At 44.7% G+C, this 215,261-nt stretch overlaps 41 protein-coding genes and 1 non-coding gene across 48 annotated transcripts; 21 read left to right on the top strand and 21 right to left on the bottom strand.

Annotated features, from left to right (window-relative positions):
* Positions 1–3,824: 3,824 nt before the first annotated feature.
* On the bottom strand, positions 3,825–4,186 carry LOC117137554. The gene has a single exon (XM_033299054.1). It carries the CDS (start codon positions 4,181–4,183, stop codon positions 3,863–3,865), a length of 321 nt encoding a protein of 106 aa, XP_033154945.1. The 5' UTR covers positions 4,184–4,186; the 3' UTR covers positions 3,825–3,862.
* Positions 4,187–6,898: 2,712 nt separating this feature from the next.
* LOC117137977 lies at positions 6,899–9,228 on the top strand. Its single transcript, XM_033299750.1, has 4 exons — positions 6,899–7,188; positions 7,344–7,881; positions 7,993–8,678; positions 8,742–9,228. The coding sequence occupies exons 1-4, from the start codon at positions 6,969–6,971 to the stop codon at positions 9,095–9,097; spliced, it is 1,800 nt and encodes a 599-aa protein (XP_033155641.1). The 5' UTR covers positions 6,899–6,968; the 3' UTR covers positions 9,098–9,228.
* Positions 9,229–17,576: 8,348 nt separating this feature from the next.
* Positions 17,577–19,044, top strand: LOC117137428 (40S ribosomal protein S11). 2 transcript variants are annotated; one of them, XM_033298858.1, is made up of 4 exons: positions 17,577–17,666; positions 18,196–18,321; positions 18,399–18,604; positions 18,845–19,044. In XM_033298858.1, the coding sequence occupies exons 1-4, from the start codon at positions 17,655–17,657 to the stop codon at positions 18,966–18,968; spliced, it is 468 nt and encodes a 155-aa protein (XP_033154749.1). In that variant the 5' UTR covers positions 17,577–17,654; the 3' UTR covers positions 18,969–19,044. The 2 variants fall into 2 exon arrangements, with proteins under 2 accessions (XP_033154749.1, XP_033154750.1); XM_033298859.1 differs by lacking the exon at positions 18,196–18,321 and adding an exon at positions 17,891–18,013 and having other exon boundaries at positions 17,640–17,666.
* Positions 19,045–19,557: 513 nt separating this feature from the next.
* LOC117137686 (proteasome-associated protein ECM29 homolog) lies at positions 19,558–25,959 on the top strand. Its single transcript, XM_033299255.1, has 9 exons — positions 19,558–19,635; positions 19,759–19,889; positions 19,993–20,873; positions 20,929–21,414; positions 21,477–21,943; positions 21,997–22,359; positions 22,423–23,061; positions 23,126–24,357; positions 24,415–25,959. Exons 1-9 carry the CDS (start codon positions 19,608–19,610, stop codon positions 25,852–25,854), a joined length of 5,667 nt encoding a protein of 1,888 aa, XP_033155146.1. The 5' UTR covers positions 19,558–19,607; the 3' UTR covers positions 25,855–25,959.
* Positions 25,960–26,042: 83 nt separating this feature from the next.
* LOC117137689 (probable cytochrome P450 6t3) lies at positions 26,043–27,977 on the bottom strand. Its single transcript, XM_033299258.1, has 2 exons — positions 26,498–27,977; positions 26,043–26,437 (listed from the first exon to the last, which is right to left on the bottom strand). Exons 1-2 carry the CDS (start codon positions 27,719–27,721, stop codon positions 26,156–26,158), a joined length of 1,506 nt encoding a protein of 501 aa, XP_033155149.1. The 5' UTR covers positions 27,722–27,977; the 3' UTR covers positions 26,043–26,155.
* Positions 27,977–29,693, top strand: LOC117137688 (probable cytochrome P450 6g2). The gene is made up of 2 exons (XM_033299257.1): positions 27,977–29,294; positions 29,354–29,693. The coding sequence occupies exons 1-2, from the start codon at positions 28,023–28,025 to the stop codon at positions 29,639–29,641; spliced, it is 1,560 nt and encodes a 519-aa protein (XP_033155148.1). The 5' UTR covers positions 27,977–28,022; the 3' UTR covers positions 29,642–29,693.
* A 175-nt stretch (positions 29,694–29,868) lies between these two features.
* LOC117137687 (cytochrome P450 6g1) lies at positions 29,869–32,581 on the bottom strand. The gene is made up of 4 exons (XM_033299256.1): positions 32,403–32,581; positions 31,461–31,958; positions 30,595–31,395; positions 29,869–30,535 (listed from the first exon to the last, which is right to left on the bottom strand). The coding sequence occupies exons 2-4, from the start codon at positions 31,923–31,925 to the stop codon at positions 30,227–30,229; spliced, it is 1,575 nt and encodes a 524-aa protein (XP_033155147.1). The 5' UTR covers positions 31,926–31,958; positions 32,403–32,581; the 3' UTR covers positions 29,869–30,226.
* A 137-nt stretch (positions 32,582–32,718) lies between these two features.
* Positions 32,719–35,043, bottom strand: LOC117137691 (methyltransferase-like protein 25). The gene is made up of 3 exons (XM_033299261.1): positions 34,643–35,043; positions 34,391–34,582; positions 32,719–33,835 (listed from the first exon to the last, which is right to left on the bottom strand). The coding sequence occupies exons 1-3, from the start codon at positions 35,018–35,020 to the stop codon at positions 32,921–32,923; spliced, it is 1,485 nt and encodes a 494-aa protein (XP_033155152.1). The 5' UTR covers positions 35,021–35,043; the 3' UTR covers positions 32,719–32,920.
* LOC117137694 (small nuclear ribonucleoprotein F) lies at positions 33,938–34,379 on the top strand. Its single transcript, XM_033299263.1, has one exon. It carries the CDS (start codon positions 34,040–34,042, stop codon positions 34,304–34,306), a length of 267 nt encoding a protein of 88 aa, XP_033155154.1. The 5' UTR covers positions 33,938–34,039; the 3' UTR covers positions 34,307–34,379.
* On the bottom strand, positions 35,000–35,622 carry LOC117137693 (protein LTO1 homolog). Its single transcript, XM_033299262.1, has one exon. It carries the CDS (start codon positions 35,445–35,447, stop codon positions 35,022–35,024), a length of 426 nt encoding a protein of 141 aa, XP_033155153.1. The 5' UTR covers positions 35,448–35,622; the 3' UTR covers positions 35,000–35,021.
* A 226-nt stretch (positions 35,623–35,848) lies between these two features.
* LOC117137690 (WASH complex subunit 1) lies at positions 35,849–37,628 on the bottom strand. Its single transcript, XM_033299259.1, has one exon. It carries the CDS (start codon positions 37,551–37,553, stop codon positions 36,054–36,056), a length of 1,500 nt encoding a protein of 499 aa, XP_033155150.1. The 5' UTR covers positions 37,554–37,628; the 3' UTR covers positions 35,849–36,053.
* A 552-nt stretch (positions 37,629–38,180) lies between these two features.
* On the top strand, positions 38,181–38,593 carry LOC117137695 (protein transport protein Sec61 gamma-1 subunit). Its single transcript, XM_033299264.1, has one exon. It carries the CDS (start codon positions 38,280–38,282, stop codon positions 38,484–38,486), a length of 207 nt encoding a protein of 68 aa, XP_033155155.1. The 5' UTR covers positions 38,181–38,279; the 3' UTR covers positions 38,487–38,593.
* A 662-nt stretch (positions 38,594–39,255) lies between these two features.
* LOC117136705 (endonuclease G, mitochondrial) lies at positions 39,256–40,385 on the top strand. The gene has a single exon (XM_033297724.1). It carries the CDS (start codon positions 39,339–39,341, stop codon positions 40,269–40,271), a length of 933 nt encoding a protein of 310 aa, XP_033153615.1. The 5' UTR covers positions 39,256–39,338; the 3' UTR covers positions 40,272–40,385.
* On the bottom strand, positions 40,278–43,002 carry LOC117136704 (T-complex protein 1 subunit epsilon). The gene is made up of 3 exons (XM_033297723.1): positions 42,776–43,002; positions 41,094–42,075; positions 40,278–41,034 (listed from the first exon to the last, which is right to left on the bottom strand). Exons 1-3 carry the CDS (start codon positions 42,881–42,883, stop codon positions 40,496–40,498), a joined length of 1,629 nt encoding a protein of 542 aa, XP_033153614.1. The 5' UTR covers positions 42,884–43,002; the 3' UTR covers positions 40,278–40,495.
* A 3,598-nt stretch (positions 43,003–46,600) lies between these two features.
* LOC117135651 (ornithine decarboxylase antizyme) lies at positions 46,601–51,079 on the top strand. The gene is given in 4 exon segments (XM_033296035.1): positions 46,601–46,777; positions 49,448–49,604; positions 49,606–49,657; positions 49,719–51,079. Coding segments are annotated over 4 exon segments (813 nt in total). The 5' UTR covers positions 46,601–46,703; the 3' UTR covers positions 50,249–51,079.
* Positions 47,670–48,923, bottom strand: LOC117135652 (small nuclear ribonucleoprotein Sm D3). Its single transcript, XM_033296036.1, has 2 exons — positions 48,447–48,923; positions 47,670–47,952 (listed from the first exon to the last, which is right to left on the bottom strand). Exons 1-2 carry the CDS (start codon positions 48,763–48,765, stop codon positions 47,816–47,818), a joined length of 456 nt encoding a protein of 151 aa, XP_033151927.1. The 5' UTR covers positions 48,766–48,923; the 3' UTR covers positions 47,670–47,815.
* A 333-nt stretch (positions 51,080–51,412) lies between the features above and the next one.
* LOC117135653 (histidine-rich glycoprotein) lies at positions 51,413–52,700 on the top strand. The gene is made up of 2 exons (XM_033296037.1): positions 51,413–52,017; positions 52,147–52,700. Exons 1-2 carry the CDS (start codon positions 52,006–52,008, stop codon positions 52,516–52,518), a joined length of 384 nt encoding a protein of 127 aa, XP_033151928.1. The 5' UTR covers positions 51,413–52,005; the 3' UTR covers positions 52,519–52,700.
* A 95-nt stretch (positions 52,701–52,795) lies between these two features.
* LOC117135654 (neuropeptide-like protein 31) lies at positions 52,796–53,964 on the bottom strand. Its single transcript, XM_033296038.1, has 3 exons — positions 53,834–53,964; positions 53,713–53,772; positions 52,796–53,650 (listed from the first exon to the last, which is right to left on the bottom strand). The coding sequence occupies exons 1-3, from the start codon at positions 53,840–53,842 to the stop codon at positions 53,447–53,449; spliced, it is 273 nt and encodes a 90-aa protein (XP_033151929.1). The 5' UTR covers positions 53,843–53,964; the 3' UTR covers positions 52,796–53,446.
* A 699-nt stretch (positions 53,965–54,663) lies between these two features.
* On the top strand, positions 54,664–63,407 carry LOC117137223 (pre-mRNA-processing-splicing factor 8). Its single transcript, XM_033298576.1, has 14 exons — positions 54,664–54,787; positions 54,961–55,592; positions 55,649–55,864; positions 55,925–56,137; positions 56,200–56,325; positions 56,602–57,021; positions 57,080–57,297; positions 57,355–58,406; positions 58,470–58,662; positions 58,890–59,463; positions 59,530–59,680; positions 59,742–59,918; positions 59,983–60,274; positions 60,339–63,407. The coding sequence occupies exons 2-14, from the start codon at positions 54,979–54,981 to the stop codon at positions 63,281–63,283; spliced, it is 7,191 nt and encodes a 2,396-aa protein (XP_033154467.1). The 5' UTR covers positions 54,664–54,787; positions 54,961–54,978; the 3' UTR covers positions 63,284–63,407.
* Positions 56,369–56,546, top strand: LOC117138797. The gene has a single exon (XR_004459296.1).
* A 105-nt stretch (positions 63,408–63,512) lies between the features above and the next one.
* LOC117137226 (dynein light chain 4, axonemal) lies at positions 63,513–64,427 on the bottom strand. The gene is made up of 3 exons (XM_033298583.1): positions 64,075–64,427; positions 63,925–64,008; positions 63,513–63,753 (listed from the first exon to the last, which is right to left on the bottom strand). Exons 1-3 carry the CDS (start codon positions 64,138–64,140, stop codon positions 63,589–63,591), a joined length of 315 nt encoding a protein of 104 aa, XP_033154474.1. The 5' UTR covers positions 64,141–64,427; the 3' UTR covers positions 63,513–63,588.
* A 487-nt stretch (positions 64,428–64,914) lies between these two features.
* LOC117137225 (small RNA 2'-O-methyltransferase) lies at positions 64,915–71,869 on the bottom strand. The gene is made up of 3 exons (XM_033298582.1): positions 71,617–71,869; positions 66,145–66,314; positions 64,915–66,049 (listed from the first exon to the last, which is right to left on the bottom strand). Exons 1-3 carry the CDS (start codon positions 71,836–71,838, stop codon positions 65,266–65,268), a joined length of 1,176 nt encoding a protein of 391 aa, XP_033154473.1. The 5' UTR covers positions 71,839–71,869; the 3' UTR covers positions 64,915–65,265.
* LOC117137224 lies at positions 66,619–71,576 on the top strand. 4 transcript variants are annotated; one of them, XM_033298578.1, is made up of 6 exons: positions 66,619–66,763; positions 67,508–67,591; positions 67,657–68,052; positions 68,114–68,269; positions 68,324–70,305; positions 70,433–71,576. In XM_033298578.1, exons 3-6 carry the CDS (start codon positions 67,665–67,667, stop codon positions 70,925–70,927), a joined length of 3,021 nt encoding a protein of 1,006 aa, XP_033154469.1. In that variant the 5' UTR covers positions 66,619–66,763; positions 67,508–67,591; positions 67,657–67,664; the 3' UTR covers positions 70,928–71,576. The 4 variants fall into 4 exon arrangements, with proteins under 4 accessions (XP_033154469.1, XP_033154471.1, XP_033154472.1 ...); XM_033298580.1 differs by having other exon boundaries at positions 67,645–68,052; XM_033298581.1 differs by having other exon boundaries at positions 67,508–68,052; positions 68,333–70,305.
* Positions 71,870–72,765: 896 nt separating the features above from the next.
* On the top strand, positions 72,766–74,204 carry LOC117136624. Its single transcript, XM_033297613.1, has 2 exons — positions 72,766–73,215; positions 73,345–74,204. Exons 1-2 carry the CDS (start codon positions 72,939–72,941, stop codon positions 74,187–74,189), a joined length of 1,122 nt encoding a protein of 373 aa, XP_033153504.1. The 5' UTR covers positions 72,766–72,938; the 3' UTR covers positions 74,190–74,204.
* A 60-nt stretch (positions 74,205–74,264) lies between these two features.
* Positions 74,265–76,984, bottom strand: LOC117136623 (SET and MYND domain-containing protein 4). The gene is made up of 3 exons (XM_033297612.1): positions 76,411–76,984; positions 75,214–76,337; positions 74,265–75,070 (listed from the first exon to the last, which is right to left on the bottom strand). The coding sequence occupies exons 1-3, from the start codon at positions 76,672–76,674 to the stop codon at positions 74,737–74,739; spliced, it is 1,722 nt and encodes a 573-aa protein (XP_033153503.1). The 5' UTR covers positions 76,675–76,984; the 3' UTR covers positions 74,265–74,736.
* A 374-nt stretch (positions 76,985–77,358) lies between these two features.
* On the top strand, positions 77,359–78,288 carry LOC117137853 (S-phase kinase-associated protein 1). Its single transcript, XM_033299563.1, has 2 exons — positions 77,359–77,615; positions 77,674–78,288. Exon 2 carries the CDS (start codon positions 77,676–77,678, stop codon positions 78,162–78,164), a length of 489 nt encoding a protein of 162 aa, XP_033155454.1. The 5' UTR covers positions 77,359–77,615; positions 77,674–77,675; the 3' UTR covers positions 78,165–78,288.
* Positions 78,263–78,853, bottom strand: LOC117137854. Its single transcript, XM_033299564.1, has one exon. The coding sequence runs from the start codon at positions 78,735–78,737 to the stop codon at positions 78,438–78,440; it is 300 nt and encodes a 99-aa protein (XP_033155455.1). The 5' UTR covers positions 78,738–78,853; the 3' UTR covers positions 78,263–78,437.
* A 19,606-nt stretch (positions 78,854–98,459) lies between these two features.
* Positions 98,460–125,495, top strand: LOC117137643. Its single transcript, XM_033299177.1, has 3 exons — positions 98,460–101,158; positions 124,641–124,801; positions 124,881–125,495. Exons 1-3 carry the CDS (start codon positions 99,703–99,705, stop codon positions 124,938–124,940), a joined length of 1,677 nt encoding a protein of 558 aa, XP_033155068.1. The 5' UTR covers positions 98,460–99,702; the 3' UTR covers positions 124,941–125,495.
* A 9,753-nt stretch (positions 125,496–135,248) lies between these two features.
* LOC117136697 (selenoprotein BthD) lies at positions 135,249–136,112 on the bottom strand. Its single transcript, XM_033297715.1, has one exon. It carries the CDS (start codon positions 135,997–135,999, stop codon positions 135,568–135,570), a length of 432 nt encoding a protein of 143 aa, XP_033153606.1. The 5' UTR covers positions 136,000–136,112; the 3' UTR covers positions 135,249–135,567.
* Positions 136,113–137,710: 1,598 nt separating this feature from the next.
* LOC117137383 (D-beta-hydroxybutyrate dehydrogenase, mitochondrial) lies at positions 137,711–152,429 on the top strand. The gene is made up of 7 exons (XM_033298796.1): positions 137,711–137,957; positions 139,901–140,146; positions 150,249–150,455; positions 150,819–150,972; positions 151,034–151,290; positions 151,735–151,836; positions 151,933–152,429. The coding sequence occupies exons 1-7, from the start codon at positions 137,934–137,936 to the stop codon at positions 152,107–152,109; spliced, it is 1,167 nt and encodes a 388-aa protein (XP_033154687.1). The 5' UTR covers positions 137,711–137,933; the 3' UTR covers positions 152,110–152,429.
* Positions 152,430–154,070: 1,641 nt separating this feature from the next.
* LOC117137759 lies at positions 154,071–160,768 on the bottom strand. Its single transcript, XM_033299373.1, has 3 exons — positions 160,400–160,768; positions 155,193–155,402; positions 154,071–155,092 (listed from the first exon to the last, which is right to left on the bottom strand). The coding sequence occupies exons 1-3, from the start codon at positions 160,748–160,750 to the stop codon at positions 154,868–154,870; spliced, it is 786 nt and encodes a 261-aa protein (XP_033155264.1). The 5' UTR covers positions 160,751–160,768; the 3' UTR covers positions 154,071–154,867.
* A 2,681-nt stretch (positions 160,769–163,449) lies between these two features.
* LOC117137760 lies at positions 163,450–163,784 on the bottom strand. The gene has a single exon (XM_033299374.1). It carries the CDS (start codon positions 163,752–163,754, stop codon positions 163,476–163,478), a length of 279 nt encoding a protein of 92 aa, XP_033155265.1. The 5' UTR covers positions 163,755–163,784; the 3' UTR covers positions 163,450–163,475.
* A 1,208-nt stretch (positions 163,785–164,992) lies between these two features.
* Positions 164,993–165,737, top strand: LOC117136904. The gene is made up of 2 exons (XM_033298022.1): positions 164,993–165,102; positions 165,155–165,737. The coding sequence occupies exons 1-2, from the start codon at positions 165,082–165,084 to the stop codon at positions 165,590–165,592; spliced, it is 459 nt and encodes a 152-aa protein (XP_033153913.1). The 5' UTR covers positions 164,993–165,081; the 3' UTR covers positions 165,593–165,737.
* Positions 165,738–166,718: 981 nt separating this feature from the next.
* Positions 166,719–171,983, bottom strand: LOC117136914 (DNA fragmentation factor subunit alpha). Its single transcript, XM_033298048.1, has 4 exons — positions 171,742–171,983; positions 168,514–168,729; positions 167,955–168,226; positions 166,719–167,896 (listed from the first exon to the last, which is right to left on the bottom strand). The coding sequence occupies exons 1-4, from the start codon at positions 171,784–171,786 to the stop codon at positions 167,536–167,538; spliced, it is 894 nt and encodes a 297-aa protein (XP_033153939.1). The 5' UTR covers positions 171,787–171,983; the 3' UTR covers positions 166,719–167,535.
* Positions 171,984–174,046: 2,063 nt separating this feature from the next.
* Positions 174,047–177,638, bottom strand: LOC117136625 (DNA-directed RNA polymerase III subunit RPC2). The gene is made up of 2 exons (XM_033297614.1): positions 176,678–177,638; positions 174,047–176,625 (listed from the first exon to the last, which is right to left on the bottom strand). Exons 1-2 carry the CDS (start codon positions 177,558–177,560, stop codon positions 174,095–174,097), a joined length of 3,414 nt encoding a protein of 1,137 aa, XP_033153505.1. The 5' UTR covers positions 177,561–177,638; the 3' UTR covers positions 174,047–174,094.
* A 181-nt stretch (positions 177,639–177,819) lies between these two features.
* Positions 177,820–179,360, bottom strand: LOC117137578 (GTP-binding protein 128up). Its single transcript, XM_033299084.1, has 4 exons — positions 179,206–179,360; positions 178,953–179,073; positions 178,059–178,899; positions 177,820–177,995 (listed from the first exon to the last, which is right to left on the bottom strand). The coding sequence occupies exons 1-4, from the start codon at positions 179,245–179,247 to the stop codon at positions 177,893–177,895; spliced, it is 1,107 nt and encodes a 368-aa protein (XP_033154975.1). The 5' UTR covers positions 179,248–179,360; the 3' UTR covers positions 177,820–177,892.
* Positions 179,361–179,472: 112 nt separating this feature from the next.
* Positions 179,473–180,437, top strand: LOC117137556. The gene is made up of 4 exons (XM_033299056.1): positions 179,473–179,516; positions 179,581–179,988; positions 180,099–180,227; positions 180,283–180,437. The coding sequence occupies exons 1-4, from the start codon at positions 179,492–179,494 to the stop codon at positions 180,435–180,437; spliced, it is 717 nt and encodes a 238-aa protein (XP_033154947.1). The 5' UTR covers positions 179,473–179,491.
* Positions 180,405–182,670, bottom strand: LOC117137557 (ADP-ribosylation factor-like protein 6-interacting protein 6). Of its 2 annotated transcripts, XM_033299059.1 has the most exons (4): positions 182,187–182,670; positions 180,958–181,180; positions 180,826–180,892; positions 180,405–180,761 (listed from the first exon to the last, which is right to left on the bottom strand). In XM_033299059.1, the coding sequence occupies exons 1-4, from the start codon at positions 182,482–182,484 to the stop codon at positions 180,639–180,641; spliced, it is 711 nt and encodes a 236-aa protein (XP_033154950.1). In that variant the 5' UTR covers positions 182,485–182,670; the 3' UTR covers positions 180,405–180,638. The 2 variants fall into 2 exon arrangements, with proteins under 2 accessions (XP_033154950.1, XP_033154951.1); XM_033299060.1 differs by having other exon boundaries at positions 180,671–180,892; positions 182,187–182,667.
* Positions 182,671–183,071: 401 nt separating this feature from the next.
* LOC117136340 (sister chromatid cohesion protein PDS5 homolog B) lies at positions 183,072–188,634 on the bottom strand. Its single transcript, XM_033297203.1, has 14 exons — positions 188,376–188,634; positions 187,949–188,051; positions 187,502–187,887; positions 187,231–187,438; positions 187,004–187,172; positions 186,199–186,940; positions 185,871–186,134; positions 185,718–185,811; positions 184,810–185,655; positions 184,613–184,749; positions 184,472–184,551; positions 184,145–184,410; positions 183,780–184,070; positions 183,072–183,719 (listed from the first exon to the last, which is right to left on the bottom strand). The coding sequence occupies exons 2-14, from the start codon at positions 188,027–188,029 to the stop codon at positions 183,627–183,629; spliced, it is 3,657 nt and encodes a 1,218-aa protein (XP_033153094.1). The 5' UTR covers positions 188,030–188,051; positions 188,376–188,634; the 3' UTR covers positions 183,072–183,626.
* Positions 188,635–188,945: 311 nt separating this feature from the next.
* Positions 188,946–191,089, top strand: LOC117136771 (metallophosphoesterase 1). Of its 2 annotated transcripts, none has more exons than XM_033297819.1 (5): positions 188,946–189,413; positions 189,484–189,593; positions 189,650–189,912; positions 190,062–190,542; positions 190,608–191,089. In XM_033297819.1, the coding sequence occupies exons 1-5, from the start codon at positions 189,388–189,390 to the stop codon at positions 190,793–190,795; spliced, it is 1,068 nt and encodes a 355-aa protein (XP_033153710.1). In that variant the 5' UTR covers positions 188,946–189,387; the 3' UTR covers positions 190,796–191,089. The 2 variants fall into 2 exon arrangements, with proteins under 2 accessions (XP_033153710.1, XP_033153709.1); XM_033297818.1 differs by having other exon boundaries at positions 189,478–189,593.
* A 275-nt stretch (positions 191,090–191,364) lies between these two features.
* On the top strand, positions 191,365–193,519 carry LOC117136770 (tyrosine-protein kinase-like otk). Its single transcript, XM_033297817.1, has 3 exons — positions 191,365–191,852; positions 191,924–192,417; positions 192,505–193,519. The coding sequence occupies exons 1-3, from the start codon at positions 191,780–191,782 to the stop codon at positions 193,237–193,239; spliced, it is 1,302 nt and encodes a 433-aa protein (XP_033153708.1). The 5' UTR covers positions 191,365–191,779; the 3' UTR covers positions 193,240–193,519.
* A 3,327-nt stretch (positions 193,520–196,846) lies between these two features.
* On the top strand, positions 196,847–214,786 carry LOC117136272 (tyrosine-protein kinase-like otk). The gene is made up of 7 exons (XM_033297101.1): positions 196,847–197,782; positions 202,275–202,409; positions 202,479–202,640; positions 210,245–211,134; positions 212,059–213,491; positions 213,554–213,890; positions 214,077–214,786. The coding sequence occupies exons 1-7, from the start codon at positions 197,731–197,733 to the stop codon at positions 214,167–214,169; spliced, it is 3,102 nt and encodes a 1,033-aa protein (XP_033152992.1). The 5' UTR covers positions 196,847–197,730; the 3' UTR covers positions 214,170–214,786.
* The last annotated feature ends 475 nt before the right edge of the window (positions 214,787–215,261 follow it).

Here is a 215,261-nt window from a genome sequence, read left to right as displayed (position 1 = left end):
TGCTCTGTTATCAAAAGTTAAATTGATTGGCTGCATTTTCCAAAGAATTTTAAGGGATATGTAGGTGATTGAAAATATTATTGCATTAGTACATATAAATGAAAGCAAATTTCTTGTTTCGAATTCATTTCATTTTCCATTTTCTTTGCCACACGGACTTGTTGCGGTCAACAAATTTGTGAATAAAGGGATACCCAAAAGGTGGTAAGTCCAATACCGCCAATCGATTGACTTCTGTGGTCACCTGGACACAAATGTGTGACTTTCGGAACTGGCCCACTAAATTAAATTACAGTGGTTATAACTCGCCCCAGTTATTCACAGAGTTTGTCAATCATGTATATTTCATGGGCACGTGTCAGCTTTTGTTATCTAATAAAGTGAGCTTACGTAGCGCTAAATTTAATTTGCATTTATTATTGGTTCACAATACGGGGGAAATGTTCGTATTGAAGCGTGAAAACTCTGCTCATTTGGGACCATTTATATTGATCGGCTGAAAGTAAGCCCAAAATTAAGGTATTTCAATTAAGCTTATGGCAGAGAATATTTTCATCAAGATTTTGGCTGATGTGCTTACGTTTGTTTGCCTTAAATGCGATTAAGCTGATTGACTTCAAAGTGTCTTAACTCGATTTCGTTCTTCCCCAAAAAGGAAATTGCACCCAAAAAAAAAAAAATAAATAAACGAAAGCCAGCCAGAAGGAGACAGTTCCTAATTTATGCTTAATAAGACTCCAGTCGTAAATCTCCGAGGTGGAGCTGCACATGTATGTTTTCCCGCCCTTGGGGCTCATAAATAAAACCCAGAAGGCAAAGGAAAAATCTGCACATAAAGTGAATGCACCATCTCTTTTTTCATCCATGGCACTGCTTGCATTTTAATGTCCTTCGTGACTGGTGAGCCTAGATGGTTTGCCCGGCGAAAGGTCAACATAACGCGTTATCCTGCGGCGGAATCGCGAATAGCTCCCTGCCCTGCAACCCTACCCTCCCTGGGATTCCACAACCACTTTTCCCTGCGGTCGGTGCAACGGTTCGGAATTGCCAGCCAACCAACATGGCTGAAATGAGATGAAAATATGGCTGCAGTTGGCTAGTTGGCCATAAACATGTTACATGACGCCCTGCCAAAGGGGAAACTAAGGCCAAAAGCCGATGCGAGCTGCACAGGGTTGCCAAGCAACCAGAGTTCCCAGCTTATTTGCAAGGCTGCACACACAGTAGCTATAGCATTAATTGGACTTTAAGAATAGATGAGGTTTGGATAGATGAGCTGCCATCACTTATGTGCCTTACTAAAGATAAAGATAATTTTAAAGACAGCTTGTTTTGCAGCAGGCTAAAATGAAACCGACTTATGCAGATCTGTCAATAAATCTATTAAAAATTGTTTCAATTAAAAATAGACCTAGTTCCCCTGTTGCCAGATTCCACCTTCCTCTATTCGAGCCACTTTGCCTATGAATGTATCGATTGATTGCCATAACTTGTCCTGCAGTTGGTAACCCATTGGGAACGTAGTTAATTCCTGCAGCCAAGGCCCGGGAAAAATCAAATTACTCCATTTGCATGTGGAAGGTTTAGCGGTACATTCAGGGAGTATGGAAATCGTGTTGAAACTGAGTATGTACATGCATAAATAGTTTACGCGCACTGGCTCCGCGTTGGGCTCACATTACCGAATCCTTGCTGTGCACCACGTGGCGTATGAGTAACGCAACGCCCTATTAAGCCGGACAACTTTTATGAGGGAGCCCCAAAGCTTATCGAGCACCAGGGCAGTGCATAAAAAATGCCGCTTACGCAGGCAAATTATTTCGCTTCTGTATCGCTTACTTTTATTCCGCTCCATTTTGGCCTCCTTGCTTTTTTTTTTTTTGCTGTTTGACACAAAAATGTAAATGAAATTCACTAAACGAATTTTCTTGTTAAACGTCACAAATGACCACGCCCCATGCCGAGACGTTCTGGAGTGCAGTGGGGGAGGGGAAGGGGGCGGTTGTACAGGCGGTCTGGTTTGACAAACCCAAATGCTTTTTCTGGCAGCGGCAACTGGCGCCACATTTTCAAATACACAGTGGAAAAATTGGTATTAAAACCAAGTATAAAGTCGTAAAATGCACAAACAAATTGACAGTAGTTGCTTATTAAATAGTTTTCAGTAAAAACTTTAAATATAAATACTGTTTTAATTGTTGAGCAAGTTGCTCCCCAAACGAATTGCGATTGTCGACCAGTTGACAGCCAGCCACAGGCTCAAAATGCATACAAGTCCTCTGCTGCCCCGGCTCCTTGTTCTGCTGATGCTTTCGTTGTTATTGTGGAAGGACAACGCTCACTTGGCTGGCCTTTTGTTTCGCAAACAAAGCAAAGTGGGCGTCAGGAAGGGCGGAATGGCAATGGGAGGCCATGGCGGCAGCAAGCCATAAATCAATTGGCAGCGTAGAAAAATTGCAGAAAATTACTTGATATTTACGGTCACTGAGCACACAATAGACCCGGCCCCGCCCACTTTTCGCTCTTCCGCCCACCAAACGCCCAGCGCCCACAGAAAGCAACAAGTATTCGCCTGGCATCCGTGACACTCAGGGACAGCGACAGGACATTTGCCGGCTATAATTACACTTGTACCTTGCGTCGGGCCACATGTCGTATTAGTAATAAGCGCCAAGGCCAAGGACGTTGCCCAATGGGGTTGCGGGTCGTCTCCTATTTATTTAATAAACTACTGACAACTGATTTATGACTGGCTGAATTTGAAATTGAATGGTGAACGTTTTTAAGGATTTAAGTTATAATACTAGAAGCACTGTTTTTATATTCTTAGACATTTTCCTTTTAAAAGTTTGTTTATTGAAATTCAGAGAATCTAAATGGCTGGCAAGCTTACTTTATGAAATAATTGGTGCTGAGCTATAAGCTTGGCCTACTCATAGGCACCTGCCTGCCTAAAACCTCTTAGATTTTAGCCAGCTAATAGATGTGGTAACTTTCCCAGTATTTCTGGCAAGGAACCCCTCTGGTACGCCACCCATGTCCCTCTCGGTATGATGCACTGCTCTGCCGACGCTCTCCAGGAATAGCTTCCAGCTGGGGCACTAAAAGCAAATGAACTAGGGGCCTGGTGGCTCTGCATGTAATTATTCTGTCAACCGAGGTGTGTCACCAGGAAGGAGCAGGAGGAGCAGGAGGTGCAGGAGGAGCAAGAGGCGCAGGAGGAGTTGCTTTGAAGGGGGACTCTCCTAGAGGAAAGGCGGGTTGGGGTGATGACAAAAGACAGGCGGCCAACTGGCCTTGCCCTCTGACCCGGAGCCTTGTTGTTTATGGCCACCCAGTGCTGTACATGCGCCGTAATTGCATTGTTGCCGTTGTAATTACAGGCAAACATGCAGTTAATTAAAATCATTAAAATGCCTTTGCCTTTTGCCATTGAGCCACTCAGAAGTGTGTGTGTGTGGATGCCTAGAAGACAGCTGAGAGGAGCGCCCTAATTTCCGGCGAAAGGGAAAGGATGTGCCCTTCCAACTGTCACAGCGTTGAGTGCAAATTATTTTGGATTTTTTTCCAGCGTGCCTGGCACAGACTTTTGTTTGAAACCGTGAAGGCTGCCTCATGTCCTCCTCGTCTGGCACGATTCCTTGGATTGATTTTGATTAATGCTCCGGCAGTCGCAAGTCGAGCAAATCATTTTCACGCTTGCCAAAACATTTCCAAGTGACAAGCTCAAGTATATATTACACAAATATGTATGTACATATGTATGCCCATCAAAGGACGAACGCGTCAAGTGCAGACATGGCAACCGTGTGTCCCTTAAATTGTTAATTGTTTCCCTCAAACTTTATTTCCACACGCTTCATCAGTCACGAAGTGAGGCCATCTCGAATGGCACCTCGTACGAGTCGTACACCACCAGATGAACCTTCTCCAACAGCGAAAGTCCCTTCAGTTGGACATTCCTCTCGCTCTGCAAGCACAGCAGACCCAGTTCCATGCGGCATTTGGAGCAGTGCAGGTTCTGGAACCGCTCCCCATTCGTCTCCCTGATCCTGTCCTCTTTGATTAGGTTGAAGGTCCTGCTCAGGAGCAAGTCGTATGGCGTCTCATTCACTTTGGCTGACTTGTAGCTGACGATATTGCCACAATAACGACAGGCATAAGCAATTTTAAAGGCAGACATTTGAAATACGTACACATACTAGGTTCCTTGGGTGAAAGAGAATGTGAACTGTGAACTCCATATACTCTCCATTAAGGCTAAAACGTAAGGAGCTATTAATGGCGTTCTTTATGTCAGAAGTATACATTTCTTTTCATATCTAAGCCACTTTATAGATGATATAGCCAAATTAGACCACTTAGCAGTGAAAGAACATTGTGGGTCATGTATGCGAAAACAGTTCCCAAAATACATAAATTCACAAGCTGAACTGAACTATTGATGGCCACTATTTGAGCCAAGTCGACCCATCATTAAGGACGAACAATCGAAGAGCGCATTAAGCATATTTGTTGCTCGGCGGCCAAGTTGATTACAAACACAATGGCGTATTCATGGCCGGTCACGGCAGCATGTCCTGCAACCTGCATCCCCTCCGTGCTCCTTCCTTCCTAGATAATTAATGAGTTTAGGCCGAGTCCTGGGATGGGGTTGTGTGCCATCATCGTTTCATTTGTTTATGCGTCTGTTTGCAGCTGTTATTTTATTCAGGCTCTCTCGCCTTGAAGATAATTTGCGCACGTGCTTCAGATTTGGTAGGTGTGTGTGTGTGTGTGTGAGAGTGTCCTTGTTTCGCCGGAAACCGGAGTGCGGTGGTGTGGGTGCGCAGAAGGCACACGCACCTACTTTATGCTCGGATAATTGCGAGCATTTGTCTTGGGCGTAGAGCCAAATCCGAATCCAAAGCAAATTAGGGATTCGCATTTCTAACTGGCGCCTCAGCAACGGGGCCAATTAAAAATGTATGCTCCCTGAGTGCCAAAATGTGTTATGCGAATTCAATCAATAAATTTCAGCTGCTTTCATTTGATTTGATGGGCTTGCCTTTAGAATCCTTTTAATTACCGCAGCACAAATTAATGGGTTGTACAATATAAATAAACAATAAAACAAATTGATCTTCAGTGGGAAATATTGAATGCATTTAATAAAAAGGAAATTGCTTAAAGAAATGCTTAACTAAGCCATTTAATTGACACAGCTGGATAATGAGTAAAGCAAACAATTTCCGGAAATCAGATCAACCTAAATGGTTTTATTTTCGAGCGGATTTCAATTGGTGAAATGCCGATCTGAAATGCTGTATCTCAACTACTGGGTTAAATTTGCAGTCACCCGAGAGCCAAAAGATTAAGCCAACTTTTTATAAGTGGTCCAACTAGAACAACAAATTAATGAAAACTAAGTTGAACATTCCCAAGTTTCCCCAACTTTTTCCCTCGCTCTCAAAGCATCTTTCTGTTGCTTTTCGACTTGTTTTCGGTCTTGTTGGAATAGACAGCTTTGGAAGACGGCCATTTCCACCATTTTCCGACCTCCGACCGAAATTGATGAAAACGAAATTGATGTTGACTCCTGGGCGAAAGCGGATGTTGGTAGGGGGAAGGGGTGTCTACGTCGATGCGGTTTAGAGCTGCCTTTTTGGCCAAATAACGTGGACTGGCAAAGGGAATGGGGAAAGCTTTTAGCAGATACTTTACGCAAATCCCATGGGAAAACATTGGCCCACTTTCTGCCACAGCGGCCCCATCATTAAAAGTTAAAAAGGATTTTCAACGGATTTACGAATTTCAAGCTGAGCCCGAAAGACAAACAAAGCCATCAATTTACATATGCGAGCAGGTCAGAGCTAAAAATTCGGAAATTCTCAAATCCTCAGCTCCCAGACGTCGCTCCCTCGGCAAGAAATAGAAATACTAAAATTCAAGAAACACAATTTAAGATGCAGCCAGCGTTTTGGTGGGCGGCAAAATGGGTGGCGCCTTCGTTCCACCAAAAACAAAGCCGAGCCAAGACTGTCAAGTAGTCGTCGTCCCGCATCCACTTACGCCAGTCCCAGTACCAGTCCCTCGTCCACATCCTCACCATCGTCCTCGGCCATTTCCACTCGTAGTCATCGTCGTCATCGCAAGGACCTTGAGTTGTGCCTTCCATGGCTTTTGCCTTTGTTGTGCTAAACTTGTGGATTAGCTAAATGCAGGCCGGGCATGCCACGGCATGCAGGCGGCTTCATTCCGGTAAGTCAACCCGGACAACAGAACCTCCCAGCCATCCAAGCACCCAGCCACCCATCCACGTCGCCATCTCCTCCATGAGGAGACACATTTCGCCTTCTTGGGTTTTTATGAGCTGCTCATGTTGGCGTTTCGCTTTTCTCGCATTCTTACTCGGTCTTTCATTTACTTACACCTGATGTTTGGCTTATTCTTACGTGCTCCTTGGAGGAGAACCTCCATCCCCACCCACTACCGAGCACCCTTATAGTTCCTAATGACAGAAATTGTGCGTTTTCATTTTTTGGAGAAGTGGATTGCAGTAAATTAAAGCCATACGTGGATTTACTTTTGATCTAAGGCTATGTACATATCGAATAAAATCGAATCTAAAACAATGCTATGTGTAATATGTAAAGAAGAAAATTTATTTCAAAGAGAAGGAAAATAAATAAATGTTACTACCAACTATGTTTTTGAAAATCCGTTTCTTTTATGATAAATAAAATATTTTTGAGGCTCAAAATAATGTATATATGGTCACACTATATATCGATTGCCAGCAACGGTAAGGAACATCCTTACGTTGCTGGTTTACGATTTAATGAACGGTAACATCATTTTTTTGCAACTGCGAAAAATCAGCTGGTGACGAACCCGACTTTAAAATCAGTTGAGCATCAGGTAGCAGTCACTGTCCTTTCGAATCTCCTTAATATACATACAGAACTGCAGGAAAAAAAGTTGGAGCTATGCAATTTTTCTTGGCTCTGACATTGATTTTAGTCTATAGTTTGGATACCGCAAATGGAAGCTGCGAAGGATCGTTAGATTTGGAAAATGGACGATTCTTTACACGATCGAACAATTTAGTGATTTTCCAATGCAATCGCGGATTTGTTTTGCAGGGAAATTCAATACACACCTGCGATCGGGATGGTCGCCTTCGCGAGAAGAAACCATTTTGTGCCAGTGAGTGTTGACAGTTTTCGAAAATGTACACCCTTTGCAATAGAACTAGGAATATAAAACAAATTGAGTTATACATTTCCAAGAAAATTATATTAAATCATACTAATTACCAACAAAAGATGCATGTAATATTTATTATTCATTTTAATTTTAAGGAAAAGGATGCGAGAAGCCTGAGGATCCCACAAACGGATATGTTTTAGATAATCCTGTAAAGGCGGAAATCGTGTGTTTAGATGGTTTTGTTCTATACGGAAGTCGCACTGCCTTCTGCGATGGAGAAAAGTGGAGCACGCAGCTGGGAGCTTGCCGGAGGAGCAACCACACGATGGACCACTCCTGCGACTTTGAGAGCGAGGATCAGTGCGGCTGGTCTGCAGAGGAGACCATCTGGTTGCCCTGGAAGAGAATCAGTGCGGTGACGGACTTTCACCACCCCAGAACAGGACCACGATACGATCACACCTTTGGGAACGCTTCAGGTGGACACTATATGCGCATGGAGACCCAGATCGAGGCTTATGGCAGTTACCACTTCGTATCGCCGGTATATCCGAGATCCCTCTGTTTAAATGCCGCCTGCTGCTTCCGGTTTCACTACTTCATGTTCGGAGCTGGAGTGGACAGGCTGGTGGTGTCCGTGAAGCCAGCCTCGCTGCAGATCGATGACATGTGGAACAACTTTAGGTCCAAGTATGTGAACAGCTCATTTTTGTTTCCTTAAGTAAATCTTATACGAAGGAGCTACTACAAACATAAGGTATTTTAGCTGCTTTTATATACTGAAAGTTTATGTTCCTCCAGTTCCAGCAAATTTGAAATAACTGGCTCGCAGGGAACCCATTGGCTGGAGCACACAATCACCATCGACAAGATGCATGAGGACTTCCAGGTGGTGTTCACAGCCACGGATGCGAGGTCACAATTCGGGGACATTGCCATCGATGACGTCAAACTGATGACGGGCAGCGAATGTGGAGTGGGTGGGTATAGCACCACCACCACCACCGAACCAGCATCATCGGCGATGTCCAGCAGCGAGGAGCCACTGGTCTTCGACATGATGAGCTGTACGTTTCGCTGCGGATCCATTAGTCCGGTCAGCCCACTTTTTTCCGCTGAGGGTATTATCATGAGCTGCGGCTGTGATGACTCCTGTATTCTGAACAATAATTGTTGTCCCAACTATTTCGAAAAGTGTGTGAAGGAGTTGGACATAGGTTCAAATGTTTTGCTAAACTCAGCGAACACAAAGACTACTCCAAGATCAAGAAATACAACGACGGGAAAAGTATTTAGCATTTCTTTAGAAGCAACCAGAAGTTTTACAACACCAAGGACGAACACGAATTTGACAACATTTCCAAGAACTCAAATAAGTACTAAAAAGTTTCTGAACACCAATGGAACTTCAACGGAAACTTCAACAATAGCCACAAGTAACAAAAAGTTGACTCAACCTTCAATATTTAGTAGCCAGCACACTACAGGTAAGAATAAGAGTTATTATCTATAAAGTTATTACCATATAATTATATATGTGATACCTTCAGAAACCACTACAACAGAGCGTTCGAGAAAGGATTACCATGAGGACATCGCAGGTCAGATGGACATGAACACAAATATTCCGCATCCGGCTTTGATAGTCATGTACCTGCTCATCGGAGTAATTCTGGTGATAGTGGTGGCCAATCTCAAACAACTGTGTAAAATTCTGACCAAGAGCTCAAGTCGAGATAACGAGAAGGTAGTTAGTTTCAAAAAGGCTTTCGAGGGCCTGAGAAACCCGAGGAGATTGTCCCAAAATTGCACCGGCATGGATCAGCATTTGTGCAGTGCCTTCGACGAGGACTTGGATTACTTTGAGGACATGGACATGAACATACGCATGGTGACGGATTTATGAGGGGGATTCCATTCCTTACCTACCTTTCAAATCATATCAAATTAAATGGCATATATTGTGACAATAAATATTTTTAAGGAGTTGAATGTAATCTGTGACCAAATAGATAATAAATGAGGTGCATAAATACATTTAAATGTGTTTTGGGGATTGGTATACTGGTGACCCAACTCTGTGAAATTCCAAATGGGTATTATGAATATTTCAAATTCTCTTTTATTGCCTAAGCTAACCTTTTTCAAATGAATAATTTTAAACCCACTTAAGGTGACCCTAATGTAACTCACTTTTAACATGGGAGTGTATAAAGGTAACTTCTTTTTTAAAATACCTCTTGCTTGTGGGATTATTCTACTCTTACCCATCAGAAAGTATATTAAAGTGTGTTTATCGTTCAATAAATTCCTGCTAAGGAATTCAATTCATTTATTGAGCAAAGGATCCCCCTAAAAAGGCACTCCCTGTCCAATTCCCTCACCCAATTGAAGGCATTTAATTAAAATACATTTGGGCAGACCCCGCGGGATTTCCTGTCCATCTGTGTCGCCTAATGAGACCTTCGATGGGCGGCACATTCCGTTTCCATGCGATTGCACCGAATCACGCAAAGAGACGAGGTGGGCGGGACCACGCCCCCGGGGCCGAGAATCAAAGTCACTTGAATGCAATAGGCTGGAATAATTGGAGAGGGAATGCGCTGACCCCTCACCCTTGATCCAAAGCCGAAGCGAAAGCCCAAGAAGGCGCTACTCAATGGGGCGTTAATGAAATAATTAACGCATAAATACAATTTGCTGGTCAGAGTTCAAGGAAACAAGAAGCGAACAGCAAACGGCCCAAAGGGCCAACAAATTTACCGCAACTGCTACAAAGCCATCAATTTGCCAGGCCCACTATAGCCAACCCCCCCACACTTTTCCAAGGATCCGATGAGGCAGTGAAGCATGCAATTTGCTGGCTTATTTATGGGGCCCAAGATGGTCGCGCTGGCCAAAGAAGAACCACCCAAAAATCCGGCCATCCGACGGAAGCATGAGCAAAACTTTTGCAAAATAAAAGTTTTCCGCTATTTGATTTGTTGGTCATTCGGTTTTCCAGTTCAGTCGCACAAAAAATAAAATCTATTGAGCCACGGCCAAGCGAACCAGTTAAAGGCATTAGCCGGAGATCGGACCAAAAGTTACTCCCTCGCAGGATTTGCAGCGACATCCCCACTGGCTGCATCCACTGACAATAAAATTCAGCAACTGTTTGCCTTGCACATCCTGCTGCGCTTTTGTTTGTCGAGCAGCGAAAATTTACAATTTCTGGCGCAGGATGTTCGTTGCCGTTGGTCAGGATGCGCTAGAAATGGCTTCACTTCCTCCACGGCGGCTGCTTTATGGCCAACAGCTGGAATTTAAGGGCGCCTTTAAGAGGCACCTTTCTACCACTGCTCCGGCCTGCTCTGCCCGTGGATTCACGTTTGATGTGATGCCCGGCCCCGGATTGTTTTGCCAGTCAAACGAGTGGCTCTAAAAATACGCAGGCCCAGCTACCCGTTTCACTTGTCAAGTGCAGAGATACACAACCACTCCTTTAGGGGTTTTTGGGGACATTCGTGTCCTTTGTGGGGATACACAGAAAAGAACTCACCATACCTTGATTGCTACCATATAAAACTGCGAGGTTATAAGTGGAGTTTCTTAGGTTAGAAATATACCTTAAATAATATTTCATATTAACTCATTATATATTATCTCATATTATCTCATATCATATTATCTCATATATCATATTATCTCATTTATCATATATCTCATATATCATACTATCTCAATAAAAAAATCAACTTACTAACGTACTTTTCTCTCTGTGCACAAACAAACGCTTTACTCCATTGCCAGAAAGCATATACATAATAAACATTATTATGACTGGCACTGTCCGTGTCCGAGTCCGTGTCCAAGTCCCGGTCACATTGTGCTGACTCCAAGGGAGGAAGCAGATGGCTCCGGAACATGGAGGATGGAGGCCGAGCTAAGGGGCTGGCTGGGCCATCTCCGGCATAAAGTTTCACGACGTTAAGTGGATGATTATTTGCGATTACACGACGGCCAGCAAACCAGGCACACGGATACGAGCACCGATGAGAATGCGAATGCGAATGCGATGCGGGCACATCCTTGATGCGAAGGACACTCGCCGGTACACACATGGCTGGATTTGCTGGCAGTTTAATGAAGGTCCTTTGGATTTAACTGCCCCTTCGGCGCCCACAGATCGCCACTTGATTTTTGCCAGCCACCGCCTTGGGGCGATGATTATGTGTTAATGGTCATCGCACGCGTATTTTTTTATATTGATTGCCAAATTGGCTGCTAACAATTGATGTATGTTGGCAATTACAAAGCGGGCATTACTCATCCAGTTTGCGAGTCTGGGCCAAAGTTTCCTCATAAATGGGACTCGTAAATCTTTGTCGAAGCTCACAATACTTTTTCCTAGTGCTGCTGCCCTTTTTCCAACCATGATACGAGCAGGGAAGGCAGCTGACCAATCGAGGCATTCAGCAACAGCCAAAGCCATAAACATGGACCACCATTGTGAAACGCTGGCTCCGACTACTGTGGCTCTGAATGCGGCTATATCTGGGAGCGAGGATGTGGCTTTATGGATCATTGTGGACGGCGGATGCGGAGGCACAAATTGCTGCTGTCCCAGTTTCGCTAAGTACAGTCCAACTGAACGCTCGCTTCAATTGAATCAGTGGGTTTCATGGAGGCAAACAAAGATTTAACTCCATGACTGCTGTAAGTAATACAAGAAGTCAACAATGTGATATAAATCTTTAATGCGGTTTCGTTTTGCCTGGTTTTCGCCACCAAGGTCACACTATTCGCATCAGTGTAACCTTGGCGAATTAAAAAAGGTATAAATAAGTGCATGCCATTGCCCATTGTAAAGGGAAAACGGCCAAAAATACTTCTAGTTGAGGTAGACACTTGAAACTAAGCATAAAATGTTCTTATTTTTGTAGGAAAATTATATGAAAAAATAAGCCGGATCGGACCACTATATCATATAGCTGTCATATGAACGATCTGTTTGAAATTAAGTGTTAGTATGGAAAACTTTGTTTTCAATTATTTTGAAACGAAACTTGGAATACTACATAAGTATTTAGTAAACATATCCAGGGCGAGCTTAGCGAAAATTGTATGCTATTCATATAGCTTCTATAGGAACAATCAGTCGAAAATCGTGTACGGGACCAGTACGGGACGAGTACGGGACCAATACGGGACCAATACGGGACCAGTACGGGAACCACTGTGCATTGTCACCAATGAAATTTCAACTTTGCTAACCAAATATGAATGTTAGTAATATTGTACATTTCGAAACAAGCCAACGTTAAGCTTAGATCAATAAATTTCGATTATCGCCAACAATGCCTGCGATGAAAAGCAGAATGCACTTAATTTTAATTTACACCCGAATTTGAGATAAATCATGGCCATGTCATGCATAAATTTACGACGAACAATGCCGTAGAAGCGCCTGTGCCTCCTTCCCCATCCTCAATCATCGAGTGGGAAAGACGGATACAATATAAAAGAGCGTGAAACCAGACAAAGGGAATCGCTCCAATTAACGAACACAAGCCCAACATGGAACATGTACTGTGTACGCAGATTAAATCGAATAGACCTGTTTAATCAGTTTCAGGTTCGCATGCCGATTTCTATGCTTTTCCTTCGCTTCGATTTTCTGGATTGCCTGCCCGTTGCCCGCACCACTTTGCCATAAAAGTGGAAATGTAATCTTCCTCTTCCCTGGGCGTCGTTTGTCTGCCTCAGCGACGTTTCAATTTAAGAAATTAATGCGAATTTCGCCTTTTTTTACGGCCTGCCAGCGGGCGCGGCCAATAAATCCACGCCTCACATGCCCCGCGGTGCTCGGCGGACACGGAGATAGACCAGGAGCAGGGCAGATGACCTGGCTCCGGAGCAGCCCCGCCCAAATTACGCCAAGCCCCGGGTCTGGCCTCCAGGGCCACGGCAACGGATGCCAGGCACAAAGTTCTGCCAAAAAATACACGTCGAAAGAATGTTTTGCCAAGCGACAGGTCGTGTTTTTGATGCTCTATAAATTCAAATGACAAAGTGTCAAAATATAGGACCAAAGTTGCTTGAAGATGGGGTACACGTAGGTGCTTCCCCAGGTGCATTATAGCCTTTTTCTGGCAGCTTTAATTTAAACTATAGCCATACGGAAACTTTTGAAGCTTGCGAAAGTTTCCACGGAACACTTGTCGTATACGTAATATAAATAACAGAGCGCATTAAATTACACTTTTTAGGCATGTAACTAAAAACTATGAACTAAATCTGAATAAATACATATATAGAAATATTCATTTATTATACTAAGCATTTTGTATTTATTTTTTATAGGCTCGTCCCAGTGTATAACGACTATATATCAAAGTTACGATCCTAAAGACCTAATACTCATTCGCCTTTAATCAAAAATATTTTCTGCAATATTTCGTAATTCCATTCAAATGAAAATGTTATTCGCGCGAAAAATGCCCTCTGATATGTAAGCGTAGCTCCAACAGTTAGCATGGAATTCTACTTTTCATGCAGGTCCTTTTTATTGCCGCGCCCGCCATTGTTGTTGCTCTTTAATTGCGAGCGTCAGGACACAGGCGTTTTACGGCCTTTTGTGCGCCGGCCGATGGACAGAGAGGGAGCCGGTAAGCAGAGGAGCCTGAGGAGCAGAGTTCCCGGGGCGATAAGGAGGCGACAGGAGCCTAGCAACGAGCAGTGGCTATAAAACTGAAACGCAGAACGGCGATGGCGAGGGGCGTGATGCAGTGCCTCCTGCGGACGAATCAGTGGGTGGCACGTGTTCGGGGAGTACGAAAGTTTTTCAATTAGTCGGCCGGAGCGGGAAACTGAGGTGGATATTCTCCTCAAAGCTCCGAAAGCTGGACAGGCTTCATTAGAGTTGTTTGCCGGGTGATTTGGGAGCTGTCCATGTGGACGCCGCTTCCGATTAGGCAGTCAAGTAGCGTTGTACACTTGTTTCTGCTTAATTAACAAGAAATCTGTTGTTTGTTTTGCTACCCTTTTGGGGCGGATATTAGCGTTGATTCCAATAACATTATTATGCCTATTAAGTTCTTTGGATAATTGACAAAAGCGGAAATTGACTTTGCATTCTTTAGCTAATTTCCGCACAATCTGTCACTTTGCCTTTGCGTTTCAACCAATAAATGTCCAAGGGTTTTGTCGTTTTCCTGGCTCCTGACAACCCGCTGATAGCAAACATTTTCATCAACTGAGACTTGGATTTTCCAGGGACCCTCGGCTCCGGAATTTATCTGCAAATATTTGGGGAATGTTACAAATACGGAAAATTAACATAATTACAGCCTGCAACCCCTTTTTTCCAACCCGGTGGTGTGCAGGTGTAGTCAAGGCAACGCCCTGCCAAAGGCCCCAAATATCCGGCATCGTAATAATTTCTTTGCATTTGCTTTTTACGAGGAGCCAGAGAGATACATCCCATTCCATTTCCCCACGCGCAACGCATAAATTTACTTGCTTAAACAACCCAAAGGCGGGCAGGTTCACTGTAGGGGTGCTTTTTTGGGGCCATCCATGGGGTTGGAGGTTTTTAAGGGGGGTTTTTTCCAGACCCAAGCCCAGGGGCTCAACCGCAACCCAGCTGCTGCTCATCAAAATTGCATGGGCCGGGAGGTGGGCGAAACGATGGCGAAAGTAAAACCAAACAAAGCATGCCAAAAATTATCTCGGTCACTTTTCAAATACACGTTCTGAACACCAAATCCCCAACTTTCTTTTTTCGGGGGTTTTGGGGTTGGGTGGTTTTATACACAGGAAAAAATAAGTAGCATAATATGTTTAAAACGGCTGGAAGTTAAATTATTAAATATCAATTGGGATGAAAAACTTCCTGTTCATAAAGACAGAAACACAAATACATCATTAAGTCACCCAAAATTTGAACCTATTAGGCTGGGTGTCTATTTAAATTAATTGTTAAACATCGATATCGTGGGATACGTTTTTGTCGGTGCCTTAGAATTCCTGGTCAACCGCTACCACCAGGGATCCGCTTTGTTTTCTGTCGCTAGTTCAGAGTTCAGTTTCCCCGAAGCTTTTCCCATTCATGGGGTCAATGGTTCCGTCTCGCGACGCCTCAAACCCATTTCTCCACTTTTTCGATCCACTTTCAAGTAGTAAGTGTGTGTATACAGTGTTGTAGAACCCATACTGAGGCACGAAAGCCCCCAAGCCCCGCCCCCTCTTCCAAGCCGGACAAGTTGACAACACTGTTTACCTAATGTACCGTTAAGCTGCGCACTTGATGCCGTTATCTTTGCGCTCTGTGTCCCTTGCCGTCAACATGGAAATTATATTCTTAATTTGAGAGCAACATCGAAAACTTTTGGCCCAGACTTTAAAGAGCTTAGTTATATTTTTATAGTCAAGCTTTTATAGCTGGAAATTTAGTTAACTTACATTTAACCTATGCCTGTGTTTGCCATACTGATTTTTTATAGTCCAGTTAAAATTGAATTGAATAACTTTCTAACACTAATTAAACACTATTTTTACAAACTAAGCAACATTTTATTATTATGTATTTAAAGAAGATACATACAAACTGAACAAGAATGCATAGTAGTATGTACTTTTTAATATAGATGGTATTTTATTCTATTCTATTTTAGGGTCGAGATTACAGAAATTACAGAAATATAAATTTAGATTTAGATTAAATTTTTCCTCTGAAACTTAAGGCATGATAACTAAATAATTTCAACACTCTTGAAAGTAATGCAGTTGCTGTTTAATAAAAAACTTTTTTTATGATTTAAAAAATAGGTATAGGTCAAGATTTTTGCCAAATTGAATTGGTGAGCAAACCCTATCAAGTTATGCTATGCCATTTGTACCATAGAGTTTCGTCTCTGTAACAAATAAGCCAGCATCGATTTTTAACTGTTGACTGTTCGAACTTTGGCAGTTGGGAAAAGTTTTTTCATTTGCGCGGGCAAACAAGAGTAACACCACACCCGAAATGGCAATGAGCATGGAAATCATAATAATAAGCGAGCGAAACAAAAGCGAAAAAGTTATAAAGTTTCTTACTGCTGTTTATGATGTCCCGGGGCTTATTTAATCGATAATGCCGAATGATGTCCTGGGCGCATAAGGCGCAATAGTAACAGGTAAACCAACCCAACCCCAACCAGTTTCAGTTACCTGAGGAATTTCCAAAACGACGAGCAGGCGGGATAGCATGGCCTTGATGGGTGGCGACGATGGTCGGTGGCGGAGCAGCTAAGGGACTGTAAAGGGATTTCATTGCCGTCACAGAGCTCGGCAAGGTGAAATTGCCGAGCGTGGCGAGAGGCCGACTGGGAAAACCTTCGCCAGCTTCACACGCATGCCACGCCTAATGCAGCTCCTCCTTCTGCTGCCCCGCCCACAAGCCCCTTTTTTGCAGGTTAAGGTCATCAGCAGCAGCAGCAGCAACAGCAGCTGCAGCAATGCTTGCCGCAATTTTATGCTGCAGACAGCTGCATTAACAATGGCAATGAAAAGCAGGCAGAGCCTGGGCGAAAGCAGCCTCCTTCGTCCTGCATTCTTTGCCACATCCGTGACGTTTAGCCGTAAACGGATTTATAGCAGCTGCAACGGCTGCCGCGGCTGCTGATTGCGCCTTGAAAGTGGGCGGCATTTCTGGCACTCGTTTACGTTGTCATTACTTTTAATCCGACGTATTCGTGGGGCATGTGGAGAATTAGCGCGCTAGGTATTCCGCCTGTAAGTGCGGCGAGTTTGTGTGCCGCCAAATAAAAGAAAGTCCACAAAATGCAGGCACAAAGGCATTTTCCTTTTTTCTCTTGGCGTGGAGCACTATGTACTTGAGTGGTGCTTGAGAAAAACATGGCTTGGCTTTGACTGAATATTCTTAGTCAATGGCGAGAAGATGAAGGTCAATAGCGGCGACAAACTATCTGAATCAGCAGATATGCAAATTCGAGTGCGCCAAATAAAATATTCAAAAAGCCAACACCCCATTTGCACAAGGGCGCCATCTTTCGGAATATGTTTGGTATTTAGCACAGCTTCCAACCATGGCTTGAGTGTGTACTGCAAAACAGGGCTGGATAAATGCAAGTGTTAAACTATCTGTTAATGTTAAAATAAATGTAAGTTTAACAGCAGAAACTAAATATTATTCAAATTAAAATAATACAATATACTACAATAAATACAGTGCAATAAATTCACATAGTAGTATATAAATTATTAAGTAATTAACCTAAAAATTTTAGACTAAAGCCACTGTTTATTTAGAAATATATACTAATATAAGCCACTGTGCTAAAATGCTTAACATTGAACTTAACAGAGCCTGAGTTACCGCCTCCATCTGTTTGGTATTTCGGCACTGCTCTGCGACGGTCCCACTTGCGGCGCCATTCAGCAAACGGTCACTCTGAATCGTTCTTTCCTTTTTCATCAACATGGCTGATCAGGTAAGATTCCACGAGAGTGTGCTAAATAAATGAAATACGCGGGTTAAACAGCTCATACGGGCCCGCAACAAGATGCCCTCTAAAGTGTAAGTGACCAGTGAATGGATGAACCTATGGAGCAGCGGGCAAACGCCCTGGGAAGCGCAACCTGGACCAGCCTCGCCCTAACCCCACTTTAGCGCATGGTGTCGCCAATAGTGAACACGAAATGATGTATATTGCAGCAAACCGAACGCTCGTTCCGCAAGCAACACGCGGTGGTCGTAGTGCGTCGCAAGAGTCCCAACTTGAAGAAAAAGCCCCGTTTCTATCGCCAAATTGGCCTGGGCTTCCGCGCTCCGGCGGAGGTAAGAGGAAGCCGAACAAACCACGACTAATGTTGCGCCCCCTTCGTTTGTTTCCATTTCACGCCTTCCCACGCACGCCGAATGTTCCCGCCCGTGCCTGTCGCCCGCCTGTTGATCCGACACCACCACCACCGCCCACTTGAACCCCAAACACGATCCCAACCGAACGACCAACTAACCAGAACGAGCGCGCCTTCCAAAAACAATTCGGTGTCAACCTAAACCGCAAGGTCAAGCCCGGCATCACCAAGAAGAAGCTGCTGCGTCGCTCCCGCGATGTGGGACTCGGTTTCAAGACCCCCCGTGAGGTGATGCCCAGGAGATAGCCCTTGAAATGCGTAGAAGCTCCTTCACTAACAATATTTGTATACTCCCCCTGCTATAGGCCATCGATGGTACCTACATCGACAAGAAGTGCCCCTGGACCGGTGATGTGAGGATCCGTGGTCGCATTCTGACCGGCGTGGTCCGCAAGGCCAAGATGCAGCGCACCATTGTCATTCGGCGCGACTACCTGCACTTTGTGCGCAAATACAGCCGTTTCGAGAAACGTCACCGCAACATGAGCGTACACTGCTCTCCTGTATTCAGGTAAACATCAATAAAGCTCAGCTTGAAGCCATTTTTCATCTTCATGACATGGAAGGTGTAAAAACGAGACCTAATACCTCATATTCTGATGATAAAATCATGACGGTCTTCATAAAACAAATTGCTGAAAGAACTTGACTCTTTTTACTAAATGTAAAAATACTGAAACTAAGCCATGTGCTAGCTTTGTACTTACACTGTAGGATCTCCTTCTAATCCGTGCTATTTCTTTTATTGCAGAGATGTTGAGCATGGCGATATTGTCACCATTGGTGAGTGCCGTCCTCTGTCCAAGACTGTGCGCTTCAACGTCCTGAAAGTCAGCAAGGGTCAGGGAGCCAAGAAGAGCTTCAAGAAGTACTAGAGCGGACAACTACCATTCGGGCGATAATATTTGTAGCAATTATTCTTTTTGAATAAAACAAAAAAAGTAACTTTAACCATGGGTTTTCTCCAGTCTTATCTCAGTTTCCACAGCATTTCAGCAGTCGTGCAGCCAGCTATTCCATTAAAAGGTGTGTAAAAGATATTATTTTGTAAAGCAGCTGTTAACTGGCATTCTGATGATAAAATCATGACGGTCTTCATAAAACAAATTGCTGAAGAACCTTGACTCTTCTCATTAAAAATGAGAATACTGATATTTATCAAAGAAAAAGCCTCTTGAAATGAATCTAAATATTCCATACTAATGATATGATTTCTTACTTTTTACAGAACTAAAGATGACCGCAAGAACATGGACACGAATTGCATAGAATTTACACAATATTAATATGATTTTCTTAAATAAAAGTTGATTGATTACAAATTACGTTTTTGTTGAATGATTTAAATGGCAAAGATTTTCACTTTAGTTAAACTTTCGAATTTGGCGGCGGTTTCCTTTCGAAAAGTTTGAGTGTTGCAAAGCTTTCGAAAGTGGCTAAAAATTAGCATCTGCGTAATTTTCAACACAACAGCTGGTAACACTGAAACAAGGAAACAAAAATAAAGCAGAAAAATGGAAACTGGACCGAATGCAGAAATTGGTAAAAATTAAAATTAGTATTATGTGCATCAACCTTAAAGCTTCATCAGCGAATTGAAGAGATGGGCTAGATAATACACCAAAGCTGTGCCAAAAAAAAACCACCCTATTCCTTCGATTTCAGAGCTTCTGGAGCGCGTCCTGTTGCGTCTGGGAAATGCGGACTCGGATGAAAAGCTGGAAGCCGCTGTAGGCAAGTTCCTGACCCCAGTGATCCTCAAAATGAACTCGCCACACAATGCGGTGCGCACGAAGGCAAGTGGATGGCCAAACAATGATAGGCTGGGTGGTTTCCTACACCCTTCTCGCATCGTGACAATGCAAAATTGGCTTGTTGACTAATGCAAATTTTGTTTAGGTCGTAGAAGTGCTCACCCATATCAAGAGGCGGCTCTCGTCGCGCGGACATGTGCAAATACCCGTGGAGGCACTGCTGGATCAGTATGCCGCCCAGGATAGCAGCACCTTCCTCAAGAACTTCGCCATCATATTCATTACTATGGGCTTTCCGCGCCTGGCGGTTGAACAACAGACTGCGCTGGCCAGCAAAGTGGTGGGCTGCGAGGACAAGCTGGAGAGCTACCAGGACAAGCTGTTCGCCCTGCTGCTGCCCATACTGTCGGACATAAAGATTCCCGACGACCCGGAGCAGCGCTCAAAGCTACTTGATCTGCAGGACAAGCCAGCCATCTGTGCAAACTTTCTGGCACTGCTCCAGGATGTGCTCCTCCTGCCCTATGGCATCACCCAGGAACAGGATGTGCCTCCGGGCCTGAGCCCGTACAGTTTTACGCGCATCATCGCCTACAATTGGCGCGCCGAGGAGCTGGAAAAGGTCAAGAAGGGAATAGTTCGTTTCCTGTGCGCCAGTGTCTTTAGTGATTTGCAGATCTTCGTGCCACTGGTGGTGGCTTCCGCGGACACACGTTTCAGCGTAGCCACTCCAGCAATCACAGAGCTGAGCAAGCTCTGTACAATGCTGGATTTCAGCAACCCAGCGGTGACTGCCCCGTTGTACACTCTGTTCGCTGGCAACCAAAGCAAGTTAACTGACCGCCAGACACGTCCCTGCTGCGCCCGAGTGCGCCAAAAATTGCTGCAGTACCTCATCAAGTGCCGTGGCAAAAGCATTAACGTCACCAAGGGCCTGCAGGTGACCTTTGATGGCTTCTTCGGCACAAACACCAACCAGAAGTGCAAGGTCCTGGCGCTACAGTTTATGGAACTGGTCCTCAGAGAGTAAGTTTAAAATAATTTCCAACCCATATAATTAAATACATTTTTGTTGCCCTAGGGGTCCCCGCGAACTGGTCTCGAAGGTTTCCAAGGTAATACTTACCGGCATCACCAAAATCATTGGGCGTGACTCCAACGAACCGAATGATGTGCAAAATGCAGCATATTCCGCTTTGGCGCAACACGCTCGCAGTTTTCCGCAAGACGTAAGCCAGGATCTGAAACTAGTCCTTGGGTACTTCAACAACCTGGCCAGCTGTGCACCAGAATTGCATTCATCCATAAGGGAAGCATTGGTTTCGATGGCTCCCGCATTCGCTTGGAAGACCAAGGAAAAGAGCGATGCAATGGAGGTGGATGAGAATATCGATTCCTCAAGCGTGAAACTGGATGGCCAACAGCACCTGCTATTGGCCATGCTGCTGGACAATGCGGAGTCCAAGGTGCAGATCGTGCAGAATGTGACCAGTGTATTCCTCACCAGCTGCTATCCGGAGTACTATGCACCAGCCAGATACCTTTTGCTACTCATCGCAGGGGAGCGGTATGTTTGTTATAGTTTTATGGAGCTAATTTCCCTAATTAATTATGATTTGCATTTATCAGAAATTCCCTACGCGAGAATGTGACCACTTACTTGTACGGCACCTCGAAGAAGGATCACGTAAATTACAGCATGCTCTCTTCCATCGATCAGGCTAAGAACCGCATAAGCAGCGAATCTATCAGTGACTTCAATCACCTGTCCCTGGAGCAGCGTAGAGTTCTGCTACCCAGCTTCGAGGTGATGATGTCGCATGTCCATGAGATGGCCGACAAACGCCTGAAAAAGAACACGGCCTGCGTGGTAGTTGGCCGTACTAAGCTGCCCTACAGCCTGGAGGTCTACGAGGAGATTCTAGATTATTTGCGTCTGTGTCTGTGGTACTCGGCTGGAGTGGTTGCTGCTCCCGGCGACGAGAAGTACACCCATGAGCTGCGCAAGTACATAACCTTGCATTACGATGATACAGAGGATAATGCACTCCATAAATATATGCAGTTTGTGCAACGAAGCGTGGAGGCCAAGAGAAGTAAGTTAGCAAAGCGATTGAAATATAACTTTATAACTATTTTTAATTCCTAGGCGAATCCAATCTCATTTGCCTATATGATCTGCTGAATGCCGCTCCGGAACTCTTTGCTGCTAAGCAGCTGCATTTGCTGGAACCACTGGGCAACACTTTGAAGGATGTATCCGAGACTATGCGTATCAATGTGGCTCAAGTCTATGGTATTCTCTGGGCTTTTGGTCTCTCCGATGAAAAATTCGATGAAGAAGTGGGTGAATGCCTGAATAGCCTAACACAAAAAACATTGGAGCACAAGCATGGCTGGCTTCTTGTGGTGGGTCACACCTTCAATCGAAAAATTGCTATGCTTAAGCAAGAGAATAAGACCAAGGACTTTGCTGCCTGGCCGCAGTTTGTTAATGCGGTAAAAATAATCTGTAAGTTATCGCCACGACATTTAAGGAACATCCAAAAATGCATGTATCTTCGTTTTTATCCAGCAAAATCCCTCTGTGAATCCCAATGGTTGCTGGTGTCGGCAGCAGTGAAATGCATCTCCATGATCGGCAAGGCTGTGGAAATACCAAACGTCCCCGTGGAGATCCAGGTTCCATCCAACGATGGAGACGACGACGACGAGGAGATGACCGAGTATACGAGCATAGATTCCTCGACAAAGCTTGTTATCTTTGGCGTCGTCTTTCAATTACTGCGAAGCTCCTCAGCGCGTCAGAAGATTCGTGAGGACTCAGCCAGATGTCTCGGATATCTGGCCATTGGCGACGGCGAACACTTCACCAAGCGCAACTTGGAGAAGTTTCTTGCCCTGACCAAGATTAATAAGGATGCTGCTCTAAACATAGCCATTTCGGAAGCGATCGTAAACACGCTTTGTGGCTATGATGTGAACAAGGGGCCACCCGATGAGAAGTTTGTTAATAAGCACTGCAACGATGGCGACTTTGATCATTTCCTGAACTCGCTAATACGTCTGGTCACCGATCCCAATCCGCATTCCCGTCAGGCAATATCCGTGTGGCTTCTAGCTGTGGTGAAGCACTGCAGCCAACGTCCAGCTGTATTGGCCAAAAAAGAGCTGTTGCAGTTCGCTTTCACCGAACTTCTTTCAGATGATAGCGGTAGGTTATTAATCACTTCAATATTTTGTGCAAAGTTTATAAACTTTATATGTTCCTTTGTCAGAGTTTGTTCAGGACGTGGCTTCCAGGGGCCTGGGACTGGTCTACTCACTATCGGATTCTGGAAGCCAAAGTGATTTGGCAAACTCGCTGTTGGATCAACTGATTGGAGGAAAACGAAAGGTCAATCAAGTATCCCCAGACACTGAACTCTTTGCCGAAGGAATGCTGGGTAAAACTCCGACGGGAGGCAACATCACTACCTACAAGGAGCTGTGCTCCCTGGCGTCCGATCTCAATCAGCCGGACATGATCTATCAGTTCATGCAGCTGGCCAATCATAATGCCACATGGACCAGCAAACTGGGTGCTGCTTTTGGACTGAAAACCCTCTCTGCCGAGTCCAGGCAGAAGATGCAGCCATATCTGGGCAAGATCATTCCGCGCCTATATCGGTACAAGTACGATCCCACACCCAAAATTCAGAACTCGATGATCTCCATTTGGGATACCATTGTGACTGACTCAAAGGAAGTGACCGAGCGTTACTACTGGGAAATATTGCGTGAGCTGCTGGACAATCTCACTTGCAAGGAGTGGCGAGTGCGAATCGCCTGCTGCCTGGCAGTAAGAGATCTCCTGAAGCGTCCCAACGGTCTTAAGCTACGCTCAGAGGAGCAGGTTCGTCGTGCTCTCCCCGCTAACAGTATGGAAGTGGATGAGGTTCCTGAGCCGGAGCTGAAAGAGCTATGGTTCCAACTGTTTCGTGTGATGGATGACATTCATGAGGGCACACGGGTCGCTGCAAACGGAACTGCCTCATTCCTCGGCAAGCTGTGTGTCATCGCATCGTCATCGGATCATGGCAAATCCGGGACAGCCGTAGCATCATCGACATTGCCATTTTTGCTAGAAACCGGAGTGGGTCACAAGGTGCCCGAGATACGTAGAGTTAGCATCAAGACCATCTCCGACATGATTGATTCCTCGGGATCGCTAATTGCCCCGCATCTCGCCACCCTGATTCCCTGCCTGCTACGAGCCACTGGCGAGTTGGAGAACACCAAGCTCTCCTATGTATCCACTCGCTTGGGTGCGGACAATGAGGCCCAGGAGGCGGTGGATACGCTACGAGCGGAGGCTGCCAAGTCGCTTCATACCATGGAAACCATTGGGAAATGTGTGCGTTATATCGACTATAACGTTTTGGAGAAGATGACGCCCGAAGTGCTGGAGCTCATGAAGGGTAGTGTCAACCTCGGAACCAAGATTGGCTGTGCGCATTTTGTTTGTCTGGTAGGTATGCATAATAAATAGTAGATTTAAATCGTTTACAACATTATATTATTACAGATTAGCATTCGCTTAGGCAAAGAGATGACACCTTTGGTGGGAAAATACATTCGTGCCTGCTTTGTGGGCATCAAGGATCGCAACGCCACTGTGCGCAAGTACAACGCCAGTGCCATTGGCCACCTGTTGGGCTTGGCTAAAGAGCAGTCGATCAAAAGTCTATTCACTAAGCTGGAAGAGTTGTATGCCGAGCAGCCAGGAAATCGCTCCATTGCACTTACCATTCAGTCCATTAACAAGCGGCACCATGAACTACTCAAGGACTACATGGACAGTATGTTGCCGCTGATCTTCTTTGCCATGCATGAAGAGCCCAATGAAGAGACGAAATCTAATGTCGAGCTGTGGAAGGATCTGTGGAACGACGTTAGCCCAGGTGACGCGGGCATCCGTCTCAATCTAAATGTGATTATACCCAAACTGGAGTCATCTCTCACCGATGCCAGCTGGTCGCGTAAAGCGCAGGCAGCGAATGCGATCCAAACGATAGCCACTCGCCTAAGTAGCTCCTTGGATGAGCCCGACCGATTGAGGCTGATCAAACTCCTCCTAAGCGGTCTGCAAGGACGCACTTTTGAGGGCAAAGAGCGGCTGTTACAAGCTTTGGCCAGACTCACCAAAGGACTGGATCGGAACCATCAAATCTGTTCCAACATCATCGACGCCGCCATGAGGGAAGCAAGAAAGAGGGAACCCGTTTATCGCACCATGGCCCTGGCTTCTCTTGGCGAAATTCTCGATCAACTGGAGGCGGATCGCTTTGAAGAAGTGTACAACATGAGCTGGAACCTGCTGGAAAAAAAGGAGCTGCGCAAGGAGTCCGACGACGAGGACGAGCCCAGCACCAGTAAGGAACTGTCTGCCGACGAGCGCAACAAGCGGGCTCAAACACTCAATCGACTAAAGGAGGTTGTGTGGGAGACACTGGGCAAATCATGGCCGCGTCACTCCATCGAGACGCAGCACCGCTACCAACTCTTCTTTGCCGAAAACTGTACGAGCATTCTGGCGGAGAGCACTCGCCCAGTGCAGGTCAGTCTGCTGGCAGCACTCACCAAGTATATCGAACGGCTCCATGTCTTCGATGAGTCTGCTCAATTGCCCGATCTGCCGCAGATAAACCAGGAGAAGAAGATCAAGACAGAGGATCCGGCGCCAAAAACACGAGAGGCCATTGTCGAGAAGATTTGCACAGATGTTTTGGCTGCAGTTGCTCTTGCCGCTGGAGTTCCTCATTCCGGTTTGAAAAAGGAGGCGCTCAACATCGTTCTTATGCTGATCAAGCGGCTGAGTGGAAACGGAAACCAGCAGCCACTGAAGTTGATCAAGCAGAGCTTTGAGTCGAATTTGGAAAAGTTCCAGCGCGATTCGGCGCCGGAAATCCGGTGTCGCATCAAGGACATCGAAGAGAAGCTTAGCAAGTTGAATGCACAGAATTAAGTCATATGAAAATAAGGATGTGTGCGTGGCCAAAAAACCTGCCTTGGGTAGATTTAATAAAAGGGGGTAGCGTTGAAATAAAACATCTAACTTTGGCAAAACTCATTAAGCAACTTGAATGAAGATAATTTTCTATTGTGATTCATTGATCCAGGAGTGTAAAGAAACCTTAAATATACTATCATAAATACTTTCAGTTTCGTTTTAAGTTCAAAGTTTTCGGAACATTAGGGTTCTCTTTAGATTATAGGAACAAAGGTGATTACATATCACAGCCGATTGTTTTAGGATGCCTATAACTCTACAAACTACTCCTGCAGAATCTTAGGTATATCTCATTCTGAGACTCCAACATGAAGGACTTTGGATTGAAGCGAATCTCCGACACTGTTCGCTCACAAGTCTCAACCCAATATTGTTTTAAAATGTGCGCTATGCCCAGTTTCAGTTGGAGGACGCCCAGGCGACTACCAATGCAGCCATGTGGACCATCTCCAAAGGGTATGTAGGTCATCGGGTGAATGTGCCTAGACCGCTCCGGAGCGAATCTCTGGGGATCAAAGAGGCAGGGCTCCGGCCAAAACTGGAATTTGGATTGTCATAAGTAAGTTAGGATTATGATCACATTTGGTTTTAATCCTACCCTTTCATCGCGGTGGAGGCCGAGTATTGAGATATATGCTGGCATCCCTGGTGGAATTACGAAATCCACATGTGGCTGCAGAGAGAATCCCTCGGATGCTGAACTGGTGCATTCTCTGTTGACGAAAGCAGCAGCCGGATAGAGACGCAGTGCCTCCAAACACACCATTTTGAGATAGGGCAGAGTCATCAGTGTGTCATAGCTTAGCGTAGCAGTGGAGTTGAAGGCTTCTCGTAGCTCCCTCCTCAGTCGTTCTTGAATATCCGGCGACTTGGCCAGCTCATAGAGAGTGAATCCCATCAGGGCTGAGGATGTTTCAAATCCGGCCAGCAGTATAATGCCCGCCTGCGAGGCAACAAAGTCCGGATGCTGGGAATAGTGGTTGGATGAGCGGCTCAACTGAAAGTGCTGCAATTGATTGATGAGATCTCCTTTGGTGGGCTCGTGATGATCCTCTACCAAGTGCCTCATATAGCGCGCGTAGTCTTCGGTAAAAACTTTGGGCTTCAGCAGACCCGTCCACTTGGGCAGAAAGAATACACTCATGAAGTCCAGAACCTTGCGAGGATTGGTGTGAAATAGTTCCTTGGTTTTAGTTAGCAACTCGGATCGCCCACGACGCAATCCGCCGACATTGAGGCTGTAAAAGAGATTCCCAGTCACGTCGGTGGTGTACAACTGGCACATTCTACCCAGTGGCAGAACGCGCTCCAGCCGATCCCCCAGCTTCCTGTTCAGGTACTGCTCCAGGTCGATGGCCACATCCAACATTTGGCGGTACATGACATCCCGCATACGGCCGCTGGTGAAGAGCTGGGACATGCACTGCCGACTCTCCTTCCAGTGATGGTACTTAGCCAGCGGTAGCGTCAGTGCACCCATGGGATCTCCGGCGTCCGCCGATTCGAATCGGTTGAGAAAGTTGTTGAAATTCTTAATCAACACCTGGCGGATCAGCTCCGGATCCCGAACCATAAGCGCCGGCGTTTGGAATATGAAGAAGCCAACTATCTTCGCCTGACCATTTCGTGGATCTGCGTAGAGCTGCCGAAAGAGATCTCCAAAAGAAATGCGCAGGAATAGAAGTTGTCCCAGATTGCCCATTGGTGACCAGGAGGAGGGTGGCAGGTGCGGAATCCCACGACTCCTGAAGTAGTCGTACTTGTGTCTCAACCAAAAATTAAGTGTCACAATGGTGAGCAATAGCAGCCAGATGAGCAGCATGGTGTCTATAAGATATAAGTTGGAATATTATTACTATGAAATATATATAATGCTGGTAAAGCCAGCTAAAATGAATGAGGAGACCTTGTTCGCGACCGCCAAAAAACGCATTTCCATATGCATGATTTGAACCTGACCCACTTAGCATCTCGACGAGCACTTCCATTCACAAATAGATTCATTCACCGCACTCAGGATCATCTTGATGATCCCATACTAGAGTTTCCGCTTCAGCAAAGCTTTAACCAAGTGATGCTGGCAATTTTTGAGCCAGTTGGACACTTCGTTTGGTGGCGTTAGCATGGAACTGGTACTGCTGATCCTCGTGGCATCCCTAATAGGGATTGCCTTTCTGGCGCTGCAGCAGCATTACTCCTATTGGCGGCGAATGGGAGTACGTGAAATAAGGCCCAAATGGATAGTGGGCAACCTGATGGGACTGCTCAACATGCGGATGAGTCCCGCGGAATTTATATGCCAATTGTATAATCATCCCGATGCGGAAAAAGAACCCTTCGTGGGCATCCATGTGTTCCACAAGCCGGCGTTGCTTTTGAGAGACCCCGAAATGGTGAGGAATATCCTGGTCAAGGACTTCGCTGGATTCTCCAACCGGTACTCGAACTCCGACTCCAAGGGCGATCCTTTGGGATCCCAGAACATATTCTTCCTGAAGAATCCCGCCTGGAAGGAGGTGCGTTTGAAGCTATCGCCCTTCTTCACCGGCAATCGACTGAAGCAGATGTTTCCCCTGATCGAGGAGGTGGGCGCCAGCTTGGATGCCCATCTCCGCCAGCAGCCGCTGCACAACGAGCGGATGCGCTGCTTCGACATGGAGGCCAAGGAGCTGTGTGCTCTCTACACCACGGATGTGATAGCCACAGTGGCGTACGGAGTGAGTGCCAACAGTTTCACGGATCCGAAGTGCGAGTTCCGCCGCCATGGACGATCTGTGTTCGAGTTCAACCTGCGGCGTGCGGCGGAGTTCACTGTGGTGTTTTTCCTGCCCCACCTGGTTCCGTTACTTAGGTTCAAGGTGGTGCCGGCGGAGGCCACTCTTTTCCTGCGCAAGACCATAAACTATGTGATGTCGGAGCGAGAGAAATCCGGACGGAAACGCAACGATCTCATCGACATTCTCATTGAGTTCCGTAGGAGCACGCAGATGGCGAAGGAATTGGGGATCAAGGATCAATTTGTGTTCGAGGGCGACATCCTGGTTGCCCAGGCTGTACTCTTCTTCACCGCCGGCTTTGAGTCCTCCTCCTCGACCATGGCATTCGCGATGTACGAGTTGGCCAAAGATGCGGACGTACAGCAGCGCCTGCGCGAGGAGATCAAAGACGCACTGATCGAAAGTGGGGGTCAGGTGACGCTAAAGATGATCGAGTCACTAGAATTCATGCAGATGATTCTGCTGGAGGTGCTGCGCATGTATCCGCCACTGCCGTTTTTGGATCGCGAGTGCACTTCTGGGAAGGATTACGCGCTGGCGCCGTTCCACAACAAGTTCGTGGTGCCCAAGGGCATGCCCGTTTACATACCCTGCTATGCCCTGCACATGGATCCCCAGGTGGGTTGAGAGGATACTCTTTCTTTTGGATACAATATCTAGGGATTTCCCTTTTCCAGTACTTTCCTCAACCGCGAAAGTTCCTGCCTGAAAGATTCTCCCCCGAGAATCGCAAGCTCCACACGCCCTACACCTACATGCCCTTCGGCCTGGGTCCGCATGGCTGCATCGGCGAACGTTTTGGTTATCTCCAGGCGAAGGTGGGTCTGGTTTACCTGCTGCGCAACCACATGATAACCACCTCGGAGCGCACACCCCATCGCATGCAGCTGGACCCCAAGGCCATCATAACCCAAGCCAAGGGCGGCATTCACCTTAGACTGGTTCGCGATCCTTTGGGCGTCTAACTCACCTGGATATGGGATATGGGATTATCTGGATACTTCTTTCCTTGGTGCGGAGCCTATGGAGCCAACAACAACTGAATGGAAACTAAGCACCGCAGTCGCGTGTTTGGGGGTTAAAAATTGAGCTGGTGTCGCATCTTAAAGGCAATTTGATTGGCAAATTGCGTGTTCCATCGCCGGCGAATATACATATATAATACATCTTTAGATCCAAACTCATCTGTATAGACTCTACTTATTCCCCAGATCCCCAGATGGGAGCTATTGGTTTATTGTTACATTTTGGAGATGCCTTTGCACTGGATTTATAATCGTGAAGATTGCATTTATTGCATTTATTTATTGGTGGCGCAATTGAGTAGCTAGCTGCTCAGCACGCAGATTAAATGTAATTAGATAATGATTTTGTTTTTATTTAGTAGACCAGGCGCCGCTTCTGACACACGGATTATTGTATAATGTGCATCACAACTCAGGCGAATGCCAGCTGTCAGAAGGCGATTACCCCATCCAACTAATCACTTATTCCATATATGTATGTATCCATACGTGTACTACAGATCACAAAGTTCATGCGATTCAGATTCATTGGATCGATGGAGCGCTCTGCTCGTAGAGGCGATCGTTGACTATCTCCAAATGGATGCCGCCATCCGCCTGGAGCACGAAACCCTTGGGATCGAATTTCATGTCCTTCATGGTGGCCTCGCAGCTGCGCACCGAGTGATTCTTCAGCAGGCTGACCAGGCCCAGCTTGCTCTGGAGCAGGCCAATCCGGCTGCCAATGCAGTTGTGTGGCCCAGATCCGAAGGGTTGATATGCCATGGCCACTACGTTCTTGCGGTTCGCGGGTGAGAAGCGCTCGGGATCGAACTGGCGGGGATTGGTCCAGTACTAGGGAGAACCAGATAGTTAGAGAGGGGTCTTATGAACTTCTCAATAGGATGGAATACCTTTGGATCATGATGCAGTGCATAGATGGGTATGAACACAGGGGTTCCGTTCTCGAGAGTATAGTCGTAGAACGGCTTCAGGCTCAAGTCCGGCTGTCCCTGCACACTCTCGTACTCGCGGTCCAGGAACGGCAGCACCGGATACATGCGCAGCACCTCGTCCACCACCATGGCCAGATACTCCAGGGACTGGATCTTCTCGTAGCTCAATGACCCACCGCCCTCCACCAAAGCTTCGTTGATCTCCTCGCGCAGGCGTTGCTGCATCTCTGGATGCTTGGCCAGCTCGTACAGGGCAAAGGACATGGTCGAGGAGGAGGTCTCGAATCCCGCCGTAAAGAACACGCCTGCCTGGGCCACCAGGAAGTCCTGGTTCTTGGCATAGTGAGGCTTCGAAGGCTCGGCATCCGCCTCTTTGCGCAGACTCACCAAGACATCAATCAGATCATTGCGGAGCAGGCCCGATCGCTCTCGCTCCTCCATAACGTGACCAATGGTGCTGCGCATGAAGTGGGAGAAGTCCGGCGTGAAGAACTGGATGCGCATCAGCGACACCAGCTTGGGCAGGAAGAAGGCCACGAAGAAGTCCTTGGCACGGGCTACGGTGAAGGTGAACAGCTTGCGTCCGTAGTTACGGAACTCTGCGTTGGGATTCTGCAGGCTGTTGGCGCGGATGCCAAATGCAATCGTGGCTATGCTGTCCGTGGAGAACTGGGCGCAGATCTCCTTAATCTCCGTAATGAAACTCCCCGAGTTCTTCTCGCCATGCCTCTGCAGTGCCAGCTCCAGATCGTTTCCAATCTGCACAGCATATATGTATGTTTAATCCTCTATAAGAATAAAGAAGTTCCAAAACAAATCCTTACCTCCTGCATCAGGATATACATCTGCTTGACCTTGCCGCTGGTGAAAACGGGAGTGAGCTTGGTGCGAATGTCCTTCCAATGGGCATCCCTGACGAAGAACAGGTTATTATAGCCCAAGGGATCGCGGTGTGGATCGCAGCGGGCGTATCGGTTGTGGAACCGATTGAAGTCCTTGATCAGAATGGATTTGATCAGCTCTATGTCGCGTATAACCAAGCCGGGCTTGTTCATGGAGTAGATGCCCACCACAGCCTCGTCCTTCAGCCGCGGATCGTTGTAAATCTCCGACAGGTGCATGCCAAAGGAGTTCTCCATCTTGAAGACCACCTTGGTGTTGCCAATGATCGGTGTTGGCGGGATATAGGGTATGCCCTTGCGCTGCCAATAGCTATGGTTGCGCTGGAACCACGTGTAGAGCGCCACTAGGGCGGCGACCACCACGAAGAGGACCTCGGTCAACACCATCTTGGCGATGTCGATGCAATGGGAATCGCCACTCTGAAATAAATCGCTTGAACTATTTATCAAGTGCCAGTGCCCTCAGCATTATCTTATCTCGATCGCATTTGAAATGGTCGATGGTTTCAAAGTAATCTAGAGTGTTTTGCTACCCATGTTTACCTAGATTCTATTAAACCAGCCGCCTTAATTATTTTTAGCAGCCATTATCTTTTCCATTCCAACGCGAATTACAATTAGTTATGATATGGGAGCATTACAAGGAGGGTTTATGATACGCTTATAGTAATTATATAAAGCCAAGTAGAATACCTTTTCGGCCAGCAAATATGACACTAAAAATTGGCTAGCAAAGATTTTTATAATAAGCTTTATGAAGACTACAATTTCTATATACTTCTATAAGAAGTGGGGTTCTTTTAAGAACATCTGACTATTTCAACTTAAAATATCCAATTTTGTAGCCCGAAATTCATAACTTACTTTGAAAATACACAGGTTTTTTAGTCACACAACTTATTTGCAACTGGCCTAATTCGCAACAAGTTTTTCAAGCGATTTCAAGGAAACTTTTAGTGAATCTAATAATTCTGAGCTCCCGCGCACACAACCGACAATTAAAGCTCTACGCACCGCACTTGGGGCGATTTGAAATGTTGTTTGCATTTTTATACTCGAAAGTCTCAAAAGTTCTGAGATAGCAGTTTCAAGTGCATACTTATAAATTCACCTGTGTGGTGGAAAAAGCTTTAAAATACGACAAACAAACCAAAGCAAATCCAGAGGGATTCTAAAATAATTACAAGTCATGATTACATTTATTATAATGATTCTTAGTTTCAACAATCTTATTTACATTTTGTGTGCTATGGTCTAGTTAGATTTTTAAAAGCGTTAACGCAATACGTAGACGATATGAAAAGTATTGCATGCTAATAATCTAAAAATAATTAAACACAACCGGCTTCTCCGTCAAACTTTTGATGCATTTGTAAATGCCATTATGGTTGCGTTTGCCGCTTTATAGAAACAATTGCAAAATGCCTGGGCGAAATGACGGGATCAAATAAATCTATCAAATAGCTATGTTCATAACCAAGTTCCTTGAGGTAGAGCAGGCGATCCAGGAGAATTAGACTCTCCAGCACCGGAGCAAAGGACATGCGCAGCAGGTAGAACAGATCCAAAAAGTGTCTATCCAGAGCATATTCCTGGAGCAGGGATTGAAGTTCTTCTTTCTTGACAGCTGTCAACCAAGGAGCGTCCAATTTGGTGGCACACTTTTGAATGTACTCCTCGAAACTCTCGAATTTCCGTACCTTGCCCACCTGCAGTTCGTTCTTCAGCTGTGGCGCATGGCGGTGAACTAGGATCTCCAAGAGAGCTCGGTAGTAGAGCGTTACATTTGGCAGCTCCTTGGCGTCCACGGTGCGTTCAATTGACTGGGCCGCCAGCATCCGGGCATTGCGACCCATGCGCACTTGTCGCTCCCGCAGGTACTGACTCAATGGGAATCCATAGTCTGTTTGCAGCTCCATCAGGGCCTTATTGCCAAAAAACTCCTGCTGCGAGTAGCGCTCCCGCAGCAAATGATAGCAGCAGCCAACATTACAAAGCAAGTGGCAGTCCGATTGGGCGTGGAAAACCTGAAGACAAGTGGCGGCCAGGTTGCCACAAGTATGCAATCCAGTAAGGCAAATGTTTGGACTGTCTTCCGGACCAAGCTGAGTAAAATGCTCCGCTAGCAGGGCGCCAAAGTTAAGTTCGGTGGTTATAAACTTAGCCGTTGTCTTATAGTTTTCCAAGGCAGGCGCACTCTTGCTGCTCTCTCTGGCTGGCGACTTTTTACCACGTCTCTTGGGCGTGATTCCCTGGACTTGCAGCTCCGCTCGTTCCGTGAGTCCATTCCAAGCGCGCTGAAATTTAATGGAAATTTAAATTTGGCGCTTTTTAATGGTTTTCCAATACTGTTCTGCTATGCCATTCTTCTTCTTGGTCTGGCATGTTTTCACAGCGCAGCTGCGGTCACACTACACAAAAAAAAAGCGAAAAGCCGGCGATTTTCAGCACGCTTGTTGTAACTTTTTCCAAAAAACGCAAAAAAAAAACAAATAAACAGAATGTCGGCTGGTATGCCCATCAACCCCAAGCCCTTCCTGAACGGCCTGACGGGAAAACCGGTGCTGGTGAAGCTGAAGTGGGGCCAGGAGTACAAGGGCTTCCTGGTCTCCGTCGACGGCTACATGAACATGCAGCTGGCGAACACGGAGGAAGTGATCGAGGGCTCCGTTACTGGTAATCTTGGCGAGGTGCTCATCCGCTGCAACAACGTGCTGTATATCAAGGGCATGGAGGACGACGACGAGGAGGGCGAGATGCGCGACTAGCCAATGGATTCACCTACACACCTTACTTCTAAGTCTACAAACGTAATCAAATAAAGCTAACTTTATTTTGTAAGCCCGGCCTACCTGCAGTTTGCGATTCCTATTCAATGCGTTCTCGGTGTTTGCCGCGTTCGCATCGATGCCGAGCACGCGGTGACCATACTGGAGCGCCAAGCGCGAGGATAGATACCCTTTGCCATCGCCCGCGTCTACAATGAAGCATTCTCGACCGGAGTTCTTGACAAGCTGGTCCACGAGAGCGGCTGCTAGTTCCACCTGATCGGAGAGATTAATCAATTCCTAATATACTATCATTTAAATGTTTGGTCGGCCTACCTCATGGCACTTTTTGGCGCTCATAAACTCCCGAATGCTTAGCTGCGTGGAGTTCTCCTGACCCTCGATAAGTTCCTCCACGCTGGTTAGCAGTTCCGGATGAAGAGCCAGGCGTTCTTGTTTGCTTTTGCCGAGGAATTCGCGCCATGCCGGAAACCTTACTGATTCATCAGTTTTCCAAAATAGGTCTTCTATGGCCAGAGCCACATCTTCCTTTCCGGCGATCTCACTTTTCAGCGTTTCGGATAGAAAGCCCTCCCAGTGGTGGTCCGTCAAGTAGTTTACCATGTGGCAATTGACAAAATCCCAGTGCGGATTTAGGAAGGCCAGTAAGCCATCCAGACGCCTCTGTAACTGCACAACTCCCACCTTGGACATGCTAAAAGCTGTAGTCCTTGTGCTCGACAGAATTGGGCTCTGCAGGCGCTGCACCAGGTGTTTTCTTGGATCCCAGTTGGGCGCGAAGACGACGGTGGGAGGAGCGAATGTCCTGCACAGCACCCACTATATCCGCCTGCGGATCGTTGGTGCGGGGAAACTCCTCGATGAGCGAACGCAACTGTTCCAAGCTTCGACGCACCTTGTCCGTGTGTTTCAGCTGCTGCTGGGCCACCACCTGCCCCAGAATCTTGCCGAGCTCCTCGCCTAGGGATACGCCCTGGGCGTAGCCCAATTTGTAGCCCTCTTCGTTGCCCTGCTCCTGGCCGTCCTTCAGTCCCTCCTCGTAGCCCAAACGTGCCTCCTTCTCCTCGGTCAGGACAATATCGTCAAAAAGATCGTTTATATCCCGCGACGGACTTGTCATTATATGTGGTTTCACCGGATTGCTTGTAAAAGCTCTCCTCCAGCGTACAAGTAGTCCTTGTTCTTATCCCTAATTGTAGCTCCAGATATTTGGTACCTTTAATATTTAAATTCGGTGGATATTTCAACTTGTTTTTACCCGAAATGTGATTCCACTGCGGCATTTTTCAGCACTGGCAGAGAGCAATACAACAGCACTGTTAATGATTTAACAGGGGAATTCGTTTATTTCAAATAGGAAAATAACTTTTATCTTAAACTAGAATTTAGTGTTTTATTATAATTATTTTTTTAGGTATTTAATATCGAGTGTATTTTAGTCAGTATAAAGAATTGTTTTGTTTCATTTGGCATCACAAAATGTTTAATTGTCGAGTAATTTTATCAATAAAAGTTAGCCAATGTTTTCAATAAGAAATTGCACACATTTCTGCTATTGTGTAGTTTTATTTAACGGGTTGACTTTGACCTAATTTGACATGCTCGCTTGGGCACAGAATTTGGAATTCGTTCTAGAGATTTGTATGCTTTAAGCTACAGAAGCAAGGCACTTAAACCGGTGCTAAAGCTAAATAATCGATGAGGATACCGATGGCGCCCGCATTCACTAGTTCCACCCATCCTCGTCGTCCTCGGAGTGTTCTTCGCCGCTGGACTGAGATCCCTTGCGGGGCTGCACCGGCGGCGGAATGACGCGGGAGAGCTGCTGCATCAGGGGATTGCCAGCAGTGGCCTCCGCGGGATTCTGGCTCCCAGAAATTCCCTTGCGTCGCAGCATTAGCTTGTTATGCAGGTCCGCCATTAGATCCCCCGTGGCAGCGCCTCCCGCCTTGGAGCGACTGTTGTCCACCACGTCGAGCGGAGCAGCCGCAGGCGACCGCAGACGACCGCCATGCACTCCACCGGCGTTCCTTATGGCGGCCATAAGCTCAGATCGCGGATCTTCAGTAGCTGGAGGCGGCTGCGGCATATTAAGAGGTGTTGCTAACGACGGGGAGAGCGGTTTCACAGCGCCTTTGGTGGGAAAGGGTGGTGGTGATGGAATTGTGCTCGTCTGCGCTGGCGGAGGAGGTGGAGGCGGCGGTGGCGGAGGAGGAGGCGGTGATGCCGCCGTAACTGGCGATGGACATTGACCCACACTCTTCCTACGCAACGGTCCCGGAATGTGCGTCTGTGCCGCGATGGCTTGCACTGTTATATCCTGCTCCTCGAGCCCCAAATCCGGAAGCTCGGGTAAATCACCGAACTGCTGGGAAGGCGCTATTGGTGTTTGCTCCTCCACTGGCTCATACTGCAGATCATTCGCTATGCCCGGTAGGTCGGGCAGGTCCAGCGGAACATCAATGGCGGGTGCAGCCAAGGCAGCAGGATTATAGCGCAGGTCCCCAGCTGGAGTGGCCAGTTTGGTGGTGCCGTGGGCCAGCGAATGAGGTGCCGGAGCCAACTGCTTATCGACCGTGAGTTGGGAGGACTGACTGGCAACGCGTCTAGCACTTTGCGGCGGTAGGGATCGCTTCCAGGCATTCAGATCCTCGCCGTAGGCGAACTCATTGGTGTTGAATCGCATGAGCGAGGGTACGGAGCGCACTCCACCCGCAGGCAGGCTGCCCAGGCCAGCGGTCCGATTGGTTATCTTCCGTTCGGCGACCAGTGGCGATTCCTGCTCCCGATCGCCACGTACATGGAAAAAGATGTCCGCATCATCTGGCTTCTGTTCCGCAGCACTGTGGCTGCTGTACGGTCCCTGCGGCTGCTGATCCACCGGCTGCTCCATCAGGGGATTGGCTGCCACCTGTGGAAAGGTGGCTGGCAGCGGTGCCAGGACGTCGCTGGCCGGAAAGCGGGCGGGTGCAAAAATTTGGATGGCCCGCTTGGAGCCAACGAGCGCATCGATTTTCACCTGGGCGCGCTTCACACGATTGTTTATGTCCTCAACCTTTGAACCATTTCTCGCCAGGCGGGCATCGATTCGCTCGAAAATCGAGTTTATGGTTTTGTGTAGACAGTCCAGGGACTGGGCTGCTTGGATTATGGTATCCTCGTGGTGCAGGTCGGTGGCTATAATGGCCACCTGGTAGGGGCTGTGCAGGTAAGGTGACTCCTCCATTTTTCTATCGCCAAATAATTACATATTTATTTGCAATTTTACTGCTGTTCTTGGTAGTGTGACCAACGCTAAAAGCTATACATAATGTTAAGAATCATTTCTAAAATGATTTGGTTCAAAATAATAATTGAATGGATTTCTTTTAAAATTTAACTAAAAATGAATTACACATGTAGATTCACTTATATTTTTAACAAATAAAAACAATTTTGAAACATCCCAAAGGGATACGTTTATTTTTAGACTTCTTTTTTTACTTACTTCTACTAGAGACGGCGGCTTTTTCAAATACTTTTCAAACTCCTCCCACTGTTAGGCCATTTTTTTAAGTCCTTGTATATTTTTTTCAGGATTATTACTTAATTAGGCCAAAAATAAATAAATAAAAAAGGTCCCCATGTTCAAAAATTCACAATCCCTCCATCGACGGTAATTTTTCAAGGTAGTGTGCCCAAATCAAATGTTAAAAACAGTTCATAAAATGATTTGCTTTAAAGTAATAATTGATTGAGTTCTATTTAAATTAAAACTCTAAATTAATAAAAAAATTCAATTACATTAAAATTTTTAGCAAATAAAAAGAATTTAGAAACAACAACTAAGGCGTTAATTTTTAGTATGTTTTCAGCTGAGCAACTTGGTAACACTGCAAGAAGCGACACGGCAGCAAAATAAATATCAATTCAGTTTACTGATAATTCTTGGTTAAATACTCGCAAATCCAAAATGGACAAGGTTGTCAAATTCGCCGAACCCGGACGCGCCTTCGCCAAGGACTCCATCCGCCTGGTGAAGCGTTGCACGAAACCCGACCGCAAGGAGTTCCAGAAAATCGCCATCGCCACCGCCGTGGGCTTCGCCATCATGGGCTTCATCGGCTTCTTCGTCAAGCTGATTCACATTCCCATCAACAACATCATCGTGGGATCCTAGAGATCGGCAGGTGGCCCCCGGACCGGAAAGAGATTACATGTAGTTCACGATTCCACGCGCATCTTTAGCGAAATAAAAGCCCCTTCTTCGATTATACACACACAATACAATGTAAAATCTTTGGCTTGGGTTTGAGATAAGAAAGTCTGGTTATAAGTTGGGTGCTTGGTGGGTTTTTTATTGTGCTCAGAGGGTTGTAAATATTTTTCCGAATGCAAGTAAGCCAAAATTCAACTAAATTTGAGCTTAGCATTCAGCAACAAAATTTAATATATTGTACTATTTTATTCATTTAGGTCAAGTTGCTTATTTTAGATCGTTGTACCAGTTGACAATGTTTACATTTTGTTGTTTTAATACGGAGATGATTTAACATTAAGTTCTACATTTTACAATGGCACGTTTTTGGGTGTGCCTAATATTGCTTTATAATTTTTGCAGCACTCGAAAGAGGAAGATTTAAATTCTGTTATAAAAATCGTTCTTTAACCTTAAAAATAAATTGATATATATTGTATGCCTTTTTAAAATGACTGTTTAGCCTTCATTTTGTTCTGTAACGTTATTGTTTTTCTTAAAAATCCCCAATATAAAGTAGCAAAAATATTTCTTAAATTCCCTGATCACACGCAGCAATCGGATATCGAATAAATTTTGAAACGTGGCAACGCCTACTATATACTTTGATTCTGAACGCGAATTTTATACAATGTGCAATCCGTGCATATATTTATGTCTTTCACTGTAGTTCGTTTGACCACTATAAACTTTGGTCACACTAAAGTACCTGAATTGTGCAATAGCGGTCGTTATCTGGTCGTTTTGTCCAGATTTTTAAATAAAACTGCCAAAATGAGTGCTCCTCGAGTGAGTGGCGTATTAGCTCTGGGTGCCACCGCCCTGGGCGCCTTTTACCTGGGCTCACACGTGGAGCGCGAACGCCGGCACCATGGCTCCACAAGTGGCCTTCCGCGGCTGCCTGGTCTGCCCACCTTTGGAACTGTTTCGGCTGCCAGTTTGATTCCCGCCCAAGAGAACAATGTAAGCCTGGCGGCAACTCCGTCACGGATCGGCCAGATCATGAAGTACGGATTTCCCGGACTCGATCACGTGCGCTCCCACTCCGACTACGTTCTGTCCTACGATCGGAGGAACCGGGTGCCCCACTGGGTGTTCGAGCACCTTACGGCAGAGTCGGTGGCGAAGAACGATGCCGTGGACAGGTCGAAGTGCGATTTCAAGCAGGACGAGAGCATCCATCCGTTCTTCAGGTCACAGAACACGGACTACCGACGATCGGGCTATGATCGCGGGCACATGGCCGCCGCTGGAAATCACCGGCTGCACCAGAAGCACTGCGACGAAACCTTCTACCTATCGAACATGGCGCCACAGGTGGGCCAGGGCTTCAACCGGGATGCCTGGAACACGCTGGAGGCACACGTGCGAAGACTGACCAAGACCTACTCCAATGTGTACGTCTGCACGGGTCCACTGTACCTACCGCACAAGGAGGACGACGGGAAAACGTATGTCAAGTACGAGGTCATCGGCACCAACACCGTCGCTGTTCCCACCCACTTCTACAAGGTCATTGTGGGCGAGTCCGCGGACCACAAACTCCACATGGAGTCGTACGTGATGCCCAACCAGGTGATCAGCAACGACACTCCCATCACTGTGTTCCAGGTGCCGCCAGAGAGCGTGGAACGCTCGGCTGGATTGCTCTTCTTCGATCAGATCAATCGCAAGCAACTGACCACCATCAATGGCAAGAAAGTCTAGTCGATGTCTTAGTTTCATTTTAGTGTATTTGAACAGGGATAGCCCCTTGTTTAATGTAATTTTCTTCTTTTCCAAAGAACTTGTGGATTAATAAAATTAAACAATTAATACAGATGTACATAGAGATGAGGCTTAACGCGGGTGTTGTTCGTGAAGAGATAGCGAAGCGTGGGGATGTGAATCTGAAACTAGATCTGATGTATGGTGCTGCTGCTGGGCGGTCCTTACATGCCGCCTTCGTTCTTGGAGCGCACGTCGTCGATCTTGAGTATCATCTTGACGAGCTGCGTGGAGAGCAGAATCTGCTGCTTCTTCGAGTGCAGCGACTCCACCACGTTGTGGCTCTTCATGTCCGAATCACCCGACAGCATGCAGTCGACGCCCAGGCTGGACTTCTTCTCGGCCACCTGTCTGGCCTTCAGCTCCGACAGCGTCTCGATCGGATGCAGGCCGCTGTTCTCCGCCAGGGCCAGCGGAATGCTCTCCAGGGCCACGGAGAAGGAGCGGAAGGCGTACTGCTCCAGCGTGGAGAGTTGGTCGGCCTCCTTGGCCACAGCCACCGAGCAGCTAATCTCGGCAGCTCCACCACCGTAAACAATACGCGAGTCCTTCACAAGCGAACGCACCACGCAGATGGCATCGTGAATGGATCGCTTAGCCTCCGCAATGATCATGGCGTTACCTCCACGCAAGAAGATGGTCACGGCCTTGGAGTTTTTGCACTCCTCGATGACCAGCATCTTGTCCTTGGATGTGCCGAATGCTGAAAGAATCAAAGTCGTTTAGGAATGAACTAGATCCAACTATTAAATGAAAACTTACCCATTTCGCGAACGAGTCCTGCAACACCCAGTTTCTCAGGCGTGAGCTCTTCGAAACGCGGCACGATGCGTCCACCGGTGGCGATGGCAATCAACTCGATCTCCGGACCGCCAACCCAGCGCACGGCGGGCAGCTCCTGCTGAAGCAACAGGTGGTTGGCCTCATCATCGAAGCCCCACTGGCAGATGGCAAGGGTGGCGCCGGCGTCCTTTACCTGCTTGACCATCTGGGTGAACTTCTCCTGCTCGTACTCGCGCAGCGCCCTGTAGTCGTCCGCGGAGGTAACATCGAGCTTGTGCTTAGTCTTGGGCTTCGGGGGCTCAAACGGGCAGGTGAGGATGGCCAGCTTGACATTCCTTAGCTCCTTGGGCATCTGCGAATGGCTGAGGGTCTTGTCAACGATGACACCCTTCACCAGCATCGAGTCCTCCATGCGACTGCCCACCTTGGTCTCGATCTTGATGAGCTCGAAGTTCACGTCCTTCTTCTCAATGTCGGCCACATTCAGCACAGCATCCACAGCCATCTCGGCCATCTGACGATGGCACTTGTTCACGATCTTGCTGCCCAGAGTGGTCATTGCGATCTGGATAAGTGGCTCCTTGTTCTTCGGGTCCACGGGGAAGGGTTGGGCGATCGCGTCCAACTGCTTGATGGCGCACTGGGCGGCCAATTCGAAGCCATCGGCGATGCGAATGGGATGAATGCCCCTATCGATCAGTCCCTCGGCCTGCTCCAAGAGTGCTCCGGCCAACACGACAACGCCGGTGGTTCCATCGCCGATCTCGTCGTCCTGCGACTGCGACAGCTGCACCATCAGCTTGGCAATCTCGTGGTCAACCTCCATCAGTTTCATGATGGTGGCGCCGTCGTTGGTCACAGTCACGTCGCCGTCGGGGCTGACCATGATCTTGTCCAGGCCCTTGGGACCCAGAGAGGTCTTCAGGGTGGACGCGATCTGGCGAGCGGCCATAATGTGCGTCTGTTGGAGCAAAAATTGATAGTTTAGCAAGTAGCAAGGGTAGACATGGATACATCATATTACATTTACTTTTCAATAAGATTGTAAATGTAAATTAGTTGTTTCTCAAGCGTAACTGTTTCTTACAAATTTAAAGTTTAAATCAGTTTGGTCTAAATTGATATTTTAATTGGATTCTAGAATATACCAATAACTGAATGAAGTCTGGGATGAACATATTTAGATAGTAGGTTTCATACAAGAGCAGTAGAAACTGCATCTGTCGAAGGAATTGTCGGTCTTTTTAAGCATTTCGGTGGCTTTTCATCCGGACTTCCAAACTTTTCGATGTGCGCGTGACTCAGCCGGCAATGAAAGGAAAACATCTGGGCGGCGATTTAACCTCAAAATCGGCCAGACAAATTGTTTTTCCGAAATGTATTGTTTATGAGTGCAACTGAAGAATGAAAGCTTGTTCGGAGGAATAGCTCACTACCAATGAAGGATATATTTAGCATATTATTGAATATTAGCAGGAGAGAGTCTATTTAAAACCGGCTTTTTAGAACATCTGGAATGTTCCGCAGACGATGCGTCACTACTGAGACTCATTGAGCACACCAATTGCAAGCAGAGCATTTGCCTGCGAATCTGATCCTGATCAGCTCGTCCAGGATGCGGAATCCAGCGCCATGAGATGATTAATCGCAGTTTCATTTACCTTTATGGCATCTGTTCCTGTGATGCGCTTCTGGCGCTCCTGATCGCGCAGGATGATGAAAGGCCGACCATATTCGTCGAACGCGAACGTACCGGGAAAGGCGCTCATGGTTTTTTAGTTGAAAGGATGACGGATTCGCACGTTTTTCCAAGATTTAATTCCCGAGTTTATTTTATTCCAACGAACGAACGAACGACTGATCCTAAAATTGACCAAACGCGTTGTGACTAGGGTTGGGAGAACGACAAGAATGTTATCGATATTTTCTAAATTTTGTTTGATTATTTTACGTGGGATATTCTCTTAGTTGTTAAATGCTTTATTTAAGTTTTATTTAAATTTCACCGATTTGTCAATCTGATAGCTGTTAAATATTTAAAAACTTTAACTGTCACTTTACTTTAGTGCAGATTTATAATTATTTACTATTACGATTTTCATATCTTGACAGAAGCTTGGATCGTTTCTAATCAAAATTAACAATTAATGACACCTGCTTAGGAAATCGACGGAGCAATTGCATCCTATATCCTCAAGTGATTTACAACTGTAAAAGCAGAAAAGGTGCATATATATAACAAATTTGAACCCATCAATTAGCTTTAAGAATCCCTCAAAGAAGTAACTGTTCTTTGTTTCCATCCCTTGCTTGAGCTTGCTGCTAGTGTGACCAAACTGAGCCGTCCTTAGATGCACCGAAAAAGTCGTGGAAAAACGTATAAAAGGAGTATCACGTTGGTATTTTCCTCAGTTTTATACTAACTTTTGACGACATCAGATCACAAATTGCTGGGAGGTTTGCACCCCAATCAAAGCCAGTTTTACAACAAAAGTCAAATTTCGTTCGACTCGATTTCTTCTCAGTGCGTTAAGTTGCAACCATTAAGTGTGAAAATGCCATCCAATATGAATAATAAACTGTAAGTAATGGTATCCAAAGCGGTTGCCATACACGACGACAAAAAGTGCAAAGTCGATTTTGTAGTGCGAAGAATAAAAAAAAGAAAAAGAGAAATGAAATGAAAATAGTGCGAGGGAGTCCACGACTCCTTTCCTTTCCAATTGGTGGCAAGTAGGCTTGGTTGTAATGGTTTGTAGTGCAATAGTTTAAGTGTAACATGCTAACAAATCTGGTAACGGTGTTGGTTGATTTTCTCACGTACGCATACGCACATACGCACACATATAACCGTGTGCAGCTGTGTGGGTCAGTTTGTTTTTTTTTTTACTGTAAAATCATCTGTGACGCACACAGAGGCAAATACAATGAGAACGACGGAAATAAATAATGGAAATTGTGGCCATGTATGTGTGGTGGCACGATTCGTAAGTAAAGTAAATAATTGATTTCAGCCGAGATATATGAAATTTAATTTTTTACTTTATTATGCCTTATTTATTTACTGTTTTGTCTTATGTTCAAGATGGCCGACCCGCAGCGTTGCCACTTTCTTTACGCTGCTTTATTACTTTTGTTGATTGTAAACACAAGTCTATAACGATAATCCGCTTGCATAAATGCGTTATTAATACTTCTGTTTGCAGGCAATGTTTATTACTTAATTAGCGCAAACGACACATCATGTTTGCGCATCCGGCAACGCCGTGACCCATCATTTATTTACAGTTTGGACCTCCTTCCAATTGGAGAACCCATAACATCTGTGTGCGTATGTGTTTTCGCTATTCTTTGTTTACCTGTTTCTTTTCCATCGGAAATGGCATTTTGAAATATTGCTTTATGCAATCCAATTGGGAAGGTACTCGTTAAAAACTGGTATTTATTCCGTTACTTTTTAGTTCTTCGCGATTTACCAGCGTTTTGTTCAAGTTCTTCTTTATTTTTTGGGGGCTTGCATCCTGGGCGGCTTTTATTATGTCATACAACAACAAATACAAACGCACGCACACAAGCATATTCGCTGTAAACAAGGGAAAATTCCACTCGCCATTGCAGTTTCGCGTTGTTTTTGTGCGGCAAGTGAGATAGGAGAAAGAGGGATGGATATATGTACTGCATATACAGACATATGTGCTCATGTATGTAGAAGAGCGATATTGGGTCATCGGCACTATTCTAGCAGCTTCTTTGGTGCCTCCTTCCACTGTTTCTACCCCTCATTCGCGTTTATCTTATCTTGGAGAACCTCACAAGATCCTATCCCTTATCTCGCCATTGTTCTGGTTATAGCATATGTATAATAATTTCCAGTGCCCGTGTTTGCTTTATGACATCTTGTTATTGTCTAAAAATCCTGCTTGCTGTTTGCTTAGTACACTTCTTCTTTTACGATTGTTTTTCCACTGTCGAAAGATTGTACCTGATCCCCCAATATTTGTCCAAGCAGAACGACAAGTTTTGATGTTGATTACACAAGCGCACCAATTACGTTATCTTATCGCCCACTTTTTATTTATCTAGATCTAACCTGGATAGTGATCTACTTCAACTGAGCTGCATTGCAGTTTCAGGAGGCAGTTGAAAAGCTATACACATGGTTTTCCTCTCAAAAACATCGTTTACCCATTAATTAGGGTGGTTCTTTGCTTATCGCGTTCGTCACGTCGAAGACACGTGGTCAATGATGAAAGACTAGCCAAAGTACAAAGCGATTACCGTAAGTTGCTACACCAAAATATGGCAACGGTACCGTACACGTTTTTCTGGCAAAAATATGTTCACACAGCTAAGGGCATTTCTATTTATCTTCATATTAACCTGAGATTTTTTTTGTTTCTAAATCTGTATACATTTTCTATGGAAACCACCTGTATAATAACTGAGGTTTCAAAGATCTTGTTTATACAATTTTTTTTACCTTGTTAATTGAGCTAAAGATATTTGTTATCGGTTTAGACTGAAACATATAGATAGGTTGTCAATCGAAGCTGCGAAAAGCAAAGAAACCTACGTCAGAAATTATAAAGTCCAGTTTATTGTCAATAAATGGTATTTTTATTAGTATTCGTTTGTAGTTATTGAGATGACCTCTGCTGTTCGTTTACATACATATGTATTAATAATAAAGATAACTCTTTACGTTGATTTCTACCCCGCTTTACCTCGATGCCCCTGCTTATATTAAAACAAACTATAGACTTATTTATGGCATTTATCGCCAATATTAATAGCCATTTCATTCCTTTGTTTTGGTACATTTGTTCGAAAAAAAAAACGCAGACACGTGCAGCCTAAAAAATGTGGTGATGTTTTTGACTGAATTATCGCAACAACAAAAAAAAGAATTTTCTTAGACTTTGTATATTAATTTTTATGGATATTTATAGCAGCAGCTCTCTTCGTTTATTTTGTTTGCCCATTGCGACTTCGTGTTAATTCAAATGCTACGTGTGCCGGCATTTTTGCTTATAGTTATTTGCGCCTTATTTGTTTAGCGATTCACCCGCATTTTGTGGGAAGTAGGGGGCTCCATTTAACCTTGGGGCTCTGACTCACCCTGCACCCCAATTCAGATCCATACCTCCTGACCGACCGGTCGACTGTACCCGTGCTCTCCGGCATATTTGTATATCTCTCGGATAGAACTAGGCTATTATACATTTGTATGTATGTAGATATATCGTGGGGCCTCCTAGTCGCTGCTACTTAATCAGATAGATAAATGATGCCGCCACCGTTTGGATGTCGTCAGTCGCCAGACAAACGCCCAGAGCACAGCACCACACAGATCAGCAGCGAGCAGTCTCCACATCGCCAGTGGAGGAGAGGCACGGAAACCGGGCCGCCAACTTACACAGAGATATCCAATAGCCGCATCTTTTCGATGTGAGTTCCAAGCTCCGCCGAAGGACTAACCGACCGAAGCAACGCAATCTGTGATAGAAGATAAAGAGCACATACCAGGAGACAGATAGTAGACTGCAGCTGTGATAAATCTCAACCGGAGACCAAATATTTAACTTGGCAATGACGACGTCTAGCGATATGGTGGCGCAGCCAGATAGCCAGAAGACTCAGAACGAGAACCAGAACATCTTGTGGTACGTCAGCAGAGCCCCATCTTTTTTTATTAATTGCGAAAGCATTTTCAATTGCCCTGCACACGTGCCATCGATTCGGGGAATTATTACTCAGCCCCCCTCCATGCAAAACCATAAATTGCATCCATTAGGCATTGAACCACATGCATCCAATCCATCGGCTCTTGCTGGTGGTCACTGTTCCCATTCAGGCCTCTATTTCGCTCAATTCACAATGCTCTGCCAAGTGCGCAGTTTGTTGATTTAATTGGCTTGGCAGAAAGGAAACGAACAGAACAACAAAATGCCTGGCATATTTCGCACGTAGTCTGCCGGCAAACAATACACAAATGTACATATGTGCAATGTGTGGAAAGCGTTTATAATATATAGGTATCTGTATGTATCTGTGCCGTCCTCTTTGAATGTCTGATTAACACCTAGAATCGAATCCAAATGCGAATAAGTGAATAAAGAGAGCTGTCCGTCGACAGTCCAGAAACCATTTAATATCACTGTCATGGAATTGCTCTCTTTGTATAATATTCGACGATGCGCTGTGAGGCAATGAGACTAACCCAACCACTAAACCCAGTTCCACTTCCAGTTCGTCTGGCCTAACCCTGTGTCCTGTCCGTTGAGGTGCTAGCCCAGATTTCCACTTTCAGATCCTCCGCGAATTGTGAAATGAAGAGAGCTATCCGTCGACAGTCAAGTTAAGACCGATTGTAATACTGTCATGGAATTGCTCTCTTTGTATAACATTCGAAAGGCGACGATTATTAGATCGAATTAATCGAATTGGTGTGCTTAATTTTAAGCCAAACTTTGTGAGCGTCCCCCTGGTTATGGTGTCTAATCCCTTCCCACCTTTCAGGTGCTTACTTTACTTAGACAACAAACAAAGTCTGCGTTTTCAAATTCAAGTTTCTGTGTATTCTTGGCTGTTCGCCCGGTAAATACTTTACAAAAAACATCTGGAGAAGTTCGACCCGCCCGCTAATAAAATATGGTGCCCGCAACTTAGAGAATAGAAATGCGTTGTTCAGTAGCCAGTTCCTACAGGCCGCCGCGTCCTCGACCGCCGGTGGGTCCGCCCTGCCATGCTCCGCGTCCGCCGCTGCCGCCGGGAGCACCTGGCGGTCCACCAGTGCCCCTTCCGCCGCCCGGAGGTCCGCCTCTTCCTCTGCCACGAGCTGTAAGGGAAATTTCGTTATTAATAATTGCATTTCGCTGAGGGCATCACATACACTGCACGACTGTCCTTAAAAATACAATTCCTTTCTAGATTTCACGGCACATGGCTTTCTAGAATTTTTTTTAACTTTTGCTTTCTAAAAATAAACGTCTACACAAAATCATGTTTCTTTTTTAACAATACGTTAATACTTAAAACTTTGAATGTTATGAATTAAATGGGATCGATATGATTTTTAACTAAACCCTGCATTAATTTATTTTCCGTATCACAATTTGAAATATATTCTAGAAATTTCACCACCATATTTTGTTTTCTATTATACAAATTTTATGTTATTTGGATTATTAAATTGGGATAGCAAATATTATATTTAAATTGTGTGAAACTTTAAAAGTAAAAAGAGCGCATAGAATATATTTTGTTGTTTTTAAAGACAGTTGTGCAAAAAGTGCATGTGTATGTGTGTGTGGGCCAAAGTGCCCGACTCACCCTGTGCGCGCAGAATGGCCGCCTTGCCCCGTCCCGCCGTCCCACCAAGTCCCTTGCCCGTCTGCTTCTTGAACATCGGGGCATTTTTCAGCATGTCGGGCAGTATGAGGAATCGGATCTTGGAGCCGCGAATGTACACGTTCTCCAGGTTGGCGGTCCGTCCGTCGCGGTAGGTCACCGTGATCTGGGTCATCTGGCAGTTCATGTTGTCCTCCGCCTCGATGAGTTTGCCGCGGTACACCTCGCCGGTGATGGTTTCGCAAGTGATTATGTGCCCCTCGGCCTCGTGCAGAACTTTAATGGGCACTCCGATCGACATGTTCGCTAGCTTGGTATGTTGCTGTCTGTTCTTGTTCCTTCAACTATATATTTTTCACTGTTTTTTTTTTTCAACCGAACCGCTAATTTTTTCTCCGCTTTTCTTTGTGCAAACGTTTATGCCGAGTGTCTGTCTGTGTGTGTGTTTGCGTGCTCGCTCCCGCTTTGACAGCTGCCGGCGGCCATCTTGTGGTGAAATTGGTGGTGCGTGAGCGCAGGGCTGCATGCGCTGCGTGACTATCGGACACAGCTTATCGGTTTACCGATAAGACGCGCGCGCGTATCTTATCGCTTTAAAATAAACAACTGCAATTTGTTAGCGTCATAAAAGCGAAATAATTTAATTGTCGCCGCTCCGCCGATAAGCCTTTTGTTCTGCCTTCGTGGCCATCAGTTTGTTAGCAGCTTTTGCGACGTTCAGTTACCAATTAAGTTTTACTCTACACCATGTTGTGGTAAATAGTTAGCAAGATTTCGGGTTTTTAAATTCAATTCATAATTCACATGAGTAATTTGTAAATGGGAAATCATCTTTATAAAAACCTGGGAATATTTGTTATTTGTTTGCTATTAAAAAGGGAATATAAACTCATCAGCAGAGGGAGGGGCGCTACAAAATCGAAGAGGCACATCGCAGTTCGATATGGGTTTTGTGACTAAATATCCTATTGTTTTTTCCACAGCGACCCAGTGTTTAGTAGTGGCTTCGTTAGAAGAGAATTTAATGACAGCGGAATTGCCGACGGTAAGCTCCGCACCATCTCGACTTCGTCTTGCGCCACGACCATGTCCTCGGATTCCTACCGCATCTCTCTCGGCGTAGGGCCTCTGTGGTGGTCCTGATGTCCCTGTCCACCACAGAACAGATCACGATAGGGCATCGCTCTTAACGGGTGAGTAATAACAACTAATAATCCAAGTACTATTATGCTAAAATGTGTTAATTCTGTATAGGCTACAGCCGTAAGTCTTCGGTCGACTCGGCTGGTGGCAGCCTGTACGAGGCCAGCTCCCGGGCGTCGTCGTTGTCGTCCTCCCAGTCGGATTGCTCCGACTTGGAGTCGCAGCCCGACATCCACTCGCTGTGCTCGGACGATGACTGCCAGGAAGTGCTGCGCCAGATCTTGCAGCACGACCAGCCGGTGCAGATCACCATCAAGCTGCATGTCACCGAGGACCAGTACACCAATTGGAATACGATTCTGAATCCAGTCAACAACTTGTTGTATGTCGCTCTGCCGAAGGACCTACCTCCGGCCGGCTCCAAGCAGACCTTCATCTCGCTTCTGGAGTTTGCCGAGGAAAAGCTAGAGGTGGACGGCATCGTTATGGTCATGCCCAAGGATCAGCCGAATCGGGCTCGCCTCATCGAGGCGTTCCTCTTCATGGGCTTCGAGCCGCTGTCCAGGAAGGCACCGCAGGCACCGCCGGCTGCCATTAACGACAACGAGAACCACTACTTCCTCTACACCATCGAGGAGTAGTTCGTTGGCAAGGGGACGATTTTCGCCACAGAAACGAAACAAAGAAGAAGTAATATCAGCAGCAATCCAACATTATGTTTCGTAGTTTCCGCAAATAACTTTTATTAGCCAACCGTAGATCCAATGACATATTGAGCCCAATATGTGTTCAGTGAAAATCAGCAAATCAACCCTTTTTGAATCTTCGCGTTGTTTATGTAGTCGAAAATCGTTTTGAAAATTGTCTTCGGAGCGGCTTCATTTTTGGTAGACTTTCAATTATGGCCAGCCACGTTAAGAGCCTGATCGCAAATTACTATATTAAACTATATCCAAAAAAAAAAGAAATCGAACGAAAACGTAAAAAAAAAGTAGAAAACTAAAAAATGTCAAAAAAACAAAGCAAAGGAATGTATTAATCCTAAGTTTATTCGTGAATCAATATTTTGTATTTATGTTTTCACTTTCGGTCTAATCAACATATATATTTTCTTCATGTTTTTTCTATATTTTATGTTTAAGCTTATATATGAAGTATTGTAATCCCAATTTGTTCGCACTAAAAAATATTCACTATATTTTTAATCACTTTTTGTACGCCGAGCGCGACGAGAATGGCGAGGTAGAAGTTTTGGAGGATAGAAAGGGAAACGCATATGCATAGAAGCTAATTACATAGATCAGCAAAAATGGAAAATAAAGGATCCACATACACTCTATATCCAATATTAATAAACTTATTAATCAATAGATTCCACACCGAGCAAGCAAGCGAAAGCAGTTCTATTATTTATACCACTTTGTATGTATAATTTTCTTGATTCCAATAATAAAACATATGACTTAACAAAATTATTGAATTGTCGGCCTGATTATTACAATATTTTGCTTATGACGCCCGCGTTTAGTGCGCATTATTATTGTTTATTGAAAGTATCTCGAGTGGAACTTGGTCGAGACTTATGATTAAATTTATAACCCCGATTGCCTCACCTTCCTTTCGCAGATAAGAGAGATTTCATATGTATTTAGTCAACTGTTTAAGAAGTGACCCAATACGATTGTTAGAGATAACAATTAAAGGCTGCACAGATTGTCTTTTGAAGATAAGTAGTTTCTAAATTAATAAAAAGAACGTGAGATTTGACATCATCGTCAATATCAATTGGAAATCAGTAGTCGTTCATTAAAATGAAGAGCCAGCTTAACAAACAAAGTGCCATGCTCACATTAAGCTTTAAATGTAATTATTGCACTTTTGGCAAGAGCAGAGCTACATTTCTAAAGAATATTAACAAGGTGATAGATGATAGCCTTATATTAACTAATCCATATATAGTAACTTTTACAGTAAAGTAACAAGAAGTGAATATGCCTTGTATCTGTATCTATAGATACTTACGCCCGATTTGATGAGCCTGATAGATAGTATCTCAAGTTGACTACTGTTTCCTATTAAATTGTAAAGAACTGTGAGGTTTGAGTACTTTCCCAGCTAATCTTGGCCCGAAAATCATCCAACAGCTGTTCGCTCCACTGTGCGTCTGTCTGTCTGCCCATTAAATGAACGATAAAACTTGCCGAATATATATACCCATCTATGTGATATGGTGGCCAGGGGCTATGGGCACACGCATGAGGAGATAACGATATAAACGGCGGCGGAAGAGTCTCCGAAAAACAGTCGAGACTGGAGCGTCGCCGGGTTTACACGATCCGAGAGCTTTGCAAGGCAGAAGAAGGAGGCACTGAAGTCCATATCCTATACCGGAGCTATCATGTTGAAGGCGGTGAGTGTGCGGTTCCAAGGGGCGGACCTAATCTAATCGCCGGTTCAGATATGACAGTGGCTTCAATTTAATTTACTATCAATCCCCGTCGATTCGCCTTGATTGCTCCGGATGTTTGGCCCGCTGCAGATTATCGTTTTTGCCACTATCTTGGTGGCCGTGGCCATGGCCATGCAGCCACTGGAGGACAATGAGCGGACCCATCATCTGAACCACAAGCGCCAGTTGTCCCAGCAGCACCACCACCACCAAACCAAACCCCAGGAGGTGAGTCATTCGGCACACGATAGCCTGAAACATGGCGGCGCCCACGTTAAGGAGCATCTAGCGCATCACTCTGAGCGGAAGGCCAGGCAGAGCCACAAGGAGCCGGGCCACAAGAAGAGCCACCACCAGAAGGAGCACCGCCAGCAGCAGGACAACCACTCCCGCAAATCCCGATCGCATTCCAAGGGCAGCAAGCAGCATCACAAGCGGCACACGGCATCGCGTCGCCACTAGGATGATGGGACATGTGGCCAGGATACATTCTATTTAAACTCTAGCCTATGGATTCCCTATGCCAGGATTCAATTCCGAGTACAGTAAACACTCGTATTTTTGCATGTGTGGCGACGACAGTAAAGCCAATCTATTTAAATGTTTACAAATCCAATGTGAAATATAAGCCATGACCAAATAAACACACATTTTATAAATGATATTAATATCCAGAAGCAGTTTCAACTTTTAATAATTTGGAACACTTGAGTTAGCATTTAACTTGAATTTAAAGTTGAAAAACATAATATATTTTTTTAATCGTCACTACATTATTATGAGTTTTAAATAGTTTATGGCCATAATAACTATCTTCTATAGTATGATTTTTTTTAGATTGTTAAAAAGAGTTTTATATACTTCAAACTTCTGGCTGATATCCACTGTATAGACCAGCTTTCTTGTGACCCCGTTTATGACTCGAAATTTGGACATGTGGATCGTTAAAGATAGGTCCAACTAAAGGTTCAGATGTGTGTAATTACTCGACTTGGCCAACTCGGAATTTTGCTGTATGTTACGTTAGCCGCCTCAATTTCTTTGGAAGTTCAAAAAACAAATCCGGTTTTGGACAATTGAAATTTGAAAATAATAAACCGCACATGCGAGCGTGGTCGTACGTAAAGTTTTTTTTGTTTTTTGTTTTTATTGCAATAAAGCCGGTGTTAATTGTGCTCTGGGGTCAAAAACTGCCGCTGACGTCATCAACTCGTGGTTGCAAGACAGTGAAAGGGTTACAATTTCAAAACTGGGGGGCTTGCTTGTATAACTTCTTTGGTCACTAGTGCGATTACTTAGGATTTTTCTGGGTTAAGGAACTTATGTACATATGTCTGGAACTTCTTGCTTAAGGAACGTTTTTTGATCTGTCATCTTTGTATTGCGTCACTTAGCCCCAAACTGGGTAAATTCGGGGACGATAGAAGCCGCCTCCGTAGGACCGATATCCGCCGTAGCCGCCGTAACCGGAATATCCGCCGTACTTGTAGCCACCTCCATAGCCGCCGTAGTAAATGGGCGATGGTGCTGCATAGTAGCCGTAGCCAATGGAGTCTGCGGTGGAGAGATCAGCCTCCTCAGCGGGCTTCTTGTCCTGCCAAGCGATTGGATTTCGTGGGTTGGTTGGGTAATGGAGAAACTTAAGATACGACCTACCTCTACAGGAGCTGCGCTGATGAATCCGATAATAGTCAGGCACAAAAGGATGGAAAATAACTGAAAATGTTCACAACATTTACTTATTATGATAGAAACACTTTTTGTTTGTGTGTAATACCTTTGCCATTGTTGCTTTTATTTGCGAAATTTCACGGGGATGCACTCTAGATTTAATGTTTTTCTCTCAAATTAGCAACTATTCCCGATCGTGTTCTGGCCAGAAGCGTTGTTGTCCGTAAACTGTGATACCCAGCGGACCCGCCGACAATATTTATAGTGGCCCAAAACGTCCCGGGGATCGATTTCGCACATGATCATTGATTGGACAAACATTCGGGAGTCTGGGGATGTCGTTACCCGATGCGAAATGAAGTGTCCCAAGATAGCAGATGACTCGATGGGATTTTCTAATTCGGTTATTTGAACTTCTAAGATACAGTGAGCATTAGTTAATGACTAAAAGATAAGTTATCATTTACCTTATTTGGTGTTTTACTTTCGGCAGTTTGTTTTTAGCTAAAGTTTACTGTGTGTTCTTATTTTTACCAGTCATCAACAATAATATTGACGCACTACACTAATTAAGTTCCTAATTATTACTTTTAACACAATTGTTGACGAGCTGATACATTTGATTTAATTACAAGGATTTACCCTAAATTAAATATGCTAATATCGAGATATTGTTTACTACTACAATGCAAATATTTCAGTGAAAAAATTGTCGATGTTTTGGGTTAAAGATCATTGTTGATGAATTTGGTTAGTGAATATGTAATATTTTCCCCAATAACAGCTTTATTTAAATTTTCAAAATTTGAATATTTGCTCGCACTCTGCGTAGTTATCTTGACTGAGTTTCACCTCTAGACTGTTTAGCAATTCACCCAAGCTCTCGATAGACGATAAATGTCTTATCGATTGAGCGGTGTGACCGTTCTACTAATCTATAAATGGCTGCCGCATGAAAAAGTAAACCTCTCGTTTTGCGAACCGGAAAAATTGTGAATTGCGGCCAAAGAAAGGCAGAAAAAGTGCCAAATAGGCAGTACAGTTACAAGTTAACTGCCAGGTAAGAAATTCAAACCAAGATTAGCTGGGGGAAAAGCGAAATATACGCTTTTTCACGGCGTGGTGAAAATTGCAAAAGACCGCGACGTCGGCGGCGGCATTTCGATTTCTCCCCCTGAAACAAAACGTGTCTGTGTGTCGTAAAGTGTATGTTTTTCGTCGTTTATTGATTAGGATAAGTGCAGCGGAACGATGTCCATTCCGCCGTACATGATACCGCAGAATGCGTGGGCAGCCCAGCTGATGGCCCAGCAGGCCTACGCGGCTGCCCATGCTCAGCAGGCTCAACTGCACGCCCAGCAGCAGATGGCCAACCAGATCCAGCAGATTCCGCCACCGGGTGCTCCGCTGCCGCCGGCCGGTGGCCACCCCAACGGGATACCGATCCCGGCGGGTGGTCAGGGACCCGGATTGGGCCAGATTCCCACGCCCAAACCGGACATACTCACCGAGGAGAAGCTGCAGGAGAAGGCGCTCAAATGGCAGCATCTGCAGTCCAAGCGATTCGCTGAGAAGCGCAAGTTTGGCTTCGTGGATACCCAAAAGGAGGATATGCCGCCGGAGCACATCAGGAAGATCATTCGCGATCACGGAGATATGACGTCGCGCAAGTATCGTCATGACAAGCGAGTCTACCTCGGAGCACTGAAGTACATGCCACATGCTGTGCTCAAGCTGCTGGAGAACATGCCCATGCCATGGGAGCAGATCCGGGATGTCCAGGTGCTGTACCACATTACGGGAGCCATCACCTTTGTCAATGAGATTCCCTGGGTTATTGAGCCCGTCTACATAGCACAATGGGGGTAAGTTGACTTCAGCTTTTCCCAGTGGACACAACTGACGTGAAACACTTCCGCAGAACAATGTGGATCATGATGCGGCGTGAGAAACGCGATCGTCGCCACTTTAAGCGTATGAGATTCCCGCCATTTGACGATGAGGAGCCGCCTCTAGACTATGCCGACAACGTGCTGGACGTGGAGCCCTTGGAGGCCATTCAAATTGAGCTGGACAATGATGAAGACAATGCCGTATACAAATGGTTTTATGACCATCGTCCTCTAGTGGATACACAGTGAGTTTTGATTTGTCATTTATATCTGATCTTGTTTTGATTCACTCATTACCATCTAAGGTTTGTAAACGGCACTACTTACCGAAAGTGGAATCTTTCCCTGCCTCAGCTAGCCACGCTGTATCGATTGGCCAACCAATTGCTCACGGATCTAGTGGACAATAACTTCTTTTATCTGTTTGACCCAAAAAGTTTCTTCACCGCCAAGGCTCTTAATATGGCCATTCCAGGTGGACCCAAGTTTGAACCCCTTATTAAGGACCACAATGTTGGGTAAGACAATACACGTCATAAATGCTTGTTAAAATATAATTCCTGCTTTTATTTAATTTTAGGGACGAGGATTGGAACGAGTTCAACGACATTAACAAAGTCATTATCCGGCAGCCAATTCGCACGGAATACCGCATTGCCTTCCCTTACTTGTACAACAATATGCCGCACTTTGTGCATTTGAGCTGGTAAGAGCCGACACTCTTCAAAAATTACCATTCTAAAATCTTATTTACGTGGTTAGAAACGTTTCCAAGTGAACAGCCTCTCTGGAAATGCTTCATGCCGCGTTAGAAAAACGACGAGCTCCCAGGTTACTGCCAAATTTGCGATAAAACGGGAGCTGCAATGAATATGTTCGTGGCGATTGTTAAGAATTAATCGTGACTGCTGATAGTTGCATACATTTAAACTCACTTAAAGCTTAAAGGATCCACATGACCGATGTACTTTGTCTTTTTCAGGTATCACACTCCCAACGTGGTCTATATCAAGACCGAAGATCCCGATCTGCCTGCATTTTACTTTGATCCGCTCATCAATCCCATATCCCATCGCAATGCAAACTCGAAGATTCAGGAGCCGCTGCCTGATGACGATGAGGACTTTACTCTTCCGGACGACGTGCAGCCGTTCCTGCAGGACACTCCCCTGTACACTGACAATACTGCAAACGGAATCGCCTTGCTATGGGCACCCCGCCCCTTTAACATGCGCTCTGGTCGCTCCCGTCGTGCCATCGATGTGCCACTGGTCAAGTGCTGGTACAAGGAGCACTGTCCACCTGGACATCCGGTTAAGGTGCGCGTTAGCTACCAGAAACTGCTTAAATACTATGTGCTCAATGCCCTAAAGCACCGCAAACCAAAGCCACAAAAGAAACGGTGAGTTCTATTCAAGTCGAACTATAGAAACGTTTTGAATTGTATCCTTACTTTGCAGCTACCTCTTCCGTTCGTTTAAGGCCACAAAATTCTTCCAGACCACAACTCTGGATTGGGTTGAGGCTGGACTGCAAGTTTGTCGTCAGGGATACAATATGCTGAACCTCTTGATTCACCGAAAAAATCTTAACTACTTGCATTTAGATTACAATTTCAACTTGAAGCCCGTTAAAACTCTGACCACCAAGGAGCGTAAGAAGTCGCGATTCGGAAATGGTAAGCAGTTAAAGTTCTAACAATTTCCCTTTTAACAAATCCTTTCATTCATATTAGCTTTCCATTTGTGCCGTGAGATCCTGCGTCTGACCAAGCTAATCATTGACTCGCATGTTCAGTATCGGCTAAACAATGTGGACGCCTTTCAGTTGGCTGACGGACTGCAGTACATATTCGCTCATGTTGGCCAGCTGACTGGCATGTATCGCTATAAATACAAGCTGATGAGGCAGATTCGAATGTGTAAGGATCTGAAACATTTGATATACTATCGCTTCAACACGGGGCCCGTTGGCAAGGGACCCGGATGTGGCTTTTGGGCACCTGGATGGCGAGTCTGGCTGTTCTTTATGCGCGGCATCACTCCGCTACTGGAACGCTGGCTGGGCAATCTATTGTCGCGTCAGTTCGAGGGTCGTCACTCCAAGGGTGTGGCCAAGACAGTGACTAAGCAGCGTGTTGAATCCCACTTTGATCTGGAGTTGCGTGCCTCCGTGATGCACGATATTGTGGACATGATGCCCGAGGGCATCAAGCAGAACAAAGCTCGTACCATTTTGCAGCATTTATCGGAGGCATGGCGTTGCTGGAAGGCGAACATTCCGTGGAAGGTGCCCGGTCTACCCATTCCCATTGAGAATATGATCCTGCGTTACGTGAAGATGAAAGCCGACTGGTGGACGAATACGGCTCACTATAATCGGGAACGTATACGACGGGGAGCAACTGTGGACAAGACGGTGTGCAAGAAGAATCTGGGGCGACTAACGCGTCTTTATCTAAAGGCGGAGCAGGAGAGGCAGCACAACTACTTAAAGGATGGCCCGTACATATCACCGGAGGAGGCTGTGGCTATTTACACAACCACCGTCCACTGGCTGGAGTCACGTCGCTTTGCGCCCATTCCCTTCCCACCACTTTCGTACAAACACGATACCAAGCTGCTGATTTTGGCCCTTGAGAGGCTAAAAGAGGCGTACAGCGTTAAGTCCAGGCTGAATCAGAGTCAGCGTGAGGAGCTGGGCCTTATCGAACAGGCCTACGACAATCCTCACGAGGCATTGTCCCGCATCAAGCGTCATCTGCTCACGCAGCGAGCGTTCAAGGAGGTGGGTTATCACTATTTCTATCTGTATTTGAAATTCATGTTAAAACTTGTATTACTATTTTAGGTGGGCATTGAGTTCATGGACTTGTACAGCCATCTGATTCCAGTCTACGAGGTGGAACCCCTGGAAAAGATCACAGACGCATATTTGGATCAGTATCTGTGGTATGAGGCTGACAAGCGTCGATTGTTTCCGCCATGGATCAAGCCCAGTGACACGGAGCCGCCACCATTGTTGGCCTACAAGTGGTGTCAAGGTATAAAATTGAACAAGCTACTAGAGAAAATTTTTGATGGCGGTACCGGGCATTTTGGGTGTGTGATTTGTAGCAAAGTGATATGTATTTGATCATCCCCTTGTTGCAAACCTCACGCCAAAGATGATCTGTGAAATACGCAGTGATATGGAACAAAAAGGAATATAGAACCCCTTCGATACTATCCAATCTCTTACTTAGTTTAATCGTATTGTTCTCCCCAACAGGCATTAACAATCTGCAGGATGTGTGGGATGTGGGTGAGGGCGAGTGCAATGTGCTGCTGGAGTCCAGATTTGAAAAGCTGTACGAGAAGATTGACTTGACGCTGCTTAATCGTTTGCTCCGCCTGATTGTCGATCACAATATCGCCGATTACATGACGGCCAAGAACAACGTTGTGATCAACTACAAGGACATGAACCACACGAACAGCTACGGCATCATTCGCGGTCTGCAGTTTTCATCGTTCATCACACAGTACTATGGACTGGTGCTAGATCTCTTGGTTTTGGGTCTCCATCGATCCAGCGAGATGGCTGGTCCACCCCAAATGCCGAACGACTTCCTCACGTTCCAGGACACAGTTACTGAAACGGCACATCCTATTCGATTGTACTGCCGCTATGTGGATCGTATTCACTTGTTCTTCAGATTCTCGGCGGAGGAGGCGCGCGATCTGATCCAGCGCTATCTTACCGAGCATCCGGATCCGAACAACGAAAACATTGTGGGCTACAATAACAAGAAGTGCTGGCCACGCGATGCGCGCATGCGTTTGATGAAGCACGATGTGAACTTGTAAGTTTCCATTCACTCAATATCCACTTTGAAAGTGCGTAACGACGAAATTCTTTTGTTTTACAGGGGTCGCGCAGTCTTCTGGGACATTAAGAACCGACTACCTCGCTCTGTGACCACCATTGGTTGGGAGAGCACTTTCGTTTCGGTGTATTCCAAGGACAATCCCAATCTGCTGTTCAACATGAGTGGATTTGAATGTCGCATTTTGCCAAAGGTTCCTTTAGCCAATAATTGAACATAAGATCAGTTTATAATTCATTGTTTTTCCCTCACAGTGTCGCACCCAGAATGAAGAGTTTACCCATCGTGATGGTGTTTGGAATTTACAGAACGAAATCACAAAGGAACGCACTGCCCAGTGCTTCCTGCGGGTGGACGATGAGTCATTGGGTCGTTTCCATAATCGTGTTCGACAGATCCTGATGGCCTCTGGGTCCACTACGTTCACAAAGGTATTTTATAAACATGGAATATCTTTTTAGGATTTAAAAGTAAAACCCATACTTTCGATTTTAGATTGTGAACAAATGGAACACAGCGCTCATAGGCTTGATGACCTACTTCCGCGAGGCTGTGGTCAATACCCAGGAACTGTTGGACCTGTTGGTCAAGTGCGAGAACAAAATTCAGACTCGTATCAAGATTGGCCTCAACTCTAAGATGCCTTCCCGTTTCCCGCCCGTTGTGTTCTACACTCCCAAGGAACTGGGCGGTCTGGGAATGTTGAGCATGGGTCACGTCTTGATTCCGCAATCCGATCTGCGTTGGTCCAAGCAAACTGATGTGGGCATAACCCACTTCCGCTCCGGTTGGTGTTAAGGAAATCCTATTACTAGTACATAATGCTAAGTAGCAATTCATACTTCTTACAGGTATGTCCCACGATGAGGATCAGCTAATTCCCAATCTGTATCGATACATTCAGCCGTGGGAGAGTGAGTTTATAGACTCGCAGCGCGTTTGGGCGGAGTACGCATTGAAGCGTCAGGAGGCGAATGCCCAGAACCGTAGGCTCACACTGGAGGATTTGGAGGATAGCTGGGATCGCGGTATTCCACGTATCAACACATTATTCCAAAAGGATCGTCACACACTGGCCTACGACAAGGGCTGGCGCATTCGTACCGAGTTTAAGCAATACCAGGTGCTAAAGCAGAATCCCTTCTGGTGGACGCATCAGCGTCACGATGGCAAGCTGTGGAACCTGAACAATTACCGCACGGATATGATCCAGGCGTTGGGTGGAGTGGAGGGCATACTGGAGCACACGCTGTTCAAGGGCACCTACTTCCCCACGTGGGAGGGTCTTTTCTGGGAGAAGGCTTCCGGTTTCGAAGAGTCAATGAAGTACAAGAAGTTGACCAATGCTCAGCGATCGGGTCTCAACCAGATTCCGAATCGTCGATTCACACTTTGGTGGTCACCGACTATCAATCGAGCGAATGTGTACGTCGGTTTCCAGGTGCAACTGGATCTGACTGGTATATTCATGCACGGCAAGATTCCGACACTGAAGATCTCGCTGATTCAAATATTCCGTGCCCATTTGTGGCAGAAGATCCACGAGTCGATTGTCATGGATTTGTGTCAGGTTTTCGATCAGGAACTGGACGCCTTGGAAATCGAGACGGTGCAGAAGGAAACCATCCATCCACGTAAGTCCTACAAGATGAACTCGTCGTGTGCCGACATCCTGCTCTTCCCCGCCTACAAATGGAATGTGTCGCGACCTTCATTGCTGGCCGATACCAAGGACACCATGGATAACACCACCACTCAAAAGTACTGGCTGGATATCCAGTTGCGTTGGGGCGATTATGACTCGCACGACGTGGAGCGCTATGCCAGGGCCAAGTTCCTCGATTACACCACTGACAACATGTCCATCTATCCCTCACCGACGGGCGTGTTGATTGCCATCGATTTGGCCTACAATCTGCACTCGGCCTACGGCAACTGGTTCCCCGGCTGCAAGACCCTCATTCAGCAGGCCATGGCCAAAATTATGAAGGCCAACCCCGCGCTCTATGTGCTGCGTGAGCGCATCCGCAAGGCGTTGCAGCTGTACTCTTCGGAGCCAACGGAGCCGTACCTCAGTTCGCAGAATTACGGAGAGCTGTTCTCGAACCAGATCATCTGGTTTGTGGACGACACCAACGTGTATCGTGTCACCATACACAAGACGTTCGAGGGAAATCTGACAACGAAGCCCATTAACGGAGCAATCTTCATCTTTAATCCGCGAACGGGTCAGCTCTTCCTTAAGATCATTCACACCTCTGTGTGGGCTGGCCAGAAGCGTTTGGGCCAGCTGGCCAAGTGGAAGACTGCTGAGGAAGTGGCCGCTTTGATTCGATCATTGCCGGTTGAGGAGCAGCCCAAACAAATTATTGTGACGCGCAAGGGCATGTTGGACCCGCTGGAGGTGCACTTGCTCGACTTCCCCAACATTGTGATCAAGGGCTCTGAGCTTCAGCTACCGTTCCAGGCTTGTCTCAAAGTCGAGAAGTTTGGTGACCTCATTCTGAAGGCTACCGAGCCACAGATGGTGCTCTTCAACCTGTACGACGATTGGCTGAAGACCATCTCTTCATATACGGCTTTCAGTCGACTTATCCTCATTCTGCGCGCTCTCCACGTCAATACGGAGAGGACAAAGATCATACTGAAGCCGGACAAGACCACCATAACGGAGGCGCATCATATTTGGCCCACTCTGACCGACGAGGAATGGATTAAGGTGGAAGTGCAGCTGAAGGACCTCATTCTCGCCGATTACGGCAAGAAGAACAACGTAAATGTGGCCTCGCTAACTCAGTCTGAGATCCGTGACATCATTCTGGGCATGGAGATCAGTGCGCCCTCAGCGCAGCGCCAGCAGATTGCTGAGATCGAAAAGCAGACCAAGGAGCAAAACCAACTGACGGCCACGACTACGCGTACCACAAACAAGCATGGTGACGAAATTATTACCTCCACTACATCCAATTACGAAACGCAGACGTTCAGCTCGAAGACGGAGTGGCGAGTAAGAGCCATCTCAGCCACCAATCTGCACTTGCGAACGAATCACATCTACGTAAGCTCGGACGACATAAAGGAGACCGGCTACACCTACATCCTGCCCAAGAACATACTCAAGAAGTTTGTCACGATCTCGGATCTGCGGGCCCAGATAGCTGGCTACTTGTACGGTGTGAGTCCACCGGACAATCCGCAGGTAAAGGAGATCCGATGCATCGTAATGCCGCCGCAGTGGGGCACTCACCAGACGATCAACTTGCCCAACACCCTGCCCACGCATCAGTATCTCAAGGACATGGAGCCGCTAGGATGGATCCACACGCAGCCCAACGAGCTGCCTCAATTGTCACCGCAGGACATTACGACGCACGCGAAGATCATGCAGGAGAACTCCAACTGGGATGGCGAGAAGACGATCGTGATCACGTGCTCCTTTACGCCCGGCTCCTGCTCCCTTACGGCCTACAAGCTGACGCCTTCGGGCTTCGAGTGGGGCTCCAAGAACACGGACAAGGGTAACAATCCCAAGGGATACCTGCCTTCGCACTACGAACGCGTTCAGATGCTGTTGTCGAACAAGTTCCTTGGGTTCTTCATGGTGCCGGCGCAAAGCAGCTGGAACTACAACTTCATGGGCGTGCGCCACGATCCCAACATGAAGTACGAACTGCAGTTGGCCAACCCGAAGGAGTTCTACCACGAGCTGCATCGCACCTCGCATTTCCTGCTCTTCTCGAATCTCGAGGACGGTGGCGATGGTGCCGGTGCGGATCGGGAAGATGTGTACGCGTAGGCGGTGCGCATCTGGAGTCTTAGGGTTCTCGTTTTAGTGCATACAAACAAATTTATAAGCCTGTTTTCAAATGCTAGCATGTAGGTACATTTTGTAATAAAAAAAACCATTCTTTTCCCAACAAGTCACATGGTTGCCAGGGGATTTATTACTCCGCCGCCGATACTAGGCTTAATATTCATAACATTCGTTAACTACGGTGAGTGTTCTGTTTGTATGACTAAATTAATGCTAAATTTTTGTTTGGTTCGGTTTTGGTTCCAGTTCCGGTTTCTAGGTACGTTAGTGTAACTGCTGACCCGCATTCAGGAGCACTTCCACAGCACGATGGCCAGGTTGCCGGCGAAGAACAAATAGAGAATGTTCTCCGTCTCGTAGGAGACCTCGAAGCCGAACCCTTCGCCCACGACCACATGCCAGTAGATGCCGAACTTCTTGTCCATGTTCTCCTTGATGATTCTGGCAGCGTGCTGACGGTAGATTTAAAGTATTTAGTTGAGTCTTTATCCTCTTTGGTTAATTTACAAGTAAGTAATCATTAAAGGATTTAAGGTCAACCAACTTGATAATCTTTTGAGATCTTCTCAATGAGAATGTAATGGAATAGCCTGTTCAAAGTGAAAGGATTTTATTTTAATTACCTCGTAGTTCGATGAGTATTTCTCGCAGGCGGTAATGGACAGTTCAATGGCCTCTATCCGCATCTCCTCGTTCATATCGGTGTGCTTAAATCGGGAGTGGATTCCATCAGCAAATAGTCTGGAATGCAGTTAACTCTATACTTAACCAACCTTCACCAGAGGATAAACGTGCACGATTTTCTTCTCGCCCTCCTTGCCGGCCTCCTCGTCCGCCATGTCTGCGATTCACCAACGACTGATGGAAGGACTATCAACCAGGCGAGCGAGCACTATCACGGAGCCACGCTAATGTAATAAAAATCGAGTTAAATTCCTATTTACATGTGACACACAAGTCAAGGTAAAGGCAGCACTAGTGTAGCTATGTGAATGGCAGGTGAATGTTTTGTGAATCCTTCCTTTTTGCGCTATTGTCACGGCAGTTTGGCTGCTATGGCAATTTGGTTTCGGGCACACGGTTTCGCTTTCGATTGGCCTGCCAGCCTGTCAGGAGCGAGGTTGACTTACAACTAACGATGGCTCCGGATCCGCCGGCTCCGTGCTGACGCCAACTCCATTAACTGGCAACCACAGCCGGGGCAGGAACTTGTGTGAGCTGAGGGAGTTAATGGCTACACTGCTCGGTGTGCGCTGCGTTTGCGCCAAGTCTGCATGCTAAGGGACCCATGACTCCTGCTCCCTCCCTGCATCCTGCATCCCCTGATTCAGTTGCAAACAAAAGCAATTTCCGTGCGGGTGCCACAGCGAGACAGACGACGCGGCGTCATAGTCATCATCTTGGCGGCAAGGCAACCCCAATTTTCGCAGCGATTTGTGCACTGAAAGTGGTCAGCTGGGGGAGGAGTGGTCACCCATGTTCTGGGAAACCCACCCGCACCCCCGATGATGCACTCAAAATGTCAACATATTGTCAGTTAACACAACTTGTGGGTATTGGTTTGTTATAAAGTCTTAAAAGGAATTAATGACCCAAAAAAAATGCAGAAGTTAGATGATTTGCAAATGTTATTCATAGTCCAAAAGAATTAATACAACGAGAGATCCTAACAAGATTATTGTAATATCAGCTTGCAGTTCTTACACTTATTGTGTATCAGCTTATTGAAATATGGGTTTTTATGCTCACTATCGAAATACAACCGTTTAATTTAAGCTTAGTTGATGTTCGTAAATCTAAATTCTAGACTAAAGTTTGAATACCGATCTTCGGTTTGTCAAGAATTCATTATTGTTAATAAAAAATGATTTGGAAATTTGTAATGCACAAACGAGAGTTTGAAATGGTGTTATTAATTTGGTTAAATATATACTAGTTTTAATCGTATCGTAGTTAATCGTATCTTATGATTCGGGTTCTTGATCCCAGCATTCCTCCTCTCGTTCCTGGTCGACTAAAGCAGCATCCTGGGAGGAACGATTAGAAAACTCGTATGGCTCAGACCATTCCGATTCCTCATCGGAATTAACTATTAAAACACACTCGTTCTCTACTTTTAGATTATTTTCCAGTAGCAGTTCCTCGATAAGTTCTTTGGTGGCACCCACGTGTTCTAGGCGATCCAATAAGACAGCAATAGGCATAATACAAGTGTCCTGGTAAGTATCCTCCTCAATCTCTGAGGATTTGAAATGTCTTTTGAAGCGCTGAAGCTCCATTTCCACTTCGGTCCAGAGCTTCTCCTTCTCGGTGCGCGTATCCACATAAAATGGATACTCCACGGCATGAAGAAGCTTGTAGGGAGTTGATTCCCTATCGATATTGGGGTTGCTAACCAACGGGTTAACCAACTGCATCTCCAGCATATCCTTGCGAACGAATATGGCTATCTGTGAAACGTGGCCCACGGACTCGTATTCCTTGGGCGGATTACCCACTCCCGTAAGGGAAAACATGTAGTTCGGGTACTTCTCCACAATGCCCAAACACCAATTCTTGAACTCATCGCGTGACCACTCGAACTTGTGATCCTCGTGGCGAAAACCATTTGGCAACAGCGGATTGAACCGCGTAAATATAACGTTAAAGTCCGAGTTTGGCGTGCTGAAGACTACCAATTTCGGTTGCATGAAACCAAAAATATTGACTGGAATTTTGGCCAATACATCGTCGTAAACGTGCTCGATTCTGAAATGAAAACATTAAATACTTATAGAATTGTGGGTTACAATGTAAAAAGTAATAATTTAAAATGGATGTGGTTTAAACAATAAGAAACTTACAGTTCGATTGCGATAACAGCGTCGGTGTCCCTCAATTCTTCCGAAGAATCTGCCACATTCCCCTGCATAATTTGAACTTTTAGAGGACTCGCACGACTCCGTATGTAATCGGAAACAAGTGGATTAACGCTGGTTAAGTTTCTCATGAGCAAGGACTTGTCGATGTCCACCTGCGAGTAAATTGAGTATTTAAAAAAAACCGTCATTTCAAGGAAACAAATGGGACTGGAACGAGCAAAATTTATGATTTGAATTCAGCACAGTACTGAATATTATGTAGATAACTTATGAAGGTGTAAGAAGGGTTTTAAACTATTTAAATGGTGAAATGTTGTATTACTTTAAATTAAAATAAGTTAACTTCGATTTTTATATTAAATAAAATACAATTAAGTTGATAATGCACCTTTCTCACAATTAAAGAATACGGTCACTCTGAAAAACAGCACTTACATCTCTCCCTACGGTCACACCACAAAACTGCGTGTCTGTGTGTGTGTGTCCGTAGCAGTGCACAGGAAGAATGTGTAATTGTTACGAAAAGCCAAATGGATGCGAAATTGTACTGCAAAGCATGTTGTGAGAGTGCAATAGTACACCGTTGCACCAAGTGAAAAGTGTAAGCATTGCGAATCAAGCGCCCAACCAAACGCAAACAGTGAAAAACATCCAAACACTTGGAACGGGTCAAAAGAAAACGTAGAAAAACAAGAAGAAGAGAACGAGTAATACGTGAGAAAAATACATACTGAAAACTCAATTCGACTTTTCAGCCCATGAGCAAATGGTTGGCGCACGAAAAGCGTTGAATTCAAAGAGCAACCGAATAAATGTGTCAGCATTTAATTCTTTGCTTTATAATGCCGGCCAGATAATCGATTTTTTTCGGGACCTCGGCATGTTTGTATGTCGTGTTGTTTGTGTTTCCAGACATGGTGGTGCGTTCGCGTTTGTTTGTGTTTGTATTCGTGCCCCCGGACGCGCACCAGGCTAGTTCACTTTGCAACACTGCAACATAGCAGAAGAACGAAAATATGCACATGAATTTTAGTAAAAACAAGAAATGAAAGAATTACTTGTTCCAATAGTGCAATTTGCAATAAAAAAGTACTCGGTCGTACTCCGTGTAATCGTGGGCTGAACTCGTACACTTAAAATGACTGAGGTGTTGCCTAACACTGCACGGCAAACAATTAAAAATAAGTGTGATAAAAACGGACTTGAGGCAAACAAAAAAAAAAAACAAAACAACGAAATTCCCTCGCATATTTATCAGTTTTAGTTTGAATAGATGCCACAATACTGGACTCATAACCTAAAAATAGATATCTAACACCCATCAATCTTCTTCTTTCATCAGCAGTTGAATGAGAATCACAGTCGAAAGCGGAATCACACAAAAACAAAAGACTTTGCATACAATAATATCAAACAAGATATCCTAAACGTGAGTATCAAATACCAGAAACTTACGAAAAGTGCCACCGAAAATCGGCTAAGGATCCTCTCCAGCTGCCGCGATGGGCAAGCGCCTCCAATTGGAGCGCCCGACCACGGATCGCAGTGCTCGCAAGCGAAAGCGTTCTGCGGTCAAGGCCGCCGAGAAACGCCAGCGCTTGAGTGGCGGTTCCAGCAGCGCCAACGGCTTCGAGTTCCACGAGAACGACGATGAGGAGTCCTGTTCCTCGGCAGGATCTGCTGCCGGCACTGAGGCTGATCCCCCCACACTACTGCACACCCCGCAAGCACGCAGTCTGCTCTTGACGGGAGCCAGCATTGCCAGCGATCACAACAACTCCAGTGTGATGGAGTCACCGCGCCCGGTCTACACGCTCCGACCTTCGGTGGTCAACGGAACCATTCTGAGAGATGTGCTCTCCAAGGCCTGGCGCTTGGGCCGACCCATAGGTAAGTGCACTAAAAGGAGCAATTATGTTTTTTAAGAGAATAAACGAACCATTTGTTTCAGGAAAGGGCAACTTTGGCGAGATCTTCCTAGCCTCGGACGACACTGTTTGCCCTGCCAGCTCGGAGACAGCCAAGTACGTGGTCAAAATTGAACCGCATTCAAATGGGCCTCTGTTTGTTGAGATTCACTGTCTGATCAACACATCCCGGAACAATGGTATGCTTTGGAAATACTCAGCATTGTCACATTTGTATCCTTACACATTTTAAGATTTATCAGATGTCGCAGAAGATGCTGCAAGCCTGCCAGCCCCACAGACGCATGTCCTCAGCAGGGGACCGCCCTCCGGAATTCCCAGCTTTATTGCGTCGGGCACCCACTATTTTGGAGACGTTCGCTACCGCTTTCTGGTGCTGCCGCGCTTCGATCGCGATCTGCACTCGCTGATCAAGAACTCAAGAGTGCAGCAGAAGTCACTCCTAGTGCTCGCCGTACACATCATCAATGTCCTAGAGAATCTGCACGACAAGGGTTACTGTCATAATGACATTAAGGCACAGAATTTGATGGTGTCCAAGTGCAAGTACCTTAGGAGGCAGGCAGTGCCCAAGGGTAATGGCTACGAGGATCACTACGAGGAGAAGCAGCAGACCACGGACAGTGGCAACAGCTCAGAGCAGGAGACCAACGACGATGACTACTTCCTGAAGAGAGAAAAGTTCGCGCTGAAAAAAATTGTCGATATTAAGCAGGATGAAGACGAAGACGACGAGGACTTCGATGATGGCGCCACGTCGAACAGCAACAATAGCAACAGCCTAGACGTCTTCCAAACTCCAGTGAACAAAAAGCGATCCGTACGCAATGCAGTCCAGTTCAGCGGCTCCAATCCAGTGCGCGCTTGCCGTCGTGAAAAGCGCAACTCCATGTACGAGGAGATGGTTAAATCGCACTATTTGCGACCCACCAAGCGGATTAGTTATCGCGAGGAGTTTAACGAAGATGGCTACCCCAAGGAAACAGCGGAAAATAGCGATGAATCGCCTGAATCGTCTGATAACGAGTCAGATGAATTTATTCCCCCCTCGACCCGTCGCCCCACTATTAAAAGGGGCAGAAGCGTTCAGATAGCCACACCAAAAAAGTCTCCGGTTTCGACGCGGGTCAGCCGCCAGGATAAGGTAAAGAAGGAACCGAACGGTGATCAAAAACTACGCAGCAGGGGCAGCAAGCACGTGGACAGCAACCCGACGGAGTACAAATTCCTGCCCACTGAGGAGGAGCATGTGTTTCTTATCGACTTCGGCCTGGCGTCTAAGTTCCAAGATCGCGGAGTTCATCGCCCTTTTATCATGGATCAGCGCAGGGCGCACGACGGAACGCTAGAGTTTACGTCCCGTGACGCCCACCTGGGTGCCCATTCGCGACGAAGTGATCTGGAGTGCCTAGGCTACAACCTGTTGTACTGGTCCGAGGGTTATCTGCCGTGGAAGGACGTGGCGCAGCAGCAGCAGCAGGAGAAAGTGCATCGCGCTAAGGAGCTGTTTATGACGGATGTGCCGGAGATGCTGCGACAGTTTTATGGAAAGCAAGTTCCTAAATATCTGGGAGAGTTCCTGCTGCAGATCGGTCAGCTGGCCTACCAAGAGCGACCCAACTACGAGCGCTACCGCAAAATCTTTAAGCGCGAGTACCAGCGCCTGGGTTACGATCCCAATCAAATGCGTTTGAGCAGCGACGAGATCCTCCGCACCTGTGTCTCCACCAAGGACGTGGTGGATGGCAGCAAGTGTGACATCTTCGAGCTGAACAACAAGGCAGCCGTGAATGTGATGCGAAACTCAACGCTAAGCACTCCGTTCCAGGAGCACTCACTTACGAACCGCGTATCGCCCAAAAATCTGCGTTCCAAGTCGAATAAGAAAACGACGAAAAAGAAGTTTTCGTGGGCGGAGGTGCTATCACAGGATCCTGATCAAATAGCCCGCGAACGGGCAGTGAAGGAGTTTGAGCGGGAGGAGACCATCTGCCCGCTGGAATCCCGTCTTCCAAGGCGCTACGAAGGTAAACCCACTTACGCGATACTAGACATGGAGCAGCGGCGTCGCGAAAAGGGATTGCTTGTCCAGGAGCATAATGAGAAGGAGGAGGAGGAGGCAGACGAAGACGAAGACGATGAAGAGGAGAACCAGGAGGCAATGGATGTTGAGCAACAGGAGGATGAAGAGGCGGCAGATAGCGAAGAAGGCGAGGTAAAATTCATAAAATAATATATATAAACCAGTTAACAAAAGATGAGCAACGAGTATTTCGGTTGGACGAGTTTTTTGGCGAAGTTTCAAAAGAACTGTTATAATAATATTTATTTATTTAATACAGGATGAATCGGATAGATCAATGGAGGACAGTGACTGCTCCGATCATTCCCAGAAACGTGCGCGTGGTCGCCCCAAGGGCACCCACCGGAAGCAAACCACCAGCAGGCAGACCCAGTCCCAGCAGAACCAGCAGCCGGTGAAGGTCCATCGCGGAGTGGGTCGTCCGGTCAAGAACTCGGGCGTCGTCAGACTGGCCGCCGGAGCCGTTAGCAAGAACCGCACTACGCCGCTATCGGCAGTGGCCAGTAACAAACGTGGCTGCGCCACACGCAAGGAGAATTCCACTCTGGCATCGGCCACCGGCGAGGGAGAGCGAAAGCTGAAGTCAGGCCGTACGCGCAGAGCTCTTTATAAGACTGAACCCAAACACGGCGAGCACGATGCGGAGAATAACTCGAGTCTGCTCGTTGTGCAGAACCTGTACGGCGAATACGATGACGAGAACAACTACGGCAAGGGGCGGAGTGTCCACTCGTCCAGGCACTGTCGCAAATAATTGCCAGATGACACTTAGGAATAGGGACTATAGACGGATCATTAGCAAGTCGGACGACGAAGGAAACAGAACAGAACAGAACGGAACGGAAAATAATAAATCTAAATTCGCTTTCAAGTACAGGACAGATCCTACTTATAATCATACTTCGGACCTGTCGGCAGGCGAGGCATGGACTCGAACTAGTGAGACCGACAACATGTTGTGTAATTTTGGTTTTTAAACATTTTATCGATAGGTTGACATAAGGTTTTTTGATTGGCACTCTCAGCTCCATAGGGAAGATGTTGTTGAATTATCCATTATAGCATGTACGAGTAGTCCCCAGATGTAAGAGATGTTTATATGTTTAGCAGGTGCACAGGAGCAGTGCGCCATTGGCCTTGATAGGAAATCCTTGATTTTTAGTATATTACATTTATTTTCGAGTTTTGTGTTAGTTTCGTTAGGCTATCAACTACCATATTATAGACCACATGTACGACTCGTTTCACCCACATTTCATGCAGCCAGGTACATACTCTCCTCAAAAAGTATTTAATATAACTAGATAATGGTTATTTCATAAAAACAATAAAAGTCTAAGCTAGGATATGCGTGTATAAACAGCAGCGGAAATAAACTAGAATTGTATTTCCTTAACAATCAACTTGTGCCTGTTTCATTTCCAGTCGAAGTCAAGCTCTTACCAGTCCAATATGTTCTATTGTCTCAATGCGACGCATTAGCTGGAAGAAGCGCATCTCGGCACAGCCGAACTCCACGACCTTCTTGATCTGATCCTTCCAGCGGGCGTCCTCCATGATCTGGATCGTGGCGCAGTATCGCTGCTCGTACACCGGCGGATCGAAGGTAATGCCGGTTTCAGTCATTTTGGTCAAGGACCCGCAAATAAACTTGTGCGAAAACATTGCGCGTTTTGTTAGAGTGACCAATGGAATCAGTGGCGAAAATCTTACTGCCTTTGGAAAACTATCCAGAACTTTGCTATCTGTATATCGATAGGTTCTGTTTTCAAAAAAGGGGCGGCCATTTTAAGTATCGAATCTATTTGTCCTATTTCTGTAGGAAATATCATATCATAAATACCTAACCATAAATATTTTTAATTGTTTTTAACGCCTTTCTAGGATACGAATCCAATTTGGTATTTTCGATAGTTCTTGTTTTGAAAATTTATGCATTGAAATCTTCAGGATTCTAATATTTTACTCAATTATATATGTAAATATCTTGCTGGTGGATACTATTTAAATTGACGATCTTTTTCCAATTGCTATGTAGTAAATTTCAATACCACCTTCATTATGGTAATCAGTGTAGCTTTTGTGGTATGGGAATCACGCAATTTCCGGCATCCTTTCCGGACGACCTTCGCTGCAGGTGCTTGCCTCCCATTCGCACTGGAACTTGGTGGTAGACCTCACCAACCATCAACCACCAACCACTCCACCCGGTCATCGAATTAGCAGACAGGTCTGCTGGTCGTGGGAGCGTTCCATCCTGCTGTGATGGACATACCTATAATATGGTAAGCGCTTTAACTTTTCAACCTGCTGCCATAATTTCCAGGCTAATTGCCATTGCCCTGCGCTTGAAATGGAAATTTACAAATCAATAAAATTTATTGCCCGGTGCTGGTGGCGGTTAGTCCTTCCCACCATGGCTGCCATAATTATACACGGCCTGTCCTGTCGCCACGGACTGACTTTCGTTATTGTTTGCACTGAAAGACGTTGCCGAGGCTCTCATAAAGCCATCAAATGCGAAAGGACACTGGAAAAAAACCCCAAAAGATACATGGTAAAGGTCAACTTATATTGTATATTTATGACCAACGGCCTTTTAAAATATACTCATATACATTAGTTTTATTATTGGTTACTCAAAAAATGAAGTAAGATTACATATTAAAGAAATATTTCTGATTACCCCGAATAATCAAGTTGGGATTTTTAGCTCTTTATAACCGATGTTATACGAAACGATTACGTATTTGTTTTCCGTGTAAATGGGGGCCGGTAGTCCGCACGGAAACCGAAAATCCAATAACGGTTTTGGGTTCCGAGCCTTGCGTGCTCCACGAAGTCATCGGTTTTCCAGTTTAGTTCGCAATCGCCGCCCGTGCCATCGAGTAGCCCGTCAAACGATGGCCAACTTCAGTCCGCACCAGCTGTCGAATCCCCGGGCCAATGTCTTCATCCTGGTAAATCTCGGTTGCGAGATGCTCTACGTGATCGATCAGCGGCTGAAGGCGCAGCAGATTGCACAGGACAAGTCGGTTCAGGGTAAGAAATCCCGTCAATCCTTGCAAACTTTGGTAAAGGTTAATGTTCAAGTCTTGGAGCCTTTTACATAGCTATATGCTTTAATTCAAATAAAAAGGTTTAAAATAGACTATATATATCTTCCTTCAGTTATCCACGATGTGACTTCTGTGCTGCTGGAACCAAAGTTTATAGACTCGCTCCTAAACGGATCGAAACACAACAGTGCGCAGCTTTTGACTGCCGAGCACTGCAAGTTTATGCTGAACGACATTGCCACCTGCTCCTTGATGCGACTCGACGAGCAGTCTATGTCCAAGCTGTGGAATCTGATGACCATGGTCTACAAGTGGCAGCTGTTCGTTTCCCGCTATCAGCACCACCTGCTGGAGATTACTTTTCGGCACTTGGAGGCGATCAACAGGTTGTATCCGGATGCCAAACGGCACATGCTGATTGACTTCACGAAGAACACGCTGCTGGACTTTTGGAATGCCAGCGGTGAGGATGCGCAGCTGTCCATCTACCAGACGAATCGGGCCTGGCTGCAGTGCTTTAACACAAAGATATCGCTTCTGATTCGCATGGGCTTTCAGGCCATGGACGGTAGTTTCATCAGGGACGTGGATCAGGATTACTACGCGGAGTACGTTGAGTCAGCCGGCGATAATATCTATGCGAAGAGTGCCGAGCAGCGGGAGCGCCAACAGCGAGAGCCCAACAGCATGGATCAACTGGCAGCTCAGCTGAACATAAATCCGCCGCAAAGCGAGGATCTGCAGCCCATCAACGCCCGCCAGTTCCAGCAGCAGTTCGAGCAGGCTTTCGGCAATGTGCTCTTCAATGACACAGCGGACAGCTCCGCTGGCTGCGAGTTTGTCCAGCTGCAGCCTACGACATCGGCATCATCCCCGGAAAAGGTGGCGACGACCATGTCGCGGGGAGGATCCTTGCTGAACCAGAACCTGCTGGACTTGTACAGCAAAATGCCTTGAAGCCAAAGTCACTTCTTTTTGAAAATATTTATTTCTGCTTCAGTTGGTTTTTGTAAAATAATTATAAAAACGACGTAGGCTGCATAGTTATTCTTTGTTTGTTTGTTTGTTTTCATCGAAGACATTGTTGTGATCAAAAAATAAATCAACTTTAGAATATTCAACTTGCAAATTGTTGTGAAATGTGTGGTGTGCGTTGTGGACGTTGTGTGGGTGTGGTGGGCGCTGCGTTGGTGTGGTGGGCGTTGTGCGGGTGTGGTGGGCATTGTGCGGGTGTGGTGGGCTTTGTGTAGGTGTGGTGTGCGGTAAAATATAATCAAAGGTCGAAAATGTACAATTACAAATATAAAAGTTAAGGGCATGCTCCCTCCCATCGCGCTGCTGCCTGCGCTACAGACTTATGGCAACAACATGTATGTATAATCAATTACTCTCCTCGATTTGTGTGTCTCGCTTTTAATACGCTGTCTCCAGTCAAAGTTAGCAAAGGAAAAGTTCGTCCGTGTTGGTTGTGTGGGTTGGTTGGTTTTTCAGCGGCAGGATCCGATTACATCTTGGCCTTGAGCGGCACTGCGTCCGCCATGATATGCAGGGCCATCTTTAGGCACTCCTCCGCGGAGCTAATCTGCTCGCACGGATAGGCGTCACCGTATTGCGTGAGGAAGTCGCAGTACTTTCGATAGTTGCTCACCGCGAAATCATAGTTGTAGGAGCTCAGTGCCACTTCCGTGTCATCGGTCACCGATGGCACCGTCGGCTTGTGCGGCATCATTCCGAACATAGGGTAGTTCAGCTCGCAGGCCTCGCATTTGCAGTCGAAGCGGTACTGCAATGACAGCCTTTTCAAACGCTGCTCCTTGCTGCTGATTACGAAGTGAGCACTGAAATGTTGGATATCCATTAGTTTTAGTATTTGGAGAGAGCTGCAGTGACTTGGACCCCTATTAACTTGAACTGAAGTGTACTTATGAGGATAGTCCTAACTGCATTTTGGTGTGCTCAGAATGCTTTGGTTACTACTTACCCGTAGTTGTCGTAGAGCACATTTCCCGCCTTAATAGGCCGCAGGATGAACATGTACGCCTTGGTGCCCTCGTATATCCTTACAGTATTCGGCGAACAAGAGTGATTCAAGAGCGAGAGGAAGGCGTATGCCCCAGACGAGTGCGTCTGGTCGTCCTTGGTCTCGTTAACCTGCTCGACCAGGTCGATGCCGTGCATATTCGAGGGAGATGTCTGCAGATGTCGGAACAGGAGGTCCGTGAAGAAGTTCACGCCTTCTTCGCCGCCCACATATTCTTTGACCGGTGTGTATTCGATTATAAAGTGCTTAAGCACAGCACAGACCACGGAGCGCTGGAAGAGATCAGATACGGAGCGCAGGTGCTGGTTCGTCACCAGTCCATGGATGGCCCGGTACTGCTCCTCCGGCGTCAGCTCGTTGTAGTTGAGGTCAAAGGCGCACTTGCCCTGGTTCTGCTCCTGCTCACAGAAGTCAATTAGCTCCTCGATGCTGGGAAAGATGTTCAGCGCGAAGAGTGTGGTGCGCAGGGCGATACAGTGGATCTTGTTGAACATGCGGTTCAGAAGGTCAATGATGGGACACTCGAAGCGGTGATAGGTTTGCATGGCAATCGACTTGCACTCCTCGGAGCAGAACATCGTGGAACAGCAGCTGTTGCAGGGTATGAGGGTCAGGTAGTTCTCCCGCTTGCAGGTGGCACACCGAATGTATCGCATGGGCGTCAACAGTGTGGAGCAGAAGGGCTCCTCCACGCACACAAGATCCCCGACGACCAAATCTCGATTGGTCACCACAAAGCGACCCTCGGCGGATGTTTCGCGCAACTCCAAACAGTCGGCGATGAAGGGCACCTGGGCATGCGGTTCGAAACTGAGCTTAAACTCATAGGGCACCACATCCGGCGGTTGCTGATCGAGTAGCTGTTGGCAGTCCCTTTCCCGCTTGTCCAGCTTGTGGCTCAGTCTCGCCGGATAGTTGGCCTGCCTTGCCAGCTCGATATTGTCCAGGCATTGCCGGTAGCGCTTCCACTCGAATAGTACCGCCGACCGATTAGCATAACCGATGGACAGGTGCTCCGAGTTCGGTTCGGCATAGCAGATGCTTTTGTTGTACAGCTCTAGAGCCTGAAACGAGTCGCAGGGATTAGCTAGAGACTAGAGACTGGGAAAGGTTTGGCGATTGAGGGGCATTGATTACCTTAAAGTAATTCCTATTCTTGAGCGAAAACTGCTCGTTGCCCAGCATACGGAACTCCACGCTCCGCTTGTTGCACTTGTCCTCCCGTAGCGTTACATTCAGGAATATCTTTTCAATGTACTTGAAGTCAATAAGAGCGCGCAGCACGAAGTCAACCTTGCGATGGTTCTCTTTCAGCTCGTTGAACTTGCCGGATATGATGCCGATCAGCTTCCAGTCCTGCAGCTTCTTTATCAGATCTTCGAACACGTCGTACACGTTCATCTCTTGTGCGGGGTAGTTTCGGAAGTCCTGGAAATTTCTCCGGATCGGATTGAACCTGATCGGATAGCTTCGGATCCTTTGGTCCGGTCCGCGTGTCGACGCCGCCGCCTGTTTTTTTCAGCCGGAAAAAAGCTTCGTTTGGCCCACTACCGGTGCCGCGATTTCTTTAGCTGGCGCAAGTACTGACCGCTAATTAGCGAATTCACGGGCGATTTATATTCGGAAATATTGTAATTATGCACACGGCTATTTTAATGTTATTTTTTTGACAATCCGCTGGAAGCAGTGTGGAGTATAGCCTGCGAATATATAACCCAGAATGGTGTGAAATGTACTAAAAAATGCCGCAAGTTGACTGCTTACACTAGCCGCGACACAAACCCTTGCCCCAGCTTAAAATTGCTTACAAAAATATTTTAAATTTGAAATTCATTAAATGAAAACAGGATAACTACTAACAATAAGGTCAGAATTTAATAGGTTTCTGTTTAAATGATACAACCTCCAGCACTCTTGAATAGTGCCTGAATATATAAATTATAATTTAAAAAAAAGTATATAACTGAGCTTTTGCTTACCGCTAGTTGTCACAGTGTCTCCACACTTTTAATAATAGTAACAGGCGCCATCTTTAAAACCCGTTTCGAATATGTGCACACTGGCGGCCGTTTCACTACTGAATTTCCTCTTCAACTACGACATTCTACGTTTTCTAAGAATCCGGGGAATTATTGGCAGCCAAGTTGTTTATTTAAAAAACGCCCTGTTCTCAGGCGGCCGCCGCACTAGTCCGGTTCAAGTTGAAGGCAAGGGAATATTATTTTTAGCCAGTAGGCCACAGCTAAGTGACATCGTGTTGTGTCTAAAAATTTTGTTTGGCTGCGTCTGCAAATAAATCAAACCCATTTCGTATTAAATCTTGGGATCAAAATCAGCTAGAGGTGTGTACGAGTAATATTAAAAATATAGATATAAGTAAATAGAAAAATTTGTTTGCAGAGATGCCCATCATTCGGCTGGAGTCTGCGGACAAGGAGATCTTCGACACGGATCAGGAGATCGCCAAGTGCTCGGAAACGATTCGCATTGCAATAGAGGATATGGGCGATGAGAGCGACAACAGTGTGCTGCCTTTGCCGAATGTCAACTCGCTGATCTTGAAGAAAGTGCTCCACTGGGCCACCTACCACAAGGACGATCCCGTGGTTACCGAGGAGGTTGAGAACAAGGAGAAGCGCACGGATGACATCTCATCCTGGGACGCTGACTTTCTCAAAGTGGACCAGGGCACGCTGTTCGAACTGATCCTCGCGGCCAACTACCTGAATATCCAGGGTCTGCTCGACGTCACCTGCAAGACGGTGGCCAATATGATCAAGGGCAAGTCGCCGCAGGACATTCGCGACACCTTCGCCATCCAGAATGACTTTCTGCCACAGGAGGAGGAACAGGTGCGCAAGGAGAACGAGTGGTGTGAGGATAAAGCTTAAATTTTTTGTTTAATCAACGTTTCAATTAAGATAGTTAGCTGATCATGTTTAAAGCGTCAGCAATTGTTCTTTTGGGTTAATTAAATAAAATATTATGCTTTAATGCTGGCAAGTTCTCTTGAATGTGAACATATGTAACAATGGAATTAATAACAAAACGTTTAATGTAATTTACAGTATTCTTTAATTTGGAATTTACATTTGATTTAGTTAATGTAGTTTAATGTAGTGGCGACCTCCATGAGCACAATGGCATCCGCCAGATTGGTCACTTCATTCGGAATAACTAACAGATGTGCGGTCGATGGTGCCCAAACTTAGCAGCAATCGGAAGACGAGGAGGGCGATAACCACTTTGAAGACGACTCGTACGCAGGACATCAACAGTCGGAAGCCGAAAGCTATTGCGTAGAACGTAGCCCCCAGGAGCAGCACGTATGCGATCAGATCGCCCAGAACGGAGTACATGGACGAGTTCCTGTAGACACATTCAAGGAACAGCGTGCCGCATCGTTCGCCATGTTCCCAGCCGAGCTGCTGCCGTCCGTTGACGCTAATGCAGCTTTCCTTCATGTTGAGACTGTTGTATGAGCTGGATAAGCCGGCAAATGGAACATTTGCCAACAAAACAAATCTTCCAGTTGCGAAAATCAGCTGTCTAGTGTGACCGCATTTCGATCGTAGTGGCAGCACTGCATGTTTTCAAAACATCGAGGTATGAGAAATGGATACAATTTGATACCCGTTACTCGTAGAGTAAAAGGGATACTAGATTCGTTGAAAAGTATGTATCAGGCAGAAGGAAGCGTTTCCGACCATATAAAGTATATATATTCTTGATTCTGTCTGTACGTCCTTATGAATGTCGCGATCTCAGTAACAATAGATCCTAGAGGGTTGAGATTAAGATTGAGATTAAAACGGAGTAAATCGATCTGTCAAAAATAAGCTTGGATTTAACAGATTTAGTGTGCGCAAATTACATAGACATTGAAGTCCTGACCCAAATATCACGAACTTCTAGCGGCTCTAAATTGGGACTTGGCTAACTATCGATAGCCCAAAACTGTTCCGCGACAAAGATTAAATCTAAAGGCAACTGCTTTTATAAGTAAAAGGTATGTGATAGTCTGTAATACAAAATTAAAAAAAATTTTATTTTTCTAATATAAAAATGAATTATAGCTAAGAAAACATAAAAATACATAATTCTTTTTATTAAATATAAAAAACTTTTTGCTTAATGCTTGGCATCGGCGGGAAGTCAAAAATATTCTAAAAATAAATCAATATCTAAGTAAGTTCTAAAATAAACCGCACTTTATCAATAAATGCTGTTTCACTTCTCACAACGAGAAGCAAAAGCGAACAAATGTATGAAAGTTTTTGAATTCAGCAGCATGTGGTTGCAACCGCGCAGCTAATTAATGCAAATAATGTCAAAAATAAAATGCTGCTTAAACAATAATGTATGCAGTATAGGTGCTTTTGCAAATTGTGGTTTGTTCTCTGGATAACTTGCATGAAAATCTGATTACTAAGACAAACTGCTATGTCGCACTGATGATTTCTTTCTCGGGTTATCAACGTGCCGAAAGCCAGGGTCTTGAAGAGAACCTGGCTATAAATTGTAATGTCGACCTTTCAACTTCGGCGCTGTGCATTGAACTGTCTGAAAATTTGTTAAATCCCAGGGATTCTCCAGGGAATGGCTGCCGTGCAAAACGATACCTGAAACTGATGCTTCAAAAATGAAAAGGAATACAATCACGACAGGTGAACGAGCAATTTTTGTTTCTTAGAGCTCATTCGGTTCAACGTACTGCACCTACTATTTGCGGGCAAATTTAAAATTAAATAGCAGTCAAATCGCCCACCCACCAGCTTATAAATGTGAAAAATGGCGCAAAGTAGGGTCTTTTATGTATATACATATGTACTTATTCCTTACAGACGGTGGGTGGGAAACCACGACCCAAAATGCTTGAGATCATGGCGATTTAACCAAAAATTCAGTTTCACTGTTCTTTCTGTCAACCTGTTATTAGCCATGCTCTTTGCCATGCAACTATATGGAAAAGTGGACACTGGACAAAGGACGTGGGCGGAAAGTGCAAACAGATGTCCAACTGGGCTGCAACTGCACTCTGGACTAGAAACGAAACTTCAGGGAACTGAACTCGACTTGATGCAACTGACAGGCTGACTTTGACACAAAGCCCAGGAGGACGGGCTCTGGGTCTATAAATAAGGCACGACCCCACGACCATGTAACCATGTGGTGACAGTGATGCCAACGCACTATATAATTCATTGGGTTGCACAGTTCCAAGTTGGAAAGACAGCTAATACGTTGATTAACAGCACTGGACCTGGTCACCCGGGAGTAAAGTATGCCAGATAAGCCGTTAGTTTTAATCTTGAATTTTGGAAAGATCAAGAAGCTTAAACGCTGTACGCAAGCTTAAGATCCTTTAAAAATGTGTTGTATAGCAGACTGTGCCAACTAACTTTGCTTAAAATCGTACGTCTTTAGAAGAACTTCACTTATATTACGAAAGAGATAATTACATTCCATCGAAAACTCCGTAATACATATGTATGTACATAGACACCGTTAGATTCTTTGATTGGAAAGAACTGGAAATTTTTGCCCCATTTTGGAAAAAGCGGTAACCACAATCTGTTGAGATTTGTGTGTCCTTTGAGTCTATTAGACTTCTTTGGATTTTCTGAGCATCTCCGTTTGCTGGCCCAAGCCAGTTGGTCTGATTCTGTGTGTCCGAGGGTGTTGTAAGTGCAACAACTGTGTCACGCCTTGTTTCTGTGAACGACAAAGCGCAGAATAGTGTGTACGAAATACAAAATATTTCATTCCGACTGCGACGGGGAAGCATGGCCACAATCTGCTAGAGCCAGCTTGTTATTATTATTTCTTTTGCTTTTGTTGCTGGCTTCATAAAAGTGTTGTCTTCTGTTGTCCACGTGTGTTTGCCTCTTTGTCTGTCTGTCTGTTTGTTTGTTTGCTTGTTTGTTTCGCCGGCATTTCCTGTTGCTCGTTCGACTTCTGGCTGAGCGTTTCCGGTTCCTTTCATTTGCTATTCCACCCATAAACGAACGCCCGCTTTCGCTTCCACATCATTTTGACCCGCTCTGGATATTCCTCGCTCGGCAGCTTTATGCTTGACAAATTCCTAGAAATCCCTTAATATTTAATATTTAAAGCACACGGAGTTCCCGAACAGATTTAATCTGTGGGTGTGTGCATATGCCAGCCTCACCATTGCCATTTTCATCGGGAACTCTACATTCCGTTGACACCTTTCGTTGTTTTTCCATCTGCAGTGCAGTACACTGACCAAAAACACAAAAGTTGTCGGTTAAGATTCATATGATATACTGGATAACTGCGTATGGGGTATAAAATTATATATATATTATAATATATAATATTATATTGATGGGGCTGTCCAGTGTTCAAATATCTTCGAACACTTCCATTGGCTGAGGGACGTGTATCTTATATAAAAGCTACAATAATTAACGTACCAAACTTGTTGATAATAGCGTTTAATTAAGATGTGAGTTACAAAGCTATTCCTTTGCAGTATTGTCACAATTTTCTGCAGTGCTCTTGCACTTTGCTACCCATTTTGGCCCACTTCACCTGGGAGAGCGACACGTGTCACCTGTAAAGTGCATCGGATCCGGCAGCCACATCTTTAGCAACTCAGAGCTGACCTTTTCGCGACGGAAGACTCTCGAGTACCGAGTATCCAAGTATCTGAGTATCCGAGTCTGTTGCTTGCCGAGGGCAAAGTCATTTGACATAGTCAACTTGTTTTTAATTAATGAGCACGCCGAAAAAACGCGCATAAAATTGCTTTGCGTCCCGGGCGTAGAGCTTCAACTTGAGGTGGCGGGAAGCAACAGGTGGAAAGGGTTCTCCCACAGGAAGTGGCCGTAAGGAGCCACTCGAAAATATTCGAGGGCCGAAGCAAAGTTTTCGCCTGGCAGACTGCGGGGAAAAATGGGCGAAGAAATAAAGGATGGCTGGCGGGCATAGGAAAATAACAAGAAGCCCAAGAACAAACAAAAGGGCCACAGGTCCAAAGGATACGAGTGTATCCTTTTGGGCTCCGACGCGCCTTTGTGTATGCTTAATGGATCCACCCGAATCATTTGACCAGGGATCCAAAAAGGCCTTTATCCGCGCTTAAATGTCAGCGCGTTATGAAATTATGGGCTGAATGAAATTACTCACAAATAAATGAAATTGCGCAGTCAACGGGAATCATTTATGTATATTATTTTTACACTTTTCTTTTTTCCTTATTTCACTTTTTTTCATATTTTAATATTTTCAGTATTTTCATTCAATTTTAAGCTGCCACTCTTTATCCCCGCCGGAAATATTGAAATATCAAAGGTGAGTCGGCGGTGGAGTAGTTTCCCTGAGCTTCGGCTCCAAGTGAGGGATGCCATGTGGCCTCCACTCCACCACTCTGCTCCGTCGTGTCAATTCAATCAAGCCCCCAGCTCACCAGCTCACCTGACGCACCTGCCCATCTGACGCACCTGACTTGCCCCCACCTGGCTTTCTCCAACTTAATCTCGATGTTGTTGGGCCCGTTGTTGTTTGGTTATACAAAATGAGAATTTATTGTACGGCACACATAAGCTGACTATAATAAAATTTCAATTTGCCCGACAAACGATGTCGTCGACACTCGTTTTCCCGCATAAAGCCAAAGAAGAAGCACAAAGCAATCGCAGTTCCCCCAGCAAAAAAAAAAGCGTACGCAAATATCGTTTATGTACGAACAAATATTCACGCTTTTTGCGATGTGAAAGTTGAAGATCCCTTGGACATCCGCTTAACGGTTCAGTTTGAAACTAAAGACACGTCAAAAAGATGCATTTGAAACAAAAGTAGTTTTTATATAGGAGCTATTCTCGATTTGCTTAAACTATGCCTTAATCTTACGATTATTCACGATTATTTCAAATATACAAATTATTTGAAAACGAAATGTAAACTCTTGTTAAAAACATGTATCAAAAAAAATACTTTCGTGCTTTAGCTATAAACTGAATACATAGGCTTTTAAAAAGAAAACGTATTTATTACAAAGAATATATATTTATATTTATATATAAATATGTAATATCTTTAAGGTTTGAGTTATGGGCAGTTGTCTTATGGGGTCACGACCCGATCGGAGTAAACCATGTGCCTCCAAATGGCGTTCGCGTGCTTCAAAGGTTGGAGCAGGCGGGCTAAAAACCCCAGAACACATCTATTGATATGACATTTGCCGGTCGGCGACTTTGAATCCTCAATGACGTCACCTCACCGGGGAGCAAGGGAGTTGGAGGAGGAGATGGCGGAGGTCACGTACAACACGCTCGTTAAAAATTGACGATGTGCATCAGCGGGTGGCGATGCGGAATAGCTTAGACAAGGTGAGCGTAAAAGCGTTGCTGTGCATGATGATCCAAAGTTCAGCTCAGTTCGGTTGGGTTCAGCACATATCTGGTTGGCGTGGTTAACCGCGTGTCTGGAGCACTTAACCCATTGACCGCGGCGAGCATTTATCGGTAAATGTATATGTATGTATATCTCCCGCCATATTCAGCATTTTAGCATTTCAGCATTTATTGCATTTTAAAGCCGTCGCCTTCCCTCAACTCGCATCTGGAAAGCCATAAAAAAAGGGGGCCCAGCGAAGCCAGGACCAAGAGCACCCAAAGGACATCCAGCAAACACTTACGGGGACCTATATATGTATATATGCATATGGTGGCATGCTCATATATATGCTCATATAAATATCTAAATGTTTTGCATACTGCATGGCCCTTGACACGCCGCCTTTTAGCCCGCTCTCGCCCAGATACACATAAATACGTAATGCATGTCAGTTTGGTTTTGCGCTTTGATTTACCAGCGTTGATTTATGGCGGCCGCGCTGAGAAGTATGCTATATGCTATACTTTGCTATGCCATTCGGGCGCATAAAAGTGAGCGTAAAAATCCACATTCGCGTAGAAGCCAGGGCCGCAGTGAAAGCGGATTTAATTAGTGGAAAGCAGACGGAAAGTGGGCTGCATGCTGTGCGCTTCGCTGACAAGACGAGATTAAATTAAATGGGATGAGATAAGATGGGCTTGGGTTTGGGTTCGGTTGGGCTATATACCGCGGTGATGGTAACGATGATGCCTCCATTAAATCGCCAAGGAAATGGGAATGTGTAGCGCAGTAGCAGTGTGCTTTAAAAATCTTTATTTTCGGGGCAAAAAAGAAAAACTTCTAGCAGTTTGATAGTGTGGCCAGGTTATTCACACAACACGCCGGTCAAAAAAAACTCCGTTTTTGACGTATATCAAATTAATGCGTTGACCGGCCATGGAATAACTTTGGCAACTTCCATTTATTCGGGATCAAGGGGAAAAAGTTTATCGCTCGCACTCCTGGCACTTGCTAATTGAGTTTGCCCGACCATTTCATACGCCATGTGGGACCGCCTTTGTTGTGCCCTCGTTGACGCCGCCCGACTTGTCAACCTTTTTATTTGGTTCAATAAACAGAATGCGAATATTTATTTGTATAAACACATATAAATATTTGTGTGCCCTTACGGTTAAATGTCGCTCCTGTTTTTTTTTGCCTAACATAATATTGCGTATACGCTGAAACAGAAGAGATTCAAACGCGCGTAGGGTATGCAAAAGTGGAATGGATAGAATTGAGAAATCGAGGTGGTACCCACGTGTTTTCCTTGTTTTCCAGAAAGCTTTTCATGCTAATGGAAAACCCAATATATGTCTGATATGTACTTATATAAAATACTGCGCGGGTGGATGTGCCATGTCGAGAAGATTCGCCCTCTGCTCCTCTGGAAGAATTGCATCTGTAATTTACTAAGTATTTCTCCTATTTTACGGGCAACACCTGCACATGTGGTGCTCTTTCGAAACGTGTCAATATTTTCAAAAACAAAATAAATACGATTTTTTCTATGAGCTGGCCTTGAAAGCGAGACATTTGAATGTGGAAACATTTACTTGACAAAATTAATTACCGAAAATGCTCTTCTCTGCTAAATTATAAATAGCCAAGGGAGTCGCATAAACAACAAGCAGTAAAAACAAAAACAAAAACAGAAACAGGAGCGACACAGGTTGTTGACAAAAATACAACAAAATGGCCAAAAGTTGGGCGGGGATGTTGGGTGGTTGGAAAGCCCCACCGTTTTGCGTTGTTCAAATATTCATGACAAGACGGCACAAAGTGCTCAAGTTTATTGCAATGAGAACAGTAAACGAAGGCGGCGACTGTTGCTTTCCCTTACTTTCTACTTTCTTCTTTCTCCTCTCCACTTTACACTTTCTCCTCCTGCGGCCGGTCTGCATCTGCCGCCCTTCCCGTACCATTTTAGCCAATCTCTTGATGCTTTATGCGGAAATATGCGAATATATGAGGAATGTCCAGGCATCGTCATCATCGCCAGTTGGCTTGCCCGGGCAGGTGGCTGTGCATCTGTTTTTTTGGGGGCATCAAACAACAACTATTGCATCATACGCAAATGCTGACGCATGCACTTGGACTTTCGACGCCGGGCCATGACATCACTTTACACGCACGATTTGTGGCAAATGCCGCCATAATTTCTGCCCTCCGCCCGCTTCCGTGATTTTTAGGACGACATCTGCGAGGAGCAGGCGGCTGCTTCCAACGAGTGGGCGCAGGATGACCGAACGCAAGAAGATGGCGACGACTTCCGCACAAACGGAAGCCACATTCCGCTCCTTTGCTTGCGACTTGCCATTGTCAACGCTGTGTTCTTTGGCGCACACGCACACAGAGATACAGATACACAGATACGGATACGGATACAGATACAGATACAAATGCATCTACACTTTTGGCCAACATCCAAGAGCTGAGCACAAATTTTTCGAGTACAGTCAGCAAAAAAGCGCATTTTGGCATGGCAACATGGCGAACTCAAAAATCGCACTCACACATTCAACGGCAGGACACCTTTGTTGCAAGTTCAGCAATTAGCGCATTGAACTGAACAGGTGCATGCATATATCAGTGGATGCAGATGAATATTATGCAGATGTGCATTGCATGGAAAGTTGTGTAGCTGTATAATTTAATCTAATATATAGTTAACTTTAATCTTGGAAGCTTTAACATGTTATATCCTTTTGTGAATAAGTAACACTAAGGTATTTATAGTTTATTCTTCGAAATATTTAACACACTAATGACCTAACCGATAGAAGTGTCGATTAATTTGCAAAAGGAGACAAGTTGAATTCGTCTGCTTATAGAAAACGATACAACAATTAGCCATCGCTGCTTAAATTACAGGGGTGGATTTCAATGGAACTTAATGCTGCTTCGGCTTAAATATGCAAATGCCCAAATGAAACCTGCGGCGTCCAGCTGTAATTATAAATATTTGCGTAACACTAAAACTCACAAGCAATCAACCGGAATTGTCATAGCTGCACAGTGCGCTGGTTATGCCTTCAATTAACGATGTTTCCACAGCCAACAACTTCCCCGAACTATGATTATATAAGGCACTTTCAAAATGACATCGCTGAAACCGGCAATTATGCCTATATGTCGTACTAAAAATGTTCGGGGAATATGCTAATTTGTAGGTAATAAATATAGTAAAATATATAAAGTAGTCTCTTTTAATTTGAATTAAAATCCCTTAAATTATACTAGCTAAGCTTCTCTAATATCCTTCTAAACTTTCAGTTCTAAGCAGTATCACTTAGCTGTCATACCCTTATGTAGAGCGTGTATCTCACCGAAAATCGTATAAATGCCTAATGAATGAAGGTGTCCTCGGTTTCCGGGAAATCCATGCAAAGTGGGTTATTAAAACAGTTTACGCGCCTTGCTGGCCGCTAAAATTCCCACTAACTGAGCAGTTGACATCATGGCACCCTCGTGCATTCAGCCACATGCTATGTACATATGTATGTGTACACATACCATGATATACGCTATAAGACTGGCTTGCAATCTACTCTGAATGGAGCAATGGAGCAAGCGAATGGGTTGAGACCTTTGTGGCTGGGGTTGCATATTTGCCGGCAGCATTTTTGGCGGCAAACGCCTACGCGCCATTGTCGTTGCCCCAGAACCCCAACCCCCAACCCCAAAAACCCACAGCCCGCAATAAACTCGATTTGTCCTTGGCTCCTTGGCGTTAGTGTTGGTGTTGGCCGATTGGGGCTTGAAAAATCATTCATTGAGACACACACACACACACACTATATGCGGGGTATGTGTGTGTGTGTGTGAGTGGCTAGTTGGCAGTCAGAGAGTCGTAGAGATTTTTCGCGTGGGCGTTGTGCGCTGTTATTGCTGCCGCCCGTCGTTTGTTTTCATACTCCAAATATTTGTAGTGGCAAAATTCTTGTAAGAGTACTACCAACGCTTGTCTATTGAGCTGGCTCACTCTCGCCCCATCTCTGTCTAGTCCGCCAAGCGATTCCGTCTCCCTCGCTCGCCATTAGGTTTCGTTTTATGACAGCGCCGCTGTCTTTGGCCAGAAACAGTTGACGCAGCAGCTCCACTTTCGAAAAAGTGGGAAAAAAGAAATGAGGAAAACGAAAAGCTGAAAATTCCAAGTCGACGTGGGCGTCAAATGCTTCTAGTTTTCCCCAACGCCCCAACCCCACCACTTCGCACCCACTGCGGTTTTCCTTATTGTGTATGCTTGTCGCGCTTTGCTGATTTTTCTTAATGGAATTTATGCGAGTGTGAAATTTATGTTTGTGCACAGATAGAGAACGCAAAACTATTCTTAGTTTTCGCTCTGGCGGGTGGAAAAACACGCGCGTTGCCTACTTTTCCGCCCAAGGACACTGGAGAAGCCGCCCACCGCCCACTAAGATTAACTGCAGCGCGTGCGGAATTGGCCAACACATACTTCAGATTGGCATTAAACTGTTTGTCCTGCGGTAACTCTTACATGTCCATTAGCCGTCAGTTGAGGCAGTGAACCAGTGAGCGCAAGGATGCATCGAAAAGCCAGCTGGATGTCGGTGGGGATACCCCAACGTGGTGCCTAATGCGACTGCGAGTCGCTATTGCACAATCCGCTAGCAGTTATGAATATTTACTGGCATCCTATTTTCTGCCTGGCCCACACACACATTACTATATTATGTCAATGCGAGTGTGTGGGCGGAACAAATTGCTTTTCAATCAATTGAGCCTGCAGTTATTGCACTCGCCCAAAGGTTGCGTCTCCGGCTAAGCATACACATACATATGTACATATTGCTCATACGACCCGTTCGCCCAAGGCGGAAAATGCCAGCGGGGGTGATAGAGGTTCATTCATATGCCGCTCTCTGCGACTTGTGCGCCATTGACTGGCAAAACGCCCTCGAAAAGTCTTCTATTACAAATGGAAATTTCCTGACTTTTGCCAAAAGGAGGAAAAAAAGGCAAGAAGTTACCCTTTGTCAGTATTTGAGTTGGCGCGGGTGTGTGTGTGTGTCGTTGGCATATTTATGAGTCAGCTGATAAATAAAATAAATTTCATTTAAAGTCAATTTCAGCCGCTAGCCGACTATTTGAGTCCATAATTTGGCTCGTAAATAATATTTGCCTAAAGGGTTTCCGCCCCCAAAAGCCTTCCCATATTATGCAGTAGACAGGCCGCCGTTGCAATCGGTTGCTGATTGCGGAACCTCTCAGTGTGGTTATATACTCTCCAGATGCCACGGCGTTAGGTGTTCCATTTGCTAATCCTTATGTCAGAGAAATTGCATCAGCAGCAGCCACCTGGCCGCAGAAGCTAGTTGAGTGCCAGCTCCTTCCTCGTCTTTGGCGACCTGGACACGTACTCCGCCGCCTCATCCATGTTGATAAACTGAGGCACTCGGTTGGAAAACGTTTCGGTGGCCGGGTATTGGGGTGGAGCAAGCTGAAATGGCTGCAAAGTGGGGCGATCCCGAAGTTGAGACATGTCAAAGGTGTGGTAACTCACAGCCAGAATGTGTTTGAAGGCCCATCAGTTTCAGTTATAGAAATCGTTCGTAAATACACGAATAAGAATGAATAATGCGTAATGAAGACGCTGGCAAAAGGATATTAAAGCAGGACATCTACAAAAAAACGCGTTTTTTTACTTCTAGATTAAAAGGGTAAACTAGATTCGTTGAAAAGTATGTAACAGGCTTTTCCGACCATGTCAAGTATCTGTCAGGATCAATTTCAGAGTCGATCTGTTCATGTCCATCTGTCTTGTAAGCACTCCCACTTGCTGATTAAGGGGTATCTGATAGTCGAGGGAATCGACTATAGCGTTTTCTCTTGTTTTCTATAATGAGTTCTGAAAGTTTATACCAATGCTCGCCTGGCTCTCTCATTTGCGAATTTACGTTGCAAACGTGTCGGCCAAATTATGACAAACCGCTGTGAAAGTTTCAAAAAGCGTTTTCAGCACACACTTAGCGCTCACCTTCCGCTATTCCGCCCCATTCCGCCCACTTTTTGTGCGGAACGTATAGAGGAGCCCAAAAATGTGGAAAAAAACCAGCAAGAAGTACGTGCCAGTTTAGTTCACTCAAAAGTGTCTGACCACGCCTACTGCAAAACTACGAGTTGATTAAAGTGCGGAAATTCACCGAAATGTATGGAAATTTTTCAGGATTCCCTGGCATTTTGCTGTCTGGCCTTTGGAGCCAACTGAAGTCCATAACTTATGTTTATGCCGACTGGACCAAAGACCACTCTTCATTTCGCCGGCTCAAACGTTCGCTTGTGTGAGTGCCAACTGATGCATTATCTGAGCACTGCAAAAAATAATTATATTTAAAATAATTATAATGAAATATACTCAAAGTTCTAAAGGATGTTGTACTTTTTGGTGTATGCTTAAATGAAGTTCTTACAGCTTATGTTCTATTTGATTATCTCTGTTTACTGAGATTTTTCCAAGTGCCTGAACCCGAGCTGACCAGCTAGACCACTTGCTTTCCGGCTTTGGGGCTGGGATTAGTTAATTTTGAGATAATTCGAGTGTTAAGCATGTGGCGCTGAGGCAGGCACACACAATTGCAGGCCCATTCCCAATTAGTTGTCATCATGCGGACCGCTTGTAGCGGCTTTGGCGGTGCGTCCTGCTGGGCAAAGGATATAGGACGAGGAACAGAGGACACAGGACATGGACACTAGTCCCGAGCAGACAAAGGATGCCAAAACTGTGTCGCCTGCAATCAGAGCGAATGAGCATGTGTGTGATAAACAAGTCTAATTAAAGCTAACGAGATTTGACCGGCCCAAGACGCACTCGAGCACAGTTTTGGGCTTAATTAAATCCCCTGTCTGCTCGTTCTCAACTTGTCAATTAGCTGGTATTATGTATAAGGCCGGAGTAACGTATCCAGTTTTGGCTACCTAATCTTTTTGCCTATTTTCGAATGCTTGGCTAAAAATACGCGTAAGTGCCGCATTTGTGGGCGGTCCTGCAATGCAAATAAGTAAATATTTGCCCATGAAATCGATCAACGACGGATTGGGCCCTCTCATATGCACAGTGGATTTGGTGGGCGGATTTGGGCCAGCTCCCTTCCTACAGCTCAATTGGCTAGCAAATAAGGGTCTAAAAATAATCGAACAAACACACATACACATACGACAGGCGTTAAGACTCTTTTTACATTCACAAATATCTGGTTTACGAAAGTCAACATGAATTCTGGTTGGAGGACATAATTTGGCCAAGAAGATGGGCACAAATTCGGGCTTAAAGGAAGCTGTATGTTACCTATTTTATTTGCTCTGGCATGGAAACGAATAAATGTGATATTTGTCCTTAATTTAATGTGTAAATAAAATGATATCATTGATAGCACCTGTGCGTTTTATTTACCTTTTCTACCAATTGAATAATTCAAAGTTATATATTCTTTTGTATAATTAACTACTTATTAAGTGGCTGCTTCAAAACTATTTTAAATTAGCTCTATAATAAGGAAAAACTGATTGGAATATAGATATAAATTTTGTTCGTTCATTAGAATCACATTCTATTCAATGTACAAATTTCTAGTCTCATCATTTTTGATTTGTCAATAAACGGCAACGACATTCTCCGGAGTCTGTAACCAAATATTTGGCTGGATTTGTGAATTATCCATGCCGAGTTGACTTCGAAATGGTTCTAATGAGAGTCCATTATATGTTTAATGAGCTGCGGCTCGAATAACTCGAGGTCTTGGCAAATCGAAACTCAATTTCGATGGCAAGTGAAATTCAAACAGACGCCCACGTGGCGGAAGGTAAACATTTAACTTCTAATGATCTATGTGCTTAGTTTTGAACATTGAATTGCGGATATAATGATGGGGGCTGGGTGTGTGAGGTGGGCGTGGTCTGTGCCATTTAACCAGGCCGAGTGAATTATGTTGTTTGTTCTTGTAATTGCCTACCGTTTAGTTTTTGGCCATTGATTCGATGGGCGGTCGTCGGGTCAAAGGCAGATCGTGGGCGTTATTAATTTATGAACCCAACTCTCATCATCATCGCCATCATCATGACAAGCGGAATCAAGCTAATTTACAAGTTTGTCCTTGGCCAAAAACAAAGCCCGCCTAGTTGCCGGGGACAATTATGATCTGACACTGAGGTAAATTTGACAAACAAACTGAGAAAAGGAGCCGAAATAGAGACAGACAACAAAAAGAGAAACAAAAAGAAAAGTTTCACAAAGTTTGCTTTTCGTCATCAAGAAGAAATCAAGCAAACGACAGCGCAAACAAATAAATATCAGACTCATCAACGTCATCAAAATGGCGGCAGGCTGACCATCAGCAGCAACTTGGCCGAAAGCGACATGGCGCAAAAGCAACGGCAATCCCTGGTAATGACAGTAATGAAATGTAACAGTTACATTGCGCATCGTTAAGTCGCACACAAAAGCCCGCCGACGTTGCTAAGTCGCGTGGGAAAAGCGATGGAAAGCGAACCGAAAAGAAAAAAATCTGGAGTGGCGGGAAAAGCGGTTTTTAACCGTTAGCAGCGATAGGAAATGTGGCCCATTTTGAGTTGGTTTCTTGGGGTAAAGAAAACTGCTAACTACTGGAAGAATTCCCTCTAAAATGTAAGTAACTAGTTTCTACAAAAGGATAATAGAAAGTGTCATATGGGCTTACACACAGAAAAATTTAAAAAACCTGCTTGATTTCAAAACGAAATGTTAATATTTTCAGGCGGAAGCAAAATCCGGTTTAAGATTGTGAAAGTTAGATGTGAAGGAAGGGCTAAAGAAATAAAAGAGATGGAGACATTTGACAGCTGTCATTTGAAATCTGAGAGTGATTCGATATCGATATCGATATGAGTATTTTATTTTTTCTCAAATCGAGATCATTGAGAACGATTTTTCTTTGAGTTTATTTATATTATTGATGGTACTCAATTAAATTGACACATTTATAGTCGCAGTGTATTGAATTGAAACTTGTTAATTGTGGAATATTTTTGGGCGCATAAATTATTAAAAATCCTTTTTGAAAATTTCCAGAAATCACTGCAGTTCAGCACTGAATCCGATAAGCGGACTCCTTGGAAAAGTATAGTAGACAAGGAGGAGCAGCCACATCGGCCACGGAGAATTTGCATAAAAGGGCAGATTGTCGGCATTGTCCTTGCTGGCATTTTCTCAAAGCGGCAGCTGCAGTTGAAATTCGATTAGGCCCCCTCCGTTCAAGCCAACCCCCTTCTCCCCGCATGAACTGCATTTTAATAAATGCCAGCAGTAGTTCGGCGGTTCCATCCCTCCTCCCTCCCCCACTAAACTTTATTTCCTGTCGCCCAGTGGGGGAAATTGCATTCGGTTGATTTGGTGTTCTCTTGAAAAGACCTCAAGGAATGCGAAGAAAATATAATGTAGTTATTCAAACTCAGCTGAATTAGATTACTGGACTGAAATAGACATATCGCTATGATTAATTGCATTGCGCGGGGAAAAATCAAATGTTAATCCTTAATAGATGTCACTTCCCCACTTTCCCCAACCAAACCAAACCAGTGGAAAATCCTTCACCGCAATAAGACCCACTTAATACGCCTAATTGCAAGTCATTTGGGGCGTGGGTGTACTGTTTGCGATTGGAACTCCGAGTATGCCCCCTGTCATTCTGGTTAATTATAAATTATTTGAAGCGAACACTTGATGTGTTGTCGTGGATATAAGCCCGTTCGTGCTTAATTATGCTCTATGATATTATTTAAATTTTTGCCGCACTGGGCCGGCAAATGTCGAATATCCTGTCATTTATTGCCGAGCCCGTGTGCGTAGGTCCTGATCCAATTAACGTCTCGCTGGCGATTAGGCAGCTGATTTGCACAAATCAATGCAACGAGCCCCAAGGACACACAAGCCAAGCCACCCAACCAACCACCCACCTATGAACCAATACTACTACTACTACTTATTCAGGACCTGTAAGTATATAGACCACCGGTCGGCGGTGAACTGAATGAATTATTTTACGGCATACTTTATTGCGGCGTCATAGGCAAGAGAAATGTCGTTTTGATTACTCGCACGCGCCATGAAAATTTGGGGGCGTGGGGCGTGGCTTATTGATTTCCCGACAATTATTTGTGCGTAGCTACAAGTACACATCTGTATCTGTATCTGTAGCTGCGCCTGTATCTGTATCCGTTTCGATTTGTTGCATTTCGTAGATTGAAATCTATTGGTACCGGCCCATTTGGTACCGTTTCCAACCGCATAATTATTATGGTCTGCAGTTAACTGGCCAGTATTCGCCTCTCAAATGTCAGCCACTTGTCGTCACATCCGATTCATTGTCACCCACTTACCATGTCACCCATTAGTGGAGCACCACCTTGCACTGTCCCGAAAATCGAGAACGTTTGCTCGGGTTAAAGTCCTGCACTTCGGGCCTCAAATTCATGCCACAAATGCCACACAAAGTACGTAACAGTTGACATTGAAAGTGACATTAAAATTTGGTAAGCGTTTATATTTAGCCAATGCGAAAATAACTTTTTTTTGGTGCACCATACTACTGAAAAAGCAGCGATAGTTAAGATGCGCAGAGTTACGCATAATATTTGCAACTTTTACCATGAAATATAATCCCAAAATAGACGCTCGAACATGTAATGATGATGTTATGTGGATATGCCACCGTTTTTCCTCAGTTATGTCTGTCTGTCAAATTCAGCAATTGAAGCACTTAACCATTTTCAATTTGCTTCGAATTTCTTGTAACTGCCTTTGATATGACTAACATCCTTTGGTGTCCTTCAGATTGATTTGAGCATACCCTTTCACGTTCGTTCATCTTATTATTTATACAGCATCTGATTTTCAAGCAGTTATACTCGCATTGGAAAAAAAAAGTCCATATTTCCAGTTGAATGGGCGAAAAGAAGCGGCTTGCAGCATTCTTGTCCGGAAACTAATTTAGAGAAAATTCTTGGAAGCCAGGCAGTGCGACTGCGACATGTTTTATTCGAGCAACGGGATTGAGGAATTGTGGAATTGAGGGAGTTATGCCAGTAGGAGGTGGCCGGCATAAACCCGATTTGCCATTTGAAGCGGAAGTGACCCTTGAAGTCTGATTTTGTTTGTGCGGCCATTCGTTGGCAACGAGATTTTCCTCCGGCCAGGAGTCCACTTGCCACTTGCCACACCACCTTGCCCTACACAGTGGTTACATCTATTTATTTGCCCCTATTGCGTTGTCGCTGGGCTGGCTGTTCAATTTTTAATCAACGGCTTTGATGGCGTCTTGGCAGCGCCTCGTGGAATCCATGCAATTTCCTGTTTGGCTGTGGACGAAGTCTGAAAGACAGGCGGCGCAAAAAGGAAAAGCGGCGAGCGCCAAAAGGAAACTCTGCTCAACTCGGCTGGTTGTCTATTTATAGCATTTTGGCCATATCCCACGGAATTCAATGTCAACAGCACAGCCGGCAATCCAGCCCCGATGTCGATGGGTGGTAGATGTGAAGGTGGAGCTAGATGTGGAGCTGGATGTGGAGCTGGAGCTGGAGGTGGCCATGACTGGAGGTCGGAAGCCGGAGTTGTCATCGGCAAGTGGCGACTTGAGCATAAGCAGGCGGACACTCGAGCCAAACTCCGTCATCGCCCATCAGTCAACCGATTAGGGTCCTGTGCCCCGCCAAAGTGCAGCATACTTACGGGGGTTGAAATTGAACTTTGCTCTCAGCGGGCAATTAAAGCCACATCATAAATCACGACGGGAGGCGGGGAAGGGGGGGGGGGGAGGGCGGGCGAATGACATGGGGTTATTGCATAAGCAAACACTTTAATTGATACCCATATCAAGGTATCCAAATAATAAAGGAGATAGCTATTATGCTCAGAAAGCATCTTTATACCGAGAAGTTTTATTTGGAGTTGCTAGTGTGCAGTTAAGCACACTTTTGTACATATTTTATATATTATATCTTTATCTATTATATTATATAAATTACATTGTACCTTTGATTGTTATCTCATACTACTTTCTTTTAATAGTTCAATCTTCTAAGAATAGGATTCTGGTAGTATAGTGTGCATAATCGCAAAAACCTTAATAGCCATATATGAATCATCTACATGGTTATTTAGATATAATGTGCTTTAATTCATAGTTTATTTTATTTTTATTAGTCATTCCTAAGTCATAAAACCCCATTCGATTCGCCAATTTCCAAGTGCAAAGGTGCACAGCTCCTAAAAAGGATCAGTGTGAGACAGGACATCGCCGAGGTGGCCGTGTGACGAGCCCAACTGTGGAATCGCCAATGAATCGCCATCGGCCAGGACAATGGGGCCAGTCTGCATTCGCTTCGAGCTTCGGCTCCTCGCTCGGAGGTCCTGCGAGCCTGCTTACGTCACAGAGCTGCGTAGGCGTCATCGTCGTGCGGCGCACCCATCGTCCGCGTTCCGCTCCCCGTTTCTCGGCCACCACAGTTGCCCGATTCCGCGGTTCCCCGATTCCCCGATTCCCCGATTCTTCGGCTCCTCGACGACGACATCGTCCGTCGAAAAACGACGCCAGCCAGGCGCTGATTTTCCCCAAATGCCCATGCTCCTTAAAATTTCCCCATTCCCATGCCCCATGTTACCATTTCCATATCGCTGCTCGAGGGCTCGCGCTCTTGTTTCCCCAACTTTCGTGGATGGGGGGTGCTATCTCCTGAATGAAAATCCGCCGCTTCGATTTTTGTTGTTGACGTAGTCGTCGCCTCTTCAGTTTGCGCCTGCGCACTCCTGCGGCAGAATCATCTGTTGTTGTCCCCCCCAGGAATCCTTCGCTCGCCTGTGGTCCCAGCAAGTGCATTTGGCTTGTGGTAGGACCGCGTTGGGGGCGGCGAAAGGTCCTGGCCAGGCTCAGCTGTTTGCCGTCGCCTGTAGAGTTTTCCAAACGAGCCGGAGACTTTCGGGCCGTGCAACAAATTGAGAGGCCAAGCCGGCTTTTCGCATGGAGACTTTCATACAAAGAGGTATGGCTTGGAGATCGAAATAATATCGAATTTAGTTATATTACAGCAGTAAAAACAGGTGTTATGTTGAAATACTAAATATAGTCATGTCGGAGTTTACAAGCGTACATAAAGTTTATCTTATAAACCTTTCTTAATAAATAATTAGTTTGCTGTATTAACTTGATGTTCTATGCTCAAACTTGATTGATAAAAAGTTGCTATGAATGACTATTCTGTAGTTGTATTCTCACCTTCTTTTTACGCTCGACTCCGAAACTTTTTCGATTATACATGGCGACTATTCACCTTTTCGTCCATTCAAAACTCTCCACACCGTGGAACAAGTCCATTCACGTGGCTTGAGCTCGCTATTCAATTTCACCTCGGCTCGGAAATCATTACGTTGGCACGGCGAATATATTATAGCTCGCTCGTAAAACGTAAAAGCCACAGACATTGTGACGACAAAAGGACTCGTCTTCGTCCTCGGTCCGCCCAGCCACGCCCCCCCGCCCCCAGCCTTCAGCTGTTTGTTGTGTGCAACAGCAAGAGCAATGGCAAAAGTCGAAAAACGAAAAGCGAAAAGCGGGCTGCAAGGAACGATGACGCCTCTTCCACAGGACATTCTCCTTCATTCATGTTGGCTTTCACCCGAATCGAAGGGTCCTTCGGCTCCGCGTCCTCCCCTTTCCCGATTCGTATTCGGTTCGGCAGCTTTAATGACTTGCAATCTATGTGCTCACTTTTATTCACAATATATCCTCGGTGCTGCTGCTGCGTGAGTTGTATTTTGCCAGTAGATGTATGTACGTGTGTCGCCAGTGTGGTTGTCAATCGTTTTCGACTTTCGAAATGTAGGGGAAATGTACCGCTAGTTCGTTGGGCGGTTGATCGGCATATTTCATAAGAAAGGGGCTTGCAAATATCACGGGAAATGTATTCTAAGTTATTATTCTAAGTTATGGCACTTATATTGCCAAATCTTTTGCAAGGCCTGTTATGATCAAAATTGATTATATCGTTTATATATCGTGACTTCATTCTGTCAATTTTCTTTCTACTAACCTCATTTAAGCATTTCAATATGCATTTTTTCAATAATTAATAAAGTTTTTCATGATAATTATGACAAACATTAAAAATTAAAAATGTGATTGTTAAAAGGGTCTATAATACAATGATGCAATGATACAAAGCTTAAAACTAATAAACAAACATCTTTTGTTACAAAAGGGTTATACAAATGTTGGTCGACATGCATTAGGTAAGTGATTTCAGTGAAATTCCCATTAGTTGCCCTCTAATGAAATCACAAACCCCATCTCGGGAGAAACCAGATATGTGGTATCACTTAATTTTCCCACAATTGATTTTTCCGGCAAGAAAACACTACGCGATTCCGGGTAAGCCCAGTGAAAAGTGCATTCAGTGATTGAATCCTCGGCTGTAGTTGGGATTAGAGGAGCCACAGCTGATGACAGCTAAATGGGATTACCCAAATTCGAGTCGAACTGGGGAAATGCCCCGCCGGAACGAAGGACTCCGATGCGGATGTTGGACAACCCACGCAAACTGGCGACCGCAAATCATATGGCATCTGGGAAATGGAAAACAGGGAGTCGATGATGCCGGTAACGGTGCACAGTGCGCAGTAGCAGGCACTCTCTCTCACTTTCGCTCATCCCGTTAGACTTCGGGAAAAACTCTACACATGAGGCTGGTTGAAAACAAGTGGTTGAGCGGCCGCAGCGCTCAGTATAGAGCGAACAGTCGTTTCGAGCTCGAGTTTTTCCCGCTGACCGAGAGCACACAAGCTGGAGCTGAGGAAGCCCAGAAGCAGCAGTAGCAGTAGCAGCAGGAGCAGCAGGAGAAAGCAGAGAAAGCGGCGAAAGGAGCAGGGAGCCAGGAGCCAGGAGAAAGAGCAAGGAGAAAGGAGCCAGTGAGAGAGCGGAGAGTAGCCAGCCCAGCAGCCAGCGGTTCGTCCGAGGAGTGAAATTCGAGGCGGAGCGTGCAGGGAGTGGGTGTACGAGTGCGACTACGACAACGACTGCCACATAAAGTGGAAATCCGAAACGCCTTGAGGAGCGGCAGCGACGTCGACGCGGACAGCGACAGCGACCGCGACGCCGACCGAGGCAGAGCCAGTGGCAGAGGGACACGCGTCAGGCGGCCAAGCAAAAGGCAGACAAACAGGCAAATCCTGCTGAGACGACACGACGAGTCCTTGCTCGTCGGTTCAAACGTGCGGAACACTCTTGGAGCCAGGCGATAAAAAAGAATATAACAAAAAAAAAAAATAAATATATATACAAAAAACCCACACTAGTAGCAAAGCTAGTCCACTAAAACATCACTTACCCAGAACAAGGGAAAGTTTTCACACCACAAACGAAAGCTGAATAACAACACAAGAAAATTATATACCCAAGAAACCAAAGTGCCGCGAAAAAAACTAACTAATAAGCCTAAGGTCTAAATCGAAATCGAGTGACTGGCCAGTGAAAAAACGCCAAGTTAAGTGCCCGAAAAAATATACAGATAATATCGAAAAATAACGAAACCATAAACAACGGTCGTTGCAAGGCATCTCCACAAAAACGCGATAGCCAAAAAGTTTGAAAAAGAAAAAAAAAAAACACAAAAATTCGGAAAAGTTTGAAAACTTCGAAAAACTTCGTTCGGTGCAGGCCAGTGTAGTGCAATGCCAGGCTTAGGCCGGCACAGTGTTGGTCAGCGGTGTGGGGCCTGAAGACCCACAAAAGCCGTGTGTGCAAAGCATCGAAAGTCCAGAGAGAAACATTGATATCGGGACTTTCCCTCACCACCATTCACCGCCACCAGCCCCGAAAAACCACCTGCCACCTGTCTCTATAACTCCCGCCCTCCCCCCAAACACCATCCCCCCGGACTAGCGGACTAACTGTATTTCCCCCTGGTAAACCCCCTGGTAAACCCGAAGCCGCCAAGATAAGCCGTCTAATCGAGAAGCTGCGCCAGACCAACAAACGGAAAATGTTCTGCTCGCTGGCCCAGACGCTCTTCTGCGTCCTGCTCATCCAGGGCGGCCTCTATGCCCTCCACCTGAGCGGAAACGGAAATGGCAACGGGAATGGGAACGGCGAGAAGTCCCTGGGCGAAGTCAAGGCTGTGCAGGTGCCGAGTCATCCCGTTGGACCCTCGACGGGAGCCGCCGCCTCCTGGCAGACCGCACCCTCGCAGCAGCAGCAGCACCAACAGCATCCCGGAGGATCGCCGCCCGGCGGTGGATCCTCGCCGCATGGCCATCGGTCCGCCGCAGCGGCCGCCTTCGATGCCACCACCGTGCGGCTGAACAAGGAGATAGCAGACATGGCCCAGCTGGAGCGGGAGCGACTGATGCTCCTGGCCCGCGCCAAGCAGACGGCGGAACAGCCGCCGGCGGGCAGCAATCATCGCGGTCATCCTTTCATCGCCGGCCGGATACAGATGCAGCCCAGCGAGGAGCTGGACGTGGGCGACTATCCGGCGCTGCTGCAGCAGGCCGCACGGGGTTACATCTTCGGTAATGTGCAGAAGCAGCCACCGACACCGGTAACCCTGGAACAGGATTACGAGCAGCTGAGGGATCTGGAGAATAGACCCGTAAAATACTACGGAAGGGTAGTGCAGCCAGCGGAGAGGGAGGAGCAGGCGGAGGCTCTGTACGAACCGCTGCACTCGTTCGGCGACTTCGATGACTTCTCGGAACTGGAACAGGAACCGCAGGAGCCGCACTTGGGGGAGGATGAGTTGCTGCGTGAACTGGATGCCTATCAGTATCATGGCCTGGAGGACGAACCACTCCCGGAGAATCCCTATCGCACGCTGGAGCAATTGGAACTGGGCGCACCCGACTCCCTGCAGCAGCTCTTCGAGCAGGAACAGGAGCAGCGAGATGCCCCCTTCAAGACGATGCACTCCGGCAAAACCCACAACCCGAGCAACTACAACATAAGGGTGCAGCAAAAGTGGGCCAGGAAACGAAATGGCCAGGGCATTGCCCATAATCCCGAGGCGGAAAAGCAGCTGCAGCGCCAGATCTTCGCGCAGCACTTCAAGCCGCAGCGGAGTGGCAAGCTATCGCTGTCTGCCAACTCGGAGGCTACGGCCAGCAAGCATCTGAAGCCATCCAGTCGCTCCGGCTCCAAGGATAACGAGAAGCCACATAGCGAGCTAGGTAGCAGTGCATCCTCTGCCGTCTCCTCCGCCACTTCTTCCTCCGGCAAACAAGCCGCCGGCGATGGACTACCTAAGCAGCAGCAGGTGGAGCAACAGTCGCAGCAGGACAAAAAGGATCCCAGCCACAAGCGATCCGGTTCCGGATCGGCGGGATCCATGGGATCGCCAGGAGGCGGTTACTCCGCGCAGCCACCGATTTCACACAGCATAGCCAGCCAGCTGATGCTGCGCACCGCCCGCGGTCAACGGCAATACGATGTGCCACAAATCGGTGAGTTTCAGCTATATATATATATACCTATAAATTCCCATTATATAGAAGCTTGAACTGGGGTTGAATGTACAGTGGTGGACTATGGGGGTATCGGTGGAACCTAGGCGACTTCAACGCTGACCTTTAGCCGACTGTCTGGCATTAATTCGATCCAATCGAACATGCACCTTGCGCAGGAAATAAGCCCTTAATAAAATCTAATTAGAGTGAACTTTCAAAATTCTAAAATAGTTTTTGAAAATTAAAAGCAGCAAGTAGTTGTTTCGAAAGCAGCAAAGTTCTTTGGATGTTTAGCTTATAGTTCAGCCTACATACATTTGATTTAATATTAAATCAGATCGAATAACTCGCAAAGTTTTGTATTAAAGCGCAGTGTATTGTAATTACTGCGGCATGGTTAATTTACAAATGCGTGTTACATGCCCAGAAAGACAACATTTACCCACAATAGTCGGTCAATATCTTTCCAATATCGCGGCGCTGTTTCGTGTCGAATTGAGTCGAGTGAAACGCGCTCTTGACCCCACAGTACATACATACTTCATACACACACTTGCACAGCCACTGCACAAGTGTGTGTGCTTTCTTTTTTGGGTTCAAAGGGCCAAAGGAAGTGGGGCAGGTCCCGAAGGACATGCCATAATCGCTCTATTTCCGTCACCATTTCTTTTGCGCCAGTTATTAACGCGTTTGTATGGAGCGGTTTCATTATGGCGACCCTTGTTATTCCTCCTGGCCAACTCGTGCATACATACATATTTCATGATCCAAGGTGGCTGCAGTTCGGCCAGCAATTTAATCCTTTTAGCCGCGCTGGTGGTGGTGGGCGATCCGGGGTCATCAATCATCAATCAGCCGGCGTTTAATAGATTGTCACTAAATCATTTGTCAACAATGGCCGGAGCGGAAAAGTTTTTTTTTCTTTTTTGCAGCTATTTTCGTTAGTTTGGCCAACTTTGCAGCCCGTTATTTTTGGCCATTGCATTTAGCAAATTAGTCGCAGGACTTCGGCTGGAAGTTCGTCCTTGGCTTTCATCCATTTGGGCCGTTGTTAATCACTTGGCTGGCTAAATTACTTTACAACAAGTTTTGATGGTCGCCATGAATACGGAATGTGCTTAGAGAAAGTTGGAGCGGAATCGGAGGACTCGAAGGAAGATGTCTGCCTCGGTCTCGTCCTGGCCGACAATCAATTTTAATTTTTAATTAACACTTTCAAGTTTAATGGCGAACATTGTTACGGCCGTGAGCTAAATGCGATTTCATTGCTGGTCGACCAACAAAAGCTGGCAGCTTGATGATGGCCACTTCTCGGCCAGTTTGAATTTTCCATGCGGCTGTGAAAATAATCCAAAATTCAAATTACTCCTCTGCCCCCACATTCAACATTCTGGCCAATTTGGCGTAACAACAAATTCTCGTACCCACAAAGCATTTATAATCAAGCCCAAAATGGAAACTAATTGATTGATGTGCCATATGGCTATCGTATCAATTATGCACTTATGCACAAACTATTAATTAAGTTGAGTTTATGTATTATGTTCTCCTTGTTTCTTTTTTTGATTGTAATACTTTAGTTGGTTTATAAATGTTTTTGTTCTGGAAAATACTTCAAGTTTATTTAACTTTTAAACACGCAACGGTCTTAACTCTAAGTTAAATAAAGTGCGAAATTTTCGTGGCAACGGAATAGCCAATTAAATTAAATTGGATTAGTTCGCTGGCTGAAGCTTCATGGCCATCTCCGTTTTCTCTGTGGATTTTCCCCATCTGCGAACACAATTGATTTGGCAAGGTTTTCCCAGATTGAGAGATGTTGCGAAAATTCAATATGCGAAGACAATCAATGAGTTTTCATTTTATGCGCATGTTTGCACAATTTTCCTCATTGTTATGGCCCTCGCTTTCCGTACCCCCCTCCCCTCCCCCTGCACTTTCCCATTTCCAATTTCTCCTTGCCAGCAGCTCGCTTTTCCCACATTTTCTGGGTGCGTATGTGTCTTTGTTTATTTCCGCATAACGTCATCAAGTGTCTGCTGTGAAAACGTCAACGCTCCGCACTTCACACCTTCGCTGGTAGTCGGTAGTCGGTAGTCGAGTTGCTGGGTAGTTGGTAGTTGTTGGTAGTCGGGAAAATTACAATCGTCCCCCTAAGTGTTTACACTGGAAAACGATTATACGGATAAGAAGAATGCCGTGAGAGCCGCACACATGTGTTTTCAATACAGCTAAGGACCCTTGCACTTTAAACAACCACATGAAAAAACCACTTCATAATAATATAAAAACAATTAGTTTATTATTCCAGTTAATATCTCTTTATTAACAGTTTATTAAACATACCTAAATATTCGAAATATTCCTATGTCAGTTGCCATTCCCTGTTGACCAAAAGAGTTTGCTCCTGTGGCAAAACCAAAAAAAAAAAAAAACAGGAAAACGCTGCCGAAAAAAGAAAAAACTTGAAAAAACCCGTCACTCGCATTTTCCCGGGAAACCTGCGGCTGCGTTTACAACTTGACATCATTAAAACGCGTTCACAATTTACGATCCTGCTGGTCCGGTTTCCAACTAATTTAGTAACAACACCCCGGGGGTCCGAGGCGACTGGACAGGACGCCTCCGTTTGACAAGTCCTTGCTCCCACGCCCACATCCTGCGTGTGTGTGTGTGCGTGCGATAGTGTGTGTGCGCACGCCTTTGCTTTTCCTTCGCTGGGTGAAACCCACATTTTCATACGCTGGCGGTTGATTTAATTTGTAATTTGAGGACCGCTCGGTCCTCAAGTGGCCACTTGGCAGCAAAAAGATCATCGATTTGTGCGGACGGAGGTCCTTCCTCGCAGAGCGACACATCCTTGCAGTCCCTTGCTCCTGTCAAATATTACGCAAATTAGTTGGAAATGGATATTGGAGATGCGTCTATCACTCCGTTCGTCTATCTGTCTTTCTATCTGTTTGTCAGTGGCCGCCGTCGACCTTTTCCTCGCCCATTTCCCGCGTCATGTTCGTGTGGTGGCTGCAGTCGAGCGGATGGAAAATTTTACCACAGCGACAGGTTGTCTGCCACAACTTGTGGGTACCACCAGCTCAGTCCACATAGGCGGCTGGGTGCCACCATAATCGGGCATAGATATGCAAATGACCGATTTCCAGGACACTCGAGGAGCGGCGACAGATCAGACAAATTGGGAATACCTTCGGCTTTGGCAGACAGATTGGTTGCCTCGGAGATCCTTAACCCCGCTTTAACCTCTCGTGAGCATGTCGATTTTGATTGATTTATTGAATTGCTGGAACAGCTTCTAGCATAATAAATCCAGTTATTTACAATATAAAAAACCCGAAATATTTTTTTTTTGCTTTATTCTTTATGAGTTCTTAACTAATAACATTATTTTACCTTAAGTTATTTAATTTGTTTATGCAATTTTGATACCATTGACTTTCTGCGTCAAATTTCTTCTGGATTCTTTGGCATATATTTCGTACGATTGCGTACGCAGCTTGCCCTTTGACCTATAGAGATTTTTTTCCAAACATTTTACAATGCCATTGGCATGGCACACTTTTGACATTTTCTAGGGGGGCACCCAAAAATATTCACGCTGTCACACATTCCCCCTTCCACCTTATCGAATGCTCCTGCATTTGAGCCTCAAGTCTACAACCTGGCCCATGACCCGTGGGCCATGGCTAATTAGGAGGACAACCCCCATTTGCACTGCTGGACAGGCTGGACAGGCTGGATAGGGCCAAATGAACTGGAAGCAATAACGTCCCGTTCACGCCCACACACTGAATTTGTTAATGAGGTGGACTCCGTTTCGGCCCGGCAAATTAGCCTTTTGACTTAATGCACTGGCCAAAAATAAACAGAAACGTGCTGTGGAAGTGGACATCGTGGCTGCCAGCCATCGGATTAATCAATAAACAGTGACATCATCACCAGCATCCAGCCAGTCCGTCATCCAGTCAGTTGGCCAATCCACCAATCCGTCAGTTTGTCAGTTAGTCAGCTTGTCATTTGTCCCAGTTGGTGAGGGGGGAACTTTAAAGCTGGCAGAACCTGCTCCTCTAGGGCTGCTGCATATATAATTGTGGCACAGGACAACAACAACGAAGCGGAGGATTCGGGGGTGGGGTGGGAAAATATTTACATTAGCGTAAGCACGTTGGGAAACGAGGGGGGTGGGGTGTTGGCAAGGGGGCAGGCCATTGAGCAGGCCAATTGTCTGGGTGAGAGTGTGCGTGATGGTGGCCCATTCAGCCAGTTTGACGACAGCAGCCCAATAGCTGGCCAAAGTTTTGCTTTCTTCTTACGTCACAGAACGCAGAACGGTTGTCTGGGATCCAAGAGACTGACACACTTATGCCCACACACCATGTAGCACTTATGTATATATCACATCTATATTTCTATTTCTCGATGGCGAGAGCAGTGTATGAATCTGGCCAAAGTGGCTAAAGGATTGTGGCATGCTGCTGAATAAACATGGCCAAGCAAATAGCTGCGAGCACTGCATAAATATCAACTATGGGGCTATAATGAACCACACCAAGGCGCAGATTTTTGGCCAAAATCTATAATAAGACACTGGAGACCACTGGAGTACATACACATACAGCCATGCCATATAGTATATCCTATTTGGCCAGTCAGCTCTTAGTCATCCGTAATGAAGAGCGGAAAGAAAAACAGAAAACCCAGTAAAACTCTTCGGCAAATAAATGTGGCTGAGTAATCGGCTGAGTGTGTGTGAGTGCGCTGTGTGTGTGCGTGTGTGTTTGTGCTAGAATTTTTTAGTCAATGAAGCGTCAAGGACTTTTTGCTTATGATATATTTACCCAGAGAGGGGGGAGCGGGGCAGCTGGAACGGAACGGAACGAGTACTTAGCCACAAAAGATGATGCAATGCAATCAGGAGGCGGCTGGCAAGAAGTAAGTGCGGGTAGTAGTGGCATAGTAGGTATCCTTGTTGTATCCTCGGCGTGCTTAATGAGTTGTGAGCTGACGCGGAATTTATGAATGAATTGCGGAATACTTGTATGTGAGCAGAGGCAGTAGGCACTGGGAGAACGAGAGACGGACGCGGAGAGCGAAGAGAGAGCGGGAGAGCGAACAGGACGAAGGCAGGTCCTGAAAACCCCAATCCCCCCATACTCAGCGAGTCCTTTGGCATTGTTTTAGCTCCAAGTGAGCGGAAAATTAACCAAGTGTTAGCAGCTTCACGTAATTGGGCTGCTTTGCTTATGAATAATGCGTTATTTATTGGCTATACTTAGACGGATTCTTAAGTATGTATATTTAGAAGATGCCTGGGTATGGTTTTTGTGCTAATTTCCATTTGAATAATGGAATATTTACTGACTAGCCATATAAAGGGTCTTGTTCTGTCTTGTTCAATATAAATAGATACAAAATATATTAACTGCAATTATAAAAAATAATCTTGTTTAAAATATTTAAATAAGGTTCGGTCTCCAGGCACGCGAATTGCTGTTTAATTATATACTATTTATTTGTATATTGATCCGAAGGACTTAATTGGTACTGAAAACCTGCGCATTTTAATTGGTTCTTCGTCACGTCGCCAATTGCAAATGACGCATGTCGGCGACGCGATAAATAAATGAACTTTTCGTTTACGAAAATAGTCCTTCATGTAGGCGTTGAACACTATCAAAAAGCTTAAAAACTTAACTTCAATTGAAATACCCAAAAGTATATCAATTGGTTAAGTTAAGTTAGATAAAGTGAATATATGAATTTAAGAACCTTGACGAGTGACAGATTCTGGCATATTTTGGTGTGAGTTTCGGAGATGATTGCCACATCCCAGGACATCCCCAGCCCACTGGTCTCGAAAAAGAGTTGATTGACGTCCTAGGACACTTAACTACGCAGATACGCATTCGTCCATGTCCTTGAAAATGTCAAATGGAAATGGTCGATTGGGTGGCGAACCCAAAAAGGATCCAAGAACAATTGCGAGTATAAAAATTTAGCTGTGAGGCGAGGTCTCAATAGCACACACACACACACACACTGCCTTCCGAATGACATATGCCGCCGGTTTTGGATGGGGAGGATCGCCCCATTTTGGGAAAGTGTCGGAGTGCCGGAGTGGCGGGCATAGTGTAGTGTCTGTTCCATGTGCGTCACAGGTCATGGAAATCAAACGCAATAGAAATCAGGCAGTGAAAACTGGAGCAAGCCAGTCAAGTGTGTGTACATGTGCACATAGACTTATGCCAGCCACTGTAGCCAAGTGCATAGTCATGCTAATGCAAATTATGGCTTATTTAAGCCGACAGCATCAGCAGGACCTACTTTAAGGTGCATCACTTCAGCATGTTCAGCATGCATGGCAGAACTAAAAACTGAAATTAAGAGAGAAAAAAAAGAAAAAACAGAAAAGATGTAACGAAAAATTGTGCGGAAAAGCCCTGGAAGTGTAGCAAAGAAAGTGGAGAGCTCTTGGCCAGGCCAGGTCGGACTGGTATGGTGGACTTAGGGGGGCTTAGGTGGCGGCGACGGTTCGGGAGCTGCCTACTTAAAGGCTTCCGGGCCGGCAACTCGCAGCAGCCGTGCATAATGAGGCTGGCACTCACACAGCTGCATGCATAATTTAGCAGCAGCCACGCCGCTCTAGAAGAAAAATGCGGCGGAAGGGTTCCAGGATGGGCCAGGATGTGCCGGGATGGTACCATCTCCGTGCTCCTCCTTTGCGGGCAGCAAAAGAGCGGAGAAAGCTGCTGGCCACGCTCTTTCTTCCCAGCAAATAAAGGAGCTACCGGCTGACCTTTTCCCAGCTCATCGATCTAGCCGCTCCCCAATTTACGCATAATCATCGTCATCGTCGTGCAGTAAGTGAGATGGGTTTTGCTTTGGGCCCGGGTCTCAAATTATGCAATATTTATGCGGGGCTTTGTTTATTTTAATTCGCACAGCAATTTGGTTGAATGGCAAAAGGGGGACGTATTATTATTATTATTATTATTATTGTTATTATTTCTGCGCCACCCATTTCGCCCACGCGCCCACAAACTGCAGACACTTTTCAATCAATCATTGTCTCTCGTCCTGTGTGTGTCTGTAAATTATTCTCCGTTCTCAGTGCACTGAAAAAAATATAAAAAAATATAATAAAAACCCAAAGATGTGAAGGCATCTAATTGTAGTTTTTAACTAAATCCATAGCTTAACACATAAAGTTCCAAAGCATCGTTCATCTTTATTTTTAAATATTTCATTTAGAGTTTTCTCTCTGCATAAAACATTGAAGTATGCAAAAGGCAGTTGGCAGAAAGCAAAGCAAACAGTTTCGGGAAAAACGTGAAAATTGCTAGCTGGAAAATGCCAGAGAGCAGCACTTGTTGCCTGCCGCAAACTTAGGAAAACATAGGGCCACACCTGTCGGCCTGCCAGGAAAATGCCCGGGCAAAGGGAAAAGCCGGAAAGTTGAGAGAGGGAGAGATACCATTTTAAACTTCTGGAGAAGCCAGCGGTCGAATTAAATTGCCCATTGGCAGTGGACACATAAATGCAGCAAGATGGATAATTTCCATGGTCAGCGAATCACTAACGAGGCCAGCTGGCTGTGTCTTTAAGCTCGAATAAATCCAGCTGAAAGCCTAAATCAGAGCTAAACCGCAATGTCTGCGCTTCCAGGATCGTCTGGCAAATAAATGTCATTCTATGTCACCGGCTGATTTCCCACGCCAGCAGAGGGCTTTAGTGGAAATTGACAGCTGGCTTGCAATTAAATAAGATTTATATGCGGAGAAAAGGCCAAAAGGCCGAGCCAGCAGCACCACCAGCTCCATCTCCATGCGAATCTCAATCTCAATTTTCGCCATTTTCGGCACTCGCAATTCGCAATCTTAGCCGTATGGAAGTTTCAGCATTAATATGCCAGTAGGTGACTCCACCAAATGACCTCGGGCTGTCAATTCGAGTCATGTGTGCGTATGGCGGCGATGGCAAATATAGCCACGAACTTTGCTAATGGATGCACACCATGTCAAATTGAATTTATTTCGAGGCAGCCCAAGAATAATACGCCAGTAGATTTCTCATGTTTAATTTATCGTTCGTCCTTGCCGCTTGTCGCTTCACATTAAGCAGGTGAGTTGACAAAAGACCAGCAGAAGAAATCGCTCGGAAGGCTTCGTCTTCGTCTTCGCCGGCGGGGCAAAGGCAACTTTTCACGGGGGGCGGGGCTTATCCCACACCGAAATCTTTACTCCATGGCTGAACAAATACCCTGGATTTGGATTTGGTTCGTATCTATAGCTCTCTACTCCTCGATATCTCATTCTCAACCAGCAACAGTGTCCTTTTTCTTGGGATTTTTTTGTCGCTGTAGAGCTCAGAATCATTATCTTTGAAATACATCTCAAAATGCCTTGTTATCTCATGCATTTTTAACTTAATCTCTCTAAACTGTGAGCAATTTGAACCATTGGACTGGGAAATATTTTATCTTTGTGTGGAAAATGCCAGTGCCTTTGGTTATTTGACCTTTTGCAGAAAGTAAACAGTTGTATAAACACGTAGTACTACCTTGATTTAAGGTAATAAGCACATGTTTTCTTCGAGTGTTTCGTCGCAATGAGATCGATAAAGTTGCGGATACGCAATTTCCCTGTAATGCTGGGCGTACTCGAAGTTATATAATTGAATTGGCGCTACACTAGGCCAAATCATTTATTCGGAGCCCGCGCCAGTGACGTGGCCGATTCGATAACGATTCCAAATCGAGTTTAGGCATCTGAAGAGCCGTCCAAAACTCCCTGCCCTCTGGAAAGTCCGAACCCCCTCGCATCCGGACGGACACCCACTCATTCAGGCGCTGCCATTGTTTTCCAATCAAAAACTAAACAAAACGCAAACACAAGACCCAAACACTTGAGCCACTGCGTAAGCCATAAACAAACACGGCAGAATGACAATGTGAATGGGTTTTGGGTGGCGGCACCATGTTGGTTGGGTGTGGATGTGGGCCACGATTTCAGCTGGACTGCTGGCTGGCTGGCTGGCTGGCTGGCTCTGGCCACATGAATGGGACTTGGCCTGGCTGTGACAGTGGCCACAATGCGAAAGCTGCCAGCCCAACAAAAGCCAGCCGGATTGGATTGGAATGGAAAGGAAAGGAACGCAAAGCGATGTCCATGAATGGACATTGCTGTGGAGGAGTGGGTGGCGGAGCAGGAGCAATAGCAGGAGCAGGAGCAGGAGAGGTCAGATGGTGTTGTGAAGGGGGCGGAACAGGCGTGGGACATTTGAATGCCATCAGGACTGGCGCACCATTCACCGGACTGTGATTTCCGAAGTGCGACACCAGTGGCAGTGGCATTTCGAGTAATCGGTTTACCAAAATCCTCTTCAGTTAGACGCTTGCAAAGCTACTGGTGTGTTAAAAACCTATGTGAAATGTCAAATAATCGGTTTACTAAAAATCCATTGAGTTATTAAGCGCACAAGCCCAATTGAATGAAAGGCTATATATCAAATTGGTTTTTTGCATACAAGTGATGACTTTATTTCGACCTTAATTGAGTTATATTGTTTCACTACTTTTTTCAAAAATGCAGCAACAGACATTTGTTCACTATTCTTAATTCATCATATTATTATTTAATTAATTTGTGCATGTTCGTGATATGCTTGGTTAGTCAATGAAAGAACTTGGTTTTGATTTCAATTTGTATTTACCAACTGTGTTGCTTTGTGGCACATGAACATACATATGTGCACACCTGCCACTTGAAACTGCTCGTTAACCTTTGCTCCTGGAATCTTTTTGGTTGTGGATAAAAGTCAACCACAATTCGGTTACCAAGTGAGCTATTCTGCTTTGTATTCGTTCGTTTGAGTGTTTTCTTAGACTAACCTGGCACAATTTGGAGTGCTCTCATCTCTTGGGTTATCCTGTAGCAATTGTCCATTTGCAGTCACTGCTTGCAGTCACTGTTCCCGTCACTGGTTGGCTGGTCTTGCCCCATATCAGCCATCAGGCGGTTAGCATCTTGTTTACCCATTTGCTACGCCTGACAGTTTTCTAAAATATGCCAAGGCAGGCGGCGGCGTGCTGCTGTCTAAATCCAGCTAAGGTCAGAGTTCAAATTGAGTTTGGCCAGGAAATTAAATGGAGGAGAGTGCCGGCGCAATGGGGATGTAGATGGTGGCTGTGAAGGCAACTGGCAGGCTAATGAAAAGCCCTGACTGCTCTTGGGGTTGCTGCTCAGCTTCATCTCGGTGCCGTGACATCCCCTCGTCGTTTAGGCAACCCTTGCTGAAGGTGGAAGGAAGCCTGCACTTGTCTGCTGCACTTGCCATGTCCCACCATGCATCCATGGACGGGCCCATCCCCTGGCCCGGCTATTAATATTGCCAAAGGTGCGCACTCTTTGGTACTTAAGTGGCTGCCGTCTGGGAACTGTCAACGGGGGCTGAACTCCCCTGGCATTGTGTCATTTGACAGTCGACGTCTTGGCTGCACCTTTAACCCCAGGACCCTGGGTAATCCCCGTTTGGCCCCTCGGTGCCTTTTGTTTTTACCTTCTCCTTCTGGCGGAGAATGCGGAGTAGACCTATTCCAAGGCTGAGACTTGCTGGAGTAGCTGGGGTATGTCGCGCGGAAATTAAGTAACTAAGTAGAGCCGGGGATTTCGCTTTTTTTCGGGGCATTCGAGCATAATCAAAACTTCAGCTGAAAGAGCAGAGTAGAGAGCATATTTCACAATAAAAACTCGGGGTCCATCGTAAATATATATGTATATATAGTATATATATACAGGTAAGATGGAAAAAGAATGCAAAAGTAAAAGTTTTATTGTCATAGCGCCCAAACAAGGCATAAACTTGCCTTAAAAGTTTAAGCGGCCTTCGTCCGCTTTTTTCGCCCCGACTTTTATGCCATTTTCTCATATATTTCAGTGCCTATTTTTAGCCACTCATGATGAAGAGAAGCTGCGCAGAAGTTTCCCTTTCCGAGGGAAAATAAAAAATGTGCGCAAAATTACAGTGCAACTTTTCGACCAGCTACAACAATTTTAATGAAACTTTTCTCGGCTCTAACTCAACTTGCCATCCATACCCAACTGGCCCTCCTGGCCCTCCTGGCCCACCTGGCCCACCTGGCCATTCTGGGTGTCCTGGTGTTAATGAAAAGTCAGGAGCTAAGCAGACTACGTGCCCAGCAGCGGGCATCTTACCCAGAGCATTCTCGTAATATTATTAATAATGTGGGTAAAGTGGAGGAAACGTGTCGGCTTTGTGGGCCGAAATGGGAGCTGAACTTTTCGTGGAAAGTACCAAGCTCCCCCATCAGTGTTGGCCCGATTTCACAACTCCCCGGGAAAATCCATGCACAGCAGCACAGCACTAAAAATGTCAAAAGTTATAAATAATTTTCCATATAGAAAAGTGATATGTTCAAAACATGTTGTCAGGGCACCGCAGAAAGTCCGAGCCATGTGGCCGCCAGGATCCCTAATCCCTGTCCCAAGCCCAATCCCCTCGGGATTCCTGTCCCAGTTTGCAATTTGCGAAAAATTGCCAAGGCAAAAACTTGAAAGTAAACAAACAAACACATCACCAGCTGCCAGCCAAAAAGCAGCAGATCGCAGTTCTGTGGAGTCCGGGAAACTTCGGGATGTTGGGTTCGGATGGTTGGATGGCTTGCAGGAGTTATGTTGATTTGCACATGTTTATGTCCAGTTAGGAGCACCTGGAAGGAGCAGCTCCTTGTTTTGGCCATATGAGTTTTGGCAACGGCACACGGGGCGGAAAACAGCGACATGAAATTTTTATGGTCACCAATGCCAGGAAAACAATTGCGAAAAGTAGTTTTACCAAGTGCGTCCGACACGTACATATATATGTATATATGTGTATGTATATATGTATGTATATTACTATGTGGTATATAATGCTTGCCCCGGGAAATTAGACCAAAGTGCCATGGAAAACAAGTGGGAAAAGGGACCATACTGGAAGTACGGAAATAAACGCCAAATGTATTTAGAATTTTTGTATAAATAACCTCAGACGGCAGTGAGTCGAGGAGGCAATTTAAATTATTGAGCGGCATTGATTGCTGAACTGAAGGACCTGGACAACCACCAGGGGGCCAAGACGGGCGCCTCCTGGCCCACTGTCGATATACTGACGCAAATGCCGGGGGAGCCATCGAGCTCCATTTTCCATGTTCCAAGTTCCGAGCAGGATAATCATCATTAAAGCAACCGCAGGCCCGAAATTATAACCATTACAGTTATAAATAAAATGCGGCGGGGCCGAGCCCCCAGGAACGCCCCAAAAAAAAAGGGGGCGTGGCCGGGGCACTTGGCAGACTCTCTCGCCTGTAATTACTTTGATTTGCGCCAAGGACGCTGGCACCAGAAATTGCATGATCCCGACAAGTCCTGAATTTAATTTGCCGCTGCTGCTGCTGCTGCTATTGGAAAATCTACTTTCTTTCTTTCTCCTGTTTATTACTTACTGCTTCGGTTAATTTCCATGACGGTCAGTGGATTTCCTAAGACTCAACAGTGCCACACTGGAAATCCTGTGAGGATTTCGCGGCTGACGTCATAGGCAGTCGGCCTTGAGGCATGAAAAAAAAAGAAAAAACTGGTGGTGGTCGGGTCGGGTCGACTTGTCAATTAGCAATTGCCTGGGTGTGAAATTATGGGTTATACAACGTTTTTGGGGGTAAAAGAGTGGCCGCCGAGCCCAACTTCGTTTTCACAGTCGACTGGCAGGGGCAGCAATTAGTAAATGGTTCCCATCTCCCGGGGAATCGAAAGCAGAGCCACAAAATCCCACATCAATACATCCTTTCAAGCCCGATTGAGTCTCTCCATGTTATCCTTGCTGCCCATTAGTGCTGCAATAAGTGATTCAGCAAGTGCAGCTTCAATTGAACTGGTCAATTCGATTGGTCCTTCCATCGAACATCCATCCAGCTTATCTCGAGTTAGTCCTGCTCCATTCAGTGGCAATTACCTCTGGCAGTGGACTAGTTTCATTCGGTTTAAGCTGATTTCATTACATCGCCCCCTGCGTGAATTGGAGCGGACGTACGAGTACTCGTACTGCCACATGACCAAAATCCCCAATCGCTGGCTCGATGCCCTGCGGCTTAATTAGATATTAATTGGTTGAGCCGCAGCCATCGCTCAACAGGTGCCGCAAAGCCGAAGAAAATTGAAAAACCTTTCCACCACCGAAAAAAAGAAAATAAACCGAAATGAAAAGGAAAAAAAAAATGGAGAAGGAAAAAAGAAAATGCCAGCAAAGCTCACCCATTTATTCAAGGCGTCAAGCTAAGCGGAAATGACGGGAACGCGTGTGGGGGCGCGGTGGCCTTTTATCCTTCTCATTGTCGCGGAGCGGAGGTTTAAGCCATCGCGGATGTCAACCGCGACCACAATTTGTTGCTGCACAGTGCGTTTAATGAGCGTAGCACATCCTGCGGGACTTCTTTTCAGGGTTGCCAGCTTAAGAAAAAAGTATTAAGCTTAAGACTTAAGAAATAGTATTGTAATGATTGCAAACGAAATCTACATATCCATGAAATCTCACTATTAACCAACTTGGATTGATAGATTGATAAATACAGACATGCTTGCATTATAATTTCGTCGCGTACTGTGTGCGCGTGCTTTAGGCCACCGCGAAGTGAATGCCACATGATGTAGACAGCAAAAAAAAAAAAATAAAAAAATAAAAAAAAATGCCCCAAAAATGGGCCCCAGCTTTTCTTCCTTTTTTTCCACATTTCCGTCGCGCATTTTGCCGTGACTTAATTGGTGTGCGCCCCTCTCTTTCGCTCCCGATAGCCCCTCTCTCTCTCGCTCTTTAGCCACCTGTAAGTGTATGCGTATGCATAATGCAAATCCGCGCGTTTGACGCTTTTCGACTTTTCTGTGTGCGCCGTCGAGCCTTTTGGCCGCTATTTTCATTTTCATTTTTTTTTTACTTTTTATTTTTTTTTCAGCGCCCTTCTCTCGCTGACTGCGCTTTTATTTAAAATATTTTTTGTCGTGTTGCTTTGTCGCATTTTAATCTGCACGGAGCACGCGATTACCTTCCCCTTTTAGGCCCTAATGTATGTGAGAATTCCGGCAGCAGTCAGGCGATTGCGTGGGTGTGTGAGTGCCTGCACTGAGAGAAAACTGAAGTTCAAAGAAGAGCATGAAAAATACCTGAAAATCATTCTGCCAAAAATTGTCAAGCCCAGATGCTAATAAGTTATTTAAAGTCGAAAAGTTATAAAATATTACCTTTAATCCTTCGTTATCCTGCCATTTTATGCTTAGTTATGCATTTTTTTCAGTGCATGTTTTTTTGTATGCCTGGCATTGTCGCTGGTTAAGAGCGATTTACATACAAATCGCTGCCTTTTGCTGGCTCTTTTTTGTCGGTCGACGTCGACACATACAAAAATAACGCGACTTTGTTTTATTTTTAACACACCGCCAATTATAAACAATATAAATACGCGCATGTGTGCGTTGTGTGTGTGTGTGTGTGTGTGGATGTTAGTGTGTAACTAAGTTTAGTCATTGTGGAAATTAAAATAAACGGCTGCCCGCAACAAAGGCAAGTTAATTTGGCTGCCTTATTCAGCGTCTTCAAGTTTTATGCAAGCACGGCGATGCAATTTAAATGCAAATTCAAAAAGCACATATCAAAATGGCATTTCTGGCTTTATAGTTTGGGCGAAAATTTATGCACAGGACTATAAATAGCGAACACAGCAACGTCTATTGAGATTGATGATGAGTGATGTGGCTGAAATTCAATTTGATTTACCCACCCACATGTTAAGTGTCAGCCAGATCGCATTTCAATTACGCCAAAGCCTCATAATTAAGCCCATAAAAAGGGGGGCAGTCGCTTTTATTGCGTTTCGAATTACCAGTCAACGGGATTCAAGGAGCAGCAGGATCTTGAACTTAGCCAGCATTTTCCATAAAATTTAACAATGCCACAAGCGCCAGGTCCCTAGTTATTTTGGCCTAAAACATCAGTTGGTTTAGGCTTAAGCCAGAAATGGACAGAGAGGGAAAGGGAGAGAGAGCGAGAGAGAGAGTGAGAGGGGTGACAGGTTGAAGGTGCGTCCAGGGGTCAAGCTTTCTGCCTCGTCCTTGCCCGGGAATCCCCTCACACGCCCGGCTACGTGAGCCAAAACAAAGAGCAAAAATAAAAGGTAAACACATAAAAATTTGTTGCTGCGGCCGCAAAAAAAAAAGTGGAAGAAAACTCACTCACACACACACAGGAATAAGAGCAATGCGGTTAACGAGCGCAGATGAGAGAGGGCGGGAATAACGGTGGGGCTTCTACCCAGATACCACGGTTCGGTTTCAAAAGATCTGCGACCAGTGTGCCAAAGGCGACTCAAGGGGTCAGGTGGGCGAGGTCACAGCGAAAACAGACAGTAAAAGTCACCAGGCGGAGGACAAAGAGTGCGAGATAGTCGTGCTGCAAGAAGAGAGGGGAGGGGGAAAGGCAGATGAGTATAGCCCCCCAACCACCCTTCCGCCCACCCCGCCCACTTGCCTTTGTTGTCATTTGCAGCATGAGACCTCCGAAAGTATGCTGTATTAAAATTGTAGTGTGCCAATTGTGTGTGCTTGTGTGTGCGAGTGTGTGTGTGAGCGCGGCTCTCCGCTTTCAATGTGTTGGCCAGGCACGTAGCTAGCTGTGTGTGTGTATGTGTGTGTGTGCGCTTTGTAATTGGCGTTTTAGGCCTTTGACGTCAAACCCAAATAATAACCATTCGCACTTTTGTTTGCTCTTGCTTTAACACTTTTGTGGCCAATGGGACTGCTCTCTGCGGTTTATTTTGTTGTTGCAAAAGTGAAACACACACAAACACAACCCCACACACACACACACACACAAATGTGCCCTTTAACGGTGCAATTAAAATAATTACAATTACACTTTACAATCGAATCGGTCTGCACACTCAGCTTACCCCGGCACATCATTAATTTATAAGCCCGAACAGAAGATGAACGTTTGCGCTTGTTAAAAGTCTTTAAATAAATTCGTACACATTCAGAAAAGTACTTATAAACATAATTATTAATTTAAAATATGTATTACTTTGATTATAAATAGATTCCTCATAAAATACACCATATAAATGGATATAAAAGTAGAAGAAAATTGTTTCTAAATTTATGTTTCTTTGTTAGATAAGAGCACCACTTGCGATTTTTCTGACTGCACACACATTTTTCGTGTTGCCTTCGTTACTAATTTGAAATGTATCATGCCGGGTAAAAGCACTTCGCACTAATTATAGAACATCTCTTAAAATCTCTTTATGAATCGAGACCGAAAAAAATGGGAGAATGCGTCTGTTTTCGGCCACATTTCAGAGCTACAAAACTTTTAATGGCCTTCATTTTTCTTGGTCCTGCATCTGGCTCTAACACTTTTTAATTGCCAATTAGGAAGTTTTTCTCATTTTCGATTTTTGCATTGCCCTACGAGGGGAGTTCGGTGAGTTTGTTGGCTGGCCAATCGATCGGTTTTTGACGACACGAAGCCAATTTGATGCGTGAAAGGAAAAGCCAACGGCGGCATAAAAAAGTAACCAGCACGCGTTAACAAATTCATTTAATTTGGCCAAAACGAGAAAGGCAGACTTTAAGGGAAAAGGAGAGAGAGAGAGATATATATATTTAGTGAGAGGGAGAGCGCAGGAGGCGCCAACAAAAATATGAGTTTTTATTACTCTTGACGAAATGCGAAAGGAAGTAAGCTGAAGAAACCAGCGAAAAGGACGTACGTAACGAATGTACACACACACAAAGGCACGGCTCACACCCACGGGCGCACACAGATACGCACCAATACCAACGCTCAAGTACAGGAGCTAAAAATAGAAATGCGCCTCCCGGCACTCCCTAAAAAGTGGCAACACAGTGGCAACAGAGACAGCCAACGAAGACAAGACAAGATTACAAATGTGTAAGCAGCAATTCCCAGAAGTTTTCCTCGTTTTCCTCGCCTGCCTCTCTATACCCATCACTTTTCCGCCGCTTTTCCCGCTCTCTCTCTCTCTCCCTCTATCGTTTTTCCTTTTTCACGGAGAACAGACGTCGCATATTAAACTGTTGATGGTTTGTTGCTTCGTTTATTTGTTGCTATATTTGGCCATTTGCTTCTGCTTCGCCATTGTTATTCTTTTCTTATGTTTTCTGCAGACGAGCCTCAGCCGTGCCCTTTAACCCTCGATGGGTGTGTGTGTGCGTGCACATGTGTGTGAGTTTCTGATGGGAGTTAATTAAAATATATAAACCAAAATTAAATGGCTTAACCGTTGAAAGGGCATTTGGCACGCTCTTAGGCAGATTAGTCCAATCTTAATTCCATCTGCCAGTTGTAAGTTTTGATTCGCTTCCGAATGACAAGTTCCTTTGATCCGCATGGAGTCGTTTGTCTTCCTTTAATTTCCACTATATGTCGGCGAGAATGTGGTGATTTCAGATAGCATTTATCCTATAGATATCAACGTAATACATGGCTGACAGAACTTAGATATTTAACAAGTATTTAACAAAGTGTTTTATGACATTACAGCAAGACAATGAAATAGCTTAGATATCTAATACTGTTTCTCGTTTTCATTTAAAGTGTATCAACACATTAAATAATTTGAATTAGAAACATAAATTAGTTGCACTTTCAGCACAATGTTGTAACAATTTTCCTCACTTTGGGTCCATGTGGCGTATACGTGATATTAAGTGCCTCTTTTTTGGCAAAAAAAAGACTGCCCTAGCTCACAATGATTAAACCTAATTTGTGTTAAATCTGTTGCCATCATCAGCAATATGCATGCCGCATATCGCAGCACAAAAGTGCTGACTTGCCTGGGAAATGGAAAAAAGTTACAGCATGAACGGGCCATAAAACTATGAGAAATTGCGAGAAAATCGCTCGAGGCCTTCAATGCCGACAGTAGAGTGAGCGTGAGTTATGGGAAATTTTAAATGTTCTGCTACAATATGCAAAATATGTTGCGCCAGTTGAGGCATGAAGCTGTGGTTCTGGAAGGACATAACATTTGCATATAAACTCGAAACGAGGGGCAGGTCCTGTAAACGGCTCGGCCCAAGTGTTTATGTGGCCTCCAATGCATCATCAACTAGTTATGAGGAGAGAAATGTTGCGGCATATCCCTGGGAATTTATCACTAAAATTAAAGCGCAAAGTGCCTGATAATTAGATGCATGGCCTTCCCCAACCTTTGATACACGATACCAGGGCCTGCGGTGGCGCATCCGAAACCCATGAATCGGATCCAATGTTGCCAACGAGAGCATTGCAAACCACTTCAGTGGGAAGCGTTTTCGGGACGAATGCGTCCTAAAAGGTTTCCCTTGTCGTCAGCCGGTCCTGCCGGTGGGCGTGCCTTTGTGGCGGTCGGGTGTATGATTTATCAGCTATGAATATGAAGTGACGGGGAAATGCTTTTCGCCTACATGCAGAAGGCGGAACCGACAACTAGCTTGCAGGCAGCGTATTCCCATCACATCTCGCCGGATCTGGAGGTGAATGTGGATGAGGATGAGGATGTGGAAATGGATGAGGGCACGTTGAAACGGGCTTATTAAATTACAATAAATGCGATCCGAAAACAAAATGTACCTTGAGGGGCCACACAAACACACACACACATAAGACTACCACCACCAACGCGCCACCTGGCGGCTGTTTACGTTCCTGCTTTCTGTGCCGCCTTTTTCTTTACGCCCTACAAAGCAAAACAAAGCGGCAAAAAAGGAAAACAAAATGGCGAAAAGCTAACCTGCGGCCATTTGTTGTACGTATGTACTATGCACGTACGTGGGTGCGCTGGTGGAAAAACAAAAAAAAAAAAATATGTTAAATTAATTGAAGCCAGGCGAACGGAGGACTAGATGCTGGGACCTGCTAACCAAAGAAACAACGCAGAAAGCCAAAAGAAAGGCGATCCCCGGTAACAGAAGTCCTAAAATAATAGACAGCCAAACGGAAGATTTTCGCCTGGCAGATACATTTGAGCAGGAAATTTAATCAAAACCTTATTACGGTTCTGCAAAACGGAAAAAGGCAAACAAATTATGACAGGAGCATCTTATTCCATTCGGGGAACACCTCAATTTGCTGCTGCTGTCCGGTTTTTCGTGTTGAAACTTGACAAACGGTGAATACATTTTTGATGAAGGACAATGCCGTCACACAAACAGGACAAACAGGATGGAAAATGTGTCAGAGAAGAACGGTGCTGCTGTGCCTAAGCTGGGCCCAAAAAGTGAAATTCGCAACACGACAAATTGGCTGGATGATCTCGGGATGGCATAGAATCAATGGAGAGGTTGTCGCAAAAAGGAAATGCCCATCAATTTTGTAGTTGTCATTTATAAATTTGCCCAGCCTTTTGTTTTATGCAATGCCTTTTGCTATTTACGGCCGTAATCTGCAGGCGGAATGGGCGGTTACAGGCGGAAGCAGGCGGTAGCTGGCGCAAGATGATCCCTTTTGCCTTTGTGTGTGGGCGTAAGGACGCGACTTTAATGTCCCAGGACTTGCAGCCCCATCGTCCTTTGCCGCCTGCTCCTGTTTATGTGCGCCACATAAAACTATCAATTTATTGCTGCAAAATCGTTGCGCGCTGCTTCCTTTGGCTGGCGCTTCCTGCACACTGACGCCCGCACATACACACACACACACATACTTGTGTATATAGATGGACACAAACACGAAGTGCATCTGTGTGCAGCTTGGTCTCTTTTCGTGGGTTTTGTTATTATTGTTGGCAGCCTTTTAGGCGCCACACTGACGAGACAACAGGCGTTTGCAGCTCTCCTCCTTTTTCTCTTTCATCGCCATCGCCACATCCTTCGTGCATCTGTATAAGTGCCCCTGTGTGCGTGTGAGTGTGTGTGTGTGGGAGCAAAAGGTTTTCTCACTACGCGAACTTTGTTACAAATTTCTGGGACTTATTTTTCGCCACGAACTCTTCGCGAAGCTCACTGCTCCTGCATTACGTATTCGCCACGTATACGTCTGTCTGTCGTGCGACGAAAATAGCATCGGTTGGCACTTTTTGGCCAACAAAAAAAAAAACACCCATCCATGCCCCAACTGCGCGTATATAGCTCCTTGGCTTGGCAACAGCCAAATCCTTTTTATGCTTTTGATTTTTTGACACCCCACGTGTTGTTGTTCTTGTGGCTTGTTAGCCATCATTGTTGTGGTTGTTATTGTTGTTGCTGCTGCTGTTGGCGGGTGTCTTAGTGTCAACATGCGTTGATTCTCCTAAGCTGAATGGAATGGCTGCTCTGCTTCTAAGCTTTGGGTACAGTTGCCTCGGGTGGCGGTGATTTGCATACAGAGATGCACTCGAACGTCATAAGAAGTTTCACAATTTCCATCGCGTATTCCGAGTGGATATTGTTGACATGTGATTATATCGCCTCTGATGTGTTGTTTTGCAGTCGCAAGAAAAGCTGTGCAAGTAGATCTTTTTATCCTTTTATCGTCTGGTATGGAAATAGAGTGGCTTGTGGTGATTTCTTAGAATAGAATGTGTGCAGTTTTTAGTGTCCTTAATCGAAGTTAGTCACACGTGTAGACAACAAGGTAAAAATCCTTTTTAGTTTCTGGTTCTAAGGTACTCAGATATTAAATAAAAACTTCATTGACCTGGCTTGTAACCTTAAATTAAAATTGGTTTCGATACAATACTATTTTATTTCAATGATGCATCATAGCAATCTATCTACAACTGCACAGAATAGTCATTTCTGCACGAATATTTTAGGTGACACAGTTATGTTTGATTGCTTATCGGTCCGTAATACATATATATGTCTATATAAATCAGTTTAATTTGGCCCGTCCAACAGAAAGTAGGCCATTCACCCTGTTCTCCGAGCAGAACTTATTTCGATTTATTGCAACAACGATAAGCACCACCAGGGGCAGAAATGGATGCATTGGCAGCAGTGGAAGCACCACCAGAAAAGGAAGAAGAACCAGAACTAGAACCAAGCCAGACCCACTGCCACTCCCACTTCGAGCTCACTTCCACCCACCGGTTAGTTGCAATTTGAGCCACCCGCCCGAAGAAAGGAGACGAGCAAAACTAGCAAACAAGCGCAAAAATCAATTTAAAGTTCAATAGCCTCAGAAGCTAGCTTTCCGACTGAGTGGGCGAGTGACTTCGGTGGATTCGGTGGGTTCAGTGGGTGGGTGGTGCAAGGCAAGCGGAGAAACTTCGCTGACTTGGTCCAAAAAAAAGAAAGGAAAACATAGCCAGCCAGCAAATGCGACCGAAATTTCCCTCGAACTTTACAACGTTGCTACAATTTGCAAGTTATTTGTGTGTGAAATTAAGTTCAAAGTACAAAATGTGGGTTGCAGGAACGCACAGAATAGCACAACAACTGCTCGTTTTCTGGCAATAAAACTAATGGAATTCTTGGTTCCGCGGCCACACTGCGTATGCGTAATGTATGCAGAAATCTGCATAAAGCTGCGTCCTTTTTGGCCGAATCCCTGCAGCGACCACCTCCCCTTTCATCCCCGCCCCAAACCCCGCTCGAATGTTAAAACGTGCCCAAGTGTCCTTTGATGCAATTATGCGGCGTCCAACGAAGTTGATAAATGGCAATCGTGAGAAGCGCCTCCGGCGGTGCGACATTGTCATCGCGGTTCACTATTCACCATTAACTGAATCATCGCCGTCATCTTCATCATCATAACCGTAGCCAACGTGACGCAGAAGATGTGGGCGCTCTTCAAAATGCAAATGGCTCTTTGGCACGCCACGCAATTGGAGTCGGAATCCATTGAAGGCAGGTTGCAGAAGCCAGGTGCCTAACGAAGCGAACATTCAGGGGAGGCGAATGAGACACACACCATCATCAATTGATTTCCCGCTGACAGCCGAACAATATTCCGGCGCGGAATGGGCAATCCCCGGAATCCAATGGGGAGACACAAACAGTCGAGTGTCGGGTTTCTGCCACTGCTGCAGCTGCTCACATTTATGCTTTGTCAGGTGATTTTGCAATTGCAACAATCGCACACACACACACACCTGAAATGCAAACGAATGAAGACGGCGCGCTGAAGGGCAGACAGATCAACTTAATGAATGAAATGCACTTGGCACGACTGGCGCGTGAGCAAAAGAAATAAAATTAATTTAATGTCAGTTCACAGCAGTTGGTAATAGAACAGCTCATTGAAATAATGGAAAAAACGTCAGCACTTGAATACAATACGTTGGAAATATAAAGCGATTAAGAGTAAACGTTTCTTACTTTTCAAACTACATATAACATCCATCTCATTGTGTTTGTTAATCCCGATTACCAATATAAACTAAATAATACATAATCGTGGGAAAACCATTGAATATAAAGTATTTTTTTTTCAATAGAAAACTTTCCTATAAAAACTAATAATTATGCTATATAAAAACTTCACTGGAAGTGAAAAAACATACGTTAAGCCTTGCTGCAGTTGCGCAAAGCTGGAAACACCTTCTGATTAAATAGCCGGGGGCTTGCCAAGTGATTTTCATTTCCGCAATAAGACAAATAAAATACAGAATTATTAAGTGGCAAAGCTGGTCGCGTGGCAAAAACCAGAGCAGAATTATTTTGGATGCAGCCAAAAATAGCAGAGGAAAGTTTTGCAAGAGCAAGTTGAACGGCGGAAATGGCAATTGGGAATGAGCGGGTAGCAGGAGTTGGAAAAGTGGGTGGTGGGTAAACCTATAAGGGCAGCTCGAATAGCGGCACACATACCAGCGCACATGTGGCAGGGAAAACTAAACCGGAGGCGCCAACATGTCCTACAAGTGATTTATTTTTATGTATTTGTTGGTGGAAGGCAGTGCAAAGGAAAAAAGATATGGAGGAAAGGCAAGCACAAAGTGAAATGCCACAAAAAGTAAAGTTTGTATTTCAGTTGGTTTTTTTTTCCCGTTAGACGGCGGTGGCGGCGGCGTCGGTACAGGCGAAGCCAGCCAAGCCTGGATTTTCCCCAGCCATTTGCCCCGTTTTCCCTCCTTTTAGCCGCAGAAAGTAGTAAAGTAGCGAACGTGAAACTATTTATAACAACAAAAACCTGCTAAGCGGCCGCCGCACACACACACACACACACACAAACAAACGAATGCAGTATGGGGCGGCGAGGGGTGGTGAAATATCCATAGCATACTTCTATGCGCCGGCTGGCAGTTGCAACGTTTAGACGCAAATCATGGCAGACATTAGCGTGTGCAGAAGTTTTTCACTGAACGATTTATGGGAAAAGTTCGGGGCTTCTTACCTGTTTCTTAACTGCTTCTACCTCCGCAACCAAGCACTTCTGCCGCCTGGCCAAGAGAAACCCATTTTGACTGACTGTCACCCGTTTTTGTTTGCGTTTCGTCTTGCAGAGTGTCCTACCGCCATGGATGGCATGGAGCGATTCGCCTGCCCGATTCCCGACCGGCAGGGCAGATACCGCTGCATAGACGATCATGTGCTGTGCGATGGCTTCATCGACTGTCCCGATGGCGAGGACGAGGACCGAAGATCCTGCATGTTCTACAAGACGGTGAGTTCGGCGCACAACACGGCGTATACGTGATGTCATTATTTAAATGCCATTCTTCTGGTTTTCCCTATCTTTGCAGACGAAGGCCCATCTGGATGTGTTAGCGGATGCGTTACTACGCTGGGCGCGAGGGCGTTAAGCTCCACCCACCCACCAACCACACACACACACACTCTCTAATACACAGCACACACACACAGAAAATACACCTAGCGAACTCACATTGACAAACAATTAGTTTTAACATGTCGCCCCGAGCAAACAAGACCCCTGTTAAGTTAAACATTATCCAGGAACCAGACACACAGACAAGCCACTACCCACCCGCCTATCCTTTGATATCCTTCATGGGAAAGATTTCCCCGAGCAAATCCCGCAAAGAAATCCCCAGCCACATAAAAATGCAGCTCGCAATGGGCTAAATGGACAATTGCCAAGTAAGAAAAGCGAAAGCTATGATTAAAAACAAAATGAGGCAGAAAATGTGCTTGACGAAAGGTATGATTATTATTACACTATTATTATTAAAAATTAACTTAATGAAAAGCCCAAGCAGAAGATGCAGTTATACATACTAAAGCTAAATTACAATTCAGCAAAAGGACAAACAAAAAAAAAACGATGTTTTTTTCATTTTCAAACTTGTTTCGCAGGAACAGAAAACATAATGAGGAAAAACAAAATTGGGCCTAACTATTTTTAGTATATATTAAATAAATATATTATAAATATATCTTACTATATGAAATATATTTCGTGTACATTATTTAATTATACGTGTATTAAAGTTAAATAATGTTAATGTTAAATAAACAAATGAAATGAAATGAAATCAAAACGAAGCAAGCAAAAAAAAGCGATAAAAATAACGATGAGGCAGCAAGCAGAAGACGAATGAATTATATATACATATACACAGAAAAAACCGACATTAAATATATATTAATAGTATACATATACCAATAACAAACAAATATACAATTGAAGAAAATATTGCATTAGGTTTTATTGCTGATAACTGAACAAGCTAACGAGTGCAATATAATATACTTATATACAATGCAATAACAGCAAAATTAGCGACAAAAACCAACATTTACAACTTATGCGAATGAAGCAAACATTTACATAAAGAAAAAGACTTGACTTCATTGAAAACCCAATTAAGTTTCTATAGTACTCAGATACTTTTGGTTTAAAGTTCTCTCGTTGTTAGTAATACGTTCGCCATTACAGATGATTTGCTCCGATTCTTTGTCCTTCTCATGTTTGTAAATAATACTTTCAATTATCCTTTTCGTTTGCCTGTAAGGATCTCTCCCCCCTTTTTGATTTCGTTCATTAGTGACAACAGTTCTCACGGAAATGGCAGCTATCTGTAGTTAAGTAAATTTATTTACATAATTGAACTATGTTTAAATAACAATGGACTTATAAATATATATATATACATAAAAAAAACGATAAGCTTATAAGCGAAACGAAAAGCTTGTACAAATGCTAACTAACACTAATCCATTCTCGACCTTTTTTTCGATGCCACAAGTGTTTATTCCTAATCGACTTTTGCATTAGTTTTTTATTCGCGCTATTCTCACGATTGGAAAAGCTAAAAAATCAACCTTAAAACGCAAACAACAATGTTATCTGGTCCATGAAAATTATTCGCTATTATTATGCCTGTTAAGCGGCGAGTTCCCAACACAATCAATCAATTATGAAATACAATCAAGCAAATTTTTAAGCCGAAATTTACAAATTAAAATTTTTAAACGGTTGTGTACGCAAACAAATGACAACGGCAAAATAAGCGCAAGATAATACCAATGGCGAATTAACAATAATAATGAATACCCTCTAGAGCGATTTTCACATGCTGCATTTCCCGCGTTTTTCCCCCGAATTTCCACATTAATTTCCGCATTTCATTCAATTGAAATATTGAAACAGCCAGCAAGCGTTTTAATCGCGATTGACTTTGTGGACTTAATCAATCGATAATTGGTGTCATTTATATTTTTGCACGTATTTGCATGTTACTAAATCGATTCGTGTGAATTGCTAAATCCTAACAAATTGTTTAATTATTTACAACGGAATAACATATGAAATTGCGAGCAATAAAATTTCATATCTTATATACAGTGCGTATAAAAAATCGCAAACAAATTATATAAATCTAATTGAGCATACGTTTACGAGTAAGTTTTTAATTTCACATCGAACCCCAATCTCCTGCCCTCCTATATCAACGATCTTCGTTATTAACCGAAAAGTATAAATAGGGGACAACCTAGGTGTTTTCCTTTGAAATGATTGATTAAATGATTCAGTAAACGTTTACATAAATAACTGCAAAATAACCCACCTTTAAATATAAATGAAAGTAAATTAATAATAGCAATTTCTATACCATACGGAAATCCTAAGCGCAGTTTAACGTGTGTATAACTCTAAGTAAATGATAACTACCAGTAAATGCTAACGAGTACGAATAATGTATATGTATATGCAATTAATTGTAATCCTTGAAATTATGCACAAATCCAATGAAGATGAACGACAAGAACAAATGCGCACTAAACAACAATTAAAAACCAAAATCCAGAGGAAAAAAACCCGAAAACAAATCAAAGACGAACAAAAGTTTTAATCACATTTTTTGAACGAACGTACGACAATTGCGGTAAAGGTATAGAAATCTCACACACACACACAGACACACAGAAAAAAAACATATATTTTTGGCCTATTTTTCTATAATCCTAACAAAAACAAGAACGAAATTTTAAACGAGAAAAACGACAACTTCCATAAGGACAAGCCCAAATGAAAGTACATAAGTTCGACTGTAAATAACAAAGGCGAAAGCGCAATTTCCCCAATAATTTCATATTCCAATTGAACGAAGTACTAACGAAGATCGTTTAATAACAATTCAATTATTTTCGGTTTTGTTTCCTTTTCCCTTTTAGCCTATTTAAACGTTTTCATTTCCGTTTCTAATTAAGCCTTTGCGTCTCGCACGCACTCACAGCAAACAGTATTGTGTATAAAAAGAATTTGTAAATAAACATATTACGTCTAAATTAGTGAAACATTTTGTATTTCCCCTTTTTAATTTTTAAATGTTTTGTAATTGTAGAGTTTTTAGTTGAACAATTATTTTTCGAGTACCATAAAGTAGGAGGAGTCAACTTAGCGAGCAAATACAGAATATGAAGCTGAATAAAAACAATTGTTGAATTGAATGTTAAAAGATACATACACATATACACACAAGCAACCATAGGTACATACACAGACACACACACATACAAGTATAAACGTACACTTAAGGATATATAGTCAGCCCCCAAAAAACTTGTATTTATTTGTATTTGTATATTTGCAGACGAGAGAGAGAAATGAGAAATCGTAGAAAATCGTGAAAAAAACATCAAAGAGAAAGATGGGGCATATAATTAACTATGAGTAGCAAATGGCGCACGCCATTCGCACAAATTATCGAATGAAAACACGGTCAATCCATTCTATTGATTTTCGTCTAGCCCAGAGTCTTATTAATTAATTAATTAGTATTTGCTGTAAATAATTTTGCCTTCCTCTTTTCTATCTCGCCGAATCTCTGTCTCTCTGTCACTGTCTCTGTCTCTGTCTTTCCCACACTAATTTCGATTGTGTAGGAGGTCTAGTTTTAGCATAATTCCCCCTTTAATTTAACAAACGTTTTCTTAACTACTTATAATAATTAATTATATATTATACGAATATATGATAAAGCGGAAAAAAACAAGAAAATACACAAAAAAACAAGGAAAAAATGAAAACAAATACACAACTTAATATACACTGAAAACGAAACCCAAACATGCATTTCTGATTTTTACTTCGACTCTTTCACAAGATTACAGAATTTGTTACTACAACTACTATATATTTTTCTCTTCACCAAAACAACAACGACACCTGACAACACTCACCACAAGAACAACAAGTAAGTTAACAACTACACACGCAGTAAATCAAATACCAAACTATAACTTTCTCATGGAACTAAAAACATAGTGCACATATTTACCTTTTGAGTTTGAAATCCTGCAAAACTAAGAACATCCTTCCAAGGGCTTTTATGCTCCCGCTGAAGAACACCTGAAGCAGCAAACTTTGAGTTAATCCCAGGATCCGTGGATCCTTGCTGGTAAGTCCCGACGGGCGACCTCAGCTTCCGTAGTCCTTTGGCCACATGGAGCTCTTCACTTGGCGGTCAGACAAACTTTTCAACAAGGTCTAGTAACTAGTTTTTACCCTTAAATTATTGCCCACGTTAAGTGTACACGAATACAAGTCAGAGCACAAATGTCAACTCTAAAGAAAGTAAATGTTTAATGAAATAAGATGGGAGATTTTGAATTGGAAAATGACACAGCTGTTTAGCGGTCTGGAAAATGGAAAATTTAGTAATATATATTTAAATGATTAATATCCACGTAAAAAAAGGAATAAATGTTAGTTGTGTTAGGTGTAGATCCGCGAAATGGAATTATATAATTTAACTGCTTTTGCTGAGCACAAAAGTGTCAAACATCGCCCAAAAATACTCGTCTATTCAACAAGTAAGCTATGCGTATTCGATGTATATCCGTGTTAAGTACGATCTAAGATAACATTTGATAGCCAAAAGTTTGAAAAGTTTGAGCATAGAGAGATTGTGGCCAAAGACAATTTATCGAGGCATTGGAGGCTGCATGCAAAACTGAAAAACAACGAGCATTTTTAAGCCAGAAATAACCGCAGACTTGGACCTAAAGTGACCTTCAATGGGCATCAGGTGTTGTAGTCATTGATTCGGGTCAGCTTTTTATGACCTTGCCACAAAAAGCCGCAACTCAATGTAGCAAACAACCAGAGCCACTGGTGCAATTCAATGCCACTTTAATTCCACTCACAAGTGAACACATTGCGCTGACCACTAAAAACCGAAAAAAAAAACAAAAAAATGATAAGAAAACTTTCGAACAACATGATAACATTGATAACACTGATATTTGAGTATGTTGAAAGGTCTTGCATGCAAATTGCTGAAAATAAATTGTGGGTTGGGGCAATTCGATCGGAAAACAGTGAAGAGCTTCACGGTGTTTGGAAAATTTCAAGGAAAAATTCTATTGTTAAATGGAGTTGTTTGGGGGGATTCAGTAATTGAGCAGGAATAATTGGGATATCAACTTAAAGAGCAGTTTTTTTTTCACATTTTTCCACAAAATATTTCAGCTATTACGCACAGCTAACATGTTTGCAATTACTTTCAGCCAAAACCACATTATAATTTCAACCTTAATTGAACCCATCAAGTATTCATGCAATTCATTACACTTACAAAATTATAAAACAACAACAATACACACACCACACACACACATACAAACCCTAATAAATTATGTTCAATTGAAACAATTAGCGCGAGAAATTATGACAAACAATTAGCATTAACAATTTTGCACTGTTGCACGTTTTATGTGATAAATAATTATACCAAATCAAAACGAAAAGCATAAATTATATGTATGTATTGAAATGCACCACAATTGCACTTACCTACAAATTATTAAGCGATTAACGCGGACAACTGAATTTGTATTAGAGCCTGATTAATTAGTGATTATATTTTGTGTGCATCGTTGTTTGTAGAAATCGCACGAATCAGCACAAAAAAAGAACAAAAAACTCCGAGCAGTGAGGAAACCAATCCCATCCAACTGCTTTGGATTGAGGAGCAATCCGCCGAGTTGGTTGGGCCAGCAGATCAGTCTTCCACGGCACCAAAATCCCGAATTTCAGACATCAGTTCCCACATGGTTTAGCTTTGGACGCGCACAGGGAGCACCGGTCCCAATCCCAGACATCAGGAATGGCCACTTTTAAATGGAATCAAAAGAGTATTTTCGAGCTATAAACATAAGTAGTCACAAGTACCTTAATGCAAATCGAGATGTTATGTATGTGGAGGAGGCTTCGGCGAGTTGGGACTGCCGAGGGCCACGCCCACTCCGCCACAAGGACATGCATTCCCTAATACATGCACACAATCAAGGCTTAAAAGCAATCCGTCCTCAATTGACACTTTTGAGCGGAATCTCCACAAAACACTCAAGCAGGCCGAAGAGTTCGACTCTAACGTTTACATTAGGTCTAAACTATCTGTACACTTGCCTCCCGATCCCCGCCCCCGACCACGCCCCTACCCACCCCATTCCATGCACCCACACATGCTCGCACGCTCACACACACACACGCACACACTGACAAGCAAATGCACTTAAATTGTAAATGTTGTGATTATATAGCACCGCCTCAAAGTATGCACCAAATTTTTGTAAAATGTATTTTTGCACTATTTTTAAATGCACAGCGAACAGCCCAGTTGAAACTAAATTTAAATGTAAACCACGTATTTTACCTAAATTAGTTGATAATAATAATAAATAACTTACCGCCTGGAGAGGGGTATTTCCTGTAACGTTCTTATGTTAACTTAAACCAAAAGTCAAGAAAAGTCTGCGAAACATTTTTTTCAATCGATATGCAATGTAAATACAGAACAAAGAGGATTGCTTTAGCGAAGTCTAAGTAATTTAGAGATTCTCACTATGTAAATAGACCAAAACCGAACAAAAAACAGAAGCTAACAGGACGAACAGGACATCACAGAAGCAGAACCGAACCGAAACGTACCGAACAGGACGAGGATGTACGATGATGTAGGACGATGTAGGATGATGTAGGATGAGGCGACACAGAGGAGGACGTTTTTAACTTTAATTAGAAAGTGTTTTATGTATTATGTACGTACGAGTATGAGTATGGTAGCCCACACAGGAAGTCCTACTAATAATTTCTAAGCCATTTAACTTGTAAATTATTATGGTTATAAATGTATAATGTAAATGAAAGCGAGTCGGGTGTGGAATATACATACATATATAGATGCGGGAGAATGACAACTGCGAAACTCCAGGCAAGAACTACCAGCTATATGCATACATAGATGTGTACATGTACATCTGTGTGTTTATGGTTATAAATGATACCTACTTCAGTTTGCCTACGAGTCTAAATACACACACATACACATATAGGTACATAGCAGCAGATATATATATATATATATCTCCAGCTGGTGAACCAAAAACTGGATTCGAGTTCAAGCAAAAAACGCCCTAAAACAAATAGAAACCGAACAAAACAAAAAACGATACCATTATTATTATTGAAATTTAATTATATGCGTTTGCGGCATAAGGAACAAATGTATTACCAACAAAATCTCTATATATACACAACAAACTAATTTATGAGATTATATATATACATATGACAGCAACAGAAGTATATGTAAAATTAAATAAAAACGAAGCCTCAGTCAGTATAAAAAAAGTTCCATGTTATTATTTGCACTCACTCGCAATTGGATGCCCAATTGTGGCATTGGGAAAAACAACTTATATCCAGCATCAGGTGAATTCGCTTTGTGCATTTCAGCTTACAGCAATTACGGATTCCTTGGCTATATCATTATTTATAGAATGGCAAGTTTTCATGGCCAGAATCTTGATTGCCCCAACGAAATTTATTTGTACTTTTTTAATGGGCTTTCTTGGTCTTAATTAGCCCATTTGGTTTTAATAAACAATTTAGTAGTCACATTGAATGTGCTTTGGTTCTGAAATTCTTATTTACAGCATTATGCCAATTCAATTTAATTTACCACAAACTTAAAGGCCAAAATTTTCAAGGTTTAAACAGTGTAAATTGTTATTATTGCCCTAGCTTTTTGATCCTCTGATTAAGCTTTCTAATGCCAGTTTAAGCCAGCGTAAACTTTTGGGAGTTTCGCGCAAATATTTTGCAGGTAAAGCGGGTGTCGTAAATTTTAATTAGCGTTAGCCGAAAACTAATTTCATGTTAATAACACAACAGCAGCATTGTGGGCGGCCCCAAGGTCGTGGGCGTTTGAATTTGGGCGGTGGGCCCGATGGCCGTTACATTGCATCCGGGAGTTGGGAGCGCGGAACCCTATTTTGTGGCTGCCAATTTACGCTTAATTAGATGGCTGCTCGTCTCCATTCGGCCTCAAGGAATTATCATCATCTTAGGGGCCAGAAAATGGGGGCAGAACCGAACCTTTTATGACAGCAACGCATGGAAATAAAACCGCTGCTCCCCAGCGAAATAGGTTAAAGGTCAGGAGGGCAAGGAGAAAAAAAACTGATGTTGCCTGACCTTTCCTCCCAGCCGCAGCTGATTAATTAAGGTGTGACAAATGCAATCTGCAGGCCAGTTAAGCGTGCAATCAGCCAAAGGCCAATCCAGCTGGCTCATTAAAAGGGGATTTGGCCCGGTTAACACACACACATGCACACACACACACGACCTTCGACTAGGCGCGATAAAACAAATGCAAAAGCCTAAAATGGCAGCATCTGGCATTTGCCATTTGCCATTCGCCTTCGCATCGCTGCTAAATAAATGGCCCTTAGATCCAGCTGCAATTTGTTGCAGCAAAAGGATATGGGTAATAGGATGTGGGATAGGTCACATGGGTTATGTGATATTGGATATAAAGATCAATGGATGGGATAACTGAAACGTGTCCGGAAATCGAAGGAGCTGTATGCCTCATCCAGCTGATTGCATTTCAAAAATAACACACAACATTTCGGTTTGTTTGTGCGCCATTTTGCTGGCATTCGCCTGCGTGGATTATTTTTACATCAGGCCGTCGTCAGTGGCTGGCATTGCCAAACTGCTTTTGGCCAACGGAGCAACAACACCCAACACCCACTTTTTGGCCGGGAATCTCGCACACTCTAATGCAAAATGTTGCGGTCTGTTTGCATTAAAGCTCCCTTCGCTCGCCTTTTGGCAATCGTCCTGGCTTGTCCTTGGCGTGTGGTTTCCCCTTCGATATCCCGGTGACAGCTGACACATGCATCCACTTCCACCTCTGGCGATGGAGGCTGCATGGCTGGACATTAACCCATTTCCACCGAATAAGTTGTGACACGAAAAACGAGAAACGCCTCGCTGATATTTCTTTGTGCCGGTCGCACAAAATCTGTTGAAATCATCGGAATGTCGCGGCAACATTTTCGTTTTCATTTTTACCTTTTTTACTTTTGTTATTTCTGGCTGCTGCCTCTACCCGCCATTTTATTTTTACAGCCATTAAATTAATATTAATGACCTGCGCCACGGATGTTGCTAAATATTTTTGAAAGTCGCCTTTGTCTGCCGGTCAAGCGCTAAAAAGCGCTCTGTAGTTTCTGGGCGAACATGACGTATGCGTGATATTCAAATTAGTCTTGGCTGGAAGTCAGCCACCATAACAGTCAATCAAAAAACCATCTGTAACCCAGACTAATTTGCATTTTGATCCGGACTCCGGAGCTTCGAAGCTCTGGAGCTCTGTAGCTCCGAACTGCGGAGCTGGGAAAACTCTGGTGTGAATCCGCAGAGCCATAGTTTTGCATTTGCACACACACACGTAATCATCAAAAGGGAACCAAATCCTCTTGTTTTTCAGCTGCAACTTTTCCCGCTGCCTTTGTACTTTTAATGTTGGAACAGTATTAGTATTTGTCCCAAGGGCCAGCTGGAAGCAAACCCTGGATTCCTGGTATTTGTTATTGTCATCGCTGTTGGCCCACAATGTAATTTGGTTTGGATTTTCACGACTTGTTGGCTTCATTCTCCCTCGCCAGTTGTGCAATGGCAAATTTTCAGTTGTCCTCAGTCGATGGTTTTTCGGTTTACCAATTTATTTATTTCCAGGCACTTTCCTAGCTAGCTGCCCATTGTGTAGCTGGCACATTGCAATTTTCAAATACATCCGCAATGGATTTGGATGTGGATGTGGGGATTCTGCTGCTCTTTTTGGAAAAATTACTCTAGGACTAGGGGTTTGGATTAAAATCCAGAGGCAAACTGCAAATGAAAATACTATTTCTTGCACTTTATTTATGTAAAGCAACTAAGGAGTCATGCTGTTTTGAAGGCACTGTATAGATTGCACTTTTATTGTATGCAAATGCAAGCTAAAAGCTTATAGGAAATTGATTTACTTGTATAGTTTTCACTTTATAGTTTTAAGAGCATTTATAAGCCGACTAGCACATGTGTGCCCTTTGTCTATTGTTTCAAATTCAGCTTTCAATTTAAATTGTTTGGATTGCTCGTCCTCCATTGTGTACATTGAAAATGTGTTTCGGGGTATTTGTTGTGTCAACACCAAGTGGAGATAGTAGCACCCACTATCCACTACCCACTACCCACTGCCCAACTGCACACCACATGTCCCGGATTTGGTTGCCCTGATTTCTCAGCCAGACAATAGGACGTCGCTAATGTCCCCGCGCAGTAATAATAATATATATATACACATATATATCGTGTGGCTGCTAATGTGGCAGCATTGTATTGGGTTAATTATTCTGGTCGATTTAAGCATTTAACTTTTGAAAGGAGCTGTCAAAGTGTGATGTCAGTACGTCAGTCCGTCAGTCCGTGGGGCATCAACAATACGAGCAATATTCCGCACACAAAAGCCAAAGAAGAATCGCACTAATCGCCGCGTGGGTGGATGGATGACGTCTTAAAGTTGCTCCAACAGGTCTCTGGCTGATTGTTTACTGTTCACGCCATGTATTAGCCATTGTTATGGTAAAGACTTTATAATAATTCAGACAACAAAGTGCGGCAAATGTTTACATGTCCTCCTTCTCCTCGTCCTCGTCGTCAGCGCCCACGCCCACCGCCTTGTCGGGATAGAATTTCTTGAGTATCCTGTTCACATCGGGCACCAGTGCCTCGTAGTCCACTGGGAACTTGTCCCGGCGCGGCGGTCCCTTGTCCAAACCGGACCACAGCAGATGCTCCGAGGTGCGGGCATTTTGCGAGAATCCTATCTCGAAGGCTCCGTCCCGCGGAACCTGGCGTCCGTTTCGATTCTTCACCAGCTGGAACTTGCGCTCCGGTATGCGTTGCGTGAAGAATGACCCGCACTCGTCGGCCTTGGTCTGGAAAATGGGACACTCGTACGTGTGCTCGATGTAGATCATGGAACGATCCTTGGAGAAATTCTCATCGGCGGACCAGTCCACGTCCTTTTTCTTCTTGCCTGGCTTCTTGGGTGGCATTTTGTGTTTTTTAGGTAACTTTCACAATTTCGAAGTGATTTTGTTAATAACCGAAACCAATTTTGCTTCGAATGTTGACAATCCTAGAATTCATAATTGCTTTGATTGATTGCTTTTTGGTTTGCTTATGATTCTCTGGTACAAAAGTACTGTGAACCATAAATCTTCTTTCGTATATTTCAAAGTGCGCAACGATGTCCAGAATATTTTTGCTGCGCCTATTTTTAAAATGCATGACAATCCGAAAGAGTCAACAACTTTTGGTGGCACGCATACGAAAAAAAAAATCGCTGTTCGTTTGTTAATTTGGCTACATTGACTGACAACGCAGCCGCCTTTGAAAAAATTACAAAAAACCGATTTTGTATAGATGCACGGGAAAATGCTTCCATTGGCTGGGTAGCAAACAGTTTGTTCATTATATATAGATTTTTTGTATATATGCAAAGCTCCAATATAGACGTCAATTTATGGCACTGTCTATATTCATGCAGAATAGCTACTCAACAAATTCTATGCATAACAATAATATATTGTTGGACACAAACATGCATAAACAATGCGAGAAAACATAAAAATCGAGTATTTAAAGCAAGTAAATTATACGAGGATGGCATTTCGTCGACTATCAGATATCCTCTACGGATTCCAGTGAAAGAAGGTTTATCACCAAATGCGTTGATATCCATCATAAGCTTAAAAAAGATATTAAACCAATGGATTGTTTTCAGATCCTATAAATAAAAAGCCATATACTTTCAAGTCTCTTAAAAGTATTTTTAAGGACATTTCATTGAACTGATTTTTAGAGCAAACATATTCTTCTTATATAATTGGTGCATTTTTAATTGGAATCATTTAAATTCTTATTTTGGAGCGTAAACACGATTGCAGCACTCTTTTATTTGCTTCATTTTATTGGTTGCTGGGCGAGATTGCAAATGGTCATTTATTGCATTTTATTTCACCATTTCTCGTGGCTGAAGTTGAATGATTTTTTACCCACACGTGGCCCGCATTTTCCTGAACCCCACACCCCCTCTAACCCAGAGGGTCATGGTTTATTTATGCAATTTTACAATTTTCCCAACATCGGCCCACAAATAAAACCGAAATGAAAGCATACAAAATGCAGCAAAGAGCAGTGAATTTAAAAAAAAAAGTATATGAAAATGCAATTTGCAAATTAACAATAACGCGAATGTAAACAACAACGACAATGACGTCACAGTGAAACATACAACAGAAAACTATTCGCCGTGGGGTTAAGAATGCGACTTTTGGCGTTTGCACACATACTATTTATGCGCATAAACTGTGTGTATTCAAAACTAGGGCCATTTTGAAGCAATATTCAAATGAGCCAAAAAGAATATTTCAACAAATGTATCTGTTTTTTTTTCTGTTTTCCGCTGTGGAAAAATAATCATCGATGCTGCGGCTTCAGTGGGGCAGCGCCAAGAGCAACAAATATTTAAATATATTTATTATTCTGAATAGGCATGCCAGCATACATATGTATGTGTTTACCTCACACGCATGTCTGCACATACTTCAGATATATTTTTAAAAAATCAAAACGACAATTTGCTGCTTGCAGCATTTTGAAATACAACAGAACCTGAAGTCGACGTCGAAGTCGCCGTCGACAGCGGCAGAGATCGTCGATCGGCGAGCGAAATTTTTCGGCGGCTGCAGGCAGCGCCACTCGATCGTACCGCTTAGTGCCACGCCGTGTCTCAGAGCGCCCAGGCCACGGGCCCCCAAACCGTACCGCTGCGGATAATCTATCTTGAAAATATATAATATATGCTAAATATCTGAAACTCGAGCACCGGATATACAATACTCTAAAACTACGAGAACTGCCCACTTCCTTGGGAAAGTGCGTGAAAATCCACATTCGCACAGCGCCAGCATCATCAGCATCCGTCATGCAGGTCTTCGATAACAATATGGTAAGTGAAATCTAGCCTGCGGCAAAGAAGCCATTTGTGGCCATGTTTACGCAGGCCAAATTTATTGTCGCCGCGCTTGTGTGTACCTTATATGGCACACACTTAGCCCAGTTAGCTTAACCCAGAAATGCCAATACACAAACTCCAGTCTCTGGCACAACCACGCCCATTTTGGCCGCACAAGAAAAAGGATATCCTTTGGCGGCAACGAAGGAGGCAGGAAGTCATGCGGTGTTCAAAACGGGCCGCCAAATTAATTACAAAAATTCACTTAATGGCCACGATCCAAGTGGGTCAACGTACGTGCGAGCCACTAGAAATTGAAAGATGCAAAATGCTAGATGTAAAACTTAAGTGTTTCGCCAGAGACTTGTCAAAATTCTACCGCCTGTCTGGCATTAAGTGCAACCTAAAGTAAGACTACATTATAATCAGATTTGCACAATAAAAGTCTTGACATTGGGGCAAACGATTATGGACATTCCAGAATGGATTGGACTTTTTCCAAACGAAATACACATCGAATACATTTTCAGTGCGAGTATTTTTGCAATGCCAGAACTTTCCATTCCATTTGATTCGTCCGCATCATCTAAAAATAAATATCCATATCTTTATTAATAATAAAAATAAGCTTGGAGACATATACCGATTTCTTGGCAGCTGAGCGACCCCATTAAGTACATAAATCGTACATAAATACACATAAATATAGATATATCTGAACCGGCAAGTGCATATATGTACATCTATATGCACATATATAGATCGGATCGAAATTGTCGCCCATATGTAGGCCACTTACAGAATGGCGGCATTAGTCACATTAGTATACTCCGAGTATACACTCACGTATCTGTGGCAAGCTAAGTCCCAAAATTGGTGGCAAGGTCGCCGGATGACGAAAGCAATCCGAAATGACATGGTTGATTTCCTTTTGATATTCCAGACAGCACTAGGAGGTATAAATAGATCCGGCGATTTTACAAATCCGGCGCACGAAAAATAGTCGGAGCAAGCGAAATGGAATTGCTTAATTTTCGGGCCGAATAAATCAATTGGCTTCTGTATTTATGCAGATGCCACCATTTGATTATTTCGCACTGTCGTTGATTTATGGCCAATGGCCAAAAGGGGCGGCCAAGGGTGCCTCTTGCCAGCCCATTTCCCACACCCACCGCCGACCCCATTTTCCAGTGGCTTTCCCACACTTTTTCGAGAGTATTGTGCACGTCATGTGTAATTGCTATACGTCAATGTCAATGTGTGGGTTAGCGTCTGATAAATGCAAGCATATTGGTTGCTGTAAGTGCTTGTGGTCGTTTCCGGATCCTGTGGCTGCAATTGGTTAGCTTTAATGAAATGCCCGATGATGTATTGTTGTTGGCAAATATGTGCTCGACCATTTCATCAGCCACTGAAGTCGAACATTGATTTCAAAGAGCGCCAAATCGGAAGTCCTGAGTCAATAAATTGTATGCATTGCAAATCGCAAAAGATTTTCATCAGCTTTTCCCCGATTGCCGAGCAACAGATTGCCGCTCAGAGTTTTCCAGTGAATTCCCGGCTAATCCAAATAAAACTTCACAGCTTCCTCGGCAATTCTGGATAACTCAGGACACCTGTCAAGCAGAAGAAAGCACTCAATGCACTTCTGCGAGTATTTCCAAGCGGATATCTTTGATTTTCCGCCTTGGAAATAAAAACAATGAGTGCGTGCAATAATTTGCATATTCGCCTTATTTATCGATCAAAACACAAACAAACGAGAGCTGGCACAATTGTTTAAATATTTCCCAAACAAACAATGCGCAGCTATTTTGTCTGGCTATTTATAGAGCTGAAAACTGAAATGCTAATGCGCTGCAATGAAATGAATAATTAAATCGGCATATATACTATATAATTAATATCTATGTATCTATCTATCTTTCATCTATTAGCGCCGTGCCTCGCGACGCGCCTCCTTGCGACGAGGATCCATATCGGCACTGCCGCAGAAGTCGCACGAGATTCCCTGGGACATATTCGAGCGACTCTTCATGCCCTTCCTGTTCTGCCAGGCGGCGGCCATTGTCACGTCGCACCTGCTCCACGCCCTGGACATATCCAGCATCTCGACCTTCGCCGTGTTCGTCTGGTTCGCCCTAGCCACCGTCGGAGCCGTGCTCTTCTACCACTTCGTCAAGGTAAGTCCTCCCGCTTCGCAGACTTTCTAATCCTCAATTCTGGCGAAAACCGCATAAAGGATCGGAGTGTCTTGGGCTTGGGCTTGGGCCTGGGATTGGGATTGGGATTGGTATTGGACTTGGGGTTTTCGGTTTCGGTTTCAGCGCCACGGGCGTCCATAAGTTAGGGGTTCTGTCTGCCGGGAACGGTCTTTATTTTTCCCTTCCGTTTTGGCCGGGTACAAGTGCCAAGCCAAAACCACAAGTGACGACGGAGGGTCTCAAATACTAGGCAAAACAAATCAGTGGCACTAAAAATAGTCGTCGGGCCAGCAAAGAATCCATATCCACATGGGCGGCGGAAGGAGAGGGTCCTGCGGCAGGCACGTCGTCAACTTATGCTTAACCAGGCCGGAGAGAAAGGAGGAGCAGGATGAGCTGGAGGAGCAGGAGAAGCAGATGGAGCAGGAGGATGCACAGGAAACCCTTGACTATGGATTTGGCTTCGGATTTGCCTGCGTCTGGTATTTCAGGGCTTATACTGTGCCTGGCAGCCAGCCGGGAAATGAAAATGAAAACAAATAAATAAGCAGGCAGGCAGGCAGGCGGAGCAGTCCTGGTGGGGAAACCCGAGCACAACTTGCTGAAAGAAAAGGGTTTGGTAATGAATATAAATTCGCAAGTAGAAAAAATGTGGAGTCGTGATTCACTTGAGACCAGGCGAAAATTGCCGAGTAGGAGCTATCTAGTAAATTGTTAGTCATTTCAATCTACTTTCGAACTTTCCTAGACTTTAAGGCTGCGGCAGGCAGTCAATTATATTAAAGTGCGTTCTTAATCAAGATTGATTAGGCAGTCAGTCGTTAAAATCATGAGAAGCTACTTAAACCACTAACAAACAAAACACCTTAGTTAACTTAACTTAACCAAGATAGTTAAGCATTCTTAACAATCCAATTATCCAGGCGTACATGATATCCACTATATACCAACCTTTTTTGTGTGCATAACTGAATCCACGAAATGCCGAGTCATCGCCTTTCTCTAGTTTCAGTTGCTTCCATGATTCGATATTAAATATTAAAAGCCTTGGAGGCTCTATTTCAACATCCTGTTTGCTGGCGCCTTGCTCAATTAAACTTCTAAGCAGCTCAACCGAAATGCCCCTCAGGTCATGTGTGTGCCCCCAAACTCCCCATAGGATTATTTGCCCTAATATCCTCGCATTAACTGCGCAAATTACCACAATGCGTATACGCAAAGCCATCAAATCCAATAAGGTTATCTCTCGATTTCGCACCATTTGCCTCGTTGCACATCCATGACCATCACTGTGGGGCATCGACGAAGTCGGCAGATAATTCAAATTTGCCTGCACTTTAATTAGCCTCCTTTGGAGCAGGGAACGAGTATAGGAGTTGTGACACTGGCCATTTGCTGCCTGGCAATTACAGGTGGATAAGAGTTCCGAGCTCCGTGGCCACCATTCGTGGCACGTAGCCATCGTCCTGTGCCTGGGCACTGCGTATCCGTATCGGACGGACGGTGGACAGGGCTGCAGGTGCCAGGATGGCATTGTCCTGGCAATTGCAGGCTGCTTGTGCCGCACTCAACGCGATTCGCAACCCGACATTAAGGTAATAAGCACGACGGCAGGATAATTAACAGCAACGGCAGCAGATGCAAAACCCGCAAAAAGGGGACACGGTGACTGGCGGCAGGACTCGCCTGTCTTGTTTCACCAAGGATTTGTCAAGGACAATGCCAGGCACTTCCTCGAAAATAGGAAAAACCCATTATATGGACGATAATGAAATTAGTTGATTATTCCGGGGGATTTGTACTTGGAAGCTCTTTCTGCTTTCTTTGGACTTTATAAAAAGGTTGCTTAAAAATAGTTATGTATAGTTTTATGTTAATTGCAGTATAATTGCAGTGTATTTGACAAATGGTTTTATTTAATGCATATTACAAAGCTTTCTTGGAACAGTCAGATGATTGTCTCATTTCCCAACAAGCCAACTTTTACCTCCTACTCCTTTGTGGAATCCTTCGCGAAATCAACAATTGTTTGATCTCTCTGTTTCCCAGAATTTGTAAGCTCAAAATTCGTCCTTAACTGTAACAAACATCTTAAGTCAAGTCCTAAATGGCTGATATCACTGACATTCGATGGATTATTTGCATAACAACAATGTGAACGTCCTTCAGAAAGAAAGTCGCCATCTATTTTTAGACACGGCAACAGAACTCCTCTTTTCTTTTCTTTTTGAGGGGCGGAAACAAGAAGAAGGAAAGGACACGAAATATCCTTGCCTTTGATTAGCTTTTCGGCCTGGCCAGACCTCAGCTATTAACCCGATTTCTGTTGTCTTCCGTTTGTTTCGCATTAACATTTACATTTACATGTGCGGAGTAGATAAAGTTATTGGAATCATTCGTGGACCCTTGGACACATCCTATGTGTGCGATATGGCTGCCATCGCCTGTTTGTCCTTGCACATCACGTTGTGCAATTCATCTTTATGGCACGACCATCGAATTAAATTACACGCACGCACACAAATTCGCTGGGATTCGGAGGATGTGAATTCAGTGCGGGATTGGGATGGGCTGCGTTGGGTTGCTATGGGTTGGGTTGGCAACTGTTGACGCGACAGCACAAATTGGGTGCAATGAAATGTAAATGCGCAGCTAATGAAATGCTCACCGATGACGGCAACGCCCACTCCCACGCACCCCCTCGCGTTGGAGTTACGTAATTCCCTTATTATGCCCGCCTAAATTGCAGCTGGTAGGAGCAACTGCATCCGAGGATTGCAGACCGCAGACGGCTGACGGCTTTGGATCGAATTCGGCAGTGGATCCGCTCTGCAACGCAAATTACACCCAGCTTAATATGCATAATTAAGTCGACAATCCGCTTTCCCGCCCCACTCGATCCCATTCCACTCCATTTGCCCCATCTCTCCTGGGGGTCTGGGAACTTTCCTCGGGCGAAGCGCAACAGTTTCCCGGAACAAGACACGAGATGGGTGATGGGTGATGGAAATGGAAATGGTTGTGCGGCTTGTCAGCTGCCAGAAACAGTGTAAATAATTGAATTAATAGCTTCGTGTGAGCCACGCTAATGAGCAGTTGCTCAACATCAGCGACGCCCACTGCAACACGCCCCCTCTATGTCCGCCCCCGCCTAACTCCAGTCGCAATCCCAATGCCATTTTCAAATGTAATTGAATGTCCGGGGATCTTGAAGCTCTCAGCGGTGGAACTGTCCATCTCCGCCAGGTGAATCCGCAGCTGATCCACCCACCAGTTTTTTGGTTACGACTGCGTCATGATCCAGTCACTCAGAAAGAAAAGCAGCTGCAACACTGTACCGATGGATTTTAAAATCTATAAAAGAAATAGAAATACAAATTATTTTTAAAATTTGTATATTATATTTAGCCATATAATAGAAAAGATTATTCTCTAAATCATAGTGTCCACAAATCTTTGTATTTTCTCCCCCTTTTATAAATATAATGTTTGTAACAATTAAAATTGAATGCATTGTTTTTGGCCAAACATTCCCTTTCATATGTAACTACAAACTTTTTCTTAGTGTATGCGACAGCGACATCTGCAACAATGTCCCGTTGCCCGAGTCCTGTTTATTACCCAGCAAACCATCTACTTAGCTCCCTGGGTTTTTGCTCCAAAGGGACAGCTTCCGTACAGTCCCACTGCAGCACACTTTGTCGCAGTTACAGCTCCATAAAACTTTGGCGGTAGACAAATTTTACGCTGATTCGTGTGTGGTGCACGGAGAAAAAAAGTGGTGCAAGAACTGCTATGTCAACGATGGTAGCGAGTGCATTCGCAATTAGGAAGCGGCAATGAAGCAACTCGGTGGTGATGATGATGATGTGGATGATGATGGTGGAGGGACACCCAGCAGTTGGAAGCTGGCTGGGGTATCCCTGGGCACCAGACTCGGGACCAGTGAAGGCTATATAAAGGACGGTGCTCGCTAGCAGGCCATAAAAACTCATTATGTGCGAAGTTGCGTTCGCTTGTTTTTGCCCATTGGTGGCCGCACTGCGTTCTCCTTTGTATCCAACGGATACATATACTCCACCGTTTTCTGTTTCGGTTTTATGGTGTTGCGCGTGGCCTGTTGATTCACACACACACATGCACGCACACAAGCGCACTCGCACACACACATAAATACACTGAGGACATTCAGAAATGGCAATGGCGTGCTCGGCCTGACAATGGCTGAAAATGAAGGACGCGGCAGATGGGAGCTTTGAGCTGTGAGCTGTGAGCTGGGACATGGGACATTGGACGTGGGATTCGAAAACGCGCATTGCGTTTCTTAGAATTGCACACCATTAAATCGCCTTGACAACTCAAGCTGCCCTCTGACCCCTGACCCCCGACCTGGAAAGTTCTTTGCTTGCCTTGCTGCGCACTTTAGTTAAATTAAAAACCAACTGCAGTCGAGGCAGCCGTGCAGCCAGCGCGCATCGCACATCATGCTTCGGCAGCCAAAAGGTCGAAGGTCACCGAATGTGAGTAAATTGCGGACAAAGCTGCCGCACAATTGATTGGCAGCCAGTTCATTTCGCATTTCACGTTCGCAACAATAGGACACTGTTTTCCGGATACAATCATAATCCTAGGCATTCATTAGCCGTAAATGGATTTCCAACTAAATCAATTTGGGAAATCCAAAACTCTCATACATAAATAAATAACAAATCATTCAATAAAGAATTCAAAACTGAAGCATAAGCTTTGATTATTATAGCAACCTAAATAATACAACTCTATGATTATCATATATTATACATATATTACAAAAATAGCTACAACATTCTTGAAACTATGGCCCAATATCTAAATGAGTTTTTAATTTTAGTTATAATACTATATAGCTCATTAGACAATCGCTGAACCGCACGGCAATATAAATTTGTTTTATTTTTAGCCATTTACATTTTTAACTGCATTGACTTTTACCTTCTAATATTATTTACTTCTAATAGCCTGGTAGTATAAATAGTACCCTGCTCTCAATCCTGTTTCAGTCCTTGTTTCCTTGTTTCACTGCAGGACCTGCTACACTATATATTAATTAACAGCCATTGCCAGGGGCATCATTTTTCGACCGGATACAATGGGAATTTAAATACAGATAAATTTCCATACGGCAGAAGGGTGCTCCGTCTAATCCTTCGTTTAAACACCCGGCCAGAGATGTTGGCTAACAGGCTGAGCTGCCATAATGGCTGGCTTGGCACAAAGTCAAAGCTTTGCGTGTTGCCTGCTTCACACACACGCACACACACTAACGCACGAACGTGTCCTGGCACCCACACACCCATGTGTGTATGTGTGTACGACTGTATCTGTCTAACCAACACACAGGCGCAAACGTGGGGCGACAGGAATAAGGGAAACAGGCTGCAAATTGGCCTAGGTCTCCTTGGGTACAACGCGTCGTATGCGCAATGCGAAAAGCCTTTAATGCCGACGCCGTGAAGTTGGCGGAGGTCCTGCGAGCGCCGCACGCCAACAGGATACCATACCTCGTGCGTGTATCGGAGTGGATCGGATGGTGTGCAGGAAAGCAAAACACAGAAATGGTTTTTAACTTTCCGGTTAATTAATTTATTACAGCTTAATACGTTCAATGACTTTTGGCGCCCGTCTTTCTCTGTCATTTATGTTTGCCAACCGCCCAGCGACCACCTCCGTTTTTTAGTTAATTTATACTTTTGTTGGGTGAGGGGTTTCCCCCCGAGTTTTGGCCACCACTTTCGACCACACTCTCCCTCTCTGTTGGCCGTATTTTATTCGCTGTCTATTTTTAGCCACTGATTTAATATGCGTGCATGCGTGTGCGTGCCTCTCTTTGTTTCGCATTTCTTGCTTTCTCTCTTCTTCTTTTTTTGGCCACATTTCGTCGCCTCGTTGTTCACAAAGGATACCACCCAGTTGAGTCCTGGGAATGGTGACACAGCGAGGACAATTTGTATGCGGTTTGTTTGCCATTTTTCACTTAGACTCCAAGCGACTCCCACTCCGCCGAAGCTGCGCCATTTCGCTTATGTAGATTTATTTGGGGCCTCTTGAGCGGTCAAGCGTGCCCCGTTTTCTTGAGAGGTTTATGCGTCTGCAAGGATAACGCCAGGACACAGGACACGCTGGAGCTGGAGCGCAAACGGTGATGGACGGCAAAATAAAAATAAGATAATAAAAGCAGAGCTCTGGCCACCGATAAGCGGCCATCAGCCCGGCTCATTGTCCGACATCGAAAGGGGTTCAATAGTTGCTCGGCACGGAATGAAATCTGTTTACTTCGATACTCGTTTTATTTATGGCGAACACTAATTCCGCCCCGGAAGTACAATAATAAAACTGGTTTATTATTATTTAACTTCCTGGTTATTTATTCAGTTTATGACCGGCCAGTCAAAGTTTTTCAATTACTAGCGGCCAGTGGAAATGCGGAAAATATCAACCAAGCGAAAATCAAATTTTTTACAGTTTTGCCATTGAGATTGAGTAATATTTAATATAAATTTTGAAGCCAGCTTATACGAGTATATACCTTAATTCAACAACAAAATTAATAGATATTTAGCAGGCTGGCCGTAACTTTCTAAGAATAAAATACCCACCTATTGATCCTGAGTGAGTGGGCTAGCTTCCGGTCAACATATTTTCACAACTTTTACGCAGTTCATGCCACAGCCCACGCTTCCGCATTATCCTCGAAATAGGAAGCGGTGTGTTTTTTGCACCCCTGGACAGTCATAAATTTATTCACGCAAATGAAGGCACTGTTGGCATGTTCATGAGTCTGGTTCGGACTCCTCCTATTGTTGTTTACATTTTACACTCGTAACTTTCAGCTCGCCCACGCTGCCACACGTGCCACGCCAGCAGCAGATGGAGGAAAAGGGGGCAAAAGAGTTGCTCCAACACTTTCGCCACTTGCCCACTATTTGATGGCGTTCGCAATTCCTGCCACACAGAGTCCGTGTCGGCTGACTTAGAGCAGTTTGCACATTAACTTCCGCACAGGAGACACAGAAGGCCCCTTTGGCTTGGCCAGCATAATGCATTATATAAATATTACGCATACGCCGCGGTGTACGTAAGCCGGAGGTAATGAGTGCGCGAAAAGCAGCTGCAGGCGGCGAATCGCGTGCCCCGCGACCATTTATCATCCGCGTGGCTAAAAGTGCGCGTAAAAAGCTCCGCTTTTCGGGGTAACACAACCGCAGATAGCACCTGCTGCTCCTGGTCAGCGAATAAATCTTCCACTTCCAGTTGCCCGCAATTAAAATGCAATAAAGGATGCATTTAAATTGCTAAAGCACAAAGTGCAGATGAAGGATATGTGTGTGTGTGGGAAAGGAATAGGGATCCTGGCACGCCTCCTTATTGACTTACTCGCTTCCAGTGCTCGGCATGCATTTCCGACCCAAGTGCTCAGTTAAACGGAATGTCTGACATGCACCTGCCACCCATGTGGCCTTCCGCCCCGCCAGTTCACCCCAAACTTCCACCGCGCTCTATTTCGGGGTGCATGCAACTTGGGTTCTATTTCGGGATTGCTTTATAAAAACCGCAAGCCGTCGTGTTCGCCCAGAGGTGCGATGTCAGGCGTTGGAGAAGGTGGCCAAATGGGCAGGTGGCAGGTGGAAAGCAGAAAGCAGCGGAGAGTGGCAAGTGGCAGGTGGCAAGAGGCACGCGGTTGCGTCAAGGGGGCGACTCTTTCATGCCTCGCACGTAGACACTGCACTGTCGAAATTCTCTCTTTTTTGCCCCGGTATCCTTGTTGAGCACCAGGAGAAGCTGTTAAAGCCACCCGCCAGAAGTGAACAAATGTTGAAACTGGGTGAATGGCCATCTAGAATGGCCAACAGCAGCACAAAATCCATTCAGTGGGCGGATTTTTATAATGCACTCAAAAGTAACCGTTGTCATTTTAAGCATTAAGTGTCGGATTTTCACACTGTTCAAACTCAATCTGTATATCCTGTTATATCCTTAACTTAGATATAAACCATTATATACTGAATCATTATATTTGCCTTCTCGGGTGAGATAATTTATACTTCTAAACTTCAGAGACCAAAGTAATCCCGATATATCAATTTAAAACTTATTGCGATTGAAGATATTCAATCATGTCAGTATATCTTCCTGCATTATATAGCTAATTTCTTTCCGCTGAACTGAAACTTTTAATTGAACTACCCTTTTGGAAAAGGTCAAATGCTTAAGCGGTCGGTAATTAAATGTTTTTCTTGCAAAAGTTATAACTGCTTTGATAATCGGGAAGCTAAGGAATACAGCAGCTTCCCAGCTTTCCTCAGTACATTTTCTTTGGCAAAGGCAATCCCTTGTTTTTCCATCGCATTTCTTCAGAAGAAGCTGCCACAATTTCTGGTTTCCCCCAATGCAATTTAATAGACTCTAAACATTTAGCTGCTTGGGGTTTTTTATATTTTGCCTTTATTGCAGCTTTTTGCTGCGCTTTAATTGCTCAATTCCGTTAAGTCAGTTGCTGTTTTTAGTTGCAGCAAAAGTTTAAAGTAATTTGTGCTGAACCGCAATAAATTGGGGTGGCAGCCCAAGGAACTAAGGACGAAGAATGCCCCGTGCATTTTTAGTGCTAAAGTTGGCCCAAAGTTTGCATCAGCGTTGTAGTACTATATCTAAAGTAGATTCCCGTAAAAACCGAAGGGACATAACTTGCGGGAAACTTTGACAGGATTCTGTGGGTGGGTGGGCGTCTGCGGCCCAGCCAAACCAGATCGCGAAGAAGCCAACCGCCCACCGTCGAGTGTTTGTGTTTTTATTAACGCCAAACAACGGCCAACAGATTTCGATAAGCCAAACACTTATGGCCACAATAAAATGTCGGCCAGTCTTAATGGGTGTCAACAGCACGGCCAATAATAATACACCCGTGCTGGCCCGATTCCTCTTATTTTTTTCCACAATTTTACGAGCACTTTATAACAGTTTAATAGCCCGAACAATGAGTAGCCGTCCACCTCCTTTTCCTCGTTCGAACCCGATTGACGCACACTGGAGCCAACCCCACTCGAATCTAGGCGAACTATATGGGGTAATGGCATGATGGATATGACACTATCCCCGCCCGTATCCTGCCCGCAGAATCCAGGGAGACGGAGACCGAAAGAAAGAAGTTGACTGACTGGAGCGCGTGTCTAAAGCGGATGTCCTAGTGAGCACACGTCTTCCTGCTCGCCCACTTCAACTTTCCATCAGCATCAGCATCATCATCGGCGGCGGCGTCTCAAGCCGTGATGAACTTAAACAAATATCTGCGACAGCCATCCCAGCTCTCACACCCAGCCCCAGATGGTAGCACTCCCACCCAAAGTGGGAGTCCTTCCGTACCACGCCGGACTTTCGCTTTGAAATCGAAAGCAGGCCGCTTCTCGTGGGGGCGAGCTCAAAGAGCCTTCGACAAAGTTGCCAACTCGCGGACGTCTGAGCCCAGTTTGTGACACGACTTTTAAGTGAGCGGACTTAAGGCCCACAGACGACGCTTCGGCTGGGCCAAAGGTGAAACTTCAGAGACCACACCCAACGAAAACTTGATACTTCATCTCAAAATCAAACAGAATGCCACGGCTCAATTGTCAGCTAATTGGCGCCATAATTACCGAACATTAATTGCCTGAAGAGTTCAACGTTCCAAAATCAATCCATTCACCTTTATATACACTCTTATATTAAAGAAAATATATTTAGAATATTTTATATTATTCTCTTCTGTTAGTTCAAGAGATATTTATAATAATAAAATATCACAGGATATTATTAGAACAATGTTAAATAGTTAAACGGCAATAAATATTCGCAAATTAAATTCATAATTGCTCAATAAATATTTAAGCTAAGTACCAAGTCTTAAGAATTTATAAAGAAAACTCATTTTGTATCTCTGTCAGGTTGAGGATTTTATTTTAAAACCGCTTGTTTATATAAACAAATTAAATGTAATAAAACGATTTATACTAAACTAGAATGTTTAATTGAACCATACCTAATCATAGCCGTCCCTCTTCTTACCTTACAGGTTTCGGCTTCGGGCAAGGGCGTGCTAATCACTGGCTGCGAGGCTCCACTGGCCTGGTACTTGGCCAAGAAACTGGACGACCTGGGCTTCACCGTTTACGCAGGATTCAACACGCCCATCGAGGAGTCGGACGAGGCCAAGATTCTCAAGGAGGAGACCTCGGGACGCATGAAGCTGCTGCACTTGGACGTCACATCGGAGAAAACCGTAAGTCTACACAGGCGGCATGTCCTGAGCTTTTAGCTGAGTCGATAGGCTTATCCATGCCAAGCACCAACTTGAGTGATATAGCAATTAGCTTGAGTGTCGCTTAAGAAAGAGCTTCAATCGGAATGCGGAGAATTCAAAATTTGTGAGCCATTTTTTTTCGTGGAAAGTTTTGCATGCTTCTTAATTCACTAAAAGAAGGAGAAACAAGAAAAGCTCTCCCCTTATTCCACGAAAAAGAAACAAAAAGCAGCACTTTTTGTTGCTCTTCCACGAAAAATCGCTTCCTTATGCTTTTCCGATCTGGTAGCCCTGGTCTGCCTTGAGCCTTTAGCCGAGTTCACAACCATCTCCGTTACTTAGATCCTGGAAGCTGCCCGCTATGTGTCGCAGCACTTGCCCCACGGCGCCGAAGGATTGTGGTCTGTGGTGCACTGCGCCCACTGGATAGCTTTGGGTGAACTCGAGTGGATTCCATTTGCCGTGCTTCGCAAGAGCTTGGACCTCAACCTTTTGGGTAAGTGGGGCGCCACTCTGTCATGGATGTTGTCTGAAATCTTAGTTTTCAAACGTTTCAGGTTCCGCTCGGCTAACCCAAATCTTCCTGCCCCTGGTTCGCCGTGCCCATGGTCGCGTCGTCTTCCTGACCTCCGGCCTGAATCGCGTGCCATCTCCCGTCCGGGGAATCCAGTGTGCCACCCAAGCGGCCGTGGACTGCTTTGCCGCCTGTCTGCGCCAGGAGATGCGCACCCGGGGAGTGGACGTGTCCGTGGTGGCTGCCGGTGAATTTGCACCCGGCAACGGCTGGCTGAACGAGACCGAGCTGCGTGACCAGGTGAGGACAGAATAATGGCCCCATTGCTCGGGTATGCAGCTACTAATGGACTGCATTGGGAGAAATTTTCAATCGATGGAGGTCCTTTTAATGGCAAACCAGCATAAGGATACATGGAACATTACACGCGTAGTAAAAGTTCCTTCTAAACAAACTAATATAACTAAAATATAACAAAATATTTTAATTTTTCACTTAGAAGCATTTACAAAGTTTAAATGTAGTATAAAACTAGTGAAACGAGGAAAGTGCGCAGTATTCATATGTTTACATTAACCAAACTTTTACAACCAGTTTTTTCCACGTGGATCAGACTTTTCATGCTTTTAGTTTTTTACGATATGATAACTATTCCCAAGCAGCGGGGACTGCTAAAACAGTTTGCTAAGAACTCATTAACTTGGCTTCAACCCATCCTTCCCCATTCCACCGTATTTTCCGCAGGCCAAGCAAATGTGGAACCAGCTTTCCTCGGAGCAGAAGAAGACCTACGGCGAGGATTACTACGAGGCGGCCATGACATCGGTGGAGAAGTATTCGCGCCAGGTGAGAGTGCCCAGGCAACCCCTTTTCCCATTCCCCCCCACAATCCCTGTTTCCGGTGGCTAACGAGTGTTTAATCCGCACCTTCTCCAATTCCAGGCGGCCGATATCCAGCCCACGCTGCGCGTCCTCATCGATGCCGTGACCAGGACCTTCCCCATGGCCCGCTACACCCCAGTGACATCCAGCGAGCGGCTGCAGATCTTCCTGGCCGAGCACCTGGCCCCCTCCCTCTACGAGTCGCTCTACGGGGAGCAGAAAAAGTTTGTCTACTGACCAACCTCCGTCCACCGTCCATCGCCCAGATAAGAATCTCCATCGAAACGGTCCGATATTGTAATTCGGAAATTGTTATTCATTTATGATTTGCCACGAAATCCATACCCTGCTCCTTGGTGCGCGTGAAGGACATCCAGAAAGGAACTGTAGCCAGGAGCACTGTTCAAGGCGCTCCGCCAGTCGATGAGCATTTACGTCCTTCTCCCGATTATTCTCTTGATTTTCCCTTTACGGAGGCGTCTGCATAATATTATTTTCTTTAGTTGCTAGAACGAATTGTATAACGATGAATAAAATGAAAATGGAAACAATTGAAAGATGTGCGCTTTCACTGGTATAAATATACGAATTTCCATTGAATTTGGAAAGGTAATACTAGCGAAAAATCAATGTATATTTGATTTTAGGGAATAATGCAATTGTGTGAGCGTTAAAGAATACCTCAGAAGAATACCTGACCAAGCGAAGAGAGGCCAAAAGAGTCATCGCATCACAATCCATCTCCTCAAGTCCTGCTTCCTCGTTACGAGTGTCTTTCGCCAGGATTTTTCGAATCCTGTTAATTGCTTTTGATTGGCACTTGCCGAGTGCCCGGCCTTAGTCCTGTCATTGCATTTAATGGTGCGATTTGTGAGACATCAAGCTGCATAAGCAAACGTCATCCCCCCGGTGAACTGGAAAACTAAGCTTAAGTGCAGTGGATAGGACAGGAGCAGGAGCAGGAGCCACAGAGCAGGAGCAGCAACCAAGTCGAATGGCATGGCCGCCAAGGAACACGAAACACGGAGACGAGCTCGTGAAAATAAATTCAATAAATTTTTAATGCGTTTGATTCAAAACAACAATGACATTGCGCCGCAACGTAAGCCAAGGACATTTCGCGCGAAAAGGAGCTCAGGTGTTTCGTTGGATTCCCCAGCCGCCCAATGAGCTGTTAAGGCAGCTGTAAGGAACGCCAAGAAGTGCATAACTGCCGCATAAATCTGCCATGGTTGTTAATATAATCCGCAACTGGCGGGTGTATCCATATACCCATCCCACTGGTGGCACGTTCGAACTTTTTAAGGGCAAGCAAACGGTGGCAAAACAAAAAGGTGCATGGGAAATGAGCTGGTTAGCTATAAATACACATCCTAGCATATATCACCAGAGAACCAAGGGCAGCCAACTTTGACCAATGCCTTCCGCATTTGGCTGCTGGCTGGCATTCCATGGCTTTACCTTTATCTGTCAGTTTTCCCGGTGTTTTTCCCCCAAAAACACACATTTTATGCAGCCATGTGTAACACTTCCTGCGCTTTTGTCGCCAGCCCAGCAAATTATCCGCATTAAGAATTTCTCGCATTCTGTGTGTGCGACTGATGCCCAGAGGTCCTCGCACGGCTTCCAATACGACTGATGGTTAAATGGAAGTTCCATCTCATTTCCATTCAAACTTCGACGCCTGGCAGGGATTCCCGAGCACATTGCAGCCGGAACTTTAACATGGAAACAAACACCCGGACTGGCCGGCGGGCGATGGGTGATGGGGAAAGTATGTTTACCATGTTTCACATTGTGGAATCCTTTCTATCTGGACGCAACTAGTTTGCCATCTGGGAGTAAGCTTTAAAATGCAGCACGTGTATGAATCTTAAACTCGAAGAAGCCCTAAATGAAAACAGGTAGCTGATTAAATATACTTTAAAATAGTTTTTGCATTCAAGCCCAAATGCATCAGACTAATAGCTCTTCAAACTGCCAGCTAAAAATATTCGAAAATGTTGAATGGAAATATCATGGCATTGATGTAAAAGGTATTGGCATTTCCCAAATCAGATAAATAAAAGGGATTACTGCACAAGTTGCTTATCCTTGAAAGTGAAAAGTAGTTTCTCTCGACCGCAGCAAATCCGGACAAGATTCCAACTCAGCACATAAAATGGCATTTTATTGTTTCGATAAAAAGTAATTTTCACACATTTATTCATTTATTTATTTCTTTTGTTGCTTTTGTTTTTGTATTTTTTTTATAGTTACAAATTACGATTTCCAATTGATTTTTGCGGGCACAACGTAAATGTTAATTGAATTAAATTCAGGTCTCGATAACCTTTCGAATGGTGCAGCAAATGGTGCTTGTTCAATGATGCAGCATAAATACAAAAAACAGGCTATAACCCTTTCTGTGCACCTAGGGTGAAGGTTTATTCCATTATTAATTCATTTAATTGAGATTCAGTAACGTCAAGTTCTAGTTGCTCCCTAATAACCCAATCTGCATTGGTATTCGTGTGACATTCACAAGGATTCCGCTATGGAAAATATACTATATTTCATATATTTTATATCTATTTGTCTAGATCAAATTCTATTCTGCAGCTCGTTAATCGTCCGCTGAGTGAGGTTAGGTGAGGTGAGGATAAGGTAGTCCAGTGCTGGAGATCGGCCTTCAAGGCACTCCAGGCTATGGGCTCATACACGACTATTGGTCTAGGAACAATTAGCGGCTGATAATAGACATTCGGGGTGAGTTGCTCTACGACAATGTGGGCTCGAAAAATACACAACTTTCTGGTCTACGGTTAGCGAGTTAAAACCTCCAGCAGCAAAAACAACCATCCAAATATCGGTCGCATCAAGTGCCGTCATCAAAACTTTTTCCAAAAATACTCCGGCTAGCCATATAAACTCGTACAAATACCCTATTTACATTCCAATTCACACATTTCTTAAGCTAACGTACGTTAATTCGTTGAGGGAACGATGCATCCCCTTAGCAAGACAATTCCGTGGATAGCCGGGCGGCATCGCTCCTGGCTGAGTATTCGTTGTCCTTGGGCTCCCGACCCGTGATATCCACCAGGGAGTTGGGATCCATGTTCGACAGCTTGTCCAAATCATCATCGTTCATATAGTTCGGCTGCAGCTTGCTCACCAGACTCCGCAGACGCTGTGCATCCAGCGATGTGCGACGCAGATTGGCATTGTAGTCACTGGGCTGTGGGGCAAATGGAAGGGTTCGTTGCATGAATGGTCGGATGAGTCTAAGTCGGAGTCATATCCAGGTTGAAAAAAAAGAAGGGACGAAAGAAACTCACATCGCGCCACTGCTCGCCGGGAAAGACGGCAATCAATTCGGCATTTGGCTCCAGAGTGCTGAAGTACTCCTCATCGTCGACCTCGGTGCCATCGCAATCCAGGTGTATCGCCGGCTGAGCCCGTTCAAATTTGAGCGACACCTTCGCCCGCAGCTCCGAGAGCGTTGTGGCCACAACAGCCTTGCGGATGTTCCTCGTGATGTCCTTGATCTGGAATGGAGGCGACGGATTACTAGGAATTTTACGCCGAATTCACGCTCAGTATTGACATGCCGGAAATTGCATAGCTGTGATGGAAGAAGGCTTAACTAGTACACTGCGAGAAATGACTACGTAAAAGGGTATTTATATTTAAAAGGGTTATGATACCTAGTATTATGATAATCATAGTGTATAACCTCTTGCTTGCAGATTATTACAGTGTAATATCTTTTTTTTTCAAAGAATTTTTAATAAAAGGACGTAGGACGTCTTTTGGAGACTTAATTAACTCTAGAATAAATAAAATGCCTGACCACTTTTAACCCAAATATTCGAGCTGCGAATTGTACTTTAAGGCCTTTGAGGTAAATTTGTCAATCTGGCTTTTAAAAGTAGATACTTAAGCGTTTAAGGTAATAGTAACTATCAATCGCTATGTGAATGTGAAGCCGAATGCGAAATGTTTAGCTAGCCAAAAATGTTTGTCATACTCGTAGTTAATTGTTTAGCCCTCGCACATTTTATCCATTAAGCTATAGCAACACACAGACGACTTTTGTTAGCTTTAATTTGCGAAAAGACCCCTAAGGCATCCATTTAATGCTGTCGATAAAAACAATATGAAGTTAACGAAGCGCGGCGACAAAGATAAGAGTGCGGATACAAAAAGACGCAGGTTAATTGCAACATATATATGAATTTGAATATTTGAGGAAGGTGGATGGAGGTGGATGGGGGTGGAGGCAGCAGCCAGCAGCAACAACTAATCAATTTATCATTTGCCATCACAACAAAGCCAACGAACAATGGGAAGGTCAAGGCACAAGTCGGCACATTCAAGCGATTATATTTTTCAACCTTTTCTGCTTTTTCGGCTGGCGTCCAGCCTCTCTTTCTCTCGTTGGTTGGGCCTAAAAGATTGCTACTAAAATATTTAGGGCATAATGCTGTCGATTCCAAACAGGCTGTCAAGGTCGAGTATGGATGGGTGGGTGGGTCAGGCGAAAGGTGAAAGAAAACAAGAAGGAACGAATGGTCAAGCGAGTGGGAGAGCTCTGTCGAAAAGTTGCGAACGCCTCCTTTGTGATCCTTTTGGGCATTGTGTTGCGTATACGCCCTGTGTGTACGTACATATACTGATGAATTGCCAATGGGTGCGCTTGCTTCTGACAGATCTTCAGGTGTCTCCAGTTGACAGGCAACTGTCAAGCGGTCTGTGGCCATTTAATCGCTGCCTTCACAGTCCGCACTCAAAAGCAGAGTCATCAGCCCCAAAAGAGTCCTTCTTTCTGCCATCACAAGCCCATCAATCAATGTGCTAAACCAATTATACGATGCTTTGGATGCTTAGTGAATCCATCAAACGGACAACGCCATACCGTCTGGTGGCAGTCTGGAGCTCAGTTGGTGGAAACCCAAGCCAAAGCGACAACAATGAAACTTTATCACGCGTTTAATGCGAATTTCATTGGTCTGTGGGCTTGGGTGGGCATTAAAGCCAAGAGCACTACTTGGTATAACGAACCGTTGGGATTGTATTCATTCTGGAAATCAGCGACCACGCACATACCATTCAATCTGCACCCCTGCCACGAAGTCTGGGCCAAATGCCAATGTCCTGCGGCTTTCTTTGCCTGTTACCACTTTTTCGCCCTTCTTGCTGCCAGAAAGTCATTATAACTTGGCTTTCTTAACGGCCCGAGCCCGAGTTTTCTCACTTTTCGAGTGGCCTCTGTTGAACTCTGACTTTTTGGCCAATCCCTTCAATTGGCTGGCAGGGCAAAATGAAGTGGGTTCATCTTGCAGCGCTTAGTGCCTCGACCTGATTTGCGGTTTCACTTTGGCCAAATTGTAGTCTCTGCTCCAGTGACTGGCAAATATTTATCCCCCGTGTGGTAGAGCCTTAGGGCTATACATATACCCTCGCTTTTCTGTTTCTGCCGGCGGACAGCGTCAATATTGCCGCTGTAAATTCATAGTTTGCGTAGCAGGAGACCATCATTAGAACAGGCGACAAACAAGCCAGAAGTGTGGCAAGGACAATGCGCAGGACTCTCGCCATGCAGCCATGAATTCGCCATGAGGCATCACGAGATGTGGCCTGCTAGGGAAACTGTTGTTCAAATAGCACTTAGGGTCGGTCAGGATATGCAAATTACTGAGGATGCTAGCAATTATGGCACTCGAATTCGAGTAACTCGAATGCGGAAAACCGATTTCGGGACTAGGTAACGAAAGCCGCATTAATTTGGTATGGCCCATGGTCACGACCCCCACAAATTGCTGTGATGTGCTGTGCCTGCGGTGCCCATTGTCCATCTCATGTTGCCTTCATTCGGAGTCTATCGGAGACATTTGGGCACTAATTGCCCCTGATTGCCACCGAAATGTCATAGCAACACATTGTTTTGGGCACTGAAACAAGGCACTCTATACGCAATTGTACAAAAACCTAGAATTTTAAGCACATCTTGATTTTCAACTCATTGCTTTTTTCTCAGTGTTCTGCTTTGTTTTGAGGAAATCATTAGCATCGCTCATTCATTCGAGCTCCATGGGCCATGATGACGATGACTTCTCACTGGTTTCAAACTCGTCGCATTCCGCACTTACACGTACTTATTAGCTTACTTGAGTCGGAGGACAGCGGGGCGCTAAGTTGCACGCTCGTCTGGACACGAAGAATGCCCGTTTATTTGACTTAATGCGCAACGTGGCGTATACGCGATGTCTCAGTCACAGTACGACATATTCTGAGATATGTTTGCTCTTCGTTTCTACTTGTTTATTTGTTTGCCTGTCTCCTTGCTGATGTTGTTCCATGCGGCATGTCTGCTAATTTAATATCCGACCCACCTTTCATGTAAACCTCTCCATACCGAATGGATCAGGATTTATTTTTGAACCATTTGCATTTGCTGACTCCCACGGAAAGGTGGTGCCCGTAGGTGGACTGTGGACCCCAAATGACTGTGACATGAAAAACACATTTGCGCGTTACGCCAGTGGGGAAAATGGAAGCTGGATTTTTCCTCGTCCAATGAGATTTGTTTTACAGGAATCTAATTTTCTGCCAGCACCAGAAGTGTTCTGGGCAACCACAGAATTTCTTTAAGCAAACTAATAACTAAAACTGCATGCGAAGTAAAATAATTTACTACGCAGTCAACTGAAGTCTCTGGCAGGCAATGTGGCCAATTCAGTTTTTTTCCAGTCGAATTTTGCTTTATTTAATATATTTCGATTTAGTTTCCGAACTGAACTACAGCTATTTTTTAAGTTATTCATATTTTCAAGTCAAAAATTATCTTTCTGTGTGGCAGCACTGCTATGAGTTTTCAGTTGAGCGGTAGATCTAAAACAATTTAACCTTCGGAGTAAACCAAACTGCAAATCAGTCATGGTTACCATCGAATTATTGAACTAACTGCTATTAATCAGTATCCTGTATTTTCATACAGGATAATATTAACCCCACCTCACGCATTCATGTGTTGGCATATTAATTGGTATCTGACTACCAACCCTTTCCTTAATTTCCACTCTCATTTAGCTGCTTCTGGAATTAGTCAAAGGGATTATACAAATCTCCAGGAAAGCCAGTGTTTTGAATGAGGCACTTGGCGATTCCCTCGAAAGCTCGATAAAGAAGATGCCCGTGTCAGATGGCAGACAAGATGAGGGCTTATTAATTAGCCGGAATGCGCATGAATTACGCATACGTCACGTGGCCCACGCTCACCCATCATCATCACCGGTCGGTTGCCACTGACAAATGACATCGCGTTTCGGCCACGTCAAGCCGTCAATTAATTGCTTTCGCCTGGCAAATTTACAGCCACTTGATAGCTCGTAGACGCCGATCTTTTGGCCAGTTTATATTGTTATGGCCATCGCTCTGATGCCGTTAACACACAATACATCGATTAGGGTGTGCAGCTGGCGTGGCCAAGACAGACACCTACTTATCGTTATCGCCGCCCACACAGACGCCACGAGGCGGCTTAGATATGGGCGTGGCACTGGAGGCGATTGGCGGAATGGCTGGATGATTGGCCAGCTGGCTGGTCCACAATGATATACGAGGCACTTGGGCGCCCGCATGTTGATCCCACTACCCTATGCAGCTGAGCAGTTTGAACATTTTAATTAAATTTCCATTGTTGACCAGCCACACAAACAAAAAATGTGCAAGGAGCTAATCTGAGTAGAGGGTGAAATATGGTCTATACTATATGGTATTATTATGTTAATAGTGTTGGTGATTTAAACTGAGCATGACTTACTATAAGTGGGTAATTGGATATTACTGTAAACGTTTCATTTAAATCATTTAAATTTAAGAGTTAAATCATATCAATACTAAGCAAACTTGTTATATTTTTGCAAAAGTTGATGTGTTGTATTTTTCACACACACAGTTTCTAGAGTTTTAACTTTAAAATGCAAAGTTTCTTAAAAAGGTAAATGGATGCGTAAATTGTTTCGTAAACTTTGCAGAATTGACAGCGACTATTTGTGACCTTAATCATTTCATTCTGTGCTCCAAATTGGGCAGGGCCACGCAATCCCCACAATCAAATGGAGTTTGCCATGGTGAAGGCAGTGGGGAGTGGGCAAAAGGAAACAGCTCTGTTTTCCCGGAATTTTTCCCGCACCAGCTCTTGCAGCGGATTGAAAAGTTGGACGAATGCTTAAAGGGCGAATAAAGCACCGGTAGCAACACTTCAGCAGCAGTGCCAATGTCGATGATGCCACTCAACGCCGAAGGCTTTGAAGTGGCCGTTCCGTCGGGGAACCCTTCACTTTGTTCGTCCTGACCGTCAAACTTTTTCCTCCGTTTTCAGTTTAATTTTTGTATTTTTTTCTATATACCCATCAAGCGTAACAATAGCACCGCAGTAATCACTTAACGAAATGCTGGCCCAGTTGACGGGGCGCCAGGTAGCGTGGCTAAATGCCACAAAGGACATGAAGGATGTGCGAGTAGCGAGTGGAATACCCACCTTGAAGGGCTTGCTGTTGTCCAGCTGGGCGAAGTCCTCGTCGGCGGTGGTGGGCGAGGGCGTGGGCGTGGTGCTGCTGTGCGGCGATAGTGCCAACTCCAAGGTGATGCTATCCGCCGCATCGTCCACGCCATCGTCCGCATCCAACTCGATGTCCTCGCAGTCCGCATCCAGCTCGGCTGTCCTTGTTAGAGTCCGCTGCCTGGGCGGCGGAGCCACTATTCTGGTCTCAGGATCACACTGCCATGCTCCATCGCTCTCCTTCTTCTGCTCCTTCTCCGATTCCTGCTCCTCCTCGGCTCCTTGAGGCATTCCAGCCTGCTTTGTCTCATCCGCATTCATTGCTGTCATCTATTTACCTCGTCTCGAGAGTTTGTTCGTCTTGTCTGGACTCCTTGCTGCACTGGTTGGAAAACATGGTCGAGAGAGAGAAAGAGATTTATGACGAGCAAAACAAATTTAGACGATAATTGAAATATGCTGTATGGCATTCGGGGATGTTTCAAAGCTGAGCCAAGCATACTAAAACTGCCAGACTGTGTGTTATTGTTATTTCATAAACGCGTGTACGTTGTTTGCATTGACCGTAAAATTTATAACGAAATCGTTGTTTGGCCTTTGTTTTGGCTTTGATTTAAAAAAGTTTTGCAATTTCTAAAATTGCTTGACCTTAAAGCCAAATAGAAAACGAAATTTCTTGTGACCGAAAAAAAGGAGACCATGGCATCGACTCTTTAAATACTGAACATTTTTACCAACGGTTTTAAAAAAAGAACTACCCACAAAATAATATAATTTTTAAAATTGTATATAGTAATGTAATTTGCACTATATCAATTTTTGTGTCCTGTATTTAATAGTAAAGCTGCAGAAACGTGTTTAGAGTTTTTCAAACGAATACAATTGGCCAACTTTTTTGTTTGGTAAAACTTCATTTAAATATATCGAGGCAATTATAAGTCCAAAAGAATGTAGTTTGCATGTGCTTGCTTGTTATTTTTTATCCTAAAAGCTAAATTAATTATTTTAAGCTAATTATTTTCCATAATTTACACAAGCCTCTTTTAGACAAAAAGCAAGATAGTTGGCTTATATACACTGAACTCTAGGAGTAACATTTAGTTTCTCATTACCGTGCACTTTAAGTTAAAAACCGAATTCTTCACATCTTTCGGCAACAATCACAATACGCGATTCTGGCTGAGATCGCGAGCCGACTACTCACAGCAGCCAAGTGCAACAAAAGCCGGCCGAACTTGGAATAAATTGCCAGACGTCTGTGCGTGCTGTATTTAAACGTGGCAGGACTCGTCGAGTTTGCCGACAGCCTCGGCCAGCGCAAACACACACGGCGCAAAGTCAGCAGGTCCTGCAAACACACAGCAAAGTCTAACCTTCGCGGAGCTTTGGCCGTGAGAGCAGGACACTCGCAAAGAAGAGAGGCGGAGAGAGAGAGAGCGCTCTGTTAAGTTGCTGTTAGCCAGGACACGCTGGGCGTGCCGGGCCAGAAGCATAGACCCTATGCCGCATAAAGTAAAATTGGCAAAAAGAACTCTGGCCTGGGATCGGGATTCTATGACCTGGTAGGTGGGAAAAGTTTACTGGAGCAGCTGCAAATAGTTCTACTTAGCCGGGACCACAAGAAGATAAAAACGAATACAAACAGCCCTGTGTATTTGCGAGGCGTGATGGCAAATATAAATATTTTAGCCTGAACTTTCGCGTAAGGGCAAAGTTTAAAAATGCAATAAAAATAAAGTTGGCAATTTTGGCGAAAAACTCCGTCGGGCAGCTGAAAAATGTCACTTCGGCATAATGAGACTGCTGCTGCTGCTGCTGGCTGCATAATTAAAGCGTCCGAGAGCTGGGCAAAAGTTTTCAACAAAGGTGCATTGCCTTTGAGGGCGAGACAAAAGCCGAGATTTATTGGCATTTGCATTGGCGAAATGTTTAAAATGCATGAGAGAGTCCCCGGCCGCTGCGCGCCGATCGAATTTGTTCGCATTGGGAGCAAACAAAGCCACTTAGCCGCATTTATCAAAGCGCTGGGCTTAAATGGCAGAAATATTGCGCATACGCCGCGTGAGCCAAGGTTAATTTGATTGCGCCCGCTTGCGGAAGTTCGGCATTGAACATGGACTGAGCACGTGATTCCCGCTGCAGTCACGTGATGGATAACAATATATCTGTGGGTCGGTTATCTCGTTTACGCACTTTGAGCCTGGTCCTCGTCCCAACTACCTGAAGTGCATACTTTAGGCCCAAGCATTCGGGTTGCTGGGCGAATTTCGCACGCTCATCTGTTTATTCGCCCTGCTGGGCATTCATTTCCGCCCGCCATTTTCCATTTCCCATTTTCCCCCGCCGGCGGTTCAAATAATTTATGGGCCATGGTCCGCTAATTGCGCATTGAAGCGCGGCGCGAACAACTTTTCGCATATGCAGCATGCTGCTCCTGCTGCATGACCTCCATCGCCATCAATTTAAATGCATAGGTGCAAATTGAAATTTATGCGTCTGGTCGCGAAGGTAAATTCCCTTCATCATCAGCTGCCATGCTTAATTGCGATGCACGACCTTGGCCGTCTGGCCAGTTAGATTAATTAACTTACATGTCGTCGCAAAGGTCACGCCGCCGCATGTGGCGATGATAAATGGCCTCTGATCCTGGTCCTTGGATATGTGGCACTTTTCGCCAAAAACTCGTCAGGCGAAAAACACACACAAGGCAGTGGTGCGGGTAAATGCCAAATATTTGCGCCTGCTGTCAGCAGTCTAAATGAAATTAAATGGAAAAAAATAGCATTTCGATGCGGGCCAAACCAAAAACATACAAAAAAAATGCCAAACATTTTAATTAAATTAAAATAAATGTGAAATGGAAAATAATGAGAGAAAACAAGCACTGGCATCGACCTTGCCGCCATGTAACAAGCAATTACATTTCCCCCCCTTAATGGCATACTTCATTATTTTGTGTGTTTCCTGTGTAAGGATACCTACGTGCTACGGGCTGGCCATAATTGGTTTAATGGCCAGCAAGCCTGTGCGTATTTGCACTATATCGGTTAATGGCTTAATAGCGCGGCTCCACATCAAACATGCAGTACAGTGTACAGTCGAACTGCTGCTCGACCTGCTGACATTCACGCAGCGGATCCAGCACTAGGCTGCCCTTCTCGGCGAGGCAATCGCGGATGCACTGGCTGCCCAATGGGTGCGCCATCTCCCCTTGCAGCTCCTTCAAGCTGGCTGCCACATCCACATCCTGCTGTTGCTGCGGCGAAAGGTCAATCGCCTGTGCAGCCAGCAGCACCAGCAACTGCATCACGATAAACAAAACGGATAATTTCATATTTGTATTTGCCAAACTTGCCTGAATTTTCATTACTGACAGCTTGTTCACTGTCCCAGGGCTTGCTGCACTCAAGAAAAAAAAGTAGTAAGTACTTAATATCCATCTAACTGAAAAACTAATGTTAATGTGAGTAGAAACAATCTTTAAAAGGTAAAAAAATAATAATTCTATCATTTAAATATTCTGTATGAAAATAATGATCTGGTGCATCAGTCTGTGTTGAATATAATTTAATAATTTTCTTTTTGATTTTATAACATTCACTTATTTTGCTTGAATGATGATTCTCGTAGTGTAGGTGCGCATACCCATATCCGCAGCCATAATGACTTCCGGATGGCGAAAGCAAACATCCAAATGAGGCAATCTAAGCACCAGTTTGCGGCTGCCAGCGGCTCTAACTGCACAATTATGGACCGCCCTCGCCGCCCACAAAGCCCGTTGATTTCCCCAACACCGCTCCCCCTGCCCCGCTGTCGCAAATATGGGCAAAAGTGCCACGGGGCGCATTAGTAATGCCCATTGCGGCATCTATTACACAGCGTCTTGTTTATGTGCAACACACACACACCCACACACGCACGCTCTTGAATAAAAATCAACAGCCCGGGGCGAGTGGTTGCCACTGCAATCCCTTCCCTTCCCCTTCACCACTCCGCTAAGGACATCCTGGCCACCCGCTACCCTATCCTTGACTTTTATTTGGGGGAAATGTGTGTAAAGTATATATGCGAAAATAAAAAAGGCGAGCAGCAAAAATTGTTGAGAATTATGTCCTCGTTTGGGGGAAAAGCGACTCGTTAGTAAGACGAGCCAAGCAGGACATCACTCGATATGTTGTTTACCCTGCCACGCCCACTTTCCGCCGCCGACGCCGCCTCTTTCTTGTGAGACGTTTGACATTTGTGCTTGGAGGACATATAGTCCTCGTTTGTTTGCGTGTGTGTGTGCACGCAACAAGCGTCATAGACGATGGATTTGTGTATATGTATGTGGGTCGAATGCTTTGCGAAATAAAGTGGTGATACCCGACTTGATTTCCACCGAAATTAATCCACTGTCGAGTGTTTTGGATCGCCACAAAAGAGCTCAAGTTGGATTAGCAAGCTATTGGTAAACATAGAATTGTACAGCTCTTTTTAAGATTTATAAAGATTTAAAGCAAGATATACAACGAGGCAGCCAGGAAATGCTGGATTCATGAAAACTCAGTACCCATTGAATTCTGTTGTCTTACTAAAACACAGACAGTCGTCATTTACAAACATTCCCTTCTACAAATCACATGTTCTACCGATAAGTTGTAGATAAATATCACAAGACAATGAGTCAAGGAAATGTTCCGGTGAGTATTGGCACACCACATAAGTGCACAGGCATTTCACCCAATTGCATAGCTTCCAAATGTAGGAGAACAAGCCGCGACTGATGAAGGAGCTCCTCCATTACCGCAATCACCAGAAAACGTTGCGGAAAATGTGAAAGAAGCCGAAAAGGTTCAAAAGTCACCCATGTCCCAGGGCTGCAGAAGTTCGAGGATTTTAAATCGGGTACGTAAATGTAAGGAACCAGAAGCCCAAGCGTCGAGATCAGTGAATGTGAGAAAATGTAAAAGGACCAGGATCAATAAATCGAAAAAGACTTTCTACGAAGATCGCGCGGTCAACTGTAGCAAGTGCGGAACTTCCACGATCTTTTTCCCGGCCCGCACCAAGTTTTTCTCATGTGCCGAGATAGATGGTCGATTGTTTAAGGTGAAACGGATCTCGGCCAGTAAGGTACTAGGTGGTGCCTACCGTAAGCTATCTATGAAGCGGTCCAAATTAGACTGTTAAAAATTGTTGTCTACGTTTAGGAAACAAGCGTACAAAATTTCCTTGAAATGAAATCTAGATTTTTACTTGAACGTAATTTTCTAAGCAATTATTTAAGTTTTTATCTAAATTATTCGTACTAGGCTTATAAAATAAAATGTCTGAAAACTGAATAATTTTTAAAAATTTTTATTCAAAGAAACAAAATCGGTGCGTTTGCAGCTCAGATTGCTTTCGATTAAGTTTCCATTTCCGCTTCCGGCATTTCCTCTTAATCTGCAGGACAACATCAAAAGAATTACAAGCTCAAGTGTGTGTGACAATTTCTTGGCCAGGCAGCCCACCGCAAATGCCATTGCACATCAAAAGCAGTCAAAAGCGGTTTTCAGTTACATTTTTAATATTTTTGGGCGCTTTTCGCCCCATGATTTCTCGTTTTTTCCCCTGCCAGCAGGATGAAAATCGCAGAGGGCGCAAATTAAAAGAGCAACCAAGGAATGGGAACCGAAAAAGGATGTGCTGTGTTAGCAGGGGTGTATTGGATATGCAATGCCACAGGACGCTGGATTCAATTCATCAAAGCCAGGGCCACGCCCACAAAGAGGCCGTTGCTGTGGGGCGGTGTCGTCGCGAATTTGGGTCACCCGGGAGCTTTGAACTGTGTTAGTAGGCCATCGCAATCAGCTAGCCAGGACCTGCAAACGTCATAGGGCAGTGACGTCACGAAGAAAGTTGAATGGCAGAAGAGTAATGCAATTATATGGCAGCAGCAGGTGCAGGACTCCCACTCTCTTGCGCTCTCTCGCACTGGAAAAAGGGAAATGGAAGGAGCGGTGAAGGGTGGGAAACTCTCTTTTACCAGCGGAAGAGCGGGATGTAGTCCATACGCCCTGTTGCACACGCTTTGTGCGTTGCGCATACGCCCCGTTTGCCAGTTATGCTAGTCCAATCAACTTTAGTTTAATAATCATTTATTTATTACTCGGTTTCGTGTATATAGTTTGCCTCGGAATTTTCACTTGCATTTACTGTATGCGTTTCACTATATTTAATAATTGTTCACTGTTTGCATTCGGTTTTAGATTTCGTTTTCGTTTACGGTTTCCCTTATTGCTTATTCGAATTGTAGACAGTTACAGTTACCAACTTTGATTGGGCAATTGCAATTTGCGTTATTGTGTTCCTTTATTGTTTAATTAGCTAACAATGTTTGCTGTCGCTTAAATTCATTTGGCTATGGATTCGGGGGCGGGAAGACGGGGATTCTGGGAGGACAGGGCAGCAGCGCTGGAGGCTTCCATCCGATCTTTCCCGAACCGCTCAAACCACGAAAAAAACCTATTACACATAAATTCAGTCAGTCTCAATTGGCCTTTAACGAATGACATTCACAATGGCATTGGTCTAAAAACAATTTTTGATGTGCGTTTCCACTCTACCTACTATTCGTAACACAATTTACACGGCAAGCAAATCAACAGTTTCCTGGGACACCTCCATCCAATTGGGATTCGCTCTGGTTGTGGGACTCTACCTCAAGTATAATACTTATTTCGCTAACCTTTGATTATTATTCATCTAGTACGGCTTGATGTGACTCGTGTATAGGCGGTTAAATACGATTCCGCTGACTGTGATTGCTAAAAGACTCTTCAAATCTGCGCGGGCCCCGTGACCTCTGAAGCCTCGTGACCCGGTGTTTAAATCTAGTACGTGTATTGTTCGTTAACTTTCATTTGCTCTTAGATACTATGAAGCATTCTCCATGACTTGATTTCGTCTCCGTTTCGTTTTTGCTGATTTCGCAGTGCCTAATTACATGCTACAAATACGATTTATGTTAACCCAATGTTGCAGGACTGATGTCTTCGGTATATCCTTTTGGCTCTTGATTTTGATTTGAGCACCCAGTTGCGTTAGTCCTCCGCCGGCAGACTTTACCTAAGACTGCCCAAAATGGGCAGTCAGATGTCGCCGTTGGCATTTGGATTTCTATTCGGATTGGCATTGGCCTCATTGGCCGCCGCTTCGGCAGCGGAGGATCCCATCGCTCCACTGGCTGTGGCGCAAGTGGTGGTGGCCTCGCCCACCGTAATTGTTATCGTCGTGTTCTGATTGTCGCACTGCACCACCTCGATGGTGCGGGTGTTGCTCGTCGTTGTGGTGCTCATCTGTCCACTCTCCGCCTCGTTCAACTGGCGTCCGATCTCCCGGTCAATGGCCTCCGCGTCCTCTGGATAACGTTCCGAGCAGAAAATGGCACCAGCTTTCAGAAGCTTCAGCAGATTCAAGCGATCCTCGGCATTTCGCTTGGCACACAGTGGCCTAAAGTCATGAAATCATGCTACAGTTATGTGGTATTTGGAAAAGCCATTAACCTCACCTTCCCGCATCCTTGAGCTGCTCCATAAACTCCTTTCCCGTGATGTCCACCAGCGAGTTGGGATCCATGTTGGAGAGTGAGTCCAGGTCGGCATCGTTCATCACGGACACGTTGCAGAGGTTGTTCTGCAGCTGACCCACCAGTTGGCGGATGCGAGCAGACTCCGAGTTGTTGGCATCGGTGGTGTCGCCCTCGCCTCCTCCGTTCAGATCCCCGTTTCCAGTTCCTGCCTCGTTGCCATGTGGAGTGGTTATCGTCACGTAGTGAGTGGGCTATAAACAGAGTGCAGATAGCATTTAATTTAATCTCCCTGGCTTTGGTCCCCTGCTCATGGAGCTCTTTCATGGCATTCCAGAAATAATGCAATTAGTCATTATGGCAGATAAAAGGAGGGACACATAAAATGAGTTATCCCAATTAAGCGGTGTTCACTTGGAGAAATGAAAATTACACAATCAGAAAACGAATTTATTGAGGTGCTTTAAATAAAAAAGGTGCTGATATAATTATATTTAAGTGCCTGTTTCCTTTTAAGCTCCCTTATTTAAGGGCTACTCACATCGATCCAATGTTCTCCGGGAAAGACGGCCACCAGTTCCGTATTCTCGTCGAGGGTGCGGAAGTACTCCTCGTCGTCGATCTCCGTGCCGTCGGAGTCCAGGTGGATGGTGGGCAGGTTGTCGCACTTCTCGAACTTCTCCGCCACCTTGCTGCGGATCTCCTCCAGACTGGAGGCGCAGACAGCCTTCTTAATGTTGCGCGTTACGTCCTTGACCTGGCCATAAAAAAGCGGAAGGACAGTGCCGGGAAAAGGGAATAATAAACCATTACACGTTTGCAATTACGGAAACAGAGGCAGTAGCAGTTACACATGGCCCGCTCATCAAATGAATAATATATTAATGTCAGATGGGAAACAACTGAGGTCCTATAAAATATTCACATCGCCGGCACCCAAAATAAGAAAACGGAAAAAACATCGAAATGGGAAAAGTTGTAAATTTTCCTTTAGCTGCACCCTTTTTCTTGGGACAACAACGTGAACGGAATGGAGAAACTATGGAAACTTTCCGCCTGATTTATTCATTATCCTCCCGCTTGCACTTAATTATTCAGTCTGTTTCTCCTTTCAACGCAAAGTTTGCCCAGCTTTTATAGTTATTTAATTAGGCAATCCTTAAAAATGCCATTAAACAAAGAGAAAGGATAAACAGGAGTGCAAGTTGCTAAATAATAAATGCACAACCACATGTCGACGTTGATTGTTTTCCATTCCCCGAAAAATCGGAATGAATAAATGAACGCAATATTTGCGACCACGTCATGTCCTGCTGTCAAATGTCCATTTGCTCTAATTGAGATTTATGGACGGCCTTTTCCCGGGGGGGATGTCACCACCTTAAAGTGCCTCCCACAGCCCGAGGACTTTGTGCATATACCAGTTGCGAATGCCGAGTTCTATGTGCTCCTCTACTTTTGCTTTGCTCGAGATCTCGAAGGCAGTTTGACATGCACTCCAGCAGCTGCGGTGCAAATATTTGTCGTTTATCCCCACGTTCCCCACTACCCGATTCCCTGGCGTATCCTTTTAAATTTCTTTTTATTTGACAAGTTATGCATGCCAGCATTCTTCATGCTGCATGCTCCTTCGCGAATGCCATAGGTTGGTGCTGTTCGCCGGTTGCAAGGACGAAGGACGCAGCCTTTGGCTCTATTAAACTTGCATGCGATGTTAAATGATGCCTCAGCACTAAGGTTAAACGAAACATAAATTAGACCCGTCCAGAAGGAGGCGCAAGGAGGATCAAATGGCACGAGTGCATTCCGCCCAGAATTTATAGCCCCGAAACGTCGGGCAGCGTGCAACTCCTTGAGGTCCTTCATGAATATTTAAGAGCGCCGTGACTAAATGAAATTGTACTCGAGTTTGCATTTCGAACATTTCATTTTACCCATGCCCGGCTGCTCTATCATCCCAATTCCATTTGCCCAGACAGCGTCGGAGGTCGTCCCTAAATTATCTTATAAATACTTAAAGCCAGACAACTTTTGTGCTGTGAAAGCGCCAAATATTAATCATATCATGAATGGGGCGTGTGGGGCCACAACTTTCTAACAATGAAAACTTTGCCCAACTACTGGAGCATCTGACAAGTGGGAGTCGCGGCAGCGTCGAAAACAAGAGCATAGTTTTTGTTCGGAAACTTGTCAAAAGTTTTAGTTGATCGCATTAGTTGATTTTCCAAGTGCCGTCGATTTTTCAAGCGGTCGCAATTCAATTAGCAGTTTATCTAATTACCCGCAAAATGATACAAAGCTTTTACAAAGCAGAAACAAGATTTATTCGGAAAGTAAACATGTTTCAAAAGTCTATCAAGTGGGTTCTTGAACAGAAAAGCTTTTAGGTTATATCTTTCGCAAATTTTTGGCACTAAGTATAAAAACAATTTTTAAATATTGAAATGAACTGTTTAAGATACCAATTTCCAAACTAGCATCACTACAAGTTCAGGCTAATTTATGTGAAAGTCTAGATCAAATCAGTGAAGTGTTTTTCCAGATGACCAGTTTATACACAAAAGTGTATGCAAATCGACTTGGGCAGATTGGTAGAGCAGCAGCGAGCTGATGGCTTTTAAATCTCAACTAACTCGAGCTGCTCAGCCATCAGGACCCGAGGGTCCTGGAACACACATACGTACGTAGATGAACGTGCAACGACCTCCGGCGTCTGCCGGAGCAGCCGAAGGATACGTGCCACAGACTCGTATCATCTGCATCCAAGATGCGGGCAGAATCCACAAGTCGCAGGACATTTTAATATTTGATGGGCGTAGGCCGCAGATTTTCGAGTCGCTGGGGAAATTAGGCGACAACTTTAAATTGCTTTTGAACTATGCCGCGGCATTATGTAGATTGTTTAATAAATTATTAACAAAATGCCTGAGGCGGGCCGTGGGCGTGGATGTGGGCGTGGCTGTGGGCGTGGCTGTTGGCTAATTACAGCGACATGTCGGGATGAAAAGTTTTCCCTTTTTAATGGCATTTTCATGGCTGTCATGGTATTTGGCAGCTTTTAAGCCGATTTGCGTTTGGTGGTTTTTGAATTAATTATTTTAATAAGCGGCGGCATTTTAATGGATAAAGTGGGGGGAGGGAACTCCTGGAGGTTATCTCCAGTCATGTTTTACGAAAGTTGTTTTCCACAGACAATTTAAATAGCTTTGTGGTTTATTGGTTTCCTTTGAGTTGTCAGCTGCATGTACTTCCAGTGGTTTTCTGCAACCTTAAGCACGTTTTTTACATCACCATAATACTTTAAACAGCTTTCTGCTGTTTAAGCGGCAGATAAACAAATTAAACAGGAAACAAAGGCCCAGCAGTCAAGTAAAACAAATGCCAAAAGCACACAATTCCCAATACTCGAATCAAAAGGCAAATGCAAAGCAAGACAAACATGCAAAAAAGGACAAAGAGAAAGAAATCAACTAAATAGTGTTTTTGAATTTGCAAAGTCAAATTTTAGGCAGTTAATGCTCATTACTGAGCTTTCGTCACTCTCTTAACTCGAGCTTTTGGCTCTCTTGAGTTCTGAAGTTCAACCCAGTTTCCATAAGAATCCAAAAAAAAAGGAAAAAAAGTAGCGAACGCAGCACGCGGCCAACAACAACAAAGGCGAAAACAACAACGCCCAAAAATGGACATGCCAGGAAAATAATGCATGCGCCTAAAATGCAATTGTTCGTCTGCGGCCTTTATTTCCATTTACAATTACAGGGGAACTCACTTTGAAAGGCTTTTTGGAGTCGCCCGAGTTCACTGCAGTCTCCATGGCTTTGTTTGCTTCAACTAAATTACTTATTCACTCTAACTATGCACTTTGTTTCCAGGCTTAATTGCTCCACATTAAATGACTTTTCTATAGATTTGATTACTTTTCGATTGCTTCTTGCACTTGCACTCGGCGTCCGAACAAACAAACTTGGAAATTCCTTCCACAAGCTGCACTTCAAATGGGGAATTAACAATATTTTCTCGGCTCCGCAGCGGAGCTTTCGTTGCGATGAGCGCCGGTTTTGAAATGAGCGCGATTTGCTCAAAAGCACTGCCTTTTATACGCAGAGAAAAGTGCTTTCTAACAGATGTTAAGTTCGCACTGCGAGTGCTCGCTGTTAAATGAATGTTAACTGATAAGTTCAAATAATATTTGTTTTATGTTCCATTGGCCATGTTTCTTTTTTATAATGATAAGTAAACATTTTTCTGTAGCTTAATATTTTCGTTTAAAATTAATTTATTAATAAATTATTCTCTGTAGATTTTGATTATTTCAGCTTTTTTATTGTATCAGTTAATTATTTGTAATACTTAGCTTCTAAAACAAAACAAAAAACTGATTAGAAATTGTAATAATATTGAAACATAAAGCTTACAAAGAGCAAACAAACATAGTCAAAACACGTTCTCTCCGCTGAATATGTTAACATTTGGCTGTGGCCTAGGACCTAGAAAACACAAAGAGTTTTCTGGAACAATCCTGGCTGAAAAGTTAAGGTGATTCCAGCAATCTAATCTCTATTTCCATCGGAAGGTGCTTTCGGATTCAATTAGTCCATTGGGAGGGGTTGCGCATTATCAGCCCAATGATATCCGGTTTTGTCAATTCAGAATCCCCTCGCCCGCTTGGAACCCGGCCAAAAGAGCAGTTGGACTACGCTTAACTTTCTACTCAAGTGGCCAACACCCATTTAAATCTATATACATCTATTGCCATGCACACATCAACGAACCGTCCAGATAAGAAGAGCAAAAAGAAAACTTTTGACAAATGGCCAAAATACATGAAAGGCAAGCCAAAGCCGGAAGGTGGCCCCAGATTGGGTTCTCATCAGTTTATGCACGGCGAAAAATAGACACAGATACTAAAAACTAAAAAATCTATTGCATAGTTATCAGCGCCTAATTGGCATATGGTATCCAAAAAGTTATCTAGGTATGAATAGAAATAACAGAAAATGAGTAGTTTGCATTTAGTCATGGAAATACTTTAATATACTTTATAAGTAACTATATATAAATGTAAATAGTTTTTCACTGTGTAGAACGGAACTGAATAGCCCGGAAAAGAGGTGGGCATGCAAGTATGGGGGATCAGAGATGGGGCAGCCTTAAATTGTCATCCTAGTGCGCACCATTGGTTCCTCGGATGCTGATGCTCCTTCTGCTGCTGGCAGTTTGCCCCGTTTGCTGTCATTGCACTGCACATAGTAACTTCTACGAGTCCTGCGGAGGAGGAGCAGCAGTGGGTGGTACACCGAGTGGTGGCTGTGACTATTTTAAGCGCAGGTCACTCGAAAGGACGCACAAGGACATTGGCTTGTGTGGGTGGCTGTGTCGGCTGCAGTTCGCAGGTCACGTGCATGCACCGCGGTGCATTGACCACGGAGACGTTGACACATTGGCCGGAATCTGGGTTGAAGCTCCACCTCGAAGCCAGGTGACAGGTAATTGCCTCACGGGGAATCTGGCAATAGGCAATATCGAGGGAAACCAATAAATCAACGCCTGGCGATATTGGTTTTACTAAGAAGCATGAAGTCGCTTAAGAGTGTTTAGTTTAACGGAGCAAAAACGCAAAATACAAATAAGATAAAGGATTATAAGGACAAAGAGCAAACAAAGCAACAGAATAACAAAAAACATTTCAACTTTCAAAAGCTTAATCTTTTGTCCAGACACAGGCGTTTTAAATTCGGCCAAAAGGGCAGACACAACTAATTATCCTTTGCGCAATAAAAAATGATAACAGAAGCGATTTAACACGGCTAAGTCCTTTTAAGTAACAGCTTGCGTGTGCCTGTTAACGAACAGAAAGCTGCTATGCCAAAGGACCTCGTTAAAATTCAAGAGGACTTTCTTTCGCTGACTTCGTTTGAACCTCTTCATTTTGACATTTGCAGCTCGCGGTCATGGAAACTTAATGAATGCGTAGGAATTTTACCTTTGCCAGAGATTATACACCTTTCATATTTACAAAAATATTCGAAAACGGATGCAAGTTTCCATTATTAACCATTTAGGCACTTCTAAGATTATTATTATATAACAATTATTTTATTCCGTTTCAGACCATTGCATCGTTAATAGTTTTCCAAAATCATTTTCGGCACCACATTCATGCTGGTTAACTCCTGGAAGAGCAGTTTGCAGGCATACGGCATGGATATCTTAGAGACATTCGCCGACGACTGGCAGAAATGACACCAGGAGCAGTAGGCCATCCTGCCGCAAGTCCGGCAAACATCCACCTCAAAGGCATCCGATGAGATCATCAGACGCTCCATGATCAGCATACTAGCTCCGTAAGAAATCAGGCAATCACGCTCCATTTCACCCAGACGAAGGCCACCCTCGCGACTCCTGCCCTGCGTCGGCTGACGGGTGAGCACAGCCTTAGGTCCTCGGGCGCGGGCATGCATCTTATCCTGCACCATGTGCTTCAGTTTTTGGTAGTACACGGGTCCCGAGTAGATGTAGGCCTCAAGTGGTGATCCTGTGATGCCGGAGTAGAAAAAGTCCTTGCCCACGTAGTTGAAACCGTGGCGCTCCAGCTCCGCCTGAATGTCTTCCACCTTGGAGCCTCCGAACGCAGTTCCATAGTGGAACTTGCCCTCCAAGAGACCAGCCTTGCCGCCGAGCAGCTCTAGGGTTTTACCCACTGTCATACGGGAGGGAAATCCGTGGGGGTTCATGATCATATCCGGGCAGATGCCGAAGTCATTAAAGGGCATATCCTCCTGTTCAACAATCAAGCCAGTCACGCCTTTTTGTCCGTGTCGAGAGCTGAACTTGTCCCCGATCTCGGGGATACGTGTCTGGCGCAGCAGGATCTTGATGAGAAAGTCTTCCTCGGCATTGGCGGAAACCATCACGCGTTCGATGTAACTGGGCTCGGGACCCTTATAGCTAATGGGCACTGCGGTGTAGGGAACCTGTGCAGACTGACCCTGCAGCGGATTCATCGATGTCACCGCGGGCATCTCCTTGTTAATCATAATCTGTTTGTTTTGAACCTGCTCGCCTGGAGCCACAATTCCGTCAGTGTCCAGAACGTCGTGCTTGAAGATAACCTTGTTCGTTAGCGCATCTTTCATGGGACCCATGATTCTGTCGAAGGTCTGATTCGCATACCGTTTCACAGTGCACTTTGAGTTTTTGTACACCAGACAGCGTCCATATCCGCGATCTATTGAGGCCTTGTTTAAGATCAGCGCATCTTCGATATCGTATCCAGAGTAACTCATAACTGCCACAGTGGCATTCTGACCAGCAGGCAGTTTATCAAAGTTGGTAAGCTCAATAGTCTTGGATTTCACCATAGGAGCGTGGGGATACACCAGATTGTACATCAGCGAGTCAATCCTGTTCTTCTGGTTATAGCCAATCATTCCCATCGCCTGCTTACCCATAGCACACTGATAGGTGTTCCTGGGACTCTGGTTGTGATGAGGATAGGGTACCAATCCTGCACAGACTCCCAGCAAAGTGAAGGGTTCGATTTCCAAGTGTGTAGTCCGGTCCTCTATTTGATCCTCGTTCCAGGCGATAAACGAATCGTTCTCCTCGTTTACATCTAAATACTCGATTAGTCCGTCCAAAAGAAAGTCGTCGAACTTGCGAATCCCACGGTTCAGCTCGTCCAAGTGATGCTGCTTCACCAGCGGGCGACGATTCTCCACAATTACATAGGGGCGGCACAGACGACCGCCATCCGTGTGGATGTAGATGCATCGCTGGGTGTATGATGTGTGCACAGACACGTAGCTGCCCATCCGACCCTTTCTGCGCATGTAGCGAAGGTTCCGCACCAGGTGCTTGTGGTTCAAGGTGAGACCCAGAACATTACCATTGATGAAGACGAGGAATACATTCGGATTATTGATGGGGTTGCCGCTCACTTCTCGTATGTCTTCCACGCCAGCATTGAAAGCCACTATCATAACGGGTCGCTCCTCCACTTCGGTGGTGATGTGCGTCATCAGAGCCAGATTTTTGACCAGACCACAGGCCTCACCTTCTGGAGTGTCCGAGGGACACAGCATACCCCATTGACTGGGCTGCAGAGATCTGGGTCCCGACACCTTACGCGTCTTCTCAAACTGCGAGTTCACACGGGTCATCATTCCCAACGCTGATATATAACTCAAGCGGGACAGAACCTGCGTTACGCCAGCTCTTTCCATCTTAAATCGCTTGATGGTCCAGTTGCCGGAACTGATAGCAGACTCCAGTCCCGCGGTGATCTGTGCCGCCCTCATATGCTTAACCACATCGAACTGCGCCGCCTTCACCTTGGGTATATTTTTGTCCGCAATGGTCTTAAGCTCCCAGTTCATGCGCTTGAACAGATCCTCGAACATCATGGAGAGCAAGGAACCTGCCAGCTCCAGACGCTTGTTGCCGTAGTAATCACGGTCGTCAAAGAGCGTTTTGTCCAGCTCGGCGGCCATCACACGACGCACCATCATGGATACATAGATGGCCTTCATTTGCAAGTTGAAGTTGTCCACGGGCACGTGCGCCAAAATGGTGGTCAACAGCAGCTCACGGGCCTCTTCCGAGGGCGTTTTTGTGGTGGCACTCTGAAAACGCTTGACCACCAACTTGGAGCCTAGATAAGAAAAGTTTTAAAGACAGTCTTCAAGTAGGGATAACCAACCTACCCATGTACTCCAAAGCCCTTTGCTGTGTAAAGACCTTCAGGTTGTAGGCATCTATAAGAGAGGCACCGAATCTATTCTGCGATTTGCTGTCTAAGCCAATAAGCGATTGAATTTCCTGATCGGAAACTACGCCCAGAGCTTTAAAGATCACCACAATGGGTATGTCGTCCGTCATCGAGTTATGCTTCAGGTAGTACTTTCCATGCTTGCTCAGCACCAAAGTACGTGACTTCTTTTCGTGTGTGGAGGAGGTAACCTGGCATTGCACCACACCGTTAAAGTCCTCGGTGAGCATCTTGTTCCATGACAGCTGCTCCTGAATGAGGATAACCTTCTCCTGGCCCCGCACGACAAAGTAACCGCCAGGATCTAGTGGACACTCATTCAGTTTGGACAGCTCGAACTCCGACTTGCCGGTAAGGGCGCAATTGGAGCAGCGCAGCATGAGGGGCATCCTTCCGATGAGCAAATTATTCCGCTTGATCCGTTGGGTTCCCCTCGTGTACTCGATGTCCACGGTGATAGGGGCGGAGTACGTGGTGTCCCTCAGGCGGCACTCGTGCGGCGTAGTCGCTTTGGTGATGTTGAACCCATCGTCGATGTCCGGTTTGCCCACCCGCACATCCAAGTACTTCAGGTAAAACAAAGGATCAGCTCCACTGGTCACCAGCTCGTTGGCCTTCACAATCTTTTTTATGTCCACGTTGATGAAGTGATTGAATGAATCTATGTGTTGCTTCACTAATCCTTTCACTTGCAAGAATGCCGGCACCAATTTCCACTTCTCCGTCAGCGGCTTTATGGGCACCGACCAGTCCTTGCTGTCGCCGGGATCCCAGGCGGTGGCCTCCATGTTGTGATCGCCCATCTTTAGCTCCACCATTTCGCTTTAATAATTCAATTTAAGTTTGTCAACAAAACAGCGTGCTATGAGGTTCTTCGATATGGGGTTTCTTTACCTATCGGTTATCGATATACTTGGGCAAGTGATAGCAAAGTTATTCCCATAGAGCTGGCAGTGCAAATAATTCCCGCTAAATCTAGCTTTAATTAATTCAATGTGCACGCCAATAAAAAAAATTGATGAAATAAAAATTAAAAGGTTTTCCTTTAACTTAAGCCACCTTAAATCCACGCACACATAAAGCACATTCGTTTTTTATTTTCGAATAAAAAATGCCATCAAATAATCAAAGTGTTATCGTTGCACAGAGTCTAAACCTTCTTCACAATCTGGACGACATCCTCGTCGTTGAGAACGTGGTCGATGCCCACCTTCTGAGGCTGATGCTTCACAGATGAGCCCCAAACCAGCGCACTACGAAGGAAATACATAAATGTTAATAACCAAGAGAACTGAGGAAAAGTGAAGCGCACTCACTATTTAAATTCCTTGGCAATGGAGCGATGCAGCTTGTTGCAGAAATCTTCAATGCTGGTGTGCTCGTTGTGGAGCACCACGGGCGAGTTGTAGTCGGGCAGCTGGCCCTTGGGCTTGGTGTAGATGCGCTGCAGCCGCAGGTACTCCCACATCAGCTCCAGCAGATCGTCAAAGTTCCAGTGGTGATGGGCCGAGATGGGCACGCAATGCGGGATCTTGTAGATGACGTCCAGCTCCTCGATGGAGATCTGATCGATCTTGTTCAGCAGATAGATGCAGGGTATGTAGATGCGGTTGCCCTCGATAACGTCGATCAGGTCGTCACTAGTGGCGTCGTATCTCAGGGTGATGTCCGCATTGTGGATCTTGTACTCGGATAGAATGGTCTTCACCAGATCCGTGTCCAGCTCGGACTGAGGAACCATGCTGTTCAGATTGATGCCGCCCTTGTCCTTCCGCTTGTAGTAGATATTTGGTGGTTTCTTGTTAAGCCGGATGCCGAAGCCCTCCAATTCATGCTCGAGGAGTTTCTTGTGGCCAAGCGGTTTCAGGCAATCCAGCACCATGAAAATGAGGTTACAGGTGCGAGCGACAGCTATCACCTGACGACCTCGACCCTTGCCATCCTTGGCGCCCTCAATGATACCGGGCAAATCCAGCAGCTGGATCTTGGCGCCCTTGTACTTGATGCATCCCGGCACAGTGGTCAACGTTGTGAATTCGTAGGCCGCCACCTCGGAGTAAACGCCAGCCAAGTTGGAGAGCAGTGTGGATTTACCCACTGAAGGAAATCCTACAAATCCCACCCGGGCATCTCCAGTCTTGGCCACCTCGAAGCCAGCTGGAAATACATAATGTTAAGTGATAGCTTGAATTGTATATCCAGGAGCTCACCTTCGCCGGTTCCGCCGCCGCCTCCTTTGGGTGAAATCAGCTCGCGTCGCAGCTTGGCCAGCTTCGCCTTCAGCAGACCCAAATGGGCCGAGGTGGCCTTGTTCTTCTGGGTTCGGGCCATCTAGGATGCAGTTGAGAAGGTGGTCCAATAACCCGGTGATTTTGATGGAATCCAGGGGGGAATCCGCGGGGTAAATGGATGCGAGACAGGTTAGTTTCTGTAAAATCGGCAAGAGCTACAAGTTCCACTCACCTCCGACTCGATGGCCGAGATTTTCTCCAATATTGTGCTCATGGCTGGCTGGAAGTTAGACGCGGTTCACAGAAAACCCCAGTTATCAACAAATATGCATGTAAAAATAAAAAATATAAAACTCTCGCGTGGACAGTTGGAGGTGCAATCGATATGTATTCGATACAATCGATTTGCCCAGTATTGTGGTCGATTTCAAACGTTAGCCAACACTTAACAAATCGTAAAGTATTCTTAAACAAAATTAAAACGGTCAGGCTGATTGGAATATAGCCGTTACAATTTGATGGCTGCAAGAATGTTTGCTAAAGGTTAAGTTCCGCAATTAAGCACTGAGAATTATTTAAAACTAACAAAAAATAAACATTGTTTCAGTTAAACCACGTACCCCTCTGGGTAACAACCAAGCTCAATTTAAGACCCAACTGGCCAACAACGTCTCGCAATTGAATCGCAGTTTCCCAACGGCCGCTGAGCTTTTGCGCAAAAATAGCAGTCAATTGCGGCAAACCAAACTAACTGTCAGTCGTAAGGATAATAAGCTTATATACGATGGATTCGTGGAGGAAGTGAAAATTCGTCCCAAAAAGGAGAACGTTCAATCACCGATTACCCTGGAAAAATCCAGTTGCGAAATGTCAGCCAAAAAGGAATCCCCAGGGTTGCCAAGCTCCCCGATGTTGAAACCAGGACGAAACTTAATTAGTTTAATTGGACGCGTGGATTTCTGCCTTAAAATTCACAAAATGTATCCGGAAATCAACGCTATTTGGAATGTTTACGGTGGGTCTTAAGTGAAATACTTTTAAAATCAAATTACTATATATATTTTTAGACAAAATTATTAATATAGCTAAATTTGGCAAGTTAAATCATTAATTATCGTTTTTCAGGAAAATTGCTAAGGATAATTGTGGGAAAACGTGGAGAGCACACCTTGCTCGTGCGAAACAAAGAATCGGGGCCCGTCCTTCAGGGAATTTACTACGATTTCGAAGGCGTTATGACAACGTGGAGCCCAGGTAAAATGCAGGAAACTGATAACCATTACTTAACCAAAGTTTTTTCCATTATAAGGCTGCTTTGTCCATCTCGTGGGCCAATTTATTGGCGCAAATCGCTTGAAAACTTTTAAGATTGACCAGGTAAGCGATATTGACTGGCAACAGCAATTTATGCGCATTGAAAATGTGACCTCGTATATTTTAATGCAAAACACTGTGCAAAAGTAATTTATTTTTTAAGGATACAGTTTTCTTGAGATTTTTAGGCCAGCCGACAGAGTACTTTTTATAAGGTATAAATATGCTAGCCTAAGCATTTCGATCCTGATCTCCAATCAACAGTGAAATGTTTCATTTTGTACTTTTGTAGTTTACAAATCATGAATAATTTATAGTTAGTAACTTATGTATAATTGACATACCTAGGAACTAAGTTAGCTTCAAAATGCCCCCTGACGATTCTCTCCAGGAGCATTGCACAGTTTCAAGGACTACAATAAATACAAATTCCGAAGTGGGCGTATAAACTCTAATACTGGTGAACTTATTAAACTAATTGGAAGGAAATGGGTATTCAGTTCTACCAGTACAAATCAAAGTACATGAAGACCGTTACCAGAAATCCGCAGAACAGGGCGCACAAGTAACCCAAGTGCATCGAGGCAGTCTTCTCCTCGCGGAAACTGCAAATTGAAGTAAAGACTCCACGTTATAATTAATAATTAAAGGTGATTCCCCCAGAGCTTACCGTTTCTTGGAACGCGGCGTAAAGGGCGAGGGCGGATTTACGCCAGGCACCGCGCTGTCTAAGTACACGATTCCGTACGCGAAAGCTGCCACTAGAAGGCCACACAGCAGGGGACTCAGCCTGGAGCCCAGCTGGTGACTGGTGGCCCACACCAAGGTCTCGTTCCACCTACTCTGCACCTGGTGGCTCAGCACCTGGATGGAATCGCCCGTGATGTATGGCACTGTAAAGAGAACGCACGAAGCTCGTTAGTATCTCAGTTTGAGTGTTGTACTATTGATTTCAGTGTTATCAGTCCTAGCGTGATAAACACGTCAAAATGTTGGGTTTATAACTAGGGTGGTTCAAATTTATTAGTCAGATATGTACTCTATGAGGGAATCAAAGTAATTTGGCTAAATGAAAAGTATTAGTGGGCAAAGAAATTTACAAAAATGTAGTGAAACCCCATTCGTTACATCATAAGTACCAAGGTTGCGCTTTTTATAGATTTGGATCGCACTTAACGATTGGAAATAAATATTTGTTTGTATTGCTGTAATTATTTCTGTTCTTGCCAATGTATAAAATTCGTTTTTTGTTTATATTAAATTTATATTTTGGAATTAGTCCACCAATGACTAAAAAGTGTTAAAGTTTGTTACACTTTTTGTGGTACCTTTTTGGAGCCACCCTAACGCAAAACCTGCAGCAAATGAAGATTGCTGGAATCGTTAGAAAAATTCGTTATTTTCCTGGGCCTTCTAGCGGTACCTTCTAATGTTAATATGTATGCATGTATGTGTCGCGTGACGAAAACCCAGTGCTAAATACCGTTAAGCTAAGCGTAGACGAATAACTAATAGCCGCTGGGCAAACAATAACTAATGGCATTCTGCCTCAAAGATGAAGCGACTAATCACTCTCAGCCGATTTTTCTAAGGTCTTCAGTACGTTCGTATGCAAATGAGACGGCTAATGCGCGTCAAAAAATTTACCTTCCTTATATAGACGTTTTTTCGCTATTCGGTGGCTTATGCAGGGGGAACAAACAACGCCGCTATGAGATCACACGAACTTCAACTATTTATAAACGCGAGAATATAAACAAAGTGCGAGTAAAGACGACGCAACCGACAATTGCAACCTTGAATTCGCACCCCCGCCTTACCTGGGCATATATATAAACAAATGGAAATCCAATAAGCCCACAATATATTTACGTTTAGCCCCCAACTTGGCACACTTACTGGTTAAGATGACGCTTTTGTAGCCAATGATAAGAACCCCGAAGAGAAGGGCAACCTTTTTGATCAGCGGATCTAGGGCGGTCACCACGCCCACTCGCCCCTTTTCCGTGGGTTCAGCAACGCCCACGTAGTGCTCAAGTTTTGGATGCGAGGTCTTCGGCGTGGAGGTGTAGATCCGTCCGTTCGGTTGCCCGTTTTTTTTACTTCTGACTGCCGTCGAGAAAATCCCATTGGTTTTGTTTTTCTCCTGCTGGCGATGCGTGACGTCACAGCCGACGTCGGCTGGTTCCACCTGCATTTCGCGGTTTTGCCGGCGTAAGCTTTGTTTGGGATTGGTTTTCGTTGTTCGAACTGCGACGCAAAACAACAATCAGTGTCTTTTTAACTCGACAATTGTTTGGTTTATTTCACAATAGCACAAAAACAACAAGAAAAACGTCACACCCCCGAAAAAAACAAACGCAGAAAATGCAATTGGAACTAGTGATGGGAGAGTTGATGTTGCACTGCGAACTATCGATGGCCTCTTATCGATAGCACATTTGTTATCAATATTCAAATTTGCTTTAGCCCTTCTAAGAACGACTTTAAAATTGAAAAGAAAAAATTTAGAAACAAAAATTATATTTTAGCCATTTTGTATACTTACGTTAAATTAAAAAATGGCCAAATATTAATAATTTAAACTAAAAGCCCACTTTCGATATACATTTTAACATTAAAATAATAATCATACGTTTATTTGTAATTGAAAAACCATAATTGTTTAATGTACATGTTTTATAGTTTAATGTGTGTATTCATTTTATTTTTATCTTTGTAGTTTTCTTTTCAATTCTTACGTTTTTAGGTTTTCTTTTTGAATGCATTTTGAATGCATACTTCTTGAATTTAACGAGATAATTGTATGTATTATGATGATGTTACATTAACTAAAAATTAACTGCGATCATAGAAAAGTTAATTTTAATTACTTAATAAGGCTCTGTTTACGTTTTCATTACTTTACTTCGTACTTTAACTTATGCGCGATATACTTTCCTTTTTTTATTCGATATACAATAGTCTAAAAATAATGGTAAAATCAATTAATAAATCAAACACTATAAAAGAACAGGATAAAACATTTTAAATGATAAATAATTACTTTTACAGAGTTGCGGTTAACAGATTTTTCGACACTTGTTTCTTTTTTTTTGTTGATGTTTGTGTTTTTGGTTTATCTCACAAAATTGATATAGTACATACTGAAACTGAACAATCCGAATTCTGGGTGCTTAGTTGTGAGTTGCATGGTGTGGATAAAGGTAGTGTCGGTTTAACAACTATCGTGGTCTTTCCTACGTCTTAAATATTTAGTTAACTTAGGTGCCTAGACTAAACATAACTAAACTAACAAGTATGCGCTCACTCCACCTCCAGTCTGCGCCATCCCAGCCCCTATGATTTGGCTGAAGCGGCTCCTGCGCGCGTTCGTTTGGCCATGGGCTCCGTAGTGTCAGCCGCTCGTATGTTGTCGAACAGATTGTTCTCCTGACAAATTTCACAGAGGAATTAGATTCATTCTCAGAATATTCCAAGGACTTCACTCACCTGCGGATTCTCATCATCCATGATTGACTGTTCCGCCGGCCTCTTTGGAGCCACTGCTGCTCGCGACGTCGTCATTGCTGTTGCGGCAGCTTTGCTCGTGGATTTGGCTCCCAGCGTATACACGTCCAGCGGTATATAGACGTCATTGTTTTGGAAATTCGCAACGGCAGGCTGTTTATAATACATTTCTGGCAAAGCCAGAGGCATGGAGAAGGTGCTCGTGTTGCCATCAAATGGACTGAACTTGGAGTCGATAATGTACATGGCAAGATCGCAGAGCGCCCACATTTTCTGAAAACCAAAAAATATATGTATATATATGATTAAAAAAAAGGGAAACCTGGGAAAATGAATAAGTGGCATACATAGTTGTCGCGCTTGTCCGACCCTAGACTGAACTCGCGATGCTTTATCAGCTGCAGCAGCTGCTTGTAGAAGCTGTGGACAAACGTTTCGCGTTTGGCCATCAGCGGCTCCAGAATGAAACGCAGGCACTTCTCCATCTTGCGCAGCTGTACGTAGTCCTCGTGATTCGTGAAGCGGGGATCGTGGACCAGCACGGGAATAGCGAAAGCCAGCATGTAGTCAGGTAGTATGTGTAGTGATTGTGACTCCGTTGAGCTGTCGGGAGCTGGAATAATATGGTTAGATGGTTAAAATACACAATATGATTCCATAAGTCAAACACCTACATGTCATAGCCACAGTCTTGAGATATTCCCGCCGTTTGTTTACATCCGTTTCTGCATAGTGACGCACAAGGTCTTGCAATCTGTTGAAAATATTTATCAATACTTTTCAGAACGAATCCGATGGTGGCTTGAACTACTCACTTTCTCTCAGTCTCTAGACCAGCCAGCACATACAAGCCCATGAAGTCCAGCGGCAAACAGTTCCTAGGCAAACTTCTGCTCAATCCTTTGTGCAGCTTGCGAGCAAAGATTTCCCGAACTTCTGGCACTGGATCAGCCTACGGGAATGCCGAGTTAGACATTGAGACTATAAGCACTAGATGAATGTCTCTACTCACCATCAGCTGGGAAAGCTGCAAGTACTGCTCAGCGCTGTACTGATCACCCACGCCCTTTTGTTCGCACACCTTGAGCATGGCGCAGGCTGCCCCGAGGCGCAGCCAGGATTTCTCGGCACCGCAAAGACGGTTCTGGCCGAGCAAATCGCCCCGTTGGTTAACAAACGCCGCCAGCATTCGGAATGTTTTCTGGGCAGCGTGCTCATCGGTACGCAGTCCCAAAAGCCACCTGGCCATAGCCTTGAGCGCATCCAGCTTACATAGAGTGTCCGGCGGTAGTTTCTCTTGGGCACACCAGTCACTGTCCTCTGGCAGTTCGTAGTCCCGCTGCGCAGGAACTTCTTGGATAAGCAGCTCTTTGACAATACGTCGCGCAATCATATTCTTAATGGGCGTCAGAAAGGCCTGTGGCATATTGTAGGCAATGTGACCCAAGGTCACAATCTTTGTGCGCTGATCCTCACAGTTTGGTGTCAGTTTTAAGCGAAGCGTCTCGATGATCTCGTTGAAAATAGGATGCACTGTTTGTGTAGTTGTGGACGCACTTCCGGCTCCACTTGTTGCTCCATCAGTGGCAGCCGACGACTGGCTGTTTACGAAAATACATCGCACCGCGTGCTTTGCTTGCTTAGGGGTTCCAATGAGTGCGAAGTCCTTGCACACCGGAGCCAGCTCGTCGAGAATAGCCGGTGTAGGGTCGTCAATGAGTGGCTGATAGCGCCCCAGATGAGTTAGTGTCTTTAGCACCAGTGGTGCAACATAGTCCTGCTCGTAACTGAGCAGGGAAATTAAATGACGCAGCGAGGTATCGGTGAAGAAGTGAGCCGAGAAGACGTATGAAAGCATCTGCAAGTATAAAGCAATCATGTGGATTTCTGTATCATAACTTAAATTATCTCTATACTCACGGCTAACAACTTGAGTCCGCGCTCGCCCGCTTCCTGAGCCGAAATTCCGATCTCCTCACACATGGACCCTTTCTCAATGCATTGTTCAATTAGGCTAAGCAAAAAGATTAACGGATTAAGTCTGGCAACAAAGGGCACTTGTAAGCGGTTTACCTAATAAGTACGCCAATAGATTCCTTGTCCACCATCACTGATGCCACGCGCTCAATCAGCATCTTAACTGTGTTGTAATACAAATTCGACTGGACGTGGGCGCCAAGCTTTTTCAGGAGAACTCCCATCGTGTCAGCACACTCCCGACAGCTTACATCGCGTTTAAGGACAATGTTAATGCAGCGTAGGAGCTGAGCATCCTTTCGCAGGTTGTTGCTAAACTGGGTTAGGTACTCCGCCGCTTTCAGAGGATCTGGAAGCAGTCTGAAAAAAGAAACAAATCAGTGATGTTACAAACTCTCAAAAGAAAACATATTATAGAACCCACTTGGCGATGTTGGCCTGCTTGGCGCTGAGCTGACTAAGCACGCGCGGCGTGAACTCCTTAGAGTGGTGTAGCTTGATCCAATCACTGACCGTATTGCGTGTCTTCATTTGGTTCTTCTGCAGCTCGACGAAGGCCTTGGTGGCATTGGCATCGAGATCGCCTAGCAGATGATATAGCTTCTTCATGCGCTCTTCCGGAGCTAGTTTATAGGGAACCAGGCAGGTGATAAGTAGGCGTTCCACAAGCAGGCGGTCCTCCAAGCCCACTTTGTAGTATCCATGCAGTATCTTGTTCTTAATCCAGTCAACCCTGACCTTAAGGCCAGTGCTTAGATCGTTGGGTTCGCATATTGCGCGCTTGTAGATGTAGGCCAGACCATTCATCGCATCCCTGCGAATTTTGTACTTCTTATCTAGCGTCCGCTCGCGCACAATTTCTAGTAGATCGGGCGCTTCGAGAACGAGGGTGAAGTCTCGCTTGGCAGTTTCCACAATAGCCATTACCACTTCGTGGCGCACCACTTCGTCCAGATCGTGATTTCGAAGCTGCAATTTCTCTGTGATATCGTGCTGAAGACTTGGATGATTGAGCAGGAAGTGCATGGACGACTGAACACACTTGATGCGAACTGGTTCGGTGATGTCGCAGAAGCGCCCAAAGAAGATTTTCAACAGGTTTGGGTACTTTTTCGCTAGTTGCGAGTCCTTTTCGGAGAACATACGAGACAAGAGAGTGGTGGCCTCTGTAGCAGCGAAAATAAGTTTATTAATATGCAAATAAAGGTACATGCTGATAAATTACTCACTTAGCCTCTCAGCATCGTCCGTGGACAGCAGTTTGTTCTCCAGTTGAGGCAGCACTGAACACAGCAAGCCTGCGTTGATGCGGTTAAGCTCGTAAATGATATCATAGATTTTGTTTGTAATGGACAGTTTTGTGTTGGGCTTATCCATGACCAGAGCACGGTTAAAGAACTGTAGATCAGGGATTAGCTTTAATAACGTGGTGCATCAAATATCAGCAAAATATTACCATTTTGATGGTGGACTCGAGAGCATCGCCCGTTTTAGTGAGAAGTTGTTCTGTTAATTGGCAGGCAAACTTGTTGTTCGATTTATACGGCTCTACAATGTTAATCAGAATGAGATCCAACAATTCCACCGACAGATTGTCGGCTTCTGTGATCAACGGACTAAGCACATCTAGAAAAAAGTTAGTAACCTTGACACTGTGCTGGTCACTAGAAAATTGTATAACATGTGATTATAAAGAGTTCGTAGGATAAAGGAAGAGCTCGACTTACTTGACAATCTTGAAGATGGTACTAAACAGGTCTTGGAAGATTTCTTGGCAGTCCTCCAGTTCGAAACACATATTAAAAGACTTGACAAAAGCAAGGTTCTCCAGCAGATAGAAGTAACGCTTGAAGGAGGGATCGCGCGGATCCTTCAGACCGTGCAGTTGCTTGATAAAAAACTTAAATATAGTTTTGATTTGATCTTGTTCTTTGTAGGGCGCCTCGGGAGCATAAACCCGCAGGACATCCGCAACGCAGCACGCGATTAAGAGCTGGACATCACGGGATGGATGTTGCATGAAAAAGTCGTCCAGCAGATGGAGAGCCAATGGTATGTATTGCTGGTAGAGATTGTCGTCCTGGTCCATAGTCTGCAGGACATTGGCGAGGGTCTGTAAAGCAGAATTGTTCTTAGTGAGGAGTTTTGTTAAGGGAACCAGGGGCAGGACTCACCTTGAGGCGCCTTATCAGCTCGTCTGTGCCCAAATCCTCGACCAGCGGCCGGCATCCAGTGGGGTACACTATGTCCGCCATCCTCACCGCCAATGGGAGCTACCTGCAAGTCAGGATTTCAAGGATTCAGTGGCAGGTGCAACAATTCCGCGCGACATCAACAACAACGAATGCGACCCTCAAAATAACATTGAAAAAGTGGAGGAGGGTGGCATCACGAACACACAAGCACGAAGCTCCACACACGCACACACACACACAGTGGCAGCAGCACCAGCACAAGCACACAGAGTGGCCAATATTGTTTGGTTATTTCTTTTTCGCAAACAACAAAAAGAGAGCGCCCAAATTGTAGCGTCCCAAACCCTGCAATTACCCAATGTTTTATGCTAAACGGCGGCGCAGTTTTTGGCACTTGGAATCTTACTTTTCACAACGGGCAGGAAGCGGCACAATTTTTTTGCAATTTTGCGAACCCCTGCTATCGATGACCGCTTAGCGCGCGTCTCCTTCGAATCACTGCACTCTGGATGGGATTGCGCCTGTCCAGCTATTTACACATGTTCGGTTATAAAAGTATTTTGCGGTGCCTATTTTGTTAATAATAAGCAAAAACCGAGGAGCATTTATGTGGAGTGGCACGCCATTAATCCACGCACGAAGCGTTGCCAGAGGTTTTGTGGAAGTGTGGCCAGACTCTAGACCGTTTAGTACTTGATTGCATTTCAGCTGATTAGCATTGACGTGTTGTTGGTGCTAGCGAGGAGAGCGGAAGGGGCCGTGTCACGAAATCGGATATATAATCGGAATGAAATCGTGATTTAATTAACTTATTAAAAAGTATTTGTAAATTTAATAACAACATTTCGAAACTCATACCGCTTTAAGATAATGATTTTGTTTTGAGTATCTTGTTTGTTTTGTTTTGAGTATGCAGTTAGTGCTAATCACGCGCCCATCTCAAATTTTGTTTGTTGTGCTTGGCAAACAGCTGTGGCGTTGCCACATAGACGTCGCGGCGCAAGAAGTGCAAACATAGGATAAAGATAATTGCACAATTATTGGCACTTGCAGCCGGCAAACGCTGTAACGGAATTGCCCGCGTTCAAAAGCCAATGGCGCGCATTGGCGGAACATCGGAGGAATGTGGTAATGGACGCAACACAACGTTCCGGCCGTTCTAGATGTTTTGCTTTCTAATCCAATTAAGCGTGTGCCCTGAAAGCGGTGATGGGGGCCGGTTGTGGTCAGATGTGCGCCGTCCGTTGCAGCAGCTCCACATTCCCGAAAATATGAGCATTCTTACGTAAATATTGCATGGTCAGTGCGTATTTAAATATAGATTATTCATATACAGACGCAATGTAAGCCAGTTGCGTTTGCCAGAGAACCAAAAGTATTAATCAAGCAATCCAAACCGATGCGGCATAGCCGGGATTATGGCTTCCTTGCGCGTCGTCAATAGGTGGGTCATAGTTGACGTTACTTTTGTTAACCAAACTATTTAATCCTTCCGTAATCTCCGAAAGAAACAGATTAGTGTGCCGCGGCTTTGTGGCTCTTACGTTGCTGCTGGTCTTCTTCAACGAGTTTATAGTTTACTACATGGCCCAGTCCAGTTGGCAGCCAATCGATTGCAAACTAGGTAAGCCGTAACGCAGTTTTTGAGTCGCATCATAAAAACCTCTTTTTCACACATAGATAATTGCACGCGCCTGCTTCTTATTGCTGATCCCCAGATACTGGGAAACTCCTACGATCGATCGTCGCACAGTCCTTTGGCCAGGTACGATTCGGATAGATACCTGGCCAAGACTTTCGAGCGAGCTCTGGCCTTTACACAGCCTCACATCATAGTGTTCCTGGGCGATCTGTTGGACGAAGGCAATATAGCCACGGCCCAGGAGTACAAACAGTACGTTCAGCGGTTCAGACGAATTTATCAGAACAAGAACTACAAAAAAGTAAGGAATACTGCTTTTGCTTCACCTTAAATTGTTGTGCACCTATAACTATTTCAATTTAAAGTTTCCCCAAAGCGATTATACAACTTTGCGAATGGGATTGACCCCTTTAAACCTAACAGTTTCGCATGATCTCTGCCTTTTTTCAGCGCGTCCATGTGCCGGGTGACAATGATATTGGCGGCGAGAATGGCGACTACATATCCAACTCGAACCAACGACGTTTTGAGAACGAATTCATGAGTGAAGACCTCTTCGACTATGACAATCGATTGCGCTTCTTCAAGATAAACCGCATGCTGTTGGACTTTAGCAACCCGGATAGGGATAACAATGCAGATCGCCTAAGAATTGGCGTATCCCATGCTCCGCTGCTCATTGGCGGAGGACCCCTGTTAAGAGCCATCATCAGCGACTTGGATCCACATATCATTTTCTCAGGACACTGGCACGAATCCAGAATATTTATTTACCCCTCCACCAAGGTGATCAACTTTTATGAAAACTCTGTGAGGCACTTTGACTTGAAGGCCCTCAAAGAGCAGGAGCACAGCTATCTGGAGATAATGGTGCCCACTTGCTCGTATCGCATGGGAAAGTCCAAGATCGGATTGGGCTACGCGGTTTTGGGTGAGTTCGGAAATAGTTTTTATACTTTCCATGGAGGTAATGATTTACCCTGTTTTCGACTACAGAAAACTACAATTTGAGCTACACGTTGCTGTGGCAGCCGAATCGCTTTATCCTGCTCTTCACCTATGTATTTTGGGGACTTTTCGTCGTCTGTGGTTTCGTCGTCTTTAAGATGATGACTCGTTGTCCCTTCCGCGTGGCCAAAAGGCAGACGCTCTATAACCGCGTCTCGACTATACCGCAATTTTAGACTGCACTTCCACTCGTCATGGACAATAAGCCCAAGATTCTCAAGAATTGCTCGAATATACAACTCAAAATGAAATTAAAATCGTATTTATAGACAAGTAGCTTATATTCGGATAGAGTTGAGTAGTAGCAATGAAAATTAATGTAAATTTTAGTCCAAAGTGCTAAATTTGTTTTCCAATTAGTGAAAAAATGTAATCAATGTCCTCCATCCATATTTATTTTAAATTTAATTTAAATTAAATTATTTATTTAATTAGGCCTTAGCAGTTCGAACGAAATCTCATATTGGTTTATACTTATAGAGCTGTTAAATTTAACAAAAATATATCTAAATAAACAAATGTCAATCATTTAAAGAACATACTATTTGTATTAATTTGTATTATAAAAACATACCTTTTAACGTCTACTACTTAATTCACAGAAAGCAACCGCAAAATGTAGTAGGGCTGAAAAAAGGTAGTTCCAGCAAATGTCGCTCTCATTCGTCGAGAAATAACGGGAAATACTGGGTGCAGTCCAGGGCGCATGTGCGAACCGTGCGCCGGCTGCCAGCGGTAAATTAGCCCGATGCGGCGTCAGTAGAGTTCCGAAACCGAACGCGGAAGGTTGTGCCCTGGCCCCGAGATAGCGATACCATTAGTGGGTCTCCTTGAAACCGAATCGCTCGCAAGATCCCCGGGCTCTGCTTCTGCGGCAGGATAATAAAGCGTGACGCGTGTGCGTAACATAAAAATAACCATAAACCAAATGCTCTCCACCACTCCGGGCGGAGTAAATGAAGTGAGGTGAAGTGAAGCAAGGGGCAAACAGAGTCCGAATCCGAAACAGAAACTGAAACAGAAACAGAAACCGACGAGGGCAAACGGAATTCCTTCAAAAATCGGCAAATAAACCAGAAGAAAAGAAGAGCACACACCGGTTTTGTGCGAAAGAAGCGAAGGAAGTACGAAGTGAAATCAAAAGAATTCTTTAGCTCGAAATGGGGCTGAACGGAAGACGACGATTGTTGGGCTGCGGCCTGGGATTCTTCTGCCTGATCTTCTGCTCTTACGGTGAGTTAAGTCGACCGACTGACTCATCTTTTCTTCTCATTCCAATAACTCCTCCACTATCTGCCTCTCAGCCGCGCCAGCATCGTTTGAGGATGTGAGCATCTCAAGGGGTCCGCAATCCTCGATTACCATCAAGGAACAAAGTTCCTTGCAATTGCCCTGTGACTACCAACTGCCGGATGGGTATCTTCAGAAGAACAGCGTCATCCTGCGCTGGCGAAAGGATAGCAAAACGTTGCGTCAAGTGGAGCTTGGCAGGATGGACAGCACCACGAGCGAACCCCAGCTGGAAACCATGCTGCGGGAGGATTCCCGAGTGGCGCTGAGCAAGGACAGTGGCGCCCTGCAATTCAACAGTGTGCTGGCCAGCGATGCCGGTCAGTATCAGTGCCAGTTGGTCATCGACGGCTCCGTGGCTGCCAGCTCCAGTAGTGGGGTGCTCCTGGTTATTGAGCAACTGAAGTTCGTGCCGCAGCCAACCTCCAAGAACTTGGAGTTGGGAACTCTCAGTAAGGTCCACTGCAAGGCGCAGGGAACGCCTGCTCCACAAGTCAAATGGATGAGGGTAAGCATTGAATTCCTTTGAATGTTCGAGTCAAATTAAAGTTAAATAACTCTCCATTAATAATAACATATAATTCAATCCTTCCAGGAAACCCAGCTACCTCTTCCTGTAAACGTAACCGATCAGAATGGCACGCTGATTTTCAACCAGGTCAGCAATGAGCAGCGAGGTCAGTACACCTGCATCGCCTCCAATAGCCAGGGTCAAATCACGGCCACCGTGTCCATCAATGTGGTGGTGGCTCCAAAGTTCAGTGTTCCGCCGGAGGGACCCATCGAAGTGGCGGAAGCCGGAACTGCCGTGATCCACTGCCAGGCAATCGGGGAGCCAAAGCCCACGATTCGATGGGACAAGGATCTGACCTATTTGAACGATAACAACACGGATCCGGAACGCTTTTCCCTGATGGAGAACGGAACTCTGGAGATACGCAATGTTCGGCCAGAGGATGAGGGGCGCTACGGCTGCACCATTGGCAGCAGTGCGGGTTTGAAGCGAGAGGATGTTCTGCTGGTGGTGAAGTCAACAAAATCCGCGTCCAATTCGATAGTGACCCGGATTATCATTGTGATCATTTGCCTGGCCTTCCTGTACTTTGTGCTGGTGCTGGGCCTGAAGGTGTGGTACCGCTACCGTCGTCACCTGGGCAAGGTGCAGCTGGAAGATGGTCATGTCAATGGGCCCACCGATGGCCAGGAGCACGACCATCACGAAAACGAGCCCTGCCTGACGGAGGCCAACTCCAGCAAGAATCTGAAGAGCAAGCTGAGGGAGAGCACGATCCTGGAGCAGGAGTCGCAGGTGGCCGACGATATTGTGTGAGGAGTAGTGCTCCTGCGCCTGCGGAGTCACCTTTCAGCCACTTTCCATGATCTCGCTAAACATGCCCCTCGAAAGTTACTCCGTTCTGTTGTTGAGAATCAAAAAGGAACTTGTGAAATCCCCCAGAAATCTATTTGTATTTATATATTTATCTAGTTCATATATATATAAATATTTTATGTATTTATGCATGTGCGTGTCTCTGTGTATATATATCCCATGTACAGTTATTTTTTAGTAGAATAAATATTTTATGGCTCTCATAGAGCCGCATTTTATAGCGCAATCGTTTCAATCTCCTTTTTTCTGCGGCGGACAGGCGTTGTGCGGGGCTCGTAAACTTCCTCCGCTGCTCCCTCGTAAATTGGAAGCCCACTTGGCACGGCCGTAAAGCCCATGGAACCCGGATGAGTGTTCCGCCATGGCTTTTTATTCGCTTTTTATGACGGACGGAGAAGTTTGCTGCACATTAAGGCAACCCCCATCCTCCGATAAAAAGTCGTAAAATAGCGCGACATTACGGCGTTTCTACTATCGTTTAATTAAAACAATGAAAGTTTCTTAATAGAAATTATAGCTTATCAGTTCATTGTTTATATATTATCAGTATGTTGGATAGTATATCTTATATTAAGAAATACTGAGATATGAAAAAGGTATCCTTGTATACCAAATTCCTTTTTATTTTGGATTCTTTGACTAGTTTGCACCATGATATGCCAACCTTTGTGTCACCCATACCCATCATCTTGTAGTGAATTTGCCGCATCTCCTCCAGCGACAATTTCCCTTCAATTGCCAGCGTCTGCACTTAATCGCTTCATTTCCATGTCCATTTCCATTGGCATATGCCTGCAATCTCCAATTGCCAGTGTGCTTTATGCATATTTTATGGCTTTTTATAGCGTTCGAATAAACAGCGCAGCACACATCAAAGGCGTTATCCAATGGCAACTACACATGCGCAGGTTACTCCGCCACCAGGCAGCAGATAAAAAAGTAAGCGGCAAGTGCAATTAAACGACTGCGACTACGACCACCCCTGCCTGCATTTCCACCAGCCCATCAAACGGAATGGTATGGTATGGTATGGTGTGGCATGGTATCCTATGCAGCACCCCAACCTCTATATATGTATGTACTATGCACCTACATACATACATATACATATGTATAGGTGATTTGCCTTTGATCTGCGGCGGCGACGACGACATCGACATGCATTAAAAACTTGTTGTTGGGGGCCCTTCCGCTGATGTTTTTCCTCTTCTTCGATTTCCCCCCTTTTCCCTATTTTTTTTCCTTTTTTTTTGGTACTTTTTCGCCTATTTGTTTATAGTAAGTGCGCACGGGGCGGGCCTCAGCCCAAAAACACCTTCAAACGCTGTGTATAGTACATGTATGTTTATTTTGTTTAGTCTACGCAAAGGCCGCGTTACTAAAATTTATTTTAATGCCTTCTAATGTTTGATGTTTGCTATGGGCGGCATTCCGATTTGGATTCTAGCCGGAATCCGTTGCAGCTTTGGGATGCTCCATAAAATTATACGATTGTGAGGCGTTGAGTTACGGTAAGCAGTTCGAAATAATAACTTAAACATATATGGCGGTATAGTCGACAGACCCTAAAAGATGAAAAGATTTCTTTCTATTTTGGCCAGGAATAAGTTGCAACTTAAAAGTTAAACTTCCGAAGAACAGAGCCATCAAATTTGTAACGATCTTCTAAGGATATATTTAAGACTCCCGAAAAAGAGTGGGATTTCGAAAATAACATTTTTTAAATGGAAACTTTTTGTATATTTCAGATCCTACTGATTTAGCAAAGTATAAGAGGGTCTCATATTTTTGAAATAAATGAAGTTGTGGCATCCGGCGACTTATCCAATTAACATATTACCCCTTCGCAACCCCTTTGCGATATGAAAAGTTAATACAATATTATTAACACACCATTTGCAGCTTCGGTTCGCACGATCGTTTGCACCCCAAAATCAAGGAAGGCGAAAGGCGAAAGGGAACCAAATTCGAAACAAGGCCTATAATAAAACATAAGCCCTACATTCCAGCCAGGCCATGGCATAAATCTCCAACTTTATGACATCAATAACTGTCGTTCGTCCGAGGAGTCAGCGCGAGCACTGGCAAATGGGAGGTGGAAAAGCGCACTGGAGGCCCAACTCTGGATGGTCCCTGCGCCCTTCTGGGCATCGCCATGGCCAGCCTTTGATAACCGCACACACGCATTTCCACGCAGATATAATCACAAAGGGCCCGGGTCTGTTAATCAGGGGCGGGGTTGGGAGTTTGGGGGTAGGAGGAAATGGGGTGGGCACCACCCCTCTTCGGATATATAGTTTATACAAATGGCAACGGCAGTTTACGACTCTTGGGTGTCAGTCAACGCCGGCTAAAGGATCAGCTGCAATTGTTTTTGTGGCTCTTCGCTTGGTTTTCCATTGTGCGGGGTTGAAAGGCCTCGTAAAAAAATCAAGCGGAAAACTATAAAATGGAAATCCACACACACTCACGCACAGTAGCACCATTGGACTGTCTTAGGTGCACAGCAATGTATTCGATCTATTAGAATTTGTTTATCTTTATAAATATTATATATAAATATTATATATATATATTGGAGAGTATAACATTTTACCTATTCAACAATTTCATAGAAAACTTCTACAGTTTTATAATCATTATATGCTTAAAAGCCGAAACAAGCAGTCAAAGGATTCAATTGGATTTAAATTTAGAAATATAAGTTATTGTTTTTAAATTGGTTTTGCTGCATTAAATAACATTTTCTTTTATAGAATTTTCTTTATATAGAAATAAATTTAAGATTTTCTACATTTCTTTGAGTGTGGAAAATTGGTAGTGGAAGTATCTTGCAGTTTCGTTGAGCCACGCGCGTATTTCTGCTCGTAAAAGCAGCAAGCCACCAATGGATTTCCTCCCACTGCTGACCGGCCACCCCATTTTAGCTGATTCTTGGTTTGGTCATTAAGACGCATTATTGTTGGGACTCAAAAAATGAGGGGGGGAAACGGTTGGATGATGAGACAGCGGGCGGTTTGCATAGTGACTCTGATCTGATTGCCGACAACTGATAGCTTTATTTCATCAAATGAAATTAGGAAGAGTGTCGGGTTCAGCTAGGGGGAAAAATCGCAAATTAAAAACTCATGTTTGATTTAAACTCATGAAAAAGTTATAAGTTTTTAATCACAATAAACTAATTTTACCACAACTCAAGACGATCATATTATGTTGGTTGCTTTTTAGAATATAGGTGATGGTGTTGCCTAACTTTCTCACATTAAAGTCATCATTCTAAGGACCACAAATTTGTATTTTAAATTGAATGAAACTTGTGAGTTTAGGTCTTCAAAATTCCACTTCAAACTTGCCGCGCGACAAACGACTGCTGCAGCTCGGCAACACTGGCAGAAATACAGGGCATGCAGGAAATACTGGGCACGAGTAGGTATATCGCTCCGGAGAGAGTGCTAACTGAGCCCAGTATTTTCCACTGAGAGAGCGGCAAAAGCCGGTTCACACCAACAACTTCGAACAGCCGGCGGAGTTCAGTAATAAACAGACTTCGAACGCGTGCAGTTCAGATTGAGATTGAGGTTCGATTGGATTCGAGATATCCAAGTTCCCTTCTGCGATACGTTTTGTTTAGCCGAGTTTGCCCCGACTAAAAATCACCCACCAAAGCCGGTTCGGGATGCGATGATGCCAAGGATGCAGCTGATGCAGCCGGGCTCTTGTATCTTTAAGATACAAATTAAGTTGATTTGTTGCGCTCGCGTTCTCTTGGGTAATTGAACCCCACAGTTGGGCTCCTTGCGCCCTCTGCCGCGCGGACTTCGTTCTTCGGTCTTCGAGCATTTCGTTGCATTTTGTGTATCTAGATACCTTTGTCGGTATCCGTATCCGTCGCTTGTCAATCTGGTCGCTGATAAAAAAGCAAACGCAAACGCGAACGCAGCCACGAAACATAAACCAGCCGTCAACGGAAAATAAAAGTAAAAAGCAACAAACAGCAAGTGGCGTATCAGTTCGTGTGTTCGGTGATAAATGCATTTCATGCGTTCCAACTATGTAAATAGCAATTTAATTTGAGTGTCCACAGTAAACATAAAAAAACCGCCCTGGACTCCAGTCACCACCACCACCAACAACACCACCACCACCACCACCATCCCCGGTGGAGCCCAGTGATCCCAGTGAAACCCCTGAAAAGGGCAGTCGTAGTCATCGTCGTCGTACGTCTGTGCCATCCAAATATTGAATATTTACAAATGCGTTGAGTGCATTTTCGAGTGGCCGGCACTTACAGTGACTATCTGGTGGATGTGCGAGTGTATTCATCGGATTGCCAGCAGCATAAAACTTCGTTTTCGATACTGATCCGATACGCGAGTGCTTATATATATTTTTGTGTCGCTAATTGAGAGCAAAGGTGTCGAAGTGCAGCGGATGACTGCCAGGATGAGCTCAATATACGGCCTGGTCATGGCTTTGATGATGGGTAAGTGGTCTTCTACGATTGGATTTTGAGAGATTGCCTTTTTCTCGGGGGGTTCTTTGCAATCAAATTCATTTCATTTGCTTAAGGGGTTTTCCATTCGCATTTATTTGCTTATTTCGATGTCGGCATTTGGCGATTGCCTTTGCAACTGGATCGCTCGGAACTTCAAAGGAATCACAACATTTGTGTTGCGTTGAATATTGGCCATTCCGTCTTGGGCGAGACCACCCATAATGTGGACTCTATTAACCTCGAGGGCTTTGCCATCCAAACAGAACTACTCCTATTTCCTTATTCTTCGAGGGCTATTTTGTGTTGCGAAGAAAAACCGAAAACCCAGAGAGCCTTTGTCTCTGGCTATTCAATTTGAAAGGCAAGCGGCGTGCAAAATGACTCAATTAAAAGTCAGCCAGGAGCCACCAAGCTGGCATTACTAATTTGGAATAGGAGTAGGAAAGCAGCGGGAGAGGAAGCCGAGGAAAATTATGAGTCTCCAGGACTCAGTTCAAAATGAAGTCATTTGGGCAAACATCAAAAGCCAGCGAAGAAATGCGAAAAATGTGACGAACTCACTAACACAGGCAACAATTGAGGTCCTTGCAGCCAGGTTATCCTTTTCAATGACAGATGTTGCTCATTAAAAACTTTTCTTTAGATAAAGTAGTCAATTTATAGGCAGATTAAATACAGTCAACTAAATTACTCGCTCGGAACAAGAAAATATAGTTATAAAACTAATAAATATTTTATTTCTATACCCTTAACATCCGTTCTGTTTCAATAGATTCACTAATTATAAATACAATTTACTATAGAGGCATGTTTCCGAATATTTTTCCCAGTGCTAGCGCACACACACACTTGAAATGAAAGGACCATCCTGCCAAGGATCAGGATACCCACTTAAAGTGAGACAAGCGACGCCGAAATTTCGGCTAATCAAATATAGTTTACAGCGGGGATTATGAGTGGGATAAGGATCGAGTCCGAAGGAGGGGGATCTCGGGTCTCAAGAGGGACACGATTATGCAAACGGAGGTCCTTAACAACGCATGTGTGTGCGTGCGAGTGTGTGTGTGTGTGTGAGACAGGACAGAGCTGAGAACTGCTGACTGTTAAGTAGCACAAAGGCAAACAGCCGCTAACAAAAGCCAGCCGGCAGACAGCGAGGATAGGGGATTCGGATTCGCATATTTCAAAATCTGTGCAACGCTACAGAGGTCCATTATTTGTATGGCAAATAATGTGGCTGTCAGTGTGTGTGTTCTGTGTTTGTGTGAGTTCCTTTTGTGTGGCAGTCATAATTTGTTATTCAAGCATGCAAAATGCTGCATGCAACATGCCAGGCCAGAAGCAAAAGCATCGTACATCCCACATTAAGGGCAGCTGTGGCAACTACAAAACTCCCCTTGGCCAACCTTTGCCACTGCCACAGCCACACCCCCCGCCCCTCGCCCTTCCGCCTGTCTGCATCCTTCGGCAACCTTAAAGACTTCCAGTCGAAAGTTCTCCAGAGGGCTCTCTCTCGAAAATTGTATGAACTAGTCATGCATTTGCTTAGAAAGCCGGGGTATAAAAGGGAATTTCAGGATTTAATGCTGCCTTATAATGAATCCAATTTATTAGGCTGTGTTCTGTGAACAACTGGTCTCCGTTTGAGATACTTTGAATTGAATGCAGTATCCTTGAGGTTTTCTACTACACTGGATTGGCTAATAAAGGGGGTTTTCCTATATGATATGTAATAGCCATAAAACTAAGATAGGTATATCTCACAAATAGCGTTCAAAGAAAGCATATCCAAAATGATATTTCTTAACACATAAGAAGTAAGAGAATACATAATAACTTTTGAGAAAAAATGACTTGCAGGCAGTACGATTCCCATTTTCATGTTGTTAAATAAATTTTGTTTGAAATACAAACGAAATGATTCATAGAAGCTCAATTGTAGTTGAAGGGAAAAATCCCTGAATAAAACCTTGTGAGTGATTATTAGCCATGCTGTAACCTTTAAATTGAATTCCAACTCTATCAAAGACCATCCAGTCCTTTTTCTGGCCATTCTTACCCCTGAGAAAACCCTAGATCAAACGTTTGAAGCGTAATTGTCAGACACAATTCCACTTTTCATTCAGTGCCTGTCTGTCTGTTGACTTGCAGTTTTCCAGCACCGCTTTTCCCAGACAAATGCCGCACATTCCAGAGTGACAGTTCAGTTCTAGCCCCCCATTACCAATGCCAACCCCCACACACACTCACGCACACAAAATCAAATCAAAACGCCACCCATGGGGCAAGTTCAAGTGGCTGCCACAGTGGGTTGCCTGATTATTACTACAATATTTCGCATTCATTGTGCTTAATCGACGAATGTTGCCGCACCATTTGTGGCAGTCGAAGTTGGATCTGTATCCGCATCTGCATCAGAATCTGAATCTCAAGATGCTGATGAGCAGAGGAGGCCCCAGCAGTGGGCCTCGTAATACTGCCTGCTGCTGACTTGCTGATTTCGGTTATTTGAGCCAAACAAACGAACTAATTATCACACACACACACCCGCGAAGAGGGTAAGTGCGAGAAAGGAACGATGCACTGAGAAAAACTTATTTGCGTTTCAAAAGATGTTAAATAATTCAATTGAGTGACAAAGTTCCGAGGTCACAGTGTTGAAATGTCGTTTTTAATGGTTTTAAATTTATAAAATCAAAAAACCTCACTTGGCTACCCTTCTTTTTCACCAGTGTATGTCTACAGACAGATCGAGATGGGCAGTTGGGACCGGGACTGCCCGCTGTTCCGTGGCTCTGTCGCTGATGTTTGCAGCATCAACACTTTTTCAGCTTGCTGCTCGGCGGCTCCAGGAGGTCCACCTCCTGCTCCACTCCTCGTCGTCCCTCGTCGCTTTCCGCACCCTCTCACGCATTTTTGTGCCCACATCAGCGCAATCAACGGACTGCGGAGAGCGGGACGCATATTTCTTTAATCGACGCCCAGTAACTGAATTTGTTCCCTCGTCTCGTATCGAATCGACTCAACTCGACTTGACTGGAACTCGAACTCGTTTTCCGCACGGCAAATTAAATCGATTCAGGGGAGGATCGAGTCGAGCAGGGGCAGTTGAGCCCAGCCAAGTGGAGGAGGAGGGCATCCCGGTGCCTGCCCAACTGCCTTTTCGGTTGGGCCGTGTATCATAACACGTCTGTCGGCGATGTGACTGGCATATGAATCGCATGGAGTCCCTCCTCCGAACGACGAAAGACCAGTAATGATGTTGTGGCTGTTGTTGCGCCGCTTATTGATTCCTCGGCGCGGTCGTGCTCTTGGCCAAAAGGAACTGCGCCCGGGACCCACAATCTGAGGTGTTGTCTCAAATTGCTCCAATTAGTGGCCAAATATAATGGTGGCCGTTTTGTAGTTCTTGTTCATGTTCCTGCTCCTGCTCCTGCTGCCCAAGTCGTATAATCAAAAGTAATTGCGTTTGAATTGCTTTTCGTTTCGAGTTGCGGTTGGGAGTTATGTATCTTCTGGCCATATCTACTCACTTGACTTTGTAGCCTCGAATGGCGCCACTTGTGGTCTGGATTTAAACAGCTTCGATATGAAAAGGTTCTTCGCTGGAGTTTGTGGGCAGCTCATTTGGTAATCGCCATTGAAATGCATTCATATTGGCCACAACTGACCAGTGAATTGCATTTTAAATGCAGCAAATTGCATTCGCGGCTGTTGATTTAATATAATAACCGATTTGCATTTACAAATAAAAGAGAAACACACAAATTAAATGTATAAAAACATTTTTGCTCTCGAAATGCGTTTATTTTCCGCATGGTTTTTATGGACGCCTTTTCCTTCTGGTTTTTAATTATGTTGGTACAAAACTCTGAATACGTTTTTGTTTGTTTTTTCGCCATACACCATATTGTAATTTTGTTTAAGGACACGCAACTTTGGATGGTTTCTTCTCAATGCCTCTCGCTGATACTCTATAAAGTGTATTTTTTGAAATTTAATTGCAAAGTTCATTTTATTTAAGCTGCTTGAACTTATATAATTGTATAGTTGGTAATAGCTTGTCTCATAATGTAGTTTTATGATACTTAATAAGTATCTTAATCATTAAAGCTAAAGAGTATTCAAAAGAGGGTTATTGGATTTTAAAAAAAACCTCTGTTTTTGTGCTTCCGCCCTTTTTTGAGTATTTTGTTGCTGGTGTTTTTTGTGCTCCTGCCCCTGCAGAGCGCTTTACAAAATTACGTTTGCGTTAAACACTGTAATTTAAGCAGCTTAAGCGCATTTAATTTGTTAAAACCACTTTAATTAAACGAAATTATGGTTAATGCACTTTTTTTTAGTTAATTACACCAAATTGTTCGATGTTTAATTTAAATTTAAAGGACTTTTGCCAGAGCAAATTCTCCCCTTTAATCTGTATAATGCCTGTAATGAGATCCAGTTTACTAATTTCCCGCGCTTATTTCTATAATTACAGCTTCCGTTTTGGCCAGCTCATCGCGTTTCCAGCGAGTGCCCCAAAGTCAGTCCGTGGTGGAGAATGAATCCGTGAAATTCGAGTGCGAATCGACTGACTCCTACAGCGAACTGCACTACGACTGGTTGCATAATGGTGAGCAGCGCGATTTACATATCCCATGGCCGTGCATTAAGCATTCGCCTTCCTTGCACTCCATTCCAGGTCATCGGATTGCGTATGACAAGCGTGTCCATCAAATCGGCTCCAATTTGCATATCGAGGCGGTGCGGCGCACGGAGGATGTTGGCAACTATGTTTGCATCGCGACAAATTTGGCCAGCGGCGCCAGGGAGGCGTCTCCGCCCGCCAAATTGAGCGTGATATGTGAGTAGTTATATTCCCAGTTTCAGTCCCCATACCAATCCCAGTACCCATGTCACTCCAACTCCACGACCCACAATTGTTCGCAATAAGCAAATTGACTGATGGTTAAGGGCGACAGCAAATCTGTCTTTGCTTGGGCAAATTAACAAAGCGAAATTGAATTGTAAGCGGGTAGTTGAGAGCACTGCAAAAAACTTCTATTGATATTGTAACATATTTATATCTAAAACCTCGGATTAGAGCTTGAGCCATAAACTTTCATTGGAATATTTCATATAACTTACCTAGTTGATTGTAACTACTGCACTCTGTAAATGCTCACCGTTTTCTCTGCGTGTAATTGCCATGCATAGGGCAAATTCATTTGATTAATGCTGCATTTAATGGTATTCCAACCCCCCTCCCAACCTGGCCCAAACCCCCCTTTTCAGTTACGGGCAAACCACAAGACAACAAGAAAAGGTAAAGAGGCATAAAAACGCAACCGAAGCGAACGGAACGCAGCCCAACAAACCGATGAAAGATAAAAACCGAAAGTTTTGATGTACATGCGTCAGATCCCATGCTAACCCAGCCCCTTTGCCCACGCCCCCTGCCCAAGGCCCCCCTCCCCACCATTAACCCCTCGCCCAGAGCTACAGGAAGTGCAGTGCAGTGCACAGAATGCATCCCATGCATCGGACCGTGAAGAAGAAGACCCTGGTCGCAGAAGAACCACACAGAGAAAGATCACATGGTTCTAAAATCTTCTAAAAGCTATGCATTCTTAAAGTAAATTTCTTTAATATACTTCCATTCTAAACTGAGATAACAATCTTTAAAAGTCAAGTTCCTTGCAATTATGATATATTGCAGATCATATCTCAAATCTGATATATCTTTTAAATTCTTCATAGCTGATAAAAAAACAAATTATTGTATGAGCTTTAAGTTTTGACCAATACGATTAGTTAAAATATCTCTCAGTGCATCGCTGACTTCCTTCAAGTAGCAAGTGCAGTTGCAGTTCTTGGCCTCGTGTTGAGGCAGCGGCGTCACGTGATTGATGTTCATTTAGTTGCGTTTGCCTTTAAGCAGAAAAATGCATAAATTTACCAAATAGCTCCCCCTGCCTTCCCCTACTCCACCATCTTCCTCTTTCATGTAAACAAAACGCGAGTTTTATGCACAATCTGGAGTGCATGTGTTTGGGGGCCCTCCAATATGCGGGATACATATATATCTGGTATCTGCTATCTGCATCTGCATCTGCACTTGTATCTGTATCTGTAGCTGGGCTGTCAGCGCGGCCACGGCATCCGAGCTGTGATCAAAGCCACCCAACAGCAGGGCATCTTCCCTCCGCCGTCGCTATTTATACACCAGCCTCATCTCAAGTGTTTTTAGCTAATTAATTAACTAATTAATTTGTAGTTTCGGGAGTTGATTTTAATTGCCACAGCTCCCCCAAAAAAACAGCTGCTGCTGAAAAGCGTGGAGAGTGTATATACGTATTTGTATCTTGGAGGGGATGTATCTTGGCGCCAGCTGAAGCTAAGTGGGTTATGTGATTACCACCTACTCCTGCCCAGCTTGCATCAATCTCATAATTCTTGAGCAGCAGACAAAAACTATTAAAATATGCATGGCACAGTATGGATGGAGATGGTGTCGTTGCTCCTCAGTTTTGGGGTTCGCTAACTATTTTATTCAGGACTCGTCGCCATTGTGTCCCCTGGCTGCATTGTCTTAGGCAGGATTTTCCCCGTCTGCACTTTTCTCGCAAATAAGTGTTCAATTAAGCGCGAGAAAAGTGTCATTTTCCTATGCGACATTTAACAAATTTGCAATGGGGTCTGGAAAATAAGAAAATTGTGTGGATGGGAAAGGCATTCTGGTAAAAGCTCATTAGATAGAGGAATATATTCTGCGTCAATAAAAATAGCAGAGATATATAACATTAACATTTGAAATGAGGAAGCTTATGTATTTGTATATATGATATATGATGATAAATATGTATTGAAACTTCGAAAATAAACATATATTTAAAGAAATATTTTGAGTTTGTAAATATATTTAAGTTCTACAAAAGATACAGATACATAGTTGAGTTTTAGTACTAAAGTTAATCTGAATTTATTAAGCTAATGTGAGTAAGCGCTTCTTTAATGAAAGGCTAATGAAAATCCCAAGGATCGTTCCAATCTTAGTGGGCAAATCAAGTAAACCTCTTTTTCGGGATTCATAAAAGCGGGAAGACAAATGCTGACAATGCCCGGCGACTAACCGATGACTAGAAGGAATTAAGCAGACAGCGAAGAAATTAAACAGACAGCAATAAAACCAAAAGCGAGTCAGAGCCAAAAACAAGGACCAAGGAGAAAGCAGCCGCGTCAGACCAAAACCAGACGACTGGCTGCTCCGCTGCGAGGACGATGAGTTTGGGGCGAAGGGGCATTCCAAACATTTGCTCAGCGAAAGGGGTTGTTGGACTCACAGGACTGGCAGCTCCGGTACGGTACTCAGCCAGGATACACAGACTAACCATTGAACAGCTGAGCGGAGCTGGTGGCTAAAACCGGAGGGAAATGTGTGTTGTGCGCTGATATGTATGGGGGAAATGAAATGCAACATTAACACGAAACATAAACATAAAATGAGAAATGGCAGCAGCAACAATGGCAACCGAACCGAGCCAGCAAAGTCATAAAAACCAAACAAAATGCAAAGACACAGCAAGGACGAGGACGCGGGCACCAGGACGGGATTTGCAGGGGAATGTCAGGACGAAAAGCAACCCTCAAATCGACCGCCCTGGCACCCGGGCACCCCCAGCACATATAGACTGTTGTATCTGTGCTCTAGACACAAGTTCAAGTTGACTGCAGTTGGCAAGTTGGGTTTTTATTTTACGGATACGGCGGGGGTGGAACGCGATGCCCGGGGAGTCGCGCGGACAGGGGGGCGGTAGGTTGGGGGGAACCGGATAATTTTCATTTTGTGAATGCCGGAAAAACGCATAAAATTTTACGAGCCGAGCTCGGAGAACATTAAAGGGAGACGACGACGACAGACAGACCGAAAAACAGAAAAACAGACACGAGCTTGCAAACAGAAAATGTAGCCAACTTTTTGGCGCGCTATCCTGCGTCCTCTCTCCATTTCTAGTCCTCTCTACACAGCAAGGATAATAGCAGTTTTCATTTGAAACTATGATTAAGAAAAACAGCGACTAGATTGACTTTAATAACAAGGGAAATTAGGCATTGTGAAACTACAAATATTTCTTTAATTAAAGGCTCTTAAAAATACGTATTGGATATACTGTATATATGTGTATTGAAACACAAAAAAACTTGTATTCGAAGGAATATCATTAATTTAAACATACTTGGCAAAAGATTTTAAATCACTAGATATTAAATTTAAATTAAAACATAAAATTTCCGACCAATTTTTTCCTCTGTGCATCTCTTTCAACCACTCTTTTCCTAACTCTAGGATTTTCTTTATATTCCTTTTTGGCATTTATTTTACTTTTAGCTTTTCTGTGCTGCTACACGAGTTGATCATTAGCAACTTTTGGGGAAAGCATTACGGGGGCAAAGGGGCAGCAGGGGCGCAGTTCAGGAAATCCCCCTTTAAAAGGGGGGCTAACTGCCCTCGCCAGAGGGCAAAGGTCACAGCAACGGAAGTCCCCTTTTTCGCCAGCCACTGGAAAAGCAGAGGGCAGACAATGTGCGATAATCGAATGTTTAACGTTTTAATTTGAAAAACGTTTGGGGTGCTGAGACATCGACTGGCCAACTTTAATTAAAGATCCAACGATAACGCTATGGAGCAGGGACACATCGAATGTGCTTCTGTCAGTCGTTGCAATAAATTTTCCATAAATATAAATGGCTGGCCACTGAAAACGGAGAGCTGGGGAAAATGGATGGGAAAATCTGAAATTCATTGATATCGAAATACGCTGATGAAAGCCACTCATCGATTTGTATCTGAGGCAAACGATCTGCGAAATAGTTAATTCGTTGAGTAAGTATCTGCAAACAATTTTGATGCATTTCCACATTTTGCGCCAATTTGTGAAATGGGTCAATAACTTGTAAGCCGCTTTGTGCACCGCACACACACAGAATGCCCAGCCAATTGAAGTGAAATGGAGTGGAGTGGCCACTGGCCAGTGTCCAGTTTTCCAGTTGCACAACTGGATAGATGGAAGCGCAGAAGGGCTGCGTAAGTCCATTAACGTTCACAATTACCGCCGGCCACTTCAGAAACTCAGCCACTTCTATGGGCTCCCATTTCCATTCCTCCATCTTTCGGTGGACACGGGCCACTTGGGTTTATGACAGCGCTGAAAACCCTTCCACTCGAGTTCGATACCCAACTCTGCCCGCCCGAAAATAATCTATTTTTGATTATCAATTAATTATATTTTCATAAAAGCGAGCGATAACAAGAAGTGCAGCACTGCAGCTCCAGAAAAAAAAAACAACAGAAACTAGTTATCTTATCGGGAGGAGCGGACTCATAGTTGACGAAATAAGACGCAGTCGGCACACTTATTCCGGGCTCTTTGGAGCTCCAGAGGCGGAGATGGGGAGTGGGTTCCCAAGACCCAGCCGATAAGAACGATCCGCTCGGGGGAACTGTCAATTTCGATATCTATAATGCTGCCCGCCTTTCGACGTTTACTTCCACTTTGTTTACCCAAGGCGTCTCTATTTTTTTATGGGTCCTACCCACACCCACACTCCTCGGCATTCCGGCAATTGTTTACAGCGATTGTGGTTTATGCTCCATCCTCGGCCAGCGAAAAGTTTAACAAATTTATTTTGTTTCGGAGTCGTGTTGGTTTACATCGTCTTATTTCCCTCGTTCCCAGTGTTTAGTGTTTACCTCGACTTGCACGTTCAACGTGTGAATGACGGCCGCCTTCCGACCGACCCCTCCTGCAACTTAGGGTTACCCCTCCTCCTCCACTAGGCACGCCCTCCCACGCCCACAGGTACATGTAGATACACTCCATGGGTGTCAAAAGATCTGCTGTCTCTGACGATGCATTCATCAGCCTAATGAGAAGCTCGTTAATTAGCGACTCGCGACTTGCTAGTAATTAAAGTTACAGTTAGTCCCACCTATTAGTCAGTGTATGGGATCAAGATTCATATAATAGTTCGTAGGATCGCAGAGGTATCTCAACATGAAGCCAAAAAGAGGTAGCACCAAACAATCTATATATGTATCTCAAAGATACTTGCAAGTTGAGGATGTTAATCTCTGGTTTTTGTATGGGTACTAGCACTTATAGTGTTAGATTATAATCGTACCTAAGGCACTTTAGAATCTTTTACCTACGAACCATAGTAAATGCCCAACCTCCTTAACGAAAATACGAATATCATTAAGCAACATTTCCCCACTTCTATGTCAAGATGCCCACCCATCAGATACTTGTGTGCCTACCTGTCGAGTGGCGAGTTGAATCCGTTACCCGCTGCTCACTTCCCCCAGATGTTTGGCCATCCATTAGATACTTTTGCTCCTCGGCTGTCTAAGTGCCAATTAGTTCACTCTACTGTCATTTTAGTCGTAACATATACCAAAAACTTTGTGCCACAAGCCCACAGAGTATATCCATCGGTACGTACTACGTACCACCGATGTACCATACAAAGTCGTCGTCGAGCTGACGGACGTGCCCCAAGAAGAGCAAATATACAAACACATTTCAAACTTTTGACACTTACCCAACGGAGACGAAAGACAGGGCTCTGTTTATTGAGTTGTTGCTGTCGGTTCAGTTTGGTTCGGTTCGGTTTGGTTCTGTTTTTCCATTGCCTGCCACCAAATAAGTGTCTACAAATATTTAGAGGCATTTTTTTCTTCACTGACTGAGTCTGCGAGACGCAAACAAAGTCGGTGCCCAAACAAGATTTATGTGCATATGTAAATTTTCTCTAACGCGGCCAGCAAACCGCAGCCATCCAGACCTGGCAAACATTCAGATAGGCAAAGAGGAGAAATATCCATAAAACATACATCATCCATTTGCCCAGATCTCGGCTCGCTCCTTCGGGCCGCAGATAAAAAATGTTTTATGAAAATTATGGCACCATCTCCGAAGGCTGTAGCAATCACACATCACATAGATACATACTTCCATATATAGGAAATCTAGGAAAACAATTTGAATAAATTATTTGGGGGGATACCAAATTAGAACTTTAAGGAGCAGCATCGCTCGGCATCCGACAATTATCGCTCGGAATACAAAAGTATCTAATTCACATCGCCACAATGGGCTGCAGATACACGATGGCAGCTACAAGATATTATGGAAGTCCGGTCATACAAAAGCCATACACAGAGAAATATATTATAATTACCACAGATTCTGATCTTCAAACCACCCAACTAACTTTGATATCAATAAAATATTTAATGAATATATTTTAGATTTAGGGCATTCACAGTATATATTTTGTTTGCTGCTATTATTTGTATTGGGAAGTATTTCAATCTTAACCATATTAGGGAATATCTGGGATTCTTAGCATCCAAGAACACCTATGAGTTTTCTCTCTGTGCAGCGATTGTGTATGCTAGCGTGTCTGCAACATGACTGGCCACGCCCCTTGCGCCTCCGGCTGCCACTAAAACATAAATTAAACCCTATGCCACGGCAGAGAGTTTAGAGAGCAGCGCATTCTTCTTTTGGACTGCAGTTTTTTTTCCCCCCCATTTTTTATGCGCTTTTCTTTTGCGCCATAGAAACTCTTTTCTCATGCGGCAATTGTTGGCAAGTACCGTTCCATTCCGTTCCGTCTGGCCAAGAAGTGGAGAAAGAAGCCGGCGGGCAGGAGAACGGGGGGCATGTGAGCATTTACATATGGGCAGCAAGGTGGGATCGAGGTGGGAGCAAGGTTGGAGCGAGAGGTGGAGCCTTCTCCCGACTGACTGACAGTTCAATTTATGCTTCCTCGCCACCTTAAATGGGCTGCCAGGCTGTGCCGATAAAGACAAAGATTGCAGCGTCGTGTTCGGCGCTGAACTGACGATAAAATGCACTTAATGCCGCGCGAAATACCCCTGCTTTCCAGTTCGAAATATGTATGTACATAGTTATAACCAAAGGGCCCCGGAAAGCGGAAAGCAGAAAATCTGAAATCAGAAAGGGGGAGCAAGCGCAGCGAATTCGCATAGTCAAGAAAACGCATTAAGGCTGAATGTATCTTCCGGATATATTATGCATATTTATGGAATGCCAGCCTATTCGCATTTCAACGGGGCTGATCAATAACTTCGCTGGCATCGAGCCTTCCGTTGGCCGAACTGCTGTGGCAACCCTCGGCCTGCGTCTTGCATTAATTCAATTAGTTTATAGCCCACACTCATTCCGCAGCCTCAATCTCCGCATCTGCTGCTACTTTTACACGGTCAGAAAATACCTATGGGAAATTTGAATTTACTTAATACTTTATAATTAATAAACAAGAAAATTAATATAATTACTTGGCTCAAATGGACATCCATTACTAACCAACATTTCGTTTATTTAAAAGCTATAATCCCCTTATAATAACACCATTCTACCCATTCATTCCTACCTTCAGATCTGGAGTCGGCCAGTGTCCAGCTGCTGGGCAGCAATCGCAACGAGCTGCTGCTCAAGTGCCACGTGGAGGGCGCCTCAGGAGATTTGGAACCGCTGGAGATCGAATGGTATCGCAATAGCGAGAAGCTGAGCACCTGGAAGAACGTCCAGCTGGATCAGCACCGTCTGATAATCCGACAGCCGGGAAGCGAGGACGATGGTCTGTACCGCTGCACCGCCTCCAATGCGGCGGGTCGAGTGATGAGCAAGCAGGGCTATGTCTACCAGTCCAGTGTGAAGTGCCTGCCCCGACTACCCAGGCGCAAGAACCAAAAGATAATGGAGTCCTGGGACAAACAGACATTCCTGTGCCGCGGCAAACGCGGAGGAGCTGCTGGACTAGAGTCACTACCCGCCGCTCCCGAGGATCTGCGCATAGTGCAAGGACCCATTGCTCAGTTGATTATCAAGGAGGGTGAGCCCACGGCTTTGACCTGCCTCTATGAACTGCCCGACGAGCTGAAGAACCAGCGCATCCAACTCCGCTGGCGCAAAGATGGCAAACTTTTGCGGCAAGTGGAACTCGGTGGCTCTGCGCCCATTCTGGGTCACTCCTTCGATTCTGGCAAGGATGCTCTGCTGCGGGAGGACGCCCGACTAGTGCTGCACAAGCAGAATGGCACCCTAAGCTTTGCCAGCATCATTGCCAGCGATGCGGGTCAGTACCAGTGCCAGCTGCAGCTGGAAGCTCATGCTCCGATTAGCTCATCTCCTGGCATCCTGGAGGTCATCGAACAGCTGAAGTTCGTTCCTCAGCCCACGTCCAAGAACTTGGAGCTGGATGCAGTGGTGGCCAAGGTTCATTGCAAGGCGCAGGGCACTCCAACGCCGCAGGTTCAATGGATTAGGGTAAGTAATCCGATCCAATTAGATTCAAATAGATGTAAATATACCTTTTTACCTATTTTTTCAAGCAAGTACTAGCACTCATTTATATATTTGTTGTACTTACTTTTGATAAGTAATAGATTGTTCTTGCAAAATTTGAGTACCATCTAACCGGTTGACATCCGCCTATTCAGTAATTGACCAGGCACTTCGGTCTTCATTTCGAGCGCTTCCAAATGGGAATGTTAGACATTTCTGGCACTTTTCCGCCCACTCCACGGCAATGATGACCACATGTCACAGACAAATTGAAAAACGCGCACTGCGCCGCTGGGCAAACTTTTGCTCCAAACAAACCGTTTCATATGCAAAACTCTATCGTGTCTATCTGGCCTAAGCACCCTTCTTCTATCTCCCGAATGGCCGAAAAACGAACCCACTCCATTTGGTGGCCATTGAGCGTTTTGTGTTGCCAGCTGTTTGCCATGGCCAACCAATTTCGACAACTGTTTGTCTATTTGGGAACGGGGCGAAAAAAGAGGATCGAACCCTTTCAAAGAAAGTTTTTCATTTGGCCGAAAAACAAACCTGGCTCAAACCTGTTCAAAGTGTATTGCGTCCTTTTTGTCTGCTTTTCTGCATTTTTGATGAAAACGCATGGCACACGTTGGCAAATTGGTTGGTAATGGTCAGCTGTCTGTTTCTATTTCTCCACTGATAGCGGGCCCAAAATGTTTCATTCAACTTTGATATTAACAGATTGAAATTGCATAATAAATTTGCATGTGTCTTTGATATTCAAATTCAAAAATTTGGGAATGCTGCGGTAATAAAGCAAAAGTAATAACCAGAAAGTGGTTGAGAAAATATAATGTAAAATGACATACATCAAAAAAGTATCCTTTAGATTGCTAACTAACAAAATACAAAATTATTTCTCTGCAGGATGGGGAAAATACCACTTTACCCGACCAAGTGGAAGTGGATGCCAATGGAACACTGATTTTCAGAAACGTGAACTCGGAACATCGCGGCAACTACACTTGCTTGGCCACCAACACCCAAGGTCAGATAAATGCCACGGTGGCCATAAATGTGGTGGTCACTCCCAAATTTAGTGTGCCACCAGTGGGACCCATCGAGACTTCGGAGCAGGGAACGGTGGTGATGCATTGCCAGGCGATCGGGGACCCCAAGCCGACGATTCAGTGGGACAAGGATCTAAAGTATCTGAGCGAGAACAACACGGACCGCGAAAGGTTTAGGTTCCTGGAGAACGGCACTCTGGAGATACGCAATGTCCAGGTGGAGGACGAGGGTAGCTACGGCTGCACAATTGGAAATAGTGCAGGTCTGAAGCGAGAGGATGTCCAATTGGTGGTGAAGACAACTGGGGATGGTTTCGCTCCAGAGGAATCCGGAGGCGATGGCTTCCTGGTCACCCGAGCTGTACTAATCACCATGACAGTGGCCCTGGCCTACATAGTGCTAGTGGTGGGTCTGATGCTGTGGTGTCGCTATCGCCGTCAAGCCAGAAAAGCCCGTTTAAACGATCTGAGCACTAAGGAAGCTGGCGGGGATCAGCCGGATGCCGCTGGCAATGGCAAGGGCTCCGAGCAGGAACCCTGCCTGTCCAAGCAGCACAATGGCCACAGCAAATCCCGATCCAAGTCCAGTGGAGATGCCCAGAAATCCGATGACACAGCCTGCAGCCAGCAGTCGAGAGCCTCAAAGAAGTCGGCCCACATCTACGAGCAACTGGCTCTGCCAAGATCCGGACTCAGTGAACTCATTCAAATTGGACGCGGCGAGTTCGGGGATGTGTTTGTGGGCAAACTTAAGGCTACCTTGGTCACCTCGCCCTCGGACAAAGATGCGGATACGGAAAAGCAGCACAGCAACAGTGAAAATGGCAGTGGAGGCAGCGGAAGTGGAAGCACCACGCTGAGTACTCTAAATGAAAAGCGTCGCTCCAAGACCTCCATGGACGACATTGAGGAGATCAAGGAGGAGGAGCAGGAGCAGCACAATCAGTCGGGTCTCGAGCAGCTTGTCCTGGTCAAGGCCTTGAATAAAGTGAAGGATGAGCAGGCCTGCCAGGAGTTTCGACGACAGTTAGATCTGCTGCGCGCCATCTCGCACAAGGGAGTAGTACGTCTGTTTGGCCTGTGTCGCGAAAAGGATCCGCACTACATGGTGCTGGAGTACACGGACTGGGGCGATCTCAAGCAGTTCCTGCTGGCCACCGCCGGAAAAGTGAACACCGCCACCGCTGGCAGCTCCTCGCCGCCGCCACTCACCACCAGTCAGGTTTTGGCCGTGGCCTATCAAATCGCCCGGGGAATGGACGCCATCTACAGAGCTCGCTTCACCCATAGGTAAGTCTTTTGAAGAGGCCAGCAAATATCATAGATACCATTGGCAATGCTTTACCTTACAGGGATCTGGCCACTCGCAACTGCGTGATCTCCAGTGAGTTTATAGTGAAGGTATCCTATCCGGCTCTCTGCAAGGACAAGTATAGCCGCGAGTACCACAAGCACCGCAACACGCTGCTCCCGATCCGTTGGCTGGCGCCCGAGTGCATCCAGGAGGACGAGTACACCACCAAGAGCGATATCTTTGCCTACGGCGTGGTGGTGTGGGAGCTCTTCAATCAGGCCACCAAGCTGCCGCACGAGGAGCTGACCAACGAGCAGGTGGTGCAGCGTTCCCAGGCGGGCTCCTTGGAGTGGTCAGTGGCCGAGGGGACGCCCGATAGCCTGCGAGAGATATTGGTAAGCATACTTATATCTAAACTATTTCAATTAAATTAAGATAATGATATTAGTCAATGATTCAATGGATAAGAATAATGGTAATTTGGGGCTTGACTATGAATATATCATTTTTGGTTTTTAGGCTTGCCTTAGATATGAAATGAATGAACTAACGATCTAATCCTTTTCTCCGTCCACTTTCAGTTGTCCTGTTGGGTGTCCAATCCGAAGGAGCGACCCTCGTTCAGCCAACTGGGAGCTGCTCTGAGCAAGGCGATGCAGAGTGCCGAGAAGTGAGGCCAGACTGATGGCTCGATCATGCCAAAAAGTAATTCGTAGTATTGTCTTAGTGTCTGCCCAGAAACCTAGTCTTAAGTTCGAAGGATAACTGCGCCTGTTCAACATGCGCGTTGCGCACTTGGTGGCACACAGAATGAAGTTAAGCAGCTACTGTACAAACACAATGTATGGGAATGGGGATATTTTCGAGAATAGTATTGCGTGGTGCTGCATATATGTAGGTATGCAGCTAAAATGTACATAATAACTGCCACAAATATGCATTTAAACCAGTTGAAGCATTTCTAGGATTAGATCATTTCAACCTTCGTCAGCATTTAATAATCGACTTCTAAGCTAAATTAGTAGATACATATAAACCGAAAAGCATATGCATCACACAAAACGACGAGCGATTTCATTGTTTTCAAACATTGAGAAACTAAGCCAAATTTTAAGTTTAGCATTAAATATAAATCACACACACACATATTTTATCACAAGCCTAGTTATACACTTTTAGAGCGTAAGAAACAAACAGCCGAAACAATTTTATGACTAGCCATTTAAGCTTTGATGCATGTTTACAAAACATTTAAATAAACCCGAATAAATAAATTTAATCAAGGCGAAAATTTAAAGAATCAGCTTTATTTCGAAGGGGAGAGATGAAACCTTCGTGGGCTACTACTTTTTATGGGCATTTCATTTGGCATGGCAAATTTGTTGAGGGTCCTTTGGGCCTAAGCGGACTTGGCTCATTCACACTTCACTTGATTTGAAAAATGAGGGCCTATTGAATGGCGGATTGGGCCGTCTTGCCTCCACGTCTTTTCCCAAAACGATTGACAAACAAACATGGCAATAAACCGTAAAGTTGCCTCGGCTTATTGGGGCTTAAAGTTGCCGCTCTCCCCGATTTTTGCCGGAAGTTCCAGCGCCTACGTAGCCAACAAAGTTTCGTCGTGCGAAAACTTTGGCCAGGACCGAATCCAAGCGATATTTGCATTTGAATCAGCAGCAAAAACAACACCGTTACACAATGAGTTGCCATTTTCCTAGCCGCCTAGTGCAAAGGCTGCTTAGCTTTTCCTGGCACGTACAAATATC

The sequence above is a fragment of the Drosophila mauritiana genome, chromosome 2R, assembly GCF_004382145.1.
Source record: "Drosophila mauritiana strain mau12 chromosome 2R, ASM438214v1, whole genome shotgun sequence".
Lineage (NCBI taxonomy): Eukaryota > Metazoa > Arthropoda > Insecta > Diptera > Drosophilidae > Drosophila > Drosophila mauritiana.
The sequence above is the reverse complement of the archived record's forward strand: the minus strand, read 5'-3'. Positions and strand labels throughout refer to the sequence as shown.

What these genes read in the sequence shown, in the direction of transcription:
- LOC117137554 (XM_033299054.1), bottom strand. Translation starts at nt 4,183, where the DNA reads ATGTCTGCCTTTAAAATTGCTTATGCCTGTCGTTATTGTGGCAATATC.
- LOC117137977 (XM_033299750.1), top strand. Translation starts at nt 6,969, where the DNA reads ATGCAATTTTTCTTGGCTCTGACATTGATTTTAGTCTATAGTTTGGAT. An exon ending in TGGAACAACTTTAGGTCCAA is followed by an intron (nt 7,882 to 7,992) that starts GTATGTGAACAG and finishes ATGTTCCTCCAG; the next exon opens with TTCCAGCAAATTTGAAATAA. An exon ending in TAGTAGCCAGCACACTACAG is followed by an intron (nt 8,679 to 8,741) that starts GTAAGAATAAGA and finishes TGATACCTTCAG; the next exon opens with AAACCACTACAACAGAGCGT.
- LOC117137428 (XM_033298858.1), top strand. An exon ending in GTTTCAAGACCCCCCGTGAG is followed by an intron (nt 18,322 to 18,398) that starts GTGATGCCCAGG and finishes CCCCTGCTATAG; the next exon opens with GCCATCGATGGTACCTACAT. An exon ending in CACTGCTCTCCTGTATTCAG is followed by an intron (nt 18,605 to 18,844) that starts GTAAACATCAAT and finishes CTTTTATTGCAG; the next exon opens with AGATGTTGAGCATGGCGATA.
- LOC117137686 (XM_033299255.1), top strand. Translation starts at nt 19,608, where the DNA reads ATGGAAACTGGACCGAATGCAGAAATTG. An exon ending in ATGGAACTGGTCCTCAGAGA is followed by an intron (nt 20,874 to 20,928) that starts GTAAGTTTAAAA and finishes TTGTTGCCCTAG; the next exon opens with GGGTCCCCGCGAACTGGTCT. An exon ending in GTGCGCATTTTGTTTGTCTG is followed by an intron (nt 24,358 to 24,414) that starts GTAGGTATGCAT and finishes ATATTATTACAG; the next exon opens with ATTAGCATTCGCTTAGGCAA.
- LOC117137689 (XM_033299258.1), bottom strand. Translation starts at nt 27,721, where the DNA reads ATGCTGCTCATCTGGCTGCTATTGCTCACCATTGTGACACTTAATTTT. An exon ending in GCCTCCACCGCGATGAAAGG is followed by an intron (nt 26,438 to 26,497) that starts GTAGGATTAAAA and finishes TCCAAATTCCAG; the next exon opens with TTTTGGCCGGAGCCCTGCCT.
- LOC117137688 (XM_033299257.1), top strand. Translation starts at nt 28,023, where the DNA reads ATGGAACTGGTACTGCTGATCCTCGTGGCATCCCTAATAGGGATTGCC. An exon ending in CCCTGCACATGGATCCCCAG is followed by an intron (nt 29,295 to 29,353) that starts GTGGGTTGAGAG and finishes TCCCTTTTCCAG; the next exon opens with TACTTTCCTCAACCGCGAAA.
- LOC117137687 (XM_033299256.1), bottom strand. Translation starts at nt 31,925, where the DNA reads ATGGTGTTGACCGAGGTCCTCTTCGTGGTGGTCGCCGCCCTAGTGGCG. An exon ending in TGTATATCCTGATGCAGGAG is followed by an intron (nt 31,396 to 31,460) that starts GTAAGGATTTGT and finishes TATGCTGTGCAG; the next exon opens with ATTGGAAACGATCTGGAGCT. An exon ending in CACTGCATCATGATCCAAAG is followed by an intron (nt 30,536 to 30,594) that starts GTATTCCATCCT and finishes GGTTCTCCCTAG; the next exon opens with TACTGGACCAATCCCCGCCA.
- LOC117137694 (XM_033299263.1), top strand. Translation starts at nt 34,040, where the DNA reads ATGTCGGCTGGTATGCCCATCAACCCCAAGCCCTTCCTGAACGGCCTG.
- LOC117137691 (XM_033299261.1), bottom strand. Translation starts at nt 35,020, where the DNA reads ATGTCCAAGGTGGGAGTTGTGCAGTTACAGAGGCGTCTGGATGGCTTA. An exon ending in GCGCCAAAAAGTGCCATGAG is followed by an intron (nt 34,583 to 34,642) that starts GTAGGCCGACCA and finishes CTCTCCGATCAG; the next exon opens with GTGGAACTAGCAGCCGCTCT. An exon ending in ATAGGAATCGCAAACTGCAG is followed by an intron (nt 33,836 to 34,390) that starts GTAGGCCGGGCT and finishes ATTAAATTTCAG; the next exon opens with CGCGCTTGGAATGGACTCAC.
- LOC117137693 (XM_033299262.1), bottom strand. Translation starts at nt 35,447, where the DNA reads ATGACAAGTCCGTCGCGGGATATAAACGATCTTTTTGACGATATTGTC.
- LOC117137690 (XM_033299259.1), bottom strand. Translation starts at nt 37,553, where the DNA reads ATGGAGGAGTCACCTTACCTGCACAGCCCCTACCAGGTGGCCATTATA.
- LOC117137695 (XM_033299264.1), top strand. Translation starts at nt 38,280, where the DNA reads ATGGACAAGGTTGTCAAATTCGCCGAACCCGGACGCGCCTTCGCCAAG.
- LOC117136705 (XM_033297724.1), top strand. Translation starts at nt 39,339, where the DNA reads ATGAGTGCTCCTCGAGTGAGTGGCGTATTAGCTCTGGGTGCCACCGCC.
- LOC117136704 (XM_033297723.1), bottom strand. Translation starts at nt 42,883, where the DNA reads ATGAGCGCCTTTCCCGGTACGTTCGCGTTCGACGAATATGGTCGGCCT. An exon ending in CAGGAACAGATGCCATAAAG is followed by an intron (nt 42,076 to 42,775) that starts GTAAATGAAACT and finishes TTGCTCCAACAG; the next exon opens with ACGCACATTATGGCCGCTCG. An exon ending in AGGACTCGTTCGCGAAATGG is followed by an intron (nt 41,035 to 41,093) that starts GTAAGTTTTCAT and finishes TGATTCTTTCAG; the next exon opens with CATTCGGCACATCCAAGGAC.
- LOC117135652 (XM_033296036.1), bottom strand. Translation starts at nt 48,765, where the DNA reads ATGTCGATCGGAGTGCCCATTAAAGTTCTGCACGAGGCCGAGGGGCAC. An exon ending in GGCCATTCTGCGCGCACAGG is followed by an intron (nt 47,953 to 48,446) that starts GTGAGTCGGGCA and finishes TTTCCCTTACAG; the next exon opens with CTCGTGGCAGAGGAAGAGGC.
- LOC117135654 (XM_033296038.1), bottom strand. An exon ending in TCAGCGCAGCTCCTGTAGAG is followed by an intron (nt 53,651 to 53,712) that starts GTAGGTCGTATC and finishes ATCGCTTGGCAG; the next exon opens with GACAAGAAGCCCGCTGAGGA.
- LOC117137223 (XM_033298576.1), top strand. Translation starts at nt 54,979, where the DNA reads ATGTCCATTCCGCCGTACATGATACCGCAGAATGCGTGGGCAGCCCAG. An exon ending in CGTCCTCTAGTGGATACACA is followed by an intron (nt 55,865 to 55,924) that starts GTGAGTTTTGAT and finishes TTACCATCTAAG; the next exon opens with GTTTGTAAACGGCACTACTT. An exon ending in CCAAAGCCACAAAAGAAACG is followed by an intron (nt 57,022 to 57,079) that starts GTGAGTTCTATT and finishes CTTACTTTGCAG; the next exon opens with CTACCTCTTCCGTTCGTTTA.
- LOC117137226 (XM_033298583.1), bottom strand. Translation starts at nt 64,140, where the DNA reads ATGGCGGACGAGGAGGCCGGCAAGGAGGGCGAGAAGAAAATCGTGCAC. An exon ending in ACGTTTATCCTCTGGTGAAG is followed by an intron (nt 64,009 to 64,074) that starts GTTGGTTAAGTA and finishes TCCCGATTTAAG; the next exon opens with CACACCGATATGAACGAGGA. An exon ending in AATACTCATCGAACTACGAG is followed by an intron (nt 63,754 to 63,924) that starts GTAATTAAAATA and finishes ATCTACCGTCAG; the next exon opens with CACGCTGCCAGAATCATCAA.
- LOC117137224 (XM_033298578.1), top strand. Translation starts at nt 67,665, where the DNA reads ATGGGCAAGCGCCTCCAATTGGAGCGCCCGACCACGGATCGCAGTGCT. An exon ending in GCGCTTGGGCCGACCCATAG is followed by an intron (nt 68,053 to 68,113) that starts GTAAGTGCACTA and finishes CATTTGTTTCAG; the next exon opens with GAAAGGGCAACTTTGGCGAG. An exon ending in CAGATAGCGAAGAAGGCGAG is followed by an intron (nt 70,306 to 70,432) that starts GTAAAATTCATA and finishes TATTTAATACAG; the next exon opens with GATGAATCGGATAGATCAAT.
- LOC117137225 (XM_033298582.1), bottom strand. Translation starts at nt 71,838, where the DNA reads ATGTTTTCGCACAAGTTTATTTGCGGGTCCTTGACCAAAATGACTGAA. An exon ending in CAATAGAACATATTGGACTG is followed by an intron (nt 66,315 to 71,616) that starts GTAAGAGCTTGA and finishes ATTTACTCGCAG; the next exon opens with GTGGACATCGACAAGTCCTT. An exon ending in GCTGTTATCGCAATCGAACT is followed by an intron (nt 66,050 to 66,144) that starts GTAAGTTTCTTA and finishes TTTTCATTTCAG; the next exon opens with AATCGAGCACGTTTACGACG.
- LOC117136624 (XM_033297613.1), top strand. Translation starts at nt 72,939, where the DNA reads ATGGGGGCCGGTAGTCCGCACGGAAACCGAAAATCCAATAACGGTTTT. An exon ending in ACAGGACAAGTCGGTTCAGG is followed by an intron (nt 73,216 to 73,344) that starts GTAAGAAATCCC and finishes ATCTTCCTTCAG; the next exon opens with TTATCCACGATGTGACTTCT.
- LOC117136623 (XM_033297612.1), bottom strand. Translation starts at nt 76,674, where the DNA reads ATGAACGTGTACGACGTGTTCGAAGATCTGATAAAGAAGCTGCAGGAC. An exon ending in AGAATAGGAATTACTTTAAG is followed by an intron (nt 76,338 to 76,410) that starts GTAATCAATGCC and finishes GACTCGTTTCAG; the next exon opens with GCTCTAGAGCTGTACAACAA. An exon ending in GTGCTCTACGACAACTACGG is followed by an intron (nt 75,071 to 75,213) that starts GTAAGTAGTAAC and finishes CCAACATTTCAG; the next exon opens with TGCTCACTTCGTAATCAGCA.
- LOC117137853 (XM_033299563.1), top strand. Translation starts at nt 77,676, where the DNA reads ATGCCCATCATTCGGCTGGAGTCTGCGGACAAGGAGATCTTCGACACG.
- LOC117137854 (XM_033299564.1), bottom strand. Translation starts at nt 78,737, where the DNA reads ATGAAGGAAAGCTGCATTAGCGTCAACGGACGGCAGCAGCTCGGCTGG.
- LOC117137643 (XM_033299177.1), top strand. Translation starts at nt 99,703, where the DNA reads ATGTTCTGCTCGCTGGCCCAGACGCTCTTCTGCGTCCTGCTCATCCAG. An exon ending in ATACGATGTGCCACAAATCG is followed by an intron (nt 101,159 to 124,640) that starts GTGAGTTTCAGC and finishes TTCGTCTTGCAG; the next exon opens with AGTGTCCTACCGCCATGGAT. An exon ending in CCTGCATGTTCTACAAGACG is followed by an intron (nt 124,802 to 124,880) that starts GTGAGTTCGGCG and finishes CTATCTTTGCAG; the next exon opens with ACGAAGGCCCATCTGGATGT.
- LOC117136697 (XM_033297715.1), bottom strand. Translation starts at nt 135,999, where the DNA reads ATGCCACCCAAGAAGCCAGGCAAGAAGAAAAAGGACGTGGACTGGTCC.
- LOC117137383 (XM_033298796.1), top strand. Translation starts at nt 137,934, where the DNA reads ATGCAGGTCTTCGATAACAATATG. An exon ending in AGGTCTTCGATAACAATATG is followed by an intron (nt 137,958 to 139,900) that starts GTAAGTGAAATC and finishes TTCATCTATTAG; the next exon opens with CGCCGTGCCTCGCGACGCGC. An exon ending in TGGAGAAGTATTCGCGCCAG is followed by an intron (nt 151,837 to 151,932) that starts GTGAGAGTGCCC and finishes CTCCAATTCCAG; the next exon opens with GCGGCCGATATCCAGCCCAC.
- LOC117137759 (XM_033299373.1), bottom strand. Translation starts at nt 160,750, where the DNA reads ATGACAGCAATGAATGCGGATGAGACAAAGCAGGCTGGAATGCCTCAA. An exon ending in ACAACAGCAAGCCCTTCAAG is followed by an intron (nt 155,403 to 160,399) that starts GTGGGTATTCCA and finishes CCTCCATTCCAG; the next exon opens with ATCAAGGACATCACGAGGAA. An exon ending in CCGGCGAGCAGTGGCGCGAT is followed by an intron (nt 155,093 to 155,192) that starts GTGAGTTTCTTT and finishes TTTGCCCCACAG; the next exon opens with CCCAGTGACTACAATGCCAA.
- LOC117137760 (XM_033299374.1), bottom strand. Translation starts at nt 163,754, where the DNA reads ATGAAATTATCCGTTTTGTTTATCGTGATGCAGTTGCTGGTGCTGCTG.
- LOC117136904 (XM_033298022.1), top strand. Translation starts at nt 165,082, where the DNA reads ATGAGTCAAGGAAATGTTCCG. An exon ending in TGAGTCAAGGAAATGTTCCG is followed by an intron (nt 165,103 to 165,154) that starts GTGAGTATTGGC and finishes CCAATTGCATAG; the next exon opens with CTTCCAAATGTAGGAGAACA.
- LOC117136914 (XM_033298048.1), bottom strand. Translation starts at nt 171,786, where the DNA reads ATGGAGACTGCAGTGAACTCGGGCGACTCCAAAAAGCCTTTCAAA. An exon ending in ACTCCAAAAAGCCTTTCAAA is followed by an intron (nt 168,730 to 171,741) that starts GTGAGTTCCCCT and finishes TTTTATGGCCAG; the next exon opens with GTCAAGGACGTAACGCGCAA. An exon ending in CAGCTCAAGGATGCGGGAAG is followed by an intron (nt 167,897 to 167,954) that starts GTGAGGTTAATG and finishes TCATGACTTTAG; the next exon opens with GCCACTGTGTGCCAAGCGAA.
- LOC117136625 (XM_033297614.1), bottom strand. Translation starts at nt 177,560, where the DNA reads ATGGTGGAGCTAAAGATGGGCGATCACAACATGGAGGCCACCGCCTGG. An exon ending in AAGGGCTTTGGAGTACATGG is followed by an intron (nt 176,626 to 176,677) that starts GTAGGTTGGTTA and finishes TTTCTTATCTAG; the next exon opens with GCTCCAAGTTGGTGGTCAAG.
- LOC117137578 (XM_033299084.1), bottom strand. Translation starts at nt 179,247, where the DNA reads ATGAGCACAATATTGGAGAAAATCTCGGCCATCGAGTCGGAG. An exon ending in TCTCGGCCATCGAGTCGGAG is followed by an intron (nt 179,074 to 179,205) that starts GTGAGTGGAACT and finishes ACTGCATCCTAG; the next exon opens with ATGGCCCGAACCCAGAAGAA. An exon ending in CGGCGGCGGAACCGGCGAAG is followed by an intron (nt 178,900 to 178,952) that starts GTGAGCTCCTGG and finishes ATGTATTTCCAG; the next exon opens with CTGGCTTCGAGGTGGCCAAG.
- LOC117137556 (XM_033299056.1), top strand. Translation starts at nt 179,492, where the DNA reads ATGGCTGCAAGAATGTTTGCTAAAG. An exon ending in TGCAAGAATGTTTGCTAAAG is followed by an intron (nt 179,517 to 179,580) that starts GTTAAGTTCCGC and finishes ACATTGTTTCAG; the next exon opens with TTAAACCACGTACCCCTCTG. An exon ending in TATGACAACGTGGAGCCCAG is followed by an intron (nt 180,228 to 180,282) that starts GTAAAATGCAGG and finishes TTCCATTATAAG; the next exon opens with GCTGCTTTGTCCATCTCGTG.
- LOC117137557 (XM_033299059.1), bottom strand. Translation starts at nt 182,484, where the DNA reads ATGCAGGTGGAACCAGCCGACGTCGGCTGTGACGTCACGCATCGCCAG. An exon ending in ACGCCGCGTTCCAAGAAACG is followed by an intron (nt 180,893 to 180,957) that starts GTAAGCTCTGGG and finishes TTCAATTTGCAG; the next exon opens with TTTCCGCGAGGAGAAGACTG. An exon ending in CCCTGTTCTGCGGATTTCTG is followed by an intron (nt 180,762 to 180,825) that starts GTAACGGTCTTC and finishes CCTTCCAATTAG; the next exon opens with TTTAATAAGTTCACCAGTAT.
- LOC117136340 (XM_033297203.1), bottom strand. Translation starts at nt 188,029, where the DNA reads ATGGCGGACATAGTGTACCCCACTGGATGCCGGCCGCTGGTCGAGGAT. An exon ending in GGTCTAGAGACTGAGAGAAA is followed by an intron (nt 184,552 to 184,612) that starts GTGAGTAGTTCA and finishes TATTTTCAACAG; the next exon opens with ATTGCAAGACCTTGTGCGTC. An exon ending in CAAGACTGTGGCTATGACAT is followed by an intron (nt 184,411 to 184,471) that starts GTAGGTGTTTGA and finishes ATATTATTCCAG; the next exon opens with CTCCCGACAGCTCAACGGAG.
- LOC117136771 (XM_033297818.1), top strand. Translation starts at nt 189,388, where the DNA reads ATGGCTTCCTTGCGCGTCGTCAATAG. An exon ending in TCCTTGCGCGTCGTCAATAG is followed by an intron (nt 189,414 to 189,477) that starts GTGGGTCATAGT and finishes AATCTCCGAAAG; the next exon opens with AAACAGATTAGTGTGCCGCG. An exon ending in GCCAATCGATTGCAAACTAG is followed by an intron (nt 189,594 to 189,649) that starts GTAAGCCGTAAC and finishes TTTCACACATAG; the next exon opens with ATAATTGCACGCGCCTGCTT.
- LOC117136770 (XM_033297817.1), top strand. Translation starts at nt 191,780, where the DNA reads ATGGGGCTGAACGGAAGACGACGATTGTTGGGCTGCGGCCTGGGATTC. An exon ending in CCTGATCTTCTGCTCTTACG is followed by an intron (nt 191,853 to 191,923) that starts GTGAGTTAAGTC and finishes TCTGCCTCTCAG; the next exon opens with CCGCGCCAGCATCGTTTGAG. An exon ending in CACAAGTCAAATGGATGAGG is followed by an intron (nt 192,418 to 192,504) that starts GTAAGCATTGAA and finishes CAATCCTTCCAG; the next exon opens with GAAACCCAGCTACCTCTTCC.
- LOC117136272 (XM_033297101.1), top strand. Translation starts at nt 197,731, where the DNA reads ATGACTGCCAGGATGAGCTCAATATACGGCCTGGTCATGGCTTTGATG. An exon ending in CTACGACTGGTTGCATAATG is followed by an intron (nt 202,410 to 202,478) that starts GTGAGCAGCGCG and finishes ACTCCATTCCAG; the next exon opens with GTCATCGGATTGCGTATGAC. An exon ending in AGAGCTCGCTTCACCCATAG is followed by an intron (nt 213,492 to 213,553) that starts GTAAGTCTTTTG and finishes TTTACCTTACAG; the next exon opens with GGATCTGGCCACTCGCAACT.